The 288,358-nt window shown below is 39.2% G+C and overlaps 4 protein-coding genes and 1 pseudogene across 9 annotated transcripts; 1 reads left to right on the top strand and 4 right to left on the bottom strand.

Annotated features, from left to right (window-relative positions):
• Positions 1 to 124: 124 nt before the first annotated feature.
• LOC118579172 (transmembrane protein 258-like) lies at positions 125 to 367 on the bottom strand. Its single transcript, XM_036180291.1, has one exon. It carries the CDS (start codon positions 365 to 367, stop codon positions 128 to 130), a length of 240 nt encoding a protein of 79 aa, XP_036036184.1. The 3' UTR covers positions 125 to 127.
• Positions 368 to 17,305: 16,938 nt separating this feature from the next.
• LOC118580656 (sterile alpha motif domain-containing protein 9-like) lies at positions 17,306 to 42,541 on the bottom strand. 4 transcript variants are annotated; one of them, XM_036182553.1, is made up of 4 exons: positions 42,401 to 42,541; positions 41,633 to 41,776; positions 39,385 to 39,534; positions 17,306 to 23,191 (listed from the first exon to the last, which is right to left on the bottom strand). In XM_036182553.1, the coding sequence occupies exon 4, from the start codon at positions 23,176 to 23,178 to the stop codon at positions 18,424 to 18,426; it is 4,755 nt and encodes a 1,584-aa protein (XP_036038446.1). In that variant the 5' UTR covers positions 23,179 to 23,191; positions 39,385 to 39,534; positions 41,633 to 41,776; positions 42,401 to 42,541; the 3' UTR covers positions 17,306 to 18,423. The 4 variants fall into 4 exon arrangements, with proteins under 4 accessions (XP_036038446.1, XP_036038450.1, XP_036038447.1 ...); XM_036182557.1 differs by lacking the exon at positions 39,385 to 39,534; XM_036182554.1 differs by lacking the exon at positions 41,633 to 41,776.
• Positions 42,542 to 47,883: 5,342 nt separating this feature from the next.
• On the bottom strand, positions 47,884 to 49,477 carry LOC118580049 (annotated as a pseudogene).
• A 39,672-nt stretch (positions 49,478 to 89,149) lies between these two features.
• Positions 89,150 to 122,722, bottom strand: Hepacam2 (HEPACAM family member 2). Of its 3 annotated transcripts, none has more exons than XM_036182896.1 (9): positions 122,644 to 122,722; positions 114,434 to 114,787; positions 110,836 to 111,120; positions 101,619 to 101,915; positions 93,645 to 93,770; positions 93,534 to 93,558; positions 93,412 to 93,449; positions 92,107 to 92,180; positions 89,150 to 89,260 (listed from the first exon to the last, which is right to left on the bottom strand). In XM_036182896.1, the coding sequence occupies exons 1-9, from the start codon at positions 122,720 to 122,722 to the stop codon at positions 89,150 to 89,152; spliced, it is 1,389 nt and encodes a 462-aa protein (XP_036038789.1). The 3 variants fall into 3 exon arrangements, with proteins under 3 accessions (XP_036038789.1, XP_036038790.1, XP_036038791.1); XM_036182897.1 differs by having other exon boundaries at positions 114,434 to 114,784; XM_036182898.1 differs by lacking the exons at positions 93,534 to 93,558; positions 122,644 to 122,722 and having other exon boundaries at positions 89,224 to 89,260; positions 114,434 to 114,827.
• Positions 122,723 to 126,739: 4,017 nt separating this feature from the next.
• On the top strand, positions 126,740 to 243,096 carry Vps50 (VPS50 subunit of EARP/GARPII complex). Its single transcript, XM_036180518.1, has 28 exons — positions 126,740 to 126,899; positions 133,124 to 133,192; positions 143,871 to 143,993; positions 145,258 to 145,329; positions 147,138 to 147,191; positions 148,185 to 148,255; positions 148,836 to 148,953; positions 149,263 to 149,298; positions 150,962 to 151,044; positions 160,206 to 160,248; positions 161,814 to 161,912; positions 163,791 to 163,931; positions 176,710 to 176,842; positions 184,683 to 184,774; positions 188,083 to 188,177; positions 188,517 to 188,615; positions 201,366 to 201,456; positions 206,070 to 206,246; positions 209,151 to 209,269; positions 212,132 to 212,238; positions 222,339 to 222,460; positions 225,384 to 225,464; positions 232,090 to 232,238; positions 233,712 to 233,808; positions 234,764 to 234,922; positions 237,501 to 237,622; positions 239,115 to 239,304; positions 242,438 to 243,096. The coding sequence occupies exons 1-28, from the start codon at positions 126,867 to 126,869 to the stop codon at positions 242,555 to 242,557; spliced, it is 2,895 nt and encodes a 964-aa protein (XP_036036411.1). The 5' UTR covers positions 126,740 to 126,866; the 3' UTR covers positions 242,558 to 243,096.
• The last annotated feature ends 45,262 nt before the right edge of the window (positions 243,097 to 288,358 follow it).

The raw sequence follows: 288,358 nt of genomic DNA, 5'->3' as shown, positions 1-288,358 counted from the left end.
TTATCTTTTTTTTGTCACACATCTGTCTTTTTTGTAAACAGCAGGTGGGACACTTGTAGCAATGGTAAAAAATTAATTTACAAAAGCAGGGACTTGGTGAAGCTGCCTGGTGGGTACTCTTGGGGACTCATACGTAGATGCCAACCCAGAGCAGGAGGAAGAGGACTCCAAAACCCATGAAGAGTGAGGCCACCAAGGAGATGAGGAGCTCTTTGTAAATATCACCTGTGTACTTGGTGGAGGTAACCTCGTAGACGAAGAACCAGGCAGTGAAGAACATGCTGATGGCCAGAAGTACCACAGTCAGGTGTGGGAAGACAACCAGGTTGACTGGGCTGGTGTACCTACTCATGGCCTCGAGCTCCATTTTGCCCTGCACAGGATAAACCACCGGTCCACCACCACCGGAAGAACACGTCGGCAGGAGCAAGCGCAAAATTATCTTTTAAAATTGACAGAGGAATAAGAATTTTTCAAGATGAGTAAAAAATAAACAATTAATGACAACAAGCCAACATTGCAGAAAATATTTAAAAGAATCTTATACACAGAGAAATAATGAAACCAATATAATCCAGAATACTGCAGAAAAAAAGGTATTTAATGACAAACTCAACCAACAAACCTCTAATAATAACAGGGAAAGAAGAAAATAACCAGGAACTCAACCAAATAGAGTAAAACCATGGGAAAGAACAAAGACCACACAGCAATAATCTTAAATGAAAGTGGCCCAAGTTCTCCAATTAAAAGATGGAGATAAAAAATAAAAACAAATAATTAAGAAAAAATAACACCAACTACTTATTGTCTCTAAGAAATGCTGCAGAAACATGCAGAAACTGAGGTTCAAAGGACAGAAATGAGCTTCCAAGCAGATGTAAGCTGTGAATAAGCCGGGATACCTAATCTTATAAAGTCTTAAGAAACTAGGAATAGAAGAAAGAAAATGCCTCTAAACAATAAAACTACATGAAATAAACTTACAGAGGATATTATACCTGATATGCAAATATTGAATGTATTTCTTTTATAATCTAAAGCACAAGGGTGCTCACTTACTCTAATTTATTTAACATGATACTTCAAGTTTTAGTCAGATCAACAATGCAAAAGAAATAGGAGGGATACAGATAGGAAAGGAAGAATCAAATTTATCCTTTTTAGTAGTGGACCTATTTAAACATCCTAAAAATTCTACCAGAGAGTTCTTAGATATGATAAACACTTTGAGTAGAAAGGTACAAAGCCATATAAAACTCAATAACTTTTTGAATAGTAGTAACAATTTATCTGAGAATGAAATTAAATAAAACTCACCCACAGGAGTCTAAATAATGTACAGGAATTAATTTAATAAAGGAGGTAAAGTATCTCTACAATGAAAACTTTAAGAAGCCAAAGAAAGAAGTTGAAGTGGACAGGAGATGATAGACAAACAACCTTTGTTTGAATTGGCAGAATCAATATTGTAAAAATGTCTGTGTTACCATAATCTTGCAGAGTTGACACAAGCTCCATCCATCTTCCAGGAGCTTTTTCGTAGAACTAGAAAAAACAATCTTAAAATTCATACAGAAACACAGAATGTTCTGGAGTGAAGCAGTCCTAAGCTAAAAGAACAATATGAGAACATCACAATCCATCATCTTGAATTGTACTGCAGAGCTTTGGTAGTAAAAACAGTGAAAACCACATGATTCTAGCACACACAGAGACACAAAAACCAATCGATAGAAGACCCAGAAACAAATCAAGTTACAGACAAGTCATTGTTGATGAAGATGTCAAAAATCACATTGAACAAAAAAGCATCTTCAACAAACACTTCTAGTAGAACTGGATATCCATATTTAGAAGAATGAAACAAATTGCATGCTTCTTAACTCTGAAAAACAAACAAACAAGAAACCTCAAAATCAAAAGACTTAAATATAAGACCTGAAATTATGAAACTGATAGAGGAAAACATAGTTAAAAACATTGAGATATAAGCATAGGAAAAAGTTCCTTAAAAAAACTTCCTTAAAATCACCCTGCTCTAATGTATCTAATGTCACTGGTATTTCTAAGATTTATATAATATGGAAAAGACTACCTTCCTACATAGCTTCAGAGCTTGGACCTCACAGTCCTGAATAGGCACCACCCAGGCTCTTAGATCATTCACGAATGTTGGATGCAGTCATGGTACAAATGTGACTTGTCCCCTCAGAAACTTACCTTGAACCTTTCCTTTGCAAGACATTAAGAGATGGGATTGTCTGGGACCTTTAAGAGATAAATAGGGTGGTGCCCTCATGAATGGATTCATCTACTCACAGGATTAAAGGATTAGTGAGTCAATGGGCTATCTCTAGAATGACTATAATACAAAAGCCACTTGAATTGGGTATGTCCCACCTTGGGAGTCATCTATCACTCCAGGTACTAACTCAGGGTTCTGCAGGCATGAAGACCATCAGTAGACATGATCTCTGTTTCTTAGATCAGATTTGTGAGCTAACAAATCTTTCCTCTACAAACATTCCCATTATGTGGTCTTGTGGTTATACTGATATGTATAGGAGGAGCTAGCAAAATCATACTCTGTGTTCACTAGAACACTTTGCTAATACAAGGTAAGATAGTCCTTCAAATTTTCTGCTTCACTGAAAAGTTTGTCAGATATTCTGGAGCTGTAGGCTGAAGATGGATGTCCCCACCCCAGGGGAACTTTGGGTGACTGTCTAGGCAACCAAATGTCTCTGTTGTTAGATAATATTACATCTTTCTGGGTCATTGATGGAGTTGAAGACTAGATAGTTATATTTGCAGTTTCCCTTAGCTATGATAGAAAGTAAATTAGGTGTAAAACTTTGGAAACCACTAAGATAGCATAGACAATGCATTATTTTTTTCTGAATATGCTAACTAAAAATGGACAGAATATCATAAATGTAAATTTTACTTGATAACTGTTTTTGTTGTGTATAGTTTTTCTATGTGAAAGTTAAAATCTTTTTATTCATTCAAAAGGGGGAAATGTTGTAGAATATTATTTTTTTAAGATGTGCTACATTTGTTTATGCTGTGGAACATGTGTTTAATGATGCAAAGTTATGCTGCATTCTTTTATGTAGAATTTATCTCTGTGAAGCTGTGTTACTTTGCCTCTCTAAAACAACTGATGGTGTAATACAGAGCTGAATGGGCAATTGTGAGGGAGGAGAAAGGATAGAGAGGGCTGGCAGCTGGTGAGAATAAACAGGAGGAATCTGAAGAGAGAGAGAGCAAGAGAAGAAGGAGAGAATGATGCTAGAGATCAGCCACCCACCCAGTCATGGAGTAAGAGGGAAAGTAAGATACACAGAAGAAAGAAAAAAAATAAGCCCAGAGGCAAAAGGTAGATGGGATAATTTGTTTAGAAAAATTGGCAAGAAACAAGCCAAGCTAAGGCCAGGCATTTAAGAATAAGCCTCTCTGTGTAATTTATTTGGGAGCTGGGTGGTGGGCTCCCAAAAGAGCAAAAATAACCAATTACACTTCTTGCCTGCTATCCCTAGGCTCGGCAAAAGTGCAGAGGAGTAACTCTAACTTGCAACTGCTCTCAATTGGCATGCTGTCACTACTAGAGTTCAGAACCTCTGTTTTCATGTGCAACTTATCACTCTCATTTGGTAAATTAAAATCCACCATCTATGTCTATGTACTCCACTCCTCAAAATGGTGAGACAAGAACCCAACAGAAGATTCAGCTGCTTCATTAATAACAAAAAATAGACTAAAAAACTGACTACAGGAAAAGATTTGTTTCCTAAAATGATGAAACAAAATACCTAAATTGATGGTAGAATTACGTCTAACTACATTTTTTCCATTAAATTAGACATAAATAATAAGTCTCCAATACCTATAGGCTTATTTTTTTGTTTCATTGTAGAATAATAGTTTATTTTTGGAGGTGGGGGGAAGCATTTGTCTGGCTTGCAGGTGTCCATCATGGAGGGAAACTACAAGTGTTATTAACCACTTGGCCTTCTCTTTAGTCTCTGGAATATTTTCTTTTCTGTCGTGTTCATGGATACAAAATGGTGAGGAAATAGTAGTCTCCCTCTTCCTAACACACTCACTAAACACTGTAGATTATTGTCATTGATTTTCTTTATAAATCTCTTGCTCAATATTTTTGTTTCTATTTCTAGTTTGTTGTTTCCTTCTTGCCTTTCCATATTTGTTACCTCTTTAAAAATGTTTTTAACTGAAATTATATCACATTCCCCTCCCTTTCATCTTTCTAGCTCTTTCCAATTATCCTACCTTGAATCCCTTATGACAACTAACTTCAAGTTCATAGCTTCTTTTTCATTGATTATACTTGTTACAAAAATGTGTGTATATGTACAAATATATGTGTCTATATATGTATATACATATACACAAACCAACCTGCTGAGTCCATTTTTGCTGTCTGTGTGTATATGGCTTCAAAGCTGACTCCTCTGTGTTGGACAACCAAGTCAAAGATCAAAACTTTTCTCCCAGACTCATGAGGATGCAGGAGACTGCTGCTTGTCCTCACTACTTCCTTTTTAGGACCCAATGCTTCTCTTTTCATTCTCTCCTGTCACTGCTGGGGAATGCCGTATGCCAGACAAGCTGGGTTCCTTTCTAGTTCTCTTCTGTTCATCCTTTTCTTCTATGAAATGTCATGAGACATTTTTCTTTCAGAGTTGTTTTGATTTGCATTTCCCTGATGGCTAAGGATTTTGAACATTTTTTTTTTTTTTTTAGCTGAGGATCAAACCCAGGGCCTTGCACTTGCTAGGCAAGTGCTCTACCACTGAGCTAAATCCCCAACCCCTGGATTTTGAACATGTTTAAAGTGATTCTCAGCCATTTCCTATTCCTCTGTTGAGAGATCTCTGTCTACAACTGTACTCCACTTTCAAAGTTGAAAATTTGGTGTTTTGATGTCTAGTTTACTGAGTTCTTTATATGTTTTAGGAATCAGCCCTTGTCCTCTGTCAGTTGTGGGACTGGTGAAGATCTTTCCCCATTCTATAGGCTGCTGTCATTTTGTCCTATTGACAGTGTACTTTGCCTTATAGAAGCCTTTCTATTTCTGAGGTCCCATTTGTTAATTGTTGATCTTAGTGTCTGTGCTCCTCGTATTCTATTCAGGAAGTTATTTCCTGTGCCAATATTGTCAAGGCTATTTCTCACTATCTCTTCTGTCATGTTTAGTCTAACTGATTTATGTTACAGTCTTTGATCCACTTAGACTTGTGTTTTATGCACAATGATAAATATAGATGTATTTGTATTCTTCTATGTGCAGATATCCAGTTATGCTAGTACCATTTGTTGAAGAAGTTTTCCTTTTACCATATTATAATTTTGTCTCGGGGTCTGGCACATGGTGACACAGAGAGATTTGTGATTGGGAATTGCATTGGGGGTACACAGTGAGAGAGTAGGGAAGGTCTGCCTGGTGGGTTGCCTACATGGACTACTGGTAGAGCATGGAATCAGTTAATAGTATCTTGTTTCCAAACTGTTAGGAGGTTACTGTGTTATTTAAAATCATGTAACATATCTACATGTGAGACTGAGTATGTGAAACAGAATGAATCAAACAGAGTGGGAAAACACAGGATTTGTGATTACATCTCCTTAGACAAAGTCTGAAAGGAGCGTCACAGGCTCCTGTCAGAACAAAAATCACCCTTACTCAGTTATGTACCATACAAGCCACAATAATGACTAGCCAGTAAAGATATGCACAGTGGTGAAATAATGGCATCAAAATCTTGAGAGAAAACAATCCCTTTTGATTGGATTTAAGTGCTGCTCCACAAGATAAAACCCAAACCTGGTACCATTACTAGCCAAAAACAAAAACAAAACAAAACAAAACAAAAAACCCTGTGGCTAGACAGGTCACAATCTCTAGGTAAGGCTTACTACTATTAATCTGCTAAATGGACGTAGTATTAAACTAACTCTTAATGACTTATGTTTATACCCATAGAATAGTCCATCTCTGAACTATTATCAGAGGAGCACCTATTTGAAGTACATGGTGATTAACATATAGACTCATAGCTGATCAAGATGTAGAGAATGTAATAGGACTGTGGCCGATTCAACACATAGGACATCTACATATAGAAAAGCAAGAGGTCCTCACGTTCACCTACAGCACTAGAAAAATCCATAATGTGAAACTCACAGGCTTCTCTCTTCAAAAGAATGTATGTACATCTGGTTTCTACATAGAAGGCTGAGAGTGGATGTTATTAATAGTCTAGTGATAATTTACTGCATGGCCAGGCTTCACTGAACCCCCACACTGTTGTGTGTATCCCAGACTCCTGAGTATTGTTTCTCAGTCAACAGAACCATTCTTATGGAAGAGGTCAGAGGTGCTCTGCAAAAGACATCTACTTTGGAAAGGAGTTTCAGTGTCACCACACTTGAAGCATTGTGGGGATAATTGTCACTAGGAATCATTTTTCCGAAGTTGTACTGTGTTTAAATATGTCAAAAGTAAACTGCTCAGATTCAGACTCTTGGAGTTTGAAAGGACAGTGGCTAACTATGTGTTGTTGAGTCAGATTTCCTTCTCACATCATATGGATCAATACTCTTTAGTTTGTAGTGTTTGCAGGGACCCCCACATCTATCACACTCCTTCCCTGAAAGGCTCAGGAATCAGTGTGGGAGAGGGGGAGGAAAGGGTGCAAGAACTGGAGGTGGTGGGTAGCTACAAGGAAACACTGTCTTCTGGACACAATAGGGCTGTTCCACAGTGGTAATAACAGAATTCACAAGAGCTGTACAAGCTTCAGACAGACCAAATCTTAGGGTGGAGAAGAGGTGTGGGCACAAAGTTCCACCTTCAGGCAAGAGCCATTGGTGTTTGATAGCTGCTGAGACTGGGAGAATCAGTTTTCTTTAAGAGTGTGGCCCCTGGTTGGTCAACCATATTCCACTGGAAGGCCACACATCCAAGAGTATATGGGCATCACAATTTGATTTGATAGTGTAAAAATAAAAGGAGACATCAAGTTGGGTGAGTAGGGAAGAGTAGGTGGGGGTGAATCTGGAGGAGTCAGGAGAGAACACATTGTCTAAAATTTTCAAAGAACTAGTGATCTGCAGCCATGGGATGAAAACATGTTGACATATGAAAAGGAGTGAAATGCTGGTGTGTGGTGTAGCATTGACAAGCCTGAAACACATGGGAAGGAAAAGTCATTAAGGGACCATATATTGTACAAGTTCTTGTGCATAAAAGCTAATCCTCATCAAGTGCTTGTAACTAGTTTACTTCCCCAGTTTACAAATGAAGAAATCACTGCATTTGTTCTCCTGTGGAAACAAACTAAGAAGCCAGATGTGCTGACACACACTTACAATATCAGCTGTTGGGATGCTGAGGCAGATGGAAGTCTTCATGGACTACTTTGTTATCGGGTCAGTTGGAGTTCCATGACAATATCCTGTCTTCCTAAAATCAACCATAGTGACCAAAACCAATTTAATAACCAACCTAACAAGCCAGCAATGACTAGCAGAGTGCAGGTCCCACCACAAGTGTGTCTCATGTCTACATGCTGGCTTTACTCACTAGCTTCTGGGTTGACTTTTTTCCAATGGTAAGACATGTTGGTGATTGAGCTGATGAGTTCTTTTAACCTGCCATTTTCTTGGAGCTGGGTGGGTGATAGGAGGATGCTGAGTCCAAGGAATGAAGGGGTTGAGAAAAGAGAAATTAGGATTAACAAGGAGAATCACAAACTGGTAAATACTCACTCTAATAATTTTTTCTTTCATGTTTCTTGATGACATAGAATGAAACAGAATAAGCTGGAATTTAAGCCCACCATCAGTTTGTAGGTGGAACCTGAATTTGGCTTTGAAGGAAGACTGAATTTGTTTTAGATCAAACATTTAATGAGCTCTTAGCTCATATAGGCCAAAGCAAAGGGTTCTCTCAAAGAAGACCCTGAACTTCCCCACACAGTGTCCTAAGACCTCGTTCTAATTGGGGCAGAGTGATATACCTGCTTATTTCTTTTAAAAAATGTAATTATTCCTTGTCAGTTTTATTGACAGTATATAAAATTGCTCTCCTTCCAGGGTTTTGTGGGCCTTATCTCACTTGGAAGATATAAGCAAAGATTAGTCTATCACATAGTTGTTGAAATGGCAGCTGAGGAGAGGATAGTCCTCTCTGAAACCTTCTGTAGGAGCCATATGACTTCTGAGTGACAGGGGAGGTTGGCAGGAAAAGAAGGACAAAATGACCAGCTACAGCCATCTTCTTCCCAGGCACCACGTGTGACACATGGATTTCAGTAAGTTAGCTTCCTGTGAGATGAATGGTGTGTTCAGTGAGTTCCTGCTAGGTTGAGTGTCTTAGTTTCCTTTCCTGTTGCTGTGATAATATACTCTGAAAAAAGCCACTTAAGGTAGACGAGTTTATTACTGAACATGTCTGATAATACTCAGCTTGCCCCATCTCTTCACAGTCTGTTACCCCTATGCCCTGCCCAGGAAATCAAGACAATCCCTCCAACTATCCCAGAAGCTAACTTTAATCTGGACAGCCCTTCACAGGTGTGCCCTGACACTTGCCTCCTAAGCCTTGAGCTGACATGTGTAATTATCATAGTTGGGCACTAAAAGTTTTTTAAGGAAGTAGATTTCAAGTACCATAATATAATGTCTCCAAATTGCTTTTATTCCAAGCCTAGCTTTTATTGTGGCCAGATTAAAAAGGAACCAGGGATGGCTTTATAAGTGATAAAGATCCACTAGCTGCTTTCCACTGATCACATGTTAAAGATCAACCAATGGCAGACTCAAGGTGTCAAAAGTTTAGACTGACTCCAAGACAACAAACTGGAGGTGAAAGTGACAAACAGCTGTTTTTCTTTCTTAGGTTAGGCACACGTGGCGTTGTAGGCTGCCTGGAGCAACTACTGCAAGGCGGAAATAAATAATACAGAGGGTAAATGTTTCCTCATTGGTTGTCCTGACAGGGTGGAGTGCTGATTTTATGCCCAAAGCCTGGGTCACTCTGTAATGAGGGCAATTTTATCTCCTTCATTAAAAGTTACAAGGAACAAAGGCCCTGGGCGGTAAGCTTGTTGACTTCCCTGGAGTGTCCCCCCCCCCTCCCCGGTGTTAACTTCCTTTCACTTTCCTCCTTCTGTGTCCCTCCTCCTGGCAGCTGCCAAGACCTGTAGCTTCCTTGGTCTGTTCTCTCTGATTCCCAATAAATTGTCCATGAGTTCTCTTCTGAGTCACTCTTCAAATTCTTCTTTTTTTTTCCTTTGTAACAGGGAATGAAAAGTATATTTTTTGATCAATTTTTGTTAAATGGATAAAATTACAATAAACATTTGTCAGAACAACTTTAAAGCATTATCCTAACTGTCTTAAAGATTGTATGATCTAAAGGAAGAGAGATATAAATTAATCTTTTTGAGTATTGACTGCAAATCAAGGGGAAAGTATAGTGGATATGGTTATTATATAGTTTGGACTTTCTTGCTAATATTTATTTTTTTCCATTTTTCTTTATTAAGAAAATGTCTACTCACTCCACATACCACCCACAGATTCCCTCTCCTCCCTCCTCCTACTTCCCACCCCTCTTTCTTGAGCCACCCCGCATCCCCACATCCCCCAAATCAAGGTCTCCCATGGGAGTCAGCAGAGCCTGGAACACTGAGCCTAGGCAGGTCCAAGCCAAGGCCTTCCCACTGCACCAAGGCTGTGCAAGGCATCGTACCACAGGCACTGGATTCCTCCAAGCCTGTCCATAGATGAGGGACTGATCCTGATACCCATGCCTATGTGCCCCCCAAACAGTTCGACCAAAACAACCATCTTCTGTATCCAGAGAGCCTAATCCAGTCCCATGGGGGCTCCACAGCTACCAGTCACAGTTCATGTTCTTCCACTAGTATGGCTGGTCATCTCCGCATGTCCTCCCATCAAGGTCTTGACATCCCCTGCCTACAGAATCCCTCCTCTCTCTCATCAATTGGATTCCTGCAGCTCAGCCTGGTGCCTGGCCATGGATATCTGCATCTGCCTCCATCTGTCACTGGACAAAGGCTCTACGGTTATTTGCAAGGCTGGTCACCAGAGAAGACCAATCCAGGCACCCTTTGGACCACAGCCAGCAGACCAAGGTGGATCTCCCTGTGGTCTCCTTGTGGATTCCTGAGAGCCTCCCCAGAACCCTGCCTCTTCCTATTCCCATGATGTCCTCATCTATCATGGTATCTTCCTCCCTGCCCTCCCCCTCTGTCTCTGTTCCAGCTTGGCTCTCCCATTGCCCTATGTTCTCATCCCAGACTCCTCACCCTCTGCCACACCCCCCACACCCAGTCCACTCATGTAGATCTCATCTACTTCTCCTTCCCAGGGTCATTCATGTGTCCCTCCTAGGGTCTTTCCCTGTTAGCTAGCCTCTCTGGAGCTGTGGGTTGCAGTCTGGCCATCCCTTCCCTCACATCTGGTATCCACTTATGAGTGAGTACATACTATGTTTGTCCTTCTGAGTCTGGATTACCTCAGTCAAACTTTTTCAGTATCCAATGAGATGATCATGTGGTTTTTTCTTTCAGTTTGTTTATATGGTGTATTACATTGACAGGTTTTAATGTTGAACCATCTTTGCATCCCTGGGATGAAGCCTACTTGGTCATGGTGGATAATTTTTTTGATGTGTTCCTGGATTTGGTTAGCCAGTATTTTAGCATCAATGTTCCTGAGGGAGAGTGGTCTATAATTTTCTTTGTTGTATCTTTGTGTGGTTTGGGTATCAGGGTAATCGTAGCCTCATAAGAAGAATTTGGTAATGTTCCTTCTGTTTCTATTGTGTGGAACAATTTGAAAAGTATTGGTATTAGCTCTTATTTGAAAATCTGGTAGAATTCTGCACTGAAACCATCTGGTCCTGGGCTTTTTTTTTTGGTTGGGAGACTTTTAATGACTGTTTCTATTTCCTTAGGGGTTATTGGTCTATTTAAATATTTTATCTGGTCTCGATTTAACTTTGGTATGTAGTACCTATCCAGAAACTCATCCATTTCTTTCAGATTTTTCAATTTTGTGGATTACAGGTATTTGAAGTATGACCTGATGATTCTCTGGATTTCCTCATTGTCAGTTGTTGTGTCCCCCTTTTCATTTCTGATATTGTTAATTTGGATGCTCTCTCTCTGGTTTTTGATTAATTTGGATAATCTCAAAGAACTAACTCTTTTTTTCATTGATTTTTTGTATTGTTCTCTTTGTTTCTATTTTATTGATTTCAGCCCTCAATCTGATTATTTCCTGGCATCTATTCTTCCTGGTTGACTTTGCTTCTTCTTGTTCTAGAGCTTTCAGGTGTGCTGTTAAGTCACTTGTGTGAGATTTCTCCAACTTCTTTATGTGGGCATTTAGTGGTATGATTTTCCTCTTAGCACTGCTTTCATGGTGTCCCATAAGTTTGGGTATGTTGTACATTTGTTTTCATTAAATTCTAGGAAATCTTTAATTTCTTTCTTTATTTCTCCCTTGACCCATTGGTGATTCAGTTGAGCATTATTCAGTTTCCATGAGATTATAGGCTTTCTGTAATTTTTGTTGTTGTTGAAATCTAACTTTAAGCCATGGTGGTCCAATAAGATACAGGAGGTAATTTCAATTTTTTTCTATCTGTTGAGATTTTCTTTGTGACCAAGAATGTGGTCAGTTTTGGAGAGGGTTCCATAGGCTGATGAAAAGAAGCTATATTCTTTTGTGTTAGGGTGGAATATTCTGTAGATATCTATTAAGTCTATTTGAGTCATAATGTCTGTTAGTTCTCTTATTTTTCTGTTAAGTTTCTGTCTGGCAGATCTGTCCATTGGTGAGAGTGGTGTGTTGAGTCTCCCACTATTAGTGTGTAGGGTTTGATGTATGATTTAAGCTTTGGTAATGTTTCTTTTATTAATGTAGGTGCCCTTGTATTTGGGGCATAAATATTCAGAATTGAGACTTCATCTTGTGGGATTTTGCCTGTGATAAATATGTAATGTCCTTCCTGATCTTTTTCGATTGATTTTAGTCTGAAGTCTATTTTATTAGATATTAGGATGGCTGCACCAGCTTGCTTCTTAAATCCATTTGATTGGAAAGTCCTTTCCTAGCCTTTTATTCTGAGGTAGCATCTGTCTTTGAAGTTGAGGGTGTGTTTCTTGTATGCAACAAATGGATGGATCTTGTTTTCATATCCATTATGTTAGCCTGTGCCTTTTTTATAGGTGAATTGACACCATTGATATTAATGGATATTAATGACCAGTTATTGTTAATTCCTGTTATTTTTTGGTGTTGTTGTTGTATGTTTTCCTTCTTTGGTATTTACTGGTGTGGGACTATCTATTGCCTGTGTTTTCATGAATGTATCTAACTTCCTTAGGTTAGATCTTTCCTTCAAGTGCTTTCTGTAGGGCTGGATTTGTGGAGAGATATTGTTTAAATCTGGTTTTATCATGGAATATTTTGTTTACTCCATCTATGCTGATTGAGAGTTTTTCTGGGTATAATAGGCTTGGTTGGCATCCATGGTCTCTTAGTGTCTGCATAACATCAGTCCAGGACCTTTTGGCTTTTAGATTCTCCATTGAGAAATCAGGTGTTATTCTTATGGGTCTGCCTTTATATGTTACTTGGCCTTTTTCTTTTGCAGCTCTTAATAATTTTTCTTTATTCTGTATGTTTAGAGGTTTGATTATTAGAGGGGACTTTTTTTGGGATCCAGTCTATTTGGTGTTCCGTAACCTTCTTGTATCTTTATAGGCATTTCCTTCTTTAGGTTGGGAAAGTTTTCTTCTATGATTTTGTTGAATATATTTTCTGTGCCTTTGAGTTGGTATTCTTCTCCTTCCTCTATCCCTAATATTCTTAGGTTTGGTCTTTTCATGGTGTCCCAAATTTCCTGGACATTTTGGGTCATGACTTTGTTGGCTTTAATGTTTTCTTTGACTGATGAATCTATTTCCTCTACCATATCTTCAATGCCACAGAGATCTATTCTTCCATCTCTTGCATTCTGTTGGTTATACTTGCATCTGTAGTTCCTGTTCATTTACTCAGATTTCCACTTCCAGCATTCCCTCAGTTTGTGTCTTCTTTATTTGATTTCAGTTTTCAAATCTTGAACTGTTTCCCTCACTTGTTTAAATGTTTCTCTTGGCTTTCAAGGGATTTACTGGTTTCTTCCCATTTTTTGTTTGACTTTTCTTTGGTTTCTTTAAGGGAATTTTTCATTTCCTCTTTTAAGATCTCTAATATCTTCTTAAAGTCATTTTAATGGTCGATATCTTCTTTTTCTTCTGTGTTGGGATGTTCAGGTCTTGCTGATGTAGGTTCTGATGGAGCCATATTGGTTTTTATGTTGTTGACTATATTTTTGCACTGGCATCTACCCATCTCTTTCTCCACTTGGTGCAAGTGGTATCTGTGTCTGAGGGAGGCTCTCTTGGCCTGATTGATATTCTTGGTCCAGTGGGAGCTCTTGTTCTAGTTGATGCTGATAGATTCTTTGTCTCAGGGAGCAGCTCTTAGTCCAATTGGTGCTAGTGGGCTCTGTCTTGGGGAGTAGCTGCAGTCTGAGCACTTGGCTGATGGTCTGACCTGTGTGCAGGAGGTCTGCATGCCAACTGGCCTGAAACAGGGACTCTTACTCCAATCAGGTGCTGGAGGGCTCTGTCTTATGGAACAGTTGCAGTCTTGGAGGGTGGGTGGGATTTGGGGGAGGAGGGGCTTGGGTCACAGGGTCTGATGGGGGATAGTGGTAGTCTGACATGTGTGCACAAGGTCTGCCTGGCAACCAGCCTGAAACTGGGACTGCAATGGGTGGTGGAGTAGGGACACAGGGTTGTGCCCCTGGGCCCAAAGCCTAGGAGCTACAGTGTTTGGGTATGAGGATAAAGACTCACCTCTTAGTCCAATCTCTTGCAAATATTTCAATGAAGCAATAATAAAATTATTCAACATACAAAAATGATCATTTACCATAGAGGAGAGGAACTTGTACCAAATAACTCTATGATCCACATCAGCTTTGGTCTCTGCAAATATTAATTCCTCAATATTATCTGTTACTTTAGTGTCAGAGGGCCTTGTGACTACACATCACCTTCTTCAAAATAGTAAAAGTTTCAAGCAAATTTTTGCAGCTTCTGACAAATTAAATATTTGGCAAAATCTATTTCAATCTATCTCTGTGTTATAAATATATATATCAATCTACTTGCATTTATACTTTTATTAGGGAATATTATTATCTTTTTGTCTTATGATCATTACCTATATCTGCTGTTCTGGAACACATCTCAGCATATTATGCTTTATTTCTATTCCCAATGATATAGACTATCACCATAGACTACCATAAAATCATTGGAATAATTTCTTTTTGTTCAACATGAAACACAAAACTTTAACCACAATCCTGCATGTCCTACTTTATCATCTGTGTCTAGCCTCAACATGGGTTTTCTTCCCCTTATTCTTTTCACATATACTTCTTATGTTTACATTTTGTTTTTTTAAAAAAAATTTATATTTTATAATTAATTTTATTTTACATATCAGCCACAGATTCCCCTGTCCTCCCTCTTCCCATGCCCCAGTCTCTTCTCCCCCCAATGTGCCCCCCATTCCCACCTCATCCAAGGCAAGGTCTTCCCTGGGGAGTCAGCCCCACCTGGTAGATTCAGTTGAGGCAGGTCCAGTCCCCTCCTCCCTGCACCAAGGCTGAGGAAAGTGTCTCAGCATAGGCCCTAGGTTCCAAAAAGCCAGCTCTTGTACCAAGGACAGGTCCTGGTCCCACTGCCTGAGGGCCTTCTAAACAGTTCAAGCTAATCAACTCTCTCAATTATCCAGAGGGCCTGGTCCAGTTTCATGGGGGTTCCTCAGCTATTGGTTCACAGTTTATGTGTTTCCACTAGTTTGGCTATTTGTCCATGTGTTTTTTCCAATCATGGTCTCGTTATCTCTTTCTTATATAATCCCTCCTCTCTCTTGCTGATTGGACTCCTAGAGCTCCACCTGGGGCCTGGCCATGGCTATCTGCATCTGCTTCCATCAGTCCCTGGATGAGAGTTCTATCCCGACAGTTGGGGTGTTCGGCCATCTGATCACTAGAGGAGGTCAGCTCAAGTACTCTCTCAACCATTGCCAGTAGTCTACAGTGGAGGTATCTTTGTATATTTCTGGGGACCTCTCCAGCACTCTGCTTCTTCCTGTTCCTATGGGTCATCATTTATCTTGGTATCTCTTTCCTTGTTATCCTACTCTGTTCCTGATCCAGCTGGGACCTCCTGTTCTCCTAAGCTCTCTTTCCCTTGATCCTTGCCCTTTATTACCCCCACTCAGATCCAGGTTGTTCATGTAGATCTCATCCATTTCTCAGTCATTGGGCAATCCCTGTGTCTTTCTTAGCGTCCTGTTTTCTAGGTAGCCTCCCTGGAGTTGTGAGTAGCAGTCTAGTAATCTTTGTTTTACATCAAGTATCCTTCTATGAGTGAGTACATACCATGTTTGTCTTTCTAAGTCTGGGTTACCTCACTCAGGATAATATTTTCTAGTTCCATCCATTTGCCTGCAAACCTCATGATGTTACTGTTTTTCCCTGCTGCGTATATGTATCACATGTTATTTATCCATTCTTCTGTCGAGGGGCATCTAGGTTTTTCCAGGTTCTGGATACTACAAATAATGCTGCTATGAACACAGGTGAGCATGTGTCCTTGTGGTATGATTGAGCACTTCTTGAGTATATGCCCAAGAGTGGTATAGCTGGGTCTTGAGGGAGGTTGATTCCCAATTTTCTAAGAAAGTGCCATATTGATTTCCAAAATGGCTGTACATGTTTGTATTCCCACCAACAGTGGAGGAGTGTTCCCCTTGCTCTACATCCTCTCCAACATAATCTGTCTTCAATGTTTTTGATCTAAGCCATTCTGCCGGGTGTAAGATGGTATCTCAGAGTCATTTCGATATTCATTTCCCTGATGATTAAGGATGTTAAGCAATTCCTTAAATGTCTTTCAGCCATTTAAGCTTCTTCCATTGAGAATTCTCTGTTTTGCTACATAGTCCATTTTTTATTGGACATTTTAATTGGTATTTTGATATCTAATATCTTGAGTTCATTATATATTTTGGAGATCAGCCCTCTGTCAGATGTGGGATTGGTGAAGATCTTTTCCCATTCTGTAGGCTGTTGTTTTGTCTTATTGATGGTGTCCTTTGTTCTACAAAAGCTTCTCAGTTTCAGGTGGTTCCATTTATTATTCCTGTCAGTGTTTGTGTACTAGTGTTATATTTAGAATGTGGTCTTTTGTGCCAATGCATTCAAGACTACTTCCTACTTTCTCTTCTATCAGGTTCAGAGTAACTGGATTTATGTTGAAGTCTTTGATCCACTTGGACTTAAGTTTTGTGCATGTTTGACAGATATGGATCTATTTTGCAGTCTTTTACATGTTGACATCCAGTTATGCCAGCACCATTTGTTGAAGATGCTTTCTTTTTTCCATGGTATAGTTTTGGCTTCTTTGTCGAAAATCATATGTTCATAGGTGTGCAGATTAATGTCAGGGCCTTCACTTTGGTTCCTTTGGTCCACATGGTGGTTTTTATTCCAGTACCAAGCTGTTTTTATTACTGTAGCTCTTAGTAGAGCAGAAGTCAGGGATCATGATGCCTCCAGAGGTTATTTTATTATACAGGATTCTTTTGACTCTCTTGGGATTTTTGTTTTTCCATATGAAGTTGAGTATTATTCTTTCCAGGTCTGTGAAGAATTGTGTTGGGATTTTGATGAGGATTGCATTGAATCTGTAGATTGCTTTTGGTAAGATTGCCATTTTTTACTATGTTAATCCTGTGTATCCATGATCTTTCCTTTTCTTGACATCTTCAATTTTTTTTCCTCAGGGACTTAAAGTTCTTGTCAAACAGGTCTTTCGCTTGCTTAGTTAGAGTTACCTGAAGGTATTTTATATCATTTGTGGCTATTGTAAAGGGTGAGGTTTCTCTGATTTCTTTCTCAGCCTGTTTGTCATTTGTATATAGGAGGGCTACTGATTTTTTTGAGTTAATCTTGTATCCTGCTATATTACTGAAGGTGTTTATAAGCTGTATGAGATTTTTGGTGGAATTTTTGGGGTCACTCGTACACTATCATGTCATCTGCCGATACTGAAAGGTTGACTTCTTCTTTTCCAATTTGTATCCCCTTGATCTCCTTATGTTGTCTTATTGCTCTGGCTAACTCTTCAAGTACTATATTGAATAAGTGTTGGAAGTACAGACAGCCTTGTCCAAGACCAAGAACTTGCAGAGAGGTCATTGTGCCTGAGTGACATAGGACTGTTTTGGTTCACAGGAACATCTAAAGTTCTTCATCCTTTCTTTTTAAGTACCCTCTGTAGCATGTCTTGAGATGTCTTACTTTAAATTCTACAGCCTAGACTCAGCAGTCTTCTGAGGAACTTGGAGATAAACTACATCTACAGGATGCTCAGAGAGTGCTGCTACTTGGGGGAGTCTGTTAATGGAGAGGTTGAGTGTAGAGGAAGAAGGCAGTTAGGAATAGAGGCAGGTGTCCATGTGGCTCCTAGAAATAGGATTTGTTTGTGAACTATGTAAGCACTTCCAGATTCAGTGGAAATTAGAACCCTGACAAGGCACAGCCTTCTTGATGACAAGAACCATGGCATCAGGAGTAGCTAGGTTACATTTAAGAATATATAGAGATGGAGCATATATATGTGTATATACTATATATTATTTATTTTCCACTTACCATACATATACTTTTTAACCATGCCTTTCATTTTATTGGCAACAGGTAGCTTTAAATTCCAAGGTCTAGAATGCTGTTTGAGGCTACTTTGGCTACTAGATACTTGTGAATAAACTTCTGAGATGCTATTCCTTATACTAGAAATATGGTATAAAGTGAACTTACTACTATGAGGAAGCCACCAATCAGGCAGGGACTATGGGTGGCCATAGAAGAGTTCCAGGTGGAGGTTAATCAGGAATAGATTTGTGAAGGACAAATCAGAAAGGTGATTTAATTTACATAGACTTTATTGACCATTTGTGACTCATAGAAACCAACTGAAACAACTAAACTAAATATGTCAATCTGGGAATGCATATTTAGTATATGGAGTGATTGAAGCTGCTGTGTGCCAAGTTCTGTGGTATGGATAATTTCCTGTCCTACAAGGTCTTCCATAGTGAATTAGAGAAAAAGAAGCAAACTGTGATTATAGTTAAGCCAATAATGTCATGCAAATGCTATGGATTAGAAAGAGTGAGTACAATAATATATGTAAATTTACACCTTTGGACTAATGTACCTTCTTAGATCACTTTTATGCCATATGCTAGAGGGCCCTCAATGGAAAATCCTAGGTAGAAGGACACTCTCTCAATGTTCCTTCCACTTCTGAGTGGACCCGAGTACACAGAAGTCACTGGTATTTTTATTTTTGTCTCTGTTCCGTATTCTACAGAGATTAGCTTGCCTTCAGCCTGACCATATTGTAGTCGCAGGAGATCTTTGACTTCCCTCTTTTCCCACACTACTCCACTCTGCCAGAAGGAATTTGAATCTTGCACTTCACTGAAGTACTGCTCGATTTCGGCCTTGTGAACAAGACTGTTCAGTCCCTTCTTCTGCCCCAGGTAGAACAGGGTGCTTGGCTGCTTGGACCTGCACATGCGCTTGTACTGTCTCCTGAAGGATCGATTCAGGGATGAGACATACTTTCCTATGAGTGTGGAATCTTGATCTAGCTCATTGTTTTCTGGCCAGAATAGGAGGCAGGCCAGGAAATAAGGATCAGGATATGGATGACTTAGTCCCACAAGTTGCAGGACTTCTCGGAGCTTTGTTTTCAGTGTGTTAAATGGCAGGATGTATGTGGAAGTGGGCTTTAGACAACTGAGAATAATGTTGGCCAAAATGAAATTCTGTGTCTCCTTTGTCAGCCCCTTGGCCATTCGCTTGGTTAGGCCTTGCTGTAATAGGAAGGTGTAGTCCTTCACTATATTTTCCATGTTGTTAACCTCTTTATGGTTTGGATGAAGATATTCAAGGAGGCCTGAAAATGTATCTGCTCTCCACGCTTCTATGCGTTTCCGACAATTCTCCTCTTGGAGTAACAGGTTCTCTTTGCCCTGTAAGGAATTGGTGTCCAATCGGCAGAAAAGTTCTGCATATTTTTTGAAACACCTGCTGACTTTCTTATTTAGTGAAAGTTCTGTCATTTCTTTTGGGGTATTCCTTGGCTTTAGAAGACCCATATAATTCAAAAAAAAATCAAAGCATCGCTTCAGATCTGACTGTAAATTCTGTAGGTGGGATGTAAAGTTGCTAAGAACAGCATAATATTCATCTTTTGTGTCTGGAGGGTTGATCCCCTTTCCAGACAAAAATTGTACCATAGCGTCTTTCAACATTTCATTTTCTTTGTGGAAAAGGGGTGTGAGCTGAAGAATCCGGATAGTGTCAAGACCTACTTCTATTTCACCAAAAAACCCTGCTGTGTTGTATGTGTCATATCTTCTTTGGGACTTCTGTGGTGACCAGGCCTCTGTTTCATAGTCTTTACTATCCGTTTGCTGCTGAGACTCTTTGAATGCTTTGGAGGCCTTTTCTGCGATTTCTAGCAAATGTGTTAGGTCACCCACACTAATACTGCTACTGGTCTCATTTTTAACCAGCCACTGTTTGATCTCACTTTTGTAAACTTGACCAAGTGTATCTGAAATGTAGGAATTCTTAGGTGCTTTCCTTTTGGCCAAATTTGCCCAGACCAGAGCAGTACTAAAATTCTTCTTTTTAATATAGAAATGTCTTGCTAAAGCTTGACAAATGAATGCATTTTGTGGGAATCGATCACTTCCTGCAGTCAAGACCTTTTCAGGTTCCTCATTCTGCAAGTCTTCAATTAATGGTGAAAACAGAGTATCTGTTTCAGCTCCATGCTCCTTACGTTGTCTTGTAAGCAAGAGAGTTTGCACATCATGCTTAAATTTGTCTCTTCCTATTCCAGAGTCATAGAATACTTTCTCTGCTAGTATATTCAATGCAATCTGACACTTGTCCATTCCATAGCTCATTCCCAGTTCTTTTAAACAGTAAATGGCAATCAGAGGGTGAATGAGACGTATTCCAGTGTATCTCCCATATTCTGAAACTTCTGTTCTTATTAGAAGTGTGGAATAGGTTCCCATGTTGTCTTCTACGCTTTTAGGTTTCTCATCTTTCCTGGTGAAAGTGATTGAGGTTCCCAAAAATATTTCACACTGTGATACTGAAATGGTAGAATCTGTAACATAAGAGTTGAGTAATGCCAGGTAAGAAATGAGCTGGGCTTTCCTGCTGTGAGTGTCCAGGTCTTTCAGTGTATTCTTCACTACATTTTCTATGTAAGTTGTATCAAAATTGCCTTTAAAGATCATAAAGGAATAAAAGTTTTCACAGTTCTTATGCTCCTTTTCAATTTCCTCAAGTTTGTCCTCAAAAGCTCTTTGTTCTTTGGCAGAAAGTTGGTATTTTAGTGAAATGCTTTCTGCTAATTTTGCACTTTGATCTGGATTCTGAGATCTCATGCAGTTCAGGATGATTACTAGTGTTTTTTCATATCTCAGACCCTTTTCTGCTATAAAGGAATTGATGGTGTTCTGCAGAATGTAGGCATTTTCTTGTTCTTCAAAATCATCCACAAGGAGAAGAACAGGAATGTAATCCTGGTGGCTGGTAGCCTTGTAGCTGATCAGCCTGATTACTTGTTCTCCAATCTCTTCAAAATCAGTTGCTTTGTTTTTCAATACAGCACATCGGAACTTCTTTTTTAAGTCCCAGAGAACATTCATAGCTAACGTAGTGCCTCCACAGCCTGGGTGATGGTACAGGTTGATGACTTTGGCAAATACCGGTTTAGGAGACTCTGCACACTGTTGTATTAACGTAGTAAGTTCTTCATAACTATCCCTTTTCACAAAAGCCGAGGAATAGTGTTCAGAAGAAAAATAGAAGTTCCACCAGGATACTTTGCCTCCTCGATAAAAGTGTTCTTCTCTCGATTTCTTAAATTTTAGGAATTCGGATTCATCTTTCTCTATGTCTGTGTCTCTACATTCATTTTCACAGAGGATTTCTAGTGCAGACAGGATATCTTCCTCCATTTTCTCCAGGATAACTGAGGAGGATCCACAGGAGGGCAAGAATCTTCTTGAAGACTGAATCACTGATTTCAGTTTAAGGATGGTATTGTTGACCAGTTCTATATTTAAAGTGGAAATGCTATGTTCTGCTAAATCCTCTTTGATTTCCAGTCTTACTTGCAGCAGATCACTCCACCGTTGGTAGATACGTGAGTTGACACAGATACACAACATGTTGTCCATACCATTGAAAACTTGATAGAAAGCACAGAAAGTCTCAATGAGTGGATCTTTTTGGTTTTCTACTGGAGAAAGTAAGAGAAACACCACCAAAACCTTCCCTCTTTCCACTACGTTTTCATCTGTGAGAAACGAGATCAGTCTCCTGACCCCAGAAGCTCTTTCTCTTTGCCACAAATGTGGCTCTAGAGGTTGACATGAGTCATTCTGCAAGTCTAATCTGCCATTGCAGAATATCCAGCTGGGCTGCTCATAAAGTTTCAGAGTAGAAATTTTCTCTTCCATGCTAGTTTTTTCTTCATACTGACTGGGTAGGTGGAGGTTTGCAATTCGGCTTTCTCTGTAAGCTTTGGCCACTCCCTTGATCTGAGAGCAAGGATCAAAATCCAGCACAGCAAACAATTTAATTTCCTTTAGGAAATCTAAATGCTCTATTTGATTTGGGGTGCAGTTATTTGTTACAAGAATGTACCAGTCATAGTAAGAGTTATCCAGTGAGCCTTGGTGTCTGGTCAAAAGTTTACCTAGCTTTAGCCCCTCACTCTCTTTCTTAGTCACCATCCTGTCTTCTTCTTCAGCCTCTTTTCTAGATGCTGTCCATGTCTTTAAATTCTCTAGAAATTTTTTGAACTCTCTATCCCGTTGTTTGGGATTGGCCAGGATATTCTTAGAGCTAGCCCCTTCTCTCACAAACAGTGAATTCTCTTTGCTTTGTTTCCATGTTTTATCTGTGTAACTTTGCATCATAATGTAGAAATACTTTTCTTTACATATAGAATGTTTGGGAATAACATCTACTTCAATGACAAATCTATCAGCTGATGTATTGTTCTGCATTAGGACTTCCACAAACCTTGGTTCCCGAATACATACCCTGGCTTCTTTGATGTCACTATCGTCAAAATACTTTGTGATCATTACATTGAAGTGATTAATGAATACATCTTTACTGGTGACTTTCACACCAACAATTTGTCCATGTGGTTTGTCCTCAACTCCAAAATGGATAGTGCCATTTGTGCGTGAATTCATACATGCTGATGCAAATCGGAAAACTTCATTGCTAAATTTCATCTTAATGTCCTCTTCTGTGGCTGTTTCTGTGTTTGTGAGGGCTTTGAATTCATGCACTGGGTCTATGAGATTGAGCGGCCCTGTTTCAGCAACTTGTAGAATAGAGTGTTCTATGTAGCATTTGTCATCATGAAAAGAATCAAAAGGATGTGGCATACAAGACATCTGTTCTGCTTTGGGTTTATCATCTTCTGTGTCTTCAATCACTATGTCACTTAACACATTTCCTCTCAGAATACTTGGGTCTTGATCTTTATTCTGTCCCATCTCTCTGAGATCTTGATCAGTATTCAATGAAACTGATTTCTCTTCCTCATTTTTGGTCTTTTTTTGGTGATCTTTTATTGAGAGTTTTGTATTACTTAATTGTCTGGAATCTTGATTTTCACATTCAGGGGAATTATTCAATTTGTTATACATACGTCTTATCAGAAGTGCTGGACCCCGTGGCAACCCCATTTCTCTAAGATCTTTTTCAGTTAATTCCTGAAGAACCATGCCTGTCACTTCTTCATTGAGCAGGATTTGAGCATATTTCTCATCAATGTTAAGGTCTTCAGTTATCCACTTTTTCACATGTTCTTTGGACCAGTCTTTGATCAATTCAGGTTGAGTTACTTGTTCATTCATGTTTTCAATGTTCCTTGAAAATGTAATACAAGAATATTTTAGCATTATATCTTATTATTGAAATCCCATAGGAAATTATTACTTTATTCAAATTATATATAGAAGATGATACTTTTCAAGAATAACTTAAACTGCTTGCTAGTCATTTCTAATTATTGTCCATTTCACAGGCAATTGTAATTGTGATTCTGAAATAAGCAGTAGCTCCTGGCTAGGTGACAAACTTTTTGCCTGTGATAACTTTCCTTTCCAGACTTCCCTGTGTGGAAGCTGGGATTCTGTAATTTGGAAAACTAGAGTCTCCAGGAAGAGAATCACTTTTCATAGAATATTTTTAACTTTAAATATATGGAGTCACAAAAAGCCCACACTCAAATTGATAAATATGACAGCAAATAAGATAATTACTTGAATAGGTCAAAGCAACTCTAAGCATACAGAGCAAAGTGGTAGTACTGTGATACCTATCTCAAATTATACTCCAGAGTAAATGTGGAAAAGCAACATGGATTTAATCACAAGAACAGACTCATAAATCATTGGAATAGACCAGAGGATCCAGAAATAAGTCCTGCAGCCACAGTAATCTAAATTTCTACCCAAATGTGAAAAGGATACATTGGAAGAAGACAACCTCACCTACAAATGCCTCTGGGAAAACTGGACATTCACATGAAGAAGGTGACTATTTTTAACTGAGCACAATATCAAATTGAAAATAAATCAAAAGCCTTAATGGAAGATCTGAAACTGCTGAGGAAAACGTACCTAAGATACTGCAAGCTGTAGTCATGGAACCAGTTTGGAATGAAGGTATTTTAAAGAGGTACCTATGTCTCTCAATTTTACTGTTGAACTGTTGAAATATACAACCCCAAATGGGATTTCCCTCCAGGAATCTCAATCTGGGAGAAGGAAAAGGCCCCAGCCAGAGAGAGGGTGCCTCCCGGAAAGAAAGTCACATAATTCTAAAACCTTGTCAGAACACCTTACAGGATGAGACTCAAGCTCTGACAGTGATGGGTCAGTGGTGGGAGGGGTCTGAGATTCAAGCCCAGACAGTGATGGCTCAGTGATGGGCAGGACCATATCTTGACTGCTTACAGGTGTAAATCCTTGGCCCTCTCTCTTAACTTTAACCTCACTTTAGGACCCTGACAAAGAACAATGAGGCTACATTGAATAAATGTCATTTTTCTGCTTTCCACATCTTTGTCTCTTCTAATTGGCTTATTAAGGACCTGACTTGGGCCACAGGCTGTGACCCCCAAGTTTGACAACAGACCTAGTCAATACCTTTCTCTGAAAAGGACTCTAGTAGCACAAAAAAATCCTAAGGATTGACAGATGGAAGAAACTTAAAATCTGCATATTTAAGGAAACAATTGATAGAGAGAAGAGACAGCTGTTAGCAACTATGTATCAGACCTAGAATTGAGATCTGGAATACATGAACAACTTTAAAAATACCAAAACAAATCATCTAGTCAGTAAATGAGCTAATGAATTGAATAGATAATTTTCAAAAGAAGAAATACAAGTGACAATAAACATTTGAAAAATAATTGACAGCATCATTAGGCATGAGGGGATTACAAATTTAAACTTCTTTGAGATTCCACCTCACCCCATTTAGAATGGAAAGAAATGACACAGATACCAGCCAGGGTGCAAGGAGAGAGGAAACCATATGTGGCTAACATAGCTATGAACCTGTGGGGTGGAGACCTGTTACAACAATGGAATACTCAGATTAACATCCCTCCAACCTCAGAAATAAATCATAAACTAGCACATGTTTCTGAGAGAAATATTAGAAGGTATTATTCTAATGAGTGGTCACCAGCCATCCATATTATACAAGAACAGGGCACAAAACTGATGATCTTCCAAAGACACCAACAGCTTTACCTTTAAAATGGTTAATAGACAAGCCTGTATGGGTTCATCAATGGCCTTTAACAACAGAGAAACTCCAGGCTTTAGAAGAGCTGGTAGAAGAACAGTTAAATGCTCAGCATACTGAAGAATCTACCAGCCCATGGAATTCTCCTGTATTTATTATTAAAAAGAAATCTATAATTTATCATTATATGGATGATATTTTACTAGCTGACTCAAATGCAGATAATTTAGAAAGAATGTTTGAAGAAGTAAAGAAAATATTGCCTTGCTGGGGATTACAAATTGCTCCTGAAAAGATACAAAGAGGAGATTCTATTAATTATTTAGGATACAAAATAGAGCTACAAAAAATTAGACCTCAAAAGGTGCAAATTAGGAGAGATCGACTACAGACTCTTAATGACTTTCAAAGATTATTTGGGGACATTTCTCATCTACGAACTATTGTTGGGGTAAAAAATGAAGAACTGAATAATTTGTTCAAAACCTTAGAAGGTGACAAGGACTTAAATAGTCCAAGAGAATTATCACCTGAAGCTGAGAAAGAATTGGCCTTGGTAGAAAAGAGAGTACATGAAGAACATGTGGATTGTATTGATCCAAAGCTGGACTACATTTTGGTTATTTTACCTTCTAGGCATTCTCCTACAGGAATATTAATGCAGAGAGAAGATATTATATTGGAATGCATATTTTTACTAAATAAACCAAATAAAAAATTAAAAACTTATGTGGAAAAAAATCTCTGACTTAATTTTGAAAGGAAAATTGAGACTTTGTCGATTAGCAGGAATAGACCCAGCAGAAGTTGTTGTACCTTTAACTAAAGAGGACATTGAGAAATTATGGACAGAAAGTGAACCTTGGCAAAGAGCTTGCAGTAATTTTTTGGGAGAAATTAACAGCAAATATCCTAAAAGCAATAGAATTGATCTTATAAAGAGAGCTGATTGGATCTTGCCTCAAATTGTACATGAAAAACCTGTATCTGGAGTTTGAACATTTTATACAGATGCCAACAAACAAGGAAAGGCAGGTTACAAATCAGAAAATTTAAGTAAAGTGGTTCAAAGTCCTTATAATTCTATTCAAAAATCAGAATTATATGCTATTCTCTTGGTATTAATGGACTTTTTCAGGACCTCTCAACATAGTTACTGACTCTCAGTATGCTGAAAGAGTGGTATTACATATTAAGACTGCAGAATTTATCCCTGATGCTTCAGAATTAACTTCACTATTTATTCAATTACAAGATACAATCAGGGAAAGGAGTCATCCTTTATATATAACTCACATCTGATCCCATACTGGTCTGCCAGGCCCTCTAGCACAAGGTAATGATAAGATTGATAAAGTATTGATAGGAAATGTGCTGGAGGCCTCAGAATTTCATGAAAAACACCATGTCAATAGTAAAGGTTTAAAACAGGATTTTTCTATAACCTAGCAACAAGCCAAGGAAATTGTAAAGAAATGTCCTACTTGTTCCTTCTACAATCAGACACCATTACCAGCAGGATGCAACCCAAAGGGTACTCAGAAGAATGAAATCTGGCAGATGGATGTGTTTCACTTTGTGGAATTTGGAAAATTGAAATATGTACACCATACTATTGATACTTATTCAGGATTTCAATGAGCGACTGCTTTGAGTTCTGAAAAAGCTGAATCTGTAATCACTCATTTGCTAGAAGTTATGGCCATCATGGGTATACCTGCACAAATTAAAACTGACAATGCTCCAGCATATGTCTCTATTAAAATGAAACAGTTTTTTGCTTATTATAATATAAAGCATATTACAGGTATACCACATAATCCTACAGGCCAAGAAGTTATAGAAAGATCCAACAGAATCCTAAAGGACATGATAAATAAACAGAAAGGGGTAACAAACCCCCCAGAAATAGACTGCACAATGCTCTATTAGCTTTGAATTTTCTCAATGCTAATGAGAAAGGAACAACAGCTGCAGAGAGACTTTGGATAATAGAAAAAAAAACTACAGAATTAAATCAGCCTATATACTTCAAGGATGTGCTGACCTCAGAATGGAAATCAGGGTATGTATTACGTTGGGGATGAGGTTTTGCTTTTGTTTCTGCAGGAGAAGATAAGCTGGGGGTACCATCAAAATTGATAAAGGTTCGATTTGAACAAGAGAGACCTCTTAATTAGAGGAGGTGATAGTTCATCAACCAACATGACCATCCAGTTTAAACTCACTTATACCATTAATACATGCCTTTTCATATAATCAGATGTAACTTGCCAAAAGGGAACCTCCCCAAAATTAGTCTTGGGGGAGTGTTTTTGTTTTTGTCTTTTAGGAGAATGAAGGCTAAGGAATCTGAAGAACACTGGACAAATGAGACAACTGAAGAAAAAGGACAAATCATCTGTCCCAGGAAAAAGAGTAAAATGGCCTATTGGTATATTATCTACAAAATTTCATAAATCTTCCTAAATGTTTGTTTCTGCTCTTCTCTAAAAAATTAATACTATTGGTCTTCTTGTAGTTCCAGTTCAATTAAAGTTTAAAGCTGACTTTGGAGTTGGAGAATGGCTCTCTCCTCCTTTAAACTCAAGCATGTTGTTAAAAGGAAAATGAGAATTCCCTGTATCAAACCAGAAGAAAGAGCCATCTTCTGACATGGGACAGGAGAAAAACCAAATTAATTAACGGACTATTCTATTACTAATCTCCATTCTTTGATTCTATTCTGATTCTTTTAACTTTTCTTAAAGTATGAATTTTATATCAAAATTTACAAGATATATATATATATATATATGTATATATATGTATATATATATGTATATATATGTATATATATATATATTTTTAAACTTTGTTAAGATAATAATGGTCATGTAGAGTACTAATTAATTCTAGAGAAAAGGCTTCAATTAGCTGCCTATACATATGTCTTTGTGTTCGAGTCTCTTTTCAGTTTTCTGCAGGAAATCACGGCCAGGCCTAACATCAACTGAAATCTCCAGGAAGAAGATGAGGCCCCATAATGACAATTCCACGTGGAAAATAATATCAGTAAGCTGACAAACATCATCTACAGATCAGCTTTGGACAACAAAGTGCTTAGAGCAATTCTGAGATGACTAGCTGAGATGATCCAGTTTCAAAGACTACTTGAATAAGGACTTGAGATAAACCCTGAACTTTGGCATTATGGATAACAAAGAATATAGTTACCTTTCCTAGAATTTGACAATTAACCCAAAAATTTTCTTTTCAGAATAAAGATAACTTCACCCATACCCAGTAGGAAGCAATTTTAAGAATACGACGCCCACATTCCCAAAGGGTGGTGTGGGGTGGGTGGTTTTTTGGTCTTTTTATGGGTTTTGGGTCTGGGATAGTTTTCATTGTTTAGGAGGGTTGGTTACAAGTTGTTGTTAAGGGTTAGGAAAAGGGCTAGGCAAAAGGTGGTTGTTTAAAAAAAAAAGAAAAAGAAAAAAGAAAAAGACAATTACTAGTTTTAAATACTTTACATTGGATTGGATTGTTTTATATTGTATATAAATTAGTATTATTATTGATATTGAGATTGTTAGAATATGCCATACACGTATTTCTAATCTTGCTCGAGATATTGTATTTATACCATTTATTTAACAATGTAATGCAATTTGCTAATCCTTGAATGTTAGTATTACCAACTATTAGGATATATAGAAATGAAAGTTAGTGGTTAGACATTACAATTGAACTTGTAGTCATATTAGGTGTGTTTTCAAGATCAAACAGATATATTTTAGATAGACAGGTCATCTTCAAACCCTTCAGAGATCTACAGAATATGGCATTTAAAATGTTTTAATAACTTAGGAATTTTTCTTTTTTGCTATGACTCTGAGACATGTCGGCTCCTGGCAGTACCAATCTACTTCAGAGAAAATGTGGACACTGAAGAAACTGCATATGGAGTTAACTTTCATTGTGGCAAAAGTTAGCCACTGGACAACAAAGTATCCTCAAATCAACTGCTGACAAATAGGACAGACAGGACATGAAACAAAGGACTACCGATTCTTGCCAAAGCAAGTGTGGTTGTGGCTTTAACAAAAGGCATCTTCTGAAGCTAGGACAATATGGCGCCATCCCTGAAGTGAGTGGCCTTTGCAATCTGTAAAAGGTACCGTGCCCTTTTCTTCGAAGGCAGCTGAACAGGGATTGGGCCAATGGCTTCTGATGTGCAATGATCAGCAGAGGAAACAGTTATTCTTGAAGAATAACTAAGCTCACTCCTCTCAATAGTAGACTGGCATTTAATAGAGGGATGTGGAGAAGAACAGGATGCCGAGATGAAGCCACATATACACAGCCAAGAAAAATGGACAGCTGAATTGAAAAAACATCAATAATTCCCAGAATTTAAAATCCTGAATCATGACATGACACTAATGGAATTCAGGTGTTTCTGGTACATGGACTGCTGTCACCAAATGTAAGGTCAAATTGTTGACCTTGTATACATCCTAGTTGACAAATGAGTCTGTCAGATATGCTAAGCCTATATAGGCTGAAGATGATGCCCCAACACTGGAGAAACCTCAGGTGACTGTCCAGGCAGCTGGCTGTTTCTGTCAACTCACATTTTTTTGGGGGGAAGCTGCTTGCATGCACTTCCTGTTTTTATTTTTTATTAGGTAGTATTATTTCCTTCTTGGGTCTCTGAGGGAGTTGAAGATCAGTTAGTTATAGTTATAATTATCTTTGTTAAGGAATTCAGAAAAACTCACTAAGAGCTGTAAGTGTATAAATTTGAAAGATGTTATAAGACAGTTCCATTAGTAATATAAGTTAGGATAGAAAGTGAATCAGGTACATTTTGGACTTACCAAAATAGGATAGATAATGGAATTATTTTCTCTGAATTTGTCAAATGCAAATGGACTAGTGCTGTGGATATCACTCTGTGTAAATAAAGTTCTGATTGGCCAGTGGCCAGGCAGGAAGTATAGGCGGGACAAGAGAGTAGAGAATTCTGGGAAATAGAAGACTGGAGAGAGACACCGCCAGCCGCCGCCATGAAAAGCAACATGTAAAGACACTGGTAAGCCACAAGCCATGTGGCAAAGTATAGACTAACAGAAATGGGTTAATTTAAGATAGAAGAAACAGATAACAAGCAGCCTGCCACGGCCATACAGTTTTTAAACAATGTAAGTTTCTGTGTGCTTTCTTGGTTGGGTCTGAGAGACTGTGGGACTGGCCGGTAAGAGAGATTTGTCCTGACTGGGCCAGGCAGAAAAACTCTAACTACAGACTAGACATTGTTTAGGTATTTATTGTTTGTATATATGGTATATATAGTTATTGTACTTTTGTATATAGTTTTTCTTACATTAGTTATAACTTTTTTCCCTTTTTTCTTTTTATTAAAATAGAAAAGGGGGAATATAGTGATATTTTATTTGTATTGAAATGTGATTTTATTTGTATGTTAATAAAGTTGCCTTGCGGTCAGAGCAAGCCAGTGCAGAAGCTGGGCGGTGGTGGTGCACGCCTTTAATCCCAGCACTTGGGAGGCAGAGCTAGGTAGATCTCTGTGTGTTCAAGGACACAGCCAGCATGGCAGACACATGCCTTTAATCTCAATACCAACCATAGAAGACCTGGAGGTCTGTACAAACAGGCAGTGACCAGGAGGTCATGTGGCTGGGTTTATAACCAATGAGAAAACAGAACAGAAAGTCTATAAAAAAGACAGGCCACACAGAAGTAGGTCTATTGCGGAGAGGAAGCACAGCAGAAGCAGTGAAGGGTAAGGTTTTCCACTCTTGCTCTGACCTCGTGGTTTTTAACTCTGCAATTGGCTCTGTGTTTCTTATTTAACAAGACGGTTACATCTACAGGTAAAGAAAAAAATCATTGCATTTATAGGAAAATGGGTGGAACTTTGAGTGAAGTCACCTAGGCTCAGAAAGACACAAGCCACATTTTCTCTCATATGAGGAACTTGGATTTTAATTTCTGTAAGGTGTGCGTGTGTGCGCGCATGCGTGCGTGCGTGCGTGTGTGTGTGTGTGTGTGTGTGTGTGTGTGTGTGTAAATAGAAAGGGAAACACGAGAAGGAAAGGAGATATTGATAGAGGAGAAGGGGACACAATGGGGAGGTGACAGAACATGAGATAGGAAAGCGGAGAGAGAGCTACCAGGGGTCCGAGAAACCCAGCAGCAGAGGGACAAAGAGGAACAGGGAGACTGCTGGGGAAGGGAATCAACATAAAGTATATAAAATGCCATCATGAAACAAATCACTTTGTGTGCTGATTCAACAAAACTAATTTTCAAGATATTTAAGGAATGTCTGTTTAAATGATTAATGTATGAACCACTAGTTATAAAGTCTAATAGAATATAAATTTAGCCTAACCATGGTTGACATTTCTTGCAAAGACTCACCCAGAGTCTCTCTCTTCTCAAAGCCTCACAAGAGAACTAGAGAAGAAGAACTGAGGCTTGAGAATTCAGGGCTGGGATGGGTCAAAGAAGGAAATACACCAGCGATGGGTAGAATATTTATCATAATGATTCCCTTGCAGCCACCAAGGAGCTTCTATAGGTTTTGTTAAATTTTCCCTGGTTGTCTTAGTGCCTTGAATTCTCTTATTTTTGGCTTCAATCTGAGGTCGTAACCAGTCCCAAGCTAATCAAGGCTAAGAACAATAGGCACAGCAAACCCTGTAAATGTATTTCAGATGATCAATTCTGTTCCTTTGGAATGCAGTTGGGTATGGTCTCAGAAGTCCACAAAACATAGTGTATGTATTTTACTCAGAGATCATTGCTTGCCTCCTTTTATTCACTCAGTAAGAAGTTTGTAAGTATCTATTCTGTGTGAGGCATGATGTTCAAGAAAATTAGTGGTAACCCAAACAGATGTGAAGCTCTTTCATGATACTCATACTCCATTTAAAAGGATTAAAAATATAAATGATACACATTACCCAAGCATACTCAAAGATGTTCATAGTAATAAGCTGTGGTAGGTGTAAGACACCAGAAGGGACATCGGACTGGGATATGTAAGGAAGGTGAACTATGAGCAGGAGAAAATGTATGCCTGGCTTATGTGCAGTTAAAGGTGGGAGGGAGGTGGAGAAACATGCCTTGGAGGCTGACTGAAGGAGCTGAGTGACAGTCTACCTAGGCTTCCACAGGTCTGCTTCGTAGCCTCAGGAACATGGTATGTGTGCTCTAGCACTGGACAATCTCCTCTGAACCAAGGGTTGAGGCATTGGTTTGCTCTGGAGATGTCCAGGACAAAGAAATGCAGACCAGTAGCTGACTCTTTAGCCTGGAGACTGAGGAGACCACCCTGGTCATCCTACTTCTTTACATACATCCATAGTGCCCATGTTCTGGTTTGACCCTAGTGTTTCTAATGTTTGGGAGGACTGTGAGACTGTTACAGGATGGGAGTGGGCTGATTTGGCAGAAGTAGGTCACTATGAACAGGCCCTTGAAGTTTAATTCTGACCCCTAGTTCCTGCTTTCATCTCTGCCTCCTGGTCCACCGTGGTACGAACAGCTCCTCTCTGCTGTAGACTCCTACCTCTGCAAGGTTCTGCCTAAGAACACGAATCCAAATAAATCTCTGAAACTGTGAGCCAAAATACACATTCCTTTAAACTGTCTCTGTGGATTTTGTTAGAACAACTCAAAAATAGCCAGTCCAGTCATTTTTGGCAGTATGGGGGAGGGGCCTTGTCACACCCATTTATCAGCACTAGATAGCACTGATAGTATAGTATAGTATACAGCACTGATAGTATAGTATAGTATACAGGATCTTCTTAGAGGTTTTACCAAAGACACTTTTAGAAAGAGGCTAATTTTAAAAATTACTCTTCTTTATATTGGATGTTGAACATATAGGTCTCATATTATTTTAAACTTTAGTCTGTTGTGGGGCTGGAGAAATGGCTAAGTAGGGAAAGTGTCCTGGTAACCACAAAAAAAGTTGGGCTCTCATGTGCATTCCAAGCACTAGGGGAGTGGAGACCGGAGAATCCCGGAGCTTGTTGGCCAGATCATCTAGTTTAATCGATGAGTCTCAGGTTCAGGGAGAGACTCCGTCTCAGAAACCAAGACTAGCAAGGGACTGAAGATACTTGACATCAACTTCTGATGTCTACATGCAGGTGCATATGTATGGGCATGCACACATACATCAACTTGTACACACGATAATTTACTAAACAATAGCAAGTCTGTATGTAGATGTGGCTGGACTGAAACTTGAGAACCTCCTGCCTCAGCCTCCTGACTGCCAGGTATTCCACCACACTCAGCTTATATATGTTTATATATAATATATATGTTTATATATAATATATATATATAAACATATATATTTATATAGAATTTGAAAGATATTTTTGCAGACAGTTCAAGAGGACTTGCATGCTCACAAGTACTATTTTTATCATAATTATTGGTAGTTTAACAGACAGAATCCATCTACTCTTTGGGCCTATCACCTTTCTAACTCCTTATTTAATGGTCTCAGCCTCAACTCACTTCCACTCCTATGTTCACACACTTTACATTGCCATTGTTATTATGGACTTATGGACCAAACTCTGTCCTCTGCACACAAGTTCCTGTGCTCAGAGTCTAGCTTCTCTTGCCTAAGAACATGATCTTTTTGGAGGACCAAGTTGTTTTATATGCCATTGTTTAACATGAGAGGTCAGTAAGGCAAAGCCTAATCCATTATAATTGGTATCATTGCCAAAGAGGGATACATTTCTGTTGTTGAAGTGACTCAATTTTTGGTACTTTGTTAACAGCAGCACTAAAAACAGAGTAAAAAAACAGGCACTTTTCAGGCTGCACACTGTTCTGGGACTTTTTTTTTTTTTTTTTTTTTTTTTTTTTTTTTTCAAGACAGGGTTCCTCTGTGTAGCTTTGCGCCTTTCCTGGAACTCACTTGGTAGACCAGGCTGGCCTTGAACTCACAGAGATCTGCCTGGCTCTGCCTCCCAAGTGCTGGGATTAAAGGCGTGCGCCACCAATGGCCGGCCCTGGGACTTCATTTCGCAAGCAGTCTTTAACTTTATTTTGAGGGAGGAGTATGGCTGCAGCCCTAGTGGACCAGCCAACCACACATCTGTTTGAAGCCACCTATACTGTACAGATTGATAAATGACTTATTCCTGGGAGTAGAAAGAGTGCCACCCTGTAAGTTTACTGGGAGGTGTGGTGATATATTGTGTCCCCCAATATATTGTGCACCCTAATAAACTTATCTGGGGATCAGAGAGCAGAGTTAGCCACTGAATTAGACATAGAGGTCAGGCAGTGGTGGCACATGCCATTAAGTCTATCACTTGGGAGACAGAGATTGGACTGGATCTCAGTGAGTTCAAGCCACACTGGGAACAGAGCCAGGCATGGTGGCACATGCCTTTAATCCCAGCCCTTGAGATCTCATGTCTTTACTTGGGAAGGACACAGGCCTTTAATCCCAGGAAGTAATGGCAGGAAGCAGAAAAGTATATAAGGCGAGAGGACCAGGAATAGAGGCTTTTTATCAGCAGTTCAGCTGAGATCCATTCCAGTGATGACTCAGAGGCTTCCAGTCCGAGGAAACAGGATAGCGTGAGGAGTCGGCCAGGTGAGGTTGGCTGTGGCTCATTCTGCTTCTCTGATCTCTCAGTTTTCACCCCAATATCTGACTCCAGGTTTTCTATTAGTAAGACCTTTTAAAATTTGTGTTACAGGGAGGAACTGAGACTGTGAGGACACACGGGAATATTAAACCAGTCCCAGGAACTTAAGACATGTTGGACCAGGGGAAGGGTGTAACTCCGACCTGGCTCCCATAAAATGGCAAAAGTAAAGACACACATAGAGTAAACTTGAGAACATTTTGACATCTAGGGATGCAGTTAGGAAGGAAAAAGCAGAGGGAACTGAGAGGGGACCAGACACCTAGCACTGACATGATAATGACCCCACGCCAACATATCACCTGACACCTGACGAATGGATCAGGGCTAACAGGCAGAGAATGCCTGCTGTGGGCTGGTTTTCTGTATGCTGTGAATATATGTTGTTCCCACTGGTTAATAAATAAGCTGCTTTGGCTTATGGCAGGTGGGAAATCCAAGGAGATTGTGCCATCCTCCTGCTGTCTACAATGCCATGGGGACTGGAACCCATTTTCTGTTCCAGTCCAGCTTTGTCTTTGTAGCTAACTACAGTTTTGCTCTCAATTATTACTCCCCTGAAGCCTGTTCTCCACAGCAGCAGATTCCCACCAATGCAGAATCTACTTTTTTTTTCTCAGCCCACTTCTGAACTCTGCTGTACTCTATTTAACTAGTATTGAATCTGTAAACTGCATGCATACATACTGAGAGCTAAATTTGCTGTGTGATATTGCAGTTATTATTAGTCATTAAGATTGGGATAAAAGAACTTGCACCAGCCTCAGCCAGATTACTGAAGTAGGGAGGGCTATCTGGCAAAGTGATGCCATTGGGGCCACTTAACTTTGTGAATATATTGTAATTCAATTTGACACTATGGAAAGGCACAAATATTTTAGTCTATGTTTCTGGTGCCAGGTACTCGTGACAGTACCTCTGGCTGCTTTCACAACTCATATTTCTTGCATTACATAATACTTGCAACTTCAGCGTCCCTGTGCATCCTGTTTTCACCATTTCTCACAACCTGCTGATATCACTCTGGTCTAAGCCACATCCTTTTGCTTTGAATATTCTAACCAGTTGTACAGTAATTTATTTTTATGCTCTGATTTTTTGTCCAACTCCTTGCCTTATTCTATTGTCAGCATAGTAATTAACACGATTCTGTTTAATGTAAGTAGAGTCACCAGACTGCTCAAAACCTCCCGATGACCTGTCATTTCACTTGAAGTAAAAGCTGAAGTCTCAGTGTTCAAATGCTCTGTCCAGTGCAGACACTGGCTTGCCTTGCTGCTCTTTACACACACTCGCCTGCTGCAGACCAGGTCGTATTGGCTATTTCCTTTGTTTAGACTGCTCTCTTCTCCCTGCCTACATTGCTCCTATCTTCACCCTTCAGCCTTTTACTCACACTCATGAGGCCACTGTTGGTGCCTTTGTCAACACTTAATGTTAAATAAGACTCTCTTCTTCCTCCAGCACTCTCATCCACTCTTGCCTGTTCCTATTTTTCTTTCTGAGAGCTACACACAATATGTTTTACAATCAGTCTTTCTCATCCTCTTCCAGAAACTAAGATATAACATGTAGGAAATAGACAGTTTTTATTTCTCATTCATAGGTGAATCACCAGGGCCAAATAGTTGTTGAATGAAGAAATTGAGATTTTCCTCAATAGCAAAACAACTATATTTTAGTTTTAGAAATTCATGGTTTAGCAATATCTGTGCAGCAAAGGACTGGGAGATCTCTCTCTTCATTTTATTTATTATCCAGAGATCAGACCTAACTGCTGTTTCTAAGTTAATTATTCACTAAGACTAAGAGAAGGACATTTATTTTTTGAAAAGCAAGTTAATAAAGATATATCCTTCAGGGACCTGAAGCCCAGCCATGAACCCTAATTTCTTTATCAGCTGTGGTTGCCTTAGTTATTGCTCCCGAATGAGCATGTTTATCATATATTTTCTTTGGAGTGGGTCTCTTTCTGTCCAAGATTCTCAGCTCTCTACAACTTCCATCCTCTGAAGATGCTCCTGTCATGCTTGATATACTGGCCCTGGTCTGTCTTAAGTGGTATCTTCTTTTGGCCAGAAACTTCTCCCAGTAATTTCTCCCAGTAACTCAGTGCACCAACTGCTTCCTTATAATATCACAAAGATTGTAAGAACAAGCTCTGAGCTTCCTCTTTTTTTATTGGCCAGTAGTTACAGCTATTTTTTTAAGGTTTGTTTATTTAAAGTTTATTTTTTCATTTTACATACCACCCACTGTTCCCCCTCATTCCCCTTCTCCCACTGCTCTTCCACTCCACCCCTACCTACTCCTCATATGGGGTAAGGCTTTCCTTGGGTATTCAACATAGGCCCAAGCTCCTCCCCACTGCCTCAAGGCTGAGTAAGGCATGGCACCATAGTGAGTGGGCTCTAAAAAAGCCAGTTCATGTACTCAGGATGAGTCCTGGTCCCATTGTCAGGGGACTCACAAACAGATCAAGCCACACATTTGTCACCATCATTCAAAGGGCCTAGTACAGTCCCATGCAGGCTCTCCAGCAGTTACAGCTATTTTTAGACACCCTATCCATCTATAAAGGCAGCACATTAAGATGTCCTGCTTACTGGCTACTGTATACCTAGTGACAGCTATGTGTGTTTGCATATATGGGTATGTGTAGTGTAAGTTTTGTGGTATATATAGTGTGTGTTTCTGTGGTATGTGTGTGGTATGGTGCACATGTGCTGTGTGTATATGGTATAGGTTATGTGTGTGTGGTGTATTTGTGTGGTGTGTGTGTATGTGTTTATGTGGTATGTACATATACGTACATGTATGTGGCATGTGTGTGAGATGAGGGGGCTGGTGGGACCTTTGTCTTTGTATCACCTCACACAATGGCAGCTTCCCCTTGTTGTGTTCTCTGCTGTTTGAATTACAGGGAACTAGAAGCATCCTTCTCAAATACAGTGACTGCCATCTGTTCCCCTAAGCCTGCTATCATGTTATCTCTTCCTTACTACAGAAGTTCCTCATTGTTCAAGGGTGAAGATCTAGGCAACTTAGTGATACTCTGACTAAAATGAAAACATTTTTAAAAGAGTGGTAGGATATAGTTCCATGGCAGAGTCCTTGACTAGCATGTAACCCCTTATAACATCACAAACTTCCTCTGCCCCTCACATCTGCAATAGTAGTTGAAAAGCAATGCAGTATTTTGTAGGATACCCTCTTCCCTCATATTCTCTCTCTTGCTCTCTTTTCTTCCCTCCTTCCCTCTCATAGAGCCACATGGTAGACACATATTCTACACTGAGCTACATCCTAATCCTGCAGCTACTGTATTTGTGACTTTTATCCTGTCAGTCTGAAGAACATCTTAGATGTCCGAGCAACGCAATCGGAAGCTATGTGTTTAGTGTAAGGTGACAGTGGTTTGGGTAGGGAAGGGTTACTAACACCTCTGCTTGGCCCTTTATATGATTTCCCCTTTAAATCCGGGACTGCAGGCATATTTTTAAACATGTGGGTCTTTGATACTGAGCAGAAAGGCACATTGTGAGAATATGGGGGAAGGAGTGTGATCAGGAAAACTGCTCAATGGTCACAGTAGTTCTCTTGCCAGCAAGGCTGTTTCATAGTAGGGACAATAGGAGGAAATCCAGTGTTGTTGTCCTTTACCTGCTTCAGAGGAAACGCACAGGAAACCTCTGTGTTCACATGGGACAGGGATGCCGGCTGTAGCTTGGAGAATCTTCCACCGTATACTTAGGTGGACCAAGCAATTCTGGGGTTCAGTTGTTTTATTAGTACTCAGTTCTACACTCTGTTCTCAAAGAATTTCACTTTGTTATCTGCCTGGTTCAGCTGAGTAAGAGCCAGGCTGCTGACTTGAAGGTGTCTTGGCCTGAGCAATAGCTCAGGCCTCCTTGTCTTCAGCCTGGCTGGAGCCCAACAGGGCACACCCTGCTCTCACATTTGGAGGAAATGAAACCACAGAGCAGTCGGTTTCATTTTCCTGAAGGGTATATTACAGCAATGCTTTTTTTTTTTTTTTTTTTTTTTTTTTTAAACATAGTCATTACATGCTGGCTGCAAAAGAAAGACTTGACTGAAATGGTGATTCAACTTTTCAACTTTGCAAGTTTCTCTTGGATTAGATGTGATATTTAACATATTGTATAGTATGTAGTTTGTAGTTGGTTATGCTGTTCTATGTGGTTTACTATGCTCAGATTCTTGACCATACCTAGACTTCTACCTCCAGAATATTGTGCATGCTCACTCACCAGGGTATCTGCAGTCAGCATCAGCCCATCTAATAGAACATGCATGAAAGAAGTGACATGATACTTCTTTTTTACATCTAGAATATTTAATAGGAAATAGCATATGCGTTTGGGAGCATATGCATTTTTGAAGATATGCTTTAGTTTTCAGAATATAACTTAGGATGGGACACAGACTCACTATGTAGCTGGGGCTGTCTTTAAACTCCTGATTCTCCTGCTTCAGTCTCCCAGATGCTGGCGTTACAATTGGCTCTATATACCAGCTTTTAAAGGTAGATGTTAAAGAGCGGAAAGGAGCCTTTAAGGATTAGAAACTTACCAGGGCTTTTCTGGAATCTTCTTTTTATATTAGAAACTTGAGGTATGTGTTCTTGGAGCTATTTGATCTGGAATGTGGAAAAGTCACGTTCTGTGACTCACCAGGAAGCAGATATGTATGTGGGACAGAGCTGGTCCTTATACAGTTTTCCTAAAAGTGTATTTGTTGAGAACACATTACTTCAAACAAACAAAAACACCAGCAAAATTAACATTACAGTAAATTAAAATGCAACCAAATAGATTGCTGCTTAGGAAGTGTTTATGGTGTGTATTTCCTCTTAATGTTCTATCCCAAGCATTTTTAAACATATACTTTATAGAAGAATGAAAGGAATCCTTTTTCCCCAGATGGCATCTTTCCCTATGCTTAAACCATTTTAATAAAAATTAACACCCAAAAGCATGTTGCAAGCTTGCTCTTCTCCTCTCTCACATGCTACTTGCACTGTGAGGTCAATTTTCAGCTGGCAAATGTACATCTAGCATCACTTGCTGCCTTTCCCTCTGGGTTCAAGCTCCCACTCTGGTCTCCCCCAAACTGTAGGAAGAACTCCTTACAAATTTCCATCTCATCTCGTTGCTTTCAGAGACTTTTTTAAATCCCCCCAGAGGGCCTGGGTTACCAATGCTAATAACATCACTCTCCACAGTGGCTTCCATCTATTGACAGTGCAAGGCCTTACATGCTCAGGCATGCTGCTGCCCCTCTGCTACTATGCTTCCTTCCAACCCCTCTAAACCTGATCTAGCTGCTTGGCCCTCTTCTTGCAGACAGTGCAAGCTCCCATTGGGGTCTCTTCCTCTCCCTGGAATTCCTTCAATACCCATAGCTCTTGGTTCCTCCATACCTTCTTGGGGCATTGCTTGGCTGGTTTACTGGCCCCATTTTCCAGTATTTCCTATTCTTTTTCTAGAGTTATTTTTTATTTATTGAGGACTTATCACAAACAAATATTTCATACATTTTAACTTATTTATCTTGTTTAATTTGTCTCATCCATTATTCTATGTACTACATGAGACTTTTTTTTTGTCTACAATCAATAATACTGTATCATATGCTGGCTTCCTAAAAATCTTTAAAAACTTCAAAAATAAGTGGAATACATTCTTACAGTGAAAATATACGTTTTTTGAAAGCCTTCTGTGGGTCAAAGGGTTTTCCTCATTTTACCAGGTAATTATTGAACTTGGCTAGCTATCTAGCTATCTGGGGTGTCTTTAGTGTTCCACTCCTTGGACTAGAACAGCCTCCAGATTCTATCAACTGGTCACACAAAAAGGAAGTTGTAGGAAAAGGTAAGACGATGAATCAACATATTTTTTCCCCTGAAGTGCTTGCAAGCCAGAGTCTTGTTTCACAATACACTTTCACAGCTTCCTGTTGGGGCCCTCTTGGGGTGTTTAGTCTCAGAGGGAGGCTACTATTCCTACAAGCTAGCCCTAGAAGAGGCCCCTTGGTGTTGCAGGCCTCAGTGCCCTCTTCCTAATTCACCTCCCTGCCAGGGACTTCCCCACAGGCTCACTCAGGCAGGGTCAAAAGCAGTGCCCCTTTCCTGTCAAGAACACTTCGTTAAATATTTAACCATCTACTCTCCCTCTACTTGTCTACACGGTTGAGGACAGATTTCTTTTTCAGATTTAGCCAAACATGGAAACAAATTTCAACAAGACTCAGTATTCCAGAAAGTATGCACATCAGGAACTTCCTTCTGCAGCCCATCCCCTTCTATCTGGCAGCGAGTGCTGCTGAAAAACCGCTGCTGCTTTTGCCCACTCAAAACCATAGTCTGCCAGACACCAAAGGGACAGACATAGTCTTGGATAGGAGACATGTCGACTCCCTGAATCTCAACCCTGTTAAGTGGAACACCTTGCCTCAATATGATATGAGAATGTCAAAAACTCCCCCAGCGTTCTAGCAGTTCAGAATGTAAGATTCAAATCTCTGCTATTCAGCAAAGCTTTTAAAATCCTTTGCACTTGACAAATTTTAAAAGCATCTGGACGTGTAGTGCTTGAATGAAGCAAAATCAAATTGCTATGGGTGGTTTGGACAGCTTTTGAGAATGTCAAGTCATAAATCTTTGCTGCTTAGAACCCCTTGGCTTCCTGGTGTGCAGAGTGAACACAGATATTATTATTAACCATGTTAATTATTCCAAACAGCTACAGGAGGCCGGCTCCAGAGAACTTGGCCATTTTCAGTCTCTGGGGCTGAGCAAAAAGGACAAGCATTCCTTCACCTCAGCGGTTCTCGGCAGCCAGCACCTTTGATCTCCAAGCCTTGAGGAAGGGCTCACTCTTCAGGACCGCAAAAGAAACTTTCCAATCATAGCTGTACCCCGGAGGGAGGGCTACACACTCTCGGATGGTCCAAGGAACTGAAGCTAAACACAAAGTTTGTTTTGTTTTTCTAGAGAACACACTAACAAAACAAAACAACAACAACAAAGAGCCCACCAGTTCCTCAGCTCTGTAGCTGCTTGAAATAGACGTGAATGGAGAGTTTAAATGGCGAGCTCTGGAGGGCATTGCCTTTGATGGAGTGCAAGCAAAACTTTAAAAAACATCTTACATTATGTAAAAAGTAGAAACGGACATAATCACACTAGACTGTAGGTTCCACTACAACTTTTTTTTTTTTTTTTTTTTGGTTTATTTTTTAATTTCCTGACTCCCTTTGAGTTATTTCTCTATGTTTCTCAACTGCCCATTTGACACTAGGAGAAACCCATGCATTACCCCGACCAGTGTTCATCATCATAACTACACTTAACTGAACATTTCCATCCAGAAAGCATTTACATATTAGTGTCAGTTAAATGTACTCCATTCAGTTACATATAAATATATATGTAATGTGCTGCTGTTATGAATTAACTTAATATTTTGTACATAATAGTTCATTTATAAGATTGTATTGATATAAAAAGTACAGCTAGGATTTTAAGAAATAGCTTTCCCATCATAGGCATAAAAATGAGGAAAGATTTAATAATTCAGAAACTTACCAGAATTTCCCTGAAAACTGTTTTATTCCAGAAACTTGGAACCGGTCACTCTAAGCTGTACTTTATTTTTCATTCAGATACAATTCTAAGGAAAACACCGGAGCTGTTCCGTTGCAAAGTTCTCTGCCTTCTAAGCCCTGCCTCTGATGATTCTGGAGCAGAATCAGAATGAGGAAGTAGTTTCAGTTTTGTTTTAGTGCACAATCTTGAAGAATTCTTTGTAGGGCTGGTGACTGTAGCCTGGTGGTAGAACACTTACTTAGCATGCATGAGGCTCCGGGTTTGGTGCCCAGTACTTTAATAGATAAATAAATAAATAAATACATTATAAAAAATTGTCAGTAAATATGAACCATGGAGAGCAATTATTCACCAGGCATATTTTTAAATCACAAGTGCTAAAGTAATGGGAGAGAACAGAAATATGAAGAAAACAGAAATTCCAGGAACAAAACACAATCTTGGTGTGAGCTGTGCACTTGTTATGGCTTGAGTTCTACCTCCCCCAAATTTACATCCCAAAGTTCTGACTCTAAGAACATGGCTATATTTGGGTGTAAAGTTTATTTTTCTTTTTAAAAAAGTTTCAGCAACAAATGGAAATTACATTATTGATAATCTTTTAGGGCTAATTTAAGTACAAAGCTGAATCTGAAACAAAGCAGATGCCCTTTACCTTGCGTTTTCTTCTTGAGTTTATAATTTAATTGCATTTCTCCCTTCACCTTCAGATCTCCCCTTATACTGCTCTCTACTGTGTTTCAAATTCATGGTCTCCTTTTTTCCCAGTTATTTTTATTGTATGTATATGCAGATATGTATGTATTCCTAAATATAACCTGTCCAGTCCATGATAATGCTACCTGAGTGTATGTTTTCAGGGGTGACCGTTTGTCATTCCCTGGGGAAGGCCATTTTTCTCAGTCCCAGACTTCCTCAGTTGCTTACACTTCTGTGAGCTTTAGATACGGGAGTTCTGTGGCTGTGTCCACTGGGAAGGGGGTGCTCTTTCGGGATGGCATCAACAGCAGGATACAAATGATCTGACAGGAGAAACGGGAAAAGAGAGACTCCTTAGGGAGGGGTGGAGGTAATAGAAGAAACAGAAGGTGGGAGGGAGATCTGAAGGGGGCTAGCAGGATAGAGCTGATCTGAGAGAGAAAATGGGGGAAGGGAGGACTTTGGGGGAGGGGAAAGAGAGGTAAATGTGAAGAAGGAAGGAGGTGGGCAATATCACAAGAGAATATCTGAAAAAGTCACAAGGAATTATCCGAGTAAAGGGCTTTTGGACTCTCTGGTTCAGCCAGTCACAACACACAGCTCATCTCCTAGGCCCAGGCTGTCTCTACTGCATCAGCTGCTGCTGTCCTCGGTGTCCTGGAATCTCTAATAACTTGAGATCACTACTGCAACTGACCTCACCTTCACCAACAACACCCTGAACTCTTTTCAGGGACCCTAATACTGTCACATGGTGCAAATCCTCAGCTTCTCTCCATGACTTTCTCAATCTTGTGCTTTCCCATGCAACTGAGGCTGTATCTTCACTAGTGGCCTTGTCTGGTCTTTCATGGTGCCAAACCTCAGCTTCTTTCCATGACCCCACAAAATCCTGTGGGATTCATGCAGCCAAAACTAGCACTACATCTACTACTCTTACACATTACCAAGGTCACCTACTAGCTTGAGATGCAACCTTGGCTCTCTCTGGATAACAGTTTCTGTGTGCTAACCCTTGAGGAAACACTTCCAAAAAGATTTCAGCTCAATGATATTGGTCTCTTCTTAATAGGGCTGACACCAGCTTCAATTGTCCCAGTAAAGCAAAGACTTTGCTTATATAGGCCGGTAGCTTATACACTATTCTTCATCCCCAGCTGACCACAAAGCACAGGATCTTAACTGAAACACATCGTATGAACAGACCTGATGATAGAGTCTGTACTTCCCTCTGAAACTCCACAAATCAGGCCTCTGTCATCTACATACATCTGGCACTCAACTTCCAGCCTCCCACAGAATAACCCACTAAGCTTTTAACACTGATGGATTTTTGCACCATCTGGTTTGGTGATACACTTCTTCATCAGCCACCACGTGAGGAGTGAGAATACTCCGTGGCAGACTCCAGAGTACTGGGAACCCTGCAATACTCCTCAGCTATGATGGTCTTACACTTTCTGTTTCCACTTCTACCTTTGAGTTTTGGATCTGGGAATCTTGGCTAGTAGAGTAACAATATCATATGTTGGACACCAATATAGAGCACATATGACCTTCTGGAGAAACTTGCCCCAATTTTTCAACATAGTGCCACCTCATATGTGTTACAGCCAAGTCCTAAAAGGTTACTGCTGTCCTATCAATCCAGCTGCTTATGAATGTTAGGAGGTAAGACCATGGTTTCCATGAACTGAACAGCACCCACTTCTTTACTTCCCCCGCCTCTATGAAGTGTGTTTCCCGCCATGTTATCTTTTCCTGAAAAACCATGAATGAATTTCTTGTTTTTTTTTTTTTTTTAATTTTAACTTTGGGTGATTCTCAGTGGCTTTCATATCATGCATTCTGATCCTACTTATCTCCCAATCCCTTCACATCTGCCCTCTGCCCTTGCAACCTCCCTGCAAAACAAAACCAAATTTAAAAGAAAAACCAAACAAACAAAGAAATTAAACAAAACAAAAAATGAGAGAGAGAGAGAGAGAGAGAGAGAGAGAGAGAGAGAGAGAGAGAGAGAGAAAAGAATCTTGTTGTAGAGTGGCCGGTTGAGTCACACAGTTTACCAGACATGCCAGACTAAGGAAAGTGTATATATTTCTTCTTCTGGATTCTATAAAGTGAAAGACATCTATCATGGGGATGACATGATCCCACATCAGCCTGTTAAATTCCAAACTCTGGACAAAGGCTGAGTGCCTATTTAACACGTCAAAGTAGACCTGGCTGCCAGGTTCTCCCAGCATCCCTCAGTCCCTACCAGTTACAGGGTATGGCTTTCATACCCTACCTTCTACCCTGAACTCTCCAGTCCAGAGATTGGGCTGCCCTTCCCCCAGAGGCTCTTCCCTATATAATCCAGATAATACTTTTGTACCTTTGGCATCCTGGCTGCTGCACCTGATTCCCCCTCTCCTCTCTCCTTCCCCTCCCCCTCTCCCCATGTGGCCCAGCTCAACCTGGTCATGCCCACCCTGGACCACCTCTGGCTACGCTCTCCCACATATCTATAATGCACCTTCTCCTCCACCATACCTAGAAGCGGTCATGTCCTTTTTCCTTCCCTTCCTCTCCCCTCCCCTCCCCTCCCCTTCCCTTCCCTTGCCTTTCCATTTCTTTTTTTCATTCACAACCCACCATCTAATGCCTGGGTTTGCATCAAAGAGCTACAAGCAAGGACTCCTGAGCTGCCCCTGGATTTTCAGCTTGGCTTGATCTCCCACTCATTGCATGGCCTACTTGACTGTCTGCCAATCTTCCTGTTTTCCAGTCTGGACATTAACCCCTCATCTCCTTTGCTCCAGCAACCCTGGCAGCAATTCCCTCCTGGCACTGGTCTGGTTCAGTAGTTTACCAATAAAGACTCTTTCCGGTCACTTCTGAAACCTCGAGAACTCTGCTGCAGCCTCTTTAAGAGGAATTCACTCTTACACTGCATATATGCAAATAGGTACATTTATTGTGTGCTGTGAGAGTTAATATTTGTAATTGAGAACCTGTGCTCATGTTGGCTAGACTAACAAGGTTAGCAATATTTTTGTTTGTTTGTTTGTTTGTTTGTTTTTGCTTTCTCGAGACAGGGTTTCTCTGTGCAGTTTTGGTGCCTGTCCTGGATCTCACTCTGTAGACCAGGCTGGCCTTGAACTCACTGAGATCCACCTTCCTCTGCCTCCCGAGTGCTGGGATTAAAGGTGTGGGCCACCACTGACCAGCAGTCAGCAATGTTATGTGTCAGATTTCTGTCATTGAAATCAACAAAACTTGTGAATTTATGATTATCCAGTACATTTTGACTTTGAGAAAGACACATAGTAGTTCATGTTTCTGGCACAGTGCTCTCACGGCAGGCTTTTTAGCATGGATTTAATTTGTGCTTTTCCTATTGGTTCATAACAGTACCTCCATTGCATCTTCTTTTATACAGTTTAACTTCCAGGTCAGAGGTTAACATGGAGGATGCTACTGCATATTCCTTTCCCTTTGTAATCCCCACTTCCACAAGCCAGTTCCTGCTGAGAGGGTGACATCTTGGCTTCAGTACACATAGCAGTGGCCACACCTCTGCAGTAGCCTGCTGACACTCTCCTCCTTTCTCTTGCTACTGGTGGGCAAGAGTACCATCAGTGTTATGCAATAAACACTCGAGCAGAATGGAAGTACCGAGGCAAGGCAAAGGCTTTTTGAAAAAAGGGTGAACTATGACCCAAACCAGGCGAGCAAGCACGGTTTTAAAGCATGTAGTAACTATGTCTTCTCCACATTGGCTAGAACCCAGCCTCATGGTCTTTCATGGTGGGCTGGTTTTAAAAGAATTGGCATGAAGGAAATGAAGTTTATAAAATATTTGCCATTTTTTATTAAAAAATAATAATAGTTTCTCACATTATCTGGAATCAGGACTGTACAATTGCTCTCCCACAAATTCATCTTTGGTTCTTCTGTGCCCCACTGTATTAGGACAAGGGCCTGCAACTTCAGGCCATAGACTGAATCCCCATAGCCTTGTTTGGAACAGAGTTAAGAAGCCATCTATGTGATGACTCAAAAGCTCTCAATTTTTGTGATCTGGCTCCTCCATGCTCCTTGTACATATACTATGCTGAACCAAACATAGGATATGAAATTTCCCTCCGCTCCTAAAATGTTTTAGAAAATCAGTTTCTCCTTTGTTCTGGAATTGTTCTCAGACTCCTCAGAGACTGCTTGGGAGATTGCTCTAAAGGCTGCTCTCTGAGGAGGCTCCTCTGCCTTCTCTAGCAACCCTAACACAGAGGCTTCTCCCCGTCTCCCTTCCTACCCATCTATCTCTCTTCTTCTTACTCTTTTTATTTCCAACTCAATCAACTTAAATGAGTTTTATTTGCTTCCCACTAACAAATCTTTATTTCCATTCATGAGAGCAGTAAGTCGACCATATTCAGCTTCCTTGCCCAGTAATTCAAAGGAAAAAACCAAAAAGATTAGTAAAGAAAAGAAAGTAAAGATTAGTGTAGGAATTAACACTCCCTAAATTTTTTAAAAATATGTGCAAGGTTGAAAAGTGTTTCAGGTTTGTACTTCCTAGTAGGAAAACATTATCTGAATGAAGACCCTGATGGCAACCACTGTAAAATGCTTCAGCCGCAGTTCATGCAGAAGGGTAGTGAGAATCTTCGAAGCACCCCAGCTCTCCCGATGAGGTCAGAGGTACACTGGTTTGTATCATTGCAACATCCAGTAAGTGAGCTATGCTACTCTTCATTCAGCAAGGGCTCTGTTTAACATTACATTTGACCTCCAAATTTGGCTGACAATTTACTGATGAGATTCATAACCTTTGGGTTGCACTGATATTTCAACATATTTGCTGGGTTCTGGGCCACATCCTTGTGGTGGTATTGTGTTCCCCAAAATATTGTGAACCCTAATAAACTTATCTGGGGTCAGAGACAGAACAGCCACCATATTAAACATAGCGGATAGGCAGTGGTAGCACACACCTTTAATCCTAGCATTCCAGAGGCAGAAATCCATCTGTTCAAGGATACAGCCAAGCTTGGTGACTCATGCCTTTAATCCCAGAAATCCAGCCTTTAATCCCATGGAGTGACCGCAGAAAGAGAAAGATATATAAGGCATGAAGACCAGAAACTAGAAGCATTTTGGCTGGTTAAGCTTTTAGGCTTTTAGCAGCAGTTCATCTGAGATCCATTTGGATGAGGACTCAGAGGCTTCCAGTCTGAAGAAACAGGATCAGCTGAGGAATTGGCGAGGTGAGGTAGCTGTGGCTTGTTCTGCTTCTCTGATCTTCCAGCATTCACCCCAATACCTGGCTCCAGGTTTGTTTTTATTAATAAGACTCTTTAAGATTCATGCTACATATCCTGGAAAGCCACCATGACTTCTGGATCCTGCATGGCTGCAAGACCCTCTGGATCACTGAGGATTTCACTGAGTCCAGGCATTCCTGCCATTCCAGGCATGCCTGTTCCCCTTCCAGGCATTCCCCCAGGGAAATTACCAGGCATTTCTCCAGGAAAACCACCTGGAAAAGAGCCATATTGAGCTCCAGATTGTCTTCTGGCTTCTTCTTCCCTCTTTGCTCTCTCATGCTCTTCTCGAGCCTTCTTCACCCTTTCTATCCTTTCTTTTATCTCTCTCTCTTCACGCTCTCGCTCATAATTTTCTCCGATGTTCAGCAATTTTTTGAGCCTGAGGCTGGACCTCTTTCAGCATTGCACTGGCATCCTCGTCATAATCCAGTTTACAGGCTAGGGCAAGATCATGAGCTGCTTCTGCCGGGTGACCCAGGAGTCAGTGTGCTTTCCCTCGCCATTTGTATGGCTGAGCTGTATCAGGGTTTATTTCAATAGCTCTATCGCTGTCTCAGATGGCAGCATTTGGCTTCTGTAACTTGACACTGGATCTCTTCGCATATAGGATTGCCAAGCAAGGATTTAGCTTGATTTAGCAAGTCAATGGCTTTCTGCAGCTCACCACTGTTTAGGGTTTCCGTGGCTGCCCCCTTCTTTCCATTTGCTTGATCCCTCATCTCCTCAGTGATCTCTCTGCATTTTCATCTCCCATCTCTTGAGGGACATCCCTGTCTGGCTCAATTACACCCTCACTGTCAATTTCCAGATCACTCTCCTCACTTGACAGTTCATCCATCTTTATGTTTTCCTCTGTCTTAGTATCTCTTTTTTCTTCCTTGGTATTTTCCTCTGACTTAGTTTTATGAGTAGCAGGTGGTACTTTACCCCCCATGCTCTCCACCCACTCCCTCAGGAAACGCATTTCCTTGGTGTGCAGGACACTCGGATCCTGCTTACACATCTTAGCAAAGGCTGGAAGGTCACTGACTTTGCAGGGATCCATGGTCTGGAGGCAGGAGGCTGGAGGCATGGGCAGTGGTGGAGACCCGACACTAGGCCCAGGCACGGGTACCAAGTAGAAGGTCTTATTCTTACTCTTAATGAAGTTCCCCTCTAAGCTTGAGGGATGCCTCTCCTTCCCTTTATAGCTCTGTTACATTTAGATCTCCATGTACTATAGTTTCTGTCCAATGTTCCTCCATGCACCTTGAAGTCCAACCATGATTCTGAGGCCCTTTGTGGTGGTTTGAATAATGGCACACATAGGCTTATATATTTGAATATTTAGTCACCAAGGAGTGGCACTATTTGAAAGGATTAGGATTAGGGGGTGTGGCCTTGTTGGAGGAAGTATGTCACAGTGGGTGGGCTTTGAGGTTTCAAAAGCACACGCCAAACCCAGAGTCTCTCTCTCTCAGTCTGCAGACCAGGATGCAGCTCTCTGCTGCTGTCCCAGCATCAGGATGCAGCTCTCTGCTGCTGTCCCAGCATCAGGATGCAGCTCTCTGCTGCTGTCCCAGTATCAGGATGCAGCTCTCAGCTACTGCTCCAGCATCAGGATGCAGCTCTCTGCTGATGTCCCATCATCAGGCTGCAGCTCTCAGCTACTGCTCCAGCATCAGGATGCAGCTCTCAGCTACTGCTCCAGCATCAGGATGCAGCTCTCAGCTACCATTCATGCTGCTGTGCTCCTCACCATAATGACAAAGAACTCACTTTCTGAAACTGTAAGCAAGTCCTCAATTAAATGCTTTCTTTCTTTCTTTTTTTTCTTTTTTTTAAAGCATTTTCTTGGTCATTGTGTCTCTTCATAGTAATAGAACACTGACTAAGAAACCCTTTCATTTTGATAAACCTCATACCTGAAGATATCTGTTTTTTAACACTAAAAACATGATATTTATTCAGTTTTCCTAATTTCGTACAATGATAAAATATAAGGTAACTATTCCATCCTTGAGGTTTAGATAGAAGGCAAAAGATAAACAAAATAAATAATTGAACAAAACCATATAATGAAAACTTCCCATCTCTGATACCCTCCCACGTTCTCAGCTACTGTCTCTCCTGCAAGGAGTCAGATGAAGGTAAATGTTTCCTCAGTAGAGACATTCTCCTTCTGAAGACTCGGTCTTTTCCCACAATGTGATTCCCAGGGAAATTAGAATTTCACGGGGTCCACCATTTTGTGAGTTTTTAGCCAAAGCAAGAGATACAAATGTCTCTTTAGAATATGCTTATTTGTACACTGTGTGAAGATGTATTGCTGTGATTGGTGTAATAAAAATCTGAAAGTCCAATAGCTAGACAGGAGGTATAGGCAGGACTTTAGGTCAGAGAAAACTCTGGGAAGAAGAAAGGCAGATTACCAGCCAGACACAGAGGAAGCAGGATGGGAAGTATGGAGATGAGGTCATGAACCATTGCCAGAATGTAGGTTAAAAGATACGGGTTAATTTATTATAAGAGCTAGTTGAGAATAAACTTAAGCTAAGGCCAAGTTTTCATAGCTAATAATAAGTCTCCATATCATTATTTGAGGGTTGGCTGCCCTGACAAAAAAGTACAACCACAGAATTAGGAATTTTGTTTCGGCTTTTTTTCTAGACTAACCAGTGTTTTTAGCTATCATCTTTTTTTTTTTTTTTTTTTGGTTTTTCGAGACACGGTTTCTCTGTAGCTTTGGAGCCTGTCCTGGACTAGCTCTGTAGAACAGGCTGGCCTCGAACTCACAGAGATCCACCTGGCTCTGCCTCCCAAGTGCTGGGATTACAGGCGTGCGCCACCACCACCCGGCGCTATCATCTTTTATCATATTTAACATACTGATGAAAACAGGATATAGAAATCGAGCAAGTATGGAGGGGACCCCGAAACAACAGTTTTAAGAATGACCTTGCTGGAGGGCAGGAGTGCCAGAAGATGGTCTTGTTTCCTTGTTATCTCCTCAATGAGCACTCCCCTCCCTGACTTAAAGTCTATATATGCCCTTGTGATTAAAACTGAGAGGATTCACCTGGACACGTTGTTAGGCTAATTGGACTGGTCAGCGCATCCCTTCCCTATATTTTACCCTAGTTTCTGCATCAAGTCCTTTAAAAGTCTCTTAGAGTAGTGGTTCAATGGTAACCTTTTTTCTGGGACCTCTCACACCCCTACATGAGCTCTGTTCTTTCTCTCCTTCTATCTTAAGTACCCACCTATGAATCCACAACAAACTTCTCTCTAAAATTCACCTTCTATGTGTTAGCTAGCATTCAGGCATTCCCATCACCATGCCATTAGGGACCAAGAGACAGCAGGACAGGTCATCATCAGCCACTAAAGATGCGACACTGTTGCCAGGATTCACAGGCTCTCCCTATGTGCGTGTGCTATATCCCCTTATAAAAGGCAAGTATGTTCTCTCCCTACTCTTTACACTTCCACTCTTGCTCAGAGGCAGCCTCTTTATCCACTTCCTGGGCAATGTCAGTAACTCTGTGGCCATTACAATAGACTTGGCTAATGTTATATTCTCTAGTTGTGAGGTAAATGCTAACAGGGGAAAATCCCCAATGGGGCATGTTACCTCTGGAGAAAAAAACAAAACAAAACAAAACAAAACAACTGTCATATAACAGTTTCTTGATTAAAAATACTTGATACCCAGTTGGAACTTTTTGGAAAGGATTAGGAGGTGAAGCCTTGTTGGGGGAGGTGTGTCACTGGAGGAGGGCTTTGAGATTCCACGCCATTCTCTGTATGATTTTTGTTTCCTTCTGGTAGATAGAGATGTGAGCTCTCAATTGTTACTCTACTATCATGCATATCTGCCTGCTGTCATCCTCCCTACCATGATGGTGTTAGACTCTTAACCCTTGGAAACTCCAAGTCCAAGATAAACTCTTCTATAAGTTGCCTTCATTGTGATATCTTACCACAGCAGTATAAAAATAACTAATGCATCAAAATTTTTTCTTATATTTCTTTCCTTCTTTCTTCTTTTTAAAACTGATTTTCCAATCATATTCCCTCCAAGTTCTTGAATATCTAGTAAAACCATTGTTCACAGCTCAGGAATAGGTATACAATTACATATCCAGCCATTTCTCATTCCAAGCATAGTTAAAAACCAGATGTGTTACTCAAATGTTCTGCCTACTGGAAAGATTTTATTTAATAGCTGTCTTAGAATGGGACTGTCATGCTACAATTGTCTACTTTTGGATGATACCTTCACACAGGGCAAAACCATTTATAGATCAGACCTAAATATTTGTTTTTGTTTTTTTTTTTAGTTGACTGGAGAGAGAACTTTATATAAGGCCACCTGTGATGCCTAGGAGAGAAAAGGCAGGTTGTCAAGAGTACAGACTGATGTGAGCCATAAGCCTAAGTGACCCTTGACACACATGCCACCATATTTGGGCTTCTTTCCTCTTTCTTAGGCCTTGCTTAAGTCTCCATAGCACCAGAACCTCTTCTCACAAATACCAGAAACTCTTCTCAGAAATCAGGTGACTGCGCTACAGTTAGGCAATTAGGCAGTTAGGCAAGAGTAAATAGATAACCTCCAGAGCAACATTCCCTGCTGGCTGAACAACCCATGATTAAAGTCCCCTCCCTGCTTGCACCCCCTTTGCCCCTGCCTATATATGCCTTCAGGAAAGTAAAATTTTGGAGCTTGATCAGATGTCCTGTCTTGCTCTCATTCTTTGTGTCTCTTGTCCCTCTCATTCACCGGCCCTCCCTTCAGGTCCCCATTGAGCACCCTGCTGGCTGAGGCACAGACAATGAACATTTTGAATAGTTGTGCTGTTAGGGTTTTCTTGGATTGCATTGCCCTTTTTTTTTTTTTGGTTTGTTTGTTTAACAACCGCAATTTAATGATAGCGTATTGTCATACATACCCAAACTTTTATCTTAAGTCAAATGACATGCAGTTCATGTTGGGCAATTCAAGTCTCATAATAACTTAGTGGCACATGTTTAAACATTTAGTCTCTGTAAATATCCAATAGTAAGTTAAAAGTTAGGTCTCAAAAGTAGAGTAGTTACTTTTGAAGGCTATCTGAGCTTTGCTCCAAAATCTAGAAGACTTGCACTATTACTCACCTGTGTGTGTCTGCCAAAGATGGAACAGTGTCTATATCAGCCACTGTCAAGCAACTTTGGATCTGCTGGATTAGATGGCCTAAGTGGCAGGACAATTTGCACAGTAGTCTGGATCAGTTACAGAATCATCTTTTGGTCACTGAAAAATAGGAGACTTTCAGGGTAGCGAATACAAGGACTATAGTTACACATTCAGATAAGAAGTCCATTCACAGGATACTGTGCCTCTTTTATGACTAGCTCTAATACTGTGTCCTTTAGTTTAGAAAAGTTAACTTGATATGATCTAAACTTTTGGACTCCTAGAAATTTCTTTGGGATAAAAGGCCTCTACATTTTCGTTGTATTTATTTTCTGCACTCTGACATCAATGTAGTGGACCAGTGTAATATCTTGTGTTGATTAAACTATGACATAAGACTGGAGAACACACATATTCCTGAGGTCAGAAAGTGAAGCTATATTGTTAGCCCTGACAACTGAATGCAAATGGCCTCATTGGAATGTAGGGTCAGGTACAGAGAAAACATTGTTCATCATATCCAAAGCTTCCTACAGGATACCAGGAGATGTGTTAATTTGTTTAAGCTATGTAGCCATATGCAATATAGTGGTTGGAATGTGCTGGTTTGAATGCAAATCACCCCCAGGGCTCGCATATTTGAACGCTTAGTCATCAGGGAGTGGCCTTTTGAGGAGAATTGGTAGGTGTGGACTTGTAGGAGGAAGTGTGTCACTAGAGTTGGGCTTTGAGGTTTCAAAAGCCCACATCAGCCCAGTATCTCTGTCTCTACTTGAGGATTAGGATATAACTCTCTTCTTTTCCAGTACTATTCTTCTGCCATGTTGATAATGGACTAAGACTTTGAGACTGTAAGTAAGACTCAATTCAATGCTTTCTCTTATAAGAGTTGCCACGGTCATGGTGTTTCTTCACAGTAATAGAATATTAGTTAAGACAGAACTTGGTACCAGGGACTGAGGTGTATTGCTGTGACAGACCTGACCATGCTGTTTGTTGGACGAATATGGAAGATTTTTGGAAATTTGGACTAGAAAAGTGGTTGGATGGTTTAAGCAGGGTTTAATGCGCCATCTTAGTAGGAGCATGGGAGACACTGGTGAGGGCAATTTGAAATGAAACTTCTAGCTCAAGAAGTTTCCAAGGGGAAGAAGTAAGAGGCCTAGAGACTTGTTCTTGTGATATTTTGGCAAAGAATGTGGCTGCTTTTTGCCTATTTCCTAAAATCCTATGCGAGCCTAAATTTAAGAGTTTTGTATTAATGGCATTGGGAGAGGATATTTTAAGATAGCCTAGTATTGACTGCATCCTCTGATTATTAGCAATCACTCTTATGTAGCTCTGTAATGAAAAAGATCAAATTGAGCAAAGAAAAATATAAAATGTACAGTCTGAGGAAAAAAGGGAGCACCAGGAAGTGTAATGGAGCAAAGACTAGTGCTCAAGAAGACAAAAAATATAAAGAAAAGCCTTATGCTAAATGAAATAAAGGGGGTAGTGACCTCAAGGCAAAAGTCAACTCAATTAAGTTTCCAACTTATGAAGAAGAATTAAAGAAAAGTATCAACAGTGAAGGAAACTATAAAGAGCAGAAAATAATTATAAATGTAACTGAACAAGGTGGGCAAGATCCAGCCCCATCAAACAGCAGAAGTTAACAGCTTTGGCCATGTGATTCTGGCTTTAGAGTCAAGAAAAGAGTTGTGGAATCTTCCTCTGTGGGCAAGGAAAGCTACTGAAGTCAAATGTGTGTCAGGGTGTCCCTGCATGGAGGCCTATAGATGCCTATGAAGCTCTATGAAGGGGAAGACTGGATTGTGGAGGAGACCCCAAGATGTTGGAGATGCCAGAGTCCTGGAATACCTGCCAAGAAGTGATACAGACTAGATGAGGAGCCCAAGAAAGAAAAGTGTGTTGAAGTCAACAAAGCTGAAAGGAGTTGGAGACCTGAAGAATGCTTTGACGTCAGACATAGAGATACAGAATTCAGAGTTTGCCCTGATGGTTTTTGGCCTTGCTTTGGCCCATTATTTCTTTACTATGCTTTCCTTCCCCCTTTTAGAATGGTAATGTATATCCTGTGTCATTGTACGTTGGCAGTATATGATCTGCTTTTTGATTTTTATTTTACAGGGAGTCACAGTTAAGAGATTGCCTTAAGTCTCAGAAGAGACTGGATTTTGAAAGTGTTGAGACTTTAAAGTTAAAGATTATGGGATCCTTTGAGGTTGGACTAAATCAAGCCTATGGGTGCCAGGGAGTGAAATGTGGTTTGAATGAGAATGGTTCCCATAGGTTTCTAAGTTTGAATGTTTAGCCATTGGGGAATGGCACTATTTGAGAAGGATTAGATGCGGCCCTGTTGGAGTAGTTGTAGCCTTGTATGAAGAAGTGTGTCATGGAGGGCGGGCTTTGAGGTTTCAAATTCCCATGCCAGGCCCAGCCTCCTTGTTTCTGTCTGAGGATCAGGATGCAGCTCCGTTACCATGCTCACTGCCAGGATCAAAATGTACTACCTCTGAAACTGTAAGAAAGCCCCCAATTCAGTGCTTTATTTATAAGAATTGCCATTGTTTTGGTGTCTCTTTACAGTGATAGAACAGTGACAAAAACAATTACCAAGTCAAAACTTAATAATCCATTAGACTCATAATTTTCTTATGCCACCTGACTTCTTCACAGGGTGATGGACTGAGGCAAATGGGGAAATGGGAGACACCACCACTCATATCCCTCAAGAACTTGGGAGCACCAATCTTAACACTTATTCTAGGTATGATACATTGGCTTTGTTTTGCTATTTTTATAGACAATTATAGTGGCTTTTATCTTGAATATGGAAGAACTATAATAACCCTCACTCATCAGGTCAACCTCAACTATGGTTGTTTCAATTGTGCGATATTGAACTAGGATAATCACTAAGGTTGGGTTTATAGACCCACAGGCTCACTATGAACCAGAAGTTAGTTACAGTTTTATTGATTGCTTGACTTTGTTTTCTTATCTAAAAATTTATGTATTCTATGTGCTTTGGTGTTTTGCCTGCTTGTATGTCTGTGTGAGGGTGCCAGAGTCTCTGGAACTGGAGTTACAAACAGTTGTGAACTGCCATGTGGGTGTGGGAATTGAACCTCAGTTCTCTGGAAGAGTATCCAGTGCTCTTAACCCCTGAGCCATCTCTCCAGCTTCAGTTGTTTGACTATCATAAGTGTCTTTTTTTTTTTTCTGACTGCATGCCACAGTGATATGTTGGAAATTAGTGTAAGCTGAATCAGTGTACAGCAGTCCTCCAAATGTCTGTCTCTCTTTTTCTAGTGTACTCTGATAAAAGGCTTCAAGTCTCTTCGGATAATGATGTGATGAAGAGTAAGAATGTAAAATTTAGTAGTGGATTATTGTTTTTCTTCGAGGAGACCTACCCTCTCCTCTGCTTCACCCAAGAGATTCTGTTTTTGTTTTTGTTTTGTTTTGTTTTAAACTGACTTAAACTGATTGAGAGGCCATGGCTTTGTGTTTATAATTCAGACTGGGCTTTTGTTCACACAATCTAGAGATTTTTCTGTCTACAGAGATCAAATATGAACTTAGTAGGTTCCCTGTTTCATTTCTAAGAACACCATATTAGACTAGGTCTGGGTAATTATACTTACTTTACCTTTGGCCATTTTTAATATCACTATTTGGCTCTGTCACTTGGGATTCAAGTAATTCATTTTATTTAGGTTTCCCAAATCAATCTTGGCTGTTCTGACTCTGAGGTCTATTCTACAGAGAAGGCTTTCACAGAGTATTTCAAAGGCCTCTCTCTAAACTTATTGCTTGCAGTAATTAGTGACAGCTATGTGTTCTCACTCTCATAATGTAAGTGGGCCACACCCAGGCTAACACCCTGTTTCCCTTGGATCTTTAACCTTCCTATTGGAATGTAGGCCTGCACCTTTAGGCCAGATCTCATATCCTGAATCAGGCTATGCCTCTGTGCCATTTTCCTTGGAACTGAGGGTTGAGAAGCCCTCTGTGCTGTGATAGTTAGCAGTCCCAAAATTATGATCCTAACCAGTATCTGGATCCACCATGCTCTTTATCATATATGCTATGTTGAACCAAACTGAAACATTGTAGAGGGCAAATCAGTCCTTGTGCACACAGATAAGCACTGGAGTTAATTGTTATCAGAAATCCCCCCCACCCCCAAATTGTGCTGTGCTTTAAATATGGCGAAAAAAATGCAGTGACCTGAGACTCTAGAAGTACTGGCCCAGCACTGGTACTAAAATCAGGCTTAATCAAGTTTCATTCTTGTCTTTTCTTGGCTCATTTCTCTGCCAACTGTAAAGCCTGCAGAAAGCCTCCACACTTTTCGCCATTCCTCAAAGGTTTTTAAGTCAGATGTCTCCTTTGTTTCAGAGAGTGGCATGAGACCTCAAGAGGACTGCTGGAGAGAATGTCTGAAGGCTGCTTTCTGAACAAGACTCCTCTTGCCTCCTCCCACAATCCCTCTCATGGCAGCATGCTCTCTTCTCTCTTCCTCTCTTTCTTTCAATCTCTCTCTGTCACACTTTCTGTACCTTATTCTCACTCTTAGTGAAGCTCCTGTCCATGCTTTGAAGGGAAGCTTCTCCATCCCTTTAAAGCCCCATCATGTTTAAATCTCCATATATTGCATTACTTCTGTCTAATGCACCCCCTTACCTGAAGACCCAGTTACAGGCTTGAAGTTCTTTCATAATAATAAACCTCATACGTCAATGAAATTATGAGTTATGTATCACTTTTATTATGCTACATCCTAGCTTGCCCAGCCTTGCCAAGCATTCACAAAGTTTAAAAAATTTAAATTATTATTTTATTTTATGAGTATGAGTGTTCTACTTGTATGTATGTTTTTGCACCACATGCATTCCTGGTGTCAGCGGATGTCTGTGGTGGTATTGTGTTCCCCGAAATATTGTGTACTCTAATAAACTTATCTGGGGTCAGAGAACAGGACAGCCACAATATTAAACATAGAAGTTAGGCAGTGGTAGCAGATGTCTTTAATCCTAGCATTCCAGAGGCAGAAATCCCTCTGGATCTCTGTGAGTTCAAGGCCACATTGGATACAGCCAAGCATGGTGACACATGCCTTTAATCCCAGAAAATGACCCTTTAATCCCAGGGAGTGATGGCAGAAAGCAGAAAGATAAATAAGGCATGAGGACCAGAAACTAGAAGCTTTTTGTCTGGTTAAGCTTTTAGGCTTTTGAGCAGCAGTTCAGCTGGGAGCCATTTGGATGAGGACTCAGAGGCTTCCAGTCTGAGGAAACAGGATCAGCTGAGGAATTGGCAAGGTGAGGTGGCGGTGGCTTGTTCTGCTTCTCTGATCTTCCAGCATTCACCCCAATAACTGGCTTCAGGTTTGATTTTATTAATAAGAACTTTTAAGATTCCTGCTACAGATGTCAGAAAAGAGTTTCAGATCCCCTGGAACTAGAGTTACAGGAAGTTGTGAGCCACCATGTGGATTCTGGGAATCAAACCTAGGTCTTCTGGAAGAGCAGCTACTGCTGTTAACCACTGAGCAATCCCTCCAGTTCCTAGTCACTCACAAGTTTTTGCCAAGTAAAAACCATGATGATGATGATGATGATGATGATGATGATGATGATGATTTAATAAAACTAGCAAACCTAAGAAAAACATTAGAGATATTACTGATTCTGCCCACTGCCACATTGTAGTATCTGTTTTTAGTGAATCCATGTCAATAAATTCATCTCAAACCAAACTCTATCTTTCTGTCACCATTTTCTCCTCTTATTATCTACTCCTCGTTATGTTCCAGAGCTTTCTGTCTTTGTAAAATCTACTTAAAGCTATGTACTCACTCCTAAGTACGAATATGAGCAGTAAAGTAAAGGACAACCATGCTGCAACCCACAGATCCAGAGAAGCGAAGTAGATAGGAGGGTTCAAGGTGGGGCCCTTGAATGTCCTTTAATGCATTAATCTTACCGAGGGAAAGAAGAATAGACATTGCCAATGCATGGGGGAAGGGCCTGGGAGAGGGAATGGGGAGGGGAACAGGGGGATCAGGTAGGGGAGGATGGAGGGAGGGAGAGTACTGGGAGAGAAAACTGGAATCAAGGGCATCTCGGAGATGAGCTAGAAACTTAGTGCAATAGAAACTCCCAGGAATCTATGAGGGTGACTCTAGCTAAGACTCATAGAGATGGGGGATATGGAGCCTGAACCGGCCATCTCCTGTAACTAGGCAAGGCTTCTAGTGAAGGGACTGGAACCCTAACCCAGCCACATAACTTTTGACGTTGTATAATTTGTACAGCCTACAAGATGTGCTGTGGTAAAGACATCACAGAAATTGTGGGAGTGACCATCTAATGACTGGCAGAACTGAAGACCCATACCCTGAGAGGAAGCTCACCCCTGAAAGCCAGGACCCAGATACAGGATAGTCCAGAGACCTAGGACAGAACCAAACAGGACTTGCAAAAAAAAAAAAAATCAGTGAAATGACTCCTAATGATATTCTGCTGTATACATAAAATGGTGCCTAACCCAACTGTCGTCAGAGAGGCTTCACCTGGCAACTGATGGAAACATGCAAAGACTCACAGCTAAACATTAGGCAGAGCTAGGGGAACCTGCAGAAGATGGGCAGGAAGTATTGTATGACCCAGTGGTGTCAAGGGCATCACAAGAAAAACTCACAAAACCAAAAAACCAAAGAACTCACTAACCTGGACTCATAGAAGCTCACAGAGATTTATCTGACAACCAAGGGAGCATGCATGGGACTGGTCTAGCTCTCTGCATATGTGCTACAGTCATGTAACTTGGTCTTCATGTGAGACCTCTAGTAGTGAGAGCAGGGGCTGTCTCTGACTCGGTTGCCTGCTTTTGGGACCCAATTCTCCTACTGCATTGCCTCATCAGCCTTAATAGAAGAGGAGGTGCCTAGTCTCACTGCAACTTGATATTCCATGCTGGCTGAGATCTTGTCTATCTGAAGAGAAACAGTGGAGGGGATGTGGATGGGGTATAGGACAGGGGAGGGAGGAAGCAGGGATGGGGAGGGGGAGGAAAAGGGAAGAGGGGAGGGAGGGGAAACTTTGATTGAGATGTAAAAACAACAACAACAAAAATCTATTAATAGACATTGGACTGTGGTGTGAAAATCGCAGAATGTAAACCCAAACAAGATAAATTCATTGCCAAGGAAACATTCTTTCATGATTCTAGATGTAATACCCTGGCTCAGATATAATATCTCAAAAAATGTCAAGATTACAGAGCTGTCTTAGAAGAATAATTTAAAAGTGATCAAAAGAGACCAGCCCCCAGCTTCCGTCCGCCCCGGAACTCCCATCTGGACCAGAGGTGAGTGCCTGGGTTATAGTCAGAGAGGCAACTGTGCCTGGATCCCACCGGTGGACACAGGCCACCCCGGGAGGACCTGACCAATTTGGCCCCAGTTTTCTGCCAATCGGCAGGCCCTGCGGGAAGGCTCCCTTTTCCAAGACTACAAGCAGACACTGCAGTCTCCACACCCTGCCCCCACACCCATCTGCTGGAGACCCCAGCTACTTCCTGAGAATCAGAGACCAGCCCCAAGCTTCCATCCTGCCCTGGAACTCCCATCTGGACCAGAGACCAGAAGAACTCCCATCTGGACAAGAGGAGCTCCCATCCGGACAAAATAAGGAGACATCAAGGACTTCCCGAGACTCAGAGTCCAGCCCCCCAGCTCCTATCCAGCCAGCACTCTCATCTGGACCAGCGCTCCCATCTGGCACAGAGCTTCCATCTGGACCAGAGAGAGGCTCCCTAAATCTATCAACTCTCTCTGGACCAAGTACACTGATAAGACCAAGAATGAACACAAGAAGAGATGGGCAGACATCAAGACAGAAGTACATACAACAAAATAAAGAGCAATACGGCATCACCAGAACCTCGCCCTTTTCCAACATCTAGACCTGAACATCATGGAAAGGAAGAAGGAGAAAACAACCTTATAAATAACATCATGAAGAGGATAGAGCCTTATATAGAAGAAATAAAAAATAAAGTAGAGGAACAGACAAACAAAAAATGGGAAAAACGCTATTAAAAACTAGAGGAAAGGACAATTAAAGCAGAAGAAAACAATAAATCCTTGAATGAAAAATCATGAAAAAGCAAGGGAGACAATCCAAGACCTGAAGAGGGAAATAGAAAAAAATGAAGAAGACACTAGCAGAAGGAATGTTGGAAATAGAAAATCTGAGTAAACAAACGGGAACTTCAGAGGCAAGTATAACCAACAGAATGCAAGAGATGGAAGAGAGTATCTCTGGTGTTTAAGATATGGTAGAAGAAATAGATTCATCAGTCAAAGAAAACACTAAAACCAACAAAGTCATGACCCAAAATGTCCAAGAAATTTGGGACACCATGAAAAGACCAAACCTATGAATAATACGGATAGAGGAAGGAGAAGTATACCAACTCAAAGGCTCAGAAAATACATTTAACAAGATCATAGAAGAAAACTTTCCCAACTTAAAGAAGGAAATGCCTATGGAGATACAAGAAGCCTATAGAACACCAAACAGATTAGACACCCCCCCCAAAAAAAAAAGTCCCCTTGGCACATAATAATTAAACAACTAAAGGTACAGAATACAGAAAGAATATTAAGGGCAGCAAAGGAAAAAGGCCAAGTGACTTATAAAGGCAAACCCATCAGAATAACACCCAATTTCTCAATGGAGACTTTGAAAGCCAGAAGGACCTGGACAGATATCATGCAGACACTAAGAGACCATGGATGCCAGCCTAGACTAATATACCCAGCAACACTTTCAATCATCATAGATGGAGTGAACAAGACCTTCCAAGACAAAACCAGATTAAAACAATACTTATTCACAAACGCAGCCCTACAGAAAGCACTAGAAGGAAAATTCCAACCTAAGGAAGGCAGATACACCCATGAAAACATAGGCAATAGAAAACACCACAGCAGTAAACCCCAAAGAAGAGAAGTACACACACACTACCATCAAAAAATAAAAATAACAACAGGAATGAACAATCACTGGTCATTAATATCCCTTAATATCAATGGACTTAATTCACCTATAAAAAGACACAGATTAACAGAATGGATACGAAAACAGGACCCATCTTTCTGCTGCATACAAGAAACACACCTCAAATTCAAAGACAGACACCTCCTAAGAATAAAAGGCTGGGAAAAGACTTTCCAATCAAATGGTCTTAAGAAGCAAGCTGGTGTAGCCATCCTAATATCCAGCAAAATAGACTTCAAACTAAAATCAATCAAAAGAGATGATGAAGGACATTACATACTCCTCACAGGAAAGATCCACCAAGATGAAGTCTCAAATCTGAACATTTATGCCCCAAACACAAGGGCACCCACATATGTAAAAGAAACATTACTAAAGCTTAAATCACATATAAAACCCCACACATTAATAGTAGGAGACTTCATCACCCCAATTTCACCTCTGGATAGATCTGCCAAATTGAAACTTAACAGAGAAATAACGGACTTAACTGATGTTATGGCTCATACAGACTTAATCGATATCTACAGAACATTCCACCCAAACAAAAAAGAAAATACCTTCTTCTCAGCACCCCATGGAACCTTCTCTAAAATCGACCACATACTTGGCCACAAAGCAAATCTCAACAGATACAAAACAATTGGAATAACCACCTGTGTTCTATCAGACCACCATGGTTTAAAGTTAGATTTCAACAACAGAAAAAACTACAGAAATCCTACAATCTCATGGAAACTGAACAATGCTCAACTGAATTACCAATGGGTTAAGGAAGAAATAAAGAAAGAAATTAAAGACTTCCTAGAGATCAATGAAAATGAATACACCACATACCCAAACTTATGAGATACTATGAAAGCAGTGCTAAGAGGGAAATTCATAGCACTGAATGCCAACATAAAGAAGCTGGAGAAATCTCACGCTAGTGACTTGACAGCATACCTGAAAGCCCTTGAACAGCAAGAAGCAAAGTCTCCCAGGAGGAACAGACATCAGGAAATTATCAAATTGAGAGCTGAAATCAATAAAATGGAAATAAAGAGAACAATACAAAGGATTAATGAAACAAAGAATTGGTTCTTTGAGAAGATCAACAAGATAGACAAGCCCTCATCCAAACTAACCAAAAGACAGAGAGAGAGCATCCAAATTAACAAAATCAGAAATGAAAAGGGGGACATAACAACAGACAATGAGGAAATCCAGAGAATCATCAGGTCATACTTCAAAAACCTCTACTCCACAAAACTGGAAAATCTAAAAGAAATGGATAATTTTCTGGATAGGTACCACATACCTAAGTTAAATCAAGACCAGAGAAACCATTTAAATAGTCCAATAACCCCTAAGGAAAGAGAATCAGTCATTAAAAGTCTCCCAACCAAAAAAAGCCCTGGACCTGATGGTTTCACTGCAGAGTTCTACCAGATCTTCAAAGAAGACTTAATACCAATACTCTTTAAATTGTTCCACACAATAGAAGCAGAAGGTATATTACCAAACTCCTTCTATGAGGCTACAATTACCCTGATTCCTAAACCAAACAAAGATGCAACAAAGAAAGAGAACTACAGACTGATCTCCCTCATGAACTTTGAAGCAAAAATACTCAATAAAATTCTGGCGAACAGACTCCAAGAACACATCAAAACAATTATCCACCATGATCAAGTAGGCTTCATCCCAGGGATGCAAGGGTGGTTCAACATATGAAAGTCCGTCAATGTAATACACCATATAAACAAACTCAAAGAAAAAAAACCACATGATCATCTCACTAGATGCAGAAAAGGAATTTGACAAAATCCAACACCCCTTCATGATAAAGGTCTTGGAGTGATCAGGAATACAGGGAACATACCTAAACATAATAAAGGCAATCTTCAGCAAGCCAATAGCCAACATCAAATTAAATGGAGAGAAACTCAAAGCAATACCACTAAAATCAGGAACAAGGCAAGGCTGTCCCCTCTCCCCCTACTTATTCAATATAGTCCTTGAAGTTCTAGCCAGAGCTATAAGACAACATAAAGAGATTAAGGAGATACAAATTGGAAAGGAAGAATTCAAGCTCTCCCTATTTGCAGATGACATGTTAGTATACATGAGTGACCCCCAAAATTCAACCAAGGAACTGATAGAGCTAATAAAAACCTTCAGCAACATTGCAGGATACAAGATCAACTCAAAAAAATCAGTAGCCCTTCTATATACAGTAGACAAATAGGCTGAGAAGGAAATCAGAGATACATCACCCTTTACAATAGCCACAAATGATATAAAATACCTTGGGGTTACACTAACTAAGCATGTGAAGGATCTATATGACAAGAATTTTAAGTCCCTGAAAAGAGAAATTGAAGATGTCAGAAAATGGAAAGATCTCCCATGCTCATAGATAGGCAGGATTAACATAGTAAAAATGGCGATCTTACCAAAAGCAATCTACAGATTCAACGCAATTCCCATCAAATTACCAACATAATTCTTCACAGATCTGGAAACAATAATACTCAACTTCATATGGAAAAACAAAAAACCCAGGATAGCCAAAAGAATCCTGTACAATAAAACAACCTCTGGAGGCATCACAATTCCCGACCTCAAGCTCTAATATAGAGCTACTGTAATAAAAATAGCTGGGTACTGTCATAAATACTGACATGTGGACCAATGGAATTGAATTGAAGACCCTGACATTAACCTGCACACCTATGAACATATAATTTTTGACAAAGAAGCCAAAACTGTACAATGGAAAAAAGAAAGCATCTTCAACAAATGGTGCTGCCATAACTGGATGTCAATGTGTAGAAGGCTGCAAATAGATACATATCTGTCACAGTGCACAAAACTTAAGTGCATGTGGATCAAAGACCTCAACATAAATCCAGCTACTCTGACCCTGATAGTAGAGAAAGTAGGAAGTACTCTTGACCGCATTGGTACTGGAGATCACTTTCTAAATATAACACAAGTAGCACAGACACTGAGAGGAGCAATCAATCAATGTGATCTGTTGAAACTGAGAAGCTTTTATAGAGCAAAGGACACGGTCAACAAGACAAAGTGACAGCCTACAGAATGGGAAAAGGTCTTCACCAACCCCACATCTGACATAGGGCTGATATCCAGAATATATAAAGAACTCAAGAAATTAGACATCAAAATGCCCAACAGTCCAAATGAGAAACGGGCTTTAGAACTAAACAGAAAATTCTCCACAGAGGAAGTTCAAATGGCTGAAAGACATTTAAGGAGTTGCTCAACATCCCTACTTATCTGGGAAATGCAAATCAAAACGACTCTGAGATACCACCTTACACCTTTCAGAATGGCTAAGATCAAAAGCACAGAAGACAGCTTATGTTGGAGAGGATGTAGAGCAAGGGGAACTCTCCTCCACTGTTGGTGGGAATGCAAGCTTGTACAGCCACTTTTTAAATCAATATGGTGCTTCCTTAGAAAATTGGGAATCCATCTCCCCCAAGACCCAGCTATAGCACTCTTGGGCATATACCCAAGGAATGCTCAATCATACCCCAAGGGCATTTGCTCAGCTATGTTTGTATCAGCTTTGTTTGTAATAGCCAGAACCTGGAAACAACCTAGATGCCCTTCAACTGAAGAATGGATAAAGAAAACATGGTACATATACACAATGAAGTACTACTCAGCAGAGAAAAACAATGACATCATGAGGTTTGCAGGCAAATGGATGGATCTAGAAAAAATCATCCTGAGTGAGGTAACCCAGACTCAGAAGGACAAACATGGTATGTACTCACTCATAGGAGGATACTAGATGTAAAACAAAGATGACTAGAGTGCTACGCAACTCCAGGTAGGCTACCTAGAAAACAGGATCCTAGGAAAGACCCAAGGATCACCCAATGACAGAGAAGTGGATGAGATCTACATGAACAACCTGGATGACAATGGGAGTAATGAAGGGCAAGATTTGTGGGAAAGAAAGCTTAGGGGAGGAGGAGATCCCAGCTGGATCAAGAACAGAAAGGGAGAATGAGGAATAACAGACCATGATAAATGAAGACCACATGAGAACAGGAATAGGCAGAGTGCTTGAGAGGTCCCCTGAAATCCACAATGATACATCCTCTGTAGACTGCTGGTAGTGGTCGAGAGAAAGCCTGATCTGACCTAGTCTGGTGATCAGATGACTAAACACCCTAACAGTCGTCTTGGAACTCTCATCCAATAACTGATGGAAGTGGATGCAGAGATCCTCAGCCAGGCCCCAGGTGGAGCTCCAGGTGTCCAACTGTTGAGAAAGAGGAGGGTCTGCAAGAGGGTGAATTGTTGAATCCAAGATCGCAAAAAGCACAGGGACAAATAGCCAAACGAATGGAAGCACATGAATTATGAACCAAAGGCTGTGGAGGCCCCAGCTAGAGCAGGCCCTCTGGATAAGTGAGACAATTGAATATCTTAATCTGCTTGGAAGGCACCCAGTCTGTGGGACCAGGATCTGTCCTTAGTGCATGAGCTGGCTGTTTGAAAGTACACTTTGCTCAGTCTGGAAGGAGGTGACAGGACCTGCCTGTATTGAATCCACCAGGTTTAAATGAATTCCCCAGGGGTGCCTTGATCCTGGAGGACATGGGAATGGAGGGGAGGGTCTGGGGGAAGGTAGGGTTGGGGTACCCAGCTATTTTTATTACAGTAGCTCTATATTAGAGCTTGAGGTCGGGAATTGTGATGCCTCCAGAGGTTGTTTTATTGTACAGGATTCTTTTGGCTATCCTGGGTTTTTTGTTTTTCCATATGAAGTTGAGTATTATTGTTTCCAGAAGGAAAAGAAGAGTGCCTGGGACTTAGCTGAATATTTTATGGCCAATGAGAGGAAGGTGAACAAAGGTAGAACTGAGAACAGACAGGAGAACCATGGCTGGTGAGTGCTGACTGCTTCTGAGGTCCAATGAATACTGAACATCAGCCCATAAATTAATTTTGTTTATTTAGTTTTTAACACACTCATGTTATTTGTGGATTTCTGAGATGGTATGTGGAGCTGAGACTGAATTTGAACTTCAGATGGCCCTGCCTTCAACTTTGAGTGTTGGGATTATAAGTGTGTACCACCACATTCAGCTTATCTGGTGGTGGGGATTAAACCCAGGATATTCATGCTAGGTGTGCTAGCTAGTTTCATGTCAACCTGACACAAGCTGGAGTCATCAGAGGAAGGAGCCTCAGTTGAGGAAATGCCTCCATGAGATCCAGCTGTAAGGCATTTTCTCACTTAGTGATCAATGGGGGAGGCCCCAGCCCATGGTGGGTGGTGACATTCCTGGACTGGTGGAATAGGCTGAACAAGGAGCAGGCTGAATAAGCCATGAGGAGCAAGTCATAACAGCACCCCTCCATGGCCTCTACATCAGCTTCGGCCTTCAGGTTCTTGCCCTGCTGGAGTTCCTGCTCTCACTGCTTTTGAAGATGAACTATTACATGGGACTGTGAGTGACATAAACCCTTTCCTCCCCAAGTTGCTTTTGGTCGTATTGTTTCATTACAGCAATTGTAACCCTAACTAAGGATTACACGAGGCAAGCATTGTACCAACTGAGCCGCACACCTGACCAGCCAATACATTTATCAACATGAAGATTGGCTGTGAGTGTCCAGAAAGCTGTGTTGATGGAGTGATGGAGCCATGTTCCACACAAGAATGAATCTAAGGTTGAGTAGAAGCTGTGAAAATGGTGGCATTAGATAGGGAGGCTAAGACGTTCGACCACAATGTAAGCTGTAGGAGTAGGATTATAGTTTGCCGGAAGTGTGGGAGATGGAGATTTGAATGAGGAACTCTATATTTTATTTAAAATACCATTCCTACAGTTTGTCTTGAAGGCAATGGCAAACTGTGAGTTGAGAGGTTACTTATGCAAGAAGAAGAAAAGGAATTATGGGTAGTGAAAAGTTCTTGTTAGGTAACAGGGCAGAATTCAAAGCTGAGGTACAGCCATCAGACCCATCTATGACAATTCAAGAGACAATAATCAGAAACAAGTTAAAAAGCACAATGTTTTATTTGAAGAAGATGGAATTTCTATCTGGGGGTTTGTGTTTTCCTTTTCTTTTTTCTATTTTTTATTATTTAAACAATTTTTAAATGTAAATATATTTTGATTGTATTCTTTCCCTCTCTCAAATCTTTCCAGATGCTCTACTCCTACCCACCAAAGTTTAAAATCTTTCTGAAAAAAAACCAAAACAAAAACTCAATACAACAACAAAAATCCCTAAAACCTAGAAAATAAAATGCAACCCCCCAAAAGACCAAACTGTAACCAAATAAACACACACACACACACACACACACACACACACACACACACACACACACACACGCACACACGCACACATGCACACACACGCACAACTGTGGAGTTCATTATTTGTTGGTCAGCTATTGAACATGAAACCTGTCCCGGAATGGTTGATATACTCATTGTCATTCTGTTGGAGAAAACTGATATTCCCCACTTTCAGTAGGTATAAATGACAGTTTAGTTGTTAGTATTTACCTTAGTGGCTAGGTTTTCATTCATTCATTAACTCATTTTATTTTATTTTAAATATAACAAAATAATATATAGTAAGATGAAACAAAAGCTATCACATCAAAATTGAAGAAAGACAAACCAAGAGAAGGCACAAGAATCATAAACCCACTTATTCATGTGCTCAGGAATCCTATAAAAAACACTGAAGTGGAAGCCACATTATAAACACAGAGAAGCTGGTCCAGAGCTGTGCAGGCCCTGTCTGCCTCAGCTTCTGTGAGTTCACATGAGCTTGCTCAGTTGATTAAGAGGGCTTGTTCTTCTGGGGTCCTCCATCCCCTCTGATTCTTACACCCTTTCTGCCTCCTTTTCTATAGAGTTCCCCGAGTTCTGAGGGGAGGAAGTTGATGGAGACATCCCACTTAGGGCTGAGTGTTCCAAGGTCAATCATTCTCTGCATAGTATCTGGCTGTGGGTCTCTGTGTTTTTACCCATCTGCTGCAGGAGAAAGCATCTCCTTCTCCTTCTTCTTTTTTTTTTTTTTAAAGAACATTCATGTTTCTCTTTTTCATAGGTCCCTGGACTGTCTAGTTTCATGTTCTTCATCACCCAAACAATGTTGGGTACGGGTTCCATCTTGTGCAGTTGGCCTTAAGTCAAATCAGTTATTGGTTGGTTAATCCCACAAACATCTTACAGATAGTACACTGTTTTAGACAAAGGGTTTGTGGCTGGCTTGGTGTTTCCATTTCTCTTCTGGTAATGTGCAGAGTACATTTCTGTAACAAAGACACTGAAACATAGACGTGAAGCTCTATACAGAAATCAGCCACATTCAATGGGTTGACAAGGATCTTTCTTTGCAATGGGGCTTTGCGGTCAGTTTGTAGAGAGCAACATATAGTCTTGGCAACTGCTTGGGTTGTTTGGGGATTCCTGTGGGGCACCTTTGGTCAACAATTCTATCAGATGAAACTCAAACCTGGTACTGGAAGCTTCATTTGGTGACAAGAGATGTCCAGCTGGAGCTCTGTCTCCCCCTTTATTTGGTGATTTCATTTAAATGGCCTTCATTTATATACACATATATATTTTAGGAGGTTTCTACTGTATTTTGTTACCATACTAATCATAAAATGCTCCTTAATTTTAGCTGTATCTCCCCATCATTGCTGCTCTCTTTGTAATCTTCAGAAACTGAAAACAAGCTGTTGGAAGGCTCTGCTGCTTAAGGTTGCGGTTCACCATGTCAAGAGCTGTCTGAGCTCGACATAATATGGGGGACTCCCCTTGCAGCAGGACTCTCTCCTGGCCCTATTTAGATAGTGTCTCTAGGCCCCAGAGACCTATCTGGAAGTTGAGCCTGGATGCCAGATGTAAGTGTGACCTTTGACACAGTTCCCTACAAATGCTTCCCCTCTGTGGTCCATATGATAATTAGGTATGTAGTCCAGCTGTATGGTAGGACCACACTGCCAAATGTAAATTAGGTGGTGCCCCAGTCACTGTCCCCATCTGTTGTTGGGGGTTTTGGGCTCTTTGAAGGGGGCGCTGCCACTCAGCTCCCAAATAAATCACCCACAAAGGCTTATTCTTACTTATGATTGCCCGGCCTTACCTTGGCTTGTTTCTAGCCTGCTTTACTTAAATTATCCCATCTCTCTTTTGCCTCTGGGCTTTTCCCAGTCTCTTAACTCTGTAAATCTTACTCTTACTTCATGGCTTGCTGTGTAGCTGGGTGGCTGGCCCCTGGAGTCCTCCTACTTCTCTGGTTCCTTGTTGATCTCCCCTCCCAGATTTCTCATATATATTCTCTCTACCTGCCAGCCCCACCTATCCTTTCTCCTGCCTTGCTATTGGCGGTTCAGATCTTTATTAAATCATCAGGTGTTTTAGACAGGCACAATAACACAGCTTCACAGAGTTAAACAAATGCAACATAAACAGAAGTAACATACCTTAAAATAATATTCTACTACACCCCTCCTATATATTCCCATTACTCTGAAATAGAGCTGCACTGTAATACTGAGGCAGATTCCTGGAAGGCTATTTCCATTGTACTCATATGCTGTACAAAACCCTGCAAGCAGCCTCTGCTCCCTTTGTTCTCTTGGATTGGTGGCCAATGGACCACAAAGAAAAGGGAGACCCAGAACAACGTGGATGTCTGTCAACAGAAGAATGGATAAAGAAAACATGGTACATTTACATAATGTAATATTACTCAGATTTTTTTTAAATGACACCATAAAATATGCAGGCAAATGAACAGAACTAGAAAAAACAATATCCTGAGTAAGATACCCCAGACCCAAAAAGACAAATATAGTATGCATTCACTTACATGTGGAAATTAGCAGTTGAATCAATGATAACCAAGCTGCAGTCCATAGAACCACAGAGGGTAGGTATAGGAACTAGAAGGCACAGATCAGTCTTGTTAGGAACTGGAAAGAGAATAGATTGTTATGGGTGGATGATGGAGGGGTCTGGAATGGGAGGGTCAAGTGAGGAGAGGTTAGGGAGAGGGGATTGGGAGAGCGAATATGGGGCAAGGTTTGTGTTTCTTTGTAAAGGACTTTATATCATTTATCTTGGCTGGTGAATGTGTCAAGCACTATAGTCTCTCCGAGTACATCCAGAGAGTCTACTTTCTAGGTTTGCATTTGTGTAGTTTTGAGGGTTATAAATCATTATTTTGATGTGCTATTGTATGTTGTAGAATTATATGGTGATTTTGGCTTTGGAAGTTTATGAAGGACCTAAAATTTTTCTATAAGGAGAAAAATTAGAGATTTCAACTGAATGGATTTCCTTTCTTATTTCAAGGTGATTATGTCATTTGTTATAAATAATACTTCACTAAGTGTTTTTATACCTTCATCATTTTCTAGACATCCAATAACTGGGACAAAGAGTCTAAATATCTTCAGATTTTGTACCATTAAATCACCTTCCTGAATTTTGTCCAGATCATGGAATTAAAGCCAAAAAGCAAAATATAATCAAGTGATGAAGTCATTAATTTTACACCAGGAGACCTTACAGTATTTATAATTGGCCTCACACAAACACTTTCTAAATTGGGACCCTAGGTGGCACTAAAAGATTAAGGAATGTGAGCATCTGGCACTCGGGGTTAAAAAGTATTTAAAAGGATATCTCAGACACTCTTTTAAAGTAGGCAAGCCATCAGCCTAATAGAGAAAGATGTTTTTAACATTATATCTAATCTTGGCTATACTGTAGCTCTTTTCAAGAAAGAAGCACATGGGTCATGAGTCAGAAAGGTAAGCCACTCCCATCTGGTCATAAAGCTTAGCACTATGACACTGGCCATGAATTTATGTGACATACTTAACTTGGTAAGTTGCTCTGATTTAGCTGGAAATGAAAATTGGAGAATAGCTTTCATTTTGTAACCTTCTTCAACAATAATACTAGAAAAAATTTAAACTTTAAAAATGTCTTAATTGACACTGAAGTATACATTTTTATGGGTAGAGTATAATAACAATATGTGTATGTAATACATAGTGACCAAGTCAGGGCAGCTAGCATATCCATCCTAGAGTGCTATCATTTTCCTGAACTGGGGATTTTTGAACTCTGCATAAAATTCTCACAAATTAACTAAAAATCATAAAATGTGAATCTTGAGTACTTGCCACTTACAGTAAAGTACAGTAAAGTTTTTTTTTTGTGTGTGTGTTTTTTAGATGCAGAAGCCAAACGAGTTGAGTGTACTCATTAAAACTGGTTTATACTAGTTTAAACAAATTCCATTGCTCCAGAAACCCTTCAGATCCTGCCCCCTCACCACACACACACTTCTTCTGGGTCTTCAAATATAAATAAGCCCCCATCATTAATATTATTGAAACAGTTCTATATTAGAGACAGGAGCTGAGTGAAATCCTGCCTCTTCAATTCTAGAAATGTAAAGACCACCTTACCTCACCTTTGTCTGCAGAAGAGAAGTTTCTGATCTGCTCCACAGCCATGAAAACATCATGGGAAGGTAATAAACATGTATGTAAATGTTGATGCAAATGAACAAATGCATGTATGTATGTGCACAGAATTAAATATGTGCCAGCAGAGACATACATACTCTTTCACAAAAGCATAATTCTGAAAAAGTCCATCACTTTTGTTTCTTTTCATACAGTAGAAGTCTTTGGACCATCAGACAAATTAGCACTTGATATAAATCTAGGTAGCTGAGAGACTCTGGGGACCTCTGTCAGTAAACTTACTGTTTCACAAGATGCAACTATAACTACATAAAACACCGCATTCTGGAAAGGCTGGCAGGACACATTGTTCACTAGTTGATGACACAGTATGGTTCTCTGGCCTCCAAGAACCTCGATTCTTTCATTTATAAGTAGGGACAATTCTACAAACCATTATAAGGCTTAAAAGAGAAGACATTTTTAGTACTTGGCAGAGTTTTTTCAATATTGCCCACCAAATTACAACAATAAGTCAATTAAATAAATTCATGAAAAGTCTTTGTATTTTGTGTTCCACTCACTGTAGTTCAAGTCAGTTCAGTGCAATTTCAAGTTGTAAGACACAAGACTCCCTAATACTTTGTACTGCTCACCAACCCCTTTGAAAACCTGGAATTGCTACAGTATCTCAAGCCTAGTTTTTCTTATGGAAGCTTTTCCGTTGCACGTTTCTCTTTTTCTTTCTACAGCCCGGTGGGACAGACAGCTATTGCATTAAAGCCAACTGCACACACTTTGGCAAAGATCAAATATTCTGGATTTCAGCTGAGAGCTTTGTTTTAAATATCTATGATCAGCTACTGAATCTTACTGGCTACACAGCTCAGAATTCTTTCTTTGAGGATCACTGACCCTGACCTGTGCCTGACTCTGGGTCATCAGTCAACACAAATGCCAGCCATTTACACTCAGACTTTCACCTTTCAGGGACTCAGCTTAGATCACAGCGAAAGGAAATGAAAACACTATGTAAGACAGGAGAAATGAAACCAGGACAAATAAGAAAAATGTAGAGACAATAAAAAGAATGTAGATGAAGAGGATCACACACACACACTCAGGAGATGTGTGCTTTATAATGCCAAATATTCATTTTACATTTTATTATATATATATATATATATATATATATATATATATATATATATTCATAACAAAGTGCTTTAAAATTGATTTATTCTTTTGTAATTTCATATAGGAATAAAATGTATTTGGATATTATCCACTTTCCCCCACCTCCAACTCCTTCCAGACTCTGCTTCAACATCCCCCTCCAAATCTCACATCTCCCTGCCACCCTGCCTCACTTCTCTCTCTTCTCTTCCCCTGTTATAACCCACTGTGTCCATTACTTCTGTCCATATGTGCATGGGTGTTCAGCACCACCCACGGAGTGTAGTCCTATCGCTGACTACATTACTTGAGAAAACTCCCTTAGCACCCATCAGCTGCCAATAGCACCCCAGTTAGGAGTGGGGGCTTGTGAGACCCTCCCCTCTCCATCCTGGAGTATTTAGTGTCAGCACAATTTTCTGTAAAATCAAACTGAAAAGTAGTTAAGCCTCCTTCCTGTGGCTTCTTTATTATTGCTAGAGTTAGTTATGGAATATTTTCTGTGTATATAGAAATAAAAGTTTTCACACATGGACTCAACATAAAACTGATCCATGGGATTGTTTTTTTTTTCCCACATTTTTTTTTTTTTTTTTGAGCTGAGGATCGAACCCAGGGCCTTGCGCTTGCTAGGCAAGCACTCTACCACTGAGCTAAATCCCCAACCATTTTCCCCACGTTGTTACAATCAAATTTGTCTCTTACCTTTTACTAGCTGGGGTTTCTTGACTTTATTTAAATAGACTAAATTAAATTAAATTAAATCCCCAGTTGATATCACTTTGCTTTGGTCTCTAATTTCCTTCCTTTAAACATATACATTTGAGAATGAGAAAATTATTGGGAGAAGTTTGAATATTGTATTTAGTAGAGGCTATCTGGCAGTGGTTATTTATGTGTAATGATTTGATGGTGTTTATAGTAACTGGTGCTGTCTAGGGATGGGGAGGGTCCCAGTGAGGTTCTGTGTTAACCCTCCTGTGAGAAATCAAACCCTTTACATCCAGTTCCTGATTCAGCTCCTGAAGCAGAGGCTGTAGTTTGGGTAGAAGATTTGAACCATGTAGCATCTGCTTGCTGAGAAGACACTGATAGTTTTAGAAAAGAAATGTAGTCACAGGCTACAGGACATTGAAGAATCCCAGAGCATATGTGGTCTGCTCATATTTCCCAATTAAATTAGATAAGCACCCAAAGGTATTTGGGTTTACATGGACATTTATGTTGTGATGGGGATAATATAATTTATAGGTTTGTAATCTTATAACTGATACATTGTTTCTAAATAACTTTATATATTGTAAAGTAGGGAGGAATAGTCACGTGACTAGGACTCCAAGGAAGCTTTGTAGCTTCAATATGATGACATGTTGTCTTGGACATTTATGGAGAAGCTGCACAGCAAAGGTAATGATGGTAAGATAGTCTCAAAGAATAAACAGGCTTCTCCAGATGGAAAAGGAGACAAAACAGAGTTTCTCATGTACAGTCATGATACAATTTATCGCTCAAATTGGAACCCTTCTGGTAGTGGAGGTTTGAAGTGCAGGTGCGTTAAGCGTCTCTGTTGGAGCAGTAGGAGGATGATAGGCAATTTCCTCCACAGTGTGGGAAACTGGGCTAAGTCAGAGGTTATTTGATGGACAAGGCATCAAGCAAACATGTTTGTGAGCATCCATTTCTGATTGCCTGGCAGGTCAGCCTCTATTACCATGGGCTTTTTTTTTTTTTTAAATAAAGAATCAGAATTTCTAATTATTAGTATTTCTCAATGTGGAAAAATAATAGTCACAACAAAAGTAATTATATAATATACATGTATTCATTAGAATAATAAAATTTCACTAAAAAAATAATTGTCTGAGAAAATGGCTTTGGGAGGCCAGCAAAAACACAGGAACCTTATTTTCCCTAATTATTTGTGGCTACGCATTACCAGAATCTGTATCCCTCGCTGACCGCACTTCAGGTTTCCTTCCAAGCTTCTCCTTGTTCATTTAACTAGGACTTCCTAGCCTTTCCTCACTCACTTTGATTCCTGTAGCTCGTTTTCCAAGGGCACTCAGCGCTTCCTTGTAGTGTGGTTTTGACCTCATCTTCTGACCTGTTTATTCCCTTTCCCTACTTCCACAAAGTCCTTCATTCTATCTATTGTTCTCCTCCCCAGCCCTGAGCATGTGCTTCTGGGGACATTGGCTTTCTCTTCATCTCCAAGGACTAAATTCTGTGTGTTATTTTAAACAAATTTGTCCCATTCCTTTGCCAACAGTTGCTTTGGGGAAGAACATGTAACTAGTTTGGTCAAGAAAACAAATACTGGCCTGGGCGGTGGCCCACACCTTTAATCCCAGCACTCAGGAGGCAGAGCCAGGTGAATGTCTGTGAGTTTGAGGCCAGCTACAAAGTGAGTTCCAGGACAGGTTCCAAAGCTACACAGAGAACCCCCCCCCCAAAAAAAAAAAAAAAAGAAAGAAAGTAAGAAATACTGAAATTCCAGCAGAGGCTGCAGGGAACAGTTTCCTTATACCCAAGAAAATAACAACACAGAGAAAGGCTTAGCATGACAGTGCCATTGTAATGAGTGCTTAGAGCAATTACAGGATGCTAGTTTCTTCTCATTGGTCCTTGCCTTGAGTATGCCTCACTTTACTTCCCATCACTTATGATATGGTTTACAGTTACTCAGATTGAACCACAATGCTACTTGTCATCAAGACTTGACCCTTGGGGGCTAGAGAGATGGCTCAGTGGTTAAGAGCACTGACTGCTCTTCTGGAGGTCCTGAGTTCTATTCCCAGAGACCGCATAGTGACTCACAACTGTCCATAATGAGGTAATAAGATCTGGTGCCCTCTTCTGGCCTGCAAAGGCACATGCAGGCAGAATACTGTATACATAATAAATAAGTCTTAAAAAAAAAAAAAAAAAGACTTTACCCAAGCAGTTCTCTCTCCCTTAAGTGCTTCTGTAGTTGGAGAGCTTCTCTCCAGCCCCCGCCAAGCCCTGTTAGTCCAACAACCCACTTATAAAATAAACACACAGACATTCATATTATTTAAACTGCTTGGCCATTATCTCAGGCCTACCATTGTCTAGCTCTTACTCTTATCTTTAGCCCATTTCTATTAATCTATACTTTGCCACATGGCTCGTGGCTTACCATTACCTTATCTCTTTCTTGTCATGGCAGCACCTGGCAGTATATCCCTCCCAGCCTTTACTTCCCAGAATTCTCCTCCTCCTTGTCCCACCTACCCTATCCTTCCTGCCTGGCAACTGGCCAATCAGCACTTTATTCATTTTACCCAATCAGAGCAACACATTTGACATACAGAACATCCCACAGTACTTCCCCTTTTCTTTTTTTTTCAAAAAGCAAGGTTTTAACTTTTATATAGTAAAATTTCAGATAACAAAACAATTATCAAGTAAGAATTACAGTTATAATATTAAAGAAGATATCCTATCTATCTTATATTTGTGAGTCTAAGGTTTTATATGTAACTTATCTTTTATCTTAACTGAGGAAATTATAACTATCTAGTCTTCAACCACATCAAAGACCTCAGAAGGATAGAATATTACCTGAGAACCGGGAGAAGGATGCAAGCAACTTTCGGGAGTCTTGTAGGGTAGACAGAGACAGCTGGCAGCCTGGACAGTCACCTAATGTTCCTTTGTAAAGTTGGGGCATTTGTCTTCAGCCCACAGGGCTAGAGTCTCTCGGTCACTTCTCTCTGTGTGCTGTAGAATGTCTGGCAGTTTCCTCTGCGAAGCAGGAACCTAAAGGACCATTTTGTCAAGCAAAGTTCAGTGGTCACCTTTCTATGAGTCCTGCATGTCCAGTTGATCAAGCAGTCCAGGCAAGAACAGATTCTTGCTCAAATTGCTATTTTTGCCAAGGTGAAGATAAACTCCATATGAAGTGTCTTTAATGCCCATCCTCCTCTCTGAAGTAAATTGGTGCTGACAGGAGCAGATTATGTCTCACTGTCCAGAAAGTCTAAATTTTAAAAATATTTTAAATGCCATATTCGTAGACCTTTGAAGTGTTTGAAGATTACCTGTTTATCTGAAATATATCTATGTATACCTAGAAAACTTAACATGACTATAAATTTGACTATCATAGAAGACTAATTGATCTGTATTTCTTAATTATCCATTACAATCTAAATGAGTTACATAAACATAATACCTCAAATGAGAGTAGAAATATATATATACACACACACACACACACACACACACACACACACACACACAGTATAACAAAATTAACTTTAAGTTTGTATCAATGGACTAAAATCTATACCAATGTAAGACATTTTAAACAAGTTGTTGTTCTTTAAAAATAAGTTCATTAATACACCCTTTCATCCTATTATATCTATATCATATGCCCTTTTCTTCTTTAGAAAGAGATCACATTTATAATCAACCTGCTTTAAATAAAAATACTGCAGTTTGTGTGTGTGTGTGTGTGTGTGTGTGTGTGTGTGTGTGTGTGTGTATGTGTGTGTCCTACACCAGAGGGTTCTTCTGATTGTGACACAAAAATCTCTTAACCTTTTTTTTTAGCAATATGTCTGGGTTTAGAGAAGGAGTGAGCCAATTCCATCTCCAAAGCCTGCTTGATAATTTTGAGAATTTGGGTGTAGTTTCTCTTACTACTTCCTGCTGGAGGGGAGCACTGTATCTTATGGGGACACAAAGAAAATTTTAGGATTATGGAGTAGTCTGTGAGGGTAAACCTCTGAGCCAGTTGCCTCGAAACCATTCTGGATGTTGGATCATCTGGGCCATGGTGTCATCAGAGAACTTTCAGGTGGGCTTGGCTGGTCAAACCTGATGTATCTTAATCTGGAACAAATCCATAGCCTCTGGCTTTCTGTGGAAACAAAAGCAGAGACTCTTTTCCAAAGCAACATATCCTTATATCCAAATTTTGAAGTCAAGGTACCTTTAAAATTTACATATTTGTTTAACTCAACAGCTTTTACGATCAAATCTTTTTCTGCAGCTAAAAATCCCAAAGACAAGACAAACCAGATTCTCTGTGTAATATCCATCTTTGTAAGACTGAAATGTTGCTGTGGCTGCTGGCTCCGCCCACCTCAGCTTCCCAAAGTGGCAGTGGTACAGTTTACCACCAGCTCTGGGTCTGGAGCTATGTGTACCATCAACTATCAGAAGCAGTTCTATCAAAGCAGTGCATAGCTCAGAAACTTTTTTATTTTTTTAACTAGCAAAGGCTAAATCTAACACACAGCAGAGTAAAGTGCCACTTGTAGACTCCTCATTCCCGCCGCACTGCAGGTCAGACGCACACGCCAGGAACCCACCATAGTAGCTCAAACCGGCAGGCTGCCACTAACTTGAGAGAGACAACTAGGAAGCTGTTTTTAGGTCCGTTTTAGAATCTTTTTTGTCAGGTTTTAGGTGGAAACTCTTGCAAACATGTTGGGCGCCATTTGTAGTTGGAGAGCTTCTCTCCAGCCCCCACCAAGCCCTATTAGTCCAACAACCCACTTATAAAATAAACACACAGACATTCATATTATTTAAACTGCTTGGCCATTATCTCAGGCCTACCATTGTCTAGCTCTTACTCTTATCTTTAGCCCATTTCTATTAATCTATACTTTGCCATGTGGCTTGTGGCTTACCATTACCTTATCTCTTTCTTGTCATGGCAGCACCTGGCAGTATATCCCTCCCAGCCTTTACTTCCCAGAATTCTCCTCCTCCTTGTCCCGCCTACCCTATCCTTCCTGCCTGGCAACTGGCCAATCAGCACTTTATTTATTTTACCCAATCAGAGCAACACATTTGACATACAGAACATCCCACAGCACACTTCCTTCACATGTTTTCACCTGGCCGATTCTTGGTCTTGGGAGGTTCAGTTCAGCCTTCTTCGGGAATGTATGTTTGACTCCTCTGGACTCCATCTGGTGCACTCACAGAGGCTTCTGGGGTGCGCTCTGTGTATTCCATCATAGTTAGTATGCCATGTTGTACGGTATGCACTCCTAGTGTTACTGCCAAACACCCTGCCTATTTCTCTGATTGATTCTAAGTTCTTATAAGGTAAAGAATGGACCAAAGTTGACCTTTCTCTGTCTTTTGGCACATTGAAGATAGTTAACAGAATATTACCAGCATAATTGAGCTTACACTTCTTACCATACTTATTTTCCAAATACTAGACTTATGTGTTTGTATAAATTTCCAAATTACCCCTCCACATGTTCCTTGCCTGCATATCTGCCTGCTATACTTTCTCATCGTATATTACAAACAGTGCTTCATGTCACATGTTCAAAAGCTGATGAACTCTTCTTTAACTGTGATACCATATATTCTGTGAGAAATCTTCCTGGGTTGCTTGCCTTGATGTTCTCACATACCACTACAGCCATATTTAGAGCACACCATTGTAATGAACTCTTTACATCACTGACCCATGGCGTAACTACAGTCAGGTGACAAGGCCCTTCAACAGATGTGTAATGAGAGCTAAGAAAGTAGCTGGTCAGCTTGGAGCCATCTGAATGAAAGATTCCCTGCGAGGAAAAGCAGGTTCCTGCTGGTGTGGTGTAGGGTTTTGCACATACCCAGCAGGTATTATACCAATAAATCATAACCCCAGTCTACTGTGGGATTAATTAAAAGTAGGTAGAGACCTTTTATTTTCTGATGTTTTGAGAGCAAAACTGAGGCCCAGGGTACCTGAGTCTCAGTTTTACTATCCATAAAATGTCTGGTGAGCACTGATTTGTAACTTACAAAATAGTAAATGTTATTTTATAAGTAATGAAAATAACATATACAGGTGCAATCACACTTTCAAAATGCCACTTAAAGAACAAACAACTTGAATAGGGTCTTGGTGAACTGTAAGGAAAAAACAGCTCTCAACGTTATTAAGTGACCTTGGGAGTCAAAGGAGCTTGGTTATTGGAAACAAGGTAATTTATTTGTCTCCTACAGATGGCATTTTTATTAAACATACAGAGGAGAGGGCATGCAATTCAGCTCAGTGAAGTTCAAAAGGTACTTATTGCGTGGGTTCTAAAATGAGAATGTCAGGAAAGAGGCCACAGGGGACTCTCAGAAGGGCAGGCCTGCAGTCGGGTCGCTGAAGCCTTAACTCCAGAGACAATTGCTTATGTTAGATATGAGGAGAGCGTCTGCTGGGAATTTTTTCAGGCATGAAAACAATCTATCAGTTTACCCACTGTCAAGAAAAAGCCCTTGGGCTGTCATCTTTCCTGGGAACATATTGAAATGTGAAAGTCTTAGATATAAACAAATAAACAAGTGAGTAAACTGTTTTCCGGAAACCCAATTGGATTAGAAGCTAATACAGTTCTCAAGGAAAGGCTGACAGAAGACACATTGCTTTGTGCTCTGCTTCTGGATGCCACGTCTGGAGAATCTCATGGTGTCTTGGAAAGGACCATTGCCCCAGGCTTGGAGCCACACAGCAAGTTAGTTACAAGATCATCTCTGTCACTCATTGTCATTAGGAAATCACTGAAGCCTCACGGTCTCAGTTTCTCTCACTGTAAAGTGAACATACTTGTTTTAGTCCACAGGTTTGAGTGTTCTCTATGAAGAGCGAGGACATTATATATGTGAAAGGGCTTACAGATGTCAAGGTTAAGGGACTGAGGGTACGGTTGAGTGGCAGAGCATTCCCCTCGAATGCACAAGGTCTGGATTTTATTTTCAGCACTGGGCTAAAACGAAAGAAATCAAGGCTAAGTTCATAGTCACAATACACAGTGTGTTTATAACATGAGAAGAAGAGTGGGTAAGAGACTTAAATCCACAGCTAATTCCTATGTCTTTGCCTTTGCTTCCTTATTGTCTCATGAAACTAAAATATATTTATGCACATGTGAATGTGAACTATAGGTGAATAAAAAGAATGGCAGGAATAAACATGATTATATACAATAATGTAGAAGCAGAAAATACATAAAAACTGGAAGAAAATGTAAAAACAGCTACCCATCTGCTCAGTATTTACTGTGTTGTCACTCAAATTTTGCTATGGTAACAAAACTTTTGAAGGGATATAATCTCCCGAAATGAAGGCTCATGTGGACCTGTTTTCTGAGACTGTGCCAATTTAATTGAAACTGCCTTATTCACATGGAAATACAAACAGAAAACCAAGGAAAACTGCATTTTATGTGTTTCTGACTTATGCTTGAAATCTGCCCATAGGTTGTAGAAGCACTGAGGTCAGGATTCTTTTCCAAATGATCAGTGGTAACATAAGCTAAAATCCAGCAAGAGCTAAGATTGTGTTTAGTAATAAGAAGGGAACTTTAGACTGTTTCTTAAAGATTAATTTGTTAATTACGTGAACATCTGGGTTTTGGTTCATCACTTCCCTTGGAAACCTTGATTAATTTATGAGATTTTCATCCCCATTTACTAAAAAAGCAACGAGTCGTCATCCGGCGTTCCACACCAATGAAGGCAAAAGTTAATTGGATTCGAGAGTTTTCCCTATTTCTCCCTCCAGCAGTTCCTTGCTGCTGCTCTGAGTGGAACCAGGCGCTAAGGGATTCTGTCTGTGTGTGAGAGAGAGATACAGAACTGAGAGGAATTACAAGTGATTGGAAAGTGAGTTTGAAAAAAATATCATTTGGTATTTCCTTTGGTTTGGGTGAGAAAATCTCGAAAGAAGAACAAAAAAAGCTAACTTCAGGACTAGTAAACATGTTTTCTTGGTGCATGCTTGAAAAAAAAAGATTTGATTTGGGAATCCTGTGTATGCATTACAAGAAAGGGCTGTTTAAGATTTTCTGTGTATTAAAGTGTTTAGAGTTTGGAAAGAGGAAGTCAGAGATGCACAGAGCTCACAGTCTGCCCTCCTAGTGAGAGATGTATCAGTAGACAACAGCCCCCAGCCCCGCCCCAGGAAAAGGGGGCAGGAGACTGAGAAAGGGGTGGGAGAGAAGCGGCTAGAGCTGAGGCGGTTAGCTGATTGCCAATATGGACACCTGCCTGTGGCACTTAACAAATCGCAGGCAGCTGAGATGGCCATTAGGAGAGACACACCTGCATTTGTCTCTCCATCTTGGTGGCATAAAGCAATAGTGACTCAAGGAGAGGAATTGAGTACACCACTTACAATCTCACTTCTGCTTTTTCTTCTGTCTCCCATCGTATATGGTTCTCTCCACAGCATCAGTTTTTGAGTTACATTTGACCTTGTAATCTACACATTTATATGAACTATTAGGAACTTTTTCTGGGGCTTGAAGGAGTATGTTACACATATGAATAATGTTGGGAAATTCTGAGAGGTTATTTATGGAAGGTAAGACAGGGATTTTAACTATATGAGGGCCAGTGTTCTGCATACCCAGATGTATGACTATGTTTATGGTGACCATGAATTCATTTTCTAATTAGATACGGTAGTTCATGTTTTTAATTAAGCACAGAAGAAAGGATTTGTGGTAACAAGGATTGACTTTTTCATCAGAAAGGTCTGTAAATGTGGCAGAGCTAGAAGACAGAGAGGAGCTGTGAGATTCAGTTCTGATTTTACTTTTACCATATGCCTTCATGAAAATATAGGACAGGAAAAGCATAGTAGTTCACTTCAAATGTTTTTAAAAAGAAATTACATTAAAATGTTTTTTTTTTCTGATAAAGTAGCCAACCATGAGAGAATAGGTTTTGATTTTTAATAATTTTCCATAATGTTCATTTTATTTGCACAATGGAAAATAAGAATAAAAAATCTTAACTCTTCAATCTGACTTTAAAATAAGACCTTACAACATAAAGAATCAAGGCTATGTAAAAGCAAAGTAGAACAATCTATTTCAATTTATTCTTTCCTTGAACAAAAATGAAAATGAGACTTTACCAAGCTATTTCCTTAAACATTTTGCCAGTCCTCTCAAAAACACCATTGATAACAAAGTTCATCGACAACACAGACTTGCTTTTGTGTTAAGCATCCTGAATTGTTTGTGACACAAATAATAAGAAATCCGTCTGGGACAGAAAAAGGTGCTTTACTCTCAAAGCAGCAATGAGCACGTGACAGACAAAGCTTATCACCAACACGAACAAAGGTGAAGCCTACGAGTTCGGAGGAGGCGCAGGGCAGTGTCAGCGCTGATCAGAGTGGGGCATATAGATAGGTGAGCACTAACTGGAATGCTTGAAAGCCTTCGCCTCCAGAGCAGCTGCGGAGCTCCGTTGTCTTTTTCCTCCCAGTCTAACTGATGAGCAGCGTCCACAGAGGAACAGTCCCACCATGTTCCTGGGTCACACAGCCCATTGCCTGTGTGTCAGAAAACTGCCTGTCAGCTGGCATAGGTGCTTCTACTCTGCATTTACACGTGTGACTGAGGCTGCCGGGGCGTTATTTCTTCACAGATCCCAGATGTTGTCTCTCAGAATGATTCTTCATTATTTCACTCCAATACACCATTTTGCCCATGGAATCTCACCTGGTGAAGAGATACATGAAATGTATTAAATGTTCTGTAGATTTCTAGGTTTATGGGTAAAAGAACCTTAACTACTTTAATTCCTTTTCATAGCTGTGAAGATGAAGAGTGTGAGTGTTTTGAGCTGATTTAAGAAATATCACTCAATAGTATAAAGGGTAAAACAATAGTTTTGTAGATAATTAAATTTTGGAACGTAAGGTTTAATTATCAAAATGTCTAGTTTTCAAGATACTAATAACCATGGGAGTAGCCAACCACATTTTGATTTGTTTTGAGGCCCACTCTGTGAGACAGAATCCTTCCGTGGCACTGTTAAAGTGGACGGCACAGTGTGGAGGGATACTAGATAGGTGATGGGCTGGGGAAACCTACCACTGCTATTCTGCTAAAAGAACACAGCAATAAAATGAATCCTAACAATAGATCACTGTATCCACACACAGAGCATTGCTCAACCCCCATCATAGAAGCTTCCTCTTGCAGTAGATGGGAATTAACAATCACACCCACACCTGGACACTGTACAGAGAGTGAGAGACTTCAGGGGAACTCAGCCCTAAATGGGATGTCTTTATCAACCCTCTCCCCTCCTGGCTCAGGAGGGGGGACAGAAGATTCTAAGAGCCAGAGGTGGTGGATGATGCCAAGAAAACAGCGTCTTCCAAACACAACAGGACTGATGCGCATATGAACTCACAGAGTCTGTCAATGTGCACAAGTTCAAACCAGAGGAAACAGTAGCACGGAGAAGGGAAGTGGACACCAAGTCTCACCTCTAACCAAGAAGCTTTTTGCAATTGATGCTGGCTGGAAAGGGGAAACCAGTTTTCTCCAATGGTGTGTTACTGGTTTATTGACCACACTCCAGGTCAGGCCCCATGCCCAGGAGTAGCTGGCCAACACAATGCAGACTCTGGATTTTTTGTTTGTTTAGTTTTTGTCTTATTGATTTTCTCTCTTTTTATTTGATTTTTTGTTTTTGCTTTTTTTTGGGGGGGGGGAGCATGAATTTGGATGTGTAGGGAGATGGAGAGAATCTAGAGGGAGTTGGAAACAATATGATCAAAATATATTATGTAAAAAACTGAATAAAAATTTTGAAAAGATACTAACAACCAAACTTGGGTTTAAAACGTACTGGGCCAAGATCATTTAATGGTATCAACGAATAATATTTCAGTAAATGTAACTCTGTGCTCAAATCATTGAGCGGAGTACTAGCATATGAATACAGACCAATGTACTGATTTGTTAAACAGGAGTCCAATTTGTCAACATGTACTAAAAAAACAAACAAACAAAAACAGTCTAAGGGTCAAAGAATGAAATTACTTAACCAGCTTTCCTACCTTAGAAAAGATTTTCAGTAAAGGTTAGAGAGACCAGTTAGTTAGAATTCTTCCCCTAGAACTAGCTCATTCACTTTGGAAGAGAGGGATGGGACAGAGCCAACACCTTATATGCTCATTATTAATGAAATTGATCTTCAAATGTAATAGGACATAGAGAACACCATAAGCAATCAGAAGACAAAAACCATCTCTGCATCTGCAGGTAACATTTACACTATGAAAGCTCTTTTGTTAAGCAAAAAAGAGTCTACAAAATTACAATACCCTGAAAGACTGGGTGTTCTTTAATCCTTCTCATTTGGACACTCATAAGACTCTGGTAAAATTTGTGGATTTATGTAAATAGGTACAAAATAATGTTTGGTGAAAAATCCTTAAAGTATTCTTTTAAAAAAAAAAATTTAGAATAGGTAGCATGAATCTGTGTTAAAAAGAAAATAAAAGTTCTGAAATGTTGGCTTCCTGACTGTATGAGTTAGAAGGAAAAACTTGAAAGGGGTAATTTATTACTTGGTGTAGTAGAGATGCTATTCATGTTCACATTCTTTGAAAAGGAATTGTAGATGGGAGTGGGATAGTCTTACTGACATAGAGAGAGAGGGTCAAACTCAAATGTCAAGGGGAAGAGAAAGCCATTGGAGCACACAAAGAGAAACAAAACAAAAGGACTGGTCTCAGAAGACAGGGGCCTCTGAGGGGATGCATGAGCAGAGTTGTGGGTCTGGGCGGCACAGTGTGGAGGGTGAATATTAGGATTGGAGTGGCACAGGACCTGATGTTCTGGGGGTGATTGCCTATTCGAGCCTCGAGCCCTCAGTGGCAATTGAAAATAGTACTTTGCTTGAGAAAGTATTTGTTTTGTTTTCAACCATGAGAAACTGTTTCTCAAATAAGCTTTTATTGGACCAAGGATTTTTGAGCATTTTCTCATTTCAGACAGGTATCTGTTTACATAGAACCATTTTTTAAACCATTCGCTTTTTGAGATGTAAAATTAACTCATTTACTTTATTTTGTATCCTGAAGTTATACCCGCTATAGTCACAACTTTACATTTATTTCAGTGTTAGGAGCTTTTCTTAAAAGACAAATCTTGAGTTTCCATTGGTTTGTTAGCATTCTAATAGTAAAAGTAGATACTTAGAACACAAAGTATGTAGAAAAACATAAAATTAAGTAGGAGAGATTTCAAAATTATCTTAAAAATTGTGTGTGTGTGTGTGTGTGTGTGTGTGTGTGTGTGTGTATGTATGTGATGTATCAATGTGATGTATTCCTGTGTGTTTTCACGCACATTTGGGTGGGTACATGTGCAAGTGTATGTGTGTGTGTGTGTTTGTGTGTGTGTGTGTGTGTGTGTGTGTGTGTGTGTGTATGTGTATACAAGGGGAAAGGCCATCATCAAGTGTCTTCCTCAATTGCTTTTCTGAATTATTTATTTATTTATAAGTAACTAAATACTTATAACAAGTGTTTGAGACAAGGTCTCTCTGAACCTGGAGCTTGCTGATTGTTCAGACTGCCTGGTCCACAAACTCCTGGGATTTTCCTATCTCTGGTTCAGAGCTCTGTGGTTCTGGGTGCTTGCTGCTCTACCAGGCTTTCTACGTGGGTTCTGGGATCCAAACTCAGGCCCTCACACTTTCATGGCAAGCACTTTACAAACTGAACCATCCCCAGCTCTGGGATAAGTTTTACTTTTTACTGGAGATAGATATGCTAATTAACCTGGTTTCATCATTCTGCCATGTATACATGGGCCAAAACATTATATTGTACCCCCTAACTATGCACAGCTAATACTTATCAATAAAAAAAAAGAGAAAGAAAACAAAGCATTCCCTCACTTCCTGTTCCAGAAAGAAAGAGGGACAGCTATCATTTTAGTGTTTTATTTTTTAAGAATCATGGTATTGTGCCCCCTTCTTGTGCTGTAGTGCTAGCAATATATTGCTTCAAACCAAAACTTTTTTTTTAAATTTCAAACCAGAAATTCTTAATTTTCATTAGGAACTATTTTTCATCTACCTGACTTCACACTCATTTTCTCTGAGGGGGTCCTCTGAAGTTTCTCGTCACATATTTAGCTCTAAAACAATTGGTTCTTTCTCTATTGGATGATTCTCGCTGCACCCCTGTCCTCTTAGCTGTTATTTTTAATATTCACTCAGAAATGAGCAGGAATTATGACATTGGAACTGTTCCATTTGCCAGAGGGGAAGTTCCCTTGTGTGGTTATTGATGTTCTTTTCAAAGTCAACAAAGGACAGCTAAAGAAAGGCTGGAAGATGATTTGTGGCAGTTAGGCCTACAGGCAGCTACAGACATGTAAACAGAAGTTGATTTCATTATTTCAAAAGGCTTAGCTCCTCCATGGCAGAGAAGAGACAAGTCTTCTAGCAACGGCCTTGAGCTTAACTGGGTAAGTGGTTTGCTGCCTTTAGTCTCAACACAGGTTTTGTCCTTGGAGGGATCAGTCTTAGGTACCCAGAAATAGTAGCTTTGAATGAAAAGATGTGCTTGGACCATTCTCCCCTGGTAGCCTTTTGACAGTCTCATCTTTAGTGATGGAGCATGTGGCTATAAAATGATGACGGTCACTGCAAAATCATGAAGGTAACTAAGATGGCTTGAGCCCTGGCCTCACTGAGCCTTTCATACTCAGATGTGGATTTCTCGGAGACACACTGAACAAGAGAAACACATGCAACAGACAGGCAATTGCAGAATTCTGTCTCTTGTCTTCCAGCCCATGTGCATTGCTCTAGGTGATATTTCTATACTTGCTTGTTCCATTTTTCAAAATTATTTTCAAATGAGGATATATCTTGAAGAATTTCACATGTTTTGAACCTATAGTTTCCTGTTTTATTATTTGGGGGGGGCTCCAATAAATCTTCAGGAAAGCAGAAGCTGACCTCTGAGATCCTCCATTGCACCCACCAAACACAGATTGAGACTTACTCCGGATTGCCTTGTTGGGCAGGGATGTGCTGAATAACTTCATAAATGGTTCCGTGAAACTCTTGCCCTGTCACACCATCAGAGGCTGGGGCAGGCCTACTTGGCATCTAGAAAACACAGCACATTAAAAGAAAAAACTTAGCCCAAGATTGGCTGGAAACATGCCACAGCTTGAGGACAACAGAACAGATGAATGGGATGTTCACCACCTCTGGAATGTGACCTCCCCCCGCTACAGTTTCTTGTACTCACGATTTGTTGTTGATTTATTTCAGGAATAGCTTGGCAATCCTACCACTTTTTTCATCATTTAAGAAGAAAGATGGAAACATTGTACAGAAAATAAATAATAGGAGAAAAGTAGCAAAAAGGGAGATAAAAAACAGCTTGGCAGCTTAGAATCAGAGAGCATGTGTAACTGTTATATCTTAATTGTTCTTTTGGACACTTTTTGCCAATCACACGAGCAAGAGTGGTGAACAGGAAGAATAATGCGAAGCCAAAAGTCCTCGTCATATCGCAAGTGAGTAAACTGACAGAATGACGCTTTGGTTTTAATGTTACGGTAATGGCTTTGAAAACTAAAGGCTTGGCTGAACATGGAATGTAGTGTATTTATCTGCTCAAAATCATCCTATACTTTATTGAACCCTGCATTTTACGTGTTTTCCTCCCATTCCTCATATTCTATAGTTGTTTTCTTTTGTAAACATTGTCTTCTGGATTACTGTCTACCAGTCTTCCTCCCCTCTCACCCCCCAGTTTAATCACACTTCTACATATCTTTGGTCCTTCATGTTTACACAACACCCCTAGGATGTGTTTACCCTTGGCAAGACTGAGGCATGCTTTCACTTTCCAATTTGAGCTGCCATGCTATACTGGGACGCCCTCGTTGTGTGGGGTTTAGGGAACTTTTCATTTCTCTTCCTAAAGTTCTCATGGGAAGTCCTACGGCCACAGGCCATGATTTCTCTGGTCATTTTATGTTGAGATTTTGATAGAATTTACAATTGAGGTTGACTTCACTTTCCTTGTCATGAAGATGGTCTGGGCTATGGTAGATGTATGCTAACATATATAATATAATGTTAGAACTGTTGAATAATAACACAGTTGTTATTTTTATGCCTTTGTCTTCTGTCCAACTCCTGGAAGAAGTGCTAAGTGGATCGGGAAATGTACAACAGGTAAGGAGAGTAGCAATCCATCTTACAAGTACTGCAATAACCAAAAAGGTGGTTTTGATTTTTAAGATCCAAATAAGTTAGCCATTAAATTGATTTCCCTCCTTGTTGACAAGTTTGAGATGTTTTTCTTTTATTACTTATTGTTTTCTTCTCATGTTCATTGCCTTGGGCTACCAATCTTCCCAAGTAGATGCCATCCTGGCTTCTTGTCACTCAGCTCCTTCTCCCCACATCACTGTCCTCTCCCCTCCAGTTGTCCTCTTTGATTTCTCACTTCATCCCCAAAGCACCTGACATGGCCAATTTAGAATGTCAGTGAAATTCTCAGGAGGTTTCTGCTTCCATATGAGCATGGTTCCAGATCAAGTTACGCCGTGTGTTACAGAACTAAGCCAAGCCTCTGAGGTGCAACTCAGGGGCACATTTCTCTGCTTCAAGTTCCTGGACTCTAAGGTACTCGGAGGCAGCAGGGGCCTCAAATAATACCCCAGTCTGTGTACTGATAAATCACCAGGCTAAATATAAATTTCTCACATAACTCCCACTCCTTTATATATATATAATGAAGTACTAGGAATAAATGTGTACATTTTTGAATAAAGAAACTCTGTTTCAAAACTCAGTATGCCCTTTTAGCTCTCATCCCACTGCTCTTCTCTTTGAAGCTACACCTTAGAAGGGGGGTTTATGGCACTGTGGAAGGTCTTTAGTTAACAGATCAACAAATTATTTATTTCGTCTTTTTGGTTGTGGACGTGAAGAGGGAAACAGTCCTGTCTAAGACTGAATAGGGCACTGCAAAGTCTTTGTCAGGTGTGTCTCCTCTTCATCTGTGACAGTGTGGGTGACTCACCCTCCGGGAGGAGGAAATCCAATCAACTCCTCTCCATTACTCACAGGACATTTCTGAAAGAAAGTCTGTAGCTAGGAAACTCACAGGATGAAGCACACAGGGTGATAGACTGCTTAGAACAAAGGAACCATTTCCTAATAGCAAATAGTTCTTTTCTAAAAAAATGGAAGAAAGAACACCCAGAAGCAAGCAATTCATTTTTGGTTCCATCCAAGTGGACTATTACAGAGGAATAAGGAGACAGAGGAAAAACCTGTCCTTTACAAATCTATGAGTGCTCATGAGCTAATAATTCAAGGACACATTCTGCATGAAACTGATTATTTACAATTTTTTTTTAAAAGAGACTGACTGAAAACAAATGGTTTCAACTGCAAAAGCCCCACCTTTAAAAATGAGTGCTCCTTTAGGGTAAGGCTAAAGATGTATACCCGTCGGTTACTCGACGGCAATGCCCTTATGACAAGCAAGGATGTGATTGAATATCTTTGAAAAGTTATTGAGAGTTAGGAGGCAGAAAGGAAGGAAACAGGAATAGAGTGAGTTCTGGAAAGTGAAGGGCTGAGGTCATTGAAATAGCATGAAATAATTTAAGTCAGGGACTCCTGTGTTTTCTCTCTCTGGTCAGCCTAGTTACTTCTTTATTCACAGACTATCTACGGTGAAGAGTGTTTACTAAATAGTGTGACCTCCTTATTTGTGTCACCTTTACTATCTCTATAAAAGAAGGAAAGTGAGAAAAATGCCTTTTCCACACATCTCAGTACGCAGTGAGCCAACACTGTGGAATGCAGTGAGGCCTAGGGAAGCCCCTGGGCATTACTGCGCTCCTCCTTCAAGGAATGCTGCTTACACCTCTGGGGAAGCAGAATTCTACTTCTCAGTTTAATCAGCTACTAGGAAAACCAACCCTGGAAATACCAGATGCATCTGGAAAAGCCACAAATTCATATATTCCGAAGTCACCCAGAGCATCTTCATGGCCTGAAAGGAAAAACGACAGACTTACAGAAGCAATGCTCTCCTCTGATATGTATACATTCATGCTTTTATTGTCATTTCTTAGGAATGGTTGCAGAACTTATCTTCATTGTCTGCTTCAAGTGATATTTGCATGAAACCATTTAATATTTCCTAGTGTCATATGGTCATATTGGCATTGAATGGTTTGGGGAATAAGTCCTTCTCAAGAGGAAAAATGAAACTGAAGATGATCAATTATTCTTAAGGTCTGGTGTGGATTTTTATATTCCATTCTTAAATACACAGAGAGGATCAGGGATTCAAGAACACTGAGGACTTAGCCTGGAGGTCATAGCAACCCTTGATCAACCCATGATATCTACTGTGCTGTGATGGATCTAACAGGGGACTTTAGAAAAGAGTAAGGCCAGAAGCTACACAGACACATAAAACCTGCTGCAGCACAATGGGAACTTTACCCAAACTTTATCTGGGAAAAGAAGAGGGTGGAGGTATCTGGGAGGAGCCAGACATTCTCAGGACCCTTCCCCTCCGTGACACCCAGTTACTGGATTAAGAGAGTCACATTAGGCTCCTCACATCATTTTTTTTTTTTTAATTCTCATAGCAGCTCCAGGAGGAAGTTTTTACTTTTGTTATATAGATAAAGAATTTGAGGTTAAGAAAAATAATTTTCCCAAGGGGAATGTGGCAGATAGAGGACTGAAACCTGGCTCTTGGAGACACCACCATCTGAGCATAAGCTCCATTGTTAACTCCAAACAACTCAGGACAGAGTCAACAATGAAGGTAGTGAGAATTGGCTGGGGTCAAAGGAGCAGCCCTGGCCCTGATCACACCTCCATTTCTTCCTCTCCTTAGAATGGGCTGCCAGAGTTGTACATCCTCCAGAAACTACAAAAGGCTCCCTCTGCTCTTACAGATTAATGATGAGAGGGCTAAGGAGAGAGGATGGAGCAGAACTCATCTTCATCTCTCTGGTCTTACGTTACTCTGTCTGCATATGGAGTTGAGAGTTCTTCCCAAGCTTATCCTACAGACCTGTGTGGCTCACAGAAAACCACTCCAGAGGCAGCACTTTGTAAAGGGGAGACACTGAACAATGTAGGGACACCAGTTTCTATGAATTCTATTACAGTGATTTGCATAGCTGTAAATATCCCCAATAAACACCAATGATTGGTTAACATACATTGCTGTGGATAACACTCCTTTCCAGTCTGGCCATTACCTGAAAAGGTTTGAGCTTTTCTGTATTCTGACTCTGGTCTGAAACGATAAGTAGATGTATTAATCAGGGGTTATAATTGAGGGGGAAATTTGAAGTTATTTTCACAGAAACATATACATTACCTGCCTTCTAGCTTCTGCCTTATAGCTAAAAGCAAAAGAGAGGGCAAAACACAGTAAGGTATATTTTTGGAATGTTTCAAAAATGTATTATTTTTTCTAATTTTAACTTACCTTTGTACGGTTGATATTTTTTCCACAGAAAAAGAAGACACATGGATATAATCAAAAACAGCGATATTCCAGTGATACTTGCTAATGGGGACAGTGATTTTCCTTTTTGTGCAAGCTTCTCCAGCCCTAAAAAATAGTAATAAATTACTATATAATCTGAAATGCTTATGACTGTTCTCTACTTAAGTAAGACACCATTGCCTGCTCCTTTCTCTCCCTCCCTCCCTCTCTCCCTCCCTCCCTCTGTCTCTCTCTGTCTCTCTCTGTCTGCTCTCTCTCTCTCTCTCTCTCTCTCTCTCTCTCTCTCTCTCTCTCTCCCTTATTCTCTCCTTCATCCCCACATGGATGGGACACAGTGATTTAAAACATAATCTCCAAACTCCCTGGGGACAGTTATGCTCAGAGATGTGGCAAGATACTGGGAGATCCTGACACACACGTAAACTCGTCACAGAAAGCTGTCCCTGGCACACTTCTCACTTGTGTGTGCCTTGTCCATCCCAGCTCACTGTCCCCACACCGGTAGATGCAGGATGCTCTCCCTGCCTTCAGTCTTGCAGTTTTAATGATCCAGGGGCAGATCTTTCCAGGGACACAGTGTCAGAAGAAGGGTGCCTGTTTCAAATATACTTTACCAATTTTAACCAATCGAGAAATGCCAGTTTCCCCAATAACATGTGCACGCAAGTTTCAATAAAACATTTAAAGTCAGGCTTGCCAGATGGCTTGGCTCAGCTGGTAAAAGTACTCAGTACAAACTTGAGACCTCTCTGAGATTAATCCTGCAACCCACTGTGGAAGGAGAAACCTGTCTCCTGAAAATCGACCTCCATATGAGCACTGTGGAACATGTACAGCGTCTCTCTCTCTCTCTCTCTCTCTCTCTCTCTCTCTCTCTCTCTCTCTCACACACACACACACACACACACACACACACCAATACAATACAATTTAAAATTAAAATTCTATCTTGCAGCTAAAAGTCACTTTGTTCTGTAGGCCATTCCTTTCATTACTAGAACTGTGTTGAGCATGGTGCTAGTAGCTGTAACACACATGCTGAATGCTTGCAGCAAACCGAGCTCTGTGCTCAGGACGCATGATCCATAGTCACTGCTGAATCACCTCGGTAATGTTATTAGAGAGCAATTATATTATCATCTCTTCTGGATGAGGAAGCTGAGCCTTGCAAAAGTCACCTAGGTTATTATAATGGTGGGGATAATCCCAGGCTTTTACTGTTGCATACTGCCCCTTTCCAACGCTGTTTGACACAAACAACGTATTGACCTTGGTTACGTCAATATCAGCTGTGGGCTACGATATGTCTAGTCATATATTAACCTATGTAGGAGGAAGTAGTTTGTGACCTTTAACAAGCACCTCTGATATTGATGTGGGAATGACTGGTGGCAGTTGCCTGTTTGCCCAGACTGATGGGGACTGAATTTATGTAATGCCACCTCCATGGCAGACAGAGCCTGGGAATCTGGGTGTGATGGGGAATATAGTGGCAAGTCAGGTCTGCAATAAATGCCGAGCCAGCATCTTCTTCTTCTTCTTCTTCTTCTTCTTCTTCTTCTTCTTCTTCTTCTTCTTCTTCTTCTTCCTCTTCTTCTTCCCCATAAGGGGTCTGTTGAGGAGTTAAAATGAGGGGGAGCCCTGAATCCTCTCCTATTCCCAATATGGGGCTAGCTAAAATTCATTTTAAAATGTCTCATCTTTTTCTACTGTCGCATGGCTGGTAAACACCAGACTCCAGGAGGCAGGTTATGGAAACCATGCTATCCCCTCTAATTTGACCACACACTGCTGTTCTATAAGTCTGAGACAAGGATAGTTCCTATTACGAAAGATTCTGTGCCATTTTGGGGTCACTGTGATCCTTTTAACTCTCCACCAATGTTTATATTAATACCCTGCTTATTCATTAGTGATGCAAGTGATTTCTCTGCTGACCTGGATTTTAATCACACATTTATCTGAGGTCTAATTTTGTCACATCATGATTGAATGTCACCATAGGTTAACTTACCAGTGTTGAAGCATTCTGTTGAAAGGGTTACTCTCCCTTTGGGAGACATATTTCTCTTAGGCTAGTACCAAGGCCCTAGCTTCTTCCTCTTTTGTCATGAAACTCTGGGAAAATTCTAATTAAAAATATTTATTATTATTATTATTATTATTGTGTGTGTGTGCGCGCGCGCGTGTGTATTCCACTTCTGTGCAAGGATCTGTGGAGGCCAGTAAAGGCCATCAAATTTCCTGGAGCTGGAGTTGCAAGCAGTTTGAACTTTCTGATTTATTTGGGTCCTCTGGAAGAGCAGCAAGTATTCTTAACAGCCGAGTAATCTGTCCAGCCCCAGAAAGTTCCAAGTTTGAACACCAAACTTTAAATGCTCCAGCCCTTTCACCTCACAACAGCCATACTATTAAAATTCAGAATCCCTAAACATAATTAAGTGCTAATTTATTTAATTATTCAGAAAAATATTTTAGTATACTTTTGGCCGTTTTTAAATTTTTTCTTAAAATAAAAAGATGTCAATGGTGACTGTTTCAGACTACGCTTGATTCACTCTGGCTTCCATCTTTGCCAAGTGCTTCTATGATTCTTAAACCTGGAAACAGGTTTAATACAAAATAATTGGCTGTCTTACCCTAAGACACAAAGGACACATATCCCTGCTTTTCATTTTAACTTCTCCTTCCTTTAACAAGTAATTGAATTTGTCGATTCTCTACTACAGAGGGTCACAACCTTCCCATTCCTCCTTCCTCCTTGTTTCCTTTGGCTTCTTCCTTATTGCCCTCTCATGGCCTCCCATTGGCTTCTACTCGTCTGCAGTCTCAGACCACCTTGTTGTGACCAATTCCCATCAGTCCAAAAGCTTGGCTGTGGTGAAGGCCAGCATCCTCTCCATGAAGAGTGAGAGAGCAAACGGCCCTTTTCTGGAAATGAATGATTTTTCTTGGCTCCCTCATCTAAAGAGCCATGGGTCTCTGCTCTTGTCGCTGTCTCTCCATCTAGAATACACATCAAAGGGCACCATTGCTGCAGTCTCAGCCCTAGATAAGGGAGCTTTTGGACAGATGAGCTTCTAGAACTCTGCCTTGAAAATAGGACAGTAGGGAAATTCTAGTCTTATTGCTTGGGGAGTATACTGGGACCTGTAATGTGGGTCTGAGTGCTTGGAGGAGCTCCCTTCTCTCCTTTCAGAGTTTATATTATTCATTTGTACATAGCATGCCATCCTTCCCACTAGTTAAACATGATGGACTCATTTACCAAAGCCGGAGTGCAAATGATATTTGCCCCCTCCTTAGGCAAACAAATAAAATGGAATAACATGTTAAGTGTAAATATAGGCGAGAGGTGTGGTATCCATGGTATCGCTACCCTGCTGTTTGAGGCTGCACTCCACACAGGACAGCCATATGCTACATAGGCAGTGTATCTATTTCTGGATGAGAATGGAGCCCCGAGAACTCTTCCATCCAATCTGTTCACTAATTATGGCAGCTGCCTCATGTCCCTATGGAAATGAAGATGCCATACTCTGGGCTGTGTTACCTCCACACTCTTCATGGCCCCACTTGACAGACACAGATATTCTGTGGTAGGTTCTCAAGCAGCTATCATCAAAGGTCTCAGGATCCAGAAGTCAATTCAAGGTTAAGGTTGTATCTCAATTAGTATCTCAACTGACCCAAAGTTGAGAAACTTGTAGCTAAATAGGGGAAATTAATCATTTTTTTCTTTCTATCTCATGTTCTTTACTACTTTTTAATGAAAAGATTTGGATTATAATTTTGGAATGATTGATTTATCCATACTACATATAAATCTAAAACACATGTATTATAGATACTTCTTAAACCATGTCCACATGTCCTCAGGGAATTGTGATTATACACTTGAATATCTTCATAAAATACAAACCTTTACATTCCAAGTAGATGGCTACATTCACACACACACACACACACACACACACACACACACACACATGTATAGGTCACAGTTGTAATTTAGGTTCAGTTAATACTTTAAAATATGGATAGCTGTATCCAAAGAAGTCCTTAATAAGGTATAAAATTACTACTTTCAAAGATAAATGCTAATTTGTTATTTTAATGCCTATTATTTCCTTGAAAAAAAACTAGACATTACTTTTAGCTATAGATATTTCACTGTTTCTCATAAGTAGGAAAGAGTATATCTTGTGGACAAAGTGTTTGCATATTTATACATTAAATTAGTTGAGAAAATTATTCAAACAAAACTACTTTGAATAGAGATATCCATATTTTAAAGTATTTACTGAATGTAAATCACTACTGTCACACACACACACACACACACACACACACATACACACACACTGCTTCATACTCATGATCCTACATGTATTGATTAAAAGGACAACATTCACACAAATAGCTTAGTGACCAAAAAGAATAGAAGTTTTAAGATCATTAAAAAGAAAGGCTTTGAATTCAGATGCTATTTTGTCATGCAATTGCGGGGTGACTCTGCCAATTGCCTCTGTTTTCTTTAGTTATCTGCACCGAGTCACAGAAAGGTCAATTAATCATATCTCAAATTAGATGTGAATCATAGCCCACAGAGGTGGAAGTCCCCATCTGCCTAGCTTCACACAGGCTGAAGACAGAGCTAATCGTCACATTCTAGCTTCCCTCTCCTTAACTGAAAGTCGCCAATAAAACTTTTGATTATTTCCTGGTCTGGCTATTTTCTTTCCATGTCTGTGACCCTGGAGTCATCTTTGACCCCCTTTCCCTTTCTCCTCTACATCTTATTGACGAGACTTCAAAGCAGCTATATAGTTGTGCCTCATTAAAAATAAAGAGATTCATCTATTTCCTGCAAGTTGCCTCTGTAGACACAAAACTTCAACTTGACTGTAGAAAACCTGAAACACAAACATCTCACCCTTACAAATGATTTCAAATTCCCTACAAGTGTTCATACAGCTTGTTTGTCAGAATGAATGTTCTATATGTGCTCAGATGACCTTGTAAGCAATGGTCATGTGTGTCAGTTCGTGTGTGTTTAATCTGTGTTGCAGAAATCCATTCATCTTGAAACAGAAACATTGAACACATCACATCCACACTAATGGTTTTCTTCCTCTTTCCACTGTTGTTGGAGTCAAAGTTCTGTGAACACTGAAGACTGGGAAACAGCTCTGAAAACCACAACGAGGCCGCTAATGTTGACAGAGCCGGATCACTCTGGAGAACCAGCACCTGCTTTCCTGATTTACTGCAAAAACAAATACCAGTTCAGGCCAAACAGGTTTTTGAGACTTTGCTAACGACAATTACCTGACAGGAAGACTGTAGCTGTCTTTGGTAATAAGGTATCAGTCAAATACCTGGGGCTTCTGATGTTATGAATACTTCCTGGCTGAGTATTAATGCAGAAGGTTTAAGAAGTGGGGAAGTCTCAACTGTAATATAGTACTCCATAGTATATCTGTATTTTCACTTGCAATGAGTAAAAAGAACAAGTCTAACATAATACCAAGGTCCCACCAAACAATCCCATATATGCTTTGGTACACACACACGCACGCACGCACGCACGCACGCACGCACGCACGCACGCACTCACTCGCAGCTTGTTTTAAACTGAGTTTCAGTTAGCTATATGACGAAAAGCTGATTGAGCCTATAAAATATAGTAAATTATAAGGCAAAAGATGTTCTTTAGTTGTCTGTATGTTTGACATATTACATTTTGATCAGGGATTATTATTGGGGGTTGTTTGATTCTCAGTGCCTATCTCTTAATTGGCCCATAATAGATGCCAAATAGTGGATGAATACATGCTAAGTTTAATGATTTTGAACACATATGCTTTGGAAGGTCTACAAAGAAAATATGTTACCTTTTACTGCCCCAAAGAGGCACAATTTAGGTAAGAATTTGTAGCTTTAGTCTCTAATATACTAGGCACTAGAATGACGTAGTTATGTATAATTCAAATTCAAATGAACAAAGATGAAATAAAATTAAAACTTTAATCCTCAGTTGCATAACCATGTTTGAATTGCAAAATACTAAGCCAGGTTAGTGGCTGCCATGTTGAAAGTGATAATATTGACAGTTTCTTCCTTGCAAAAAGTTCTACTGGACAATATTTTAGGCAGTATAGTCTTCCACATAAAGATGTTCATAAAACAGTATATGAGTTGTGGTATACTTGATTTTACAAACATGGATATCTTAAATCTCAAATAGTTTTAAGAGAGCACACATTTCTTCATCAACTCATAGTCTTTGTACACTTTGATAAGTCTTTGCGACTCTCTAAGATCTTTTTAATGAATTAAAATTCACTGGAGGGAAATAAAATCTTAAACAAGTAGCTGCCACACTGGCTTTAATTCTTATTTGAGTTCAAATGTCAACCCTGAAGGTCTGGGGGTATCTTAAAAGACAATTTGTTTGTTTATCTGTTTATTTTGAGACAAGATCATGCCATGTACTCCATGCTGGCCTTGAAACTGACAGAGGACTCCTTCTGCCTCAGCCACTTGAGGAACTACTGCCTAGGTGATTTTGATGCAAATAGCTAAATGGCTGTAGATGGAATGTTTTAGCCTAAGGATTAAAAAAATACCTGTGCAAATTGGCTTTTTATTCTTGCTTCCTTTATTGAACACAATATACTGAGCTTCTCTGTGTTATGTATCTTATTTTAGACACCAGGGATAATGATTTGGAACAGAAGGCATCTGTGGATTCATGGTTGTTATGTTTTGTACACTTGTTCCTTCTCCAATGCGGTCATCTAAATCATTTTTTTCCTATTCAGACCTGTGTGTGTTTCCTTAAGTTGGATCTGGTTTGTCTTTTTTCTGTATGCAAGGATACTTTACATAATAGAGGAAATAATAATGGAAGATTAAAAACAGGAAAGGGTGAAGGGGGAAAGGAAGAAGGGCAAGAGAAAAGAGGACAAAGTAGAAGAAAGTAGATTTGAGAGCTAGAAATGTAGACTAGACAGAACTTGGTGACCGAGTGTTGTACAGGGCATAAGTAACAGGAAAGAGGAGTTTGAGGTGACATTTTGTTTTCTGCTAAGCTGGTAGATTATAGGGAAACTCACTTTAAAAATGGGGCAGTACAGACAGAATAACTATGGAGAAAGAAGGAAAATGGTTCAATTCTGCTAATTTAGATGTATCTTCTGCTTTTAGAACCTCTGAAAGAGATATCTAGAAGACAGATGGGAGGTACAGCCTTAGATCTTTGAAGATCTAGCATTACAAGACATTATGGGAATGAGTAAAATGGAACAAGAAATTGTGCCAGAGAACAGAACCATGCTCCACAGAGAAGCTCATGTGATAAGAGTTTGCTACAAGTCCCTAACAAGGTGCGGTTTTTGATTTTTTGGGCCATGGCTTTTCTAAGATGTAACTTCTAGAGGATGCCAAATTTTATAGACTTATGAAAGTTGTTTCCAAGCAGATGAGGCTCTTGGTAAATACTTTATTGATTTCAGGTATGTCAAGGATGAAAAAAAAAAAAAAAAGAAGAGGAACCAATGAAGACCAAGGAACAAGTGGAAAAAATGGAAAAACAAGACCCCAACTCATCCCTATTTGTCCTTCTAACCCAACATAACAGTACACATAAACTCTTAACTGAGAAGTCTGTTCCTTTTATGTTCCTGCTTGTAAAATCAGGAAAGCAATAACGCACACTTAGAAGTAATTTGCTTACTCTTCATAGCTCCCCAAAGCTGATATTTGAATCTCTCTCTACTTTGTTTTGAGTTTTCCTTCTTTGAGACTCATGGCTTAGTGAGTTGAGAAAAGAGACTGTTCAAACAACAGCAAAATTCTGTTTTCTTCTCCATAGGCATTTGGGAAATAGAGGCTGGTGTGCTTTTGTGTTTTATAAAGGGTTGACTTTCACACCTTTCACACACTTACCTACGGAAGTGATGATGATGGTGAAATGCGTTTCATCACGCCTTCCGGTTACGTTGTTGTAAGCACAGCACACATAGTCAGTGGTCTTCTGGGCCACTTTCTCAGAGGCAACTTCTAAACGAGGCCCATGTTTAATGACATACGTTGTATTGTCTGACCTTCGGATCCAGGAGTAGGTGTTGGGGGGATAAGAATCAGCAGAACAATCAAACAGGATGGCTTCTCCTAGGTCAACAGTGAACACTTCTCCCACTTTTAGCCCTTTGTCAGAATTAACTTGAAGTCCATAGGGTCCATCTATATTAAAGCAAAAAGAGATGGAGAGTGTGTGTCATATAAACAGTCACAGCACAGTTTCAGGGCTTGAAGAACTTAAAGTCAGTTTACTTTCTTAAAAGTCTTCATATGGTCTTGAGAAAATAGGTCCTCATTTAAATCCCCCATTAGATCTCTCTCTGTTTTATTCTGATATTTGCAAAAATGCAAAGTACTTGATTGGACATGTTTGTGATAGTTAAAGCCTGAAACTTGGCTTGCAGATTTACAGACACTGCTATCATCAGCGTGGGGCTAAGCATTTCAGTGCTGTATTGATAAATGCACACTGTTGCTAGGCAACCTTTTGTCTTTCTGGAATAGGAATTACACTTGAAATACTTTTTTTTTTGAGCTGAGGACCGAACCCAGGGCCTTGAGCTTGCTAAGCGAGCACTCTACCCCTGAGCTAAATCCCCAACCTTGAAAATCCTTTTTACAACAAATAGATACTACTTTCTCCTTGGCAAGCATACTTTGAGAAGTGTCTGTTTTTCCTCTTAATGCCAGGTTGTGCAAATATTTATTGAAGACAGAGTTTCAGAAGGAACACAGATTTGTGCAAATAGGTAAGAGGTGTTTCAGATTTTCTTAAGATTTTTTGTTTGTTTGTTTGTTTGTTTTTTGAGATAGGGTTTCTCTGTGTAGCCTTGTGCCTTTTCCTGGAACTCACTTGGTAGCCCAGGCTGGCCTCGGACTCACAGAGATCTGCTTTGCTCTGCCTCCTGAGTGCTGGGATTAAAGGAATGTGCCACCACTACCTGGCAGAGTTCTTTTTTTTTTTTTTTCCCAGAGCTGAGGACCGAACCCAGGGCCTTGCAAGATTTTAACATATTAAAAAATCCTTTTAAGCTTCAGATTCTATTTGGAATACACACACACACACATACACACACACACACACACACACACACACACACACACCCCACTCACACACGCATACACACATACACACTCACAAACTACACACACTCACACACTATGTACACAACACTCACATGCATACACATATACACACACACACTTACACACACTCAATGACACATCTGTGTCATTAACAGATAGTCACTGAAAAATTGAAAAGCTATTTAACCATGGCTATGTGACAGTGTTTTCCCACACAGTTCCACATCTATGACAATCCCTAAGGCAGTAGACCAGATGAAGACACGTGCCACACAGCTTCTCATAGAGAATAAGAACAATATCAAAAATACTTCCCAGATACAAAGTTTCTTCTGTAGTCTAAGTCATTTTGGGCATGGCTACACTCACTTTTCACTTTACATTAACTGACACTCACTAGACACTGGCCGTGGGAAGGGACTCTTTGTAATCAGACATATAGCTTACATTTTGTCTTGAAAAAACTTCATGAGACAGATGTTATTATTCTCATTATAATATTTTTAAATGTAATTTCCCATAGTCACATATCTGTTAGATAGCAGTATTAAGACACTTAAAGCAATAAGGTTTATGTTATATAATTTTTATATGTCAGTAGATTATTGGTTAACCATTTTGTTTTATGATAAATTACTGCTTCATATAATTATGTAATTAGTCAAGCAATCATTTAATAAACAAATGTTTGAGAGACAATAAGTATAAAATAATTTGTAATTCTATATTTAGGAATATATGTGTATATTTGTGACTATTAAAAAAATAGGCCATGAATTTGAGGAGAGATCAAGGAGGTGCATGGGAGAGGTTGGAGGTAGGAAAGTAAAAGGGGAAATAATGTAATTATAAAAATTATAATATATTGAGTACACAAGAGTCATAACAATTTGCATTGCTAAGGAATTTACAAACTGGATAAAATGCTCAGTATTTTCATTTTTTAAAATAACTGTCTCTAAATGTATAATTGTGTGGATGAAAGGACTAGATTTTAGGGTAACATTTTTCTCAATCATGAATTAAGTGTTGTTTAGAAGTTATTTATAGTTTTGGGATCTCTTCATCTTTTAATATAAAGATATGATAAACTAACTGCCAAAATTATTTATGCCTTTGAAATTATGAAAAAGTTCTTTATGTTACACTCTAGCATTTGGGACTGTTGGCAAGCAGATCTTAAGTTTGTAGTTCCTTAGAGTGATTCTCCACTGTGCCATCTACCATTGTGAATACAAGTTTCATAAGATATAACAGAAACTGGAAATACTACTTCATAGACTATGTTTAGTTATATAGCATGTCTTCTTTCTGAAGAGATAGGAAAATATGAAGTGTCCTCACAGCATTATATTACTATGGTTATACCAGTAGAACTATTATTAGAAAGAAAGCTGAAGCTAGCTTAGTCAGTCCTTAGTATCCTGAAATATTAGTTTACCGGACCCATTCTGGATACACAAATCGGTAGATGCTGAAGTCACATATAGAAGATGGTATACTAATTGTATATTATTTACATATATCCTCCGGTAAAATTTAAACATGCCTAGATTACTTATGACACTGAATACAATGTAAATGTTCTGCAATAGTTGTTATGCTCTAGGAGATGATGTGAAAAAAATGTGTGTATGTTCAGTACAGGTGCAATGTGAGAGTCTAACTCCCACCTTTTGAAAGGTTCTTGGGTGGAGGAGAGAGAAATGAAGAAATACTAAATAGAAAGATAGACCTAGATGATGAGGAGAAAGACAGAGACACAGGAAGCTTCGGGAAGGCCCTGGGTCAGTATCCAGCCACCCAGAGGTTTGTTCAAAAGGGATTTTTATAATATGCCAAAGGGAGAGGCAAGAGATCTCCCCCTTGCAAGATCATAGCACAAGATCATACAGCCAAGTGTAGACCCTTCCAAACACCTGGCAAACACATCTGTGGCCAAATCATCTCCTTATGCAGTCCTGCTGGGTAAAGCAAGCTCAGAGTCTCTGACTCTAAGTCATTTGGGCCCCCACAGTGCAATTTTTTTCAGTATTTCAATTTGACTTTGGCTATATCTGAAGATGTAAATACATAGATGTGGAGTGCTGGCTTGCCTCAAATTGAAAGCAATTGGAGGATGGAGAGAGATGATGATAATGAGGAAGCCTGGATGCACCTGCTGTTAGTGACCTAGGGCTTGCCCCACTGTCCTCTCTCAGGCTGTGTCTTGGGAAAAGTCACTGTGACAAGGGGCTAAGAACAGTGACACTCAGCCTCTTATCCTGAGCTTGGTGGAGGAGTGAGCAGTATGTCAGGAATGAAAAGCTGCTTTTACTGATTCAGAAAAAAAATCAACATCAAGATGTTCTTATGCATGGTACTGTTATAGGCATCCCAGGAGGAACTGGGATGTTGAAAATGGCTCCCTAGACTACGTCTTCTTCTTTATGCTGTAGTGGGGGCTCTTCCTTCCCATTGTCAGCACTGATGAGATGTAAGACAGCATATCCAGGGGCCACTAACTGCTTCACATGGAAGAAAAGCAATGGAAGGAATATGTGTGGTTTGGAAGTTCAGGAAACCTATGTTCCTGTGCAAGATCTGAAATCTGAGAACTGTTTTAGAGCAGAGCAGTGCAGATTTGAGAAGGAACACAAGAGTGATCATTAAAATAGGTCTTTCTGTTTGGACCCCTATGTTCCACTGCCTTTCAGTGTTTGCAGAATATGCCTATAAACACATGTGAATGACTGTGGTGCCTTTCAAAGTGTGCTGGTGTTCTTCCTGGGAGGAAATCCCCCTTGGAATTGTCTTAAGATCTTGCCATATATTTGAGTATTCCCACAGATAGCATTTATCTAATCTTCGAGGGTGGGTTGACTCTGTAGAGGAAGTCCATATGAGGAGCCATGGTTAGGTGAGTAAGGTCAATAATTAAAAAAAACAAACAAACAACTATTTTTAAATAAAACATATGTTGAAAGAAGAGAATATTATTATGCAGATTTCTTCTCTCCTCACATGTCTGTTGATTTTGCTATTTCCTTATTTGTTGGGTTTCACGGTTGGCATCATCTTTTCTCTTTGTCTTAACATATGCCATATCTGGCTCCCCAGAGTCAGCTTCATATCTCTTAACCCTCTATGCACCCTCCTTGCCAAGCATTTCTTCCAGTTCTTGTATTAAACTCAGAGGTATTTGAATTCATTACTTCTGATATAATTTTAGAAAATTTATATTGTATCTGATTATAAAACGGAAATGCATGTTTATTGCAAAAAATCATAAAATAGAGAATCACACCAATGAAGAGCTATCTTTAATTTTCCTAGAGACCCAACATCTGTACAATCATCACTTTCTCTAGTTACGTCTCCCTCTTTCCCATTATTCTCTTCCACCTCCTCTTTTCTGCTACTCCTATTCTTCTCACCCCTTTCTCTGTGGCTGTGTTTGTTCTCTGTGTTCATCTCTTTCTCTGTGTTTCTTCCTCTTACACACACACACACACACACAGGCACCCACTTCATCTCACTCTGTTTACATTCTATTCTCCCCGACTAGACTATGAAGGCATTTTCTCTACACTCTTAGCACTTCAGACAGAACATCCTTCTATTCTGATGGAGAATATAGCACATTGTTCAAATGAACAGGCGCCCTGTAGGAGACCTTCAGAGTGGCTCAACTCGAGTGGCCTCTGATACAGATAAAAGCAGATGGATGATTCCATTTGGCTTTGGATTATGGTTCACCGTCTTGCCTTTGGCAGAACACTCTCAATAGAAATGAACTCTTTGCCTTAGGGAAGGCTGTTTACTAAATGACTTGTAAAATCACATATCATCTGTTCTCTTTAACAATTTATGACTGGGTGGGAACATACCTAAGTTTCCATCATGATGCTGCTTGCCACCCTACGAGGGAGCAGATGGTAAGTATTTACTGTAAATGACCTTTTTTCCCTTTAATTTTTATCACTTAGAGTACTCCCCACAGCAGTGCCATGTGTTTCATGCAAAATGTAGTGGTTATTGGGTTATTATTTACAGTTGGAGCTAGAAGGCATTTACATTTTGTAAGCCATAGTAGATATTTGCTGACTTTTTACTTATTGTATTCCACCAAGGCTAACACCAGATTATGACATCATGACCCAATGAACATACAATCAATCTTGATAGATTTTGTTATAAATTTTCTAGCAATAAAAAAATAATTTCTGCTTTGCATGAAGAAAATGTCACGGAAACAATGAAAACAGAATAGATAATTCATGATGGAATTCTAAATCATTATGTGGATATCTATGGGAGACTATTAGACTATGACAGTCACTTGATTATTGATCTTTGTCTGACCCCAGAGCCATGGAGTTAAAGTGGGATCTGAAGCTGATGTGAACAAAATAGTGGATTCCATTTTAGCCAGGTGAAACTGAGTTCCTAATGGTGTCAAGTATTGCCCTATAAAATTAAAGATGCTTAAGCAACGTGGAACTCCTAGGAGAGTTTGTTGTACTGGTACTTATGAATGGAGAAGAGTCAAGGGAGATGTACTAGAGTGAGGACCAGAGAGAGACATGTACAGGATGCTGTCTTTGCGCGGAGAATTGAATTTCTTAGTGACACCGAGGAGGTGAGAACAGGCCAGGACAGATGGGCCTTTCAGTAGGAGATAATGAAGGAAGAGAAGTAATTCCGTACAAAGGGAGCATTGGGGAACAGCATCCAACAAGGAAAACATTCCCAGTGTACACGGAAAGAGCAAACTACAAACACCTTGATGCCACCCCAATATGCATGCTATTTAAACCTTGTCACCTGAAACCAAGAAAATAAAGCAAACAAACAAACAAACAAAAAAAAAAAAAAACTAGTAATAAAACCGGGCTGGAGTCATGCTAGCAAGAGAACTAATAATGAGTGTAGGTTTGTGCTTTTAGGTCATATGCTAGATCATTGCTAAGCCAAGGAAATCCTGATGACAAGTCTTACCTTTGATTCAGTTTGTCTGTTCATATTTTCTTTTCCCTGTGCTCACATAGCTCACATGTTTGTTTGTGCTACTTGTATTTGAATTAAAGCTTTAACTCATGTCGTCATAACTTGCTTAGTAAAGAACTACAGATATAAATTGGCTGCACTGTTTCTGAATCTTCCCTACAATTCTCCACTAGCTGTGCAGCATTGCTCTAGCTAAGGCATTCTCTGTGAATCCGTTGCTTCTGCTGTAAAAGCAGACAGAACATTCTCGTAGGGCTATCTGAGGAAACTTTTTAAAACCTTCCAAATATAGCTGTGAATTAAGCTATACAAATAATTTGCCATGGTTGAATATATACAAATCAGGTATCATAGCTCATGCTTGCAATGTCAGTGCACAGGAGGCTGACTCTGGAGATTACCCTAAACTCAAGCCTAGGCTACGTATTAAGTCCTGGGTCAGCCTGGAATGTAGAACGATATGCTGTCTCCAAAACAGATGAGCAAACAAACAAAACAAACCATGATCTGTCTCAGTCCTTGAAAAATACGTTTACTTCCTCTTTGTGTCTGGTCTCTTGCTGCCTGGGCATGTGATGGTTTTCCAGACCTTTCCACTTGCTCAACCATATTCATTGTTACACGTTGACTCAAATGTCACTTTGTGAAAGGAGCACTGCCTATGGGCCAGTCAAGGGTTCTATCACTTTACATACAGTGGCAGTTCAGTCCCTACAATTACTCCATGAAGTAAGTTTCCAAGATCATCATTAAATGAATGAAGAGAGCAATGTACAGATAGATACTCTTGCCAAGCCAGGATTTGAACCCTTGCCCATGACTCCACAGTTCTTACTGCTATCTGCTATGCTTCTGATGACACTTATCTAAAAGAGCCATGATGTTTTACTCTGTACATTTTATCATGCACAGCTTCTGTCTTCTACTAAAACTGAAGGATCCATGTCCAGTTTTAAGATCCAGTAATTCGATTTCCTTCAGTTGAATTGGCCGGTTTTCAAGCAAAGCCACTGGCTATATCTTTATCACTCCTCTGTCTTCCTCCCAGCCCCAGCACCTTCCCAGTATCAGTGCTGGTTTTCAGTTTTATTTTAAGTATTATCTGGTTTCAGAAGACTACATTTTATTCACCTGCTAGTACTTTTCTCTGAAAAGTTTGACACATGTTCTTGAGAGAACGCTGTCGGTGTTCTACTGGAGAAAACAGATGCACATATATGAAGCAGATGAAGACAGACACGTTGGTAATAGCACCATCTTCTCTTTAGTGAGTGCTTGTTTGTATGCTTCTTTGTCTGTTTTTTTTGGACAATATCTTATTTAATCTCAGGAATACAGTGAGGTAATTTCAAATATCTCCATTTTATAAACGAGGCCCAGAGGATTTACTGAGGTCATGTAGGTCATTATCAACTCCATTTCTCATTCCTGTTGTCTGACATGTAACCACTAGGTGCAGGGTTTAGTGTATCTTCTGCTATTATGAAGATGTATTTGATGAGTGTGCAGATATATGTGCCAGGCTCAATTCTCCTGTTAGAAGATGGAAGCTTCACCTTCATGCCAGAGAAGACAAGTTTTCCTTTGCCACATCTCACTTTTCTTAGCTGCATCATTGCTTTTGCAATCTTACAGTAAGGCTTCCTAAAGAGGTAGGCTGTTGCTTTCAGCTGAAGAGGTACTGCCCCACCCATAGAGGTCATACACCAACATTCAGAGATAGGTTTTAGTTAGTGCTGGCATGCACTGATGGAGGACAGAGAGGCTTCAGAATACTCTAAATTGTCCAGGACTGTCCCACAGCCAAGTTATCCAGTCCCCCAATGTCACTGTTATAAAAGTTAACAAACTCCGTGTTGTGTTAAACTTTGTATACAATACGAAGTATCTTAGAGGGTAGGTGAGATGACTCAGTGAGTAAAGCTGATTTCATTCAAGCCTGACAATTTTATTGTCCTTTCCTAAGACCTACACTGTGGAAAGAGAGGATTGACTTGAGAAAATTGTCCTCTGACTTCCACAGGCATGCTGTGGCATGTGTACATCTAAACACACAACACACACACACACATACACACACACACACACACACACCTCAACACACACACACACACACACACCAACACACACACCCCAACACACACACCCCAACACACACCCCAACACACACACCAACACACACACACACACACACACACACACACACACACACACACACACTACATAAATAAAATTTAATCCTATTAGAGGTAGTGCTATGGCTCTGTAGTGACTAGAAAAATAATAAATAAGGAAAAGGAGGAACATTGCTTGGGGTTGTGATGGTAAAATGATACAACCTGAAGTGTTTGATACATTTTATTTGTACATGAGTTTTGATGTCAACACTGAAAACAGTAATTGAAGAGAATTAAAATTCAGAAGTAATTACTGGTCTTCTTGGGAAAACACTTGAGATTGCTCTGAGTAGGATCCTTCCTGGACCTTTTTTTCAGAAATGGGAGAATCATGTCTTGGCCTTTGGCTAAGATCAAGTGTAGAAATACTGGAGAGAAAACAGGTGTAGGGAATCCTTGTCCTTCAGGGCACTCTTCCACATGTAACCCAGGAGTGCTTCTTTTCTGTGCAGTCCACAGAGCACATCCCACATCCCCAGGACCCCATCATTTCCTCTTCCTTTTGAAGGGACATAAAAGAATCAGCACCTTTTTGTGGTACTGGATTTTTGGGACTGAGAATTCCACTACACATGAGGTCATCCAATGGTTAGAATCACAAATTTCACTTTGAATGCCTTGAGATTAATGGTTCACTTGATCTTCAAAAGGTAAAGTTTTGTCAGTAGATATATTTCTGGGCCAGACAATGCCTACGTGACATGACTATACCAAGTACTGAGCTACAATACTGGTAAAGACCAAATGACATCTGGTGCTGATATTATCTATCCTTATCCCTATGAGATCCTCCCATAAATATTGACATAAGACAAAAGGAAATTACTTACAATATATGGTGGGCATAATGATGTCACTTTCCATCTCACTGACAGGATTTGACACAAGGCAGCTGTAGTTCCCAATGTCCTCCTTTGTCACCGGAACAATCCGAAGGGTGTTGTTTTGGGGAGAAAACGAATGGTTGGAGTTGCTGCAAACAGGCTTCCCATTTTTTCGCCACTGGTAAACTAGTCTGGTACCCCCTTCCACCTGGCAGGTCAAGGTGATGTTGCCCACATACTCCACAGCCCCAGAAGGAGGATGGAACTGAACCACTGGCTTCATGACAGGATCTGTAATATCAAAAGACATAGAAATAATGACTTACCACCCATGGAGCTAGAGTACAACTCTAAGAAGCCTTTCCAATAATGAGTTCTGGGAAAATGATTCCAACATTTTAATATTTTGTAAATGTAAACAGCTTGGGTAACAGTTAAGAAGGACATTAAAAAGTCACAGAAATTTAAAAATGGTAAAATACAAAATATATTTATACAGTTAGAGCTAATCAAATTTTAGAAGTTGAATTCAAGTATTGCCAATTAATATATTTACTTTTTATATAGTTAATGGTTAAACGACCAGAGTTCCACTTTCCTATTCATAATGCTTTCACTACCACCAAAGCTCCTCTCCCCTGATCCTCTCTGAACTTAAGGGATCATGCAAACGCTTATCTGCCATGAAGGTACACTCTCACAGGCAAAATGTTTACAGTTATTTTCCTTTCCTGACTTGTAATATACCAAAAGCACCTGGTAGGAAGGGATGTAGCAACCTCAAATTTTTATCCACCATCTGAAAATTAAATTATACAGCTCATATATGGTATACTTTTGAAAGCATGTAGGGGCATTTTTGGAGAGTGGCATATATGCAATTTCATTAACAAGCTAAAGTATACATTTCAGTCAACACTGATTCAATTTGACAGGAGGATATGATATATTATTGAGATTTTTATTAAACTTGAAATATAAAAGAAATTCCTGTTAGAAAGTGAAGTGATGAGAAACTAGCTTTATTTTATGAATGTGACACTCAGTAGGCAAACGTAAAGGAACACAAACATTTCTTCACTGACTTTTAGCTCTAAGTATATGGATAGAATTGGTAATCACATATGCATTCACTATCAATTCAGCAACATCATCAGTCTTCAAAGTTCTTTCCTCTATTTGATAAATTAGTCACTTATGGGTCAGGGAGATGGCTCAGTGGTAAAGGCACTTTCTGTCAAGCCAGAGTTTGATCTCCAGATCCTACATGGCCGAAGCAGTAAAACTACTCCAGCAAGTGTCTTCTGACCTCCACGTGTGCTCTGAGGCATGTCCGGGAACACGCACCCACACACATGTAGATAAACAGAATAGACATAAGAGAATAGTTACTTGTTCAGAGTTAAACAGCAAAGAGAAGAGGCCTTTACACTTGTCAAAGTATTGTTCCTGCATTTTAGAAAGATAGACATTAATAGTCTGTATCTCTGTAAGCTCACAGAGCACAGAGAGGCCAAGGTTGCAACACCTAGGCAGCCTGTGATTGGAACCAGTACTTCAGATATTGATTTCCCATCAAGCCTCCAGCTGAGTTTGATGCTTCTTCCTCAGGAAGGTTCCCTCTCCAAATTTCTCTTACATTATTGTTATGTGGTTTTTTACAATGGAAACTTCATGAGGGTCCAAACAGACCCAATTCTCCAGCCCAGGGCAAATAGAAACAAATGAAAGATAAGGAAAGCAAGGCTGAAGAAACTAGAGGGGAGCTGAACAGCTTGGGAACATCTGGCATTCTTCAAGGTGGATGTCATCTGCTGGTCTGTTCATTTAATTCAGTCCTTTGTCTTCCCTGGCAAGAGCAAAGGGTTTGCAATACCATCTTGAGCATGTTATTATGTTTTAAAAAGAAAAATGAATTGTGTACATTGGTTATATTTAAACACATTCCAGATATCTCTGTGTGGGGATGTATGTGGTATGAGATAACTAGGCAGCTGTGACATGGAATCCATATCATGCACTTGCCTGGAACAAACCTGAAGTTTTCCTTTTGAGCAAGCTTAGGCTCTTAAAGCCTGTTTACTACAGTTTTTGGTTCCATTTCACTAAATAAATCCAACATTACAATACACAGGTAAGGGCTGTCCTATTAAAACTTGTATGAAAAACTGTTTCAGGAGAACTTTATGAAAGTTCCTGTTAGGTATTTCTTCACTTTCCCTACAATTGCTTTGCAGACATCTGGTCCCACGGCCATTGTCTTAGTCCCCTATAGCCTCTTCTGCTTCTGCCTGTCTCTTTACTCCACAGGGGTTACCATGTCTGCTATGGCCAATGCAGTTCTGAGCACTGGGAAGAAAGCAGCAAGAGTGAAAACAAGGCTCCTCTTTCCATAGACTTCATATTCTAGAAAAGTAAAATTAAAGAGAATGAACACTGTGTGTGTGTGTGTGTGTGTGTGTGTGTGTGTGTGTGTGTGTGTGACTAAGATGACATTTTTATATAGAGTAAAGAGTGGTCAGAAAAGGCCTCACAGATATGACAACTAAGATGATGCCTAAAAGAAATAAATGACATTAAATTGAGTAAAAGCTGTCTAGGTAGAGTGAAGAGTGAGAACAAAGGACCCAAGTTGTGAGTTTATTTGTCCTGCTCAAGGAAAAGCAAGGGACCAGTGAGGCCTGAGGCCAGAACAGAGAGCATAGTGGTCAGGGGCGGAGAATGGGGTCAGATAGTTTTGAAGATTATTTTTAGTGCTTTGATTCCCAGTTTGAGTACGGTAGGAAGCTATGACAGCTGTTTGCTGTGACAGGAGGCAGCAAGAGAAGAAGTGCGGGGCTAGAGAGCAATCTATTGCAGCAGTTGAGGAGACAGTTGAGGAGTGAGCAAGGCAGTGGGAAGGTGAAAGCAGCTGGAGTCTGGTTTCAGGTTAGCTGCTAAGGGTTTTCTTTCAGACTGGGTTGATGTTAGGAGAAGATGGGATGGCCAGTGATGTATGCAAAGCCTGGGCCTGAGGAAGAAATAGAATCAATTTAATACTTACTAAAATGAGATACATTGTCAAAGAAAGAGGAGACAGAAAAATAAGTTGAATTTTGTGCATAGTATGTTCAAGGTATGCCACTTATAAATTTTAATAATTAAAAACAAATGCCTGACCGTTAGTTAACTCCAGTCTCCCTCAGAGAACATTTTCCCTAACTTCTACTGTCCTTACATAAAGCCCTTGACTCATCTTTAATGCTGCACCAAATAAAAGTCTTCATGTGATTAAAAACAGAGGCCTTCTCAGAATATAGTCTACAAATGAGAAAATAAAGTTCATACCTCACTCGTCTGGCAGTTTTATGTAAGTCCTAAGAAAACAGTAAGTTTCATTTATTGCTTGAAGATCTGTTGCTGTGCACTGGGCACCTCCCTTATATACATATGTAACTAAATCTCAGGAAGCTTTATGAGGTAGGAGATTGTATTAGGGAAACTTTGAACATTAATTAATTCACTCAGAGTGGGTAGAGCCAGGACCTCAAATCCCAGGAAGCTTGGTATCCTGAGCCTCTGCTGACTCGACCTAGCCTCCTATCTACTACCACAGAGGACTCACCATCAACAGTGACTTGTATCTTCTGACTTGAGGACAGGGTTCCATTTCCCTGGATGTTGACCTTCACAATATAATTGCCCTCATCAGTGAACTGCAGCGGATTGATGAGGAGAGAGGCATTGGGTGGCATCATGGTGAACTTGTGCTGGTATTCCAAGTCGGGAACCACAGACTCATTCACAGAGCCCAGCAAGTATTTGGGCATCATGTGGGATCTTTCAAACAGCCATATGATCTGGATGCCAGATGCTGGAGTGTGGAAGCCATAGTGCACGGGGAGGTAGAGGGCCTGTCCCCTGATGCCATGGACGGTGTGTGAAGGCACAGTCACCTTCAGCCCCGAACAAACACCTGCTATAAAGGGAAAGAAAACTGTGAGTACCTTGAGCCACATCTCATAATACAAAGGTACAGTTGCAGAGAGAACTCAGTCAGATGATAATCCCTTTCAAAGAAGAAGGCTTCTAAGTATTGACTATTCTAGAACCAGTTACAGGTAGAGGTAAATATTTGTCTCTGAAACCTTCTGCATTTGAAAGACTACACCCAGTGACTATGCTGGTTGCATGACTTCCATAAAGACAAGGCAAAAAGGAGAAGCAGAAGCTATTATCTCCTATCATTACAGAATAATAGAGAAAAGAGAACTGAGAAAGATTATGAGCCCCAAAGTTCAATAAAACCATTAAACACATTTGGAATTAGACTGTCAATGTCATATTCTGATGAAATGATGCAATCCCTGAAATATTAAGGGATTACTTCCCTGCAAGAAATTTCTGCAAAACCTTCTGAATTAGCTTAATACTACATTTTTGGAAGTCCCTCCCCGCTTTTAGTCAAAGCCACACCAAATCTGAGTCACCTAGTAAATAGCACAATAAACTACACTCAGTTAAAACCAGTCATTCCTTGTCTGCAGAGGACTCTTATTGGTGTTTGAGGAACAAGGGACAGGTTTGGATATAACAGAGTGGGGGAGGAGGAGGAGCTCAGAGAGTTATGAGGTCAGTAATAGTCAGGACAAATGGGGAAGGATTTTAAGAATGCAAGAGTCGTGGGAAATCTTACTTTATGTGAAATGTAAATGTAACTTGAGTTTTGCTATTAGAGGAGGGATATGACATTTCTAATGATTTATTTGTTTTCCACTAGCTGGGATGAGAATGGACTGAACAAAGAGAAAAGCAGTAACACCAAGGTATCTCAGGAAGTGACCATACCAAGGCAGGCAAGAGATGAGGGTGTACTGAGCCATGGTGTACTGAGATGAGGGTGTACCGAGCCATGGTATACTGGAATGAGGTTGTACTGAGCCATGGTGTACTGAGCAACACAAGAAATGGCTGTCTCTACCTAAAAGAACAGCTACTGCACTACAGGCTGGGATATATAACACAAGGAGGAGTAAGAAATGTCTTCATGTTCTTAAGTCATCTGGGAGAATGGAGATGCAACCAGTAGATACATCATGGGACTGAGACAGAGAACTATTAGTTTTGGGGGTGGGGTGGGGAAATTAGAAGTCAGTTTAGGGCATACTCATTTTTAGATGCTCACTAGACATCTAAAAGGCAATGCTGAATGAATATAGTGGTTATGTTTTCATTATTAAGCTCATTAAAGGTAGTTTAGGAGAGAATTAAAGGCCTGAAGTGATGTGAGGTATGAAGTTTTTCCCAATGTACAGTCTCATGCAGTACTTGTGTTGTTTGGGTCCATGAACTCACTGATATGGCTTTATCTTGTATTTGCACATTGCTTCTTAACTTCTGGAACCTGTAGATGTTCCAATATATATAACATATACATACATACACACATATATACATTGCAAATGGCACACACACACACACACTGCAAATGGACCATTAGCAATGAAAAAAGTCCTTTTAGGATACTATGTTTTTGGACTCTAATTGTAAACTCTTTGCTTCATTTTATATATGGGTAGTATTGGTATGAAATCACCATCAGAGGAACATTTGGAATAATAGGGTTGTGTGTGTGATTTAAATGTAGACTATTTTGAACACCAATAGAAAAAACAATGGCACAAGGCCAGTGAGGCAAACTGGTGAGGTAAGGTACCTGTCACCAAGCCTGATAACCTGAGTTCAATCCCCAAGACTCAGATGGTGGAAAAAGAGAGATAACTCTCTGCTTCATGTTGTCCTCTGACCCACTCTCACACTGTAGTGTGTGTATGCATGCACACACACACACACACACACACACACACACACACACACACACACAGAGAGAGAGAGAGAGAGAGAGAGAGAGAGAGAGAGAGAGAGAGAGAGAGAGAGAGAGATCAAAACAATTTTTAAAAAATAATGGTGCAGAAGGTTGAAACAGTAAGCATAGATGTTTTGAGTAACCTTGTAAAGGGGATGAGAGAAATGGGGTGTAGGCTGGGCAGGAATGTGAAATATGAAATTACATTTGTAGGCACTGGGTATGAATTAGTCAGAAATGGAAATGATGAAGCTGAAGAGTGATAGACGCAGGTAGAATGAAACTGAGCAGGTGAGAGAAGATGCGTATTGGGGCCAAAAGTTTTTCATTTAGGTTTTCGTACACACATGAAATGATTATCTTCTTCAATTGCCTTCCAATTTCACCGTTTCCAGGAAACCTCATCTAAATCAACTTAATGGAAGGCAATTGGAACAAAGAAGGGAATGGTGCAAAGGTCTGTTTGTCTTTAGTGGTGATTTCCATGGAGAAGCTCAAGCATGTTGCTTCCATCCTGTGAGAAATCAAGTTCTACCCACAGTGAGTGGTCTCTTCCCTTCCTAGGATGGGGAGCTAGACACGCAGTGCAGTCAGGATCCTGGGCCTCCACATGGACTTGGGATAACACATGTGGCTCATTCATTTTAATCCATCCATGTCAAATGTATGAAAGTTACAAGGTGCACAATTTGTTTCTGTACGGAACAGTACAAGATTGTTAAATTCGGAGTTCTCCCAATGTGAGAGATTAAAAAGAGGGAGTTGGGTGCTGGAATATCTAAAAAGTAGAGTTGCTTGAAGCAAAGGAGTAGTGGATTCTTCAAGGAAATTGTAGGAGGAAAAAGGAAGATGGGTGAGTACACCAGTGTCTTAAACTAGTGGTGTCAAAGATGTGTGAAGCAGAGGCTGAGATGGGAGGAGTTTGAACAGCTGGACACTTAGAAAGACACTGGGCTCTGGGACAGGAGCTGGACAGGAGCAGGTCCCACCTCAGATGTGTGTTTCCTGGACAAATAAAAATGCACCTCTGTGCCTTTAGTTGAAATTAGGGACACAGAGTTTCTTGATAAGCAATAAATAAAAACTAGTTGTTAGCTCATTATTTCTATCTCTAGAAATGCCAAGTGTAACTTGCACTGTGCCTGTTGCAGTGCTGTCCTTTTTAAAAACTTGACTGTGTATGAAAACATCTACCAGCCATGTGTCAGGGTTCATGTCTGACCTTTGACTCCCTCAGAACTATGTTCTCCAGTAATTCTTAGATTTCCTCACTTGCAAGTCGCCCTGAAGTGAAGCTGCCCAGGAACATATACATTTTCTAAACTTGTAGAGGGGATATTTTATTGGACACTTTGCTAAAGTTGGAAATGTGAAATTACAGCAAAGGACACATATTTAATCTTAAAACAGTGCTTAGTCAGCACACATGGCCTTGGTAGCAAGTCATTTAAGTCTCTGCTCATTATCTTGTGTAGCACGAATTGTTAGAAGGTCTTATTAATAAAAACAAATCAGGTATTGGGGTGACTGCTGGAAGATCAGAGAAGCAGAACAAGCCACAGCCACCCCACCTTGCTTGCCAATTCCTCAGCTGATCCTGTTTCCTCAGACTGAAAGCCCCCCAGTCCTCACCCACAATGAATCTCAGCTGAACTGTTGTTCAAAAACCTAAAAGCTTAACCAGCCTAATTCCTGGTTTTCATGCCTTATATACCTTTCTGCTTTCTGTCATTATTTCCTGGGATTAAAGGCATGAGTCACCATGCCTGGCTATTTCCAATGTGACCTTGAACTCACAGAGATCCGCCTGGCTCTGCCTCCTGAGTGCTGGGATTAAAGGCGTGCACCACCACTGCCTAACCTCTATGTTTAATATTGTGGCCGTCCTGTTCTCTGACCCCAGATAAGTTTATTAGCATGCACAATATTTCAGGGAACACAATATCACCACAGTAGCAAGCCATTTTAAGTCTCTGCTTATTGTCTTGTGTGAGAAAAGAGAAATACTGGACTATGCCTGTACCCTTTCTCTGCTCTCTAATTGTGCCAGTGCTTGATATCCTGAGGTATTTTTCTCAGAGTAGCCACTACTTACATTTCAAGAGGAAAGGTTCAAAGGATTTTGAAATAGCTAGTCACAGCATTTAGTCCACGTATTAAGTTGTCAATTCCTGGATGTCCTCTAACAAAGTGGCAATTCCGTGTTTGTTACCCAGCAATCTAGGAGCTATGGTGGGAATCACATCATTGCCTTGAGAATACACCAGGAAGAGCTGCATGGCTGCTGACATGAAGTGAGGTGAGTGCCTCTGGCACAGAGCAGCTTTGTCACCGGCTTACTGGTGCGGTTAAGACATTTCCCAGCTCAGCCTAGGAATCCCTGCTAGACTGAGGTGGGGATGGATATACGAATCTTGAATGCAATTTCAGCCGATCCATTTTTCTCATTTGGGAGAGGTTCTTGCTTTTCTGTTTTTCTCTAATTTAGTCTATGTAATTATAGTTGGAAAAGACTAGTTGAGATTACAGTAATATGCTGGGAGTGGTTGCTAGGCACTGCATTACTACGTGGTGACACTATCACGAGAACAGAAATGTTACTAATTTTTGAATCTTGAATGTTGGCTCTCAACTATGAGCAGGATGATTTAGAGATTCTGTTTTTTTTTTTTTTTTTTTTTTTTTTTTTAGCTGAGGATCGAACCCAGGGCCTTGCGCTTGCTAGGCAAGTGCTCTACCACTGAGCTAAATGATTATGAATAGGCTATGAGGAGAGAATTATATTTCACAAGACACTAAATATAATGCAGATACTGCAGTCTGGAGACAAATAAAGGTACTTCAGTAGATCCCAAATGGTGACACATGACTTTAATTCTAGCTCGTGGGAGGAAGAGGCAGTGGATTTCTGGGAGGTGGAGTGCAGTCTGATCTACATAAGTTCAAAGCCAGCCAGTGCTACACAGTGAGACCCTGTCTAAAACACAACCTTCAGCCCTCCCAAAACAAACAAACAAACAATAGACAAACTACTTTAGTGTAAAAAAAAATTCGTTTGAGACAGATGTTGTTAAATGTACCTCACTAAAATGCTGGCCTGGAACTCAGGGGTCTCCTTCCTCAGCCTTCTGAATGCAGGGGCTAGAGTAGTGCATCATCATAGCAGGTGAAAGTAATACATTTATATGGCATTTTCACTCACCATATAAATGGGAAAAACTAGTCCACTGGGCTATTTAAGAGAATAAACCATATATTCAAGTCTTAAATAATATATTGCTAACTGTATTTCTGAAACATTCAGTGCTTTCATATAAAATGCAAATTCTTTACCAAATATGTGTGGTTATTTTTTTAAATATGTACAGCATAGTGAGAGGTGATATAGCTTTTACAATAGTAGTTTGCTTAGAAATTGCTTACATTATTATTATTATTATTATTATTATTATTATTATTACTTATTATTTTGTTATTAGAGACAGGATCTTGCTATGAGATCTTGGCTAGTATGTAGATCAGGCTGACCTAAAAATCAGAGACATGCTTCTTGCCTATGCCTTCCAGGTGCTGGGATTAAAGGTAGGTGCCACCATGCCCAATGCCTATATTATTTTTACAGGACAATTTATAGGTGCCGGGTGTCCGCAAGGAATGAGTTTCCTTGTATTGGCACCTCAAATCTCCCTGTCAGGAAAGGCATGAATCCACTGATGTGACACAGCCACTGGGGGATTCTGAGACTATACAGGTAACATTGTTTTCTGTGGCTTTGGAAGCACACATTCTTTCCATTGATGTTTCTTGCTATAAATGTACCAAACCCACATCTTCAAACACAGTGGTTTACTAATTTAGAAAAATGAGATTCACCTTGAGAAAATTTTAATTGCTCTTTTCTAGTTGCATGAGAAAACATAAAGGACTAAAAGCTTTCCTCAGCCTCTGTCTGTATGAGCAGATAAACTTCAAGAAAGCAAGTGATAGAAATATCAATGGAATTTTAATTTTCAATTGGTATTCCAAACATTTGCACATAAATGAAAATTTTTGTTTTTAGTACGTTGACAAATACTTCCTGAGCTTAAGAGAGCTGTTAAGACCTTCTGCCTTTTAGGCGCTACTAGCAACTGGGGAAAACATTGGAAATACCACTCATAAACTGGTATTCAAAATTACAGCAATAACCTCACTTTACAGACTTCTTAAGATATACAGTAACAGCACCTTCAAAAAGTATATAAAGCTAGGAATACTTGAAAGTACACTGTAAAAATTATCCATGTTCAACAATAGAGGACTTCTGTGAGCAGTTTGATTGTATTGAATATAAACATTAGGTTTTACAAAGTGACCTCTACAGCAGCCCTGAATAGTTGGTATTTATTTCCCCATTACCACACACAGTATTAGCAAACATAACACAACTGTTGTTGACTGAAAATAAACTCTTGAATCTTTAGAAAAAAATAGAAATTAGGAATCTGTATTTTGAAGAGACTATTCATACATTTGGAGCTTACTTTTAAAATCTTGTAAAAATACAAAGAAAATTCAGTACTTTAAAAGTAAAAGGATTTCCTCATGTCCTTTACCACTTGCTGCCTTCAGAGAACGTGAATTTCCAAAAAGAGGGGGGAATCGTGGTCCATAATAACAACTTTATTTTTCAATTTGTGATTTCTCCCGTGTATTTTTATTTTATTTTAGTCAAATTTTTCAATTGAATTGGTTCCTGAGTTCCTTTTAAGGCCAATTACAAAATCATTATTTGTGAAAATCTAGAGTCCCACTATTTGAAAATGAAAAACAAATGAGAAACCAACATAGAATCACTTTAAAGGAAAGGATGATGTTGAAATTATGGTAGCAGATGTTTTTATAACAATTTTTAAATGTAGAACATATTACATGTTTAAATTTGATAAAGTGACCATACCATATAGCAATTGAGATGACCACAGTTTTGGGGGACAGACACCTTAAAGATTTATGTCAGGTAGTTTTATGTCAGTGATATTTATATGCATTACATACAAATGTGAATAATAGTCATGCTAATAATGAAATCTAACAAAATATACTAGTAACAGTAAGGCTTTAAATACCCCCAAAGACCAAAGCTCAAATTGCTTTATGTATCTATGTTATTCTTTAAAGAATAAAGCCCCCTTTAGAGATCTATCAGATCAGTGTAAACAAAACAAGAAACTAACTTAACCTTTTTAGATGTATAATAGCAAGGATGAAAAATGGGACATTTGGTGAAAAGAATATTGGTGGATAAAAGCACAGAATGATACAGAGAGTTCAAAGTATGATAAAAAAGAATGAGAGAAAAAGATTAAGGTACAGCAAAAACATAGAGCTAGTCATTGACAAAGAGAAAAGCTAAAGTCGTTTTGGAGCACTGATCCTCTTAAACACATTTCTCTGTTTTGTCAGTTTAGCTAGAACCTCACATTTTCCCACATTTATATGAAAGAAGAACAGTTTGGGGGTGATCTTTAATTTAAGCAATACCTTTAATTAAAAGAAAAGCATTACGATGAAATTGTTTGAATTTCATTGTGTGTTTTTAATTTAACACACTATTAGAACATTTGTCAATTAAAACATTCACTATTAAAGATTATTGAGCCTATCTGTAAGCCCAGCAAAAGAAGAACCCCTAGCTTTTTATACTGCCTTAACTTTCTTAGCGAGTCCCATTGACAATAGCTGTTCCTCCAAGGAAACAAAAGCAATCATTTCTTGAACCTCATTTCTCTTACATGTTCCTGTTTCTTTGCTGGAACAGTATGTTATTGTTAAAAGGTTCTGAACTGTTCTTCAATTATCTGAGAAAATCTACAGCCCAAAGCAAATATTTGCCTTATGCCTACAAAAATATAAGCCACAAAGAAAACCAACAAAACCCCATAACCCAAACCCCAAATACTTAAAAGCCAGTTCATGCAGAGCCTTACCTATAAGAAGAAAGTATATTTTGCAAAGAAAGATCCCAACAATGCTGCTGAGGGGCTCCATGAGAGCATCCTGCCCCATGCATTCGGCACCCTGTTCTCAGTGGCAAGTAGGTTCATGGACCAGCAGCTGCTGGTTTATTTGCTAGGGAAATTAGCAGTGAGGTAACAGACCCTATCCTGCCTCTTGCTTCTGTGATTTGAATACAGAATGAATGTGTATACAAAGGACACAGGGAGTAGGAACACCTGTTATATGCTTTGCAAGAACGCAGGGCTGTGGCTTTCAGAATAGTTCTTAGTGATTCTCAGTAATTTTTCAATATAGCTTTAAAAATTATACTGAGTTATTCATAACCAGGAGGAGGAAGACAGTCTCTTTGGTTGACCTCATGATATATAAATCCCAAGTATGGTTTTCTATCATGAAAAATTATGTCATTGTTTTGAAATTTGAAAAATTACTTTCTATTGAAAATTGAAGTACTTTATGAATTTGCCATGTAGCTATTCATCTTCATAAAGTTACTGATTATTATGTAAGGACTATACCAAAGAACCAAAGCAGATAATTAGAGGAAATTTTAAACTTTTTTCTTTGTTATATATTCTATTACAAATGGCTGTGATAGCTTTATTGAATCTACAGATTCACGGTTTTAAAAACAAATCACAGGCGTGTTTCTAAGTAGGGACGGAGCATGTATTGTGTATTATTATAATGTACAGCATATGCCAACAGATAATACCTGAGGCTAAATTTTCTCAGCTGAATCTTAGAGGAAGTGAACCAGCAATCCATAAAATCTTTACCTGTGTGTTCTGACCACATCTTCCTATCCTAACTCCTGTCATTGTCATGGAAGTAGACGGTCTGAGATTTTTCTGCTTAATTTGGTAAGTTACAAGTGAGCTATCATTTGTAAGAAGGCTCTGACCTAAGCTTTCTGCGTGAAATGGAACATATAAAAAAACTTACCTAAAAAGCAAGTAGAATTCCAGCACAAGACGTTTTCAACAGTGAAGTTCCACTGAAGGAATTCAGTGACAAGAGGAAGAAGGAGGGCATAGGCTTTCGTTATAACTGCTTAAACGAACACTGTTGCTCAAATATTAAAAATAAAAAAGGGACAATGGCTATTCTGGAAACCAACTTCAGAAATACTCTTTATATCAAAGCTCCCAACTTGTTAAGAAAAGTGTCTAAAGGCAAAGGCACTACTGTTGGGAAACCCAACTCCTTTATACAAGTCAGTAATTTCTCAATGCTCCATTCCTTAGGAATATGTCAAGAGCATCCTCAGCCCCAAGCAATGACAAATTTCTCTGCACTCTCTGAATCTTGCACATGCATTTATTGCAGAGTTAACCATATTCGTTTCCATTCATTTGCTTAGATGTATACTTCTCAGGTCCTCGACTGCAGTGAAAGGCTTAGTCATGGACAGTTGGCACCTGAACATAGTGCTCATTTTCCTTAACATGTTTCCCCAGAAATAAACTCCTTGCACTGTTTAGCCTAAGATGTCTTCTTCTTAGTTGCCCCTTTAAGAAATGCACACAAATTTTCATATTAGACAGTGCAACACCCCATTGGAAAGAAACACTGGACTTAGATACCACACAAGCTCCCTCACTCCACTTTGATCAGTCTTAACACAAGCTGCTCCTATTAGGTAAAATTTTTATAGTGTCCTCAAACCAAAGGATAGTTTGTTATGAGGGCTCCAGGATCCTTGCCAAAATATGAGAAACAAAGACAGTAGTGTGGGTTTTCCTAGTGTCAAATGTACAGCATTTAAGGGATTTGTAAAAATTCCAGTATTTTCCTCATTTTACATTAAAATATACATTTTGTGACAGAATATAATAGGTGTTACAATAAGAATCTAAATACCAGAATAAACCATTCTTGTGCTGTTTTTCCTGTCATTACATACATTAATAAATTTGCAATACTTGTGTGTTTTGTACAGACTGTATACCTTGATCAAGCGCCCTCTAGTGGTAGGTTGTAAATATAAGGTTTAGGAGAGTAATTAGTGAATTCAGGAAATTTACATTGAATTCACACAAGCAAATTTAACTTCAAGTGCTGTCAAACTTCAGAATTCTTAAAAATAACTCCAAAGTGTCTTGTCAGTATAAGAAGAATTCTCCCAGACACATGGCATCACTCGGAGTCAGAGGCAGGTAGATCTCTGTGAGTTTGAAGACAGCCTGGACTACACAGTGAGCTCCTGTCTAGGGCTGGGGACAGGGGTGGGATGGGATTGCCTCACCACAGTATTTTATAGCAAGTCCATAATCTATCAACTGTTTTGGTTTAAAAAGGGGGGTGTTATATCCTCACTGTTTACTGGTCATAGTTATAGTTGCATTAAAAATGATTAACCTACAAAAATCTCTGTCCATGATGATTGCATTCCCAGGAATGCAAGGAGTCACTGGGAATGGATGGGGGGAGGGAGGAAAGGAGAGAGAGAGAGAGAGAAAGAGAGAGAGAGAGAGAGAGAGAGAGAGAGAGAGGAGATTAGAGCATGACTGCTTTCTGACCTCACCAGTCACACATCCTTTACTGTCTAGTTCATTTAAATGATTAGGCTGGTTTTGTTTTACACAATGGACATTTACTACATGCATTTCAAGCAGCTACATTCTTTAATACAGATCCCTTAATGGAATAGCAAAAGCAACAGAGGAGAGTTGGTGACATCCTTAAGATAACAGGAATGGTTGTATATAAGATGAACTGGGGGGCATTCATTACTATAATTAATACTGTAATTACATTTGATTCTGAGGAGTTGTACAGTCTGCAGGAAGAGCTGACCCCTAGAGGAGGCAACTACATATGCAGATTCCTGTGGTAGCCACCGAGCCTCTGTACAGTTAGGTTGAGAACTGCTGCCTCCCAGAGGGCCTGTTTTTCTAATAAACGTTAAACTGATATAGTTAAAAGGCACTGGTGTCATGATTTAAGAATCACTCCTCAGCACAATACAGGAAACCTTTAAGCATCTGAATAATCAGTTTACAATCTGCAATAGTCTTAGACAAGATCCTTAATTTCCCCACACCCCATTAATTTTTAACATGGAGATAATAGTAACTCTATAAGGTGCTTGTGCATATGGGCTTGGGTGTGTGTTTCTTTCTTTTTCTTTTTCTTATTTTTGTTTGTTTATTTGCATTTTTTCTTTTTTGAGAGAGAGGGAGAGAGAGAGAGATCGAGCAAACAAGCTTGGAGTTGCTGAGTGGGGAGGCAGAGCCAATCTAGGATGAGTTGGGGGCGGGAAAACCTGATCAAAAAATATTGTACGGAAAAAAAATTTGTAATTGAAAAAAAAAAGGAGAAAAAGGTTCTCATGCAGATACATGATGAGGTCATACACATGAAGCCATTAACAGAGTCCCTTTCAATTGGTAAATTTTCAGTGTTACCTATTATTATTAGCTCCGAGTTTGCTGCCCCCCATAATCTCATAATTTGAAATCCTTATAAAATTGAGTCTCCTAAGCGCCCCTATTACTTTCTCCTTTGTAACCACTAACGACGAGAGATGTCTTTAAAGTGACGCATGCTCTCAGAATTACTGAGAGCTGTCATGACCTGCCTTTGCTTAAGCAGGTAGGAAAACGATAGTTGAGGATTAGACGAAACCCTTTGATTTTATTAGAGCTTTTTACAGGGAATGCCAAGAATGAAGAAGAACCTATGGCTGGCCATCAGCATCTTAGGGTACCTGCCTCCCCGCTTCCCCAGGCCACACCCAGAGCCACTGGGAAATTCCACATTCTAGGACACGGCCTCATTACCCCTCCCACCCCCAGTGCCTTCTCTCGCACTCCTAGAGGGCGTCTTGTCAGTCTGGACTATCTACAGTCTCCCCAGAGTTGGTTTAGCTGACTGGCCAAAACACCTAAGTCTTAGGCACCAGCCTCACCTAAGCAAGCTCCAAGTACAGGTGATCATTTGGACCAACAAGATTTGCTGTTGGCTAAAGCGTTGCTTCTTGGGAAATGTAGTACCCAGGTCAGCCTTCTTCTATGACTGCAGCCGGAAGACTACACTTCCCAGCATGCTCAGCGAAAGGAAGGCTGACCCAGGCGGGCAGCTCCACGTGACTACTCACTATGGCTTCCCTGTGTTGTAGCCGGCTGTCTGGTGGTCTTGTGTGATTTGTTAGTTCTCAGCGCCAGGGTAATCGTCTCTCGACCTCGACATGCAAAAAATCAAATCTCTAATGACCCGGCAGGTGAGTCTTGTAGTCTGAAGCAAACAGGTCCTTCCTCCCGGATGGGAGAGGAACCAAGCGCCCAGTCCCCGGGCAGTGGTGGGCGGAGGCTTAAATTATAGGTGGTGGCGGGTCGTAGGGGCGCTGGGCAGCAAAGTAGTACCCTGGAAAACTCACCTGAGCCTCCTTAATCCGACCTCGACTTTTTGTGGGTAGTGTCCTTTTAGACACAGTCGTTTAGATAAGGCCAGCCAGGGAGTTGGGCTGTCTTTGTCTCCCCTCTTCTTTTGCTTCCTTTCCAGGACAGCCTCAGCTGCTTTGCAGCATCCCCCCCATCCTGACTGGCGGTGATTTGCCAGTAGGTGTTCTGGGAAGGGACATGGGGTCTGTGAGGTAGAGAAGACTAAAAGCGCTAAAGTGAAGAAACAGGGCTATTTGTAGACAACATTGGTACCATTGTGGTTCGGGGGGCACTCTCCAAACCTTGTAGATGTTTTCTGGATGTGAAAACGAAAATGCCAGTTGCCTTTTCTGTCCCTCCTATCTTAGTGTACCGCTGTGAAGGTCATCAGTAAGTCAGTGTATGTGAACATTCTTCCGTGTATTGCTACTTAAAAAATAAATCCTTGTTATGGCAAAACAGTATCTTTTTTGTTCTTGCCAGAATGATAATTCACGAATAAGACTGCTCTCTATCCTAATACTGTGTCTCAGCTTCCTTCAAGAGGCTGCAGAAATTTATTTTTTTAGGTATTTATTGATCACTTTATTTCAGAAACCTTTGTTTTGACTGTAGCATATAAATAGAATTTGCTATTTTTTCTTCGTTTTAATAAGAAACAAGCATGGTTTGGATGAGAGTTAAATCAGTGTGGCTTAAAATGTTGGTAGAATCCTTTCACTAAAGTTTCACTTGTCATGTTTAACAAAAGAGAACAGGAATACAAATGACTTCCTTACATACTTGAGAAATCAGAATTTTAGCGATGGTGGGACAGTTTCATATAATTTCTGATAGATAGTACTTACATGATCCTGGTATAACATTTTTCCTTTTTCGAGGGAAATGTGATTGGTGTCAAGAAAATAGAGAAAATGTTCTGTGAATAATAAAAGTCAAACAAAGAAGTAGGTGAGTAGAGGCATTTAGCAGTCCTTTACATTTGAACACTGGTGCTTCCTGTTGCTTCTTACTTGAGAAGGAGTTTGGAGGCTGCTCCATCCTGAGAGGGGAGGAGAGAGAGCAGACAAACTTGGAGCTGACTTACAACCCCTCAGGTGCTAGCCAGTTAGGTGCTGGTTTGCTTGGTAAGCAGTATGCTCATTTGTCTGTTATGCCACTTGTAAACTGCCATGGGGCTGCTAATTCCATTTGGTGCCTGGGTTACCATAGGTGTGTAGTAGCTTTGGTGATTTGATTTTTTGGTTTTGAACCTTACCTTATGAATGAGTGGGAGAGAAGAGCCAAAAAATCTCGGGCAAATGATGATAATATATTTATAGTGTGTATAAGTGTAGTGCAGACTGTGCTGAACTTGCTAATTCTTAAGCCTCAGTCAATTTATTGAATTATAGTAGGTTATATCTGTGTTTAATTGGAGAGGAAAAAATTCTTCAGAACATATGCAGGAAGCTGGAGCTATACTGTAAAAAAAAAAAGTAAGGTAAAGTTAGGAAGTTTATACAAATGTATAGCCCTCCTAATTATATATGTTTAAGATTCTACATATCTAAGGTTTCTGCATATTTGATTATCATGCTGTGAACGAATATTAAAGAGAAATGAAATTCTGGTGTATGAAATTTTAATTTTATTTGTGTTCTCTCTCTCTCTCTGTGGCCATTTTGATCTTTCTTTGCAGAAGATTTGCAGGGAAGGATGCACTTTGTTATCTGGCCTTATTTAGATGAGATCTGTTACTCATCATTCCCCATTATGCTGGTCCCTGTTCTTTCAGTTAAGTCAACAAATTGAATTGAGCATTAGGTGCCAGGCACTATTCCAGGTTTGAAAGAAGCATCAGTGAATAGAATAGACAAGTGCTAAGGCAGACATGGGGAGCAATACTTGAGGAAAAGAAGGTAAGGAGGTCTGGGAATTTTGACAATTTAGGATCAGTTACATCTTTACATACAGGGTGGGCATGGAAAGCCTCAGTGGAAAGATAATGCAAAAGACCCGACAGAAGTGGCAGGGTGAGTTAGGTGAGCAAATACCAGCAGAAGAACAAATTCAGATGCCCCAAGGCAGGAACTGTTATGATCCAATGTAGGCAGAATAAAGGGAGTAAGGGGAAAAGGCCGTAGGAGATGAGGTCAGAATGAGGGCATAGAGCTGAAGGCAGAAAGCAGGATCACACTGAACAAGGTAATAGAAATACCATGACTTTTATTCTGAGTGAAATGACAGACAGAGAAACCATGTAGTCTGATAGAGAACCCCAGAAAGGCCATTTTGGCCCCTGTTTTACTAATAGACTGAGGAAGGAAAAGGCAAGACTTGAGAGACTACTGCAGTGACCCATGTGGTAAAGAGTATGGGCCTTATCCAGGGTGCTAGGGGTGGAGATGCACAGAAGAGGCTGGATTGTGGACCTGTTGTAAATGGAGAGCTAGAAAAGTTTCCTTATGTGTGTGTAAATGTCAAGGATGGTCCAAGTTGGTTGAGCCCCAAGATTGAAATTGACATTTTCTGAAATGGAGGAAGTGGGAGGGGAGTGATTTGAGTGAAGAGGCCTTTAGACTTGTAAAAATCACTGCTTAGATATTTAAATAGAGACAAAGTAGAGACTTCACCACATGTATCTGAGTTTATGGGCAGGATTCTGAGGCATAGGTAAACCTTCAGGAGTTACAAGTCTCTGACTAACTCCTTAAGTTACAGAAAAACAGGCGGACAGACAGCATTGCCTGAAGTCGAGTGGAATGACTATAGATATATGAAAAGCCCTTTTCACTCAATGTTGAGAGATTATGCAGAGTAGAGTATGAAGGAGCTGTCAGTTTTGTGAAGTCTTAGCAACTCGAATGACCACCAGCATGTAGCAGATGCTTAATAAATATTTACTGAATATTTATTATGCTAGATAGAGAGAACAACATAAAGAACAAGGATTTGAAAGCTGTTGTAGATCAACCAGGTAAGACTTGGGTGAGAGTTAGATTTGGAACCTGATAACAGCACTTAGTTACTTTCACAAAAATTATTTATTTAACTTTTATTTTATGTCCATTGATGTTTTGCCTGCATTCATGTCTGTGTGAGGGTGTCAGATCCCCTGGAACTGGAGTTACAGACAGTTGTGGCTGCGACATGGGTGCTGGGAATTGAACCCCAGTCCTCTGGAAGAGCAGCCTGTGCTCTTACCGCTGAGCCATCTCTCCAGCCCTGACAACAGCAGTTATGAAGTGGTAGGGAAGAAAGTCTGGCTAGGGTAGGTGCAAGAGAAACATGGGGCAGAGAGTTGGAGAGAGATTATGAACACTCAGGTCTTGTTGAAAAGAGAAGGAAGCACAAATAGTTGCAGATGTCCTCTTGTTCTGATAGAACATAAATGGCCAGTCTCACAAGAGGAACAGAAGTTCGTACAGCTGTAATGGAAGTGTCTTTGCTGTTCTGATAGAACATAAATGGCCAGTCTCACAAGAGGAACAGAGGTTTGTACAGCTGTAATGGAAGTGTCTTTGCTGTTGATCTGATTTGGGCAAAGAAAGTGCAAAGGCAGGTTTATTGATGCTGAAATTTATATATGCTTAAATTGTGAAAAAAAGCAACATAAGAGAATAAAAGATAGTGGATAGTGATGATAACATGTTTTTGTTTAATAAAATTAGAGCACCACGGTTACAGCAGTGAATTTGGGCCTTAGATGAAAATAGCAGAAAATTAACTTTATTTTGGTAAGAACTAAAAGAAAAGATGATGAAAGGGTTAATAACCTATAGTCTTAAATTACAGTTGAGTGCCAGATATTTTTATAGATAGCTAGGTCCTTATTTTTTCTTCATTTCTGTTTTGTGATCCCAATAATACTGAGAATAATGGTTAAAACTCATGAATGTTTGCAAGGTAGCTGGTCCCACATTGGTTTCTCATGGGAGCTGTCTCATTCTTTCTAAAAAATCCCTGAGTTATCACGTGGTTGGGGTATAATCACAAAACATGACTGGTAAGGTTGTGCAAGGCTGCAGGAGAGTCAGGGTACAAACCAGGTGGTCTCTTCCATTCTCGTGGCTCCTGACATAGGGCTTCCAACTTTTATTATTATTTTGTACATTTGGCAGGAAGCTGCCATGCTTACTCTTGATAATTATGTAGTAATTTAGAGGTGAAAACTTTTTCTAGATACAAGTATATATCACACTTGCATTCTAGCATCTAGGGAAAGAAGCAGACATGCTATATTCATGCAAGGATTTCTGTCAGATTAGTTAGCCTTGAAAACATGTTTAAAGACATACCAATTACACTGAAAATGGTATTTGAGTAACAGTATCATTAATGAAGTTTTACTTCCTATGTGTGTAGTGTATAGCTAATACATGTCTGTGGAAGTTTAGATGTCTAAGTCAGCCTTGCCGTTTTTGATGCTGTGCCATCATGTGAGCTGCTGGTGAGAAACCCAGTATAGGACAAACAGCCCAAGCCTTGTGACAGGCTTCAACACATACTCCATTGCAAGGCATATTAGACTACAGTAGACTTTAGTAAGTGTTCCTGGAAACTGCAGACTGCAATCAGCTGCATGCTCCCATGAGAACAAAGTGCTGAGTAGTTGGAGATTGGAGCCTGCACAATAATTTCTACTCAGTAATTCTGTGTGTGTGCGTGCTGTTTGGGAACTTTGCTAGCCATTGGGCAATAGAGGCAAATACCATTTGCTTTCTCCTTTAACCTGAGACTTAAAGTGTGAAAGAAATATGTGCACTTAGTATTTAAAACTTCACTGATTGGGCTGAGAGATTGTTTTGAAAACGTCTAGCTGTGTTTCTGAAGCATTAACAATCCTTTGAGTCTCCTGAGGTGCTAGTTAAAATGGAAGTTCCTGATCCCAACCCAGAAGTACCTATTCCTTAGGTTCATGGTAGGGCCCTGGCATCTTTAAAAGTTCCCTGGAGGATATTACTGGACACAATCTTTAGTTATGCTGGGAAGTACTATATGCCTTGAAGCATAGGGATTTAGGAAGATTCCTAAGATGAGATGCTTCTGAAGCTGGTGGTGTGTTGGTTTTCTAATTTTTGGAGATAGGAGAGGGAGTGATGACAGGAAGTAGGGATGGGTGGACTGGATACTCTGGGAACAGTGGTAGAAAATATTGTTATAAACCTGTACATGTGGCTGGTTGGTGTTATTCCCTTGCAAGCAAGATAAGCACCTACATCTTACAGAGGACAGTGTTTGAGTCTGAAGTAACTGACAGAAGCACACCATACATTTTGGTGATTAAGGACCCCAAAAGGTCAGTATGAGGCACTTAAAGGCAGTTCAGCTATGTTAGAAATCTCTCCTCAAAATAACGTCTAGCTGCTTTTGCCTAAAGACTAATGTCACTTCTTTAAATAGTGTATTTTAAAGATGGGGCTTTGAAATGGAGTTTAAGTGCTGAGTTCTTTCTTTCATCCTAATTTTCCTTGGTATATGTAAGGCTTTCAGAATCCTTCACTTGATGTGCATATAGAAGGTACCACAGTGCCAAAGAATGGCTGGAAGCAGTGAGACATGGAGTCTATGTCTTATCTTGGCAGCATGAATTGGCTACATTAGTGAGAAATAGTCAAGGTTAACAAAGGGCTTGCTTAGGCTTTAATTAGCATTTTTAAAAGTGTTGAACTAGATCAGTTGGTTAGTATTTTTTTATCTGTAAATCATGAGACTGTGCCTTGCTTGGATCCTTTTTTAAGGTGGATTTGTTAATGGTTTAAATAATGGTGTGTTTATAGACGGCTTTGTCATGTTTCCTTCCTTTGGTTGTTTTAAAGTTGTGGTTAAGTTAGACTTCTGCTTCTCTGCCAGCGGTACCACATGATACTCTTATTTTTAAAATACTAAGAGCATATCCTTGCTTTCATAGCAGACTGTATGTATTGTGATAATTGGTCTTAGAATGTATAGTCTCTGTATTTTCAAGAAGGTAAGTCTCATTTAAAACTGTCATGTCTGTTTCACTAGGTGTGTTCAATCCTTTTACAGTTCTTTAGCACAATTAAATTGTGTTTGTCTCTCTCTCTTTTTTTTTTTTAAGGGTCTGAAAAGCCCTCCGGAGAGCCTCAGTGATCTTGGTGCCTTTGAGAGTCTACGGGTCCCCGGAAAGGTATTGATCTACATGTGTGGTGTGACTTCTCACCTCCACAAGAGCAGACTTACTGCCTCTGTGTACTAATTGCTTCCCCAAAGCTCTGCTTCCCACAGCAGGTGGTTGCTGGGTTAAGCCAGGTGATGTTTGTGCTTTCATTATGAAAGGAGTCAGTGATAGAGTCCACACTGCCAATTAATAAAGTTAGGGTTTATTATTATCAGATTCCTGGCGTGAAGGCAGATATATATATATTTATGTATGTATATTTTGCTTACTTTGTTGCTATAATTTAAAAAGTTAAAGTAATTTATTAACTGACTTTTTAATGCTGTAGCATTCCGAGCCCTGAAGTATATTTAATTATGTTTTTCCTTTGGGCAGAGAATTTTGAATAAACCAGTGAAACCCAACTTACACTAAGTCTGATGCATTTCAGATTTTAATTTCCTAATATTCATGTGAACATCTCAGTTTACAAGTTTAATGTTTGCTGGCTTTCCCCTGGAGCCCGTCAGCCATTGTTAACCCTGCTGCTGAGAGCTGAGCTGTGAATCACAGCTCCGCCACAGATAAAGGGTTTCAAAGGTTTTTAATTGGAGGGGGTGTGTGTGTGTTGAGTGTGAGTGTGTGTATGTGTGTGTGAGAGTCTTTTTTTTTAAACAGCTGGTTTTTTTGTTTTGTTTTGTTTTGTTTTTTTGAACCCAGGGTCTCCTGCTTGCTAGAAAAGTAATCTATCACTAACTAAACCTCCAGCCCCTGAGCATCATAATTAAAAACAGTCTTCTGCTGTGTCTGGCATCTCAATACAAGAAGCTTTTTTTCTTTTTCTATAATTCCTTTTATGTTTTTGTTTTATTATATGGGGTTACATAAGGGCATCTTCATACAGCTTTATAATGCACTTGAGCAATCCCTCTCCACAGCCCGTTCGTTGTCTGCCCCTCTGAGCTTTCACCCTCCATCGTAAGTCCCTTTTGCTGTCCAGATGGTTTAGCTTGTGCTTTTATGTCATTTGTATGTAGCCAATTTTATGTATTTATAGTCTTGGACCTGTAAATGAGAGAAAATATGCACTGGCTGTCTTTGAGACTGAGTTACTTTGCTTAATATGATCATTATGTCTGTTTTTCTGTAAATTACATAATGGCTCAAGAACCTTCTATTATGTATGTAAGTCACATTTTCTTCATCCATTCCTTGTTGCTGGAAACCTCTGTTGGCTTCATAGCTTAGCTACAGTGACTAATGTTGCAGCGAACATTGATGTGCAAGTTTGTCTATACTATGTTGTCAGGAGTCTTTGGGTAAATGTACAGAAACTGTATAGGGAATTGCATGGTAGGTTAGTTTTTAGTTGATTATGGGTGGACTGGTTTACATTCCCACCAGCAGTTCCCATCCTTGTCAACATATGTGCTATTTCCTTAATACAGGACTTGGCTTGTTCAGTTATCCCAGGCTTCTCACACCCAAGTGTCCACTCTCATCTCCTTCAGACACCTTCACCAGAGGAGTAACATTTGCACTTACTGTTAATCTTTATTGGAGTTCATACACAAGCATAGTATCTCAATATGGTACAATGTCAATCCTTTTGCATGAAGTAGTTCAGACAAAGACTTGGGCATCATATATATGTATATGTATGTATATGTATATAAAATTATAAAATGTTATAAATGGATGTGGTGCAGTTAGGAAGTAAGGACTAACCATACAGCCTAACTGATAAGCAATTGTCTTTATATGATGAAGAAAAAAGATGATTATACATTGTGGACATACTTTGAATTTAATTGTATTGTGTTTCAGAATCAATGTCAGGTTGATGGGTGAATCTCAGTAAAAATATATGAATTTCTTAATAGAAATGGTCTGTTGTCATTAAACCTCGAGATCCAATTTTTTTTTACAATAGTGGTGGCAGTGGATTTATGTATGGTTTTCCTATGGACCCTTTACTGTGTTTCTTTGAGATATCTGGCCCTGGGTAGAGTGTACAGTCTGGGGTCACAAGATCAGCAAATGAAAATGGTTCAGGTGAATGTCAGCTAAGCACCGGTCTTTTTGACACATGCCGAGGAGTTCCTGGATGGTAAAGTAGCTAATAGGAAGTGGTGCCTCTGATGTAAGCCGCAGGCTAGCCTTATGATAAGAAAGCCTCCCAAACTCCTCCCGCCTGTTCATTCTCTGCTTGCTGACAGCATCACAAGAACTAGGCAGTGCAGGGCTGCTACCCTCTCTCTGAGTGGCTCTACACACACAAAAGCTGTGCAGTCCAGAATGGTGATGCTCTGGTTGGTAGACTGAGTTTGATGTGAATCAGGCTTGCAGTCACTACTGAGCTTGACAGGTAAAAGATCTCTGTGATTGCTTACTGAGTGTGGCTTACTTTAACTTTAATGCAGAGCATTACACATACATACACACACATATATATCTATATATATCTACATCTCTCTCTCTCTCTCTATATATATATATATATATATATATATATATTTTTTTTTTTTTTTCTTTTTCTTTTCAGTATTCTGAAGGTTGATGTTTTCTTCCTGTAGTTTCCCTGTGAATTTTCATTAACAATTTGGAGCATTGACTGTTGTAGACACACTGTAGGAACTGGCAGTCCTGCAGTGGAAAGACAGGTCCTTCAGGGTAGCTGAGGCTTTGCTTGTATTACGTTCACATCAGAGAAGGCACATAGTAAACAAGATGATTGCAAATTCTGGCGGAAACCTTGAAGGAGAGTGGGTGATGAGATGGGCTCAGTGAGGCTGGGTTGCTCTACTTGAAATGTGTCCCCCATGTTGTTTTACATGAGTGGGGATGTCTCAGAGATTTTGACATTTGGATTATGAACTTTGTAATCTATCTGTTGCATGGAAAATACACTATATTACTGGGGTTAAAGCTACTTAATGGTGGGTTAAGATGGATGTGTTGATACTTAGTTTATGGTACTTATACAATTTAAATGCAGTGAAGAAACATTTAAATACTTCCACTCAGTGGCATCACTACACACATAAATATATAGGCAGAACATTGAAAATAATCCCTCTGTTCAAGAATGAGCATGTTAATTTTTCTTTTTAATGTATAGCATTCCTGAGCCCCAAAGTATATTTAATTATTACATTTTTCCTTTGGGAAGAGAATTTGAATAAACAAGTGAAACCCAATTTATACTAAGTCTGATATATTGTAGATATGAATCCCCTAATATTCAGCTCAGTTTACAAATTTAATGCGTGAATTGTTTTTTCTTTATTATATCGTTCAAGTTGGAAGAAGAAACTTTCATTTCAGGAAAGAAATAGACTAGTTTGAGTTGTGATATATTGCAAGGCTTTAGAATAAAGAATAGTGTGTACAGGAGTGGATTATTAGGATGGATCATATTACTGTTGGTTAGGTTAAAAATGATTAATGTTTGCAGATTCCATGCTGGTTCCATTCCCTAGGAAAAGGAGGACAGTGAAGGAGAACTGAAGAGCCAGGAGACCTGCTTTCTTTGTTTTTGTTTGTTTGTTTGCTTACTTGTATTTTTTGAGACTTGTGTAAGTACTGTTGGTGGTTGGGAATCATCTTCATGTGGTGGAGAGCAAGGAGCAGTTGTGGGGCAGGTGCACTGATACAGGGTCCTCCAGAGACTGACTTAAGAGGGTGATGGGGTCTGTGCTGAGTTGTTACTTGGACTGAAGGTGAGCCTGCTGATAAGGTGATGCAGACCTGAGGTGGAGAAATGCAGAAGCGTTGAGTTGAGGGACACTGAAAATAAGAGTCCAAGGCGGAAGATCTCACTAGATGTGGGAGGTGAAAGACTGGAAAGCACTGAGGCTGGAGGTGCTGTGGTGGCTTCTCTCAGCACAGAGCTTAGTTTTTTAAGAGGGTCTAGAAAAGGCCTTAAGACTAATGAAAAACAAAGAGGCTCTGCACTGGATTTCTCCTGCCTGATTCCCCGTTTGTGCTCTCTCTTCTCTCCAGCATCAGGGTCTCAGTATTGGCAGACAGTTTAATTGAAGCTGAGAATTATTTTTAAAGATAGCTTAAAAATTCTAAATGTTTCCAACGTCATTATCAGTGTTTTTCATATAATAAATTTAGAAATATAATTAAATCCTGTTCTTTTCTTTTTCTTCTTTTTTTCTTTCTTTTGGTATTTCAAGACAGGGTTCCTTCCTCTGTGCAGCCCTGGCTGGCCTGGAACTTGCTCTTTAGGCCAGGCTGGCCTTGAACTCAGAGATCCACCAGTCTCTGCCTCCCGAGTGCTGGGATTAAAGGTATGTGCCACCACCAACCACCACTTGACATTGGGTTGACATTTTTAACTGATTACAAGAAATAAGTACAAATATTTGGCAAAGGGTCAAATAAAAAATTTGATTAGTTTTTTTTGTGATTTTTAACTATCAAAATGCAATAAATTTGTATGGTTAAAATCACTTTTATTCATTATTTTTTGCATAAAACGATTAAAATTCTTTTATTACCTAATTTTATTTAAGTCTAGATTAAAATAGTTGTATTTTAACAGTCTTTTACAAATGTTCATAGATTATTTAGCTGAGTCCTCCTTCCAAATTGTAATGTAACCAGTCCTCCACTAGATGGCACTGAGAACCCGAAGAAAACAGGGTAGGCTTTAAAGCCTGGTTATGTAAAGCACAGAGACAAACTGAGGAAGCCACTGCATTTGATAGATTATTGCTGTTGTTCTAGTGGGAATATGAGAAAATGTGCCATTTCCCCATGTAATCAAACATCTTGCAATTCATTATAATCTTATGTGGTACATGGTTTTAGGGTATCTGAGATCTGAAAATAGGTTTTGAATTGTTTCATTTGGAAGTAGATCAAACCTGTATCTATCTGTTCAGTGATTTATGACTTTAATAATACTGATCGAATATTGAAAACCGTATATTTTTCTTCCTATTCTCCGTGTATAGATTTTGGCAACTAAATTTATTTATTTTTTGCTTTCAATTAGAGCTCTAACGTGATGTTAGCTTGATGAGACTGCAGCTTCTGGCTGCAGCAGTTGTAACAGAGTGTCATTTTTGTATGGCTGTCTTGGCTGGTGAAAGAACTGCTAACAGTTCAAAAAAGAAAGTCGGGCAAGGCAGGAGAGCAAACAGCAAGTGTGTGCTTCAGAAGAGCGGAATCTCCTCCCAGTACACAGCCAGTCTCTCCCTCTGTCCGTCTGTCTAGACACTCTGCCGTCTAGGTACATAATCAAGCATATGTAAACTGTGGTTCCAGTATTTATTAGTTTTCTGCAGAGTTTTGATTATGGGCCTATGAACTGAAGAGTTTCATGTCAGTTTACATGACATAGTTATGTAATTTGTTCAAATAAAAACCTAAAACTAATGGTTAGGTGTTTAAGCTGTTGTGTGTATTGACTTTAACTGTGAGGGGGTGTGTTGTGCAGTTATAACTAGTTACTTTTGGATTGACTTTGGCTCAGTTAGTATGGAGTTTTGGATAATTTGAAAGTAGTAGCTAAATGCAAAACTTACAGTTATTTTTTTCCTTAAGTACAGATGCATTCTCTTAAGAGATGAATTCTTAGTATGAAATCGCTTTGTAAAGTGATCGTCTAGTTCCTTAGAAACCATAAACATCCTAGAAATGTTTTCATAACATCTTTCATTTGAGGGCTTAAATTGTTTTATGGATTTGAATCCCCATAAAACCTTTCGTTTTTATGTTGAGATAAGAAGTAGCCTGGCTAACGCAGAGATATTGACTGAACTATCTGTTATGATCATTTTTCATAAAGTTACATTCATATGTGCATTTTATGTGTTTGCTCATGTAGCTTTATCTCCCTCCGAGATAATCAAAGTGGACGAGCAGCCTGGGTGGTAATGTATTCAACCTGTGTGAGGTTGCTGGGGAAAGAGCTCGGAATCATCAAGAACCTGTTCGCTGACAGCCTGCTAAAATTGCTTGCTTTATGCTGTTAATAAAATACTGAACATTTATGCTTACTGTTGTTACAATGTCTGACACAATGGCATATCTTATATATTTTAACTAGAGGAATATATAATTCTGACACATATACATGGATGTTTTGCTTCTTGGTGAACATGTATTTTTTTTTTTTTTTTTTTTTTTTTTAATCAGGGCTCTTTATTGCTTGACCCTGCGGCATAATTTCAGAGTTGCTTTTTGTCTCCTTCCTCGGCTTAGACTTGAGTTTCTCTCTGTTCTTCTGTCAGGTTGAGAGCACTTGTGCCTCCGTGCCTTTTGTCTCTGCCCTTCCCTCTGCTCAGCCTCTCCTGGCTGTTTATTTGTTCATGGTCCCTTCTTAGTAACCAGTTAGGGCGGCTGTGCCGGCGCCGAATTTCACTCACCCCTGGCTGCTGTCATTCCAGGAGAGTTTTACATGTGGAGAATAAAATGGCTGTTGTTAGATGTTAGCTGTTAGACTGAGCAAGAGGAGGCTGTGGAGCTTATGGAACAGGGCTCACAAGCTCCTGATGGCAGTGTGGGGCGAGCTGGTTTGTTCTTCTGCCGCCTCCTCTGTGTTCGCCTCCTCTGTCTGCATTTAAATCTGTGACTTTAATTGTTCCTTTCTAGCTTTAATTCTGAGGTGCATTGATGTACATTTTCTGTATTTTAGTGATTAGCTAAGTGTTGTTGCATTTTATATATAGCCTTGTTGGCAGATTAGGTTTGGATTTTCACATTTTAGAGAGCATTTACACTACATTAATCTTAATACTCATTTAATCATATATTATAAACCAGAACACTTGCTATAAAATAAATCCTTTAAACACTTCATTAATAATAAACAACTGGCAAGAATGAACTATTTAATTCTAAACTTAGTTTAACTATCTCATTATTGTAACCTTTTCTCTTAACATATTTTGATATGCCATGAAGAATTTTATTTGGTTCTATTTTTTCTCAAGTTTGCCTTAAAATTTTTTATAGGAAGTCTTTTGTTCATTTTGTGTATAAAGTATTATCTCACACTTATAAATTACTTTGTCAGATTCTGATTTAGATAAAGAATTGCATATTTTTATACATCTCCAATGCTAGGAAGTGAGTTTTTAATTCTAGCAGAATTATGCAGCAGTTATATTAAGCTATGAAATACAGCTTTTTCTGTTTATTTTTCTCATTTGCATACATAAAATACTCCCAAGTCATCTAATACTTTTGTTATTTCTTGCTAATAGAGGCATTAAGAGTTTATGGACCATGTTGCCTACCAAAACTGTTTTTGTTTCCTATTCCATTTGAATACAGTTGACTGTTGAATATAGTTTGATCTGTAATTACCGGCGTGCTGTGAAGCCTGGCGCTGCAGAGCACAGTGGTGAAGACTAAGGAGCAGTTGCAGTTTGAAGTGTGGGATCTGACTGAGCATGCAGCCTAGCGCCGAGGAAGCATTTAGGGAGTGAGTAGGTGGAAGCAGAGCCGGACGGCTGCACATGCAGCGGAACAAGAGACAGTCGCTTTTGAACAGTCTGAATGAGCTCAGCTGTGTGTTTCACAGGGCGCTCGCTAGATGGACTGAAAGGAGTGCTATTTTATTGGGATACAGTGGCATATCAGGGTATTTGGTTTGGATGGAGTCCTCCATTGTATGTTCTGTGTCTTTTCCCGCCTGGCTTGGTTTCATCACTGCCCTTTTAGGAGTGTTGCATTAGAGTATGAAGTGTGCCATGGTAGTTCTTTGTGTTCTCTGATGTTGACGGAGTCATCTCCAGGGAGGAGATGCACTTTTGCACTTATACAGATTGTCCTGAGCTTAAATTCATCACACTTTGAAATGTACATTTGTGAGATATTTTTAAATGAAATCACATTTTCCCTTTGGCAATTTTAATAACTTTAAAACAGATGAAAAATTAAAAGTGTAGGTTTGAAGAGGCTAAATCAGATTTCCAAGGTTCTAGAGATGCAACTAAAAGCAGAGGGTCCCTGGCCTCAGGTCGTCCACCGGTACTGACTGCTGGAGAGCATCAGCATGGTGTCGTGTGCTGGTGCCAATCAAACCCTTAAGATGATACCTTTGATCATTTCATGTATTGGGTTTCTGGCTTAGCTACAAATGGTAGTTTCTAATGTTACTAATTTTGTAATGTGCAACATTTCTTTTTGAATGGTACCAACTGCATTTATTTGTTTGTGGTGCTTAGGCAGCATCACCCTCCTGAGGCTTGCATTTCAGATGCCTGTGTCCCTTTAAGGGAGGGAAGTTTGCTAGAGAATTCTGAGTCCCTTTCCTTTCCATCCCTCTCACTTTATATTTGTATCGAATGAGTGGAAGATGCCTGTCTTCCACAGGTGGTGTGGAACACACACACACACACACACACACACACACACACACACATACCCTATGTCAGATTTGAACACCACTCACTGTTCAGGGTGCTAAGTGGGTTAGAGTTGCAAATAACTTCCCCTTCCCATCTGCTACTACCCCAGAAGTTGCAGAGAGAGAGAGAGAGAGAGAGAGAGAGAGAGAGAGAGAGAGAGAGAGTGTGTGTGTGTGTGTGTGTGTGTGTGTGTGTGTGTGTTTGTGTTCGGGTGCTTGTAAATGTTCACATGGGTATGAACCAGAGGCCAAACTCCAAACTTTGTTGTTCTTCAGGAGCCTTCCACCGTATTTTTTGAGACCAGATCTCTTGCTTGGATGTCGGCCTGTATTAAATAGGCTGTGTGGGATGGCTGGAGAGCCCAGGAATTAGCCTGTCTCTACCTCCCTGCTGCCGAGGTTACAGGTGCAAATATCTATCCCTGTGGGTTCTGGGAATTAAACTCAAGTTCCATGCTTATGAGGAAAACTTGTTAGCAACTGAGCAATTTCTCAGTCCCAGGATGCTGGATTTCTTGCTGTGCTCATGGTGCCTATCACATACTGTTGTCCAGAGTACTCATATTGTTGGCCCTTTCTGTTAGAGTGCTTTATAAATTGAGCTTGGTGTACAGGCTTGCTTTTTATTCCTGTGTTCTCTTGTTACTTTCAAATGTAGTATGATTTTAAATTTAAATACTACATTGTTCTTTTAAATTTCTGACATAGTGTTCTAACACTTTTAGCTTGAATTTACAATAGGAATTAATTCTTAGTTTATAAAATAAAAAATATAAAATGTTATGCCTTAACATTCAAGCAAATTATTTTTAATAAGTAAAAAGTATGCCCACAATAAATCATAGAACATCACTCTGTGTCCTTTAATTGGCTACAAATTGTCTAACGATTTTGTAGACTTACTTAGTGATGATTTAGGCTGGTAGGCTGGGTTAGAGCTCTGGGATCCATGTGGAAGAAGGAGTGAACCAACTCCTGCATGTCGCCTCCTGTCCTGCAGGTGTGCCGTGGCACACCCTCCAAGTAAACAAACAAGCAAACACATTTAGTGATGATTCATTAAGAGTTTTGCTAAACAGTATGTTAATGATTGTAAGTTTTTTAAACAATTGCTTCTTTTTGTACTTAAATATATTTGATATTAACTCTGAAAAGTTGGATGACTAAGTTGTGTGTTTATTATAGTTGAGGGGCTTTTGGCATTTGATAGCTGTCAGGAGGAGGAGGGTTAGTTTTTCTTAAGAGTGTAGCCCATGGTCTGTCAGGAGGCCCCACGTCTAAGGATATTTGCAAAACACAAATTGGACTTGATGGGCTTCAAATATAAAGAGAATGCAAAGTTGGGCAGGTAGATAAGAAAGGATGGATCTGGGAAGAGGGGTGGGGAGCTGAGAAAGATCAAAATACATTATGTGGAATATTCAAAGAACTAATTAAAAACAGTGTCTTTGTTTTGCTGTTGTGTGTGACGGCTTTTCTTAGACAGTGTTGTTGGATAGCTCAGGCTGCCTCAGCCTTCCAAGTATTTGGATTATAGGCATGTGTACCATACCTAGCTTAGCATAGTATCTTGATTAGCCAGTGTGGAAAGAAGTAGATGTTGAGAAATTGAGGAAGTTTTCAGCTAACCAAGGGTTTGTCAAAATAATTCAATGAAATTGCATAGCATAAGAACACTGTATTAGAAATAGGAGGCATCTGTCTATGAAACTTCTTTAGAGGACATCTATGGAGGCCTCATTCTGGATCATGAGAAAGAAGGCCTTTTATCTAATACTCAGCTTTGATACACAGTCAGGTCCTGAATTGCAGTGTTAGTACACGTTGAAGGAAGCATCCTAGAACACAGCGTGATGTTTGAAACCTATGCTTGAGCCAGTGATTCTGAGCTGCCCTCTCTGGTTCCTAGTAGAGTTAGATGCTGGCTGCCGTGGTTCCGGTGCTGACTGTGTCCCAGAGGTCATTGAGAAGGTGTTTTGTTATGTGTGATTAGACAGATCACAGAATATTATTGATGGGATAAAATGTGAGTCTGTGATACGTGCCTGTGATAGATTCAGGGAGTTGTTTGCATTTCTTCTCTTAAACATTAAGTTCTTTTAACCTTTTTGGCATACGAGCAATTCAGAATACAATTGGAATTCTTTCTTCCTCTCCAGTAGAAAAGCAGTGTTTTAGTGTTTGGCTATTTCCTAGTTTTCTGGTTCCTAATTAGTTTGTGTCCTTGGTCAGAATGGCTCTCAGAGGTGCATGACTGGAGACACAGGTCATTGTTCTGTGTAGGTGGGATTTGAACAGTTATACATACTATAATTATGACTTTTTTTTTTAAAGGAGGAATTCAGGGAGCTTCGAGAACAGCCGAGCGACCCTCAAGCTGAACAAGAGCTAATTAATAGTATCGAGCAAGTCTATTTTTCTGCGGACCCATTTGATATTGTTAAATATGAGCTGGAGGTAAAAAGAAACTTTGATTACAACACATCTAAGGCTTATTTTCTCAGTGCATAGGAATGGCTTTGTGAGATTGGAAGTTTGGAGGGAACTAGTATTTCTTCATAACACTAATGGGTCTGTGATCATCACAGTATGAACTTAGGAAGCTGTCAGCCCATGTTATACTAAGTAGAGCACGAGAGTGCTGGGTGAGGAAGCACTTGTGTGCCTTGGGCTTTCATGGCTAGTGAGCAGCAGGTTGTAATACTGCTTCTCCTGTTTTCCACATTACCTAATATGTTCAGAAACTGCTGGCTAAAGTGAAATTCAAATTTAATTGTTTAAGATATAAAATAAATGCTTAGAAAAGCTATGTAGGACTTTTTGTTTGTACACAGGGCCTGACTCTAGGTGTGCGGACTGATTTCAGCTCCTAGGTTTGAGTGACCTTGCCACTCCAGCTTAGCTAGGGCACCGACTCTTTTGATCATGACTATGTATTGTGCTGAAAAGCCTTTTGTACAAAACTGAATGCTGACAGTATAAACTCATAGGAACGCCTTTAATCCCAGCATTCGGGAGGCAGAGGCAGGAGGATCTTTGTGAGTTCGAGGCCAGCCTGGTCTACAGAGCGAAATCTAGGACAGGTGCAAAGCTACACAGAGAAACCCTGTCTTGAAAAACCAAAAAAGAAAAGAAAGAAAGAAAAAGAAAAAGAAAGAAAGAAAAGAGAAGTCAGAGTAGCAAAATGAGTTTAAACTTGGAATCTGTTTCCCAGTATATGCAATTGCATGTTCTCTTGCTGCTTCTCCATGCTGACGTAATTCAGGGTGTTGCTTGTCACTGTAGTATTGTTTATTCATAATATTCCAGAGGCAAAAGTCTGTGTTGAGATTTCTTACAATTAAGGGTAGCAAATAGAATGAGGGATCAGTGTTAGAATTTGTTGTTAATTTCTTGTGGCAAGTGTAAACACTCCCTGTTGGGGTTTGGAGGGGTCTGGCTTCCTGGAGGGAGAGTAGCACCAGTGGGTGTGGCAAGACTGGACAGGTGGAAGTAGAAGTAGCTCCGTAGGCTTGGTGACTGGAGTTGAGGGAGGGAGGGGAGGGGTGCAGACACTGGAGCACAGTGGGATGGGCCACTGTCGCATGTCCACTTTGTAGCGCTCTAGTTGGAAGTGTTCTGGGAAAGGAAACTGAATTTGTTTAACTGCTTAGTTTCTAAATTTATTTATTTATTTACTCATTTATTTATCTATCTATTTATTTATTTATTTTTGCTATAGAAGCTTCCACCTGTTCTCAATCTGCAAGAATTGGAAGAGTACAGAGACAAATTAAAACAACAACAAGCTGCAGTAAGTAAAAGCATTTGTTTTGGTGAAGCTGTACATGAAAACAGACGCAGTGTTTACGGAGAAATACTATAGATTAATATATACACATCCTGTTGTCTGTCATGATCCAGTGACATGTTTGTATTGTTTTATGTTGCTGCACTTTTCTTGCTGTTGCTTTGATAGGTTTACTTTTGGAGATTGAGGCTCTGTCTAGTTCCAGGATGTACTCAAAGGGTTTTTTAGAGCTTACCCCCAGATTAGGAGGCACCTGTAGGGGCCTGCCTTGTCTATATGACTTCCCTATGCAGGATTTTGTAGTGGAACATCCCTTAATCTCAAAGTAAAAGTCGCACTTCAGTTGAAATACAGTAAAGAGAATGTAGACCCATGAATCAGAAAGTTATAGTTGTCACTGTGTAACTGTGACAGTGGGCAGCTCGCCCAACTTCACTGACTTGTTTTACTTGTACAGTGGGCTCACATTTCCTTTAATTCTATGAAGTTCTGCTATTGTATACTTCCTTTGTGTGAAGCTGAACTTTTATGAAGTTCATTGGAAGATTAGTTAATGATACAGTGGTCTTGTAATTACTTTCAGCTAGAGTTTGGATTTAACACATGATTATTACTAACACATCTCCAAGTCAAGGAAATAAATGCTGCTCTTGTCTTTGCACACAGTGCTAGGAGGTCTTGTTGGGGGTAGGGTAGCAGTGGTGTGTACGGTGCAGATGAACAGTAACTATACCTATAGTCTTCCTTGTGAACTCGGCGGGATAAAATTGGAAGGGCTCTTTCTGCATGTTGTACACATTTCCATGTGGAGATTAGTGATGTAGAGCTAGAGCTTCTCAGCTTCATTTTCTTATGGCTCCTCCTTGACACTTTCTTACGGGAATTGTGTTGTCTAAAATTGTTAAAAAAATATTGAGGATTAACTTTGAGGTTCCTTCACTATCTGGTCTAAAGCTGTTTAAAGCTTGTTTGTGTTAACTTTAATGAAATACTTCTTAGACAAAAACAGTCAGTGTATGTAGAAAATAGTTTACATCACTTCAAAGTTGTTATATGCAGATTAAACAAACATTAAAGGGTAAATGGAGTTATTTAATATCTTTCAAAGTTTGTTCTCATATGGCCGGGGAAGGGGAGCTAACTGTGCACCCACTAAGTACCTGCCTGGCCCAAGCTTGGCACTAGATGTTATGTGTAGTTGCAAAGGCTCCTAAAGTTTAAGAGCCTTGAGTTCAAAATCATTATATTATTAACCTGTGCACATTAATATTATTTGTGGAGTTGGAGAAGAAAACCTTCATAGTCTTTCAATTAGACAACAAACCCAAACAAACTGATGAAGAAACCCATGTATTTTTAGCTTTTCAAAGTAGGGCAAGAAGTGACTTGTTTATTTTCTAATGTGGTGTAAGTGGCAAGCAGCTTCTCTTCCCCACAGATGAATTATCTCTGTAAACTCAGTTAATTAAGTTTTATCTGAACAAATTCATTCATCTTTCTAAACCAGACCCTTCCCCTTGAAAATGGTTGTGCTTTTCTTGGTGTTTGTTAAGTCAGAAAAGGAAGCACATATTCCCAACAGCCATAGGGCCCTTCGTTGAGTTTCTAGTGAGATTATGTCTTGTGTCGCTGCTATGCTAATTTGTCCTTACTTCATAGCCTAGCTAACTGTTTACAGGGTGATCATTCTAACACTGTTCTAGCAGTTATCACAGAGAATTGTATTACTGGCTAAAGTTGAAGCATATAATATAGTGGAAAGTGTGAGGGGGTTTTCATTATTTCTTCTGTTTGATTTTATGTTCTTGTAGGTCTCCAAAAAAGTAGCAGATTTGATTCTTGAAAAACAACCTGCTTATGTAAAGGTAGGAAACTCTTTGCCACTTGTAGTAAAATTTTAAAATTGGTTGAGTGACTTACTTGAAACTTAAGATATACAAAAGTTATTCTTTTGTCTGTATTCTATAGCAGTATAGTGTGTACATGTGTACACATGTGTGCATGTGTACATTTGTGACATTTTACTAAATTGAGTATAGAAGAACCAATGAAAATTGCTTTCATGAACTTTGTGTCAGTTGTATACATTGGTAATTCAATCTGGGTCATTGTGAAAGTACATTGCTATTGGAACTCGATCTGTATAGCTGGATCTCTGTCCTCACAAGAAAAAGAGAGCCTTAAATTGGAGAGAAGGTTTGTTGGATAAGAATGCTTGAGGCATATGCATGGGTTTAGATTTCAGTACCCATGCGAGGAGTTGGGTGTGTTTATATGTGTGCCTGTAACTCCAGTGCTGTGGGACTTGGAGAAGCTTTCTGGTTGCCAGCCTCACTTTAGGTTCAGTGAGAGTCCTTGTCTAAAAGGACCATGGAAGAGTGACAGAGCAGGACATCCGATGTCCCCTGGCTTCTTTGTGCATCACAATTTCTCATAGTGCACACATATATTGAAAAGGGAGGAAAAAAAGAAATGAAAAGCTTTCAAAATTCATGGAAATTCCTTAGCAAACAGAAATCAGGTTTGTCATATCCTTAATTACATTGTAAAGTTTTGTTGGGCAGAAACATACATAAATGGATATATTATTGGTATGTATTCCTGCCTGAAACAGATTGGGTTTTGATTTCCTTCCAATACTGACTAAATGTTTTGTCATTTGTCATTGTGGAAATCAATTGGAAGTAGGTATTTTAAATTAATTTTCATGTAATGTTTTAACAAGTTGAAGTATCTTTGTTACTAGTTTGTTTTCAAAGCCGGCTTTTCTTTGAAAACACTAGAGTCTTTGCTAGAGTGTCATATGAGTAGGAAGATAGCAAATGCCTGAGACCATAACTTGTCTCCTCTTGGCACAGGAGCTTGAAAGAGTGACATCGTTGCAGACAGGTCTTCAGCTGGCTGCTGTTATCTGCACAAATGGGAGGAGGTATTGCTCTCTATGAGTTTGTTTGCTAAGCTCACAACTATTTCAAGAGCAGCTGTGAGATCTCTTGTTGATCCTGTGGTATTGTTGATATTGTTGATACCATAATATGTAGAGTACCTTTCAGTAAGCAGACATGTAATCTAAACCTGCCGAATACCCACAGATCTCCTTTTAGGTTAGAAAAATCGATGAAACTAGTACTCCCACTGTTTGTAGTGAAGAACCAGTGCGCCCCCCCCATAGGCCCTTTTTGTAATATACAATAGAAACATTATTAAGAAAAGAAAAAGAAACAACAAACACTACATCAGTTCCAGATTTTTTTTATTACTAGGTTTACAAATAATAAGATGATTCTGTCAACCTTTGCAGTTTTGAGATGCCTGTTCTTAATTGCTGTACTTTGTTTACCATGGACGTGAGCAGTTGATGGGTTGGCACCAGTCCGCCCACCATGTGTGAGTGGCGCTCCTCGTTCCAGTAGTAACCTAGGCCTCTAGCTTACTGCTTGCCTAACTGCTGTGTATGCATAGGACTCCTGTCATATAGGAAGTTCTCACGCTGTTGTTCCCATCCTCAGACACTTGAATATTGCGAAGGAAGGTTTTACTCAGGCCAGCTTGGGCCTTCTTGCAAATCAAAGGAAGCGTCAGTTGCTGATTGGACTTCTGAAGTCATTGAGAACCATAAAAACATTGGTATGTATGAATCACTTTTTAAAAATTAAAACTTGTAGACTAGAGAGATGGTTCAGTAATTAAGAGCCTAAACTGCTCTTCTAGCAGACTTGAGTTCAATTCCTTGCACCCACTTTAGGCGGGTCACACCTGCCTGTGACTCTAGGTGGCATGGAGTCCAGAGCCTCTAGCCTCTTCAAGCATCTGCACTCACGTGCTTATACTGCCCCACTCTTACGTACACATAATTTAAATAAAAAAAAAATCTTAAAAAAAAATAATAGTTTCGGAGTTGAAACAGATTTGACCTTTGATTTTTTTCCTCTTCAGCAAAGAACCGACATACGCTTAAGTGAAATGCTAGAGGTAAGCTAACAAACTTTATAAATTTCTTGATGCTAAATTAATATCACAAAATAATAGAGGACAAAATTCTGACTGAATTTGATTGTTATCTGCCATAAGGGGAACATTTAACAGGAAAGGCACTCAGCCAAGCCTTTTTTGTTGACATATTTGGAAAATGAAGTTTGTTTGGGAAAACATTTACTTTGTAGTAGTCTTTGCATGCTGGCTTTAGGCTTTTGACTTTGTCCAAACAATCAAATTAAATTTCACAATTAACATATAGAAGTGACTTCTGAAATGAGTAATATTTTCCTTATATTTGGTATTTCATATAGTAATTAGTTTCTTAAGCTAGCCCTCTGTTTCTCTTTGATGCTCTCAGTCACAGTAAGCCTTGATAAAGCCTAGTGGCAAATATTATGGAAACTTAGACCTGATCTTCCTGGGATAAGTACTTTGTCATTGTCTTAGCATCCATGGTGTTTGAATTATATCTGCTAGATTTAAATACAAGCATAAAGAAATATTTTTGTGGTTTTCTGTATAACCAGTGTTACTGCTAAACTATAACTACTACACTAGGCTCTGAGACATCTATGGGGAATACACATTTGACATTAAATTACTATTTGGCTAACAGCATGTTCTTAAGTTACTCTGTTAATTAGTTCATTACTATGACCAAATACCTGAGAGAATAGAGGGAGATTTCCCCTCAGGGTTTCCAAGGTCTCAGTTTATGGTCACTTGGGTCTGTTGTTTTTAAGGCTGTGGTGAGGCAGTCCAGCATGGCAGAGGACCTAGCAGATAAATGTCACTTACTCGTCTCTTGGCAGCCAGGAAGGAGAGGGGTGCTGAGGGGAGGCACATCCGCAGTGACCTGCTTCCTTCCAGTTCCCTTACTTCTTGAGGACTGCACTGCAGGCTGGCCACCAAGACTGTCACATGGGTCCTTGGGGGATAGTTCAGTTTTAAGCTATGCAGTTACCAATATTTTTTCAGAAATATTTATTGATCACTTGGTAAAACAGTTGAAACTTACTTGTGAATAGAATTCTGTAGCTGTAATGTTTCTCTCTGGGTCCCACCAAGCCCTCGCAGTCCCGCAGCCCACTCATAAAATAATCACTTAGAAGCTTATATTACTTATAAACTGATGGTCATGGCTTAGGCTTCTTCTATTAATCTATAAGTTGCCATGTGGCTCGTGGCTTACCAGTATCTTAACATCTGCTTCTCATGGCAGCTGCTAGCAGTGTCTCCTGACCCAGAATTCTCCTCTTTCTTTGTCCCCGCCCAAACTTCCTGCCTGGCTACTGGCCAATCAGCACTTTATTTATCAATCAATTATCCATAGCAGAACGTAGACTGTTAGGCACATTTTTTAGAAACATTACAAGAAGATACCCAACAACTAGAGAAAACCCTCCCTGGCAAGCAGCTCTGATTCTGTATGTCATGCTCTGGGGAAGCTGTTACCCAGTATTCGAAGGAGCAGAGTAGTTGCAGTTTTCCTCTTTGTATAGTTTAGACTGAGGTCAGTTGCTTCTGCTGTGTTGTCATCAGTCGTTAGCAGTCGCTGTTTGATCAGAGGCATATTGCCAGGTTGTCAGCCCCGGGGTGCTCTCACCAGGCTGTCTGAGGCCATTCCTGTCTGACGCCGCCTTCTGCTCTGTCTTAGGAGGAGGACTACCCAGGCGCCATTCAGCTGTGCCTGGAGTGTCAGAACGCCGCCAGCACTTTCAGACACTACAGCTGTATAAGGTGAGAGCTACTCACATTTTAGCCTGGCTCTGTTGTCAGGCGTTCTGTTTGGGCCTGTTCAGCTTATTATGTTAATAAGCACTGAGGCTTAATGTGGAGTTCTTGGTTTAACACTGTGTTCTTAATGGGCGCTACAGTAAAGTAATGCACAGCTGTTAAGGTGTAGAAGAGCAGATGCTTTTCAATCCTTCCCCTTGTTACCTCTTGAAACTCTCTTTTCATGGTCTTTCCAGTCTGAGTGATGTCATTTTGGTACACTCATAGGTGAGAATAAATCTGTTCCCATCTTCCTTGGATCTCTTGAGGACTATTCCTCTAAGCTAGTGGTTCTCAGCCTGTGGTTCGTGACCCCCTTGGGAGGGGATCAAATGAACATCTCATAGATAATGCATATCAGATGGCCTGCATCTCAGATGTTTACACTGTGATTCATAGCAGTAGCAAAATTACTGTTAGGAAGTAGCAATGGAGTTGTTTTATGGTTGGGGGTCACCACAACATGAGGAGCTGTACTAAAGGTTGCAGCATTGGGAAGGTTGGGAACCACTGGACTAAGCTTTGTCCATCATGGAAATATTGAGATTTTTATTTCAGCTTGTTTTAAAAATCCAGATGGTTCAAATGGTTGGTCTTTTGGAAAATTTAAATATCATTTCAGTTTATATCATAACCATCTTTGTGGTATTTGATGATTGTATTCTAATGTGTTTTGCCTCTTGTTTGAAGTGGATATTTAAAAAATATACAATGCTGAACTGGCTGCCATTATTAACTGTCATTATTAAAAAGCTTGACAACAGCATTTCCACTTAACTGGATTATCTAAGTGAATATAGAATTTCCTCTAGTATGTTGACTATTCTCAGGAGAGTTCCTTTCTTCCCTTCTCCCTCCATTCTTTTTAGTAGTTTTGCTTTGCAAAGGTGGGAATTGAACCTAGGGCCTTGCACAGATACTTGGAACATTCTGACATGTGGGAAGTGAACCCAGGGCCTTATATAGATATTTGGAAACTTTTGACATGTTCTGAGTTCCAAAAAATCATAGAGCGCCCATTTAGTTATTTTGATGGTACATTTGTTACGGTGGTGATAACTTGGCTTTGGGAGTGAAATTATCGAGGCGGTTGTGCGTCTACTGAGTGTTTATACCAGGTTCTTTGCTTTGAATGTGGGCTGTGGGGAACCATGCACAGTGCACCTAGTACAAACCTTTGTGTGCTCTTGCATGGACCGGAAAGAGCTAGAACTGGGCGTGCAAAGCCAACAGTGCCCATGCACTAGGAGCACTGAGATCTCACTTTCCTCCTGGAGTCGCCCTTGGGGGTCTCCTAGGAGGACCTGAAGGAAGAAGGGGCTGAGGGACAAAATAAAAGAGCCATGAATGAGAAATTCCTATACTGTGAGTGAAATCTTAATTTTATTTGCCAGGCAAAATGAGGACTGAGAATATCTGTTGTATTTATCAACAAAGCAGTCATAACCAACCATTTTGGGGTCAGATTTAGGGAGAGTTGGCTGAAGTGGAGGTGTAAAATGAGGAAATTTTGTGAAAACACATGGAATTAAGAAAGAAACTTGAATATTTGAAAGTTGATGGAAAAGAGTAAGAACTGGGAAGTAAAATAGAACATAAAATGCCAGAACTTTGCAAGGATTGACTTTGCAGAGGTCACTGTCTATTACAGGAGGAAAGGGTGAGTATAGAATTTGGAGGTAGGAAATTGAGGAAGCTGGTTAGCTGTTGAAGCTATACTTTCCATTAATTAAATATTCTATTTTAGTTATGCTAAAGTAAATGTCTTATATAACAAGATTTGGCTGTAAAATGTCTGAAAGTAATTCCGATTTGGGCTTTTTACAGTTAGTAGGAAGTGCCTCTCCAGAACTTTTACATATTAGTGGATATTGTGACACATGGAAGGGTGTTACCAGACATGAAATTGAAAGTGATCTGAATGACAGTCTCAATTAATAGTTGCTTGATCTTAGAAAGCACACATTGTTTGTATACGTGAGAGAGTGATGTGTGTGAGGCTTGTCTTTTTCTATAAATGGGCAGAGGTGCACTTGTATGTGCCAAGAAAGTTGGGGTTGCATGAGCTCACCCTAGCTTCCCTAAGGAAACTGCTGAGTGGAGTTGGGTTTTGACCATGTGATTTCTCTAACTGTGCAGCTCTGGAGGGCTGTTTGCTGGGCAGGTAGCACGTCCCTGCTCAGAGGAGCACAGTTTGCTTCGTCCTGCCCAGCTCTGCCACTTCCCATCTCACTCTAGGTTTCTATGCTACTCCTTGTTCCTGTTTGGGAGAAACATAGGTTTCTTTCTTTTTAAGAAATAGTTACTCAGTTTTGAGATTGATTTATAGTTTTATGTATTAACAGTTACATATTTATGGAGTACAAAGTGATATTATAATTTCCCTATATAGCGTGGAATGATTAAATCAATCCAGTTAACCTATTATGACCTCAAATATTTGATTTTCTGTGATTAAAAACATTTGAGTTTTATTCCTATAGCAATACTGAAATAGACTGTCTTTAGTTAGTGGCATTCTGTCTTTAGTGCAACAGATCTCTTAAAATGCAGAACTTGCTCTGTGTTACTAAGGCTTTGTGTCCTGTGATGATGATCCAGTGAATCCCCAGTGAGCATCAGTAAAAAACAATTTGGCACTCTATTAATCTTAGGAGTAATATTTAATCTCTATACTTGAATTTTAAGTACTCTTTAAGTCTTTGATTCTCTTTTTATTTTTTTAATTCATTAATTTAATTTTCTATTATCAGCTTGATACAGTATAATAGTGAAATGTTTGATTGAGGCTCGCCCAGTAATTGAGTAAAACCAAAACTTATTATAAGCCACAATCATCATAGGGTCCCCCCTGCTTGCTCCCCCCCCCCTCTCTCTCTCTCTCTCTCTCTCTCTCTCTCTCTCTATATATATATATATATATATATATATATATATATATATATATATATATAACCTCCATGGTTCTGTGGGTTGCAGTCTGATTGTTCTTTGCTTTATATATAGTATCCACTTATGAGTGAGTATATTACCATGTATTGGTGAAATTATTAAGGCCACTCCACGTAGTTAAAAGGGAGGTTTATTTTGTGGGATAACTTACAAATGAAGGGATAGGTTGCAGGATCTGGCAAAGGTATGGCACAGTCCGGCGGTGTTCTCTGGAGAACTCTGCTCAGTCTACCTCCAGCGTCCAGGGTCTCAGAATCAAGAGAAGCCTCTCCTCTCCATCCTGGGTCTTCAGCATCCTCCCTCAGCCCCGCCTTGTGGGCGTGACCATTACCGAAGCCTCAAGGGGGGTTGGAACTTCCAGGCCAAGGCTGGGATCGCTACCCACTACAACCATGTTTGTCCTTCTGGGTTTGGGTTACCTCACTCAGGATGATATTTTCTAGTTCCATCCATTTGCCTGTAAATTTCATGCCGTCATTGTTTTCCTCTGCTGAGTAGTACTCCATTGTGTATATGTACCACATTTTCTTAATCCATTCTTCAGTTGACAGGCATCTGGGTTGTTTCCAGGTTCTGGCTATTACAAATAGTTGAGCATGTGTCTTTGTGATATGGTTGAGCATTCCTTGGGTATATGCCCAAGAGTGGTATGGCTGGGTCTTGAGGTAGATCAATTCCCAATTTTCTGAGAAGCCACCATACTGATTTTCACAGTGGATGTACAAGTTTGCGTTCCCACCAACAGTGGAGGAGTGTTCCCTTTGCTCTGCATCCTCTCCAGCATTGACTGTCATTAGTGTTTTTGATCTTAGCCATTCTGACAGGTGTAAGATGGAATCTCAGAGTCATCTTGAGTTGCATTTCTCTGATGATTAAGGATGTTGAGCATTTCTTAAAATGTTTTTCAGCCATTTGTGATTCTTGAATACTAGAGAATCATTTATATTCTCCTATAATTATTTATTTGTATTTATCCATTTATTTATTTATTCATCTATCTATCTATCTATCATCTATCTATTATCTATCTAATCTATCATCTATCTATCTATCTATTTATTTTGAGACAGAGGTTGCCTGGAACTTGCCATGTATGTGGGCAGGCCTCAAACTTGTGCCTCTGCCTCCCTAGTGTTAGGATTGAAGGTATGTGCTACCATGCCTGCCTCCTCCCCTTAGTGGAAATGTCTTTAAGAGAACTACTTCATGATTTAGAACATTTCTGCATTCTGATAGACTTTTTTTTTTAAAGTTTCAATTAAGTTTGTATGAACCATGTATCTCCATGTCTTAATTTGGTCTTGATTGTTTGAGGGTTCTAGTCACATGACTCCTTTGTTTGAAATAAAAGGGAAAGATTGAGGTTGAGCAAACAAGTCTAGTGGCCTAAAAGGAGGTGCAGAGTAGATTAGAGACAACTTGGGCTGACTCTTAAGGTTCTGAAAGCAGGAAAACTCGAATTCACATTTTGCTTTTACATAAGGAAACAGTAGCCCTGTGTGAGAGACCTCACGTAAGATGCCTGCAGTTTAACACTCACTGTTCCAAGTGAGACTTGAGGCACTCAGTGGCTACAAAATGAAAGGCAGCAAGTGCCTCTTCTCTGTCTTTGTTGAGATGTGCTGTGTTTCAGCCTCCTTAATAAAATAAACTATAATACCAATTTTGTTCACTTTCTGACTGACAGAGAACCTCTGCAGTGTTATGTGAAAATTCTTGAGTTGATGGACGTGGAGTCATATAGTTGAAATCTACTGGGAATATGATTCACAATGTGTTTATGTTAAATCTGAATGAAGTGTTTAATTTCTTTTTCACTTGAAATTTATCTAAATTAGTTTCAAGGAAAGTTGTCCCGAAAGTCATAACTACTTTATTACTTTTTATTTCATTGGAGAGAAACTTCTTGACAGACCCTGAGAGCTCTGTGTTATGTGCAGGAAGTTTGTGAGTTGTCAGAACTAGTTTGTTGAGTATTGCACTTTACCATAACACAGTGTTTAAAGGATCCTATATGTTTTTTCTCAGACTGTGATCTCGACAGTTTTGTGAACTTCAGTTATATAGTAAATGTCCACAGCTTTTAGCTATGGACACATCTGTGCTGAGGATTTTCCTTCTTTGTTTTCCCAAATTCGCTAAGAATAAGAATTCATAACATTTGGAGATGATTGACTATTTAGCATCCTTAGACGTGGACTCCAAGCTTTATGCTGATTGATTGTGTTAAGTTAGGCAGGGGACTTCTGGACAAATTGAGGACAGAGATGCGATTATAACCAGTCATCTTACCAGTTCTGCTGTAGTCATCATACTTGCCTTGGGACGCTGTAGAGACGCTCCATAGCTTCTCAGGGTTGTTGGTTTAGTTTTACAGTATTGGGAAGTTAGGTCTTCTTTGAGGCTCGTGGATAAATTCTCCTTCCCATGGGTAGATTGGAACCCTCTAAGCTAAACAGACTAATATTTTCATGGACCATGGATATAAACTATAAATTGTGGAATTCCATTTACTTACATTCATTCTAAAAGTCTTAGAACTTGCCCAAACCACATAGAAAGATGTGACAATTGAGTAACAGGTAGTCAGCATGTGTTAGACTCAGGAAATCGTAGAGCTAGAAGTCTTTTGGAGTTAGCCTACCTTATATACAAACTGATGCCCAGAGATCTTAAGGGAATTGACTTGAAACATCTGCTTTGTAAGTCCCAGATCAGGCAAGTTCAGCACAATGCTGACTTTCTGTGTGCTATCTTGTCTTTTTGAATCATCAGATTTGTATAAAGGTTTGATTTATTTGCAGTCTTCCTAAGGTGTGTGTGTGTGTGTGTGTGTGTGTGTGTGTGTGTGTGTGTGTGTGTGTAGAGCAGGTACATAAAAGCATTTAATTAGTTATATAGGGTACATTATCTTTACATTTTCTCTAGTGATGCCTGGACTCAGGAGAAGCATTCAGTCCATTCTCTTGGGCTTGCAGAGAGCTTTTAAAAGCTCTTAGCCTTCCATTTTAGAACTAGTGATTTTTTTTTTAAACCACAATGTAGCTTTTATTTATCAAAATGTTTATGGGTAAATCTTTTTAATATACTTTGATTAAGTGACTAAAATGGCTTGAACTCAGTACTTCTAAGTGATACCCAAGGACTTCTTTTAAAGCTGCACAGCTAATGCCCACTCCTTTGTCACTAATTTCTCTGTGTGTATATTTAATTAGTAGTCAGTTGTGGGCAGACTGCAGTTGGAGGTTTTGAGAGCCTCTTTAATAAAATGAAATTGATTTCTATATTTTATATTTATAGGCTTCTACATGCTGTTTGCATACCATGCTCACAGAAAGAGAATGTTGCAACTATAAGTAAGAACTGCAGGAAAACAAGAGCTAGATTTACAGTTTTATGGACAACCATTTTTACAGTGACTGCAGAGTGTGAGTGGATTTAGAGACGCTTCTTTTTCCTCCCGAGAGAGGAAGTGATTACTAGCTCTGCAGTGCCACGGTGCTGTCATTCTTGCTGTCTGTGCTCTGCCTCCAGCTCAGGCTCATGTGGCAGAGGAGTCTCCAGGTTTAGCTCTGCATATTTCTCTGTTGCCAAAGCCCCTGCAGGCCCAGAGTCTAATGGGCTGCTTTGCTTCTCCTTCTCCGGCTGTCTCTATGGTCTTAGGTATTAAAGTAGAAATAGGAGCTAATTATTGAGTTTTCTTGGCATTGCAGATATGACCCACAGATTTTTGTTACTGGCTGACCAAGTCAGGTAGTGAGTTTAGTCCTGGGGACTCGCTGAGGAAGGCCTGTCCTGGAGGCACAGTCCCAGTCCCCATTGTTTAGTAGAGGGAACTATGAATGGAGTAATGGTATCTTTGGGGAACAGGAAGTGAGCAGAAGAGAATCTCCCAGAGAAGATGACGTTTGGGACTGGAAAGCTAGGTGGGTGTTTGGTAGAAGAGGTATCCTAGTTGTGAAAACTGTGAGCATGAGAAGAGGTTGTGAAAATCAGGTTTGGTTAGTGAAGTGTGTGTAGTCCATAAGGATAAAGGATAAAGCATTGAAAAAAATGAATGGGAAGTCCAGGGTCTCACACTCCACGCTGTTTATTTGCTTTGTCCTTACTTTTTGGGAAGCTACCAAAGTGTATATTGAACATGGGATGTTATTGTCATCTTACTTTTGTTTTGGGTACTGCAAACTTGCTTGTGTTTAAGAACCAGGCAGGCAACAACAATGTGAAAGCGCAGATAAAGACCACAGGGAGTAGGGCAGGAGGGCTCATGGGTCTGGGAGAACTTGTTCTAGAGTGGTTATTTATTTACTTATTTATTTTCTGAAGAAAAATCTGCGTTCTGCTTATAAGTATTTCTTTAGCCTATCGCTGTGGATTCTATCATGTGTCAGCTCTGGCTAGAGATCTGAATATTTCTAAGGCATAAACCCTGAAACACTGGGGCTTAAGGATCTAGTTTTGCTCACTGTTGGTTTTACCAGAGAATTTAACTGCCAGCATCTGAGTTTAGGTGAAAAAAAAAAATATATATATATACGATAAGCATTGTATGTTTTTTAAAAAGTAAAATTTTCTCGGTGGGTTTGAACATTTATCCTCTATACTGTCAAAGGCTTCTTGCTGCTGGGCTTCCTTTCTGGCAGATTGCTTTGTACCTTTATGGCCGTCTGTATTCCTGGCTCCCTGTGGTGTTAGCTCCTTAGTGTGCAATGAGAGGCTCTGGAAGGAGCAAGACAAGGAGCCCATGTAGGTCTATAGTATGAGAATAGGATTGTCAAGGGTGCTTTGGCAATGAATGTTCCTCTTTATTAAAAAAAATTATAAAATTCTTCCAGAGGCTAGTGACATCAGAAGTAAACTTTCTTCTTCTTTTTTTGTATGTTTTTCTGCCCTTCAGCTACTAGAGTGCTTTGATCTTATGCATGGTGAATTGTGCATTGTGAGCCTCCCTATTTGCATGGGCTACTAGGAATTTGAGAGCCAAGTTTATCATTAGCAGATAACATTGACAAAAACCTAAGATTTCAATGTGTTGAACTAAATCTTATACTCATTTTTATTATTTTAAGAAATTTGTCAGTGTTTTTTTGAGATTGAATTTATTTTATTGGACTTCAGAGACCTTTTTTTTGATAATATATTATTAAAATAGTATCAACTTGAAGATTTTTGTCTGTTACAAATAGGCTCTGAGAATTGTGTGTGCACTTTGACTAGATGTATGCACAGCCCTGTAACAGCTGAGAGATAGCCTGCCTGAGTGTGGACCGCAGTTGCCTTTAAAGTTTTCCAGAAAGCTTATTGGGATGTTCCATTTGTTGCTCATCCAGCCAGAATTGGAGGATGCATTCTTGATTTTAAAATACCTTCTGGCCATTCTGCTTGTTACTTTGCTGTCTTTCATAGCTGCTTTTCCAGAATGACTGATGGACTCAAGTGCCACTTAGTGTTTTATTTTGTTTCTGTGCATTTGAATATCCCTTTGCCAAGTATCTGTTGGAGTCATTTGCCATATGTCCCCTCCATCCTTTGTCCTGTCAGCCTCACAGTCTCATTGCTGTGACTTTACAAAGAGGCGTTGCTAACCTCGTCCTGTGAGATTGTCTCAGCTGCTCTTAGCTCTTAAGTTGCTACAGAGACTTAGAAGCCACTACTGGTTCCTTGAAATAAAAAAGAACGCTTGCTCAGCTTTTGATTAGAGTTGGTTGTTATAAGAGATCACTTTGGTGGAGACATTATCTGTTACCATGCTGTGCTCTGTCATGTTTACTTCAGCTTGACATTGTATTACATAGCTTTTGTTAACCTTTCTAGGTGTATGGTCCTGTTCAATTGTGTTTTTAAAAAGTTTGTTTTCTATTTCTTTATTCCTATGTTGTAAAAATTAACTTTATTTGTGAAATTTTACTTTTTATTTTAAATTAAAATTAAATTTTTTAATTTTTTTTAAAATTAAAATTAAAAGGCATAATTTAATGCTGTGAACTTTTAATTCTTAATTCTCTATCAATTCTTTAGTTATTTCTTTCTCTTATCTAACTGTACTGCTTGTCATCAGTAGCCCATATTACTGCACATACTGTAGGTACTGGTTTGCTCTTCACCCATCAGCCATATTTATTTCGTATTTAATCTTTAAAAACAGATACCTCTAACGCTCTTTTATTTTATAGTGAGCTGAATTCAAAGCTGCAGGATACTTTGGAACAAATTGAGGTGAGGAACTTTACAACAAGTTGGGCAGCATTTTCCTTTGGGGTGTTTGTCTGGCAGTCACAGCATTGTTTTCTGTGTGTGTTTTATTTCTCTCTCCCCAGATCACTACATTCAAATCTCTCGTGTTTTATCTGAAATGTTCATGCATAGTCAGAGTAATTTACTTGTAAGCTAAATAATGTTTCTAGAATTAGGGGCCTGAAGGCAGAATTTGGAAATATCACTGTTTCTAGAAATAGTAATCTCCAAACTGGAGATAGATGTGTTGTTATGTTGTAGTATAATAGAAACACTTTCCACATGTCGTACTTTATAAATTACTTATCTTTCGGCCCAGTAAGTTGATTTCATTGTAATTATTAACTGGTTAAAAACTCTCCTAAATTCCAGAACCTCCTAATACAATGTTCAGATTAAAAATGTAGAAGCAGGAAGAAAAGGATTTATCATGAAGCTTCCTCATCCTCCTGCTTACATTCAGAATCTTCCCGCCTTGTTGGCAGTATTTCCAAAGCAGGGGGCTCATTTTAATAAGCAATAAGTTACTGGATTCTCTTCTTGCCTTTTGCTTTCCTGGTTTGGGTACCATAATTGTATAAGTCACATTGTCCAATGACCTTTTGTTAAAGAAGTCCCTGTTCATAAATGCAGTTATTTGCTAATTATAACAATGTCTGTTTGTTTGCTAATCACAAAAGCAACTGACTTGAATTCTGTAAGTAAATAGTACTCAATATTTTTAATGAGGACTTTCTGTTGAGAACTCAGTATTTATTCAGTCTTTTATTTTCTTTTGCTACTTTGAGTCAAGGTTTGTCTGTGTAACAGCTCTGGCTGTCCTGGAACTCACTCTGTGGACTAGGCTGGTCTGGAAATCAGAGATCCACCTGCCTCTGTTTCCCAAGTGCTGGGATAAAAGCCATATGCCACCACTGCTGGGCTCTCTATTAATTCTTAATATAAAATATTATTATATGCATGTAGAAAAATCATTGTTTAAAAATGAAATCATTGAAATAGAAACTCCATAAAAAGTGGATTTAAGATGGAAAAGCTAGCCGGGCCGTGGTGGTGCATGCCTTTAATCTCAGCACTCAGGAGGCAGAGGCAGGTGGAAAGGAAAAACTTAATTGGGTGTATATTTTTAAAGTCAGTGTTTGGTTGAGAATTACTTTTTCTTGATTGCAAAATGATTGTTGTATTTTTTTTTTAGAGTCTCACACATTCAGTTTATATGATTATTCAATTTTAGCAGATCTTTGAGGAAATATAAAGCTAAGAAATACTATAAAGTAAGGTCTCTTGAAAAACTGTACGTATTTTGTTTTTTCTGAAATGCATAGGTTTCAAGGAATATAAATTAATAATGCTAATTATTTATATAAAACTTAAATATAAAACTAAATTAAAATGGCTAGTTATAATTTACTTATACTTGGTTTTGACTAATCGAGTATAATGGCAAATAGTTATTAATTATAAAAGAAGGGAAGGTAGTCTTAATATTTTCTTTCCATTGCTTGAAAACAGTTTCCTCATCACCTCTTTTTCTGTTAATTGCATAGGAACAATTGGATGTAGCTCTTTCCAAAATCTGCAAGAATTTTGACATTAATCATTATACCAAGGTTCAGCAAGCTTATCGACTTCTTGGAAAAACACAGGTTAGTTCTAAACAGAGTTCATAATTAGGAACCCATCAACCTTCATGATTGAGTCTGAATATTACCAATGTGGTCTTTACAAAATTTCACTTAAAGTACATTTTAGTGCTGAATTAATAGGGGTAACATGATATTAACAGAGTCTCAGAGTGTAAATAATGTGACTGAAACAGCCTAAAAGTTTGTTTTGAATGATGTTTGCCTGGTTTAATATTTTCACAATTTTCTGTAGGATTTAAGAAAGTATATTATACTTGAGAGACTGAGACAGGAAGACTGCACACCAAGGGAAGTTTGGGCTGCAAAGCAAAAACCAAACCTGTTTTCAAACAAACAAACAAACAAGCAAGCAATCCCAAATGAAGGAAAGAAAAGTACAAGCAAATTCAAATTCAATGAGAGATTACATGTAGTGTTTTGTACCTTAAGTCTTGGTCTGGTGATGTGGGTTTTAGTATGGGACTTTGTTTGTTCCTAAATGGTCTAGCCTGACTCCCTCAAACAGTATATAAGCTGTTGCTCATTGGGTACATTTATCTTTCCGATTCATCTAGCAGATTTCCCCAATACTGATGCTTGCCATGTAATATGTACTCATTATCCCAAGTCTTCCATGAAAAACATGAAACATGGGTCATGCATGTCCTCTGTATCTAGGATGATGCATTTATTCAGCCAACTTTTAAACATGATAGACACAAGCTTTTTTCTTTTTTCTTTCTTGTAAATGGTGCCATGTTTTGGAAGGAAATTTAAGACTTTTACAAAATGTTTTAAATTCTGTTTACCATTTAAAGTGCCTACTTTTTGTATCTTGTTAATTTCCATTATCTTAAGCTGTGTCTTAGGGAAACTACAAGAAGAAAGTCACTTGGCATTTCTGAGTGGCATGTATAGAGACCTTTGGAAATAGAATTATGACTTTTAATTTCCTCCATAAGATTGTTTTGTGTTCATTAAATATACATTTGTACCTACTTGCTATATTGCTTCAAGTGCCAGAAAATAGACTATCATATGTTTTGTTCTGGTGAGGGATACTGTCTTACTCAGTGTTCTATTGCTGTGAAGAGCCACCATGACCAAGATAACTCTTATAAAAGAAGACATTTAATTGAGGGTTTGCTTATAGCTTCAGAGGCTAGTTCATTCTTATCATCTTAGGGAGCATGGCAGCATGCAGGCAGACATGATGCTGAAGAAGTAGCTGAGAGCTTCACATCCTGATCTGTAGACAGCAAGCGGGGGGGGGGGGTGTCTAGGTCAGAGTCGGGCTTTTTGAAACCTTAGACCCCACCCCCAGTGACACACCTCCAAGACCACACTTCCTTCAACGAGGCCAAATCTTTCTTGATCAGTCTGATCCTTTCAACAGTTCCACTTCCTGATGACCACACATTCAGACATATGAGCCTGCCTGTCAGGGCCAGAATTGAGACCCCGCATATGCACATGTGAAGTTTGTGAGTATAGAAGAGCCACACAGAGCAAGCGGGAAGAGTGGTGAGAAGTGCTGATTTCAGTAGGTTGGTCAGGGAGCTGACCATTGAGGAGTCCCCTGAACAGTGTAAGGGAGTGAGCATCTGGTAGGACAAGGACACAGAGCTGCAACTATAAATGACATGCTTGAGAATGGACGAGAGTACCACTTATGAAACAGAGCAGGGGCAGTTTCACAGTTGACACTCAGCCTGAGTGTGGTGATGCCGTGGCTATGTGAAAGCTTCTTTGCAAACAGTCTATACCGTAGTTAATTGTAAGGATGATAATGACCTCTATGTTGTAGTTACAGTTGATGAGGTTTTTCTTCTGTGTTTTGTCAAATCCTTTGACATTCCTTAAGACTATGAAATTATATCCTTTATTTTTCTGTCCTAGACTGCAATGGATCAACTTCATATGCACTTCACTCAAGCCATTCACAACACTGTGTTTCAAGTTGTGCTGGGCTATGTGGAGCTGTGTGCAGGAAACACAGATACCAAGTTCCAGAAGCTGCAGTACAAAGATCTCTGCACGGTATGCATTAGTTTCACTGTTGTTCTTCCTCCCTCTGGCTTAAGGAGCAACTCCCCACTTCTTTGTGCCTACTGTCGGAAGATGCCACCAAAGTGAAAAACAAACATGTTCATCTTCTATTTCTTTTCCAATGTGGTGCTTCATACATGGCAGGTCAGGAGTGGATGCATTGAGAGTGTGCTTTAGCTTGGCTGATGTAGCTTGGAATGTGAAGAACAGAGGCTGACCGCTTGGAAATGGTAGTGTCAGTTGCTTTTACAGGGCAGGTTGGGGAGCAGCAGAACTATAGACAGAAACCAGGCATCTCTGGGTACTCCTCCTTTCGGTTTTTGAAGCATCTCACTCTATAGCCCAAAGTAGCCTTGAGCTTGTGATTCCCTCCCTTAGTCTCCCAAGCTCCAGAGCTGTGGGCACATGCCACCACCTTAGCTTGTTTGGCTCCTGTTAAACGTCAGGTGCCTTGTTGAGGCCGTTGGATGAAAGATCTCAGACAGGCCAGGGCTGTAGCTCCAGAATTGGAATCTGCTTGAAGTTAGAGCCATGAGACCAGGTACAATTGGGGAAAGGGTGAAGGGAGGTGAAGAAAACATTAAGCTGTTGGCTTTGTGGTATTCTGGGTCTAGGTTATAGAAAGGGGATAAAGAATCTGAAAAAGTAGCTGGCAGGGTGGGAGGGCAGCCAGGAGGGTGGTGTCACAGCAGTGTGCAAGAAGGGTTTTGGAGGATGACACCAGAGGCTGAATGCAGTGGCAATGCATGGGCCCAGTGGCTGCAGTGTGGATGCCACTATGTACTGTGGTCACTCATTCCAGCTTGGTCTCTCCTGGACATTGTGAGCCTCTTCACACTTCAGATGAGGAAACACTAACACTTCTAGGAAGTAGATAGCTGCTTAAAATATATTTCCAGGAATTAGCATGAAGAATCAACTAATCTTCACTCTTCAACAAGTTTATGAAGAGTACAGGACACACACACACACACACACACACACACACACACACACATGCACGTCTTTTGGGAACTAGAGAAATTTTCTTACTTTTAAATATTCTAGAACAGTGGTTCTCAACCTCCCTAATGCTGCGATCCCTTAATAGAGTTCCTCATATTGTGGTGACCTCCAACCATAAAATTATTTTCATTGCTACTTCATAACTATAATTTTGCTACTGTTGTGCATTATAATGTAAGCACTATTGGGAATCATAATGTAAGTATCTGTGTGTTCTGATGGTCTTAGGTGACCCCGTGAAAGAGTTTTTGACTCACAGGTGGATCTCGACCCACAGATTGAGAACAGCTGATTTAGAAGGTGTATTCGATATATTAGGGAGTTAATAATGACAGATATTAATGAGGTTGGAATATCTTTTTAAAATAAATTTCTAAATCAGGACTGTTTTACCCATTTTGTGGTTATTAACTTTGAGTCTGATTATAGTTACATAATTACATACTTGTCCACTTTTAAATAGAGCCATCATTTGATATTTCTGAACTTTGAACCATTTATTATTTTAATTATATATATTTTATTACCAAAATAATCACCTTTATTTTTTATTTTGTTAGTGTGGCTGTAATTGATAGATGACTTTAAGTGATAAAGCAAGTTACTACAAGTTTGCAATTTCTATTAAACAGAAAATAATTCCTACTTACTAAAAAAGGTATTTTAGACAAATAAGGGTCTTTTTACACTGGTTAGCTCTGTTGTTTGTATCTGTTTGTGCATATTGTGTATTTTCATATGCTTTTTAAAGTCAAGACTTCATGAGATGGTATTTAAGGCTGCAATTTGGACTAGGCTTAATGTATTTTGATGAATGAAAATTTGTGTGTAATGTAAGCTTAATTCCCTTTTGTGTTTCTTTTGGATTATTTTCACTGAGAAAAAAACAGATGATAAAGTGATCTTTCGAAGTTGCTGTATGCTTTTAAATTATCAGGCTACAAATATCATTGTGTATTTTTGTTTTTCGAAGCAGGGTTTCTCTATGTAGCTTTGTGCCTTTCCTGGAACTCGCTTTGTAGACCAGGCTGGCCTCGAACTCACAATGATCTGCCTGCCTCTGCCTCCCGAGTGCTGGATTAAAGGCGTGCGCCACCAATGCCCGGGATATATTTTTTTTTATTGCCTCTTGATAAATGCTTTTTAAAATTACTTAGTCAAAGCATAGGGACAAATAGCCAAACTAGTGGAAACATATGAACTGTGAACCAATGGCTGAGGAGCCCCATGGAACTGGACCAGGCCCTCTGGATAAGTGAGACAGTTGATGAGCTTGAACTATTTAGGAAGCCCCCAGGCAGTAGGACTGGGACCTGTCCTTGGTGCATGAGCTGGCTGTTTGGAACCTAGGGCCTATGCTGAGACATTTTGCTCAGTGTTGGTGTAGGGAGGAAGGGACTGGACCTGCATCAACTGAATCTACCAGGCTGAGCAGAATCCCCAGGGGAGACCTTCACTTGGAGGAGGTGGGAATGGAGGGTGGGTTGGGGAGGAAGGCTGGGGGATGGGAGGAGGAAAGACAGGGGAATCTGTGGCTGATATGTAAAATTAAGCTAATTATAAAATAAAAATAAATAAATACATATATATATATATATATATATATATATATATATGACAGTGAAAAAAAAAACAACAAAAAATAAGAAAGCATACACATGTGAAATATTCCTTAGCATGCTGTGAGCAGAAATGAAATAATCTGCTGGTAGAAAACTATTTGAAACCTGCTAAAAATTGCCATTCTTAATTCAACAGTGTTCTTATATTTAAATAACTATTTTTATGGTCATTTCAGACAGCATAACACACTTGATCATTTGAAACTTTGAAATCTACATATCAGGATGCATGCTTTGCCTATTTTATAATGCAGGTGGTAGCTATTTGATTGAGGCTGCTTATCAGCAATTAGAAACACCTCTGACTGGTACTCAGGCCCTTTCTGTGCCAGTTGTTCTCTGTGCAGTACACTCTTACATCATCTTTTTGTTTGTGAACCTATGTAGCGCTAATGAGCAAGTGCCCGATAGTGGAGAATGGTAGTGTTTCCCTACGAGCTGTTTGTGTTTTTAGTCCAGAAGCTAGTCAGGTGCTAGGAATATTTGTCAAATGTTCTATTTTTTAAAAGAAATCTATGGCGTGTCATATTGTCTCTGGTGTTATGTAGGTGTCATGGCTTCGAGCCCAAACATGTCCCATCCAGTTTTGTGCTTTGTCTGCGACTACTCAGGTTTCTGGTGGTTAGAAAGTGCATATGTTATTGACATTACATACAGCCTGGCACATGCAGAAATCATTAGAGATTTGCAGCGGAGAGGAATAGTCTTTTAACTACTTTCTCACTTAGAGACGCAGGTCAGGATCTGCATAGATGCTTTTAGTGATGTTTTCACTAGGCATTGCTGGTGCAGCAGCATTTTCCCAGTGTTGCCAGTGATCTTGTGGCTCTGGTGTTTGCTTAAATCTATGACTCTGTGTACGCGCGTGTGTGCGTGTGTGCGTGTGCGTGTGCGTGTGCGTGTGTGTGTGTGTGTGTGTGTGTGTGTGTGTGTGTATGTTTACTGGTACTGTGGATTTTGGGTCCCTATAAGATACCAGAGCATCTGTTCTCTGCATGTTTGTTAGGATGTGAGTGGAGTGCTAAATCTAAGTGTGAAACAACAGAAATTCTGTAAGGACCTCCTAAGAATTCCTGTGTGGTATGTTTTCATAGTAAAGCATCTTTCTGAGTTTTTTGGGTAGATATTTAATAGAGTTTTCTAATGAGTACAGTTGTATAATAAATAAAAGACTGTTAATCTCTTTCATATTATTACTTTACTTTTTCTTTTGTTATTTATGATATTTGTATTTTAATTTTACACATCAGCCATGGGTTCCCCTGTCCTCCCCTGTCCCGTCCCTGCCCGCACCTTCACCCCAGCCCCTTTCCTCCAGGGCCAAGACTCCCCTGGGGATTCAATTCAACCTGGTGGATTCAGTACAGGGAGGTCCAGTCCCCTCCTTCCAGGCTGAGCAAAGTGTCCCTGTGTAAGCCCCAGGTTCCAAACAGCCAGTTCATGCACTAAGGACAGGTCCTGGTCCCACAGCCTGGGTGCCGTCCAAACAGTTCAAGCTATTCAATGGTCTCACTTATCCAGAGGGCCTGATCCAGTTGGGGGCTTCTCAACTTTTGGTTCATAATACATGTGTTTCCATTCGTTTGGCTATTTGTCCCTGTGCTTTTTCCAATCTTGGATTCAACAATTCACACTCTTACAGTCCCTCCTCTTTCTCGACAATTGGACTCCTGGAGCTCCACCTGGGGCCTGGTCGAGGATCTCTGCATCCACTTCCATCAGTTATTGGATGAGAGGTCCAGCACGACAGTTAGGGTGTTTGGCCATCTGATCACCAGACTAGGTCAGATCAGGCTTTCTCTTGACCATTGCCAGCAGTCTACAGAGGATGTATCATTGTAGATTTCTGTAGACCTCTCTAGCACTTTGTTTCTTCCTGTTCTCATGTGGTCTTCATTTATCGTGGTCTGTTATTCCTTATTCTCCCTTTCTGTTCTTGATCCAGCTGGGATCTCCTGTTCCCCTAAGCTTTCTTTCCCTTGAACCTTGCCCTTCATTACTCCCACTGTCATCCAGGTTGTTCATGTAGATCTCATCCATTTCTCTGTCATTGGGCAATCCCTGTGTCTTTCCTAGGGTCCTGTTTTCTACGTAGCCTCCCTAGAGTTGTGTAGCAGTCAAGTCATCTTTGTTTTACATCTAGTATCCTACTATGAGTGAGTACATATCATGTTTGTCCTTCTGAGTCTGGGTTACATCACTCAGGATGATGTTTTTTCTAGATCCATCCATTTGCCTGCAAACCTCATGATGTCATTGTTTTTCTCTGCTGAGTAATAGTCCATTGTGTATATGTACCATATTTTCTTTATCCATTCTTCAGTTGAAGGGCATCTAGGTTGATTTCAGGTTCTGGCTATTACAAACAATGCTGATATGAACATAGCTGAGCAAATGTCCTTGTGGTATGATTGAGCATTCCTTGGGTATATGCCCAAGAGTGCTACAGCTGGGTCTTGGGGAAGATGGATTCCCAATTTTCTAAGGAAGCGCCATATTGATTTCCAAAGTGGCTGTACAAGCTTTCATTCCCACCAGCAGTGGAGGAGAGTTCCCCTTGCTCCACATCCTCTCCAGCATAAGCTGTCTTCTGTGTTTTTGATCTTAGCCATTCTGACAGGTGTAAGGTAATATCTCAGAGTCATTTTGATTTGCATTTCCTGGATAATTAGGGATGTTGAACAATTCCTTAAATGTCTTTCAGCCATTTGAACTTCCTCTGTGGAGAATTCTCTGTTTAGTTCTATAGCCCATTTCTCATTTGGACTGTTGGGCATTTTAATTTCTTGAGTTCTTTATATATTCTGGATATCAGCCCTCTGTCAGATGTGGGGTTGGTGAAGACCTTTTTCCATTCTGTAGGTTGTCGCTTTGTCTTGTTAACCATGTCCTTTACTCCACAAAAGCTTCTCAGTTTCAACAGGTCCCATTGATTGATTGTTTCTCTCAGTGTCTGTGCTACTGGTGTTATATTTAGGAAGTGATCTCCTGTGCCAATGAATGCGTTCAAGACTGCTTCCTCCTTTCTCTTCTATCAGGTTCAGAGTAACTGGATTTATGTCTTTGATCCACTTGGACTTAAGTTTTGTGCACGGTGACAGATATGGACCTATTTGCAGCCTTCTACACGATGACATCCAGTTATGCCAGCACCATTTGTTGAAGATGCTTTCTTTTTTCCATTGTACATTTTTGGCTTCTTTGTCAAAAATTATTATGTTCATAGGTGTGCGGGTTAATGTCAGGGTCTTCAATTCGATTCCATTGGTCCACATGTCGGTTTTTATGTCAGTACCAAGCTGTTTTTATTACGGTAGCTCTATAATAGAGCTTGAGGTCGGGGATTGTGATGCCTCCAGAGGTTGTTTTATTGTGCAGGATTCTTTTGGCTATCCTGGGTTTTTTGTCTTTCCACATGAAGTTGAGTATTATTCTTTCCAGGTCTGTAAAGAATTGTGTTTGTAATTTGATGGGGACTGTGTTGAATCTGTAGATTGCTTTTGGTAAGATCGCCATCTTTACTATGTTAATCTTGCCTATCCATGAGCATGGGAGATCTTTCCATTTTCTGACATCTTCAATTTCTTTTTTCAGGGACTTAAAGTTCTTGTCATATAGGTCCTTCACGTGCTTAGTTAGAGTAACCCCAAGGTATTTTATATCATTTGTGGCTATTGTAAAGGGTGATGTGTCTCTGATTTCCTTCTCAGCCTGTTTGTCTATTGTATATAGGAGGGCTACTGATTTTTTTGAGTTGATCTTGCATCCTGCTATGTTGCTGAAGATTTTTATTAGTTGTATCAGTTCCTTGGTTGAATTTTGGGGGTCACTCATGTATACTATCATGTCATCTGCAAATAGGGAAAGTTTGACTTCTTCCTTTCCAATTTGTATCCCCTTAATCTCCTTATGTTGTCTTATAGCTCTGGCTAGAACTTCAAGTACTATATTGAATAAGTATGGGGAGAGGGGACAGCCTTGCCTTGTTCCTGATTTTAGTGGTATTGCTTTGAGTTTCTCTCCATTTAATTTGATGTTGGCTGTTGGCTTGCTGTAGATTGCCTTTATTATGTTTAGGTATGTTCCCTGTATTCCTGATCGCTCCAAGACCTTTATCATGAAGGGGTGTTGGATTTTGTCAAAAGCCTTTTCTGCATCTAGTGAGATGATCATGTGGTTTTTTTCTTTGGGTTTGTTTATATGGTGTATTACATTGACGGACTTTCGTATGTTGAACCACCCTTGCATCCCTGGGATGAAGCCTACTTGATCTTGGTGGATAATTGTTTTGATGTGTTCTTGGAGTCTGTTTGCCAGTATTTTATTGACTATTTTTGCATCAATGTTTATGAGGGAGATTGGTCTGTAGTTCTCTTTCTTCGTTGCATCTTTGTTTGGTTTAGGAATCAGGGTAATTGTAGCCTCATAGAAGGAGTTTGGTAATATTCCTTCTGCTTCTATTGTGTGGAACAATTTAAAGAGTATTGGTATTAAGTCTTCTTTGAAGATCTGGTAGAATTCTGCACTGAAACCATCTGGTCCTGGGCTTTTTTTGGTTGGGAGATTTTTAATGACTGATTCTATTTCCTTAGGGGTTATTGGACTATTTAAATGGTTTATCTGGTCTTTCAATTTCATATATACATACATACATTGTATCTTAGTTATATAGATACCTAACTCCCCATCTTACTTTCCCCAGACCCCTAATATAAGCCTCCCTTTCCTATTCTTTCCTCACTACAGTCTTCTTTGTAATAATTTGAGGAGTCTGATTGTTCTGATATGGCAGTCTACCTGTGGCCAGAGCCTTGAAGATAAAGGATTTCCTTCCCAGCAGCAAGTAGCCAGTGGCCCCTGTCTCAGTTACTTTCTGGTCACTGTGAAGAGACACCATGAGCAAGGAAGGCAGCTTATCAAAGAAAGTATTTAATGAGGCTTGTTTACTGTTTTAGAGGGTGCATGACCATAATGCTGGGGAGCATGTCAGCAAGCAGGCAGACATGGCATGCAACAGTAGCTGAGTGTTTACATCTCATCCATAGGCAGAGAAAGAGCTAACTGGGTTGGGTTTTTGAAACTTCAGACCTCCTTCCCCCATGACACATATCCAACAAGGCCATACTTCTTAATCCTTCCAACTGCAGATCAAGCCTTCAAATATCCGTTATCATGAAGACTAGTACAGCCCCTCAGCTAAGGGTGGAAGTCTGTGAGTCCCTCCCTTCTCCTGTCCATGAGGAATTGTTGACTGGTTTGATCTTGTGCAGGCCTTGGATAGCTACTGCTAGCTCCACGAGTTTGGTAGTGAAACAGCCAGGCCATGTTCAGAAGCTAGCATTTCCTGCAGAGATCTTACATTCTTTCTAGCCTCTGTCCTGTGATATTCCTTTAAGCCTCTGGGAATTGATACAGATGTCCCATTTAGGTCTGAGCACTCAGAGTCTCTCTCTTTGCCACTACAAAACTGAAACTTCTTTGACCAAGGTTGAAAGCAGTGCTTATAAACATCAGTATTTAGAAGGCAGATTGATGACATACCTGTAGTGGATAGCCATCCCAGCATTGGCCTGGAAGTTCCAATCCCCATTGAGGCTTCAGTAATGGTCACACCCACAAGGCGGGGTGGAGAAGAAGCGGAAGACCCAGGATCGAGGGGAGGTCTCTCTCTCTTGGTTCTGGGACGCTGGATGCAGGAGGTGGAGAGAGGAAGAGGGAGAGGAGAGAGGAGAGAGAGGAGAGAGAGAGGGGGAGAGAGAGAGAGGAGGGGGGGGAGAGAGAGAGAGAGAGAGAGAGAGAGAGAGAGAGAGAGAGGGAGAGGTTGTGGGCGTGACCATTACTTGGGTCTTCTGCTTCCTCCTCCACCCCGCCTTGTGGGCGTGACCATTACCGAAGCCTCAATGGGGGTTGGAACTTCCAGGCCAATGCTGGGATGGCTATCCACTACACATACCCAGTTAGCAAAACAACAGTACTAGGTTTCTGTCCCTACTCCTCTGCCACAGGTCCTATACCTGTGGGCTTTTGGGTGGGTTTACAGTATCAGGCATGAATTTCTGTATCAGTAACAGGCTCACATCTAAACAGAAAACAGTTGGTTACTCCAATAACTGTCCTGTCACTATTACCTCTATAGGCACATCTTGCTTGACAGGTCATTATAGTGGCATGAAGATTTGACCACAGACTAAATCCATGACTTTTCAACCCAGTGACCTGCTTAGCACCTTTGAACACTGTGAAATCTATTCAGCAGAGAGGATTTTTCCTATATCAGCCCCAGTTTAGTTTTAGAGGTGCTTTTCATAAACTAATTAGAATATACAGGTTACAAGTGATTTTTTATTTTTTTAGTTTATTGATTGATTTGTGACAAGGTCTCACTATGTAGCCTGTGCTGGCCTTGAACTTGTAACGTACCTGTCTCTGCCTCTGTCTCTTCAGTTAGGTTATAGGTGTGTGCCACCAATCTTGGCTTGCAAACGTTTTTTAAGTACATGTCTAAAAAGCTTTTACTAATTGCTTGCATGGTATAGTGGAAATGGCTCAATTTTATTGCAAAATGAATCTTATTCCCAGCATATTACAAGCACAGATTTTTTTTTTTTTTTTTTTTTTTTTTTTTTTTTTTAGTAAAATGGTCTCTATAGTTTGTATTTTTAGAATATAAACTTAGATGATAATTATCTTACTGTCTGGTGTTAAATTTATTATTCTCATATGCTTGGAGACATTGATGTATTGGATTATAATAAAATTTGAGTTCTTTTGGGAGACTTTTAGACAAGGTCCTTGATTTAGTTAGATCTGTGAATCATTTATACTTGAACCAGTGACAGACATACTTGCTATAATTTCACTTGATTTTGAAAAATATCACATATATTATATCTGGCTTGATGCATCTGTTAAACAACAGTAAGCTCCTAAGACAGCATAGGAGAGGAGCCCTGAGACAGTATAGGAGAGGAGCCTTGAGACAGTATAGGAGAGGAGCCTTGAGACAGTATAGGAGAGGAGCCTTGAGACATAGCATAGGAGAGGAGCCTTGAGACATAGCATAGGAGAGGAGCCCTGAGACAGTATAGGAGAGGAGCCTTGAGACATAGCATAGGAAAGCACATTGTTTAGAGCAAAGGTAGTAGACTTAAGTTTTAATTTTGTGGTTTGATAAACTGTGATGTAATGTAGAAATTCATTGGTGGACTGTAACAGCTATTTGTATAGTTCTATTTTTATTTATTTATTTTTTTTTGTAGAGAAAAAAAATTACACTTAATGTTATCATCCTCTTATCTTCCGGGAGAATGTTGGAGTATACTTAGATGAAATACATTTGCATAATATAAATGTAAATTAAGCAATGTAGAATCTGAAAATGTTTAAAATTGATCTTGGAGGCCTGCTTGTATTGGGTGAATGATTGCCAAGGTACAGCCTGGAACTCTTTGAGTTTTGTTTTACTTGGCCATACACTTTTCATCTTTCCTGATCTTGTTCTTTCTAATGTGTATGTGGTAGGAGATGAGTTGGGCATAATGATGTGCTAAAATAAACTGAGGGAAAAAATTAAAACTCATAGGTTCATCCCCCTGCTTCAACCTTCCAAATAGCTGGTACTGCAGGCATACAGTGTCACATCCAGCTTTTCACACTATTTAGAGTTATGTCTAGATGTAGGATATTAATTCTTTATATGTGATTTTTTTCAAGTGCATCTTTGTGTTTTGTCTTTGTTTATGGTCATACAAATTCTGGTTTTTATTTAATGTAAAAATTTATCAGGTTTTAGTTTTGTTCCCTCTGTATTTTGAGGTGTACAAAGGAGAGTTTTATTTGTAGTAACACTAGAGAGGAAAATTTTCCTAGTGCTCTATAGTTGTATTTTTGTTATTTAGATCTCTATGTGTATCAGTAGGAAGCGGGTCTTATTTAGTCTTTCCTGTTGGCTGACACCATTTCTGAAAATGACTGCCTAGTGATGTGAGGCGCCACATCCATCACATACTAGGTTTTTCTGAGAGACAGGGGCTTTACAGTTGGTACCATAATAAGGTAATGCATTAACTTTGTTTAGTATGTTCATAAACACTGAAATATTCTAATCAAGAATAAGCTTGACTCTCTGTTAGCTCAGATCTTTTACATTTTTCAGGGTATCTCATGATTTTCCTCATGGAGTCTTTGAACATGTATTGCAGAGATTATTCCTAAAGCTTTTTGTCTTTTTTATTGTAAATGAGGTACTCCAGGCAGTGTAAATCTAAAGGATTGTTATTAATATGAATCTTACTTTTTGCATGTTAATTTTATAACCTGTGGCTCTGCTGGGTTATTACTGAGTGAGTTTTGTTGACTGTAGGAGTTTGCAGTTACAGTGTCAGTTAGTAGATTGAAGGAGGTTTTTGATCTGTGCAGCCCTAGTCCTTTGGTCTAGTTGTATTGGCCACTGACTCCCAAAACTATGAAACACTAGTAGAGATAGAAGTAGCCTTAACTGTTTCTTGACCATAGCAGTTGTGCTTTAAGGAATTATGAGGTCAGTCTTAATTTATTCATAAGTTTTTAATTAGGATGGCTGTTGAATGAATGATGGTCAGCTTTTCTGTTTTAGTATCTTTGAGTAGTCATTTTTTTCCTTCTTGGACCTATTAGTGGGGCAAATATTAATTGGTCTTGTAATATTAAACCAGTCAAGCATTTCTGTCATAAGTCTTACATAGGCAATCCGATTCCAGAGGTTACGTCTTCTACTTTGTGGTTCGGTTTGAGAAATTTGACATGCTTCCACAGAAGTGTTCTGAGACATCCTGGTTAGTGTTTGGTAAATGTTTGGAGATTTGTGGGGGTGAAGTCATTCTGGAACTAACAGGCCTTTTGAGAGTGAGGATCATGGATGTATGAGCATCCCAAGCAGCAGCCTGGCAAGAGCCTTGGGCATGTGAGCATCCTAAGAAGCCCCATGAAGGCTGTGGGCCTGTGAGCATCCTGAGCAGCTGTGCTCTGCTAGCACTTTCCCCTGGAGGACTGCTCGTTCCAGTCCCTGAGCCCTTCTGTGCTCATCAGAAGAGTTCTCTCTGGTGGGTTGATCACAAACTTCAAGGATCTAGAAAATCTAACAGTGGAGCAAATGCTGCCATATGCCAGATGGGAAGCTTGCAAGGTAGAACAGGAAAAAGAAGGCAGGCCGAAGGCTTGTTTTCATAGATGTAGAAAGACAGGAGCAGGGCGCTTGTGAGCTTTGCAGTATTTCGTAATCTGTGTGTGTAATAACTTGCTTTAAAATGTCTCATTGTACTGGTACATCTGTAGAATTCAGAGATTGTCAAAATGTTTACTCATTTACACAGATGAAATCATTGGATGGTAAATCCAGCTTTCATTATGCCGTTTGTGAATCTGCTCCAAAAATAAATATAAAGCCGTGTCTAAATGTTTAGACATGTATTTGAAAAAGTATATTTGGTTGTTTACCACTCTAGTTAGTGTGAACCTGGAAAAGCGAGGCCTAAAATGAGGTGGACTAAAGTCTCATGCAATAGCCAGCTTTATCCAGAGAATCAGACAGTTGATACTCTGAAGGTGCAGAAAATCACATGAGTAAGGTGTTCAGTCACAAGGACAAGCCACACGTGGAAAAGCCATGTTTTTCCAGAGAGGCATATGAATAACAACTGCTGAAGTAACTCACTCCTATACTGGGAAGGGCACAAGAGCACATTCCAAGAACAACCCGTGTTACGGAAGAACAGAGGTTACAAGACTTGTTCGTTTGGAATTTTCTCACAAAGTCTCATAAATCTCACATGACTCCATTCCTGGGCTGTGTTCTGACGTTTGAGGAAGTTAAATGTATGTTTTGAAAACACTTATCAGTTCAATAATTTCTTAGATTGGTTCAGGGACTACAATTGAATCATACTATATGGACTGTTATTACTAAGAAGTAATAAAAAGCTATGTTGAAATGGGAATTACTTGAAATTTTTTTCTTATTGATTTTCTTTTTATGCTGTACAAGTGGAAGAAATTTTCTTACTTGTAATTTTACTTGAATCTGATTAATAATAGAACATTTCATTTTGATTAGCTGTGAGTATTTAAGAAAATATCATTCTTGGGAATTGACTCCTTTTCTTCAGCATGTAACACCAGACAGCTATATTCCATGCCTGGCGGACCTGTGCAAAGCACTGTGGGAAGTGATGCTCAGCTATTACAGGACCATGGAGTGGCACGAGAAGCATGACAGTGAGGAGACAGCTTCAGCATCTGGTAGGAGATGGCTTTGACTCTTCATAGGACTGAGCTGTATGTAACATGTACCGCATTTCTGCCATAATGGTGAGAGGGACAAGGTCCACCCTTAGGATTGAGGCATTTAGTGGCCATAGATTAAATGTGAGGTCATTCAGACACTATGAAAGCTCAGTTTTCTTTGGGGATTAACTGGTCCAAAGGACTTTTCAAGTGACACATAATTCCATTTTTGAGGGTACATGTTGATGGCCATAGTACTGAATTGTTTTGAAAAAGCTTTTTTTTTTTTTTTTTTCAAAATATTCCTTGGTCATTTTATTCTTTTTTTTTTCTTTATTATTATGTGTTTTAAATTTTATACATCAGCCATGGGTTCCCCTGTCCTCCCCCCCTCCCGCCCCCACCCCCACCTTCCCCCCAGCCCCTCCCCTCCATTCCCATGTCCTCCAGGATCAAGGCACCCCTGGGGATTCATTTAAACCTGGTGGATTCAGTACAGGCAGGTCCTGTCACCTCCTTCCAGACTGAGCAAAGTGTCCCTGTGTAAGCCCAAGGTTCCAAACAGCCAGCTCATGCACTAAGGACAGATCCGGGTCCCACAGCCTGGGTGCCTCCCAAGCAGATCAAGCTATTCATTTGTCTCACTTATCCAGAGGGCCTGATCCAGCTGGGGGCTCCACAGCCTTTGGTTCATAATTCATGTGCTTCCATTCGTTTGGCTATTGTCCCCGTGCTTTTTGCAATCTTGGATTCAACAATTCACGCTCTTGCAGACCCTCCTCTTTCTCGACAATTGGATACCTGGAGCTCCACCTGGGGCCTGTGTTTTTTTTTTTTTTGTTTTGTTTTTTTTTTTTTTTTTTTAGTGCTATTGATTGTAAACCTGGTAAGACATTGGTCCTTTTGGATTTACTAGGAAAGCAATACTAAATAGTCATTATTACTCTAATTTGCAAGTTGTGAAAATAAGGCTAGGTTCTAAGAATTAATAATTATATTGATATTTTCCTTTTTGAAAATACAGGAAGACAGTGTCATAAGAAATTTAAAACAGGGCTGGAGAGATGGCTCAGCAGTTAAGAACATATACTGCTCTTCCAGGGACCCCGGTTCAATTCTGAGTAACCACATGTCAGCTCCCAACTGTCTGTAACTCCAGCTCCAGGGGATCCAGCACCCTCACACAGATGTATATGGAGGCAAAACACCAATGCACCTTCACCTGAAATTTAAAAACAAAAACAAACAAACAAACAAAACCCACAAAAAACAAAAACCTTTAAAGCATTCATTTTTGTAAGGAAAATAAACTTTTAGGTAGTTATGGTATACAGTGCTAAGAAAGAAAGAAAGTAGGGACTTCTAATTTTACTAGGCATTCTTTTTAAATTTATGTGTTAAGTGATCCTCTTCGAGCAGTAGCCAAAATTAAATATTTCAAATAATTAGAGGCTTGTGAGATGTCTCAGTCAGTAAAGGACTTGCCCCCCAAGCATGAGGACCTGAGTTTGGGTACCCTGTAACTGTAAAAAGCCGAGTGGGTAGCTATAGTTCCTGGATTATAGCTGTAGTTATTGGTCAGTCAACTTAGCCAAGTCAGCAAATTACAGGTTCAGGGAGAGACCCTGTCTCAAAAAAATAAAGTGGGAAACAACTGAGGAAAATACCAGGTGTCTTAGTCACTGTTCCATTGCTGTGAAGAGATGCCGTGAGCAAGGCGACTGCTACAAAGGAAAACATTTAATTAGGGGCTTGCTTACATTTGCAGAAATTTAGTCTATTATCATGATGGGGAGCATAGTGGCATGTAGGCAGGTGCTAGAACAGTAGGTGAGAGCTAGATCTTGATCTATAGGCAGAAAGCACCGAGAGAGAGAGAGAGAGAGAGAGAGAGAGAGAGAGAGAGAGAGAGAGAGAGAGAGAGAGAACATGAGAACGAACGAGCACCTAGGCCTGGCATGGTGGGACTTCAAAGCCTACCCTCAGGGACACACTTCCTCCAATAAGGTCACACCTCCTAATCCTTCTCAAATAGAGCCACTCTCTAGTGACTAGGCATTCAAATATATGAGCCTATAAAGTACATTCTGGTACAAACCACCATCTTCCACCCCTGGCTCCTGTAGACTTGTAGCTATATCATAATGCTGAAATACATTTAGTCCAACTTCAAAATAGTCCCCATAGTCTATCACAGTCTCAACATTGTTTAAAAGTCCAAAGTTCAGAGTCTCTTCTGGGATTCATAGCATTCTCTTAATTTTAAGCCCCTGTAAAAAAACAAAACAAAAAGCCAAAAACAACAACAACAACAACAACAAAAAAAAAAACAAGCTGGGCGGTGGTGGCACTCGCCTTTAATCCCAGCACTCGGGAGGCAGAGCCAGGTGGCTCTCTGTGAGTTCAAAGCCAGCCTGGTCTACAGAGTGAGACCCAGGACAGGCACCAAAACTACACAGGGAAACCCTGTCTTGAAAAAAACAAAAATAAAATAAAATAAAAATAAAAAAGATTATGTACTTCCAACATACAATGACACAGAATATACATTTCCATTCTAAAAGGGAGAAAGGGAGCAAAAGCAAGATTCAAAATCAGCAGGGCAGACTAAAAAAATTTGCATCTTCTTGTCTGATATGGAAGTGTTCTTCAGATCTCCAGCTCCTTTCAGCTTTGTTGACTGCAGCACACTTCTCTCTCTCGGGCTGGCTTCATACCCAGTCTTCAGGTGTTCTTGCTAGATATCCCAGGACTCTGGCATCTCCAACATTTTGGGGTCGCTATCGGGGAGCCTCCTCCAAGGCCACCTCCATGGTAATGCAAGAAAATTCATGAAGGCAGAGAGGGCAAGACTTTTTCTATCTGAGGGTATTTGGAAATAAGTTGCTATCTGACTGGTAAAATAAGAAAACATGCATGCTTTCTGATGTTAACTTTCTCTCTTAAGAAAGGTCTCTGACTCTTTTGTCTCCATACAGCTATGTATCTCCACATTGCTACATTCTATACATACAGCTTTATGTCTTTCTTTATGTCTATACGGCCATACATCTCAATACACAGTTACATCTGTTGTCACAGGTCTACACATCTTTTACATACATTTCTCTTCTATATCGCTATTCTATGCAGCTTTATCTTCCTTGTCTCTCCACACAGTTACAAATCTCCACATGGCCACAGCTAAACATCTCCTTTACACAGCTCTCTCAGCATTCAGCACTTACACAGTTGCTAGGCACAGCTCCTCTATGTAGCAGCGGCTCTTTCACACAGCTCTCTCTCTCACACTCACACACATACTTCTGTTAGATTATTCACTCACTCTTTACTCACTCATGCTTTCACCCATTCATTCCCTCACACTTCTATCATGCTTCTTCATCTCTCTCTCTCTCTCTCTCTCTCTCTCACACACACACACACACACACACACACACACACACACACACACACACACACACACACACCCTCTATCACTCACATTCTGCAGCAGCTCTCACATAGCTCTGCACAGCCATCTCTCTTCACATTGTGGCTGCTCTTCCTTCACAGCCAAACTCTGGACTATTATAAGTTATATTTTCAGGGCCCTACCCATTCTCAAAACCCAAGATAAGTCACATGGTTTCCCTTAGGCTAGCAATGTCACATTGACCCATTAATGTAGCTCTAAGTTGATGAGGGGTCCCTGAACCTTGAGCTGTTGGGGTACGTTCAGAAAGGGAGCTGCAAGGACTGTGTCTTGATATAAACAGCCTGGCCTTGATTTAGCAATAAACAACACCTGGGAATTAGTCTTTGTGAACATTCTTGTAGGGGCAGCTTAGTCTCTTTTGGACTACTAGTTCTAAGGTCTTTGCAAAGTGTGTAAAAGGCTGTCTTTGAGACTGAGAATGCTGTTGCTTTCCTGTGTCCGTAAAGAAGAATATTCTGGTAGTAGTTTTGTTCATCAGAATTATACAGCTTAAACAGAAATCCACAGCTAAATATGTGCCCAGAGATGTAAACCACACTACTAAAGGGCTGTGGAAAGCACCCCACTGCTGTTCTTATAGGGAGGCATAGCAGTGGCACCTGAGAACATACAGACAGAAAACAACCGGTTTTCACAGCCAGTGACCCCACGGCTTTGCCAGGTTGGGCTCCCCATCAGGGAATTATATGTCTGGTGGGTATCACCTGCTTTTTACTGCCACAGCCCTCAGCAGGTCTCCAAGGCAATCCAGGCTTCACCTTCATAGTTTCACACAATGGCCTCTCCAGGCCTCTATGCAGGGACACCCCTGACACATACCTGGCCCCAGAGGCTTTGCTTAACCAAAGAGAAAGAGCTCACAATCCCTTTCTTGTATCCTCGTGTCTAAATCCAGAACCATGTGGCCAAAGCTGACAGGTTCTGCTGCTTGCTAGGACTGGACATGGAACTAGCCTCCATGTTCAATTACATCTACATCTGCTTTCTGTTGTTGATGGTTTCCTTCTCTGGCTAAGCTTTCCTTTAATTCTTTTTCACAAGTTGGAAGCTTAGCCATTTGAGGTCTTGCCCTGAGTTCACTGCTCCCTTTATTCCATTATCATCAGACTTTTCTTTATCTTTTTGTCTTTGAGCACTGGATTTGGCTCCAACAAAATATTCCCTGGTGTTCCTTTTCTTCACACATTCTGTATTTTTCTTGCCCTGCTTGCTTCTTTTTATTATAAATCTGCATAAGAGCAATCACTAATAACCATATGAAATAGTCAATACTACTAGGCTGTTATGAAATCTCTGTCAACGTCATCAATCAAAAACTCTTCAATTTAGCCTCAAGCAAATTATTAGGACAGGGCCAAAAAGCAGCCACGTTCTTTGCCAAAATATAATAAGAATGGTCTGAAGGCTACTTACCAATATTCTTACCCTATGAAACTTTTTGAGCCTGGGCATCATAATTTACATAACTCTCAGCACCATTGTCTTCCATGCTTCTACTGGCCCATGAATTCAACTGCTTACCTAATCTAAAATCCCAAAGTCCACATTCTGCCAGCAAGCAGCATGGTCAGGCATGTCACAGCAGCTTCTGCATTAGTCATTTTTCTATTGCTGTGAAGAGACACCATGACCAAAGCAACTCTTATTGAAGAAAGCATTTAATTGGGGACTTGCTTAACACTTTCAGAGGTTATTAGCATCATGGTAGGGAGCATGATGGTAAGCAAGAAGGTTCTGGAGCACCAGCTGAGAGCTACATCCTGATCCAAGAGATCCTAGGCCTGACATTGAGTTTTGGAACTTCAAAGCCTGCCCCAGTGACATATTTCCTCCACCAAGGCCCCCCCCCCCCCCCCAATCCCTCTAATCCTTTCAAAGAGTTCCACTCCCTGGTAACTAAGCATTCAAGTATAGGAGCCTATGGAAGCACAACACAACAACGGGTGGCTTCCACAAGCACATGCACACATGTGCACCTGCACACTCATGCACATTCACCTACACACAATTACTTTTAAAACAAATAATTCTACTAGCATCCGTTTAATACAGCATAAATCATGCTGTGTCATGCATTTTAATGCACTTTTTTTTTGTCTGAACTTACTTTTGATAACTTCCAGTCTCTGGGGTACCTGGTTTCTGTGATTTGGTGAAACAGGAAATACCCAAATCTGTTTGACTAAACAGAATTTTGAAGCCATGTTTTGAAGATACGTCTAATCATACATATAGGCAGTAAAAATTAAGAGGGGAAAATTGTTTCAGGGACTAGAAATTTTGTAGGAGAGGGTAAAGGGAGGAAGGAGAAAGAGGAGAGCATTGAGGCAAGCCAGAATGACAAAGCAGTGGACCGGGAGTGCAGCTCAGTGGTAGAGTGCCTGAGCATGTGCTGGGCCGGGGTCAGTCAAAGCTGGAATTCCTAGGCTCACTGAGCCAGGCGTTCATGACACTTATTCTGCTTTGTTACTCTGACATTTTTCTAGGTATGGTTCTAATGTGGTAGGTATTGTGTTCCCTGAAATATTGTGTGTTCCCCAAAATAAACATATCTGGGGTCAGAGAACAGACAGCCACTAGAACAAAGCCAAAAATGGTGGCTAGAAAATGGGAAGAGTAAGCCATAGCAGAAGTTGGTCGGTGGTGGTGCATGCCTTTAATCCCAGCACTTGGGAAGCAGAGTTAGCTGGATCTCTGAGTTCAAGGCCACTTTAGAAACAGCTAAGCATGGTGACCCACATCTTTAATCCCAGAAACCCAACCTTTAGTCCCAGGGAGTGGGGGCAGAAAGAGAAAGGTATATAAAGTGTGAGGACCAGGAACCAAAGGAGTAAAGCATGTAGTTAGTTAAGCATTTGGTTGATTAAGCGTTCAGGCTTTGGAGCAACACAGTTCAGCTGAGATTCATGTGGAGGAGGACTCAGAAGCTTCCAGCCTGAGGAAACAGGATCACCTGAGGAACTAGCAAGTACCTTTAAGATTCATGCTACAGTTCTAATACATTATTTAAAGCTAAACCTAAGGACAGGTTTCAGGTAGAATTAGCATACACATTAGATAGAAGAACTCCTAGATATGCATATTTACAGACTCAATACAAATGTTAAAACAAAAAATATAGAGAACAAGATATGACCTTTATGGTGATGGAATACTGAGTCACACCAGATTTGGGCCTTGCATATTTAGACTTTTTTGCTGAAATTCCCTCTTCTAATCTACATCTTAAGAGAATTTGGGTTTTTTGACTAATTCAGCAGTCCACTAGCAATATCTAGGACTCTGAATAGTTACATGCAGACATGCAAGAATACAATGGTAAGAACCAGAGATAGGAAATTATTCCCAGTCCCTTTGTAAAGCCGAAGGCCTCTAGAGTTCCCTTTCTGTAGCTCTGTAGTGGTACTGATTGCCATTCTAACACTTTATGTCCTAAAGAAACCTATAAAGATGTCGTTTAGATGTACTGCTAAGCTGCTGGTTCACTACAGCTAGAGCATGTATGCAGTCAGGCTCTAGCAGCAAGTGCTAAGGTAGACCAAGCATGTCTGTTGACTGGCAAGGATGGTCTTTTCCTAGTTACCACTGGACACCTTGCCAACCTGGGAGAAGATAATAGATTGTTGTTCTGCTGTACATTAAAGCTACAGTCTCTTTAATACAGATGTGTGTTTGTGTTTTCAGAAGGGAAACTTATTTTGAGGAACAATATTGATCTTTCTTGTTGGACTGAATATTGCTAAATTGTTCATCTGGAATTATTAATATTATAGTTCATTATAAAAACATAATATAAATTATGGAAAATAAAGACATGTAGATTTACCTCCTTCTGTGTCTCTTCTTGTTGGCATACACATTACCTGACAGTTGAATCAGTTGATTTTCTAGTGCTCTGACATCAAGCCTGTCACATGGTCATGAAGTAGGTGGTGTGTGTCTCTGGGGCTACACTGCCTTCATTGGACCTCTAGACCCATTCACACGTGTAGTGCATAGTCTTGGGTATATTTAGCATTTCTCTAAGTTATCTATGTATCAAAAGGATTTAATCACAATGCCTCATTTTACTATTATTTTGAATGCACATATATTGAGCATAGTTTCTTTTTTATTTTATGTGTATGTGTGGCTGTACCCCATGCCTGGTGCCTGCAGACACCAGAAGAGGGTGTGGGCTTCCCCTAGGACCAAGTTACAGAAGGTTGTGAGAGCCATGTGTTTGCTAGGAATCTAACCCCCTGGAAGAGCAGCCAGTGATCTTAACTGTTGAGCCACATCTCCTGCCCTGAAAAAAAAAATTGTATTTTATCTTAGGTTGGCTCATAAAAAAAATTTAGGGAAGAAATAGATTGAATGCCATTTTTTTGTTTCCAGAAGGAAGTCATGTGATGAGTGCTGAGGAGACCAACTTTGACCGTGGCTATGTGAAAAAGAAGCTAGAGCATGGTCTTACGCGAATATGGCAGGTTTGGTTTATTTTCGTGTTGATTTTCACAGAAGCTGTGCTCAAGCTGTGCTCCAAAACACTCATGTTATAGTTGCTGTAGAAATTCTTTTTCTAAACTTTGTGTGTTTGTACTCTCTGCAGGCTTAATCATATGTTCACTCGTCTTTGGAACAAGGCTATCATTTAACTTAATTTCTGTAATTACTTGATAATTATATTAACTACCAAGAGCAATAGAAAAAAGTCTCTTAGTTTGAAAATTTCCATTAGAAATATTCATGTGTTGCATGACTAAGGAATCTGTGCTTTTCTAAAAAAATTGTGCCTTTTTATTGAGCTGTCCTGTTTATTTTTATTTTATTTAGTTTTCTTGATTTCCTTTTTGGCTTAATTTTAGGAAAGAAATAAGTAAGTAGGTGACATTCGGGTCAGAATATAGGGAAGAATAAATTTTATTTCCTTACTGAGCTTCTTTGAGGAAAGCTCTATAGTTTTTTTTTTTTTTTTTTTTTCTGTTTTGTTTTTAAATTTGGGCTGCTGTCAGTGTACGCCATTTGTACTACTATATATGATAAGATACCCTAGACTGGACTGCTTCAAAAGAATAGGAATTGTTTCTTATTATAAGGTCAGAGTTCTTATTGTTTGTGTTGGGTGAAGTTTTATTTCCTATTTCACAGATGGTGCCTTTTTTTGTGTCTGCACTTGGTGGGACTGGAAAGCCTGTCCCTTGGGCATCACTCAAAGTCCTAGTCACAAGGACCCCTCCCCCATGACCTACAGCCCTTATGAGGGCCCACCTTTTCTCTTGCTCTCACCTTGAGGGTTCAGACAGCATCACATGAATTTTAAGTAGACCTAAATGTGAGACTGGAAGACATCTTTTTACATTTTCTTTCAGTTGACTGGTTCAGTTGTAATCTGAAATTTACTTAAAATTTGGTTCTTCCTAGATCAAAGTGTGATTTCTTTGGAATCTTTGAAGCCTTGAAAAACTACCCATGCCCCCAATTAGGTTGCTTTTCAGTTTAATCATCTAATACAAGGTTTCTTTTAAAACATCATTTAGGGAAACATCCTAAAACTGTGAATTTCCTAAGAATCACTTAATCTTTGTAATTTAGTGCTCTGGTTTATGACAATCATATATTGGATTACACAATTTGAATTTATATTTTAGCATTTAAATATATATTATATTGTAGTTACAATTATTTTGACTTCTATGTTGCCTCTTAGGACAATATTAAACTATTATGGATTTAACAAATAATTGTGATTTGGGGCTCCTTTTGTTTGAGCGTTATATTTGAATATATATGCTCATGTTCATTAAATACACACGCAGGGCCAGGCATGAAGCTTTTATGATTTAGTCTCCTTACAGACCTTTATTGTACTTAATTGAAATTAGCATATTCATGGTAAAATTTCTGGTAGTCAGTGGCACCCTTTGTAATGCCTGGCATCTTATGTAGTTAGTCTCATCTGACATGACAACCTGATGATATTCCTGGTAAATGAAAATCTATTCGATGTGAAATTTAGTACACCATTCCCACTTAAGTATTTGGCCAGTTTATAGAAAGATTGTCCTTTTAAATGTGACCGTTGTGTTCTTGCCTATCATACTCCAGTTTCAAGTTTTAGTGTGTTGTTATTTCCTCTACTCCTTGCCAACCCCTGCCTCCTCTACTCCATTATTCAGCCTGTTCTGTATTATTATTACTTCTTTTGTGCATTATTTGGTTTTATAGATTCTCAGTGACTTGTGGTAACGAGTAGTTGCTTATCTTATTTTTCTTTTTTACTTATTTAAGTGCAGATAGTATTTTTATGCCATACTGTGATTTGTGTCTTTTTGTCTTATGCTATACATATAGCCTTGCCCATGTAGAGCTCAGCCGAGTACTCACGTGGCAATTTTGTATATCTGCCTCTAAACTACATATTAGTGTTCTATCCATAATGCCTAGAATATTACCTGAAGTGTTTAATAGACACTCAGGAAATGTTTTTGTTTTATTAAATTATTCTATAGTTTCTATAGTTTTGACCTTTTGAAAATATATAGGAGTCATTAATCCACTGTGTATTTTGTTTGATATTTGAACAGTAAACGTTTTCTTTCTACTAGTTCAGTTTCTTCTTCACCACGTTCTGGATAATTCTACTTCCGTCTACTTCATTTGTTACAAAGCATAGAGATAAAAGTGTGACTTTGAAGGAAGATAGACCTCCATTCAAGACTTAGGTTTGCCATGTAGCAGGCACAAGAGCTCACTTAGACAATAATACTTGAGCCCTCTAGACTCTGCTCCTCTGCCAGACAAAGCTGGTTTGATCCCATATATAAAGTTATTAGCGTAGTGTTTTTGACATGGTTAAATAATTGCAAAGCAGATTTAAAAAAAAAAACTCAACCACTGAATATGTTAGATATCTACTGTTTACTGTTACTGAATTATTTGGCATATTTATCTGAACATTTCATTCATTTATTTTAAATAGTTTGTAGTATATTTAATGTATTACAAGTCTTTCAGCATTCCTCATAACTTTTATTCCATCCTTACATAGTTTCACTTTTAAAAACAATTATTGCCTATGCTAGGTGAATTTTAGAATAATTGTTTAGAAGAAAAATTCTTGTGATTTTGCCTGGAATTTCATGAATTTGGAAAATTGGTCTCTACTGGTTAGTCATCCATTCTGGCCCATTACTCTCAGTTGCCTGATGCTTATTTTACAGTTACTCATTTTTAAATGCATTATATTTGGGTTTTTAATGAAACAAAGCCATGTATACATAATGATTTTTATTCCATCTCTTATAAGAATATAATTTTTTGAAGAGGGATTTTATTTAATACTTAATTATGTGTATGTGTGCCTGTATGGTTATGTGCACTTGAGAGTAGGTGTCTTCAGAATCAAAGACACGGGATCCCTTGAAGTTAGAGTCATGGGCAGTTGTGAGTAGTTGGGGCATTGGAAATAGAACTTGAGTTCTCTGCAGGAGTAGTGTTTGTGCTTAACTGCTGAGTCATCTCTTCAGCACATGATATCCTTCTTATCATAAGAATTGTGTGTGTATATATGTGTGCCTTTACATTAAGTAGAATTTAGCATAGCTATGCCAAGTTTTAGTGAGATTGTGGCCATTACTATTTCTTAAAACATTCATGAGACCATTCTTATTAGGTTAGTCTTAAAGATATTTGGCTGTTGGTCTATGTAGATATATGTTATCAAACTAAGAATCTATCACTATTTCATTTTAGTATGTTACTACAGAATAAATTTACTTATTTGTTTGTCTTACAGGATGTTCAACTAAAAGTAAAAACCTACTTGCTTGGAACTGATTTATCTATATTCAAGTACGATGATTTTATCTTTGTTTTGGATATAGTCAGCAGGTAATGTGAGATACTGTCTTCTGTGGCTTAATTCATTCAACCATAAGCATAAAAAAATCATAAATTAGTGAGTTTTGTGTCTAAATTCTTCATGGAAGAGGATATAATTACACATGACTGATGGACTGGGCTTGTAGGATCTTTATAATTTTTTTTTTCAAATACCCAGATTTAAATTTCTGTGAGTTATAATTGTTAAAGAAAGAACCTGAACTGTTTTTGTTTTTTATATTTTTGGTTGTGAGCCTAGCCTTTAACGGCTGAGCTATCCCTCCAGCCCTGTTTTTGTTTTTTATAAGGATGGTCCTGAAATTTATATAGCTCTTTCTGACCAACTAGGTTGATGCAAGTTGGAGAAGAATTTTGTGGTAGCAAGTCTGAAGTTTTGCAGGAGTCCATTAGAAAACAAAGTATCAATTATTTCAAGAACCACCACAGGTAAGAAATACAATAAAATATTTATCTAAGACTTCCTCTTATAAGATTAACTGATATAAAGCCATTTTTAACTTTTAATAAATAAATAAATTTATTGTATCTCTTTGTAGGATAGTTGGGGATACTTCATCAAGTGTGTACTAGAAATTATTCACTATTCATTGTAAATCTGAAATTCTTTGTTGTGAGTGGGTCGAATGTAGGATATGTTCTGGCAGCCATTTCCCAAATAACCACTCAGAGACTTAATATTAATTATAAGTGCTCAGCCAATATGAGCTATTGGTTTATTACTAACTCCCTCTTACAACTTAATTAACCCATTTCTATTAATCTGTGTGCCCTCCTGAGGCTTGTGGCTTTTATCTTTCCTGCATGTCCTGCTTCCTTTCCATCTGGCTGGTAGCTCCTCTGACTCTGCCCTTCTTCTTCCCAGTGTCCTTAGTCTGGTTTCTCTCACCTAACCTCATCCTGTCCAGCTATTGGCTAGTCGGCTTCTTTATTAAACCAGTCACAGCAACATATATTCACACAGTGTAAAGGAATAGTCCACAGTTAAACATATTGAAGTAAACATTGAATTGGTTGCCTTAGAGGTAAAAGTTGATCATTATATTAGAGTTACTGAAAGACTTTAGTCACTGGTCTGTGTCTTTAGACATACTGGGCAAGAGTAAGAAGTGAGAATATAGAGGCAGCACTCAGTGTGGAATGCTTCTGCGCATCTGCATTCCAGGAGTAAGAAGGCTTGTAGCGGATGTGCTACTCAGACCCTAGCTGCAAAGCTAAGATTATATGCTGTATGGTTTTGCTTAACCATCACTGCAAAGATGGAAAGGGTGATTAGGTGTTCTGTGGGTGGAAGAAGATGCGAATGAATGTTACCATGCACTGTGATCATTTACCCAAGCCACACCAGATAGAGAGAAAAAGGAAAAGCACTGATTATGCTCTCATTTTTAAAGTTTGTTTTATTGAGAGTGGGAGAGAGAGTGCAAACACACATATGTGTGGAAGTCAGAGGACAACTTACAGGAGGGCTTCCAGTCTCCTCTTCCAGTGTGTGTGTGAGTACTAGGGCTTGGATGTGCCTTCTCGGGCCTGGCAGCAAGTGCTCTTACCCACTGACCCATCTCAACCCCTAGATCTTTCTTGATGTAAGCCAGCTCCCAGGTTGTATTCTTACATATTTTACCATTAAATTAGTTATAAATTACTTTTCATTTTTACAACCAAATTTTGAATTTGTTATTCTTATTTGGAGCATCATTGTTTGAAATTATTCTTTCTCTCCTTGTTTGTTGTCAATACTTTTGTATAGAGATTAGTATCATGTTAATAGTGAGATTATTGGGTGTCAAAAGATTGGTTGTTAAGTATATTTATGTTAAAGAGAGAAGGCTTTTTGATAAAAACCATGGGAGAAAGGGCCTTAAAGGAGCCAACTGCCTAGATTTCTCTGCCAGTTGTCTGCCTTCCCAGAGTGCCTTATACCTAGCATAATAACTGGAAAACTTCTGCTGTTCCTAGTGTTTGGAAGTATGGGCCCTGTCAAATGCTGATCTGGGGAGTGGTGTCCATTCTGCATTGTACTGTTGTGACTATCAGAGGGTGTCTGCCCTCCCCGGTAACCATATGTAGACATTTTGACTTTAGACTTTGATCATGGTGGAAATTCCCCATTGAAGTTTATCTTGGGGAAATTAGAGAATCCAAAAGGAGTTAATTACTATTTCCTAAATACTCAGCAAGTTTCAGGACTGTAGACACATGTTCAGAGCCTGCTTCTCACTGATGAAGCTGCACTGTGTTGTTAGAACTAGACTGGGAGAGAGGAGGCTCAGGCTTTTGTCCCACCTCCGGTACGTGCCAGCTCTCAGATAGTGGACAGGTCATTCAGCATCTCAGGACCTGTGCTTCCTGCCTGGCTACCAGCCAGTCAGTTCTTCATTAACCAATGAGAGTAATATATATCCACAGTGTACAGAATGATTACCCCACAGTATTTCTGTCTTTTTGTTTGTAACTGTCCTGGAAGAGGTAAGTGGTATCTTGTGGTTTCCTTTTGAATTTCCTTAATGAATGAAGATACTGCCAGCTTCCTATGTGCTTATTGGCTTTTTGTATATCTTCTCTGCAGAAGTGTCTTTAAAGCTCTTGCCCATTTTTAACTAGATTATTAGTCTTTTCATTGTTAAATTGTAAAATTTTACAGTTTTATTTCCTAGTTAGACTCACTTTTTCCCCTGTGGTTTTACGCATAGATGCAATCATTTTGAGGAATTACAAGCTATTGCCTGTCCAAACAGTGCTTCAGCTCCTTCTTCCTCTCTACTCCATGAACACCAGATCTTTTGTTCCCTCTCTCCCTCCCTCCCTCCCTCCCTTCCTGTGTGTATGTGTGTGTAACCTGGAGGTTGACATTGATTGTCTTCCCCAAATTGTTCTTCACTGTATTATTGAGACAGGGTCTTTTACTGAGTCAAAACTTATCGATTCTGGAAGATTGCCCCCTATTTCCATTTCCCTAACACTAAAATACAGGTGTCCATCTGCTTATTTACATGGGTGCTGGGAATACAAACTCAGTTCTCCGTGCTAGTGTAGCAAACATTTTACCAATGGAGCCATTTTCTGGCGCATGCTCACTTACTGTGTCTGTCTGTTTGTCTCTCTCATCTATCTGTCATCTCTATACCTAACGTTAAGATCCTTTCTGCTCACTCATTTTACTTACAGTTCCTGCTTCAGTTTGTAGATCTTTTCTACTGAATCTTCCTCTGTTGATAACCCTGCTGTGCTAGTTCACTTACTAGTCAGGCTTACCTGAAGGTATCCTGTTTTTCAGTTCTCAAATGTCTTGTTGATGCTTGGCTTTTAAAGTTTGTGTCTTTATTGAGGTAAAGTCTCTCTGTGTAGCCCAGGCTATCCTGAACTGACACTCTTCCTGCTTCAGCCCTGTGAGGGTTATAATTACAGGTGTATACCAGGATATCTGTCTTTGTCTGTTCTTTAGCATTTCAGTTATTGAATAAATAAATACCTATAACTTGAAATCAGGTAATGATACCTCCAGCAGAGCAGATTCCTGGATATTTTGTATTTGTATATGTAGATGTAACCGGCTTGTTAAATAAGAAACACAGAACCGATTGCAGAGTTAAAAACCACGAGGTCAGAGCAAGAGCGGAAAACCTTACCCTTCACTGCTTCTGCTGTCCTTCCTCTCCACAAGAGAGCTACCTCTGTGTGTCCTATCTTTTTTATAGATTTTTTGTTCTGTTTTCTCATTGGTTGTAAACCCAGCCGCATGACCTCTTCATTACTGCTGTACCTGTTTATACAGACCTCCAGGTCTTCTGTGGTTGCTATTGAGATTAAAGGCCTGTGTCTGCCATGCTGGCTGTGTCCTTGAACACACAGAGATCTACCTAGCTCTGCCTCCCAAGTGCTGGGATTAAAGGCGTGCACCACTACCACCCAGTTTCTGCTCTGGCTTGCTCTGGCCTCAAGGCAACTTTATTAACATATAAATAAAATCACATTTCTATACAAATAAAATATCACTATATTTCCCCTTTTCCATTTTAATAAAAAGAAAAAAAGAAAAAGTTATAACTAATATAAGAATAGCTATATACAAAAGTACAATAACTATATATACCATATATACAAACAATAAATACCTAAACAATGTCTAGTCCATTTGCATTTGACAAATTCAGAGAAAATAATTCCATTATCTATCCTATTTTGTTAAGTCCAAAATGTACCTTCTATCCTAACTTATATTGCTAACGGAACTGTCTTATAACATCTTTCAAATTTATACACTTATAGCTCTTAGTGAGTTCTTCTGAAATCCTTAACAATGATAATTATAACTAACTAACTGATCTTCAACTCCCTCAGAGACCCAAGAAGGAAATAATACTACCTAATAAAAAATAAAAACTGGAAGTGCATGCAAGCAGCTTCCAAAAAAAATGTGAGTTGACAGAAACAGCCAGCTGCCTGGACAGTGACCTGAGGTTTCTCCGTAGTGTTGGGGCATCATCTTCAGCCTATAAGCTTAGTGTACTCTTTTGTGAACTAGGATGTATACAAGGTCAACAGTTTGACCTCAATTTGGTGAGAGCAGTCCATGTACCAGAAACACCTGAATTCTATTAGTGTCATGTCATGATTCAGGATTTTAAATTCTGGAAATTATTGATGTTTCAATTCAGCTGTCCATTTTTCTTGGCTGTGTATATGTGGCTTCATCTCGGCATCCTGTTCTTCTCCACATCCCTCTATTAAACGCCAGTCTACTATTGAGAGGGGTGAGCTTAATTATTCTTTAAGAATAACTGTTTCATCTGCTGTTCCATTGCACATCAGAAGCCATTGGCCCACTCCCTGTTCAGCTGCCTTCGAAGAAAAGGGCACGGTACCTTTTACAGATTGCAAAGGCCACTCACTTCAGGGATGGTGCCATATTGTCCTGGCTTAAGAAGATGCCTTTTGTTAAAGCCACAACCACACTTGTTTTGGCAAGAATTGGTAGTCCTTGGTTTCATGTCCTGTCTGTACTGTTTTTCAGGAGTTGATTAGAGGATACTTTGTTGTCCAGTGGCTAACTTTTGCCACAATGAAAGTTAACTCCATATGCAGTTTCTTCAATGCCCATATTTTCTCTGAAGTAGATTGGTACTGCCAGGAGCCGACATGTCTCAGAGTCATAGCAAAAAAGAAAAATTCCTAAGTTATTAAAACATTTTAAATGCCATATTCTGTAGATCTCTGAAGGGTTTGAAGATGACCTGTCTGTCTAAAATATATCTGTTTGATCTTGAAAACACACCTAATATGACTACAAGTTCAATTGTAATGTCTAACCACTAATTTTCATTTCTATATATCCTAATAGTTGGTAATACTAACATTCAAGGATTAGCAAATTGCATTACATTGTTAAATGAATGGTATAAATACAATATCTCAAGCAAGATTAGAAATATGTGTATGGTATATTCTAACAATCTCAATCTCAATAATAATTTGTATACAATATAAAACAATCCAATCGAATGTAAAGTATTTAAAACTAGTAATTATCTTTTTCATTTTTCTTTTCTTTTTTTTTTTAACAAGCACCTTTTGCCTAGCCCTTTTCCTAACCCTTAACAACAACTTGTAACCAACCCTCCTAAACAATGAAAACTATCCCAGACCCAATACCCATAAAAAGACCAAAAAACCTCCCACCCCACACCACCCCTTTGGGAATGTGGGCGTCGTATTCTAAAAATTGCTTCTTGCTGGGTATGGGCGAAGTTATCTTTATTCTGAAAAGAAAAAATTGGGGTTAATTGACAAATTCTAGGAAAGATAACTATATTCTTTGTTATCCATAATGCCAAAGTTCAGGGTTTATCTCAAGTCCTTATTCAAGCAGTCTTTGAAACTGGATCATCTCAGCTAGCCATCTCAGAATTGCTCTAAGCACTTTGTAGTCCAAAGCTGATCTGTAGATGATGTTTGTCAGCTTAGTGATATTATTTTCCACGTGGAATTGTCGTTGTGGGGCCCCATCTTCTTCCTGGAGATTTCAGTTGATGTTAGGCCTGGCCGTGATTTCCTGCAGAAAACTGAAAAGAGACTCGAACACAAAGACATGTATAGGCAGCTAATTGAAGCCTTTTCTCTAGAATTAATTAGTACTCTATATGACCATTATTACCTTAACAAAGTTTAAATATATATATCTTGTAAATTTTGATATAAAATTCATACTTTAAGAAAAGTTAAAAGAATCAGAATAGAATCAAAGAATTGAGATTAGTAATAGAATAGTCCCTTAATTAATTTGGTCTTTCTCCTGTCCCATGTCAGAAGATGGCTCTTTCTTCTGGTATGATACAGGGAGTTTTCATTTTCCTTTTAACAACATGCTTGAGTTTAAACGAGTAGAGAGCCATTCTCCAACTCCAAAGTCAGCTTTAAACTTTAATTGAACTGGGACTACAAGAAGACCAATAGTATTAATTTTTTAGAGAAGAGCAGAAACAAACATTTGGGAAGATTTATGAAATTTTGTAGATGATATACCAATAGGCCATTTTACTCTTTTTCCTGGGACAGATGATTTGTCCTTTTTCTTCAGTTGTCTCATTTGTCCAGTGTTCTTCAGATTCCTTAGCCTTCATTCTCCTAAAAGACAAAAACAAAAACCCTTCCCCAAGACTAATTTTGGGGAGGTTCCCTTTTGGCAAGTTACATCTGATTATATGAAAAGGCATGTATTAATGGTATAAGTGAGTTTAAACTGGATAGTCATGTTGGTTGATGAACTATCACCTCCTCTAATTAAGAGGTCTCTCTTGTTCAAATCGAACCTTTATCACTTTTGATGGTACCCACAGCTTATCCCCTCCTGCAGAAACAAAAGCAAAACCTCGTCCCCAACGTAACACATACCCTGGTTTCCATTCTGAGGTCAGCACATCCTTGAAGTATATAGGCTGATTTAATTCTGTAGTTTTTTCTATTAACCCATGTCTCTCTGCAGCTGTTGTTCCTTTCTCATTAGCATTGAGAAAATTCAAAGTTAATAGAGCATTGTGCAGTCTACTTCTGGGGTTTTTTGTTACTCCTTTCTGTTTATTTATCATGTCCTTTAGAGTTCTGTTGGATCTTTCTATAACTGCTTGGCCTGTAGGATTATGTGGTATACCTGTAATGTGCTTTATATCATAATAAGCAAAAAACTGTTTCATTTTAATAGAGACATATGCTGGAGCATTGTCAGTTTTAATTTGTGCAGGTATACCCATGATGGCCATAACTTCTAGCAAATGAGTGATTACAGATTCAGCTTTTTCAGAACTCAAAGCAGTTGCCCATTGAAATCCTGAATAAGTATCGATAGTATGGTGTATATATTTCATTATTCCAAATTCTGCAAAGTGAAACACACCCATCTGCCAGATTTCATTCCTCTGAGTACCCTTTGGGTTACATCCTGCTGGTAATGGTGTCTGATTGTAGAAGGAACAAGTAGGACATTTCTTTACAATTTCCTTGGCTTGTTGCTAGGTTATGGAAAAATCCTTTTTTAAACCTTTACTATTGACATGATGTTTCTTATGAAATTCTGAGGCCTCCAGCACATTTCCTATTAATAATTTATCAATCTCATCATTACCTTGTGCTAGAGAGCCTGGCAGACCAGTATGGGATCGGATGTAGTTATATATAAAGGATGACTCCTTTCCCTGATTGTATCTTGTAATTGAATAAATAGTGAAGTTAATTCTGAAGCATCAGGGATAAATTCTGCAGTCTCAATATGTAATACCACTCTTTCAGCATACTGAGAGTCAGTAACTATGTTGAGAGGTTCTGAAAAATCCATTAATACCAACAGAATAGCATACAATTCTGATTTTTGAATTGAATTATAAAGACTTTGAACCACTTTACTTAAATTTTCTGATTTGTAACCTGCCTTTCCTTGTTTGTTGGCATCTGTATAAAGTGTCCGAACTCCAGATATGGGTTTGTCACGTACAATTCAAGGAAAGATCCAATCAGCTCTCTTTATAAGATCAATTCTATTGCTTTTAGGATATTTGCTGTTAATTTCTCCCAAAAAATTACTGCAAGCTCTTTGCCAAGGTTCACTTTCTGTCCATAATTTTTCAATGTCCTCTTTAGTTAAAGGTATAACAATTTCTGCTGGGTCTATTCCTGCTAATTGACGAAGTCTCAATTTTCCTTTCAAAATTAAGTCAGGGATTTTTTCCCCATAAGTTTTTAACTTTTTATTTGGTTTATTTGGTAAAAATATCCATTCCAATATAATATCTTCTCTCTGCATTAATATTCCTGTAGGAGAATGCCTAGAAGGTAAAATAACCAAAATGCAATCCAGCTTTGGATCAATACGATCTACATGTCCTTCATGTACTTTTTTTTCTACCAAGGCCAATTCTTTCTCAGCTTCAGGTGATAATTCTCTTGGACTGTTTAAGTCCTTGTCACCTTCTAAGGTTTTGAACAAATTATTCAGTTCATCATTTTTTACCCCAACAATAGTTCGTAGATGAGAAATGTCTCCAAATAATCTTTGAAAGTCATTAAGAGTCTGTAGGCGATCTCTCCTAATTTGTACCTTTTGAGGTCTAATTTTTTGTAGCTCTATTTTATATCCTAAATAATTAATAGAATCTCCTCTTTGTATCTTTTCAGGATCAATTTGTAATCCCCAGCCAGGCAATATTTTCTTTACTTCTTCAAACATTCTTTCTAAATTATCTGCATTTGAGTCAGCTAGCAAAATATCATCCATATAATGATAAATTATAGATTTAGGAAATTTTTTATGTATCACTTCCAAGGGCTGTTGTACAAAATATTGGCACAGGGTTGGACTATTCAACATTCCTTGTGGGAGGACTCTCCATTGAAATCTTCTAACCGGTTGAGAATTATTGTAAGTAGGCATCGTGAAAGCAAATCTTTCTCTGTCTTTTTCTTGTAGGGGTATTGAAAAGAAACAGTCTTTGAAATCGATAACTATGAGAGGCCATCCTTTAGGTAACACAGTAGGCAAAGGAATTCCAGTTTGTAGAGAGCCCATTGGCTGAATTACTTTGTTAATTGCTCTAAGGTCCGTTACCATTCTCCATTTACCAGATTTCTTTTTAATAACAAATACAGGAGAATTCCATGGGCTAGTAGATTCTTCAATATGCTGAGCATTTAACTGTTCTTCTACCAGCTCTTCTAAAGCCTGGAGTTTCTCTGTTGTTAAAGGCCATTGATGAACCCATACAGGCTTGTCTGTTCACCATTTTAAAGGTAGAGCTGTTGGTGCCTTTGGAAGATCATCAGTTTTTCTGCCCTGTTCTTGTATAATATGGATGGCTGGTGACCACTCATTAGAATAATACCTTCTAATATTTCTCTCAGAAACATGTGCTAGTTTATTTATTTCTGAGGTTGGAGGGATGTTAATCTGAGTATTCCATTGTTGTAACAGGTCTCGACCCCACAGGTCATGGCTATGTTAGCCACATATGGTTTTAATCTGCCTCTCTGTCCTTCTGGGCCTATACATTCGAGCCATCTTGCACTCTGTTTCACTTGAGATAATGTTCCAGTTCCTAATAGTTGAACATTTACCTCCTGAAGAGGCCAAGATGGATGCCAAAATTCTGGTGCAATTATGGTAACATCAGCACCTGTGTTTACCAGACCAGACAACAAAACACCATTTATTTTCATTGTTAATTTTGGTCTTTGTTCATTTATAGAAGTTTGCCAAAAATTTTTCTTTATGGTTTCTCCTGAATTTTCGTTCTCTCTGTCTCAGTTGTTCCATTACTCTGAGTAGCGTGGTTTATTCCAATAGGCATTTGGTTATTTAACTGCTCTGAGTAGGGGTCTCCTCTACGATTGCAGGAAAGGTCTGAACTGGATTCACTGTAGGGGCCTGCCTGAGGCCCCTCTGGGAGTTTCCTGAAGACTGAGGCAAAGTATTACCTTGTCTGTCCCTTGTTGATCTACATTCATTGGTCCAGTGTTTTCCCTTTCCACACCTTCTACATACTCCAGACGGAAGGGGCATTCTGTTGCCATTGTTCCTTGAAGAAACATTGTTTCTAGAAGTGCCCTGTTTACAGTCCCTTTTCAAATGTCCTTGCTTTCCACATCCAAAACATCTGACATTCCTCAAACCTCTTGAAATTGCTTCTCCTACCCACATATTATCATGATCATGAGCCTCAACATTAACCGTGTCTCTAATCCAATCTTCCAAGGGTGCAGATCTTGCCTTTAACGGCCTGATTATTCTCTTGCATGCTTCATTTGCGTTCTCAAAAGCCAAAGATTTAACTATTATCTGGCTAGCTTCTGAATTTGGGACCAATCTCTTTACTGCTGAAGTCAGTCTTTGTAAGAAATCTGTGAAAGATTCTTTTGGGCCCTGTATAACCTTTGTAAATGACTCAGTTTTCTTTCCTGGTTCCTGAACTCTGTCCCATGCATTCAAGGCTGCCATTCGACATAGAATTAGAGTTTGGATATCATATAAACATTGTGTTTCTACTGCAGCGTATTGGCCTTCTCCAACAAGCTGATCCTGGAAGAGTTGTATACCTCTATCCCTACATTGTTTTGCTATGTTTTTAGCTTCCTCTTTGAACCACATTTGCCACTGGAGCTGCTGTCCGGGTTCCAGAACCGCCTGTGCCGGCTCCCGCCAGTCCTGTGGTATAATCCTATTATAAGTTGACCAGGAGTTTAACATTTGCTTTACATATGGAGAATGCATGCCATAAGATACTGTTGCTTCCTTAAACCTTCGTAAGTCTAACATTTCAACTGGAGTCCAAATATTTTGCGTATTCACTTGACCAGGCTGCTGTTGTATGGTTACCGGATAAATTAAGGGTGATTGTGTGAAAACAGGCTTTCTTTCTGTAACCTTATAATCCAATCCTGAAACAACTTCACTGTTAATTTCTTCTGTCTGAATCTGAATTTCTCTATAATTCATTTAATAGGTTTAACAAGTTTTTCTAAAATTTTTATCCTGGCACTTAAATTGACTGTCTTTTTAAATTGTAAAATAAGGATAAGAAGAATAATAATGTACATAATTCGATCAACATTAATCTTCTCATATAGTTGTTCCATTACCATACTGCCTAAAATTTCAAACAAAGCCCAATTTTCTTCCAATGTACACATAAAACCCATTTTTTTTTAAATGTGGAAAAAAATCTCTTTTAAATAGTTTCCTTTAAAATATCTGATATAAATGACTTACCAATTCTGTGTAGAACAGTAGAAATCCGACGGAATTTCAAAACAGCTACCTAGTGTCCAAGGTGGGAATCCAGAGAGAGAGACAGTGAGCGAGCAAGAAAGCAAGAAAGTGTAGCCATGTTCTGGCTAAAAGCTTGAATCCAACCGCTTCAGTGTCCCTGTCTGAGCCAAGTAGAGCCTGGGCTCTGGCTTCCTTAAGCTCTGACGGACCACGTGCGCTGGTGTTTCAGCCAAAAGCAGCCTATCTGCAGTTGCGTGTAGCTCCTGCAATTAGCGGTAGCTCCCGCAGGCCTGGGTTGTTTGTAGCACCGGCTTTTTAAGCAAGTAACTCCAGCTGCGGCTGTAACTGCTTGTAGCTAAGGTAGGTTGGGCCTGCGTCCTAAGCTGAGCTAGGCCCGGGTTAGGCCGGGGCTAGGCTGGGGCTAGGCCGGAGCTCCGGAGCTAGGGAGCCAGGCCCGCCCAGGCGGGAAGCTGGACCCACTGCCAAGGCAAGCAGTTTTTTTAATGAATTTGCCGCACGTTGGGTGCCAAATGTAGATGTATCCAGCTTGTTAAATAAGAAACACAGAACCGATTGCAGAGTTAAAAACCACGAGGTCAGAGCAAGAGTGGAAAACCTTACCCTTCACTGCTTCTGCTGTTCTTCCTCTCCACAAGAGAGCCTATCTCTGTGTGTCCTATCTTTTTTATAGATTTTCTGTTCTGTTTTCTCATTGGTTGTAAACCCAGCCACATGATCTATATGAAATTTAAGTTTTTCAATTTCTGTGAAGAGTTGTATTAGAATTTTCATTGGGGTTGTGTTGAATCTGTAGATTCCTTTTGGTAGGTTGACCATTTTTCCAATATTAATCTTGCTAATCCAGGAACATGGGACATCTTCTATTGCCTGGAATCTTTCTCAGTTTCTTTTTCTCACATCTTAACTTTTTCATTGTACAAGGTATTCTTCACTTCTGTGATTAGATTTATTCCAGATTCTTTCTTTGGATGTGTGTGTGGGGGGGGGGGGGCAGGGATGCCGAGGATAGTGAATGGTATTTTCTCCTTGATGTGAAGGCTCACAATTTTTAAGTGTTAATTTTGTAGTCTGTAACTTTAATGAGTATATTTATGATCTGTAGTCCCTGCCTAGTTATCCCAGTGTTTAGAAATGTTCCTGTTTGTCTAGATTCATCTGTTTACTCACTCTTTGTCTTCAAATCTGAATTTATTAAAGAAGTCTAGGCTTTGTTTGAGCCTGGTGTGGTAGCAATAGCTGGTGGTATATTGGAGGGGAAAGGAAGCACCAGGCTTTTATTCGAGTAGAAGTAAAGCTTTGTTTTCTGCATCTTTCTGTATAAATGGTGATGACTCGGAACATAAAGTGAGAGCAGTAAGGTGGTATCGAAAGCAGTCCATGTGGTGTCGGTCGTTCGTGTAAGTACTGACCTGCGAAGTTTAAGTGTACTTAGAGATAGATACTGTAAAAGGCCTTTTCAGAGTGATATTTATCTTAGTATTGTCACTTAGTAGCCTGACACTTGTCATATTATGATACACTAATACATAAATACTTGTGATTTTATATGACCTGATAGTTGTTTTTCTTTTTCGGACTTGGTATATGAATAGTTAAGACAAATTTGAGTGCATGAGTTGGTGACAGGTTTTAATTTAGTTCTTTAATAAAAATTGCATTTCTTACACATCATTTTTACACTTTCAAAAAATTCAGCTTAGTAAATATTTGACATATGTTTATTATGTTTCTCTTAAGGATCATAGGGTAACTAACGGAAGCAAGCTCGTGTATTTTATTGTGCTAATGTGAATGGTTTCTGTAGGTGATTATGATGATGATAATTCTGTATTTTGTATTTTGTTTCCTCAGTTCTTGTATTTCCTGCTTCATTATTCCTTAAGACTATTTGTGTTCTTTTCTTTAAGAATACGACTTGATGAACTGAGAATGTTTCTAGAGAATGAGACGTGGGAGCTTTGCCCTGTTAAGTCAAATTTCAGCATCTTGCAGCTTCATGTAAGTTTTTCTTAAGAACAAAGAAATGTGTCTTCTAATAACTCCTCTTGAGTTTTTTTTTGTTGTTGTTGTTGTTGTTGTTGTTGTTTTTTAATAACAACTTCTTGAGCTCCTTCCTTGAAAGGGATTCCTGACAGCCATTTCATAAGAATTAATTGCTGATAGACTTGAAGTCTACTTTACAACGTTGTTCTTACATGCTTCAGTAAACCCTTTTGACTAAAGAAAGTAACAATTATAATGGATTTTCTTTTGAATTCAGAAGGGAACCCATTGTTTTATATAAATTCTTCAGAAAAGGAGTCAGTTGTATTTTGGTACCATGTGATAAAAATGCTTATTTATTTCAAATGTGGAGGCATTTTGAATTTCACTCAGATTAAGGATGCTTAATGTAAGTGTCCATAATTAATACCATGATTGATCCATATGATTAAGTATAGAAGTATGTTTAAATAATCCTGTCAAATTCATAAGGAGTAATTTCATTCTCACATCTGTTTTAGATCAAATAGAAAGTGATAATCTATGTTTAATACTTTAAAAAATAGTATAGTTTTCCTTGTTTACTGTTACTTTCATTTCCTATATTTAAAAAGTGCTTTTTTTTTCTGGCATAACAAATGGATATTCCACCATAAGAAACTTTTGTTTCCTTTAAAAAAATATTTTAAAGCCGGGTGGCAGTGGCTCCCACCTTTAAATCCCAGCACTTGGGACTCAGAGCCAGGTGGATCTCTGCAAGTTTGAGGCCAGCCTGCTCTACAGAGCGAGATCCAGGATAGGCACCAAAACTACACAGAGAAACCCTATCTTGAACCCCCATCCCCCCAAAAGTATATTTTAAAATCTTTTCTGACACTTTCCTGACAATTTTGCAGGGTATTTAAGAAGATTAAATGAATTTTATGTTTGATGTCTTGTCTTCAAGGACTCTTGTTATGTGTATTCAAATATATTAACAATCACACATTAAAAATCTTTAAAAATTTCTGCTTACTAATGTGTTGAATAAAGGCTTCTGAACACACACACACACAATGCTCATTTAAATGTATAAAATACTAGCAGTTTTTTGAAGGCATGAATGGGCACATAAGTTATAGCACAGTTACAGATATGCTTGTTTTGACAAAATACTTCATAAGTGAAAGGAGCACTTATAAGAAATACTAATTTTATTAGTTAGTTAGGTTCTTTGGAAAGAACAGTTTGTGAAAAACTCTTTAATTGATTTGATTGAAATACAATGTAGTAAATGTTCCTGCGTAGAGACAGTGTCATAGTCCATGGCCTGAGGACTTTGTGTTTAGTGGTCTCCTTCAGGTGGAATGGCCTCTAGAAGAAGAAGAAAACTGGATGTATTTAAAAACTACTTTATTATTTTTTTTTTAAATTTCATTTTATATATGGGTGTTTTGCCTTCATGTATGTTGGTGTACCACATGTGGCAGCCGTAGGAGGCCATAGACTCCCTGGCATCTGGAATTAAAGACAGTGGTTGTTGTCATGTGGCTGTTGGGACTTGAACCTGGATCCTCTGAAAGAGCAGCTAGTGCTCTTAATTGCTGAGCCATTTCTCCCTATATTTAATTTTAATAGGGAGATGGTCTTTATGTTCTGTAGTTTCATATCCAGTCCTATCATATTGCTTTCCTAATATGATAGTAGTAAAAATACTAACAGCAGTGACTAGTACGTGCTTAAGAACAACTAAAGTAACATAAATTGTAATTGGCATCAAGGAAATAACATTAAATTAACAGAATCTGTGACTTCTAAAATAGTTATAATTCCTTAACATTTAAAATTTTAAGTTTAACATTTTAGAGTATCTATTTAAATAATTTTATTGAATTTTTATTTAATAGGTTAATTAATAGTTTGATGCTGCATATTTTAATGTATACTTGGTATAACTGTAAAAGAACTTCTACTAGAAACATGTCATTTTTGACTAAGCAAGCATTGTTTTTTTCAAAATGGTTGCCTTAAAAAAACCATTTACAACATATTATTCAAATGCTTCCTTGTGGATTTGTAAAAAAATCATGTTATATTAAACACTTGTTTAGAATTATAAAAATAGTGTCGTGATTTTCAAGTATTGTGTTGGATCTGATTTAACATGTAGCTGAAATTTATAAAGAAAGCTGGGGCTGAGACATGGTGTAATGATAGAGTGAACAAGTCAAGGTACTTTGTAGAAATTTAAGGAACTTTTTAATACTGCTCTTGGACCTTTTAAGATTAATAACTGAGTACTGAATATGACAGACATTTAAATTTGGGATTAATATTGTTAGGTTTAGAAAAGTGTTTATTTTTGTGGTAAGTTGTCAAGTCAAGAGCTTTGTAATTCATATGAACTTTAGAGATTATTTGAATCTTTTCTCCATTTAGCTGTAGCCTTGATGCTCAGTCTTTCCAGACTGCCTCAGTTTGCTCATCTTAGTAATGTGGAAGTTGCATCAGGTATTGCATCTTTTTAGCTCAGTTATATTTTGTTTCTCCAGTCTAGATTGGTCCTCCCATTTTAAAGATGAGGAAATGGACACAAAGAGAAGGCAGGTGGCACTTCATAATTGCCTGAATATAGCAGTCTAGAGCAGAAGACACATCTGGCCAAATGAATGTTTGTGCTCTTTGCTTCTTGGTCTATAAAGGAAAGTAAATGATAGTTACAGGTACCAACATAAAAAGATAGATATGTACTTGATCCTCTTGGTGTGTTGGTAGGGATGTCTTACATGGTGCAAGCATGAGTCAGCAGGGTCTTAGCAGTTGTTCCTTTGAAGGATATTGTGGGTTAAAAAGTATCCTACCTGGACTTCTGTGGCTCTGTCATGTCAAATTTCTTGTCATTTCAGAAGGTGTCTCTAACTTCCTTCATGGCAGGCGGGAGTTGCTTGACCAGGCCACTCTGACTTAAGTGGCACTGCTGACTAATGTAGCTGGAGTTTTCCTGCCTGGCCCACAGTCAGAACAAATCTCTCTCACCCGCCAGGCCCATAGATGCTCAGATCCAACCAAGTAAACACACAAAAACTTATATTGTTTACAAACTGTATGGCCGTGGCAGGCTTCTTGTTATCTATTTCTTCTATCTTAAATTAACCCATTTCTATTAATCTGTAAGTTGCCACATGGCTCGTGGCTTATCAATACCTTACATCTTTCTTGTCATGGCAGTAGCTGGCAGCATCTCTCCACCCCAGCCTTCCACCTCCCAGAATTCTCTTCTCTCTTGTCCCGCCTATACTTCTTGCCTGGCCATTGGCCAATCAGAATTTTATTTACACAGAGTGATATCCACAGCACTTCCCCTTTTCTTTTTTTTTTAAGGAAGGTTTTAACTTTTACATAGTAAAATTACATATAACAAAACAATTATCAAGCAAGAATTACAGTTACAATATTAAAGAAGATATCCTATCTATCTTATATTTGTGAGTCTAAGGTTTTATATCTAACTTATCTTTTATCATAACTGAGAAAATTATAACTATCTAGTCTTCAATCACATCAAAGACCTCAGAAGGATATAATACTACCTGAGAACCGGGAGAAGGATGCAAGCAACTTTCGGGAGTCTTGCAGGGTAGACAGAGACAGCTGGCAGCCTGGATAGTCACCTAATGTTCCTTTGTAAAGTTGGGGCATTTGTCTTTAGCCCACAGGGCTAGAGTCTCTTGGTCACTTTTTTTTAGTGTCCTGTAGAATGTCTGGCAGTTTCCTCTGCGAAGCAGGAACGTGAAGGACCATTTTGTCAAGCAAAGTTCAGTGGTCACCTTTCTATGGGTCCTGCATGTCCAGTTGATCAATCAGTCCAGGCAAGAACAGTTTCTTGCCCAAATGGCTATTTTTGCCAAGGTGAAGATAAATTCCATATGAAGTGTCTTTAATGCCCATCCTCCTCTCTGAAGTAAATCGGTGTTGCCAGGAGCAGACATGTCTCACTGTCCAGAAAGTCTAAATTTTAAAAGTATTTTAAATGCCATATTCTGTAGGTCTTTGAAGTACTTGAAGATTACCTATCTATCTGAAATATCTCTATGTATATCTAGAGGACTTAACTAACATGGCTATGAGTATGATTGTCATAGATGACTAATTATTAATCTATTTTTAATTATCCATTACAATTTAAAATAAGCTATACAAACATAATATCTTAAACATGAGTAGAAATATACACACAGTATAACAAAATTAACTTTAAGTTTGTATCAATAGACTAAAATCTATACCAATGTAAAACATTTTGAACAAGTTGTTGCTCTTTAGAAGTAAGTTCCTTAATCTACCCTTTCATCCTATTATATCTATATCATATCCCCTTTTCTTCTTTAGAAAGAGATCGAATTTATAATCAACCTGTTTTAAATAAAAGTATTGGTGTTTTTATGTCCCACACCAGAGGCTGTCTTTTGGAATGGTTATGTGTTTCCAAGATTGTGATCCTTAGATGACTTGCAAGATGTAAAGATGAATAACTTGAAGATCATGTGTTTTCCCCTGTTCTAACTCTACATATACTTTAAGGGGATAAGTTTGTATGCTTAGATTTTATTATTTTTTTAACAGCTATTTCATCCTTTCTCAATATGTAGGAATTTAAATTCCTTGAACAGTCTCGCTCCCCATCAGTTTCACCTAGTAAGCAGCCATTGGCAACCTCTTCAAAACCTGTGACTTTGTTTGAGCAGTACTGTAGTGGTGGGAATCCATTTGAAATTCAAGCCAACCACAAAGATGAAGAAACAGAAGATGTCTTGGCTTCTAATGGGGTATGTGATGTTTTTAAAATGCTTTGTGAAACAGAAGTGAGTTTTCTTTTTAAAAGTGTTCGGAAGTGAACTGCTAATTTGCTGGATTGCTGATCTGTTTACTACTCACATTCTTGTCGTATACTGTGTCCCTACAGAATGCCTTGCCTTGTGTAGATAATGACTCTGCACTGTGCTTATTCACAATGGTGGCCTGAACTATAAATTTGTTCTTGTTGGCTTGATATTCTTATCAGTGTATTTACCTACTCATGTTATATGTCTTCTCATTGAAATATTTTGGTAGCTTACACAGAGAGATGACTGAGGACTAATGCATCTATATACTTCTGTCATGACTCCACTTCTGAGTAACAAAGCTGGTATTTTATTCCATGTCTTTTTTATCTGAGAGTAAGATTGTCTTAATCAGTGTTCTATTGCTGTGAAGAGACACCATGACCAGAGCAACTCTTATAAAGGAAGCTTTAATTGGGGCTGGATTACAGTTTCAGATGTTTAGTCCATCGTCCTCATGGTGGGAAGCATGGTGGTACTCAGGCAGACATGGTGCTGAGAATTTCCTAGAGTTCTACATCTAGATCTATAGGCACCAGGAAAAGAGAGACACTGGGCCTGGCATGGGCTTTTGAAACTCCAAAGCCCGCCTGCAGTGACGTGCTTTCTCCAACAAGTTCACACTCCTAATACCTCTCAAATCGTGTCATTCCCTGATGACTAAGCATTCAAATATATTGGACCATTTATATTCAAACCACCACAGAATTACGGCCTAGTTGCCTGACAGGGGTTTTAGCAGTTAGGATTCCAAAGTGTGATCTTTCAGCACTCCTTTGAGCAGCTTAAAATAATATTCAGTATAGGAATTGCTTAGCTGGTAGGAAGGGTTTAGATGCAGTAACATCCCATCAGTTTGTTAGCTGTGTGGGTCTTGACTAACTTTACATTTGTGCCTCCTGGTCTGTCCGTACTTGTAGTAGAGAGCAGTTGCTGTCTCACAGTCTTCTGTAGCCTGCTTTCAAAATCAGGCCATTTGACCCAGGATATTACTTGGTGTGTCCTTTTGTTCTCTCTAATTTCCAGAGGAACCCTCTATGATTTTTAATTTTATTCTTGATGAAACCAAATGAGAAAATCTATTTTTATTTTGTTATTTTAGTTTTGAAACCTATTTTGGGCAGATTTTTGAGACAGGGTTTCTCTCTGACTCCAACTGACCTGGAACTCAATATGTAGACCAGGCTAGTCTTGAAATCACATAGATCTACCTGCCTCTGCCTCCTGAGCAGAATTTTTGTCTGTATGTTGATAGGATCTCCTTACGTCTAAATACAGGGAAATGTCATGATTTTTTTTTTCTTTTCCTCTTTTTTTTCCTTCATACATTTTTTTCTTTATTATTATGTGTTTTAAATTTTATACATCAGCCATAGGTTCCCCTGTCCTCCCCCCTCCTGCCCCCACCTTTCCCCAGCCCTTCCCCTCCATTCCCATGTCCTCCAGGGCCAAGACTCCCCTAGGGATTCATTTAAACCTGGTGGATTCAGTACAGGCAGGTCCAGTCCCCTCCTTCCAGGCTGAGCATGTGTCCCTGTGTAAGCCCAAGGTTCCAAACAGCCAGCTCATGCACTAAGGACAACCCACAGACTGGGTGCCTCCCAAACAGATCAAGCTATTCAATTGTCTCACTTATCCAGAGGGCCTGATCTAGCTGGGGGCTCCACAGCCTTTGGTTCATAATTCATGTGCTTCCATTTGTTTGGCTATTTGTCCCTGTGCTTTTTTTAAAAAATAATTTTTAGTGTAGAATCTAATCTTTCCAGATACAATCTAAGTTCTTGAGACTGGTTCATATCTGAATAAGGCCTGACTTTTTTTTTTTAATTTTTATTTTTTTGGTTTTTTGAGACAGGGTTTCTCTGTGTAGCTTTGGAGCCTTTCCTGGATCTCGCTCTGTAGACCAGGCTGGCCTCAAACTCACAAAGATCCGCCTGCCTCTGCCTCCCGAGTACTGGGATTAAAGGCCTGCGCCACCACCGCCCGGCTCTGACATTTTAACCCAGGAACAGATTACACAAAAGTAATTGAATTAGGGGCACAAACTTATGTCCATGTTGTCATCATGTTGGTCTCCTCAGCTATATATGGGGTTAAGACTTAACTATGTATGTGGTTAAGCTATATATGGAGTTTTTAGGATTCAAGAGATAGAATTACTGAGAACTTGGCACAGTATGTGGTCAAAACTGCAGGGAATGCTAGTCAATATTTAGTCACTGCATGTCTGACACTGATGATGATGATGGTGGTGTTACCACTGTTTCCCTTCTGGTATTGGTCCATGGTGCCACAAGGGCAAGTAAGGATGTTAGGAAGGAACCCTTATCAGGAGTGATCCTCTCAGGAGCCTCTTGGTGCTAAGTGTTACCTTCTCAGCTCGTCGTGCAGCTGAGCATCCTCACAGTTGACAGTCAGCTGCATGCTGAGTGTATTTACGAAGCTGAAGTGCTAGGGCTGGTTGGACCCCCAGCCTTGGAAGGAGCTGACAACTTGGAAGCAAATACTACGGAGCCGACAGGAGATGGTTTTAAGTCTAAAATACATACATTCTTCCTTCTTTGAGATCCAGTGGGGTATTAGTTGTGGCTGTGAGTATTTGGTTTCAGTTTTCATTTACAAATAAACAACACAAATGATATTTTTGTTTTCCTTTTCTTTTGAGCTAGTTAAAGTAAGATGAAAAAGAAAAATGGGAGGAAAATTTGACTCTTCATGGCAAAATTAAAACTACGTGAAAAATTTTCCTTTAGCCATTTCTTTAAACTTGCACACGTTTTTGTGTTGAGAGACTGTAGTAAAGTGACCCGTGTGCCATTGTTGCATATCCCACTGTGTTCTCTTCAGTATGAGTCTGATGAGCAGGAGAAGAGTGCCTATCAGGAGTATGACAGCGACAGTGATGTCCCTGAAGAGCTCAAGCGGGATTATGTGGATGAGCAGACAGGCGATGTGCCAGTGAAGAGGTGACCGATGGGGGCTGGGTGGTTCTTACGTTCCTTTGAAGGTTAAGGGAGAACAAAAAATAAAATTTTAAGTGGTTAATGTTAATGCAGCAATTCATGTACCTTAAAAAAGTGATTTCTGAAAGACTTGAGTGTATAGATTCCCCCCAGTAACAGTGAAATTTCAGGAAAAAGAATAAAATACTTAACATGGAAAAACTCAAGTTAAGCAAAGCCTAACTTGGTATTCCAAATCAGTTTACTTGATGAAATTTGATTGTTATTAGCTCAGAAAATATTAGTTGATCCTACTTTGCTAAACTTGCTTAAATGTAGCTTTTCTTTTGATTTATACAGTGTATTTAACATTATAAAAATTTACCCTGAAATTTGCTCATTCAGTCAATGGTTTTGTCGATTCTTCTGTCCCACAGAACACTTTCCTTCACAGATACCAACCTGTTTTTCTTTTTTTGTACATTGATTGCACAGAGAAATAAGTCTTAGGATATTTTTGTGCATATGTATCATTGCCATTGATTTTTGCACCAATATTCTACTTTCTTTTTCATTTTATTTTGTCTTATTGAATTTAATGAGCACTACAGTTACATCATTTCCAGCGCCTCCTCTTCCCCTGCCAAGTCTCCTCATGTTTCTCCTCACCCCTCAAGTTCATGAAGTCTTTCTCAGGGATCATTGTTTACACATATCTGTCATAAACACATGCATACAATAGATATAGTCTGCTCGGTCCATTTTATGTTGATTGCTGATAGATGGCTTTAAGGCTGACCATTTGGGATTATATAACCTCTAAGGGGCTTGTCGCTAAGACAGACTGATTTCACTCTCTTAGCAGCCAATAATTGCCTGTAGCTCTTTGTCTAGCACTGGGCTCTTATAAAATTTTCTCCATCCATGTGCTTATTTATTGCTTTATAAAAATTAGAGAATCTTGCTGGTGGAATGGCCTAGTGGGTGAAGGTTAAATGGACCTGGTGTTTTTATGCTGACGTGAATTAATGTCAGATATTTTTAGTTAATAACACACGTATATTTAAATGATAGATGTAAGTATACTTTACACTTAGTTAATAATTGATTAACTTGGAACCTTTACTGAGATAATTCTCTCTTCAATTGTGAGCAATCCATATAGTTGTAAATATATTGATTGGGAAGGTTTGATTTTTATTGGGTTTTGCATATTTAAGACATTAACAGATCTTTGAGCCGAACAGGATGATTTTGTTGAATTTATTATTGGATATGTTTAGGAAATATTTTGGCCAAAGGGAAAGCTCTGTTTCAGTTGAAATGGACATGTAAGGTAGTGTCTGCTGCTCATGGATGTGAACTTCCATTTTTGCTAGTTACTTTAGCACCTTGTCTCTAGACTTTCTCACCTTCTAAACTGGTCCTAGTTGTGCATTTAGAGATTTTCTTAGATATAGATTTGATTCACTTCCATGGTGGTTTTTCTGGTTTATATTTTCTTGGCTCACCTTTGCATTTAGAGAACCCCACAGTCCTCAGGTTTGATGCTTTTGGTGGCCTGCTCTCCCCTTGCCTCTTCCCTGACACTTGCCTTTGCCCATGTATTGTACATGGCAGCATGATGAAGTTCTATTCAACTCTGTTTTCTCTACCTGTTACATAACCACACCCTTTCAAAGTATTTTTACTAATTTCTGAGAATTTCATTCATTTAGATTGTATTCATCTTTCCCTGTCACCTCATACCCTTTAAAAAGTGGCCTTACCATACAACTTCTGCTTTGCCTTTGAAAATACTGTCGCCCATTAACTTCATACTCAGTCATCATCTCTTCCTTTACTTCCAATTTCATAGAGGATTTTTTTTTCTCATAAGTTTCTGAAATCCATAGATTTGATACATTTATGCTTAGGTGTATAACTTCATAGAAAAACCTGTGTTTCAGAAATGTTGCAGATTTTAGATTGGTTGCCACTCCCACACACCAGGCTTAGTGCACAGCTCCTATACTGGCTCAGTCTCACATCAGACACACAACAAAAGCAGCCCATCTGCCTAAGGCACATCACAAAAACAACTGGAATCCTCTAGATGAACCCCAGGACTCAGAACTTGAAAGAACACTCACTTCATCAGGGAATCCTAAGGAGTTAAAAAAGTAACAAACAACTCAAGGAATTTAAAAGAAGAGAGCAGTAAATGATTGAGTGGTATAGGCAGACTTTTCTTTGCCTCTAGCCAGCTCCCAAGTAACCACACAGAGACTATTAATTATAAATGCTAGGCTGATAGCTTAGGCTTGTTACTAACTAGCTCTTACAACTTAAATTAACCCATATTTCTCATCTAAGTTCTGCCACGTGGATCATGACTTGTTATCTCATTTTCTACACATCTACTTCCTCTGCACCTGGCTTGGGCCTCCTCAGACTCCGCCCTTCTTCCCAGTGTCCTCCTAGCCTGGCTCTCCCACCCAATCTCTTCCTGCCCAGCTGTAGGCCAGTCAGCTCTTTATTAACCAATAAGAGTAATACATATTTACAGTGTACAAAGATTGTTCTACAGCAGAGTAGTGTCCAAGAAAACACAGACATAAGTGGAATAAAATAGCAGACTCTTTGGAATTTGAAAACTGAATTCAGTAAAGAGATACAAATGTTGACAGGCACTTAAGGTGGAGTCTTCAGAATGCCTAGAATCAAAGAAATACATTTCTAGAACTTCATTACTTTGTTTACTTCTCCTCCTCTGGGCTGGGAGTTTATCTGTGTGTAGGATTTCAGTAACTAATTTGTGAGTAGGATCTAGACGATAAACGGAGTAACTGACTGGTTTATTAGTCTGCAATCTAAAGGCATTTCTCCCTTGTTTTCCATATGAAGTGTTTCACGAGAGACCCTTAAGAGCAGGAAGAAATCAGATTACAGTCTAAATAAAGTGAACGCGCCCATCTTAACAAACACAACATTGAATGTAATAAGACTTGTTGGTGAGTAGCCGTACCTTTCTATTTTTAAAAATTATCTCAGTTACATTAGTTTGCTGTAGTTACCAAATTATTTTTACTTCAATTTTTTTGCACGATTAATTCCTGTCTACTGCAGTGAAGGATTTAAGAATCTTCTGTGTCAGTGCTTCTTATCTTGTACGTGCTCACACAGTAGTATACAAATGTTACTGTCAGCTTCACTTTTTAAGTTATTGTATCTTCTAATTTTTTGAAGCATTCCAGTTGATTGAGTTAGAGGTCTGTGTACAAGGTGATAGTGCCAGTTTCACAGCACAATATTTTTCAGTTTAATTGCCTCATAGAGCTTCCTAGCCTTCCTGTCAGATAAGCAGAGTGAATAGTGATTGCCTGCCCTTCTCAGACACAGGGTTTCACAGAGGAGACATCCCACATGCAGGATGTGCCTTGTTACAGATGAGACCTTTAGATGATCTCATCGAAGGTGAACAGGAACAAATGCCATCCTAAACACACAGCTCCAAGGGGGATATCGATTTTTAATGTCGGTATATCAACATCTTGCATTCTTTCAGCCTTTATATTTCACAGATAGGTCCATACATTTGACAGATAAGTTAAGAGAGTTTCTCTCACAGGGCTGTCTACCCCAATCAGGGATTTTAGCCGGTGGCTGCAGGATCTCTGTGTTCTATTTGTGAAGATGCCTTTTATCTACTGCCTTGTTTGAGTAACTTCAGTTCTGATGAAATGCTCTGTGTTTAAGATAATTTCTAAATATCATCAATGAATATGATAAACTCTGCAAAAGTCATACTGAAATGAGAAGAAAAAGTACACATTTTCAAGCCCCAGAAAAAGACAGATCCTAAAAAGCCATTCTGTGGCTAATTGTCAGGAGAATTAGTTTTCCTTTTTTTATCCAGGAGAAGTAGCAGAGTTGGCATGAATAACTCTTTAGAATTTGCAGAACCAGAATTGGAAGGGTGCTGAGAGGTCATCTGGTATAAGTCCCCCCAAATGAGATTTTCTTTCAGTGGTTGTCCATAGTATGTGATGCCTGTCAAGCTTTTGTTTGATGAGTCAGTCGCTGGAAGCTGATCACAAGGCTACTTATTCTACTATTAGACTGGTCTATTACTAAAAGTCCCTTCCCTATGCTGAATCAGATTCTTTTCCTGATTCTGTTTGTTAGAATTGGTCTGACTAAAAGAGCCTTTTTTTGTGCTCGAGTTTTTGCACTGTCACGTCTCGGATCTGTGAAGGTAGTCTTTTGTCTGTACTTCCTGCTGCCCTCCACCCCCACCTTCACACTCACTTCTGTGCTCTTTATGATGGGTACTCCAAACCTGGCAGGAGCCTTGTCGTCTTTCTTAACTTCCTGGGACTTAGAAGTTTTTGATGTATTGCATACACTGCTTGAGATAGTTTGTCTGGTTGTGCTGAATGTGTTCAATTAGAAGCAGCTGCGCCATATCAGCTTGAGCCACAGGAAGTGTTTGGGGCAGTGCTGTAGCCAAGAGATGTGGATAATATCCTGATAGGGAATGGGGAGACATAATGAACGTAATGCCGCTGGCCACATATAAAGGGTCTTTTTCTAAACCTTACCCCGTTCAAGTGACTAGAGGAGTCACACGGCATCTTAGTCTGAATGTTTTATTACATTAGAACAGAATGAGCAAGGATGCTGTCAGGTTTCCCTCTGTTAAACCCAAGCGCCAGACACAGCTTTTCCCTTTTTGGTTGATGTAGGAATTTGAAGGTGTGTATTCTTCTGTGTCTATTAGAAATCATTCCTATTCTTGTTGCCCCACCCCCAACTCCCCTCTGTGGACTTTTCTGTCTCCCTGAGAGTGCCTTTCTCATTAGTTTGTGAATACACATAAAGTAGAATTTGAGGAGAGCCACTCCAGGCAGGGGCAGGAGGTGGGGGGTGAGAGGCTAGAGGTGGGGGCTGAGAGATAGGGAGGTGAGGGAGTCTCTAACTTCTGAATGATTGAAGACTGAATAGCAAAGGTAGTGCTTCTCCTTGTGTAAGTAAGAGGAAAAAGTTAGTGGGGGTCCCCATTTCCGAGGCTGGGGAGACTTCCTACTGATGGGGAGGAGTGATGGCAGGAGGATGTGCACGTGACCAGAAAGGCTTGTGTTCCTGGGAGACGCTTTTAGAGAGCCTGTCTGCCTGTCTCATGGGGCTTGGGCACTCAAGGGTATGTTCTTTGGGGCGGCTTCCACTTGAACATGGTTGATAGGTTTGAAAGACAGGAGAAACGTTGGCAGAGGCCATACTTCTAACATCTAGAGAGCTTACAACAACAAATACACACTCAGACCTCTGCACTTAAAATGAAAGCAAAATAAATTGGTCTTAGGGATACTGAGGCAGAGTGTGGCTGTGGTGTGGCTAGTGTGGCGTGCATACGATGGAAGAGATCCATTCCTTCATGGGCACATTTATTTTTCACTGCCATTGTTATTTTCTTACTTATTTTACTACTGAGGATTTTCATTGGAAAGATAATGTATAGAAGAGGTTTCAACAAAGCCCTTGAAGTCCAGATCCCCTTCTTTGGAGAAGCAGCCCACCTTCTCCTGTGTTCCACTAGAAGTGCTCATGTGCTTGTCCAAGAGTGTGTAGTATGCACCTCCTTATTTAGTTGATTCTACTTTGGTTCAAGACTTCCATCACACTGTGCATACTACTCTTTATCCTGCCCTTTCCCCATTTCATATCCCATGAGGTTTCGTTGATAATATCTTGGTATGGTATATTGCAGTGTGTTCCATTCTCTCTTTTTCATGCTCCTGATGTGTAGATGTGGGTAACTTCCGCTTACCACTCTTTACCTTTGAACACTTGTTGTTTCATTTGACATGACATGACATGACAAACCGTGGCATGGCAAGAATTCTGGAAGAAATAATTTTGCTCATGTGGAAATACAACTTTAGGACAAACTAGATAAAAGAGTGTACACCTTGTCAGCTTGATAGTCATTCTCAGTTTGAATGCAGAAGTTCTATTAGTTTGCCCTTCTGCCAGCAGTCTGGGAAGATTGGTTTCTCAGTCTTACCAACACTGTTCATTGCATAGATTGAGATGTCTGTCCAATAGGCTAAGTGATATTTCATTCAAATATGAATTTAAGAATGTTTGAGTTCAAGCACCTTTTCATATGTTAAACTACATTTCTATTTACTTTTGAACTCTTGTTTATATCTCTTACCCACTTTTCTATAATAAGGAAGTTATATTTTAATCTTTTCTTTTGAGGGTCTCTGCTTTGTTTCAGGCAATCTGCTCTTTATTGGATATAAGAGTCATGGAAAGGACTTAGTCCTTATACTTAATGAGACTAACATAGGAAATAACATACCAAAGAGAAAACTTAGTCCATTTTATCAGCATAAAGAAGCAGAGAAGAGACAGGGAGAAAGAGTGATTTATATTTCCCCTTTCATTTAATGATTAAATGGCTTATTGGGAATGGGAATGACATTCTATTGGACTTTGAAAGTTGAATATATTCTCATAGATGAGGAAATTGATAAAGCCATTCTAGACAGAAAGAACAATGTGTGCAACACATAGAATGTTTAGAGCACACCGGTTCAGCTGGTAGGCTTATGTCAAGCTTGTTGGGGGGGGGTGGGAATAAGATCAGGGAAGATGTGGACGAAAGGTAGGTAGGAATTACTGAAAAAGACCCCATGGTGGAGACATAAGCTCATTTTAAAGTTAGAAAGCAGTATTTTCATTCATGGTGTGTAAGGAAAAATGTATGCTCTCTTTAGCCTATATATAATATTAACACTAATACGGTATTTTATACATTATTATAATATATAAATTTGGTTTAAAAACAGCTTTAAATAATTTCACTTTTGTAGATCTCCAGTATCTATAGAACCTCAATGTTTAAAATTTTGACTCTTAGGGAAGCTCTTTCCCAATGGTCATTACCCAAGTGCCAGGAATTCTCTCCACCCTGAGTGCTTCCTTTACCTTCTGCATTCCCTTACCCACATAGGAGGTGTGGCTATTGATCAAGGAGATCCTGTTTCCTTGGCTGTGAGGTGTGGCTATTGATCAAGGAGGTCCTGTTTCCTTGGCTGGGAGGTGTGGCTATTGATCAAGGAGGTCCTGTTTCCTTGGCTGTGAGGTGTGGCTATTGATCAAGGAGATCCTGTTTCCTTGGCTGTGTCATTCTGGAGGTAGCCACATTCTTTGTGTCTTCTATTGACGAGTTGGCCAAGGCAGACTACTATGTCTCTTTAATTCTAGGTTCTGTCCATGCTTACATTTGGTTTCTTTTCTGTCCTTCTGAATCTCTTCCCTAGGTCTGGAGTTGTGAAGAAGGGTTGAAGTGTTTCTATGAATCTTTAGATTGGACTGGGTTTCCATTAGGCAGCATCCCGTGCTGCTTTCTAATGCATGCATCATAATTATAATTTCCTTAAAGTAACACCAACAGCTGAGATTCTAACCTGTGTATCATCTGAGAATGTTTGATATTTTGGAATTCTTTGTAATAGCCTTTTTAAATATCTGGAACTCAGAGACCTTATGGGATGTGTCGGGTAGGTGGGAGAATCCAGGCTGTCCTTTCCTAAAGCCAACAAGTTCTTAACTTCCATGCTTCTCAACCAGAGGGGAAATCATGGAAAGTAATTCCCATTTCTGGACAGAGTTAAGTTATTCCCAGACTAGAAAAGAGGTCGTAGAGCTTGGAAGAAGACATAGGACTTTCCCATAGTGCATGGCATTCACAGCCTCTCCTGACTATCTGGGCTGTGTTAGCTAACTCTTCAGTGGATATCAGATGCAATGGCCACTCTTTCTAAAGCAGGCGTGCTGACTTCAGGGCCATGCTTTCTGGTTCTGTCAAGGTAGTCAATCTCACAGGAGCACCCTGAATACTGTGGCTCCTGAGAAAAAGCAGGAGACACCTTGAAGCTCCCTGACAGCAGTGCAGAGGTAGACTCTTGGTCTGTTGGTCTTGCCATTTCTCAGAAAAGGAATGTAAGAGCTAAATATTTTGCATTCCTGTTAGTCTGACAATGTCTTTGTTCTACTCTTTCCTCTGAATGACAATTCATCTGTGAACAGAACTCTCCATGAAAAGTTGGTTTTCTTTGGAACTTTGTGAGTGTTCTCCTTGTTCCCGTGTAGACGAACCCATTTCCCACTGTTGCACCTAGTGCCTAGTCTCTTGAAATGGCCCTGCAGTCTCACTTTTCCCTTAAATCCTCTCCCACATTCTTGTCATTTTCCAGGACCTTTTAGGAGACTTCTGTTATCCATTCCATTTGTTTGCTTGGTTGTTTATAAATTCTATTTCTAGTCCCTGAGAGTCCTTCCATATTCACCCTGCTTTTCTCTGTCCTCTCCACAACTTCCATGATTACGACTCTTCTGTGGCTGCATTACTTAATCTGTTTTCTGTCACCAGCTTCTCTGTAATGTCAGTTCCTTGGTGGCGTTTGATTATCTACTCATGTCTAAGGTCAAGGTCTAGACAGCTATCATGGGAATCTTCCCAGTAATTTGAACTGGTTTGGTCTAGTTGCTGCCTCTCAGTGAAATCTGTCCTTTGAAGCATTGTGTAGAATAAAGTGGGCTCAGCCGGCTTCCTGGCAACCTTTGCTTTATGGGAACAGAGCCCTGAACCCCAAGGTAAGGTAGATTGTAATCTGGTGCCTGTACCCATTTCATAAGCCTTAGCTTTCTTAATTTAATATTTTCATAAGTAAGTTCAGTTGCTCAGCTGTTTGTTTGTCTTGTTTGAGTTTAGAGAGCTTTATTATAGATTCCTAAATGGGAGCCTAAGAGGGAGAAAGAGAGCCATGATGTTTGGGTTAGTCATGGAGGTCATTCACATGGTAGAGAAGCAGCTGCATTGGAGTGCAAAGGCACTTGAGAAAAGGTGAAAACATCAAAAACATCAAAGAAAGCATACTCAGGATCTGGCCAGCACCCAAAGGAAAACTGGAGAGAAGAAAAGGAAAAGTTACCTCTCTGTAGGCAGGGTGTTCATTTAGGGGAGACAAGGAAACAGCTCTCTTTGTCTTTGCTGACCAGAGAATGAAAAACATCCATGGAACTGGTGCTTGGGGGACCCTATTACCAAGTCTGCGTGTCCAGGTTGTAGGCCCCATTCTCATCAGTCTCCCCTCTGAGGAGTCCCTAACTGACATTTAGGGACTGTGGTCCATCTATCTTGTTTCTTCAAGCTCAGTAGGGTTGTCAGATGTGGCCTTTGGGGTCCCCCTCAAATGGGGCCGTCTAGGTAACTCTGAAAGTGAACCATTAGTCCCGTTTATCTAATGAGCTGGTGTAAAGAACAAAGGAAGTTGTTGGCTGGTCCCTGGATGAGGGGACGTAAAGACAAGAGGGGATTTAGGAGAACTGAAGTTGGAGCCCTTTGCACAGAGGAAAATATTCATCATGTAGGCATGTGTTAATGCAGTGGCTTACCGTTATAAGACTGAGGCAGAGAACCAGGAGATGCCAGAGCTTCTCAGATGTCCTTTTTTTTTTTTTTTTTTGGTTTTTCGAGACAGGGTTTCCCTGTGTAGCTTCTGGCCTTGAACTCACAGAGATCTGCCTGGCTCTGCCTCCAGAGTGCTGGGATTAAAGGCATGCGCCGCCACCACCACCCGGCAGATGTCTTAATTAAAGTCTATTAGGATCTTTGGATGGGTCTAGCAGACATCTGTCTATCCATTGCGTTCATTCTCAGGGTATTTTTTCCTTCGGCTTCCAAGGTTACACTAGTCTGAGAGTAATAATCTACTTTCAGGAGCTTATTAGCAAAGTGGCTAGAATCACAGTGTGAGGTCCCTCTCAAATGGCATGAAGGGAACGGGGTGTGGGGGAGATTTACCCATCATTTGAGTTTTAGGTTAAAGCACCAGAGGGCATGTCTCTTGACTTCAAGAGGTATGTAGATACCACAGTGTTGGAATTGAGCCAAGGAAGTGATACCCTGTGTCTGAGCAGCATTTTCCTTATCAAAAAGAGATTCACTAGTGAATGTGAATTTAAGCCTCTGTCTACAGAGTACAGTCCTTGTGGTTTTTAAAAACCATACCAGTCATTTTAATCCTTGGTTTTACTTTCCTGTTGGGAATTTAAAACCGTGTAATGTATATGGTCAAAATTAACATTTCTCTCTCTCTCTTTTTTTTCTTCTCTTTCTTTTTGCATGCCTGCCTGCCTCCCTTCCTCCCTTCCTTTCTTGTCAAAGTCATTTAAGGGTCTGATTTCCAGGGATGTCTTGGGCTTAGGAAGAACCCTTGGTTCCTCTAGCCCTTTTGTTTGGTTAGCCATTGTTTCATCTACTGAGAATGTCACCTGCTATTAAAGTTTTTGTTTTGCTTTTAAGAGAGAAGTCCTAAGGACATTGGTTTTGGTAGGGGGGTAAGCTTGGCAGTCTGTTCCTCCAGCTGCTGATGGGAGGACATTGGGGGTGGGGAATGAGACACACCAGTGCGGTGTGTCTCCCATGGACCTGCTTTCATCTCTCTCAGCCTGCCCCTCACTTTCTGTGCCAGCTTGACTATGAAGTCGCTGCCTGGCTGTGTACCTTCCATCTTCCCCATGGCGCCTTTAATGGCTTTTTGGCATCTTAATGTTTTCCATCAACCTGTTTCTATCATTTTTATTTTTAAGATGCATTTTGATTACTTTAAATAATGTGTGTGTGTGTGTGTGTGTGTGTGTGTGTGTGTGTGTGTGTGTGTAGGGTACACATGCCATGTGCTGGCTAGTTTTATGTCAACTTGGGCAAGTGCCAGAGGCTGCTGGATCCCCTGGGGCTGGGTTTCTAGGGTTGTGAGTCTCCTGACATGTATCCTTGGAACTGAACTCTGGCACTTTATAAGAGCAGTACTCACTCTTTACCATTAAACTATTGATCCAGCTCTGTCCATCCATTTTTTTTTTCTAAAACAGGAATTGGTGAACTCTTACATATAGACCACATTTATTTTGTAAATAAAGTTTTATTAGAATACAGGCATACTCATTAGTTTACACATTGCCTACTGTGTCTGGCCCCTGTTGTTTTACAGTAGTAGAATTAAGCAGATTAAAGGGAAAAAAAAAAAAAAAAAAAAAAGACCAGTGGCACAGTACATTTGCCCTAAAGACTGTGGTGTGCAAAGGTGAAATTACCTATACCACTTGGTCCTTTGTGGCAAAGATTTACCAACCCATTCTGATATTTTGAGACTTTTCTTCTCCACCCCTCATTTCTCCATGTGTATGTCTGTCTGTCTGTCTGTTTCTCTTTTCTTTCTTCAAACCTACCTTTCTTTTCCTTCCTACTTCCTTCTCTTCGTAGACATGGATTTAATTCATTGTAAAGTCTTTAATTTAGTTAGATCTGAGGATATATGCAAGCCTCCCCCAGAACCCAAAGACTGGGGGCCTCTGATCCATGCTGTCTTTCACCTGCAGTCTTTTGAGATGTGAGTGCTGTGACTCTGTGTAGTTCTTCGTACTTTAACACAAGGCCAAATGCATTGTTGTATTACAAAAGGGCTTATTGAATTCATGCTTTTTTTGCTTTTCTATTATTGAAGGAAAAATTGTTTTGCTTTTTTAGGCATACATTTAAAATTGCTTTTACCCACTGAGAAATCATCTGTGTGTCTTAGGATTATATGAGCAATGCTTCATATTAGTAGAGATGGAGAGAAGCTTTGTACTTTAGATGTGTAGGAGCTCTGGTTTTCTAATTAATCACCTATTATTAAATGACTGGAGTAATAGGCTATTTTTATACTTTTCTTTTTTGGGGTCATGCTACTTTACCTGTTACCAAGTTGCTGCTTAGAAAATTGTGTGTTTATAGCTAAGTAGATGCTGACAGAGTGACCTCGAAATGTTCAAAGAGCAAATCTTTCAGGTATTTTTCAAATGTGACTTTTAGGGAAAGGTCTGGATGTATGAAATGATTGCGAAAGTTATTTTTAAACAAAAGAGTTGCAAACAGGCATATGAATAGATTGATTGATTGATGATTGATGGGTTTTATTTCACTTTGATATATTTGCATTTATTTTCTTTCTGACCATCTGATTCTTAGAACTTTCTGTCATAAAAGTTAAGATAATATACTCTCACTTTGAAGAAATGGCATTCCTCGACTGCAGTTAATGTATGGTTTTCTGTTTTTGTTTTTGTTTTGAATCTTGTTATCTCTAATGGTGCCAATTTAAAATCTATAGCTACAGGTTACATGGAGTTGAGCCAGGACCTGAGTTATTTTGAAATTCAACACATGGTCTGGTTTAATATTTTATGTCTACAAAGGAAGTATAGATAAAGCATTTTTCATGGGTCTACATATTTCCTGTTAGAAAAGAAACATAACTGGAGACTTGGAGTTAAAACTGCACTCGCTCCTCTTCTATCCTTTAGATGAATTGGTAAATGGTATTTGTCTCTTAATTTTGAGGGGAAGCCAGTCTGAGCGTATGTTTGGAAGAGGACATAGGATTCCATCAAAGGAAAGAGTGAGAGTTTGTGTTATTGACTCTTTGAGGGTATTGAACCTATGTGGCTGTGATATGATAAATGTTGTTGACCTTTGACACATGATTTCACAGGGCTGAGTTTGAAGGGCATGGGTGTTGCTTCCCGTAGACACCTTTCTCAGTTTTCTCACTTTTGCTGTGTGTCTGTGATCTTCTGGATAAAACAACAACAAAAACCTTTTTTTTCAAGTATCTTGTATATTACCTTAATGTAGTTAAATATTTTTGAAGACATTATTTTCAGTAGAATCATTGAGAACAAGGATTGTGTGTTTTTACAATGTCATCTGCAGAAGAGTGAAGGAGTCCATCAGAATTTGACAAGCAAGCAATACAGTAAAATAGCAGGGAAACATGGTAGTAGGAGCATTGGAAGAGCTGCCTGGTAGAACATTGCAGAGGTGCTGGAACTGTTTTAATTACTGCCAAGTACTAGAAATTCCACTCATGTGAGGAGGAATGCAATATTTCACTATTTAAATATTTTAATGTAACATTCTTATTGCCTTTAAGTAATTATAGAGTAACAATTTAATTTTGTTCTAATAAATCTTTGGTTTCTTGTTTCCTTTCAGGGAAGTACATGCAGATGATGAACATTCTTAAGCCAATAGCCTTTGATGTTATCCATTTTATGTCCCAGCTATTTGATTATTACTTGTATGCAATATATACCTTTTTCGGTCGGAATGATTCAGTAAGTCAACTTTTGGAGGAAAAAAAAAAATCTCTTTTCAAATGCATTCATTTTCTCAAATGTGAAGTATTTATATTTTAAGTTGTACGTATATATATTTAATTACATATATATGTGTAAGTTTTATATTCTGTATAAGTGGGTAACACTACTGAGAACTAAATTATGGAATTGTTGTCAGATGTCTGTCTGATTGTGTGGTTTATATATTAATTTTAAGCTTTGATATGATAAATATTGCGTGTTGTTCATATCTTTGGCAGAAAAGTGAAACAGCCTTTTCTAACCTTGATATATTTTGGCAATGAAAAATGTGCAAACTTTGTTATATATACTTGGATCTATGTATAATTATTGCACTGCAATTGAGACAACTTTTTAAATATTGGCTCACAACTGTAGCATAGATACTACGTAATTAATTTTGCTAACTGGTACATCTGCCTTCCTCAGAATTATATCTCCTATACTTTCTTTTCAAGTTTCAAGTATTTCCAGAGTTTATCTCTTTCTACTTGAATGTTAGTGACTCATCTCATGCTGGAAAGTGTTGCACAACCAGCCTGCATTTGTGCAAGTTTTCTGTGTGAGAGTGGACCCCTGATTCATAGAAAGAAGTTTCTTATTGATATGTTTCCTTTTTGAAAATGTGTGAACTTTAATGAGTACTTACATCATTTCTATTAATATTTGCATCTTTGTCATGGTCGCAAGTATGCCAAAGACATGATCCTTTAATAGAGGTTCTGATGACCCATATTTTAAATTCTGGAATGTTTCCTGGAAAGGATGCCAATGCAATCGGAGACAAAATATCAACAAACTATTGCCCCAGAATTTGTTACTTTCAAGTGTACTAAGCATCAGTCAGAATTTAGAAACTGGTGGCTGGAGAGATGGCTTAGCAGTTAAGAGTGTTTCCTTGAAGAAGTGTTCAGACTAAAGGGTAATGATGCCAGATGAAAACTTGATCTTCAGATCTGGACCACTGAGCATATCCTAATAGTTTTAAAGACTTGCTGATGTAGGATATAATCTAATGACAGTGTAAGTGGATTGGAAATTAACTAACAGCAAGATAGCTAGGGAAACCCTAGTTATTTGGAAATTAAATGACATATGTCCAAATGAACTGTTCAGAGAAGAAATCACAGGGGAATTAGAAAATTATTTGAACTGAATGATGATGATAAAAGCATAACATACTGAAAGTTGTGGTGCATCTCAACTAGGGCTTTGAGGGAAGTGTCTAGACTTAAATGTAACAAGCAAAAAAGAAAGTGGAAAAAAGGCAAATTAAACCCAAAAAAGAACAGAAGGAAGTAAATAGTAAAGAGAAATTAAAAGCAAGAGGACAGAAGTCCTTGAAACCAAAAGCTTGTTCTTATACAAAGTGGAACTTGATAAGATGCTAACCATACTGGTGAGGGGTAGGGACAGTGGGGAGAAGTACTCCATTCATGACTTGGGACAACTAGAATTCATATTCTTCCCTTGTAGGGAAAAAAAAAAGACATAGATAGTTTAGAAACTGCCATAGCAGTATCTTATAGAATTATAATTATATTTATTATGTGACCCAGAAATTTCACTTTTAGATATTTATCCAATAAATGAAAATAAATGTAATGGTCAGACAAAGACCAGATAACATTATGCAAAAACACAAACTGGTACTTAGATGTGCAGTTAGAGATTGTGTTATGTTTACAGTGTCAGATAGAATTAAGCAACTCAGAGTACCAACTGTCTCACACCACAGATGAATCTTAAAGGCATACTAAGTTTTAAAAAGTCAACAAAAATAAAATTCACTCTGCATTTGTTTAGGAAAACACAAAGCATAGCGATACAGGGAGGTGAGAGGTTAAGGATGGGGAGGAGATAAATGCATAGCCTGTGGTGGCATTTTCAAGGGGAGAGAGCTCTGCATATTTGTGTAGTTGCATTGATTGAAAGATCCTAACAATTATTGGATATCACACACTTACATTGATGAATTTAGTTTCAGGTAAACTTTAAGAGGGGAGAGATGAATTAATGACGTGTATAAAGCCTGAATAAGTAAATCAGCTCACACGGTGTGTCACACAGCTGCTTTAGTTTGAGCCTTTTTAGTCTTGTCCCTTGGGTGAGAGGAAAGTAAGAATAAACATGTGTGCATGCTTGTACATGTGTCTGCTTACATAATCACACACTCATCATTTCTGTGGCTATGTTAATGAGATTGTATTTTATAGTTTACCACTAAGAACAATTTAAATTTCTTGGGGTCACAGAGAATTGTTTAACTTTTTTTCCAAATACCTGTATGTATGTATGTATTATTATCTTTCAATTAAATTTAATTTCATCTATTGAGTTATTGTACAAGGGACTGACTAACTTTATGTTTTAGCATTCAGGCTTTCTTATTTGTGTGTTATGGGATGGCGGCTGTGAGTGCTTTGACTTTGTAATGAACAGAATTCAGTGCTGTGAAATGTTTGATAGGCCCAAGAAGATTTCATTCCAAGTGACAATAGACTTTCTTTAATTTGTGTATAAAAAATAGCAATGCTCCGTTTTTGTTTTTATATAAACACAAGAGATAATACATATCAAAGTGAACCATCTTTAAGAGTCTAAAACCTTAACTTTTGTTACTAAAAATATTAACTTATAGGAAAGAAATTCTCATGCATTCTCTCCTAATAATTCACAGGCTCCTTGGCTATTATTGTGACTTTCAAGACCATGGATAATTTGTTGTTTCATTTGGGGCTAAGATTTGATTTTTTTTCTTTTGGATGTGTTGGCATTTAAACTTTAAATTCTGGAAACCCACAGACGCTCAGTGTCTGAGATAAAAAGCCCATTAATACTTCAGGTCTTCTGCAGCAGCACCTGCAGAGCTGTATGACGTGCTTTTCCTCATTTTCAGTTGGAATCCACAGGACTTGGCCTCAGTAGTAGTAGACTAAGAACAACGCTCAACAGAATACAAGAAAGCCTTATTGACCTGGTAAGTAATGGGTTGCAATTAATTCACTAGAGTTTGTGAAACAAATAGTCATAAATCAACTGTATTTAAATGTGCATCTGTACACCTGTGGATTGTCTGATCCCTTTAGTGTTACAGGGTTTAGTCTTACAGGAAGTAAGAACCTGTTGCTAATAGTCTGACTGATCTCTGATTGGGTAGATACCGAAGATCTATGTTCAGGAAGTGTCTGACTTCACTTACAGTCATCTTGAAATTCAGGAGCAAAGTTTGGGTGTGGTTTTCTTTGTAGCAGGAACTACTGGGTTTTGACTGGCATGTCAGATGGTGGAATGTGTGGTTTAAGATTATATAGCAATGTGAAGGTGACCCTCAGTGATTTTGAAGCTAGCATAAGCATTGAAAACTAGAAAGGCACTCTTTCTTCTGATCAGTCACTGTAGTGAGAAGTATCTTGCCAAGACATCTGTCGGCCTCTACATTGACCCAGTCTCATCTTAATTTTTTTTTTCCTTTAACTTAGTTAAAACAAGTATTCACATTCCTCTCTTTTTCATAATGTTTCCATTGCATACATACTTCTGTTATTGGAACTTTTATAGAGCAATGGTAATGTATCTTTTTAGAAATAATGACTAAGTGTGGTGTGGAAATGCATGCCTCTGATCCCAGTCCTTAGGAAGCTGAGTAAGGACTATTGAGAGTTCAAGGCCAATATGGACTATACTGTGAGACTCTGTCTTAGAAAGTATTTAGGTATGTAAATGATGAAATAGTAAAACAAAATGGAAAAGAAAGAAAAGCTAAGATGTTATATTCCAAGCATTGTTATTGTATATGAATTTGTCAGTGTACAAAAGCAGCAATTCTTATCTCTTGTTCTTAAATTGTATATTTTGTTGTCATGGGAAGGCATTTAGACAAAAAATATTCTGTAATGTATAGAATATCATGTTGGGCCCTGATGAGTGCTATGAAGAAATGGAATGGAGAGTGCTAAGGTGGTGACCTCGAGTAGTGATGTACTACCTGAGTGTTGCTGTCTCTTGTTGACCATTGCTAACAGTAGAAGAAATAAGTAGTGTCTACCTTTTTGGGATAATATGGTCCCACACATCTATATCCTGAAGTATTTGCAGGTCATTGATTTCAGGATCCCACATATACCACCTGTGTTCACATCTCTTATGTAAAAATAGCATTATATTTGTATATAACCTACACATAACTATGTATTGTATGTCATCTGTACATTACATATATCCCTAACACAATGTAAATGTTTTATAACAGTAGTTTGTTGTGTCCTTTTGAAGTAATGACATTCACTACAGCTGTGTACCCTACCCCTCAAGTATTTACAGACTCGTGAATATGGAGGGCTGACAGTGCACCTATAGTACTGCGTTTACCTTGACTTCCCCTGTGAAGTGTGCATAGACTATCCTAGGGTCTTTGTGCCCTGGTTTAGTTTGACTTCTTTAGGTTTTGCTGTTCGTTAATCTTCATTTTCAGATAATGGCTCCTTTTTTGACCTAGCATTCATTTCCTTCTTACCTCCTTGCCTTTGTTTTAAAGTCAATTAGCTTTTGCTTACTTGGATAGTTTTCCATGTTTCATTATGCATTTTCTTTGTCTTTGGCCTTTAGATCTTCCTCTATGTAGATCTTAGTACTCAACTAAAGTTTTTCTCATTACTGTTGATGGGGTTTCCGCCTTCATTAAAGCCATCCTGTCGCTTCTCTGTCACTTCTGCTTGTTTGCCATAGGTGTGTAATGGATTCACACCCCCAAGGAAACAGTGGTCCCAGCTAGTTCTTCTCTGAAACACGTTGCTATTCACCTTCCTGACATTAAAATGCTCATGACATTGCCTAATTCTTGTGGTGATAACTGGATGAATTTGTGTCCTATGTGATGAAATTGTCAAATTTATAGTCTTACGTTCAAAAACAGTATGCCTTCCTTTCTTCCTAACTATTTTTTGAGCATATTTCCTTCTAACATTGCTTTATCTTCAGCACAGTGACTGTGTCTTAATCTACAGCTGTTTCAGCCAGCAATTGTGACTCTGCAGTTAACGGCCTGCTTCTCTGGCAGTGGCCTGACCATTCAGGCCATAGCCTGGCAGAAATTCTGTTCCCATAGGCACTGGCTTTATTGCTACTGCTACAGATAGCTTTAACTAAATCTCTACCTTTCTATTTATAATTAAGGCTTGAGAGTCAAAGGCTGGGATGAAAACCTGCTAGTTTGGAGAGGCTGAGTAGCAGCTAGCTAACCTTCTTTCCTTGCTGAAATCTCCTGAAAGGGCCATTCTTCTGCTCTGAAGGGGCGGGAGCGGGGAGCGGGGTGGGTGGAGAGAAGCTGCACCACTTAAAACTGCTCACTACTACTTACTTCCGGTATGTCTCTATCTCTTCCAGCTGTTAGCATATAAACTTTAATTCACTTCCACAGTAACAGAAAATATGATGGACATTGTTTAAATAGGCAAATAATAGCCTAATCAATGTGAAACGAAGTAAAAATGCCTTTTCTTAAATTACTCTTCATGCCAGTTAAAACCTTAGACTTTTTAATTTTTATTTTCTCTATACATATTTTCTGATTTTCATTTTTAAGTTATAAATGGAAAATGGAACCATTTTGATTCTTAAAAATGCTACCTGAAGTAATTTCTCATAGTATCGGAGATTATGAGGGTCCAGCCCCTTGATAGTCCCCTCCCAGGGAAGAATCTACAACCAGCTGTTAATTAATCTTTGATGAGAAGAAATGAATCTATGTACACGAAACTCCTAAGTCCACACACTTTATTATTCTGTGATGGTTCTCTCCACACAGCTTCTATTCTGCTCTCTCGCCTAGCTCCTTTCTTGTCTGATTTCTCTGTTAATCTGTTGCCCCTCTAAGTTCTGTCTTAACCCTGCCTCATCCAGTCCTTCACATCTGATTCTCACCTAGCTAGGACTTCCCCATCTGACTCTTCCTCATCTTCCATCTCTTCCACATGTACTCTTTGGTCAAAACCCTCCTTATCCCTCTCCATTAACCATCTCTCTGTTCTCCACGTTCCTTCTAAGTCTCCCCGGAATCCAGTTAGAAACCCAAGTAGTGGCAATTCCCTAGTTGAGCAAGGTCACCAGGCTTGAATTCCTGTGTGGTCCTAAAGGCAGGTAAGAGTTTCCTCAGGCAGTGATTGGAGGGGTCATAAGAATCACATTAGAGGGGCAGTAATTGTTAATTATCATTTGCAACCCAAAGGGGGAAGTGACTAATGAATTAACTAAGGCTAAATTTAAGTAATGTCTAAGAAGAGGGATCTTATGTGCTCCACTATAGTCTTAAATGTGATTGGTAGGAAATGTTAAGAATCTGGCCGGGCAGTGGTGGCCTTTAATCCCAGCACTTGGGAGGCATAGCTAGGTGGATCTCTGTGAGTTTGAGGCCAGCCTGGACTACAGAGTAAGTTCCAGGAAAGGTGCAAAGCTACACAGAGAAACCCTGTCTTGAAAAACCAAAAAAAAAAAAAAAGAAAAAGAAAAAGAAAAAAAGAAAATGTTTAGATCTATAAGTTGCTAGGTCAGTGGGAGAAAATAAAACTGCCTTCTTTTTTTCCTGTGGCTCCTATCTGTCCAAGCTATCTGCTGTTTTTCTACAGGGTGGGGGAAAGTGTGTTCGGTTACTAGGCAACCTGTGTACAGCTAGATGCCTCTGGTGATAGTTAAAGGGAGATCTGGAACTAGAGGTAAGATTTAGGAAAGGAGGAAGGTAAGCTTAATTGGCACATCCGCCAGGCCTTCTCAAACAGGTAGCCTAGACACTTAAGTCTGTTCTTAGGGAATATGGAGGTATCTCTGATAAGGTGCTTTCCTCCTTCTGGGGATGGACCTGGCCGGATGCCGCCAATGAGGATAATTACAGGGAGGCTTGAACTGGGGTTCTGGCTGTGCATAGCTGTTAGCGCAGAAGGTTATCTAAATATTCCTTTAGTAGAGGGGAAATGGTGCCCAATAAATGATGGAAAAGCTACAATAGCACACAAGAAACCCATAGCAGGAAACGGCTGATAAGCAAAAAAGCCAAATATCACCAAGGCTCCTTGAGCCTCCACTTTACCTCTGGAAGGCCCTTGGCTTCTTCCAGGTATTAGCTTGTCATAATCAGCTGAAATCCTACTTTGTATATTTTTTCGGCTTGCAGCATCATAGAAATTCAATTTAAATTTTAGAAAATGTGTTTCCACATCAAGGGAAAATCTGTAAGGTCTAATAGAGGAAAAGTTCATGGGTAAGTGGCTGCTGCTGATCCCCTGCCAGAAATAGGTCTTTTATCTTCTGTTTAGTGATTGGGTCACTGTTCTGTTGCTGTGCAGAGACACCATGACCAAGACAACTCTTAAAAAAGACAGCATTGAATTGGGACTTGCTTACAGTTACAGAGGTTTAGTCCATTCTCATCATGGTAAGGAGCATAGCAGCAGGCAGGCATAGGGCTGGAGAAGTAGCTGAGACTTACATCCTAATCCACAAATGGAGAGGGGGTGGGTGCAGAGAGACACAGAGGGACAGAAAGAGACAGACACTGGCATGGGCTTTTGAAAACTGAAAGCCCACCCCCAGTGACACACTTCCTCCAACAAGGTCACACCTCCTAATCCTTTTAATCCTAGCCAAGAGTCCACTCCCTGGCATTCACATATGAGCCTATGAAAGCCATTCTTATTTAAACCACCACAATGATAATAACTAAATTGTTTAAAACCTGTGGCCAACTTCCATTGTTTGTTTGAGACAGGGCCTTGCTGTGTAGCCCAGGCTAGCCTCAGACTGTTGATGTCCTACTTCAGCCTCTTAAATCTGAGCTTACAGGTGTGCACTCAACATCCAGCTTGAACATTATTTAAAAACTTGAAAACACTAGTTTCAATTTGTCCAGAAAATCTGTTCGTTTAAGTTCTTTGTATAGTGGTAGGATAACAGCAGCGAAGGGTAAAACCTTGACTTCTGATGTGATTAGAGATGAAAACTTCTCTTCCTCTGCTCATGAGGCTGCTGTAAGCTAAACTCCAGTACTACTGCTCCCGTGCATAAGCATGCCATTCATTTATGTCAGCCGGACCACTTCTGTGGGTGGATAGTGCAGTCAGTGTATTTTCTTATGTGTAACTCTGTAAACCAATAACTGCCGGAAAACTTGATGCCTAATACGTCAGCGATACCAGGAGCAAAGGAAATCGCCAGCATAAAAACTTTTCAGGCAGCAATTCCAGTGTTCTTTGGATGTGTCTGTGGCAGCTTTGGAACTAAAGGGTGAGACTGACACATTTGTGTTGAAAGGACCAAGCGTCAGCCCCTTCCCACAGTGCTTTGCAACTGCTCATGTACACAACATATGTTCTATTAAACTCTGAATTTCTCTTCCAGGAGCTTTTTCAAAATGTAACAAATGCATGTTATTGCAAAGTCATTGCTAGAAAAGGTGCTATAAGCCAGGCAAAGGTTATAATTGATTAATATCAGTAGCATTGTTGGGTATTATTTGTGAGCTAGGGAGTTTTTTTTTTTTTTTTTTAATGCAATTGTAATGTTGCCCCCTTGAGTCCCCATCGAAAAGGGTAAATTAATTTATCTTTCTTTGACATTGACTGTAGTGACTACTTAAGTGACTGGTGTGAGGACAATGTTCTCTGCAGCAGTTTTTCATAGTTGTTTCATAAAGCTTGTCCACCTAGATGTAACGCTATTCAACTATTTGGAGTGATAAGAACCCAGGATGGCCAACTTCTGGTCTCCAGGTACTCCAAGTTGACAGTCAAGCACCCCAGCTAAGATCTCAAGGCACTCTCACCTCTAGAACACTTATGCTATGAAATACATTTTTGTGATGTTCAGGAATGTGTGTAATGTGTGCCCTGCTTACTCCTTGCCTGGCACCTGAGTGCTGGCAAAGATCGTTTAGTGATGAGAAGATTGTATGTGAGCCTGGTGTCAGGTGAAGGTGGAAAGGATTTGACTTGAGTGTTTTCCTGACCACTGAACTCTCAGTGCTGTTGGCTACATGGCCGTTTATCTGTTTCAGTGCCAAGGAGTGCAGCATTTCCATCCACATTTCTCACCTAGAGTCACACTGACCATCTTTGTTCTCATAAAAATCTGAACCAGATGTATACAGTGCGGTTAGTTTTGTTCAAGTTTATAACTGAATTCTAGTCCTGCCTTCTTGAGATTATACCAAGATTACCTTGGTTAAGCTTTGATTGTGAAATGGTTACTCAAGCCGTACATCACAATGTTATCACTAGTTCTTAAGAATCAGTCCTCGCCTTCCAGATCTTGAGAGATATTTCTCTGTGAAACAGCTGTTAGTTAATGAAGATTCCCTGCAGTAGCCAACTTTGGGTCATGTACATAATGGTGCCATGCAGTGTTGGGTGATCTGTGGCATCATTTTAATTTAGTATAAAAAGAAAAATTCTAGTAGTTGCAAAGCATAACAATAAGAAAGCAGGGCTGAAGCTCAGTGTGTATCCAATGCTGGCGTGTGCCTGTGAGTATGCTCACTGTAGCTCCATTGTCAGCCATGCTTTAGCATTAGCAGACTTGCTGTTTCAGGTGTGTGTGTGTGTGTGTTGTCTTTCTAGGAGGTTTCAGCTGATCCTACTGCCACACTCACAGCAGCAGAAGAAAGAAAGGAGAAGGTACCCAGCCCACACCTCAATCAACTAGTGATTTTGACATCTGGGGATACATTATATGGGTTGGCAGAGAGAGTGGTAGCCACAGAATCCTTGTAAGTTATTGAAAGCAGTTGCTTTGCCCTAACTATTTAAGGAAAAATTATTAAAAGTAAGCCTTGTGTAATTATACTTATTGCTGTATAATACTACTACTCCTAAACCACTTCAGCATTATTGTGAAATGTATGTTAGCATAAACTGTTAATTCAATTTCTTTAATTGCATGGGAGTGTGTGTGTATGTCCATGTCCATGTGTATAGAAGTGTTCATATTTGTGCAAGTATGTGTCTTTGTACATATAAGAGCCAGATAACTATCTTGGGTATCATTCTTCTGATGCTGTTAACCTGGGTTTTGAGACAAGGTTTATCATTGGCCTAGAGATTGCCAAGTATGGTAGATCAGAAGAGTGAGCCCCAGAGATCCCCTTTCCTCTGCCTTACCAGACTGGGATTACCCCTAGCTTCTGTGGTTGGCTTTAACTGTATAAATGAACGTGTAAGGGAATATGTTACATTGTGACAGTTAACAAGATGATCCTTATTAAGTGAAACTTTAAGAAGTGAATGGTGTAATTCTATTCCCCGTTGGCCAGAGAATCTATAATAACTGTAGCCCATTGTTACTGTTATATAGAATTCACATTTGGCATCAGCAAGAATGCTCACTGATCTTTCTAAACTCCCAAGTTAGTTAAAGCATATAACCTGTTCATAAGGTGCAACCCAATATAAGGTAAATATTCTCTTGTACATAACAGAAAGCCAAGAAGAGCTAGCGGTATTCAGTGGTAGTGTATCTACAGGCAATAAATAGTCCAGGCGCACTTAACCACCTGCAACTCCTGCACCCAGAATAGATGTGCCTGCCTCTGAGGAGCCTGTGTGCTGTGTTAGTAATGTTTGGTTACTTAAGACAAGTATCCGTTTTGAATCTCTTGACTTCAAGTCTTTTGTATATATTTATCAAATGGAATCTTTGAAAGAAATCCTCTAAAAGACAAGCCACAGACTGGAGAGTTAGCCCAGTGGTTAAGAGCTCTTGTTATTTTTGCAGAGGACCCAGGTTCAATTCCCAGCATTGAAATGGTAGCTCAAAATCATCTATAACCCCAGTCTCAGGGGATCCAGTGCCCTGTTATGACTTTGCTGGACACCAGGCATGCACATAGCATACATGCATATATATAGGCACACTTATACATAAAGTAAATCTGTTTTAAAAAACCAGCCTTATTTCATTTTTAGGGTTTTTGTTTGTTTTCTTTTTTATGTTACACAAGCCCATATCTTAGGTGAGAAAGGGCATATCTCCATGACTTGGAGCCTGATTGCGCCCCTTGAAGTGACTCTTCCACTAACTGATAAGTGTGGTGATAAAGAAACTTGTCCAGCTCCTAGAACAAAGTCACTAAAGTGAAAGCATTTTCAGTTGGGTTTTGATCATAACAGATTCATTACACAGCAACAATGACAGGTTCTAAATCCTGCAATGTGTTTACGTCATGGTTATTTATTCTCTTTAGGGTGTTTCTGGCTGAACAGTTTGAGTTCCTTCAGCCACATCTGGATGCTGTGATGCCCGCAGCCAAAAAGCCCTTTCTGCAGCAGTTTTACTCTCAGGTCAGAGGTGGTCTGTCATTTCAGCTGTAAACAGGGCGGAGCCGGCAGCATCACAGTGGATGCTTCCTCACGAGAGACGGAGCTCCAGGGGAGCTGCATGAAACAGCCTATGTATTTATGGCTTCCTGTGTTAAATAAACATCTTAGTGAGCACTACAAGCTCTAGTCTGGTGAGATAGATAGATCATAGATAGATAGATAGATAGATAGATAGATAGATAGATAGATAGAGCGAGCCAATTAGAATTTAGAACACTGTTGAAAGTGCTTTGAAGTTCAGTAGCTGGGGATAAGTTTAACTCAGACTGGGAGTAAGCTGAGTTGGGAGAAGATTGCCTAGCAAGGCTATCAGGTGGAAGTGTGTCTGTGTCGTGTTTAAACTGGACCCAGCTGGGTAGGGAGCAAGTTAGAGAGAGAGTGAGAAGAGAGCATGGTGCATGTGAGTCTGAGGAAAACTACAGTTGTCAGAGCAGGGAAGAGGAGGGTGGTTGGAGTGATGAGCAGAAGCCTTGTTACCTAAAGTGCTCACCCTAGAATTAGACTTTATCCTAAGGGTACCAGGAGGGTCTTGGAATGATTGAAAAGAGGTGAACAGCTTGGCCGCATGTGTGTTTTGGAAGGAATCTTTGGAGGTTTGTGAAGAATGTTAAGTGGTATCCTAGGGTCGGGGGTTGGGGCAATTGAAGGCTGTGAGTGAGGGTGGAATTCCAAAATAAGGTACCAGGAGGAGAGATTGGGGAAGTGGGAGCAAGGCCTTTATCTCATGTTAAGATATTTTCTTAATTGAAATCTCCAAATACATAATTTATATTTTTGTATGTGGTACATACTAGAAAAGGACAAAATATTCTTTTTTTGTATATAAATATTTATTTATTAGAATTTTTTTCAAAATATTCTTTTTAGGTGTAGCACTTTTAGAAGTAATTGTTTTTGTTTCTGTGGACCATTTCAGACAGTCTCAACTGCCAGTGAACTCCGCAAACCCATTTACTGGATTGTGGCTGGTAAAGCTATTGATTATGAACAGATGCTGCTCCTGATGACTAACGTGAAATGGGATGTCAAAGAGATCATGTCACAGCACAACATATATGTAGATGCATTGCTGAAGGCAAGTGCTCTGGGAACTATCTGCTAAGGATCGCTTTGTTGAGAGGTGGGCAGGCTCTGAAATGTGAGAGTCTGGTTAATGACTGCTCATTTCTGGGATGGGGCATGGGATTCAATTGAGGTACGTGGGCTCTGAATTCTGTACTTGTTTTCAGTTGTGATACTTACAGATTTGTGGTTTTTTAATTTTTTTTTTTAAATTTTGCTCCCTAGTTTCTAATGTTAAATTTGTTTGAATATTCCATGTCATGGCTGCCTTCCTGATAGGACCCCCAGTAGCCACAGCTCTAAACCCAAGAAGGTCATTCCTACAACTCTGTGTGTATTTTTTTTTTTTTTTTGGACAGGATCATGTTCCTCACTCCAGGTTGTGTTTTCTAGAAATTACATCACTTTTACAAGTTCTTATGTGATCAGCTGTGTGGGGGTGATGCCTGCTTTTATATGTTCCCTAAAGAGAATTGCAGTTCACCTTTTTGTATTTGTGAATCAGTTGATACTTATGACCACCTGACGTGTACCTGAGCTGATAGAAATCTGCCAGTATGATTGTCAGTCAAGGAACCTGTGTGACCTTGAGGGCTATCCCAGTCAGTGTAGATAGGGGGCCCACAGATGAGTATGTAATAATATCCAGGGTATATAATGCTTGCACAAGACAAAGCAGCCAAGAGGGGAACGATAGGAAGTAGGTGGGGGAGGAATGTCACTTGATTGCTCTGGTCACAGGAGCCTAATCACAGAAGGAAGAAAAGGTACCATGTGGAATAGCTCATCAAGAGTATCCAGGAAGAGCAACTTTCAGAAAGATGTTTTTCATTTCTGTCAGCATAGAGAAATTGACCCGTGGAGTCCTGGTTTTAATCTCATTTAAAATCATTCTTAGTAGCTGGTACACCTGAGAACCAATGAAGCCATAGTTTAGAACAGGGGTTAGGTAGGATTGGTCTGCTGTGCCTTACCACAGCTTACAGCTCCCTTCTGTAGGGCTAGCAGGCTGTCTCCAGACTGGAAGGCTGTGCTTAGTTGTATCTAGGAGTGCCATTGGGATCCAAGGGGTGAGCAACAAGTGCAAGTCTCCTGGCTTTGCTCTCTTGAAATGGAGAGATTCTTGTCTTTGAGATTTTAGTTGCCACTTTAAATTTGGAATGTAAAAATTAAGTGCGATTTTTAAATAATGATGTCTCCTCATTTCAAAACAATATGGTTTTTATTCTATTTTTATGACATGTTTCATTGGTTTATTATAGGGTAGGTTTTTTGTTGTTATGTTTTGTTGTGTTGTGTTTTGCTTTGTTTTGTTTGTCAGAGTTCAGATGCCTAGAAAGTCTAGTGTCAAGGCTCAGACAGATTAGCTGAGTGGGCTGGGCTGATTTTTCACAGATCTCCTCTTCCTCTTGCATGCTCATTGATGAAAAAAGGGGTATCTTTTATAAAAGCATCAATCTCCAGGCATACCTCACACCCAGTTACTTTCCAAAGGCCCCACTTCCAACACTGTCATCCCGGGGTTGGGATTTCACAAGATGAACTTGAGGTAACAAAACACAACAAACATCAGATGCATGGAAAAAAGAAGACTTTTGTGCGCAGGAAGTACAGTGCTAGACGGCACTTGATTTCACATCTTCATTCCTTAAAAAGCGATTATTCTAAAGCAGAGCCAATATCATTCAGATTATTAATCTACAGCCGTCCTTTTTAGTGGCCCAAGGCCATCTTTAAATGTACAGGTTGTCTGATACTTTCTATTCTTTCCGTTACTTTCCTGAATTTAAACTGTGCAAAAACAAAACCTGATGCTGTTGCTTTTACATGTTCCTGAGTAAAATTCAGTGGTTTATTTAACAAGCTGTACTTGTGGATGCTGAATTTAGTGAAAAATATTGTTTGTGTATTAAGCCTATAGCTTTCTAAAGCAAAATATTAATGAAAATTACCAAACTATGACTTGAAATCCAAAGTAGTTTACTGTAGCAAATGCATGAACAAATGCCACAGCCAGTGCCACTGCTCTGTGAGATCCATGAAATGAAACAGCTGATGAGAGCAACTTCTTATTTAGCTTTGACTTCAGAAAGTAAGCTTAGTGCATTGGAGACACATTTCTTTAAAGAAAAATAATTAAAAGCAATGAACTGTTAAAAAATAAATCAGCAAGGAAAGCTGTGATTTGGGAAGTAGCCAAGAAAAGCAATCGGCAGCACAGCTGCCATCCACACAGCACACCTGGCCTGGCCCAGGTGATCTCCTCCTGCGTCTCATTAGGACTGTGAACACAGGTTGCTCCCAACTTGCTAAACACCATGGCACTTCTCTATTCAGAAAAACCCCACCTTAATCCTTCTTCAGTTGATGTGAACTACATTGCCAGGGAAGAGTCAGTTGTGAACGTTTAACTGAGAGTAATCCAAATTGTCTGTGACGTTAATCTCCCTCTCCCCTCTGTTGTTGTTGTTGTTGTTGTTGCTTCATTTAGTTAAAATCTACATGTTTGGATCTTTTTTTTTTAATCTTTTGTGTGTGTGGGGGGAAATACTGTGGCATTAAAATTATAGCCATGACTTTTGTCCTCCTAGGAGTTTGAGCAGTTTAATAAGCGGTTAAATGAAGTTTCTAAGAGAGTTCGGATACCCTTGCCTGTATCAAATATACTTTGGGAACATTGTATACGATTAGCTAACAGAACTATTGTGGAAGGGTAAGTTTTAAGAAAGCATTACTTGTTTCTTAAATTCTAATGTAGTATATGAATGACATATTTGGTTACTAGATAGAGATAATGATCAGTAGTTGACATGCTTGAAACCAAGTTGGAGAGGGAGCCATAGATCCCACTGTGCCTATCCCTTGTGGGTTATTTTGTGGATTTTGATATTGGACAAGATAGCAGATGAATGAGGAATACAGAGCCATTAGATTATCTGAAAATGAAACTAATAATTATTATCTAATAAGTTTTATGAGTATTCCTAACATTTACTGAATATTTATTTACTAAGCCAAAGATTTCACAGATTTTGTTGGCAAATCCTGACTTGCCTCTGTTTATAATTGTCACTGGGAAATCTTGGGTCAGAAAGTCCAGACTTAGAGAGGGTGAGTAACTTGGCCAGGTGCACTGTGTTCAGTGGCAGAGAGGGCTCCTGAACTCCTGATGCTCCATGGCAAAGTCATTCTCCAGATGGCCTGTGTCAAAGCTCATCCTGTGTTTATCTCCCTTAGATTCCCAGTTTGTGCATGGTAGTGTTCCCACTAATTTGATGCCACCCTACTCTATCTTCATCATCTGACATAAAGAAGACAATTAGCTCAATTGGCAAACAGCTATTTCAAAGACCATGTACACATTGGGTTTTATACCATCTTTCATCTGATTTCTCTTTCCTTTTTTCTTGTTGTGAAAAGAATGCCTTGGAAAGTGGGAAAGTCACGGGGATGGTCTATTAGAAGCACCATGCTTTATATAAGATGGCCTTGTCAACAGCCACAGCTTAGAAGTATTAGAAATAAATTTGTTTAAATAAAAAATGGTAAATGTGTTGTTTCCACACAAACCACTTTAATTAAAAAATAAAATACAAAAATTCATTGATTACTAAATAGTAAAAGCTGTGTTTTTTTTTTTTTTTTTCTGGTCAATTTCTTTAAGAAAATGGCTCACTTCCTAACATTGAATATATCACTGACTTAGTAAAATATTGTACTGTAGGGTTAATATATCCATTATTATTAGACATCCACCTTAAAACCCAGTATTTCAGTACTGAGATGTATCAGAATATATCCATGAATTGTTTTATTATGGAAAGTATGTACAGTGTTGATGGGAGAATTATTTCATTTGTTCCTTTTTCATTGAATTGCCACAATATTGAAATATTTTCTAACTTGTGTGACTTTAGAGTATTTGAGCATAGTTTTAAAAATAATTCTTGGTAGACAGAGTACCTAGTTGTCTTTCAGACAACTGTGTTAACTGAATGCAGAAAACTATAGCCCATAGGGCAAAGAAGAACCTTTGAGTGGCTTACTTTCTTTGTTCCTCAAGTGAGGAAAGCAGAGAGTAGACACTAAAGACTGAACAGGTAGGTAAAGGGGTCGCATGAGCACAGCCCATTCCTGGGGCACAAAGCTGCTGTACTGTTTTTCTCAGCATCTCATTACTTGTTACGTTATTTTGTGTCTCTTAGATACGCCAATGTCAAGAAGTGCAGTAATGAGGGTCGTGCCTTGATGCAATTGGATTTTCAACAGTTTTTAATGAAGCTTGAAAAACTAACTGATATTAGACCCATTCCTGATAAAGAATTTGTGGAAACATATATCAAAGCCTACTACCTAACTGAGAATGACATGGAACGCTGGATCAGAGAACACAGGGTGAGAGCAGGGGTCAGTTTGTGTTCTTTTCCATTGTGCTGTTCTTGTCTGACTCGAGAGTAAATACAAAGAAACGCTGCTTAGGTTGGCTTCACTGTATTCACACTAGCTGTGTGATGTCTTACCTCATCTCATCCTTTTGAGTCCTAGAATTAGAACATGAGCTCTGGTTTTTCCATGCTGCGTCACAGGTTGAAACTGAACGTGGTTGGTATCAAAATAAATTGAGTGAAGTAACGCTGATAAGCTGTAGAACCTAAATTTTGTACTCTTAAACAGTGAAATAGTAACATCCTCATCATAGTGGCCTATAGGGATGATTTGAAAATATTAATACATATGGCTACACTCTTACCAAGCATTAGATTTTGCCTTTAATATAAATTTGATTGTTGTTCTTCAGTTATTTAGAATGCTGAATTTCTGCAGCTTAATCGAACAAACATATACACACACACACACACACACACACACACACACACACACACACACAGCCGGAAGTTTTCTCCAATCCTACCAGGCCCCCCTGCAGTCCTCTGGCTTGCTTATAAAATAATCACTCAGAAGCTTATATTAATTGTAACTGCTTGGCCATTAGCTCAGGCTTATTACCAACTAGCTCTTACACTTAATTAACCCATAATTCTTATCTATGTTTAGCCATGTGGCTTGGTACCTTTTCTCAGTTCTGCCTTGTCATCTTGCTTCCTCTGTGTCTGACTGGTGACTCTTAACTCAGCCCTTCTTCTTCCCAGAATTCTCATCTGCTCGCCTTGCCTATACTATACTTCCTGCCTGGCTACTGGCCAGTCAGCATTTTATTTATCAACCAATCAGAGCAACACATATTCACAGCATGCAGAACAGTGTCCCACAGCACTCTCCCTTTTCTGTCTAATCAAAAAGGAAAGTTTTAGCTTTAACATAGCAAAATTACATATAATAGAACAGTTATCAAGCAAGAATTACAGTTACAATATCTAGTCTATTTTGTAAAATTAAAAAAAATTCTATCTTCTATCCTATATTTGTGAGTCTAAAGTTTCATATCTAATTTATCTTTTAAAATAATCAAGAAAAATTGTAATTATAACTACCTAGTCTTCAACTACATCACGAACTCAGAAGGATACAACACACATACACACACACACACACACACACACACACACACACACACACAGAGCAGAGAGCACTTCTGTGTGATCCTTGGATCATTTCTTAGATAGTGTGTGAAGGGATCTTGAGGAAAACGTGGAAAGGATTAACGCAACCTGCAACCAAGTAGGGGTATCCTAAGCTCAGAACCAGCCTTGGCTTCATAGTGAATTGAGGGCCACCTTGGTCTACATAAGATTCTGTCTCAAATAGGACAAAATAAAACTAACCAAACTAAACAAAGAAAGGAAGGAAGGAATGAAAGGGAAAGAAAAGAAAAGAAAATCACCAAACATTAATACTTGTAATAACTCCAGTGTTCACTTGATACTAAATATGAGGAAAAGCTGAGTAATGTTTTCTTTCATTTGGGTAAGGAAGTAAGTTGTCGCTTGTGTTTAACTTATTTGGTTTATCCTTTTGAGTTTTAACATTGTAAAAAGATGAAGTGATTTTTATAAATGCCTAGTGCTTGTTGGAAGCGAGTTGAAATGTAAATGCTACTTTTAAGGACTTTTTGATAAATAAGCCAAAATTGAGAAAAATTTAGCACTCTTTTTTCCACTGATATTTGAGAACCAAAACCACTATATGCTGTTAAATGTTCACTTGGTTAGCAGTGTGAGCTGCTGATGATATTCAGTGTTGGTGCTGAGGGAGGGTTGTGAGCATGTACAGAAGAGTGCCTGTGGAGGGACAGAAAGAAAGCACAGCTCTTACCTGTCTATTGCTTGATGCAGACATGATGCTCCCTTTAGGGTTTATTCTTTTAATGCTGTAAGTAAACTTTGTAGCTTGGTGTTTTAGAAGCTTTAACTAGACAGTATTTGCAGTTCAGCGACATTTTCCCAGCAGCAGTAGGGAATTTCTTCCAGGCTCTTTCTAGTTGAAAAGCTGGGAGCTTCAAGAACTACTCATTGCCAGAGCAAGTCCAGTGCTCAGTGATGATGGATACTGAGTGCTGACCAGAGAGATGCTTTGCCAGGTGTACATGTGAAGTCATCTGCTGAGGTTTAGAATGAACTCTTCCTTGTACTTTAACATGCTGCTCTCTTTAACAGTGTCTTTAGTATAAGCAGGCCTTCTTGTCTCTTTTAAGGTGAAAGTGCACAATTGTCCCTCCCTATCTTAACTTCTGTTGTTCTAGAAGAAAAACCGCTATGCGACATTTCTGAGGACCCATCTACCCATCCTCCCAATATTCTCTTGAACATATAAACTAGATAGACTTGGACGGTGAAAGATATTTAGTCTTCATTTTACTAATTGCCTAATAGTTATAATATGAGAAGTTGAAAAAGAGTGACTTTGGGCTGGAGAGGTGGCCCCCCAGTTAAGAGCACTGGCTGTTCTTGCAGATTTGACTCCCAGAACCCACACAGTGGCTCACAAACATCAGTAACTCAGGTCCAGGTACTCCAACACCCTCTTCTAACCTTTGCAGACACGAAGCACATGTATACTACACATGCTTATATGAAGGCAAAATACTCATATACATAAAAACAAAATAAATAAAATTTTAAGTCTTCTAGGGTCTTTCTGCTTCACTGCCTTGTTTTCATGTCATGAAGGAATCTTTGTTCTGTTGGAGATACCAACTAAAGTGTAAAATGTAGAGTGCATTTTAAAATTTGAAATGGCAATATATTTTGATAACATAAAGACTACCACAGAAACAAGTATAAAGCATGTGTGCCCTTTAAAGCAATAAGCAGCATATTACATCATTTTGTAGTATTAAAACCGATTCTGTTGCTGCCTCCTCCAGTGTATTCTGCCCTACCTCCCACCTGCACAGCACAGTAGACAGTTGCCTTTGGTGCTCCAGCTATAACATCCACTGTTCACCCTGGCTTACAGTGCTCTGAACCACCACCGGCATCAAATATCTGCCTGCTCTCCTCTTGTACTGATCAGATGCATCAATTTTCGTAGATTGGGTGTTGAACTTGAATTTTCTTTCTTTGGGCAGGAATATTCAACGAAGCAGCTGACCAACCTGGTGAATGTTTGCCTGGGATCTCATATCAATAAGAAAGCAAGACAAAAGCTCCTAGCAGCCATAGATGATGTGGACAGACCTAAAAGATAATGGCCACAGCTCTCTTTCCTCAGAGGCGCTGATCTTCTGTCAGCGGATAAGACATGAAAGGCTGTTTTGTGCACTCCCGACAATTCTCTGCTAAGAAAACTTGGAGCATGTCCTTTTGAACTGGAAAATGAAAATCCTCTGTGTGTGGTGTTCTCAAGTGACTTTTATATGCCCCAGTCTCTTCAGATTTTGCTCTTTTTTGTTGTAACCTTTTCCTGAAATTATCTTATTGTCATAATTATTGTGTGGCCACAGTTATACATTTTACAGAAGAGTGTATTATAAATACATAGTCAGAAGGAACAGTAACTAATGTGTCTATGAATAGTTTTTAGAGTGTCTTAATAAACATGAGAGGATGAATGTACAGTATTTCCTAATTATGAGCATTGCATGAGAATTTAAAGAGAACATGTAAGTAAAATAGTTGAAAATCAGTATTCTCTCTGTTTTTAACTGTCAGAGCTTCTGCCAGGGTTGATTTGGTTATAACAGTGATCATAAATGATGAAATTTAATAAATGTTACACTCAAATGATTGGCTGTGTGAACTGCATTTTGATATTTCTGCCTGACAGGAAGATTTCAAGAAACAGTAGTGTTATTTTTTACTGTGCTCTCATTTTAGTTCTTATATCCTGAAACACCTGGTGGGAGGGCACTTCATTGCACATACTTTCCCAGTGCATAGGCAGCATGTTGAGTGACTGTTATAAATTTCCGGATACACACACACACACACACACACACACACACACACATATACACATACATACATACATACACGCACATACACACATGCATACATACATACTTTGCTGTCTCTGAATTCAACTTTTAGTACAGCAAAATCTGGGTTGAATGGCTGAAGTTAGAGCTGTTGTTAGTCATGTATATTTATGTGTCACACATATGCCCTCATTAAATATTTTTTTTGTAACCCAGTGAAATCTTTGAGTGTATTAATGTGGAGCTTTAGAACCCAACTAATTGCTGTGTGCTGCTGCCCTGAACTTTTGGAGTCGAGCATCTTCTGATAATGAAAGTCAATGTTGAATGTGTGTTCTTTCTCACCTGGAGTAGAGCTATCTAAGCTGGGCGGTGTTGGGCCAGGGATTACTGTGTAGGATCCTGACATCAGTGGCTCCCAGCACTCTGAGGAACTTCATTAGAAATTGGCCTTGTGTCTAGTGAGTCTGAGGGGATGAGGTGAGGAGCACTGGTTGGCATATGGTTGGGCATGGGGCTGTTAAGAAGACAGTTACCACTTATTTCCCTCAGCCAAGAGACAGAACAGTACGATGTGAAACCCTTTCAGCATTAGCGGTGTGTGTGTGGTGGGGGGAGGTATCACTGATGCATTTTATTTGTATCCAGCCTTGGGCTCTACAGTTCATCTATCATCCATTTAAAATTTTCTTCTTGTAACAAGATGAGTTTGGTGCGTTATGATCTCCTTAAGATAGGTAAATTCCCCTTCAGTCTTCATTTATCTGCAGCTAGTTAAAAACAAACATGAGATCGCCTTGGTCCTGATGTTTAAATGGCATATTCAGTTAGGTACCTACAGAGCTGATCAGTCTTATTTATTTCTTAATTGACTAGGAACTGCTAATTTTTTTAAAATAGGGATTTTATTTTTAATTTCCATTCATTTCTACTTTAGTTACTGCTGGGTAAAATGAACAACAGTGACCTGCCTGTTAGAGCCTGGTTCTTTCCAGGTAATAGGACTAGATAGAAAAGAAATGCTTCCTTTGAAACAGGAGACTCAACGGCATGCTCTGCAGACTTGGACGTCCACCCTTGCTTTACTCTTTCCATCTTCAGAATAAAAGTGGGAGCTTTTCTTCTTTGTGCTTTTTGAAAAAGGTTTGTTTTGTCTTTGCATTGAAAGGTACCATAATAAGCTCAACATCAAAACAGTAACTGGAGACTCGAATCACAAAATTACCTAATAACAGGAGAGCTTCCAGACATTTCTGGAATACATTATAGAGTGACATTGCATGACAACACTCTAATATTTTGTGAACTATAGTAAACATAACTGAAAAGCTGAGAAATTAAATGGAATTAATTTGTTATTAAAAATGACTGCAGGTAGCCCCCACGCCTGAGTCTATAAATTTTTCTTAATTCAAAGATTTTATGTGAAAGTACCTTGCAGAATTCAGAATCCTAACTTCATATGGGGGCCTGGTATCCTTTGAGAAATTATAATTACTTAGACAAATATATTGCATCACATTTTAAAGTGCTAGGAAGACGCACATCAGCTCAGATGAACTAGTTTGTATCCATTTATTTAGAAAGACCTGCAGAGCACTCACGCCCACCTTAATCATCTCGTTTAATCCCTCACAAATGAAATTTCTGTTGAGAAAAGCCAGTGTTACCAAATCTTCAGGAAGAATCTCCTTTTAATTTTTTTTTATTGAACTGAATGCTAAAGTGAAACTTTAAATAGCCTTCTTTCACTTACCTACTGAAAAGTAGTCATCAAAAGGCTCATGATTCAATTCACTTTGAAAACAGTTATTTTCTGTAATAAAAAAAAAGCAAACTGAACCTGAATATGAATTCCACTTGTATCCAAAGCCAACAGAAGTGGTACAGGGGTATGGAGACATAAACATATATCATATTACTTTGAAAATTAACTTTGATATAGATTTTATAGTTGATTTAATGGCATTTAGCTCTTGACAGTGATTAATGATCAGTGAATTATTATTACTCTGGTGTAATCATTGTAAATGTTAAGACTACTTCAGCTTCTAATGGATTTTTTTCCTTATGGAAAATATTTCAGTTCTAATGATCCACAGATTTTTTGAAAGCTATCAGAAAGTTCATTTTTCGACTACATCTTTTACTATGCAGCCCAAGAAAGCTTCAAACTGAGTCCCCTCCTGTTTCTGCCTCCCCAGTGCTGGCATTACAAGTGAACATTTTCATTTTGGCAAAGCTCACTTCTAGAGCCTACACAAGTGTACTATCATGTGTATCAGAAGACATTTGTGGGAGAAGTCACTGCTGCCTTCCTCACTTTATTTCTATTGTCTTGTGTTACTAATAAAGCCCCTGACCAAAATGTGTCATTTCTATGAAACTTACCTTCTCAAAGACAGATGTGTGGAATAAGGTGGGTCAGGAGCATTGGAGGACACTATGGCAATCCAGTTTTAATGTGTGAGGGAAGCCTTGTGGAAGGAGCTGAATGGCTGCCCCTGGGAAGTTGGGTAGATTGTGGTAGGCTGAGAGAACATGATCCGGATGCTGTGGAGGGAACAGCAAAGGGGCCCTGTGGCTGGCACAGTAAGAGAATGAGCAGAGAGGGTGTGACAAGATGGATCCCATGTGAAACTTTGTAGAGAACAGAAACAGATTGAGATTTGACTCAAATGTGAAACACCTGGCGAAAGAGGTGGTGACTTCAGTTTTTAACAAATCTCTGTTTTTAAGAAGGCCAAACAAGTAAAGCAAGACTACCATAGGAGTGTAAGACTGAGTATGGCCACAGTGGTAGTGGTGGGTGTGATGAGGTGCTGTCAGACTTCAGAGGACTTTGGAAGTTAGCAACAGTAGACTCTGTTGATGCCTGAAGGGAAGAATTAAGCTTGGTTTAAGATTTGCTGGAGAAAACAGAAGTCTTTGAGAACAGGGTTTGTGAAGATCAAGCGGGTGTGGAGACTTGAGATACTTAAGGTGGAGGTGTTGAGGCGGCTGAAGACACCTAAGACAGTTGACAGAAGGTGGAAGAGCTGCCAATGCAAACGTGAGTTAGAATGTGGCACAAGGCCAGCATGGTTTCTGAATCGGGCCAATCTGCTACAGCCAGGAATGCTAGTGGTGCTGGCCAAGGTGCTGCTTTTGAGTTCATGGTTGCCTGCCAGGTAACAGATCAGGAGGAATTCCACATCGAATAGGAGTGGGTAAGCAAATGTCTTTCTTGGGGGAAATGGTGGAGGTGGGAGAAGGTAGAAGAGTGGAGACAGAAAATTGGGAGAAGGGAGAGCTGGAGACAGAGTTTTTTTGTTTGTTTTTAAAGCAAATATGAGAGTGAGAGCAGTTCACCACCTACGGCCCACCGGGCTCTCAGGCCTTGTAGCTGCTTGACTAGGAAGAGGCCATTGTGTCTCTGGGTAGATGTGTTTTGCCATCCAGGCAACCAGGTGAGCTCCAGGGCCAGCTGTACTAGAGCATCTGCTGTCAGGTACTATCTGGATTGAATTGCTCTTGCATTTGGACAGCTCCTGCCCTTGGTGCTTAATCTGGTAGGATACGCACATACAATCCCCATTACATTAGGGTCATAGATGAAAGTGCCAGCTGTAACTCAGGAATGATCCCATTCAGGTGGAGCCTGGGGACAAATGGTTAAAAGACTGAGCAAAACAACAACAACAAAAACAAAAACACAGTGTGCTCAAGGATCAGAAAGGCCAGTACCTTGGCCAAGAAAGAGGCTGGGGTGGGGGTGGGTGAGGGCTGTATTGAGAATGTGTTGTGCAGCCAAGGAAGAAGCATAGGTCTATAAACAGCAGATGTGAGCCAGTACTGAGTGACAGGCATGCATTTGGAAAAGTGGACAGTGCAGACCAGCCAATATCTAAAGCACTGGATTGCCACTTAGAACTGCACCAGCAGAAGGAACCACTTCTACAGGCCTGTCAGCTGGTGTGCTGGCAGAAGCAGTGCATAGAAGAGAATGGCCCAGAGCTCCCATGTATATTTCAAGGTACAGCCTAAACAGCATCTATCTAGCATAGAATCTTACTTCACTCAAAACTCTAGGACAGATGAAATGCAAGCACCCAGGGCCTTAGACAGGAGTTTCTGCCTACCTGGCTTGAGTAGCTGGTCTGTTCCTTTGGGGTAGGATGGTCAGGTACATACTTATCTTCCAGAGCACCTGCCCTGGATCTAACAATGATTGGACTCTTGTTTATTGACTTCTCCACATGTAGAAAAAAGATTGATCCTCTCTCTCATGCCCATTAAAGATAGAAATACATACATACACATATACATACATACATACATACATACACATATATATACACACATATACATACATACATATATATACATACACACATGTGTGCATTTAAGATGAATTTAAGATGAAATATTGGCAATTTAAAAGAAACAATAACTAGCTTCACTTCCTTAATTTTTAAAATCACCTATGGGCTGCAGACTGTGAAACTTGACTTGTTTTAATAGACTGTCTTAGACCAGTGGTTCTCAAAAGCAATAACCCAACAATTTCAGATTACCTGTGAACTTGTTAGACATGCAGATTCTTGGACCCTGCCTAGTTCTTTGGAAAGAAGCTCGGCACTGTTTTATCAAGCCCTAGGGCACACCAAAGTTTGAGAACCAATGCATTTGGCTTCACCACTTGTGCTGATCAGTCCCTTTTCTGTCACCTTGACATAATACCTAAATTAAATAAAGGAGGAAATTAAGGCCCAAACCACACCACGATAGCCCACCCCCAGCTATCCTCACCCTTGCTGCCTGATGGATGTGTTGCAAGTTGTTTGCCTGGAACCTCCCTCTGATGACAAAAGTGCAGTCCAGATACTCCATCAGACTGCTGCTAGGCTGTTCTTTCCATTTTTAGACAACGATTATTCCTCTCTTGCCTAGTTCAGTATAACAAATGTAGGTTTTCCACTAGATGAATCGTAGAACACTGACCTGTGCTTGGACTGGCTGCCATGAACACAGACTGCAGCTGAATGGAAAAGATGCTTCTGGGGGAGTTTTAACTGATGCCTGAGTTATGAGACAAGTGGAGCCGTGAGGATAGCTAATGTGAAGTATCATACTTTACAGCAATTCAGTCTTTGATTCGCTGATTAAGTGAATCAGACAGAGACAGAAACTATGGTTTGGTGGAGGTAGCTAGCCACCCAGATGGCCAATGTCTGAGAATCAGCTGGTTGCAAACTTCCCTCAAATATAGGAAGGATTCAAACATCTGGCAGGATTGGTTCATCCACAACTGTCCTTAGAAATCCTGCAGTGTTTGAGGAAGCACCTGTTTCTATTCCAAAGCCACAGCTGGGCTCTGCAGGAGGCATGCCTACTTCATTGAAGTACTTTTCATTCCTTAAATAAAAGGTTGGGTTGCTAAACTAAAGATATTCTAAGAGTTCCCTAAAGCTCTATGAACATGTGTGAATTCACTTGCATGTGTATGCATGTACACACACACACACACACATGTACACACACACACACACACACACACACACACACACACACACACACACACACACACTGCTAGGACTTTTTTCCCAAAAGAGTATAGCAGGATGACCATCTTCACCAGTGCACCAGCCAAAATTACACAGATGAAAGAGTCATGGGACAAGTGACTTCTGAAAATGCCTGAAGTATGTCCTTTGTTTTGTGTTCTTATGCTCTTTCTCTCTGAAGCAAATTGGAAGAACTATAATTTCTGAGGAGTTTTAAATATGTATCCCTTTTCCAAAAGAATATGCATGCACTTATAATAATTGATAGTGACAATCAAAATGTAAGCTGACAGTCAGTCACTAAGACTATTTGGTATTCCTTGTCGCCAATCTGTTTGGTGTGGTCTGACCTAAAATCTGTGTGTACGACCACTGTTATCTTCCCCAGACTCTATGAGGGAAGAAACTAGGAGACCCACTCACTTCTGTTTAATTCTTACAGAATGAGTTAAATGCAGAGGTGGATTTAGCTAAGATTTGTAGGAGTCTATTTTGATTTCATAACCTATGCATTTGCCTACTACCCTATAAAGCATCCCAATATGTGAATTTTCTTTGGTTAATTTAGGAATATATATAGATATAGATATAGATATATAGATAGATATAGATATCTTATCCTATGCACTTAATATGGATTTTTCTCCTAAAGTTTGCTCCTGCCTCCAGCTTACTGAGAGCTGGGTGTGTATTGATGGCATTCTTATGTCCTTACCTGGTTTCTGGTCACCTTTTTATGCCATCATGTGAGAGAGCATTTTATTTGCTCTAAAATGGGAATGGTAGTACCTGTTCCCTAGGGGTGAGAAAATAAATATGAAAACATCTCAAAACAGGGCTTAGTATATAAGTAAATGATATACATCATCAACTTTATTTGTGGACAAGGAAATCACAGCTGGAGTATTATTCATTTTTCAAAGTCACTCTGCAAACGTGGAACCATAGCTTAAATCCAGTGCTCTTCCTGTCTGCATCTATTGCCATATGACTCAGAAATTGCCACTGTCAGGCCTCATCACATTTCCACAGGGCACCTGGTGTGCTTGAATTGCATGGCCATATCCGTTTCCTGGCTGGGTCTTTGTCTTCTTCCCAAAGGGCTAGTTAGCACAGTGCACAATGCCTGTGGATCCTTGGTGAGATTCCTTCAATTTTGTGTGCCTCTACATTTAATATTAGAGCCTATCGCTAGCAAAAAATAACAGGCCTTGCTTTGTAAATGTAAGATTCCATGGTTACACCATGTACAGGCAAGTGCTCCAGAGTATTTTCTTTTATGCATTCTTGTAGAAAATTCCCTGAAGGGCCCTCTTCTGACTGCTAAGCAATTCATGTGACACTGTCACTGTTGCCATACTAACTCCAAAGGAAATTCTTACTGTTATGCTCAGTTCTACTTCAGTTGTGGAGAAAATATTCTCTTTAAGGTATGCTCCTCTCCTGACCTGCATTGGGGGGGGAGGTGGGTTGGGGGGTGAAGCATGGTCTGTTGAGTGAAAGGAGACCTGCAGGGAACAGAAACGTCATACTGGGACAGCTCAGTAATGAGTTCCTTCCACTCTGTCCCCTTGCCCCACAGCGGCTTGTCCCCTGTTCCTGCTCCGTTTCTTCTCTTCCTTCTCCTTCCCAGTCGTCTTACTGTATTCTGTGTTCCTATCCCCAACCCTATCTGTTGATCAAAGCCACAGAAGAAGTGGGTGCATGAGAACATATTTTAGCTCACATTTAGATCAACAGTGTCTCAGATTCACTGTTTCAAATTTTTCAAAAGTTGGACCCCCCAAAATGACACTGAATGCTAGTGAGAAGCAAAGAAAATGGAAATGTGTGAAACGTCAGCAGTTACATTCATGTGATAGGGAAATGACGCTGGTGTTGACCAATGTCTGCCATTGTTTTCAGTGGAGTCTTCATACTTGGAGATTTATAACTCAAAAGATTCGATATTTCCCCCTCCAGTCTGATATGTCCACAGGTACATCCCTCCTTCTCCATGCTTCACTGACTAAACACACAAATGTGCTGCCTGTTATCTGTTTCTATAGATAATGGGGTGGTTATTTGAAAATTTATTTAGGCTGAGGTGCATTAGTTACCTCTTCTGAGTCATTAATTTTTGCAACAAGACTTGTTGTAAGCAAAATAACTGCAATTCATGTCATTAAGATTTAAGTGTGTGTCAATAAAATTCTAAATGAGATTATAATTAGTGACCATCCACAGATGCAGCATTGGCAGCACCTGATGCACTCAGTGAGTACCTTACCATTGAAAACTGACATACTCAGTAAGTGCCTTATTGGAAGTTGACATAGTAAGTACTTTATTGTTGTAAAATATTTTATTGAATGGCCATTTAATGCTTCTTGGAACACCTTGAAAACAAACCCATTATGATTTTTATTTAATGAAATTTAAATTTCATGAATCACTTGGAGCATAGTAAAGAATTATAAGTGTCTTTTAAGTGTGAGATGTTTTGACTGGTATTTAACCACACTGATAAGAATTTGGATCTTATATTTAAAATGATTAAAGCATCTTTGTAATTTAAAAGAATTAAGCCCAGATACGTTTTGTCAACTCTTTTCTTTTCCTTTGCCCCTTCTAATCACCCCTGCCTTCACAATTTAAGTTTTATATTAAGGATTTGATGAAAAAGAATTTTGAAAAAAAAAAAAAAAAAGATGATGTCATACAAGGCCTTGTACCAGAGAGGAAGCAGGCAGGCTATGACTGGTTGGACTCTTGTTTTCTATGCTTTGGGGACAATGTGTAAATGTGTGTAGAAGGCCCAGGGTTAGCAGTGACACTACTGTACTAAAATTGTCTGCTTGTAGACAGTAAATAGTATTTTACTCAAATCAGATATTCTTGTGAATATAGAAAAGGGCAAGATCTCTTCTCTCCATGCTGTGGGAGCTCCATGAAGGATATTCTTGTGGGTGGGAGTGGTGAAGGGCAGGTGGTGTTGGCTGTCTTTTGTGAAGTGAAAGTTCAATATCATAACGTTCATCAGCATCAAGTAATGATGGAGATATCTAAACAGGCAGTTGTCAGGGACAAGACACAGTGCTAGGAAGCTTCTAGAGAAAAACAGGTTCTGAAGAAGGTGGGAAACTTGGTAATCAGATATCCAATGTCCATAGACCTGAATGGCCAGGAAGAAGAGTCTTTTCTGCAGGAACCCCAGATAGAAAACTTGCTTCTTTTCAACCGTGCGGGGTTTCAGGGATAGCCCTGATCATCAGAGGGCTTCCTTGACATAAAATTGAACCTCATAGTCCCAACAATAATTGCCTGTGTTCTATCCTCTGTCCAGAAGTGTTTCCCTTCCATTAATGCTATCTACAAATGTAATGACTGTTGACCAACAAATCACATACAGAATTTTAACCATTTTGAGCATGTGGTCAACTACACGTCTTAAGTTAATCAGAGCTGTGAAAAATCAATCTCTTTTAGTGTTTATTTGTAGAGTGGATTATCTTAAATTTATATATAAAGTAATTTCCTTCTAAATATTGTTTTGTTTTTTGAGTGATTAATCTTCATTGTCAACCTGATTGCATTTGGAGTAACCTAGGAGTTGATAACATTCGAGAGAATTTTAGCTGAAACTAGATGACCTTCAACATGAGCAGCTGAGGTCCTAGACTAGAGAAAAAAAGACTCAGCAGGCTGAGCACCAGCATTCATCTCTCTTTGTTTCCTGACTGTGGGTGCAGTGTGGTCAGCTGCCTTCTACTCTCACCCTTATTCATTTCCTGCCATGACAGACTGTATACACCAAACTGTAAGCTGAAGTCAGCACTTCCTCCTTTAAGTTACCTTTGTGTGGTATTTGGTCATAGTGATGGAAAAGATAACTGCTTTTGTCAGGTTGAAGACTGTCTAGAGTATTTTTTTGTTAGATTACATCATTCAAAATATGAAATATGTCCCATTTTTATTCCTAGGTCTTCATTCAAGTGGATAAAAATTATTTACTTAAAATAAAATACTAACAACACCTTCAAGACGGAAAGTAGAAATATTTTTGTGAGGTTTATTGGAGGGCTTCAGAAATTTTTGAGAGAAATCTCAGTGTACAGCTCAGGCTGGCCTGAAACAAAAGATCTTCTTGTCTCAGCCTCCTGAGTGTTGAGATTACAAGTATAGGCTCCTGTGCCTCACCTAATATTCTGTCATTCTTATTACTAGAAACCATGTTCACTTTAAGTGTTGACCTTGTATTTTTATACATGCTCATGAACTATTCTTTAATATTTGACTTTATAGTATGCCAAGTATTCCATGAGAAGATCACAAGGTAGTTGGACAGGAAGTCTAATTCCTCTTAATAAATTGAACATTATTCACTAATCCCAAATTTGGGGGAACTCTCTTCCATTCATATAATTTGCAGAAGTTTCTACTAGCCCTCATTTCTAGTTATTTTATAAGTACAGGGAGATTTGAATTCATGTAAAATAGCCAACTGTTCATTAACTTAATGAAATGGTGTTAACATCTGAGTTTCATTTTTCTTAATTGTATTTTATTCCCTTTCTAATTGTGGGTATTCATTTAAAAAACCTAATTGATATGAGTTCACAAACCTTCAGCTATGACTTATTTTTCTCCATTTTTCCTTCTTGAGGAGCATTCAGCCCCCCAAGAACTCTGCTGATTTCCTGTATCATAGACAGTTCTATACATTCTATCCCCTTGGAGGTCTCTGCCACTTATTTCACATGGACTCCAGGTACTTCTGGTGCTTTCTTGTCTTTCCCAAGGGAGGTAAGCTGTGCAGACATTCTGCCCTCTGCTGATTCTTTTGATTCAGAGTGATTGTATGGAACCCTGTAGGTAGAAGTGTGTGTGTGTGTGTGTGTGTGTGTGTGTGTGTGTGTGTGTGTGTGAGAGAGAGAGAGAGAGAGAGAGAGAGAGAGAGAGGAAGAGTGTGAATGTGTGTGCATGTATGTGAATGTGTGTGCATGTGTGAGTGTATGTGTGTGTGTTTGTGTGTGTATGTTTCATTAGGAGCTGAATTCTTTTTTTTTTTTTTTTCAGGTCCCAACTGATTTATTTATTTATTTATTTAATGAAGAAATTGTTTAAATTCATTTTACATACCAATCAAAAATCGCCCTCTTTTCTCCTCCTGCCCTTCCAGCCTCCTGGTCCCAACCCACCCCCATTCCCTCCTGTAAGAAGGTAAGACCTCCCATGGGGAGGTACATTTAGTAGAGGCAGGTCCAAGCCCCTCCTCATGCCTCAAGGCTATTCGAGGTGTCCCATCATAGGTACTGGGCTCCAAAAAGCCTGCTCATGCACCAGGGATGGATTCTGATCCTACTGCCAGGGGCCCCTTAAGCAGATCAAGCTGCACAGCTGTCTTCTTAAGGAAAAGCCTTGGCCTGAACTTGGCACTTAACTATTATTCATGTCATTCTGGGAATTGTACTTTTGTAAGTTTTCCTAAGCATACTTCTTACATCTGTAATGTGAGAATTAGAACATCTGCACTGAAGACCTTGAGACAATGTATGTGAAGGTACCCTAGGCAGCTCCTCACACCAGCCATCCTCTGTTCAGTAACTACAGACAGTCCTCTATCATGTAGTTTGGTGGTGAATACATGAATGCACCAGTTGAAACTGATTTCCTTCCATCTGGTGCTCCTTGTCTGGCATGGTCTGAACACACAATGCTGCTTTTCCCATGCTTGTAGACCCTTTTCTCTTCAGAGGGACCTGTGCCTCTCACTGTTCTCTCTTCACCTGTCCCTCCCCTCCCAGGTGCAGTGTTACTTAAGTCACGGCTTCGTATCTTTCCTCCCCTGCCAAGACTGGTGTGTGCCCGAGGCACCTTAGTGATTTCAGTTCCACTGAAGTTATTGAGAACCTCTTTTCTTCAGGTTGCTCAGAGTGGAGCTCTGTGAAGAGTTTGGTGGTTTGTTGGCTTGCTGTAGCAGAGTGTTGAGAGCAGGCTGTGACCTGCTCTAAGTTACTTCGCATTTGTACAGCCTGGGCATATGATATCCATCAGGGATCCATAGGCATAGGGTGATGAAAAAGGACCTCATTGCATAAATAAAAACCCTTATGAGTCTGGATATCTTCACTGACACAGACTGTTGGACAGAAATACTAGAGGCAGACTTACAGATGTGCCAAGAGATGTACCTTGTTCTCTCCAAAAATAGATGGCTGGAAAAAAATCTTTTTACCTTGTTAAGGTAACTGTACCATGTGTGGTTTTTTATGTAATTCTTTGTATGTCATTCTATGTTGACACAGAATGAACAAACCTCAGTCTGCCCACCTGAATTCCCAAACATAGCTGAGTAACAAAACCTGTGACCACTTCTTTTCTTTCCATTCATTCTCTTATGCTGAAATTGTTACTTTCTATTTTTTATTTCTTTGCATGCCTTTTTTATACATGTGTGTATGCATGTATGTGTGAATGTGAGTATTTTGAGGCTACACATATTAAAAGGCCTATAGTGACATAGTTATAAACTTAGATACTCCTAATGTCTTAAAACCTATTGAAATGGGACTTGGAGTTTCTTAGGTGTTTTATGAAACCTTAAAATGCTATTTGTTTATATAAAACAGCACTCATTGGAGTCGTAAAAGTTTCCCTAAGTCCTGAAATGTTACAACTGCTACATAGGTTTTGATAAGATTTCCTTCCAAACAAGTTCTGAGAAAATTAATTTAAAACATGTTTAATCTTTTAAAGTCAAGAGTAACAAAAGAGTAATTTGGTGTTAAAATATTTTGTACCAATCAAACTACTTAGAAGTAACATACATGAAAAATCTTGTATTAGATTAATTGCTATGGATTTCTTTTTATGAAACTAGAATCATCCTGATACCCAAACCACATAAACATACAATGGAAAATCACAGACCAATTTTCCTGATGAACACAGATGCACAATTCTTCTTCTTTCTTTTTTTGCTTTATGTTTTTTGAGTCAGAGTCTCTCTGTGTAACAGCCCTGGCTGTCCTGGAACTCACTTTGTTGACTAGGCTGTCTTTAGATTCATAGAGATCCACCTGTTTCTGCCTCCTGAGTGCTAGGGTTAAAGGAGTATGCCACTATGCCCAGCTCAGGTGCAAAAATTCTTAATAAAATACTTGCAACTGAATTAAAGATAACATTAAAAAGATCATTCATTATGACCAATTAGGCTCCATTCAAGAGAATGAAGAGGTGGTTTGACATACATAAATTAATAAATTGTAATTTGTTACAAAAATAGACACAAGGAAAAAATTTACATGATCATCTTAGTAGATGTAGAAAAGTCCTTTGGCAGAATCTAACATCCCCTTAAGAGGCTAGGGATGGAAGTAACACACCTGAACACAGGAAAAGCTGTATGTTATGAACCTATGGCCAACATCATGCAAATGAAGCATTTCCACAAAGATTAGAACAAGACGTCTATTGAGATGATCCTGTGCTTTTTGTCTGAACATCTGTTTATGTAAGAAATTATATTTGTGTTCAACACAGTGCTTTAAGTCTTAGCTGGACAATAAATCAAGAGAAGGAAATAATAGGCAAATAGGAAAAGAAGTTGAAATATCCCTATTTGCAGACTTTGTGATTCAAATAATAAGAGACCCTAAATTTGCCACTAAAACATTTAGAATTGATAAACCCACTGCAAAGTAGCAGGATACAATGTCAACAGACTGAAATCAGTAGCCTTCCTATACACCAATGACATACTGAAAAAGAAATCTGTAAAATAATGCCATTTGTGATGGCCACACACACACACACACACACACACACACACACCTCTGAAATAAAGATAACTAAGGAAATTAAAGAACTCTATAATAAAAACTTTAAGGTGCTGAAGTAAGAATTTGAGGAAGATACAAGAAAGTAGAAAGATGTCCCACACTCATGGATTGAATTGATATTGTAAAAATAGCCATCGTGCCAGAAGCAATGCACAGATTCAATGTGGTACCAATGAAAATTGCAGTTATTCTCTATGGATACAGAAAATAACAATCTCAAATTTTATACAGATCCACCAAAGCCCATGGATCACTAAACAATTCTGAACAAAAGAAAGGTACAGGAGGTATCTCCATACCTGATTTCCAAATACTAGAGTCATAATAGTACAAACAGCAGGGCACTGGCAGGTCACCAGACACACAGATTGGTGGAACAGAACAGAGGGCTCAGCTCAAACTCCACACAATGACCACTACTTGATTTTTGAAAAGATGACAAAAATATGCCTTGGAAAAAAGAGCCCTTTCAACAAACAGTGCTGGGAAACCTGGATTTTAACATGTAGCAAAATGAAACTAGAACCCGTCCTTCACCATCCATGAAACTGAACTCCGTTTGGAGCAAGGACCTCAAAACAAGACCTGATACCATGAAAGTGCACAAGGTAAAAGTAGGAATCATGTGTCAACTTACAGGTGCCAGTAAGGACTTTCTGAGCAAGACTCCAGGGCACAGGAAATAAGACCCAGTAATTAACAAATGGGATCTCATGAAATAAAAAGCTCTGGACAGCAAAGGAGACTTGTCAACTGAATGAAAAGGCAGCACACACAATAAGGAAGCGACACTTTGCCAGTCAGTTAAACATCTGACAGATAAATCAGGATAACTGGCTATTCTCTGATTACACTGCAGACCCACTCCATAGTCGAGAATCCATGCTTGTATCTGCTTCCCCTGGATCTGGCCCTGCCCTCCTTTTCTGCAGCCTCTATGGTCCTACATTCGGCACTGGGTTCTTCACTTGGCGCTGATGCTCAGCTCAACACTCACTCTGCAAATGGACTCTGGTGGTGTCTCCAGCAGACTCCCAGCAAGATTTGCTAGTTTACCTGTCCAGAGATTACCTTCATATCTCCTCACTTCTGCTTCACAGAAAGGCCTCACTGGAATGCTGTGGACTCTTTCTGAAGACTAACTCTTGAAGGCATGCTTTAACCTATGTATGTGTGGACAGCTAGGGATGCAGTAGGTGGGGAGGTAGATGATAAATATGATAGAAGTGAGTATATAAACTCTTTTGCTGAGTGATGTGCAGAAATGTTTGGAGGAAAACTTCCTCAGGTTTATAATACAGTTTGTTTCTGGCCAGGGAAGGCCTGTAGTCCTCACATGATTTTCTGTTAAGTTTATTGAAGTATTGAAATAATTGCATCCCTGGAGTAACCCCTGCTTTGTTATAACACACAGCTTCTCCCATTCTTTGCCAAGCTGATTCAGTAATATTTTAGGGGGTCTTTTATCTATATTCTAGAGGAATATTGATTGGTTTGTATTTTTTCTTTCCTGAGCTCTGAACAGTTCTGGTATCAGTTAATAGCTTAATAAATTGAAGTGGGGACTTTTTTCTTTTGTTTTCTAGAAGAGCTTGCTTCTAGAAGAGTTGGTATGAACTCTTCTTTAAGCATTTGGTATAGTGCTTAAAGTCAGAAACAAACTGGCTCTTGGGATTTCTTTTTTTCCACAACTTTAACATTACACATTCAGTTTTCTTCTTAATGCATAGAGGGATTTCAAATAATTTAATCATGTAGAATCCTTTGTGATATCGTCTATCCTTTCATGACTACAAGGTCTGTACTTGTGCCCATTTTCTTCATAGTGTTACCAGTATACATGGCTAGCTTTTCTCTTGTTCTGTAATCCTTGCTGGAGCTTTGGCAGCCCCATTGAGCCAGGCTTGCTAGGAATCTTGGCTTTGTTGTATTGACTTTCTCAATCACCTTAATGTGTTCAATTTTGTTGATTTTTGCTCTAATTTTAATATTCCCTCTTTTATTTCTTTGATCCTCTATTTTGTTGGGCACATGCACTATTACCATGAGAGGCTGCCTCCTTTTTGATGGAGGCAGTTAGTGTTGTAAGTTTCACTCAGCACCAATTTACCTCCTACCTGTGAGTTTTATTACGTCCGATTTTCACTGTCACTCAGTTCCATTTGTCTTCGGATTTTCCTCGAAGCTTCTTCTTTGACATACAGATTATTTATAAGTGTGCTGCTTAGCTTCCAAGTGGTTAGAGATACCTTTATTCTCATTCTGCTATTGATTCCCTTGGTATCAATTCAATACAGATAGAAGGATGCCAGAAAAGCAATTTGAAGAAAAAAAAAAAAGTCAACACCCATTCATGACAGAAACGCTCAGAGAAGGAAGTAGAAGGAACCTACTCAAGTTGACCTTAAAAATGCTACCAATGATGCTGGTGTTGACTGTGACAGGTTGAGTATGTTTTCACTTAAGACTAGTGAAAAAGCAAGGATGTTTGCCCTAAACACTCTTACTCACCTTTATCCTGGGGTTTATTTAAATAGTCATCAAGATGATTTAGTAGTATTGTCAGAGTAGGCATATAGACCCTGAAAATTAATTGAAAGTACAGAGATAGGTCCACATATCTGTACTCAATGGGTTTTCAACAGAGCACAAAGGCAACTTATTGGAGAAAGAATGAAACCCTTTACAAGTGTTGTCAGAGAAAGTGGATGTCTCTACACAGAACAAAGAGCACACACACAAACACAGCTTGCCTGACACACCCCAAAGCAAAAGTAATCAGGCTTAATCCACAGTGTATGTCACATACAAAAATTCACTCTAAAGGAGTCCTAAGGTGAGTTCAAAACAGAAAATATTTATAAATTTTCTTCCCCCAAAATTAAAAACTTCTGCTCTCTAAAAAAGAAATGAGGAAAAAGACCATGTGTTTCATAAGGAATTTCAATTTGAGTCATATAGAAGCAGGTTCTCTAATCAGGGGAACCAAAAGTCCAATTAAATCAGCAAACTATTTTAATAAACTGTAGTTCACTCTAAAAGATCTACTGACTGACAACAAGGCACTTAACATCTGTCCTGTCTTCAGCCCACCCCTCCACTAAGAACTTGGAAGAATTATAAGGGTCTTCAGGGCTCCTGCAAAATGAGTGAGGGACTTCACTTTGACTTTCATCAATATAGACTCTGCTGCAGAATTCACAACTGTGCCTTATACTAGAGTTACCTTGGAGACAATCTGTTTGCTGTCCTTTATGAATTCAAGAGGCTGAGAGTCCTCCTGAGTGTCACAGGGCTTCATGGGCACCAACCCAAGGCCCTCTGCTGTGTTTTACCATTTTGTGTCCTGCATAAAAACAGGCTCTATGCAGAGGCAACACCCAGTAACCTCTACATCAGTTGTGATACACAAAACCTCGAAGAATCTCCTTGGGAAAGGGCAGCCACTCTTTGCAGAGCATTGCTCCCACACTTTGTTGACATTTTCTTTGGGACAAAGCACACGGAGCCTCTGAATGGCACGTGCTACTGTCACAAAACATTGCATTTGATATCATGCTGTCCTCTATGGCTCGACTCAAGCTTCATCTCTAGGCCTGTCAGGGATTGTTCACAGAATATTTCTAAATTCTCAGTCCAGGCTGGAGAGATGGCTTAGCAATGAAGAGCATTTGCTACTCTTGTAGAGGACCTGGACTCTGTTCCCAGAGCCCATCTTGGTCAATCCACAACCACCTATAACTTCAGTTCAAAGGGATCATCCCAGCCTCCATGGGCACCTGCCACATGCACACACACACACACACACACACACACACACACATACACACAATAAAAAAAATACATAAATTTTAAAATAAAATTCATTCAGTCCAGCCAATTCCTGCCATTAGTAAATAACAGGGTTAATGGAGACTATCTTTGTGTCTTCTGTTTGACAGTGATTGAAGACTACATTCTCAGAATTAATTCTTAGTATTCAAACCTGTCAGTTGCAATACAAGAGATCAACTGTGTCTGTTCTCTCATGGGGGCTGGTATTTTAACTAAGTTTTATGATCTGTGCTTCTCTAAATGTACCTATTTCTCCCAAAGAATGAGTTGGATGAAGATGGGGATGGGATAAGAGGTGATGGTTGAGATTTTGTCATTATTCTCGGTGGTCAACTGGTGTGTAGTTTATTTCATCCTTAATGGAAGAGGTTTATGATATAGTTCCTTAATGTCAGACACAATATAAAGGGAATCTGTAGCTTCAAATAATATTAATAAATCCTAATTGTGCAAAATGTCCTGAGGCATGGTTCAGAGCACACACATAGACTCATAGCATAGAACTACTGTTTTTAGTTCGATTCCTGGTCCTCTGATGATACCATGAGTGGATATTGATTAGATGAGCAAGGGAAATCTTCTGCTTTGGAATCATCATCAAATAATTGATTTGGGTGATTGATTTAAGCTATATTTGTATTTAGAGATATCATGCTTAATTTTCTCTGTCAATTTTATTGATTTTTCCCAGGTGGCGGTGGGGTGTCCAGACATCTGGTCAAACATTATTTTTGACATTTCTTGGTGAGATTAACATTGAAATCAGCCAACTGTATAAAAAATATTACCCACTTTATTGTGTTTGAGTCTTGCCCTACCAGTTGTAGCCATAACTAGAACAAATTGATTAAATGTCCTCAAGGCAGGATTTCACATGCCTGATTGCCTTTGAGCTACGGCAACAGCTTTTCCTGACTTCAGATCTGAACTAAAATATTGGTTAGAACTGCAGCCATTCTGACTGTAGCAATACCACCAGCTCTCCTGGCTGTTCAGCTTATCAACTAGGCCTACAAATCTTGGGATTTGGCAACCTTCCATAACTGTACAAGCCAGTTCCTTGTAATAAATTAGTCTGTTTCTTTCTCTGTCTCTATGTTTGTGTCTCTGTCTCTGTTTGTCTCTCTGTGTCTCCCTCTCTCTCTCAAACACACACACACACACACACACACACACACACACACACACACACACACTTCCCCTTGTCTTTGTTTCTTAGGAAAGGCACAATTCTACATTGCCTTAGTGTGAATAAGCCTTCTAGACCCTGTAGAAAGATGAACATTGGTTAGATTTTCTAGTGTCATTGTTCCTGTTGAGCCCAACAATTTTAGCTTCTATGAAATTTGCTGTTTCAGGACCAGACCCATGATTTAAAAACCCTGCTCCAACTAAAGCCTTGCCTGTTATGCCGCTCCAGGGAAATGTTGCTGTTCGGAATAAAACTCAACACCCAGATGAGTAAATCTGAAAAGTAGCATACATTTTCAATGCAAAAGGAGTTAGACTGTATGTCTAATCAAATTGATACCCCCCAAAATCCTACTTCTGACAGTGAACATTTATTCCTATATCAGTTTATAAGTAAATTAATACAAAACTGAGCATGTTTTGTATTTTGAAGCTCCCAGACTGACAAATTAGCTAGAACCAGTTGAACAGAGCCAGATATTATAGCCAAAATATGTCAGAAGGTGTATTCTAAAATAAATACACAGGTTTGGAGAGAAAGAGGTTCTATGTGGCTTTCCTAAACATTCCAAGAATGTCTATTGTAGATTTATGGTAAATGGATGTCTGAAATGAGTGGGTCACAAAGGAGTTAAAGTCAGAAGGAAAAAGAAATCATGACTCCTAAGAGTATATCTAAAGTCACTGTGGGGGCACAAGGAAGTCATTGAAAGCTTATGTTCAGTGCTGAGTATCCTCCAGAGCACCCAGACTGTTGCATCCTATGCTTTCAGAAGGACACCCATAAGAAATTGCAGCACAAGCCCTCAGCGAAAGCAGCCCCCACAACCAATTTAAATTCCTAGTTCAGCTGGATTTTCAGTTTATTCCCACTTCTTAGAACTGAAGACCACACGTTTTCACGTGGACAACACGACTTTTCCATGCATTTGACCATTCCTTATGCAATAGCACTGTTAAAAATGATGGACATAAGCAGAAGGATCTCCATACCAAGTGCAGTACTACTCCCCAAATTGTGGGCTTTCATGGTTTTATCTAGTCACCATTTCTGTGTTGACATATGATAACTCACCCAAGATGGCACCTACTTTGAGCTAAACTGACTAAAATCCGTTGCTAGGGTTGTAAACCCTGCATTCAAAGAAGACTAATGTATATCCTTGCTTGGACTAGCTTGGAGAACAGACTGAGAGTGGTAGATGCCCATGGTTCCACTCCAGAGGAGTCCAGTCTGGCAAGGAAGCCAGCATCTCAAAAGAGTAGTATAGAGTTGGATGGAGAGACAGCCTTCGTTCAGTCTGAGCCCCTGAAGCCCAGCTGCTCTGTAGCCTGTGTTTAATTTTGTGAATCAAAAAATCTCCCTTGGTTTCAGTTAGAACTGGGATCACTACATATAGTCAAAGGTGTCTACCCACTTTTGATTGATGTCTGCAAGGGTTTTGTGTGTTTGTTTGTTTATTGTCCTCTTTTTACCAGTGATAATACTTCAAGTTTACAGAGTGTCACAAACTCACTCTGCCTAAGCCAGTTCAATGTCAGCCTTTTCAGCTGTGTGAGCCAATGCTCTGTGTTGATATCTGTGTACCCCAATAAAGCTTATCTGAGGACCAGAGGAAAAAGCCAGCCATTGTACTAAACATAGAAGTCAGGCAGTGGTAGCACACGCCTTTAATCCCAGCATTCATGAGGTAGACATCCATCCGGATCTTTGTGAGTTCAAGGCCACACTGGGAACAGAGCCTTTAATTCCAACACTAGTTAAACATAAAGGTCTGGAGGTCTGTACAGACAGATAGGAAGTGGCAGAGTTTGGCAGAAAGAGGAAGTGGTGTGGCTGGGTGGAGAGAGGAAGTGAGATAGCGGGGACAGAAAGGCATGTAAGAGTGGGTATACAGGAAGTAGCTCCCTGTGGAGGCTGAGGAGTCGGTAAGGTGGGGTTGGCTGTGGCGTGTCCTGTTCCTCTGATTTTCAGTTTTCACCCCAATATCTGGCTCTGGTTTTGTTTTTTTTTTAATTAATAAGATGGTTTAGCAATTCGTCTTCCAGTGTACTCCTTTTCTAACCTTAAACTGACTTGTTTTTCTGTACTTGCAACTAAGTCTTTCACTTAATAATGTCATCCAAACTACTCCTGTTGTATTCAGTGTTGCTGCAGAGAAAAAACACATGGTATCTTTATACTTCATATATATATTTAGGAATTGTCTTATTCTTGCTAAGCCTCAAATCAAGCCCTTCCAAGGTAGAAAAAACAGATTTAAATACCTTGTAGTTCAACAGGAAATACTTTTGATTGGTGTTTTCTCAGAGATGCTTTATGAAGGTTAGTTTTTGTCTACTTGACACAAACTATTTACCTGGGGAGAGAGAACCTCAATTGTGAAATTTCATCCATCAGATTGGCCTTGTAGGCATGTGTCTTAGAGTTTACTATTGCTGTGAAGAGACACCATGACCACAGCAGCTCTTATAAAGAAAACATTTAATCGAGGTGGGTTGCTTGCAGTTTCAGAGGTTCAGTCCATTATCATCATGGTGGGAGCATGGCGGCATGCAGGCAGATGTGGTGCTGGAGCTGAGAGTGCTACATCTTGCAGACAACAGGAAGTCAGTCAATTGAGGGAAGCTAGAGAGAAAGAGACCTCAAAGCTGGCCCCAGAGTGCCACACTCTTTGGGGACTATTTTTTCAAACCACCACAGTATGTCGGTGGGGCATTTTCTTGATTGATTGGTGTGGGGAGGGTTCACTCCACTGTGAGCAGTGCCAGCACCTGGGGCATGTGGGTCTGGGGTGATAAGAAAGTAAGTTGAGCAGCTGGGCAGTGTGCTGGATGCCTTTGATCCCAGCACTCAGGAGGCAGAGGTAGGCTGCTGTCTGAGTTCAAGGCCAGCTGAGTTTACAGAGCTAGTTACTGGACAGCCTAAGGTATACAGAGAATCCCTGTCTCTAATTACACCACTCAAAAAATGCAGAAAAAATGAATGAAAGCAAGTTGGAGTTGAAGCTCTGGAAGCAAGGCCATAAGGAACATTCTTCTGTGGTCTCTACATTAGTTCCTGCTTCAAAATTCCTGCCTCTTAGTTCCTGCTGTGGGCTGCTTTGATGGAGAACTGTAACCTACATGGCTTTCCTTGATGAAGAATTATAAGTCTAACAAACCCTTTCCTCTCCAAGTTGCTTTTGTTCAGTTTTTTTTTTTTTTTTAATCACAGCAGTAATTTATACCAGAACATGCTTTCCAGCTTCCTCAACAAGAGTTGTCAACAGTAAGGCACTTACAATCACAATGTGCTACCTAATGCATCCCTGGGAAGGATAAAGTAATTATCAATTACATCATTTGTGTTAAAGGCATGAGTTATCTTACTGTCTATGCAAGGCAGTAATTGGTGTTAGTTTCTTTTATTTTCATTGATCTAACACTTTGTAATGAAGACTGAATATTCTCAGAAAATTTAGATGAAAAATGAGATAATATTTCAGTTAAATTATATGAATTTATTTTTGTTTTGTTTTGTTTTCAGGGCTTAAACAGTTGTTATTTAAAAAGAAAAAAGAAAAGTCTGTTTCAGAGAAATTTAGACAAACATTTGATTGACATTTTATCTCCTGAATATTTCCTTTACTCTCAAATGCTGTGCATAAATATGACCAGTACAACAGAAGGAATAATTGACAAATGTTTTAAGACCCAATAATTAGAGTTTTTCTTGTTACAGCATAACTTCTTATTTTGATAGTTTTTGTGTGTGGTTACAAAACTTAATGACATAATGCTTCTTCACTTTTGGGATAATAACATTTTATTTTGTTGGACTGACCTCAGTCTGCCTTCCTCTGATGCCTAGAATAACAGGGCTTTTATTTTTTTAATTCTTATATAAATCATAAAGGATACATATATTTTGAATTTATGGTATTTTTCAGAAACTATTTTTATTGTTTACTTCACATTTCCTGCATGTCCTGAAATTATATGTACCTCTATAATTTAAATTATCAGAGCAGAAAATTCACCCTTTGACATGATACATTTGAGAACATATTTTTCTTAATAAAATAATGTAGCTTGCAAATGCTTTGTTATTTTGATGTGTGTCAAAGCAAAAGGTTAATAATTATAATGCCTTGTAATCCTGTTTGTTTTCAAAGCAATCTGTAGGAACTTATTATGTAAATAGATTTAGCCTGGCATTTTCTACACGGGGCATTTTCGAATAGAGTAACTTGGAGAATTTTGCTTTTAAAAGTATTTTTTAATTCTTTACTTACAAAATTTCCATCATGTTCAGATTAAAAAGACACTAAGAATGTTGAAATAATACAAATAGTATGGAACGTTCCAGAGCAGCAGTTCTTAGCTTGTGGATCAAGACACCTTTGGGAAACCCCTGTCTCCAGCAATATTTGTGATTTATAGCAGTAGCAAAATTATAGTTTTAAAGCAGTAAAGAAAATAATTTTATGGTTGGGGTCACCACAACATGAGGAACTGCATTAAAGGATCCTATCATTAGAAAGGTCGAGAACCACTTCTCTAGAGGGATAAACCTGAGGAACAGAAACATAATTGGTATTATTAGTAGATAGAAGATTATATTTAAATCTTAAATGGAAGATGAATGTTTAGGGCATTAAAAAAAAGTATAGTGCAAGGGCTTGCATCACATTTGCAGAAGGCAGGGTATCTGTTTTGTCTTACCACAAGCAACATATTCAGTTCTGGCCACCTTATTACCTGTAAGTTGCAGGCAAAATGGAAGGAGTTCTGAGCTAAGTACCAGATATGACGAAGCAAAAAGCCAGTGTCCAGTTTGGAAAGAGGTGGGTCACAGGAAGAAACACATGGTAACATCAACATGTTTGACAGAAGCAGCTTCATTGGCCAGTGGAGAATTGAGGACAACGGAATTGTAGGAAGAACAAGACAGCAATTAAACATGGAGAATGAAACTTAGAAGTACACATTGCAGACACATTGGCCTTCCCTATACCTGATGCCAAGTAAACAACTTCAACATGTATCCAGGGCCAGAATCTTAGCTTCTTTCACTTGTGATATATTTCCATTGTGAAGATTCTTCCATTGCAATGAAGGATTTGCTTTATTTTACTCTCTGCCCAATTTTTGGAAGCATAAGCTCTTCCTTTCTTCCAGGACCAGTGCCCACAAAGGATTTCAGTTCTAAGAAACCATGCAAAGGACAGGCAATTTCTGCTCCTTACCCCCTGAACAGGCACACTTTCCTACTTGGCTCAAGGATGTATGTGTTGATGACCCTGATGATTAGGGCCAGCTCAGTTATGTTCCAAAGGTCATACTTGGCTATAGATTTTTGTGTACAATCTTTTTAACCAAAATCAAAAAAGCTATCATTTGAATGTGTATTCATTTCATTTGTTTAATTTACAAAAAAAGTATTTGAGGCAATTTAAGCCCCAAATTAACCATTTTAAAGGCCTGAAATATCACACTGTATTAATATGTGAGGTATTATAGCCAAAAATTTAGTTTTAAAATACTGGGAAAACAGTCCAATAATAAATAGAATCATTTGCAGAGAAACAAAACAAACAAAACAAAGAACGCAGTCAATTCTTTCTCTCAGTGATACTCCACTAGATAGGTAAGTTTCTCTGTTTGATTGGGTCATGAACCTTTAGCATTTCTTAGGAGTGAAATAGAAAAATTGTCCTAGTTTCATAAACATCTTGGTCAAGGGGGTGGGAAGGAATAGGGAGACATGGGAGGAAATTAGTAAAGAGAAAAATTCTTGAGCCAATCATCACTCTCAGGTGTCTAAGGAATGACACCTGATTTTTACCCAAGAGATTTGTAGGAGACAAATGTAAGAACTGACAGCTTACAAACAGCCAGAGAGCTTTCTGGAAAAGTGACCTTTCCACTTAGGAATAAAGACTTCCTAGAACTATAGGATTCCTTATCTGATGACTACAGCCTGCTTCAACCAGGTGAGGCATGATTTATATCATAGGATTTTAAACACTTCCCTCACTTTAATGCATAAAAACTAATAAATGTGCTGAGTTACACCGTTTCAAGCCAGCCAAACACCTGTGCACAACTAAGGTGATAGAGTCAGCATCTTGTCATAGATGTCTGCTTTTATTTATAGATTATAAACCTTGTGTCTCTAGAAGTGCATGATGGCAGTGGCTTTTACAAAACAGGCATTCAAATATTTATTATGGAGGATGCAAAGATGGTAACATCCATTTCCTATGTCCACAAAAGGCAAGGCCTTTTCCCAGAGTTTAAACCAGTATCTAAACCATGCCCCTTTCTCCTTCTTTTTCATTTTTCTTTATTAAGAAATTTTCTATTCACTCCACATGCTATCCACAGACACCCCCCCCTTTCTCCTTTTACTTTCTGGACAGGACATGTAAGTAAATGAAAACTCTTGTGTTATTAGAACTTGTGTTATTAACTCTGGGCTTTGGGGGAAATTTGGAGTCTGGTTTCATCAGAACTCCAACTGTTGAAACGTCTGCCTATAAATAAAGATAGGAATTCACATGCAGTCATCATAAGAGAGTCAGTGGGGAAGTATTAAGGAGTAGTAGAGTATTCCCTGAGTTCTTCAAAGGGGTCAACTTTCAACTCTGATTACTATAGCAAAAGGAGCAGAACGGTTTCACTGTATAGACAGCAAAGTCAGGGAGAGAAGGCATGTAGCTTACCTGGGAAGCAGCAGGAGAGGGGCTCGTGGGGCTTGGAATACTGTCCTTGGAGCTAATGAGTGCATCAGAGTGTGTCCTACAAGCAGATGCTAGCTATGTTTTTGATCCAGAGTTAAAACGCAAGAGAAAATACATAAAAATGTTTGCTGGATAAATTAAGGTTGATGAATGTGGTCATAGGAACAGTCATGACAACAGTTTTCAGCCTGAAGATGAATAGGAATCTGACTGAGGCTGTGGAATCAAGGTATGGACTCAGACACAAAAGATAAGCATAGTGGCTAGTTTTATGAATCTTGTCTGTGCCATAACATATTGTATGGTCAGTCACTAGCCTAGTTAGTTGTCTGTGTGAACACATATTTAGGGAGAAGATTGTTATGGAATAACCTTTTTGTATACTGTGAAGATGTGTCTTTGACAAGCCACTTTCTGATTGGTTTAAATAAAAGAGCTGACTGGCCAATAGCTAGAGAGGAAGAGGTTAGACAGGAGAGCCAAACTGAGAGGATTCTGGAAAGAAGAAGGGTGGACTCATGGGGAGTTGCCAGGAGACTTGGAGAGAAGCAAGATGAACATGCCTTGCTGAAAAAAGGTACCACTACATGGCAGAGCACAGATAAGAAATATGGGTTAATTTTAGATGTAAGATCTAGCTAGTAACAAGCCTAAGCTATCAGCTGAGTATTTATAATTAATAATAAGTTTCTGTGTGGATATTTTGGGAGCTTGCTAGTGGTCCCAACAAAAAACTCCACCTACAGGAGATTAATATTTAAATCATTGAAATGTTGACTAAAAGATCATTGCTTTCCATAATGTGCAGGGCCTTATCTAATTGGTGGAAAGCTTTAAGAGAAAGACATGAAGTTCCATTAAGGAAAATAGAATTGACATCCAATCTGCCTTGGACTTGCAGTACAACATGATCACTAGATTTCTAACCTACCACATGGGGGTCAACCAGTGGGCCAAATCACAGAAAGCAGATTTTCGTATCTTGCTTCCTAGTTGTTTTTCTTTTTTTCTATTTCATGGCTTTTTGTTTGTTTGCTTGTTTTGTTTTTCTTTTATTTTCTTTTTTGTCCCTAATTTCTTTATCAACACTGAGGGGACTCTTGACTTTTCTTCTTCTTTTCTTTTCTTTTCTCTTCTTTTCTTTCTTTCTTTCTTTCTTTCTTTCTTCCTTCCTTCCTTCCTTCCTTCCTTCCTTCCTTCCTCCCTCCCTCCCTCCCTCTCTCTCTCTCTTTCTTTCTTTCTTTCTTTCTTTCTTATATTTTTTTCTTTTTCATTTTTTGAGACTATGTTTCTCTGTTTAACAGTCATGGCTGTCCTAAAACTCATTCTCTAGACCAGGCTGGCCTCAAACTCACAGAGATCTGTCTGCTTCTGTATACAAAGTAATGGGATTAAAGGCATGCATCACTGCCACCCCTGCCCAGCTCTATTTTTCCTTTATTGAAAACTGATTTTTTTTTCTGATTATGGTTTTCCTTCCACTAACATCTATCCTACCATCTGAATCAACACTCTTTTTGTCTCTCATTAGAAAGCAAGCAGGCATCTAAAAAATAATAGTAAAATAAAATAAGATAAAACAAATAAACTTGAACAGGACAAAACAATCAAACAAACAAAAGAAAATGAGCCAATGAAAAAGCATGAGAAAAACATAGGTACAAAGACACACATATTTATATACACAGGGATCCCATAAAAAGACAAAACCAAAAGCCATAATAGATATGTAAAGCACTGTAAGATTTAAAAAAAGAAAAGAAAAGAAAAGAAAATGTCCTGGAACACATAATGAGACAATATCCAAAGACATCAGTGAGTTCGTTTTGTGTTGGGCATCTACTACTAGGTATGGGACCTGCCCTTAAGAGTGGTCTGTATCTCCAGTCAGACTGTTGGCAAAAACTAATGTTTTATTTGTGAGTAGAAATCAATTGGAGATGGCTTATGGATTAGGGAATGGGGTCATGTGTCCATTTTTCTATTCAGTGCTGGGACCCTATCTGATACAGACCCATGGAGACCCTATGTATGCTGCCACAGTCTCTATGAGTTCATATGTGCGATAGTCCTGCTGTGTTCCTTGGTGTCCTCTGTCCCCTCTGGCTCTTATAGTCTTTCCTTCTACTCTTTCACAATATTCCCTGAGTCCAGAGGGGAGAGATTTGATGGAGATATTCCATTAGGACTAAGTGTTCTAAGATCTCTCACTCTTGGTACATTGTCCAGCTGGGTTTCTGTATTGTTCCCATCTACTGAACAAGAAAGCTTCTCTGATGATGGATGAGCAAGGCACTAGATCTATGAGTACAGCAGAATGTCATTAGGAGTCATTTTATGGCTATGTTCTTTTAGCAGAACTCTAGTATTTGATTTTCCCTTAGGACATGGGCCTATATGGTTTCAGGTTCTTGGCCACTGGAGCAGTGTCAGGGATGGGTTCCATCGCATGGAGTGGGCCTTAAATCCAATCAAATATTTGTTGTTACTCTCACAAACTTTAAACCACCATTTCACTAGCTCATCTTCCAGTCAGGTAATCATTGTAGATTGAAGAGTTGTTGCAGGGTTGGTGTTTTTTGATAATGTGCAGAATATGTCTTCCATGAACACTAGTCCACAGGGAGGAAGGCTTTAGGTAGGCACCAGCTCAACTTCTCTGTGTTTGATGAGTTGTGTGGGTGTTGTCTTCAGCAAATGGGTCTTATCATCAGTTTGTGGAGAGCAACCAATTAGCCTTGGCAATAGCTAGGCTCTTGACTCTTTATTTTCTAGGTCCCCATATAATATATAGTAGGTGACTTTGTGCAGTGGTATGGTACACTAAAATTTTTTAAACTTTTTTGATATTTATTAGTTGAAAATTTATTTTTTATACAATATATTCTGATTATATTTTCCCTCTTCAATTCCCAACCCACCCATATCCACATCTTTTCTTTCTCTTGTCATCAAAAGACAACCAAGACATCTAAAAATAATATTAATAAAAAATAAAACCAAATCAGAATAGGACAAAACAAACAAGAAAAAACAAAAAGAAACAAAGAAAAAACACAAGAAACATATACAGACACCGAGAAACACATATTCATATGCACAAAAATAAAACAAAATTTGAAACTACAATATATAGGCAAAAGACATTAAATTTTTTGATGTAATTATAGATTGGCATGCAGTTGTAAGGAATAATATGGGGGTTCTGTGTATACCTGACCATTTTTTCCAATGTTAGGATCTTAAAAATTTTTAATTGTATTAATTGACAAAATGTAACTATTACATTTATGGTTAATGTCAATATATGTTTACAATGTTTAATGATTAAATAAGCAAATTAACATATGCTTTATCTCATTTACTGGACATTTTTTGTAATGATACATTTAAATTTTACTCATCTATTTTAACATATACTATTGATATTGATTGTAGTCATCCTTCTGTGATAAATCTCACAAAACTGTTCCCCCTATCTAGCTGAAGCTTTCCATGTCTTAAACTAATAACTTCACAGAGCCCCTTTACTGCTCCCAAGCATGCTATGAGTTTTACTGATTCATATTCTACACTCAGATGAAATAGTGTGGAAGCTGCATTATTTTGTGACTGGCACTTATTCTTGTGTCCTCAAGATTCATCCATCTTCTTCCAAATGACAGAACTGCATTCTCTTGAAAGTCTGGCTAATTTTCCATGGTGTATTTGCACCATACTTTCTCATCTGTTCCGCTGCTAAGGGACCCTTCCTTTGAATTCATGTCTTGGTTGTTATAGACAATGATGAAAAGAGTAGGAGAATTCCATTGACCACAACTGATTTCAGTTCCTCTGTATTCTAAGATATAAGACTGCTGGATCATATAATATTCTTTTTTATATTTTTAGTTTGTAATTAATTTAATTTTTATATCAGCCACAGATTCCCCTGTCTTTCCTCTTCACACCCCCAGCCTCTCCCCGCAATCTGCCCCCTCATTCTTACCTCTTCCAAGACAAGGTCTTCCCTGGGGATTCAGCCCAGCCTGGTAGATTCAGTTGAGGTAGGTCAAGTCCCTTCCTCCCTACACCAAGGCTGAGCAAAGTGTCTCAGCATAGACCCTAGGTTCCAAAAAGACAGCTCATGCACCAAGGACAGTTCCACTTCCTGGAGGCTTCCTAAATAGTTCAAGCTAATCAACTGTCTAACTTATCCAGAGAGCCTGGTCCAGTTCCATGGGGGCTCCTCAGCTATTGGTTCACAGTTAATGTGTTTCCACTAGTTTGGCTATTTTTCCCAGTCCTTTTCCTAATCATGGTCTCGATTTCTCTTGCTCATATAATCCCTCCTCTCTTGATGATTGGACTTCTGGAGCTCCACCTGGGACTTGGCCATGGATCTCTGCATCTGCTTGCACCAGTCACTGGATGAGAGTTCTATCATGACAGTTAGGGTGTTTTGGCCATCTGATCACCAGAGTTGGTCAGTGCAGGCACTCTATTGACCATTGCCAGTAGTCTATAATGAAGGTATCTTTGTGGATTTTTGGAGACCTCTGTAGCACGTTGCTTCTTCCTATTCTCATGGGGTCTTCATTTATCATGGTATCTCTTTCCTTGTTCTCCAACTCTGTTCCTGATCCAGCTGGGACCTCCCACTCCCCTAAGCTCTCTTTCCCCTGACTCTTGCTCTCCATTACCCCATCTCACCCCCAGTTTGCTCATGTAGATCTCATCCATTTCTCAATCGTGTGGCAATCCCTGTGTCTTTCTTAGGGTCCTCTTTACTAGGTAGCCTCCCTAAAGCTGTGAGTTGCAGTCTGGTTATCCTTTGCTTTACATCTAGTATCCACTTATGAGTGAGTACATACCTTGTTTATCATTCTGAGTCTGAGTTACCTGACTCAGGATAATATTTTCTAGTTCCATCAATTTGGCTGCAAACCTCATGATGTTATTGTTTTTCTCTGCTGAGTAGTACTCCATTGTGTATATGTACCACATTTTATTTACTCATTCTTCAGTTAAAAGGGCATCTAGTTTGTTTCTAGGTTCTGGCTATTACAAATAATGCTGCTATGAACATAGTTGAGCATGTGTCCTTGTGGTATGATTGAGCATTCCTTGGGTATATGCCCAAGAGTGGTATAGCTGGGTCTTGAGGGAGGTAGATTCCCAATTTTCTAAGAAAGCACCATATTGACTTCCAAAGTGGCTGTACAAGTTTGCATTCTCACCAACAGTGGGGGAGTGTTCCCCTTGCTCCACATCCTTTCCAACATAAGCTGTCTTCAATGTTTTGATCTTAGCCATTCTGACGGGTGTAAGATGGTATATCAGAGTCATTTTGATTTGCATTTCCCTGATGATTAAGGATGTTGAGCAATTCCTTAAATGTCTTTCAGCCATTTGAGCTTCTTATGTTGAGAATTCTCTGTTTAGCTCTATAGCCCATTTTTTAATTGGACTGTTGGGTATTTTGATGTCTAGTTTCTTGAGTTCTTTATATATTCTGCATATCAGCCCTTGGTCAGATGTTGGGTTGGTGAAGATCTTTTCCCATTCTGTTGGCTGTCATTTTGTCTTGTTGAGCATGTCCTCATGCAGCTTATAAACACCTTCAGCAATGTAGCAGGATACAAGATTAACTAAAAAAAATCAGTAGCCCTCATATATACAAATGACAAATGGGCTGAGAAAGAAATCAGAGATACATCACCCTTTACAACAGCTACAAATAATATAAAATACCTTCAAGTAACTCTAACTAAGCAAGTGAAGGACCTGTATGACAAGAACTTTAAGTCTCTGAAGAAAGAAATTGAAGAAGATGTCAGAAAATGGAAAGATCTCCCATGCCCATGGATAGGTAGGATTAACATAGTAAAAATGCCAATCTTACCAAAAGCAATCTACAGATTCAATGCAATCCCCATCAAAATCCCAACACAATTCTTCAGAGACCTAGAAAGACCAATACTCAACTTCATGTGGAAAAACAGGATAGACAAAAGAATCCTGTACAATAAAACAACCTCTGGAGGCATCAGATCCCTGACCTCAAGCTCTGCTGTGGAGCTACAGTAATAAAAACAGCTTGGTACTGGCATAAAGACTGATATGTGGACCAATGGAACTGAACTGAAGACCCTGAAATCAATCTGCACACCTATGAACATATGATTTTTGACAAAGAAGCCAAAAATGTACAATGGAAAAAAGAAAGGATCTTCAACAAATGGTGCTGGCATAACTGGATGTCAACATGTGGAAGATTGCAAATAGATCCGCATCTGTCACCATGCACAAAACTTAAGTCCAAGTGGATCAAAGACCTCAACATAAATCCAGTTACTCTGAACCTGATAGAAGAGAAAGTAGGAAGTACTCTTGAATGCATTGGCACCAGAGATCACTTCCTAAATATAACACTAGTATACAGACACTGACAGAAACAATTAATAAATGGGACCTCTTGAAACTGAGAAGCTTTTGTAGGGCAAAGGACATGGTCAACAAGACAAAACAACAGCCTTTTTTTTCTGCAATAGTTTATTAATGTACATTTCAACAGACATTACCAAGTGCTTCTTTTCTCCATATACTTTCTAAGCTTTGATTTCTATCATCTTCTTTAAAATATATATATCTTCTGAGGAGAGATTTTCCATTTGATTTCAATTTGCATCTTTCCTAATGATGCTGGACATTTTTAAATGAACTTGTTGGACATTGTTATTTTTTTTTTAAGAGTTGTCAGCTCTGATATTTTTTTCACTTTAGTTGTGTTGTTTTCTTGCTTTTTGGTTGTTTAAGCTCCTTATATATTTCGAATATTAACATTCTCTCAGATGTATCCTTTGCAAATACTTCTCTCATATGTAGTTTGCTTCTTTACTCAGCTGAATATTTATTTTGCTCTGAAAAGGCATCCCCATACTGTGTTTTTACTTTTGTTACTTGAATTTTGAGGGTCATTTCCCAAGCAAAATTTTTTCAGACCAATATTGTGAAGCTGCCCACTATGTTTTGGTCTTACGTGTAAGTTGTCATGTACTTTGAGTTACTGAACCTGCTCTGATATAATGTTCTACTTTCATTATTCTGAAAATAAATAGCCAGTTTTCTCATCAACATTCATTGACTTAGTGCCATTTGCATATTGTATATCTTGGTGCCTTTGTCAAAAATCAATTGGGTATAAACATGTAGGTTTCTATTTTTCCATGTCCATCCCTTGATGATTTTTAAAAATGTCACTTCCATGTTGTTTTACTTATAATTACTTTGTGTCTTGAATCAGGTATTGTGATACCTTCAACTTTGTTCTGGTTTGATTTTGCTACTTGTAGTACTTGTAATGTCATGCAGATTTAAATACTGTTTTAAAGAAAAAGAAAAACAAGAACTAAAACCTAGGATAGACATGCTAGCACATGCCATTAATCCTAGCTCTGAGGAGGCAGAGGAAGGAGGTTCTTTGTGAGTTGTAGGCCAGCCTGGCCTATACAGTTAGGTCCAGGACAGCCAGGACTATGTAGAGAGACCCTGTCTCAAAAAAAAAAAATCACACATCAATCAAATGGTAGGTTTAGATTTGGGGAAGGATGGAATGGAACTGGGGCTATGAACTTTGACAGTTCCCCTGCTTTTATTAACATAAATACAAGGGCTATTAAATCTGAAGTGCATTCATCTCCTAAGAGTGAACGTTATTTTTTGAAAAGATAATACAGTGTACCTATGTGTCTCCTTCATTATGGTAAAAAGCAAATAGCTATATTTAATTTCTTTATTTCTACAGTGCTTGTTATTGGCAGACCTTGACATTGAAAAACTCCATTTAGACCTAACAGAATTGACTTAAACTATGATGAATTATTTGAAAATTACTCTGGGTTATTGCATCTGGGTAGACTGTTGGAGATAGCTCTGAGGTGGTTGGTACCTTTGTCGATGGTACCATTGAAGAGGAAGTCAGAACTATGTTAGGCATTGGGTTCTTTTCTTCCTTACTTAGTTTATATAACAAGCCACGTGGACTCCAGGACATGCACACAGACACACAGAAACAGAGACAGATAGACAGACAAACGGACAGATGGACAGATACACACACATCACACACACACACACACACACACACACACACACACACACACACACACACGGGGAGGGGGAGAGAAAGAGTGACAGACAGACAGACAGACAGGCAGGTAGGCAGGCAGACAGAAGACCAGCAGCAAAATGCTATAATCAAGAGAAAATTTGTAATTTGTAATGCACTGAATCCAGACCAGCTCATGAAGTATTTGTTTTAAATATTACTTTATTTCTATGTTTGAGTGTTTTGCCTACATGTATGTCTGTGCACTGTGTGCATGTGTGGAACTCAGGGAGATCAGAAGAAGTTTTGGATTCTGTGGAACAGGTGTTACAAGTGGTTGTAAGCCACCATGTGGGTACTAGGAACTGAACAAAGGTCCATTGCAAGGGCAGCTGGTGCTTTTAACTGCTGAAACATCTCCCCGACCCCAGGAGGGATTTTTAAGGGACTGAAATGAGGCTGAATTATCTTAGATTGAAAACTTTATCAGCATTGTTAGCAAATTTACAGATGAAGACAGAAGAACTAATTTGTAATTTCCATGAGTAATCCTCCTTGATTTGCAGGTAACATGAAGCAACTTTTATCTTAAATTTGCCGAGTGTGAGAAAAAAGTTAAAAATATTTCCTAAAAGGATAATATCTTCAGGTGATCAGTCTAAAGTGAGTCATCAACTATAAACAGAAGCTGCAAATCCAACTGATAACTAATAATTGAGGGAGAGTCTTAGAGGTGAAGCAATATTTGAATTTTTTTTAAAAAAATGGAAAAGTTATAGACAATTTTAGTCATTTTACAATATGTTTTATTTTATAATTTTGATGAGAAATGAAATCATTTCCAGTCCAAACAATAAAACAACTGAGTTGATCTTGGAAAGTGCTTACTGCTGATGCTTGGGCAGTACCTTTTTGCTTACCCTTACTATAGAAGGGTAGAATCTGAGATACCACTGCTTGCTAGGATTTAGAAATATTTACAGTTGTATACTGAAAAGGTGTGATGATCCTGGAAATCAGAGACAACACTCAGGGGCTCTGTGAGAGCTAACCAGGCGTGTACTTACTGGTAGTGGAATGCAGGCCTTGTGGGTGTACGTGGGCTTCTCTCCACTGCTCAGCTCATAATGTAAGATTTGATGTTGCTGACTGAGATGTCCATTGTCTTTGGTACAGCATATATGTAGTCCTCTTGTCCCTAAGGTTTAGTGATTATTTTGAAGATTACAGGGCAGGTTTTGTTGCTTGGGATAACTTGTGGACAGAGCTGCATTTTGATGATCTGGTTTGAGTCTTGACATTTTTACTTTACTACAGCATCATCTTTACATTTTCTCAGAGTTATGTTCTTCCTCTTCTTAACACTGAGAGACATTCTGTATACCCAGCAGGAGGATGGGGGCAGTGGAAAATTCACACTGAACTTACCAAGAAAATGAGAGAGAAGATCCATGCAGCATGTAAACTATCGTTAACACAATTGTCTTGTATTTGAGGCTTCAAAAATAAGATTCCAGTTGCCTTTGTCACAAAAAGTGACTATGATGATGTATATATTTATTTGTTTCACTTTTATAACCACTTTATTATCTGTATGTGTCCCATTAGATCATGTTAGAAGCCTCCAAAACATACAAATAAAGATTATTTTTAAAAAGACAAATAAGATGCTTTTATATTCTCTATAAATTGGGTTGGAAAAACATGGGACCCAGAAGCCAGCTGAAATCCAGGTGTGTTCCTTCTCTATTCTTACGAATTTCAGAGGCTTCAGAATTCATCATAAGGTTATGGCAACTAATATCAGATTTCTGGGCTTTGTAACATTTCTTCTATTCATTTATTATTGAGTCTGCCAGGAAATGTTGGAAATATATTGAAGTTTTTCTATACCTGAAGAGAGAAATTGTATCTGTCTGGGACATTTCACTTGAGTGACAATCCATGTCACAACTAAAAATTAAATGTATAGACAAAAATTTTGTATTCTGATTACTATTATAAAAGAATTCTTGCTAGTTGAAAAATCTTTTGGGAATTTCCTGAGGAATTAAAGATTCTTTTTTCTTTTTTCTTTTCTTTCATTTTTTTTTTTTTTTTTGGTTTTTCAAGACAGGGTTTCTCTGTGTAGTTTTGCGCCTTTCCTGGAACTCACTTTGTAGACCAGGCTGGTCTTGAACTCACAGAGATCTGCCTGTCTCTGCCTCCTAAGTGCTGGGATTAAAGGCGTGCGCCACCACTGCCTGGCTAAAGAATCTTTAAAAGTAATATTGTTTGTCTTACTCTATTTTTTTCTTTCCCCCAAGGAAAAAATGGATGAGAGTGTAAGAAGACAAAAGTCAGTCATTTGAGGATAATGTATTAATTTAAAGGGATCAGTTCATTTATTGACTTAGGAAGATATAATGGCCCATAGAATGAAGGCAGAAATTGTGCATTCTAGAATATTCTTGCAGATGTGTAGCTATAGTCATGTTTATTAATCAATCTCTTATTAATAGAAAGGTGGTAGACCTTGATGTGATAGACTTTATGTGAAATATTTTGATCATTCTTAAGGGACTCGTAGGATCTAAAATGTGTGATTTTACACAGGCATTGTAAGGGTAGATGGTGGAGAGGCTTTCTCCGATATCTGAGACACTTGTAGAAATAGGATGGGGGAAAGGCAGGTAGAGTTAGTTACTGGAATCTAAGAGCTCAAAGGAGAGATAGCCTATCCCACCTCAGAGCTGATGCTTGGCCTTCTGAGGTGAGGACCTCACAGTTCTTATATCTTGGTGTAGAAACATAGAGTAAGAGGTGTTGTTGGTGTGACTGAAGCCTAAGCTGCTTAGTGCTTAGACTTTGCTGCAGAGCATCTGGTTGATAGTTCTGATGGTGCTCAGTGCAGATGCTTCTGGGAGAGCTGAGAGAATCTGGAGTAAACAGGATGAGCATTGATGTTGTCATCCATAACTCGCAAGAGGATGCTGAAAGTATCTACTGACCATTCAACCATGAGCCAGAACTGTGGTGGTATTGTGTTCCCTGACATATTGTGCATGCTAATAAACTTATCTGGGGTCAGAGACAGAACAGCCACAATATTAAACATAGAGGTTAGGCAGTGGTAGCACACACCTTTAATCCAAGCACTTGGGTGGCAGAGCCAGGCAGATCTCTGTGAGTTCAAGGTCACATTGGAAATAGCTAGGTATGGTGATTCACACTTTTAATCCCAAGAAGTAATGGTAGAAGGCAGAAAGATATATAAGGCATGAGGGCCAGAAACTAGCAATGTTTGGCTGGTTAAGCTTTTAGGCTTTGGAGCAGCAGTTCAGCTGAGACCCATTGGATGAGGACTCAGAGGTTTCCAGTCTGAGAAAACAGGGCCAGCTGAGGAACTGGCGAGGTGAGGTAGCTGTGGCTTGTTCTGTTTCTCTGATCTTCCAGCATTCACCCCAATACCTGGCTCCAGGTTTGATTTTATTAATAAGAACTTTTAAGATTCTTGCTACACAGAATTCTCATGGGAATCTAGCTATGAAGGGAATCTGGGATATGTGTAGTAGTGCCCAGAGTTTCTGATTTATCATCTAAAAGCAGAATAGCTGGTTGGCACCAAGAGACATCTATCCAGAGACCTTCATCTTAGTCCTACCCAGTCTTCAGAAATGTTGGCTTGACCAAATTTCCCAAATTCATAGCTGGGAGTAGAAAGGTGGGGAGTCTTTGCAGGGACACAGGGATGGAAACCTTAGTGCTCTTCCATTATTTAATCTGTTTGCAAACAAAGTGAACATTCTGGTTTTAATATATTCTAATTAAAAGAAGTGTTAAAGATGCAATAAGATATCCCAAATGATAAATAGTATTTTACTGAATGAATCAGGGGAGAAAGTGTTCAGAGATACCATATAGCTTATACTATTGAAAGAACTGTGACTCGATTTCTTTTTCAAATTTGAAACAACATATTCAGAATGGAGGGGAAATACATGATTACCATGAAAATTCAGAAAGAAAAGAATTTAAAGAAAATAAAAATCACGGACTAGTACATTCTATCCTCTAGAGTTAGCATTAGTTAATCTCTAGTAATTATCATTTCTGCATAGACTACTACAAAATAAAAACAATTGCTAAATTTACAATTTCAAAACTCTGATCACTATTAAATAAACTCTCCATGTTGTCTTAGGATTGTAAAGCCAGAAAGGCCTAATTTTAGCTGTGGCAATGAACACATGGCATGCCACAAGGGTCAGAACATTACTGTCTGAACACCAAACTCAGGGTCCTTCCAGCAGGTTCTCTTTCCTCTGATTTAGTGACCATTGCTTTCTTTTTGTGTTAAAAGAAAACAAAAGGAAATTTTATAATCTACAATAAAAAATAAGAGACTAAATTTCAATTTTATTTTCCCAGTGCTGTTCAGTTTTCTGAAAGCAGTTCACGTGACAGCCAGACTCCAAAGGCAGCCTGCAGGATCCTAGATTATGCTGACTGAAAAACCAATGAAAGCTCATTGTGCAGTACCATTTTAAGTTAATAGCAGACACTCAATTAATGTGCCAGTTTCAGTAAGAGTTGCCATGAATACTGAAATTACCATATTCAAGATGTTTTTCTTTGAGAGTACATTATAAAGTTAAATGCATTCCTTAACTGTTTGCCAACTAATAATTAATGTAACTGAAGTAGAAGTTTTTTCTTAAATTGAAAATTACTTTTAGTTGTACTATTGTTTAAGAAAAACGATTTGAAAACATCTGGATTCTGTTTTCTTAGCTCATGATCCTAGTTTATTATGTTGCTTTTTCCTTTTGTAGATGAAAAGATGGTGATTTAGACAGGATGAAATGTAAAAGTGACTCTTCATTTTCCATTTCCACTTACTAAAAGAAAAGAGAATTTATAAATTTTTTTTGTAAAGGCTGACTTACTCAGCAACTATGTAAATGTTTAGGGTTCTCTTGTGCAATATTATTTGAAGATGTGTTGCATTTGTTTATGCTGTGGAACATTTGTTTAAAGATGCAAAGATGTGTTGTATTCTTTTATGTTGCGTTTGTTTAATTCTGTGAAGCTGTGTTACTTTGCCTGTCTAAAAATACATGATTGGTCTAATAAAGAGCTGACCAGTGGATAGACAGGCATGAGAAAGGATAGGCAGGGCTGGAAGACAGAGAGAGTAAATAGGAGGAGGAATCTGGGAAGAGAAAATCCGGGAGCAAGAAAAGAAAGAGAGAGTACACCAGTGCCAGCCACCTAGCTACACAGCAAGCCATGGAGTAAGAAGTAAAAAAAAGGTATTTAGAATAGAGAAAGATAAAAGCCCAGAGGCAAAAGGTAGGTAGGCTAATTTAAGTTAAGAAAAGCTGGTTAGAAATAAGCCAAACTGAGGTCAGGCATATGTAAGTAAGAATAAGACTCCATGTATTTATTTAAGAGCTGGGTGGCAGCCCACAATCAAAACATCACACAACATTTCCCCTTCTCCATTTAAATAAAAAGTGACGGTTTTAACTAACATAGTAAAATGATATACAATAAATACAATAACCATATACAAATATATGTAGGTAAGAATTACATTGACAATGTCCAGCCCATTTGCATTTGGCAAATTCAGAGAAAATACTCCATTATCTATCCTATCTTGGTGAGTCCAAAGTTTTTGTACTTAATTCACTTTCTATTCTAACTTGAATTACCAACCCCAAACGATCCTTTTATGTCTCTCAACCTTATATACTTTATACTTCTTTAGTGGTTTTCTTTTCTGAATATGGTGACAAGGAAAACTATAACTATAACTACTTTCTATTCTAACTTGAATTACCAACCCCAAACGATCCTTTTATGTCTCTCAACCTTATATACTTTATACTTCTTTAGTGGGTTTCTTTTCTGAATATGGTGACAAGGAAAACTATAACTATAACTATCTAGTCTTCAACTCCATCAGAGACCTGAGAAGGATATAATATTACCTGAGTAAACAGTTAATACAGATCAAATAATTTCCAAAACTGAGAAATGACAGAAACAGCTGGCTGCCTAGACAGTCACCCAAGGTTCCCCTGTAACATTGGGTGGCATCCATCTTTGGTCTGCAGGTCTAGAATTTCTGACAGACTTTTCTGCGAAGCAGGATATTTTTTACTTTGAACTTGGCAAAGCTCAGCAGTCACTTTCTTTTGTTTCCTGCTTGTCCAATTTGGACAGCATACTGTCAGCAGTCAAGGCAAAGGCAGTTTCTTGCCAGGGAGTCTAACTTTTACCACAAAGAAAGTAAACTCCATATGGAGTTTCTCTGATGCCATTATCTGCTTTGAAGTAGATTGGTGCTGCCAGGAGCATTCATGTCTCATTCATTGCCTTATGCTATTAAAATATCATAAATGCCATATTCTGTAGATTTCTGAAGTGTTTGAAGACCAACTGTCTAACTAAAATACATGTCTGACTTTGAAAATATACCTAACATGACTGTAAGTTTGATTGTAATAGATGACTAACTATTAATCTACATTTCTTTATTATCCTAATAGTCTGTAAAAATAACTTTCAGGGACTAGAAATTTACATTACATTGTTAGATGAGCTGTATAGGTACAATACCTTAAACAAGAGTAGAAACATATCTACAGTAGGTTCTAACAAATATAACCTTAAATTTATATCAATATATAAAAATATCTTAAACAAGGGTAGAAACATATATACAGTATAACAAAAATAACCTAAAATTTGTATTAATATATAAAAACCCATACCAATGTAGACGATTTAAGACTAGTAGTTGCTTTATTTGGTTTAAAAGTAGATTCAATAATCTACCCTTTTATACTCTCATTTCTATATCCCCCCTTTTTCTTTTCAGGACAGGATCCCTGAATCTAATCTCCTTTTTTCCTAACCATTACCAATAACAACTTGTAACCAACCCCTCTAAACAATGACAAATATCCACAACCCACTGAATGACCAAAAACTGCCCACCCTACCTCTTGAGAATGTGGGCCATGTTCTTAAAATTAATTCCTATTGTCTGGGGGTGATGACATCTTTAATGGATCCTGAAAAAAATTAGGATAATTTTCAAGTCCTAGGAGAGGTAGCTGTATCATTTGTTATCCAGTCTCTGTGTAATGGGAAAGTTCAAGGCTTATCCCAAGTCCTGGCTAGACTAGTCTATGAGGCTGGACCATCTCAGCTAACCAACTTGAAATTGTTCTGAGCAGTTTGTAGTCCAAAGCTGATCTTTGGGTGGTGTTTGCCAGCTTTGTGGTATTACCACAATCTGTGTGGAATCATTGTTGTGGGGACCCTTCATCCTTTTGGAGACATCAAAGGTTGCTATTAGTCATAGTTCCCTGCAGAAAACTTAAACATTTTAAACGTCATATGCAGCAGATATTGAAGAGGTTAAAGGACCATAATTCATTACATACCTCCAGAGTACAAAAACTTAATTTTTAGTTACCCGACAGAGACTCAAACCTGTGTATCCGGAAGGTTTCTCCAGTCCCACCCAGCCCAGCAGTCCTGTAGCTGCTTATAAAATAATCATTCAGAGGCTTATATTACTTACAAAATGTATGAGCTAATGGCTCAGACTTCTTGCTAGCTAGCTATTTGTGAGTCTAAAGTTTCATATCTAATTTATCTTTTATGATAACCAAGGAGAATTATAATTATACTATTTAGTCTTCAACTACATTAAAGACCCCAGAAAGATATCATATTACCTAAGTAAACAGGAAGTGCATTGTAATCAACTTCCAAAAATCTAGAATGACAGAGATAGCTGGCTGCCTGGACAGCCACCCAAAGTTCCTCTGCAATGTTGGGGGATCCATCTTCACCCTATAGGCCTAGAGTTTTTTAGTTGCTTCCCCATGTGTCCTGTAGACAATCTGGCAGTCTCCTCTGTAAAGTAGGATCCTGAAGGATCATTCTGCCTTGTTTTTGCAAAATTTAGTGGTCATTTTTCCATGGGTCCTGCATATCCAATCTATACAACATTTTGTCAATCAGTCCAGGCAAGAACAGTTTCTTGCCCAATTGGCTATTTTTGCCAAGACCATATGGAGTGTCTTCAATGCCCATCCTCCTCTTTGAAGTAAATCAGTGCTGCCAGGAGCATACATGTCTCATTGTCCAAGAAAATCTAGGTTTTGAAAACATTTTAAATGCCATATTCTGTAGGTTTTTGAAGTGTTTGAAGATTAACCTAATTGAAATATATCTATGTATACCTAGAAAACTTAACTCTCATGACTATGAGTTTGGTTACCATAGATGACCAATTATTAATTTGTGTTTCTTAATTATACATTACAATTTCTAATGAGCTGTACAAACATAATAGATTAAACAAGAGTAGAAATATATATACAGTATAACAAAATTAACTTTAAATCTGTATCAATGAACTAAAATCAATAGCAATGTAAAACATTTTAAACGTTATTGCTTTTTAAAAGTAGATTCAATAATCTACCCTTTATCAATCATTCCTACATCGTTTTTTAGTAGATTCAATAATCTACTTATCTATATCTTATTTTTTTCAAACAAGAACCCTGAATCTAATTTCCTTTATTTAACTTTTTCCTGACCATTAACAATGAACAACTTGTGACCAACCATCCTAAACAATGACAATTATCCATAACCCATTGAATGACCAAAAACCACCCACCCCACCTATTGGGGATGTGGATGTCATGTTCTTAAAATAACTTCCTGCTGTCTGGGGTGAAGGAATCTTTAGAGGATCCTGAAAAGAAAAAAAATTGAGTTGATTGTCAAGTCCTGGGAGAGGTAGCTGTATCATTTGTTGTCCAGTCTCTGCATAATTTTGAAAGTGCAGGGCTTATCTCAAATCCTTGCTTGAGTAGTTTGTGAGGCTGGATCATCTTAGCTAGCCATCTCAAAATTGTCCTGCGCAGTTTGTAGTCAAAAGCTGATTTTCGGGTGATGTTTGTCCACTTAGTGGTATTATCATTGTCCTGATGGAATCATTGTTGTGGGGCCCCATCATCTTTCTGGAGACTTCAATTTTGCTGTTAGGCATTGCCATGATTCCCTGCAGAAAACTGATATAGACTCAAGCATGAAAACGTATACAGGCAGCTAGATGAAGCCTTTTCTCTAGAATTAGTTAGTACTCTATGTGAGTATTAATATCACAACAAAAGAAGAAGGGCAGAGGCAGAGAGACTCTAGGCCACTGCCAAAGGAGCAACAAGATGTCAGCCTATGAAGCTTTAGATTCACAAATATAGGATAGATGATAGAATATTTTCTTTAATTTTCCCAAATACAAATAGACTAGATATTCTTCCTTGATAACTGTTTTACTATATATAATTTTACTATATTAAAGCTAAAACCTTCCTTTCAGATTAGATAGAAAAGGGGAAGTTCTGAGGATGTCTTTCTGTACACTGTGACTATATGTTGTTCCCATTGGTTAATAAATAAGCTGCTTTGGCCTATGGCAAGGCAGCTTAGAGGCAGGTGGGAAATCCAAGGAGAGAGGCAAGAAAGAAGAAAGGCAGAAGCAGAGAGATGCCAGCTTGCTGCCCAAGAAGCAAGATGTCAGCAGACCAGTAATGCCATGGCTATGCGGCAACTTATAGATTAATAGAAATGGGTTAAGTCATAAGAGCTAGCTAGTAAGAATCCTGAGACATTAGGCCATACAGTTTGTAAATAATATAAGCCTCTCTGTGTGCTTATTTGGGTCCTAGTGGCTACAGGACTGTGGATGAGAGAGATTTGTCTGGACCATGGGGGCTGGGCAGGACCTGAGAAACTTCTGACTACAAAGCCAAAATAATGTACAGGAAGCTAGATGAAGTCTTTTTCTAGAATTATTTGTTATTCTATATCACCATTAATACCATGACAAAAAGTTGAAAATATCTATTAATTTTATAAATTTTGAGATAATTGTTATACCTTAAGAAGTTTTAAAGAGTCAAAATAAAACCAAATAATTATGAGATTAGTAGCAATAGAACAGTCCCTTAATTTTGGCTTTTCTTTTGTCCCATATCAGGTGGCTCTTCTGACATGAAACAGAGATTTTGGATTTTGCTTTAACAAGCATGCTTGGGTTTAGAGAAGTAGAGAGCCATGTTCCAACTCCAAAGCCAGCTTTAATTTTTAATTGAACTGGAACTACAAGAAGACCATTTGCATTGTGTGTCTGTAGAGAACCACAGAAACAAACATTTGGGAAGATATATGAAATTTTATCCTGTTGAAAATGTAAGATTCCAATAGGCTTATTTACTCTTCTTCTTGGGACATTTTCTCTGGATGATTTGTCCTTTTCCTTCAGATGTGCCATTTGTCCAGTGGTCTTCAGATTCCTTAGTTGAATGCCTTCATGCTCCTGAAAAGATAAAAACAAAAACAAACAAACAAAACAAAAAAAACTTGGCCTCACCCCTAACTTTGGGGAGGTTCCCCTTTGGCAAGTTATATCTGATCAAATGAAAAGAATGTTAGTCTTGCAAGTTAGTTCAGATTGAATGGTCACATTGTTTGATAAACTATTGCCTCTTCTAATCAAGAGGTCTCTCTTGTTTGAATATAATCTTTATCAATTTTGATGGTATTCATAGCTTTTCTTCTGTGGAAACAAAAGCAAAACCTCTTCCCTAATGTAACACATATCCTGAACAACTAGGACATATCCTTGGCTTGTTGTCAAGTGATGTAAAATCTTTTTTCAAAACCTTGCTATTAACATAGCATTTTTCATGAAATTCTGAGGCTTCTAGCACATTTCCTACCAATAGTTGATCAATTTCATCATTACCTTGTGCTAGAGGGCCTGGTAGACCCGTATGGGATCTGATATTTATTATATATAAAGGATGATTTCTATTTCTTATTATTTCTTGTAATTAAATAAATACCAAAGTCAATTCTGAATCATCTGGAATAAGTTCAGCAGTTTCACTATGTCAAACAACTCTTTCTGCATATTGAGAGTCAGAAACTATATTAAGTGGTTCTGGAAAATATAATAATACCATGAGAATAGCATATAATTCTGACTTTTGAACAGAATCATCAGGGCTTTGAGCCACTTTACTTAAATTTCCTGTTTATAATCTGCCTTTGCTGATTTATTTGCATCAGTATTGAATGTAGGGGCTCTAGATATTGCTGTTTCCCATACAATGTGAGTAAGGACTTGCTCAATTGGTTCTTTTTATAAATTGAAGTCTCTTGCCTTTGGGATATTTATTGTTAATATCTCCCAAAAAATTACTGCAAGATCTTTGCGAATGTTCATTTTCTGCTCATAAAGAGGAAATTTCAGCATTAGTAAAAGGTACTACAATTTCTGTTGGGTCCATTCCTGCTTAATTGAAGAAGTCTCAATTTTCCTTTTAGAATCAACCCAGAAACATTTTATACATAGGTATTTAATTTTTTTGCCTTGTTTGGGTGGCAAAAATATCCATTCTAAGATATTATTTTTTCTCTACATTGGAGTTCCTGTAGGAGAATGAGTAGAAGGTAAAATAACTAAAATACAACCAAGCTTTGCATCCAAATGATCCACATTAGCATTCTCTAATTTCTTTTCTACTAAAGCCAATTCTCTCTCAGCCTCAGCTGATAATTTTCTTGGACTATTTAAGTCCTTATAACCTTGTAAGGTTTGAAATAAATTTCTTATTTATTATTATAGTTAATATCTCCCAGAGATTTTTGAAAATCATGAAGAGTTTGTAATTGATCTCTTCTGATTTGTACTTTCTGTGGTTGAATTTTTTTTGTAAACCTATCTTATATTCTAGGTAATTAATAGAATCTCCTCTTTGGATATTTTCAGGAGC

The sequence above is a fragment of the Onychomys torridus genome, chromosome 3, assembly GCF_903995425.1.
Source record: "Onychomys torridus chromosome 3, mOncTor1.1, whole genome shotgun sequence".
Classification (NCBI taxonomy): domain Eukaryota; kingdom Metazoa; phylum Chordata; class Mammalia; order Rodentia; family Cricetidae; genus Onychomys; species Onychomys torridus.
The sequence above is the reverse complement of the archived record's forward strand: the minus strand, read 5'-3'. Positions and strand labels throughout refer to the sequence as shown.

What these genes read in the sequence shown, in the direction of transcription:
- LOC118579172 (XM_036180291.1), bottom strand. Translation starts at nt 367, where the DNA reads ATGGAGCTCGAGGCCATGAGTAGGTACACCAGCCCAGTCAACCTGGTT.
- LOC118580656 (XM_036182553.1), bottom strand. Translation starts at nt 23,178, where the DNA reads ATGAATGAACAAGTAACTCAACCTGAATTGATCAAAGACTGGTCCAAA.
- Hepacam2 (XM_036182896.1), bottom strand. Translation starts at nt 122,722, where the DNA reads ATGGGGCAGGATGCTCTCATGGAGCCCCTCAGCAGCATTGTTGGGATC. An exon ending in AAAAGCTCAAACCTTTTCAG is followed by an intron (nt 92,181 to 93,411) that starts GTAATGGCCAGA and finishes TTTTCCTTTCAG; the next exon opens with GCCATGAAGATGCTCTGGGT. An exon ending in ATGCATCTGGTATTTCCAGG is followed by an intron (nt 89,261 to 92,106) that starts GTTGGTTTTCCT and finishes TGTGTTTTCTAG; the next exon opens with ATGCCAAGTAGGCCTGCCCC.
- Vps50 (XM_036180518.1), top strand. Translation starts at nt 126,867, where the DNA reads ATGCAAAAAATCAAATCTCTAATGACCCGGCAG. An exon ending in GTCTTACGCGAATATGGCAG is followed by an intron (nt 184,775 to 188,082) that starts GTTTGGTTTATT and finishes TTTGTCTTACAG; the next exon opens with GATGTTCAACTAAAAGTAAA. An exon ending in GGCGATGTGCCAGTGAAGAG is followed by an intron (nt 209,270 to 212,131) that starts GTGACCGATGGG and finishes TTCCATATGAAG; the next exon opens with TGTTTCACGAGAGACCCTTA.